This window comes from Ahaetulla prasina, chromosome 2 (genome assembly GCF_028640845.1).
Source record: "Ahaetulla prasina isolate Xishuangbanna chromosome 2, ASM2864084v1, whole genome shotgun sequence".
NCBI lineage: Eukaryota > Metazoa > Chordata > Lepidosauria > Squamata > Colubridae > Ahaetulla > Ahaetulla prasina.
Window position 1 is genome coordinate 97,950,334 of NC_080540.1, and position 224,154 is coordinate 98,174,487.

At 37.2% G+C, this 224,154-nt stretch overlaps 1 protein-coding gene across 4 annotated transcripts; it reads right to left on the reverse strand.

The window, feature by feature from the left end:
- Positions 1–23,599: 23,599 nt before the first annotated feature.
- Positions 23,600–174,226, reverse strand: RAPGEF6 (Rap guanine nucleotide exchange factor 6). Of its 4 annotated transcripts, XM_058168506.1 has the most exons (30): positions 173,434–174,226; positions 132,204–132,274; positions 131,570–131,626; positions 131,172–131,255; positions 125,689–125,758; positions 117,346–117,489; positions 83,629–83,760; positions 76,802–76,982; positions 73,892–74,028; positions 72,929–73,087; positions 72,337–72,489; positions 69,777–69,941; positions 68,537–68,644; positions 67,098–67,301; positions 66,572–66,680; positions 64,885–65,128; positions 63,692–63,849; positions 60,019–60,259; positions 58,910–59,293; positions 57,120–57,331; positions 56,295–56,418; positions 55,591–55,614; positions 51,194–51,414; positions 48,721–48,912; positions 46,695–46,829; positions 45,843–45,953; positions 40,139–40,364; positions 38,160–38,677; positions 31,050–31,346; positions 23,600–28,821 (listed from the first exon to the last, which is right to left on the reverse strand). In XM_058168506.1, the coding sequence occupies exons 1-30, from the start codon at positions 173,500–173,502 to the stop codon at positions 28,796–28,798; spliced, it is 4,956 nt and encodes a 1,651-aa protein (XP_058024489.1). In that variant the 5' UTR covers positions 173,503–174,226; the 3' UTR covers positions 23,600–28,795. The 4 variants fall into 4 exon arrangements, with proteins under 4 accessions (XP_058024489.1, XP_058024490.1, XP_058024491.1 ...); XM_058168507.1 differs by lacking the exon at positions 55,591–55,614; XM_058168508.1 differs by lacking the exon at positions 31,050–31,346.
- Between the last annotated feature and the right edge of the window lie 49,928 nt (positions 174,227–224,154).

Here is a 224,154-nt window from a genome sequence, read left to right on the forward strand (position 1 = left end):
CTTTAACCTTTAGACCGGCTGACCGGAAAATGCCCAGAACTTTTCTCAAACACTCCCCCAATTCTTCTAAATTTTCGGCTGATACCAATACATCATCGAAATAGGGGACTACCCCCGGGAGCCCTTGCAGAAGTCGCTCCATTAAATTTTGAAATAGACCAGGAGCCACACTCACCCCAAACTGTAACCGGGTACACTTGAAAGCACCTCTGTGAGTCACAATTGTCTGGGCTTCGGCTGTGTCGGCGTCTACGGGCAGTTGTTGATAGGCTTGGGCCAAATCTAATTTGGCAAAAACGTGCCCTTGCCCCAGCGAGTGCAGCAAGTGTTGCACCACGGGGACCGGGTAAGCGCTTTTTTGCAAGGCTTTGTTTAACGTTGCCTTGTAATCAGCACAGATTCTAACTGACCCATCTGGTTTCACTGGGGTGACGATTGGCGTCTCCCACTTTGCATGATCGACTGGCACCAGTATCCCCTGACTGATGAGCTTGTCTATCTCCCTGTCAATCTTGGGTTTAAGGGCAAAAGGGACCCTCCTTGCTTTTAACCGTATGGGGCTACCTGGGGTCTAAATTGAAGGAAATAGGGGTCCCTTGTACTTGCCCAGGCAGTCCTTGAACACATCTTCGAATTCGCTCATGAGTGTGTCTTTTAGGTTAAAGTCACTTCTGTAGATGCCAGTCACTCCCATGCCCAATGCACGGAACCAGTCTAGTCCCAACAAACTTGGCAGGGTCCCTTCGACTATCGTGATGGGCAGGGTCTTCTTGTGTGGTCCGTACTCGACGCGGACGGAGGTGGTCCTCGAACAGGGATGCGATTCCCTTGGTAGTCGTGAACTCTTAGCCGCTGTGTTTGCAGTTTGCGTTTGGCGATTTTCGGCAAAGCTTTGCAAAAGTGTCCCAGGACATGATTGTGATCGCTGACCCTGTGTCCACTTCTAGTCGGCACGGCACTCCTTCGATTTTCGGTTTGTGAAGATTTTCTTCTCGACGCGGGTTGCTGCACGGCCTATTATCATGGTCGCTCGATTTGAATTCGCGCCTTTTGTTTTGACCAATCGCGGGTCGCCTTGCCGATCCCGCGCCTGATTGGTTGGTTTGAATTTTCGGCGGAAGGTTGGGGTGCTCTACAGACTTGAGCCAGGTGCCCTTCTTCTCGCACCGCCGACATGTAGCGTCCTTGAACTTGCATCGTTGACGCTGGTGTTGCCCTCCGCAACTTCCGCATTCATCCCGGTCTTCTTTGCCCCTTCTCTCGGTGAGGCAAACTCCTTCCTCATCCTCGCCGTCTGATTCGGTCTGGATTTCTTCGTTGTGGACCGGGGTTGATTTCGCGCTCGCCGTTGGCGTGAGTGGCTTTTGTAGGGTTTCCGCCGCTTGGGTGGACATCTCATGAGCTCTGGCTTCGTCCAGAGCATTTGCCAGCGTTAGATTGCTTTTTGATAGCAGCCGCCTCCGCAAACGAATGTCTCTGACCCCACGGATGAGTTGCTCTAACAGCTCCTCATCCAAGTCTCGGTACCCACAGTCCTTGGAGGCTTTTCTCAGGGCGGCCATGTAATCGCTGATGGATTCGCCCTCTTGCTGTCTGCGCTCTCCAAATTCAAAACGCCGTACATATTTGGACGGTGTTGGCGCGAAATGGTTCTTCAATAGATTTTGCAGAGTTTGCCACGATACCGATTGTACCGGCGTTGGCTCTGCCAGGGCTTCCGCGATGTCGATGACCTCGGGACCGCAGTGGCTCAGGAAATACGCCCTTTTGCGGTTGTCTGGAACTCCTTGCAGTTCGTTTGCCTCGAGGAAACTCTCGAAACGGGTCATGTACGTTCCCCATTTCTCCCTGGATGGGTCAAACGGTGCGGGCGGAGTGTAGCTGGCCATCGCTGCGTTTCTGCCCTGAGTTTGCTGGGTTCGGTTATTTCGCGTGTTCAGCTCGTTCCTGGTGCTCTTGGCCTCGAGATCCCACCTTCGTCGGCAGTGTTATGTTCGGGAAGTAACGAGGCTGGAGACCAGGGTAGTGACAACAGCTCTTTAATATATGGTGAACCCAGCAACCGGGCTGGGGAAAAACCTCTCCTTATATACAGTCTAACCGGCGGCTTCAACCAATCAGCAACGTGCTTGTTTCCCGCCAAAATATTTAAAGATACATTACATAAGGAGTTAAAGGCACATTCTTAGTTAATACCTATAAATTGAAGATTTATATTCCATTTAGCAGCAGGATAAAAAGTATTATGGGTGAATTCCAAAGAAGAAAGAAAGATGAAAAGATGTACATACAACTTCTTTGATTAGACACTCTAGATCAAACATTCACTGAATTATTTTACCGTTAACTCAAATCAGAACATGAAGGATGTAGTATGGATATATCATTTACCCATCTTAAAAAATAAAAACAGAGGACATATGGATATATCATTGGTTCAGGTTTTCTTAGGCCTCACAGCCGGGAGAACTTGACTTGACTTTTTTCAGTGCTACATGACAGACATGATTAATAGTACCCATAGTTCTGATTTCCCTGAATTAGGTTTCTATTCCGCTGAACCTTCCCTGAGTTAGATGCATAGTTTTGCTCTCCCTGATTTGGGCCCCTACCTTTCCCTGAGTTAGTTTTACATTCCTGAGTTGGGTTTCTATTCAGGTAAAATGCATGATTTCCTGAAAAACACGTGGTATTTTGCTAATACGTATACTCTAAACGCTTGCTGATTGGTGATGTTAAGTTTCTATATGCTAATTCCCTCCTTGCTGTAGTTACCCCTCCCTGCTAAAACTGCATAATAAAAGAGACTGTTGCGATCTAAGGGGGAACTCTTTCTACAACCCTTTTCTTCGTGCTCTCTCATCTGGAAGAACTCCTGGTGTGGTGTCTTTTATTTGGCTTCTTTCGTCCTTGCGAGGACCCACTAAATTGTCTCAGCGAGGGCTGAGACCCGTTCCTGCGGGAACCCAGGACAACATCAACAGGGAACCTTGGACTACAAATAAGTGTTGCAGACCAACAGCAACATCTGGGGGCTCGTCCGGACCTGTTGTGTTGTCCAGAGGCGCGATCGTTGTCTAGCGGTGCGTCACCTTCACCCTCATTGCTTACCCGTCCGGGACGCGACACGTGCACACGTAAGTAATGGGCTCCTCGAACTCGAAAGTCTCATCATGGCATAGGAATGAGCTTTACTCTCTGGTGAAGAAGGCTAATTGTTTGCAAAAAGTTAATGGCACCACTGTCTATCCTCTTTCTAAGAAATCTCTTACCTCTTTTCTATCCTATGTTCATGAAAAGTGCCCTGCCTACCCGGAGGAAGGTACTCTTAAGAAGGCTACCTGGACGCGCTTGGGAAAATTCCTCCATGACCACCCTCGAGCTCCGCCTGATATTCTAGTGACTTGGCGGGCCATTACGGCTGCTCTTGGCACCCTCTATCCTAATTCTCCTTCTACTGATTCCGCTGCTCTGCTCTCTTCTACTACGGACGAATCCCTACCAAAGGTCTCTCCACCTCCGTATGAATCTTCTTCTGTCTCTGTAGCTGCCTCTGCTCCCCCTGCGGACACAGCTCTTTCTCCTTCTGCAGCGTCTCCCCCCCCGCCGGAGGATACAGACATAGCTGCAGGCACTCTTTCTGCCTTGGTTGCCCTTTCTTCTCTTTCTCTAAGAACTGAACCCCCGATATCGGCTTACCCTTTAAACCTCAATCCAGCAGGAGGGGGACAGCCGATACATGAGAACATCAATGTACGGGTGCTTAAAAATTTAAAAGAAGCTGTTACTTCCTACGGCATTCACTCTCCGTATGTAATGGGATTGCTTGATTCCTTAATAGATACCAATATTGTTATGTTACTATATGATTGGAAGTCCTTATTTTCCATGTTATTAACACCTGCTCAATTTGTTATCTGGTCTTCTGAGTATAATAAATTGGTAGATGCTGAGATCATGCGAGGCTTGCCTCAAGCAGTTTTGGCTGATCATATAAAAGGAACTGGACCTTTCACAACCTTGGTCCAGCAGCAAAATTGCCCGCGCCGTGCCTTTGCTATCATTCGCCTTTGTGCTATGGGTGCCTTGAAACAGGTAGATGATGCGGATGGCAAGGCTTCTCAAACTTTCCTAAAAATTATTCAAGAACCCTCTGAGCCTTATGCCACGTTTATAAACCGCCTTCAAACGGCTCTTGAGAGGCAAATTCAAAATCACACTGCCCGAGACGAACTTTTGATAAAATTGGCTTTTGAAAATGCTAATGAAGATTGCAAAAAAGTACTTCAGCCCTTGACAGGAAAACCAGGTGTTACTCTTGCTGAGTTTTCCCAGGGTTGCCGTGTGGTGGGAACCACTTCTCATAAAATGTCTGCTCTTGCAGCCGCTATAACTCCTTCTATCCCTTCCTCTAATACTCAAGCTTTTCCTGTTGTTCAGCATGGCAATTGTTTTAATTGTGGGAGGCCTGGTCATTTTAAGAGTCAATGTCGTTTCTCCGGAGGTGGAGGAGCTCCGCGCGGGAGCGCTAGGGGTCCTCCCCCCCAACCTACTAATGACAAGCCAAAAACTGTTTGCCCGCGCTGCCGTAAAGGCTTTCATTGGGCTCGCAATTGTCCTCAGAATCCTTCTCAAGCTGCGCAGGGAAACTAATTCTGGGGCGTTCAGCCAGCCCCACTTCAAAGGCTGACTTGCAAGCTGTTTCTTCTAATTCATCTCTTGCTTTTCCTGTTCGTCTAGCAGTAGATTTTGTATATGATGATCCTGGCTCTGTCTTCACCATGCCCTTGAAAGTTCTTCTTCAGAATCCCATTCCCCCTGATGTACCTCTTCTCTTATTTCCTAATTCCTCTCTTACTCTTGAAGGAGTCATAGCTGCACCTTTTCTGCATAATTCAGACTCCTTAAAAAACATTTCTCTGGCTGCGATCGGTGATCGCTGCTTTTCTCTGAAGGCTGAAACTGTTGTTGCTACTCTCATTCTCTTGCCTCCCCCTGATCATCCTTCTCTCTTTGCTCTCCAGCAGCCTGTGCAAAACGCCAAGCCAATAATTTCCATTCTTCTCAACGGCCGCACCTTCTCAGGTCTTATTGACACTGGAGCGGATGTTTCGGTGATTCGCACAGCTGAATGGCCCTCTTCCTGGCCTCTTTCTGATGCTTCTACTGTTCAAGGTGTGGGAGGCGCTCAGGCTGCTAAGGTTAGCACATCTTGGTTGACTGCATCTACCCCTCACTCCTCTATCACTGCTTTCCTTCGACCTTTCATTCTGCCCCTACATACTAATCTGTGGGGACGGGATCTCTTGTCTCAACTGCATGCTACTTTAAATATCCCTTAATTTCATATGATGTCTTCTCTTCCTTTATCTCTTGTTTTGAAATCTCCTATCCCTGTGTGGGTGAATCAATGGCCTATGTCACAGGAAAAGGTTACAGTCCTGCAGGACTTAGTGGCTCAGCAACTACAGGAAGGACATCTCGAATTCTCAACTAGCCCTTATAATACTCCTGTCTTTGTAATCAAAAAGAAAAGTGGGAAACACCGCCTCCTGCAGGATTTGAGAAAAATTAACGCCATAATTCAGCCTATGGGACCTCTACAATGTGGCCTTCCCAACCCAAACTTGATTCCTCACAATTATGACTTGGTAGTAATAGATTTAAAGGATTGTTTCTTTTCTATTCCTTTGGCTCCTGCTGACAGAATTCTTTTTGCATTCACCATTCCTCAATTTAACAATTCAAGGCCTACTACTAGATATCAATGGAAGACCCTACCACAAGGAATGATCAACAGTCCCACGATTTGCCAAAATTATGTTGATAAGGCCCTACAGCCTTATCGTGATGCACATCCTACCTTTTTGGTTTATCATTACATGGATGATATATTAATTGCAGCAGATGGTCCAAAAGGCACTGTTTCTCAAACTCTTACTTTTCTGTATACTATTTTGGCTCAATCTGGTCTTCATGTTGCTCCTGACAAGATTCAAACGCAGTATCCTATGCAGTATTTGGGTCATAAGCTCATGGCATCTGCTGCCATGCCTGTTCTCCCTACACTACATCTCCCAGAAAAAACCACACTTGTTCAACTCCAACAGTATCTGGGAACTCTTAATTGGGCCAGACCTTATCTTTCAATTTCAACTCATGTTCTATCTCCTCTTTTTTCTGCTCTGATTGGCCTTAAACATCCATCAGACACTGTTGTTCTCACACAAGATCAAAAGACTGCTTTGTCTTTAGTTAATATAGCTCTCACCCGGAGATGGGTCGACAGAGCTTTGCCTAATGAGCCTCTTTTGTTTGCTATCCTACCTACTCCTTCTCTCTTAACTGCTCTCATTTTCCAATTGACTGATGGAAAGAAAATGCACATTTTGGAGTGGATACATTTGGCACACACTCCTAAGGCCTCAATTACCACCAAAGCCTTACAAATGGCTCTTCTCTTGGACAAGGGGAGGAGACGTAAACGGGCTCTCATGGGTATAGAATTCAGTACTCTGTATGTACCCTTTAAATTAAGTCAATGGGAATCTTTGTTTCAAACATCAGATGCATTGCAAAATGCCTTGGAGGATTGGAATGGTATTCTCTCATGCCATCTTCCTCCAGATCCTCGATTACAAATATTAAAAACTGTTCCCATTCTTTTTTCAACTCCTGTAAGTTCCTCTCCCATCAAAGATGCCCTCACTGTGTTCACAGATGGCTCAAAATCCATAGGTGCCTGTGTATGGCAGGAAAGAGGACAGGACAATTGGCAGACTCGTACTACTTCAGCTCAGTCTTCTGCCCAACAAGCAGAATTGTCTGCCTTCAATCTTGCTCTTTCAATGTTTCCCAATCAGCCCCTTAATATTATCACAGATAGTTTGTATGTTTCACATTTGATCTCCTATATATACGATGCTTACATTTCTCCCTCAACCCCTGTCCCTTTAATGAGATTTTTTTTACAGCTCCAGGAATTGTTACATCTCCGTGCTTATCCGCTGTTTGTAGCACATATTAGAAGTCATCAACATCTTCCTGGATTTTTATCAGAAGGAAATCATATGGCAGATGAGGCATGTAACCCAACCCGCCCTCCTGCCTGTATACCTTAACAGCAGGAGAAAGCCATGACTATTTTCATCAGAATAAAAAAGCTCTTGTCAAGCAGTTTGGTATTACCCATCAAGAAGCCACTGCCATAATTCAGCAATGTCCAACATGTAGTCTACAGTCATTTGCAGTCCCACAAGGGGTCAACCCCAGGGGTACTAGTGCTTGTGAGACATGGCAAATGGATGTAACTCAATACCCATCCTTTAACCCTTGGAAATACATTCATGTTTGCATTGATACATATTCAGGTTTCATCATGGCAACCTTGCAAAGGGGTGAAACCACAAAACAAGTAATTAATCATTGTATTCGGACTTTCGTAACGTTGGGATGTCCAAAAACTCTAAAAACTGACAATGGACCAGCCTATACGAGCTCTGCCTTTGCACAATTTTGCCATCACTGGTCAATAATCCACAAATTCTGCATTCCTTTCAATAGCCAGGGCCAGGCCATTATAGAGAGAGCGAATTTGACTCTTAAACAGGCCTTGGACAAACACTTGGGGTCAAAAGGCATCAGCCCCCCGACACTCCCGGCGTTGCAAAATGTATTAAATGTTTGCTTGTATTCATTGAATTTTCTTAATCTAACCGGATCTCCTGCCTCCACTGCTGCCTCGAGACAGTTTTCCACTCCTCCCCTCCCCTCTTCTCGTCCTCTGGTATATTATAGGCATCTTCCGGATCCAGCTTGGAAAGGTCCAGCTCAATTGATTACCTGGGGAAAAGGCTACGCTGCAGTTCAATTGCCTGATCGAGTCCTGTGGGTTCCGGCTCGCTGTGTTCGCCCCTGTCATCTCAATCAACCAAAAAAGAAAGATGAAGATCCTTCTGATCCTATCACTGATCTCTCTTGTCTCTTCTGTCCCTAATGCCTCTTCCTCTCTTCCTAAATGTACTTTCCTTGAACGTTTAAGTGCTTATATAAGAGTCCCTCATTGTAGAGTACAAACCCCTCTTGGGGGTCGTGCGGAACTTGTTTGCAGACAACGCCATCCCTTGCTGCATCCAGCTCAGTGGACATGGCTAAAGAATGGATATCCAATCCTTCCCTCTAACAATACTTACATTATATCCTCTCCCTGTTCCACTTCTCTGTTAATTTTTAACATCTCATCTGAAGACTACAGCACTTATGTATGCTCCCTGTTTTTCCCAAAGCAAGAAAGATCTTTTGACATGAAAATTTCCCTTCTCTCTGCTACCCATTTCTCCTCTGGTGTGTCTCGCTTCTTGCCCTCTTCCCACGTTTCTACCTCTGCAGCTCTCCGTTTGCAGCGCTCCTTATCCGGAGCACAGCAGAACCTGCATCGTCCCGCAAATTATACTTGGACTATTTTGGACTTCCAAGGAGGCGTCCTTCATTCCATCTCTAATCGAACTCTGTGGCCTTGGTTTCCTGCACTCTACTTTGACTTTGCTGAAATGCTGGTCGGCGCCCATGGATTTAAACATAAAACAAAATGTAATCCTTCCCCTCGGGACGTCTGGTCAATTGGTCCAGGCCTGTATATCTGCCCAGGACATCTTACTGATCTCTCCCACCTAGATGAATGTGGGACCATCTCTGATTGGTACTGTAAGTCCTGGCAATGTGTCAACCGGAAAGATTTGGTGGACTGCTCCTATACTACTGACTATATCAAAGCTGTACTAGGCCCTGATAACAATTTGCCTTGGAATTCCTGCTCCAATTGGGCCTGCTGCGTCGCCTCAATCCTATGACTGTTACTTTTACATCTCATGGAAGGAGTCTTCCGATTACTGAATGGCTTAAAGGGAAAAGATGGGGGGGAAGGTCGAGAGATAATTCCGATTACAGACATCCAGGAAATATATTCATAATTCGTCTTACCATGTCCTTAGAAACATCCCCACCTGTGGGCCCAAACAAACAAGTCAACTCGCCCTTTTTACAGCCCTTGATTAAAAGCAACAATCCATTGGTGTCCTTGGTCTCCTCTGCGCATGATGCCCATGTGGCAGCCCGTACTTTCCTAACAATGATAGTAGATGTTGGCTGTGTCTGTCTTCTCAACCCCTTTTATGAGGCCATAGGTTCCGCCTACCTTTACCAATAGCACCTCAGATACCGGTTGCAGGTGGTCTAACTCTTCTATAACGGTATCCTCAATTGAAGGTCAAGGTTGTTGCCTTGGGTATGTACCTCTAACTTTTCTCACTTTTGTATCAATGCCTCCTCGGATGCCTATACTTCCTGCACAATATACTTGTCCAAAGAAAGGCTAGGACTTGACACTGGAGGGTGGACTATAATACACACTACTCTATCAACTGCAGATCTTTCCAAACGTTTAAACGGTCAGTTTTTTATTCCTTCCAATGGCTCTATTTGGGCCTGCTCTACGGGTGCTACTGCATGTGTCAGTGGAGACATTTTACACACAAACACGCTTTTGCATTCAGGTTTATCTTCTCCTAAACTGTCTGTTTTTTCCAATAATGAGTTCTTTTCTCGCATGGAAACACCCCAATACCTTCCACGAACCAAACGGGAGGTGGTTACTACTATGACTTTGGCCCTTCTCCTGGGCCTAGGAGCCACTGGTGCTGCAACTGGAATCGCAGGAATGGTTGTGGCTGACAAAAACATCCGCAGGCTCAGTATTGAAATAGATGCTGATCTCAAACGCATTGAGCAATCCATGGTTGCCCTCCAAAATTCCTGACCTCTCTCTCCGAGTTGTGTTACAAAATAGAAGGGGTTTGGACTTGCTATTCTTAAAACAGGGCGGTCTGTGTGTAGCTTTGAAAGAAGAATGTTGTTTTTACACTGAAAGTTCTGGTGTTGTGCTTGACTCTATGGCAGAATTAAATACCCGATTGAAAGATAGAGAAAAAGAGCGTTCTCAATCCCACACGTGGTATCAGGGAATGTTTAATCTCTCTCCCTGGTTGACCACCCTCCTCTCTGCCCTAGCTGGTCCTCTGATTTTGTTGCTCCTTGCATGTACAATTGGCCCATGTGTCATGGGGAGAGTTCTAGCATTTTTGAAACAACGACTAAACAGTATTGGAGATGATGTCCTCTTGCTAAGAAACACTGTTGAAAATGAATATAAACAACCTCTTTTAGAATTAGCCTCTGAGGCTGATGAAGACTCTGAATCGGGAACCATTCCTTTGGAAAAGTGTACTGACTCCCTGCGGGGTCTCCCGGAGGGGGGATCCACTGGGGATGTCATAGCTTTAGAAGAATATTACCCATCTTAAAAAATAAAAACAGAGGACATATGGATATATCATTTACCCATCTTAAAAAATAAAAACAGAGGACATATGGATATATCATTGGTTCAGGTTTTCTTAGGCCTCACAGCCGGGAGAACTTGACTTGACTTTTTTCAGTGCTACATGACAGACATGATTAATAGTACCCATAGTTCTGATTTCCCTGAATTAGGTTTCTATTCCGCTGAACCTTCCCTGAGTTAGATGCATAGTTTTGCTCTCCCTGATTTGGGCCCCTACCTTTCCCTGAGTTAGTTTTACATTCCTGAGTTGGGTTTCTATTCAGGTAAAATGCATGATTTCCTGAAAAACACGTGGTATTTTGCTAATACGTATACTCTAAACGCTTGCTGATTGGTGATGTTAAGTTTCTATATGCTAATTCCCTCCTTGCTGTAGTTACCCCTCCCTGCTAAAACTGCATAATAAAAGAGACTGTTGCGATCTAAGGGGGACTCTTTCTACAACCCTTTTCTTCGTGCTCTCTCATCTGGAAGAACTCCTGGTGTGGTGTCTTTTATTTGGCTTCTTTCGTCCTTGCGAGGACCCACTAAATTGTCTCAGCGAGGGCTGAGACCCGTTCCTGCGGGAACCCAGGACAACATCAACAGGGAACCTTGGACTACAAATAAGTGTTGCAGACCAACAGCAACAATGTAGCCTGAGTCATTAGTTGACAAAGTATTCCCAATGAACCATTAAATTGTTCCTTTCCGGTGTATTGCTGCACAACATAAGGCAACTGATGGGATGGCAGCTACTTTAGCAATTCTCCATCTACATGGTGTCATTGGAAAAAGCCTGAATCAGCTAATTCAAAATAGCTGCCAAATCTATGAATGATCATTAATCCAATTTAGTCCCTCTTCTTTTTAAACCAATGCTTTCTTTTCCTGGGATTGTGCTGCAGCTGCAGAAGTTGAAGCTAGTTTAAGGTAGGGGTCTCCAACCTTGGTCCCTTTAAGACTTGTGGACTTCAACTCCCAGAGTCCCTCAGCCAGCAAAGCTGGCTGAGGGACTCTGGGAGTTGAAGTCCACAAGTCTTAAAGGGACCAAGGTTGGAGACCCCTGATTTAAGGAGTTTCAGAAGTGCTATATGAGCATCTCACATTCTCTGGAGAACCTTTTTGTCTTTGAACCTGAAGTGTAATCCAAATACTTAGACCTCCATTTTTTTTCCATTTGGTACAACAACAAACCTGTTGGATAGGTTAAAACAAGAGATGGAGATTGGCTCAAGTCATCTACTGAGCTTCCATGGTGGACTTCAGCTTGTGCCTTTCAGGTTTTTGTTCAAAATCTTAATCATTGCACAAATTGGCTTTCATTGACTTACTTGCTCTCCACAACCAAGTTAGTTGTCTTTTTCGGAGCTGATGGGCAATGAACATGCATAATATGTGGACACCATGTCCTTTGTAATTATTCTCCCACTCACTCGTGAATCATGGAAAAAAAACATTTTACCTAAAATTTAGGAAGGAACAATCCTCAAGAGCAGTTTCTTTCTGTGCAAGTGACATAGCAAGGCAATACTAGAAAAATAAACTTTGAACATCCTAACAACAACAAAAAATAAAAAAAGTAATAGGCCTAATAGGATGGTCAAATTAGAAAGGTATAGTTTTGTGGCTTAGAGATGAAAGCAAGATATCCTTTTTCCTTATAATTTTTAGTTTTAGCCCTGAGTAAATTATAAAAGGAGCTTCTGTGGAGAAAAAAGGAGAGACAAATATGCCATGCTGCTCTCTGCTGGTAGATTATTTTTGCTGCTGTTACATTGCTATCTAAATTGTTTAACTGAGCACGTAATACATGTGCTGTTTCGATATTGATACAGTTCACAGAAGTTTCAAGTTAAATCCCAACGTTAGACAGGAACTAGGAGGAAAATGTTTGCTCTTCTGCAGGTCCTCATTCCAATGCTGCTAGTGCTAGTGCTTGAACAAGCAAAATTATGTTTTACCAAGGAAGTAGAAGCAGTTGGTAGCCCTGCGTTAGTCAGGGTGAAGAGATGGATACTCAGAGTAGGAGAAGTTACAGCAATAAAGGGAGGGTTATTCTCTGGAATGGCAGACACAGGATGTAGCAAAAAATTAATTTTAAAAATCTTGAACATGAATTTAAGAAAAACTTTGGGAGATAAGATGTCTCTGTAATGAAGTTGGAGGGGCTCTGCTGCCATGTATATATTCATGTAAATTAAAGGCTTTTTACACTAGAGAAAGGATACTTTTTGGTACAATTGGACAGGAAGGAGTTGGTTAAGATGTTTGCTAAGGAAACTAGTCAATCTCTTTTATGCCAATTTACAATTAACAAGTCCAGAAAAGTATGGCAAATATTCTTGCCAGTTGTGAAAAACATATTAAGTAAAAGAGTACTTTCTTGAAATATTCGTGTAAACATAATGGTTGAGTGACAATTACAATCTTGTCCATTTGCCAAGGAAAATTACTATTATTTATTAAGTTTGCATGCTTCCCAACTCTCAGTAAATTGGAGCAGTTTACAATTTTTAAAAATTATTATTCACAAAAAAAACACCTAAAAGTGCTTTAAAAAATGAAAAGAACAACGGAAATGAAGAAGCAAAGGATATTATGAGTTAACAGAATTGTGTAGATTTTTATCTAATATAATTATTAAAGTGCATATTACATTTAGAATATTTATATAATCGTCATTTGTTTTTAACCTTCTGTATTTTGTATAAATGAGTTCCATATTACATTATATTTATCCATACAAAATCTACAGGCAATCAACTCATAGGCGGCAAATGCAGTCAGGAGTCCACTGAATAATTGGGGACATACATTTATTTATCTTTCTAATGTTGCAATATTAGTCTTTTGGCCATAGTAAGGGCTTGAAGAATCTATCTATATTGTCCAGTTAACATATTAGGTATGTAATTCAAGAGAATATTACCTTCCAAAAAATTAGCTTTTGTCACAAATAGTCCAACATTTTCTCTCAAAATTAAGTAAGTAAAGGACATTGTAAAAATGTGTGTTTTAAAGAAGCACTGTCCATATTAATCTCCAACAGAGTATTTGTATTAGTTTGTCCTTTTCTATATAAACATAATGGAGTCCAATAAATTCTAAATATTACTTTTTGTTGTGTATTGTCATAGTTTCAGATCAATTGACACTCTTGCTATAGAAGTTAAATAATTCTTGCATTGTCTAGGTCAGTGGTCACCAACCGGTGGTCCATGGAGAAAATTTTGGTGGTCCTCAGAGAAATCTTTGCATTTATCTCGAGGAGCCCAGCCGAAGTTTCCCGTGCTCGTGCTTCAGCTCTTTGACTTCCAGGGACAGGATGGGGTCCTTCAGGCAGTTAGCTTGGCCGTCTGTTAGCAGAGAGAAGCAGCCGGAGTCAACCCTGGCTTTGCTGTCCATTGCAGACATTAGATCGCCCCCCTGCAAACTCTCGTCTCTTAAGGAGCGCTTGCTGAAGCAGCACAGGAAACTTTGGCCGGGGTCCTCGAGAGATGAGAGTTTGCAAGGGGCCGATCTAGTGTCTGCAATGGACACCAAAGCCAGGGTTGACTCCGACTGCTTCTCTCTGCTGTAGTGCTTCCTGGATGCAGTTTACCTCTCTGAGCCTCAAACACTCCAAGCCCCAAGCGCCCCCTCATCAGACCCCCAGAGCAACTCCTCTCCAGTCGGCAGGTTGAGCCCAGCACCAGCTCTCATATGCCAAGTCGAGCCCTTTGTCTACTTCAAACTGTCCCCCATCAGAAGGACCCCACAAAGCCCTCACCGCCCCTTCCATCCATCTGCCCCCAGCCAGCCTTTTGGATAAGGTGGAAATACTGGACCTTCAGAGGTTGGGTGGCTACGGCTGGGAAGAAAAGAAAGAGCAGCAGCGGTTCCAGGAGGAGGAGGAGGAAATCTGGTAGTAGGGTATCTTTGCCTGACTTTTCCGCACAAAAGCTTGTCTCCCACCTGGCTCTTTCTCCTTCTTTCCCTGCAGTTCTTTCTGGGGGGCGGGAAAGACCCTTCCTCTTTTTGTACCCAGTTGGCACTTTCCAAAGCTCACTTTTCCAGCTTTAGCTGCTCAAATCCCCTTTGATTGTGATTTTTAAAAATTATTATTTACATTGGCCATCCCTTTCTGACATCTCCCGTTTTCTCTTTGATTTCCCCCCTCTCAACCATTACTTTCCCAAGTCCTCCATTTGCTTCCAACCTGCTTTTCTTTTGCCTGTGTGATTTTAAAACAAAGATTTAGAAACTCCGGGCTTTAAAGACTTCTCTTTGTTCTGGATTGGTGGATAAATCCCAGGTATGAATATGCCTATGCATTTAATATGGGAATGAGTATAAATTCTTAAAAGAAACTTAGCATGAAGTAGGGGAACTGAGATTTATTAGCTTTGCTTTCTTTGTGCATTTCCTTGGTTATGTTGTGCAAAAAATAATAATGGTGCACCGGTTAAAGGCGGCTGAGCCTCCCCCACCCCCCAGCGGTCCGCGGGATTTAAAATTATTTATTTATTTATTTATTTATTAAATTTTTATACCGCCCTTCTCCCAAAGGACTCAGGGCGGTGTACAGCCAAAAATAAAACACAAGATATATACAATTAAAACAACAGTTAAAACATAGCAGATTATAAAAGGCTGATAATTTTAAAATATTAACAAAACCCCAAATTAAAATTCAACACTATTATGCCAGTCCCGCTTGAATAAATAAGTGTGTTTTGAGCTCACGACGGAAGGTCCGAAGATCAGGCACTTGACGTAGGCCAGGGAGAAGTTCGTTCCAGAGCGTCACTGCCCCCACAGAGAAGGCCCTACTCCTGGGGGCCGCCAGCCGACACTGTTTGGCAGACGGCACCCTGAGGAGACCACCTCTGTGAGAGCGTACGGGTCGGTGGGAGGCAAAGGGTAACAGCAGGCGGTCTCGTAAGTACCCAGGTCCTAAGCCATGGAGCGCTTTAAAGGTGGTAACCAAAATCTTGAAGCGCACCCGAAAACCACAGGAAGCCAGTGCAGACTACGGAGCAGTGGTGTTACGTGGGAGCCACGAACGGCTCCCATTACTACTCACGCAGCCTCATTCTGGACTAACTGTAGCCTCCGGGTGCACCTCAAGGGCAGCCCCATGTAGAGAGCATTGCAGTAATCCAACCTAGACGTAACCAGAGCGTGAGTGACCGTGCACAAGGCATCCCGGTCAAGGAAGGGACGCAACTGGCGGACCAAGCGAACTTGGTAAAAGGCCCTCCTGGAGACGGCCGCCAGATGTTCATCAAAGGACAGCCGTCCATCCAGGAGGACGCCCAAGTTGCGAACCACCTCCTTTGGGGCCACTAACTCGCCCCCAACAGTCAGCCGCGGATGCAGCTGACTGTACCGGGGTGCCGGCATCCACAGCCACTCCGTCTTGGAGGGATTGAGCTTGAGTCTGTTTCTCCCCATCCAGACCCGTACAGCTTCCAAACACCGGGACAGCACTTTATTACCGCTTCATTAGGGTGGTCCGGGGTGGAAAAGTACAGCTGCGTATCATCAGCGTACAGATGATAACTCACCCCGAAACCACTGATGACCTTGCCCAGCGACTTCATATAGATGTTGAACAGGAGAGGCGAGAGAATCGACCCCTGAGGCACCCCACAAGTAAGGCACCTCGAGGACGACCTCTGCCCCCCTGTCAACACCGTCTGCGACCGGTCAGAGAGATAGGAGGAGAACCACCGATAAACGGTGCCCCCCACTCCTAATCCCTCCAACCGGCGCAGCAGGATACCATGGTCAATGGTATCAAAAGCCGCTGAGAGATCTAATAGGACCAAGGCAGAGGAACAACCCCTGTCCCTGGCCCTCCAGAGGCCATCCACCAACGCGACCAAAGCCGTCTCCGTGCTATAACCGGGTCGGAAGCCGGACTGGAACGGGTCTAGATAGACAGCTTCCTCCAGGTGCCGGGGGAGCTGCCATGCAACCACACTCTCTACAACCTTCGCCACAAAGCGAAGGTTGGAGACTGGACGATAATTTCCCAAAATAGCTGGGTCCAGGGAAGGCTTCTTGAGGAGAGGTCTCACCACCGCCTCTTTCAAGGTGGCGGGGAAAACCCCTTCCACCAAAGAAGCATTTATAATCCCCTGGAGCCAGCCTCGTGTCACTTCCTGAGCAGCCAGCACTAACCAGGAAGGACACGGGTCCAGTAAACATGTAGTTGCATGTAACCTCCCAGCAACCTGTCCACGTCCTTGAGAGCCACAGAATCAAACTCATCCCAAATAACCTCAACAAGACGCATCTCTGTCATCTCGGTTGGATCATCGCAATCTTGGTCCAAACTATCCCGAAGTTGAACGATTTTATCGTATAGATAACCGTTAAACTCCTCAGCTCGTCCTTGTAAGGGGTCATCCCGTCCCTCTTGATGAAGGAGGGAACGGGTCACCCGAAACAAGGCGGCCGGGCGGTTATCTGCCGATGCAATGAGGGTGGAAACGTAAGAACGTTTCGCCTCCCTCATTGCCACTAGGTAGGTCTTAGTAAAAGACCTCACTAGTGTCCGATCAGCCTCGGAACAGCTAGACCTCCAAGTACTCTCTAGGCGTCTTCTCCGGCGTTTCATCTCTCTCAGCTCCTCGGAAAACCAGGGAGCCAATTGAGATCTACGCTGGGTCAGAGGCCGCAAAGGCACGACATGGTCCAAAGCCCCAGCCGCGGCCCGTTCCCAGGCCGCAACCAGTTCTTCAGTCGTGCCATGGGTAAGATCCTCAGGAAGCGGCCCAAGCTCCGTCAGGAACCTCTCCGGGTCCATCAGGCGCCTGGGATGGAACCAACGCATTGGCTCCGTCTCCCTGCGGTGGTGAGCAGCGGTCCGAAAGTCTAGGCGAAGAAGAGAATGATCTGACCATGACACCGGTATCTTCACTATATCTCCTAAAACCAGATCATTAACCCACTGACCAGAGATAAAAATCAAGTCTAGCGCGCCTCCCCCGATGTATGTAGGGCCATCAGTTACTTGAATCAGGTCCAAGGCCGTCATGGAGGCCTGGAACTCCTGAACCACCATTGATGACAAGCCGGCCGATGGCAAGTTGAAATCCCCCAAGACCAAAAGTCTGGGAATCTCAACCGCCACGCCAGCAAGCACCTCCAGTAGCTCAGGTAGGGCTGTAGTCACGCAACAAGGAGCCAGGTACGTGATCAACAACCCCATCTGATTCCGGTGGCCCCACTTCACAAGGAGGGATTCACAACCAGCTATCTGAGGAACAGTGGACTCCCTCGGCTCCAAACTTTCGTTAATCACAACCGCCGCCCCCCCACCCCTACCTTGGGCCCTCGGCTGATGGAATGCCCGGAAACCCGGAGGGCACAGTTCAACCAGGGGTACACCCCCTTCTGTGCCCAACCAGGTCTCCGTAATGCCCATAAAGTCCGCTGACTCCCTCTGAATGAAATCACAAATCAGGGGAGCCTTATTGACCACGGACCGGGCATTGCAAAGCATCAGCCGAAGACCCAAACTCTGAGGGTCTTGACCATCCGGGGAACGAGTAAGGACTGGGGGGCCTTGAACTTGGTGGTCCCTGAGATCCAAAAAGTTGGGGACCCCTGGTCTAGGCAATATAGAGGCTTCTAATACGTTATTCTCCTCATTTTTAATACCTTTCTAATACCTTTCGCCGCGAGCTCAAAACTTACTTATTTATCTGCGCTGGACTGGGTTAGTTTTTTAAGTTATGGGTTAAGTTATGGGTTTTTAATGGGTTTTATCTCCAAATTTTAATTGTGGCCAATTTAAATAAGTTTTTTACTAGTATTTTAATTGTATTTATAATTTATATTGTGCATTTTTTACTTGGCTGTGAACCGCCCTGAGTCCTTCGGGAGAAGGGCGGTATACAAATTTAAATAATAAATAAATAAATAAATAAATTTTTTGGTGTCTGAATATCAAATTGCCAAAGACCCAGTTTGGCTTAGGCACCAGGCAAAAAAGTGAGAGTTTTTGAGTTCAAATCTTGCCTCAGGTGTGAAAACCAGCTGAATGACTTAGGCCAGTTACTCTCTGAGCCCAAACCTACTTCACAGGGGAACATAGGAGGAGAAAGGTATGTTGGACGTTTGCCACCTTAAGTTATTTGTAAAAATAATAAAGGTAGGATATAAATACATGAATGAAACTGATGTATTGATTAACAAATACTTATAAGTAATGGTGGGTTTTTGGTTTAAAGAATTTGTGATGATCCAGTGCTAGGCACAGAAACAACATAGTGAGAAGACATATCGTATTTTTCGGAGTATAAGATGCACTGGAGTATAAGACGTGCCTTAGTTTTTGGGGAGGAAAATAAGAAAAAAGCTGATTGGCAGATGGATTGGCCTTCTGGAATACCCCCAATCAGCTGTTCCCAGAGGTGGATTTTAGCAACAGATTCCTTGGTTGTGAGCTCTGTGCCATGATATATATTTTTTCTGCCTCTGAAACTTCTGAAACTCTGTTTCAGAAAAAACTTTTTTCTGCCTCTGAAAGCCTCCGAAACAACTTCAGAAAAAAAGCCTCTGAAGCTCTTTTGGCGATTTTTTTTCTGAAGCTTAGTTTCTGATGCTTTTTTCAGCCTCTGAAACCTCCATTTGAGAAACTGGGCAGGGCTACATTCGGAGTATAAGATGCACTGGAGTATAAGACGTGCCTTAGTTTTTGGGGAGGAAAATAAGAAAAAAGCTGATTGGCAGATGGATTGGCCTTCTGGAATACCCCCAATCAGCTGTTCCCAGAGGTGGATTTTAGCAACAGATTCCTTGGTTGTGAGCTCTGTGCCATGATATATATTTTTTCTGCCTCTGAAACTTCTGAAACTCTGTTTCAGAAAAAACTTTTTTCTGCCTCTGAAAGCCTCCGAAACAACTTCAGAAAAAAAGCCTCTGAAGCTCTTTTGCCGATTTTTTTTCTGAAGCTTAGTTTCTGATGCTTTTTTCAGCCTCTGAAACCTCCATTTGAGAAACTGGGCAGGGCTACATTCGGAGTATAAGATGGACCCAGATTTTCACCCTCTTTTTTGGGGGGGAAAGGTGCATCTTATACTCCAAAAAATATGGTAACTCCCCTTTATTGTTCCAACTTTCCCCCAAAAGTCCCACTGTTCACTACAAGTCCAGGAGCAAAGCTCTAAACATACACCTCCATTAGTTCCTGGCTGCTATTAGTCTGGAGGAGCAGCATAGTTCTGAGAGTTTGGTTTCAGAGAGTTCTTGTCACAGGAAGAGTTCCCTGGGACTGCAGCACCACCCAGAGTATAACTGTGTAACTGCAACCTTGCATGTAGCCAGGCCAGCATGGCAAACAAGACAAAACATGGCAAAGTATCTAGACATCAGTAACAGCATGTGAGGCTGGAAAAAGCAGCACTTGTTCCTGACAAACACTCTTCCCAACAGCATGTCTTTAAATCTCATTCCCCAGGTGAGGCTTGTGAAGGTGGGGGGAGCGCCCTCCTCCTGAGTCGTCGGGTTGCCCTGTGCTGATCATACCTCCTCTCCATTCTTCGTGCTCAGGGATCGGGGTGGGGAGGTAATTGCTCATCACCAGAGTTCCATTGCTCCTCTACACCACTGCTTGCCTTGTCTTCCCCCCTCACATGGTCCTCCTGCACCCCCTCTCCCTCTCTGGTGACCCTTCCGAAGCCTGAGGGACCCAGGGCTGCCTTATCCTGCTCCTCCAGTCGTTCCTTTGTTGGCCCTAGCTCTGTCTTGTCTTCTTCCTTAGATTCAGGCTCTGGGGCCATTACAGAATTTACCCAGTTGCCAATATCTATTCATCCTGTATCAGTTGATCAAGTCAATACCCCCACTTCCATCCCATTTTTCCATAACACCATATTTTCCCGTTTTTAAAATTGGGTTTCTTCATAAATTTAGCATCCGAAAAATGGTGAAATCTTTTATTACATATTACATTTCCTAACTTTCTAGTTGACATAATTGTTTCCAGAGATGTTAAGAGTTCTAGTGTATTTTTATCTTACTACTATTCATCCAACCAGTGGTGGCATTAAAGTAATTTAACAACCGGTTCTCTGCCCTAATGATTTCTTCCAACAACCAGTTTGCCAAACTGCTCAGAACGTTAACAACCGGTTCTCCTGAAGTGGTGCGAACTGGCTGAATCCCACTACTGCATCCAACCAAAAGTATGTATATTTCAATAGTTGCTCAAATGGGAAAAATGGCACCAATGTTTGGCTTCTAGTATTTAATACTTAACAATAAGTAAGACTGATGATATAGCTCCAAATTAGGAAAGCAAATTCTCCCTTATTGATTAGCAGATGCAATTTTTGTAAAGATATTTTCAAAATTGAAACCCATAGAAATTTTCTAAACAAAAAAAAAAATTTTCTGAAACTACTTTCCAGATATGTAAATTGGAATTCTTCTCAGAATATAAATCAATCAGGGAATTTTTAGAAAACTAAACTTGTTTAATGCAGCAAATATACTATACAGTATATTTTGTCATAGGCTTTTTCAGTGTTTAATAATAAACTTACAAATTGATGTTTTTATGCAAATCTATTAACTCTACAACTAACCTAATGTTGTCTGCTGCTTGCCTACTTTTTATAAACAATGCTTGATTATTCTTAAATATAAACAATATCGCTTGCTGTAATCTATTTGCTAACACTGCTGTAAAGATCTTTGTAGCAACATTAAATCAATCAGATTGGATGAGAATTAGCACACAGAGTATGATTCTTCGCCTGCTTGTGGTATAACTGTAAAATAAGCCTGATTGAATGCTGCAGATAAAATTCCCTTAGCAAATACCTCATCATACAATTGACCAAGTTTTTGTATTAAAAATAATTCATGTAACACAGTATTTTAAATTATGTGGCAGCTATTTATTTATGATCTGTGCCACCTTTCTCAACCCTCTATCCACTTAAGTAGAAGAACTCCTGAGGTTTCCTTTCAAGTTATTGGCATGGTCAGTCTGCTCTAATTAAGCCTAGGTTGATGGTGCCCTTTAAAAAATTTTTGGTTTGATCACTTTTTTATTACAGAGAAAAATAAATCTGATTCTTTATTGTCTTTCAGTTTCTATTTACAGGTAATCCTAGACTTATGATCACAATTGAGCCCAACATTTCTGTTGTTAAGTGAGATATTTGTTAACTGAGTTTTGCAACCTTTTATAACTGTTCTTGTAATTCAGAGTTAAGTGAATTGCTGCAGTTGATACCGTATTTCCCTGAAACTAAGACCTCTCCGGATAATCCCAATTGGGCTTTTCAGTGCATGCGTTAAAATAAGCTCCCCCCCAAAAATAAGCCCCCCAACTATTTACACGCATGTACAGCCGGTCCTGCCATTTCCGCTCGTTGCTTGCTGCACAAACAACATGAGTTGAGGTGAGGCTGGAGGTGGGGGAAAGGGGGGGAACATGCCCTCCCCTCCGTTCTTTGCGCCAGCCGAGTGGCTGGCTGCCGCTGCCCTAACATGTCCTGCCACCACTCTGTCTTGTGGAGCAGGACTCTGCAAGGCTTGTTGTGCCGTTGCACACACAAACTGCAGAACTGCCGCGAGCTTCATCATACTGGCACAGATGGCATCCTGCCGCTTGTGGCTGCGCCGGTATGTTGACCCTCGCAGCAGTGCTGCTGTTTCTGCAGAGTCCTGTTCCACGAGGCAGCGTCAGTGTCACAATAAGTCTCACAAAGATTCATTTCTGACAAGTGGGGCAGGTGAAAAGCGAGACGCATGGAGCGAGACATGGCTCCCCTTGCCGTCTCTTCTCCCCCCACCCCTCACTAAGCATGGCAGGGTTTCTGCCTCTTGTTTAGCCACCTGCCCCCTTTAGGGATGCAATTTTTTAATTGTATTTTAATTGTATTTATATTGTAATATTATTGTGTATTTTTATCTGGCTGTGAACCGCCCTGAGTCCTTCGGGAGAAGGGCGGTATAAAAATTTAAATAATAAATAAATAAATAAATAAATAAATAAATTTGGGGGTGGCAAGCGGGGCGGGCGAGAAGCAGGACGCAAGTCTTTCCTTTCCAGCTCCATCACGTTCTCGCCATTGTGTCCAGGGAAACGTTGTAAAAAAAAAGCTTTATTGAACTTCATTGAAGTTCACAAGAAGGTTTTTTTTTACATGTTTCCTGGATGCAATGGCAAGGAACGCCACGGTGCTTGAAAGGTAAGATGCGCATCTCGCTTCTCCCTCACCCCACCTGTCAGAAATGAGTCTTTGTGAGACTCATCGTGCTGCTGCCGTCACCTCATGAAGCAGGACTCTGCAAGGCTTGTGCCGTTGCACACACGAATGGCAGCACTGCCGCGAGGTTCAACATACCAGCGCAGCCACAACCGGCAGGATGCCAGCTGTGCTGGTATGATGAAACTCGCAGCGGTGCTGCAGTTTGTGCGTGCAATGGCACAAGATGACTTGCAGTCCTGCTCCACAAGGCAGTGGCGGTGGTGGGACGTCAGGGCAGCAGTGGCAAGCCGCTTGGCCAGTGTGAAGAACAGGGAGGGGAGGCGGCAGTGATGGCAGAACATCCAGTCCCGCACTCGCCACCTCCTCCACCCCCAAAATAATGACACCCCCCCAATAATAAGGTCAAGCCCTTATTTTGAGGTTCAAAAGAAAGTAAGACCCTGACTTATTTTCGGGGAAACACAGTATGTTAGTAACCCAGTTAAGTGCATCTGGCTTCCTCATTGACTTTGCTTGTCAGGTTGCAGAAGGTGATCTTGATCTTGACCACAGCAATGGTCATAAGTATGAACCAGTTGCCAAGCATCTGGATTTTGATCAGGTGATCGTGGGGATGCTGCAGAGGTCGTAACTGAAAAAATGGTCATAAGTCACTTTTTTCAGTGCTGTTGTAACTTTGAATGGCCACTAAAGAAACTGTTGTAAGTCAAGGACCACCTATGCAGTGTTAAAATTATGTTTGTTTTCTCACTGGAATGAGGATACTAACAGTTAATAAACCAATGCAAAATAGAATTCTTAGAATAACATTGCTAACTGCATTAACAAGCTGATCTCCCAATCAGAATCCTATCACAAGCACTTGTAAATAAGCCTTATTTTAATTGAATGAGACTCGCTTCTCGGTCAAGCTCTAGGACTAAAATATGGAAGTGATCCAAATATTTATAGGGAAGGGGCAGAGAGAAATTTTAAATAAAAATTAACCCACCCATAATCCATGATAAGTTTGTTTATTGGTTCCAACATCATTAGTAGATTGGATATTAAACAATACTTTTAAACATTCTCTTAACCAAAAATATAACAAATATTTACAATCACCCAGTAAAAATACAAAAAAGCATACAGAGGCACTGTCTTTCTAAAAGACATAAGTGTAAGAGGTATAAAAAAATAGAAGACAAACATTGCTTGTTACAGAATACTTTACAATCACTGATTTGTGCAGTTTTACAATTGCCATTGGAATACCATTACAACTGTGCAGTTTTTGCCCATATGCTCACATACTCAAAATGTCATGAATTACCAAGCTAAATTGCATTCCATGTATATATAAAGAAATTAAAGACACAACAATGACAACTGGAGGGAAAGGGAAAGGAATGAACTGGAGGTGAAATTCGTTTTCTACTCAGAGTTTAAACTGTTGGCATTAAACATTTCAATCAATGAAGTTTTTTGTTTTTTTACCTGATCAGTTTTTGGAAGGCAAGTGCAATGTTTTTAAAATTGCATTTCAGGTAATATGCATGACATGGACTTGTAGCACTCTTTCCTATACATTATTTGTATTAATGCAAGGCTGAAAAGATCAAGCTTCTTTCATTTACCTCCTGAGATAATTGACATAATAGATTCTTATTGAAAATCCATTACTCATCATTTGGAATCGCCTCAGCTGTGCAGCAGGATCATATCTCAAGAAGTGTTTTCAAAAGCTGAAGTGAGACTCAGCTATTTTAGCATTAGTGCAAAATTCTCTTAACTTTAGAAGACAAAGGCTGGCCGTGTACTTATTCAAGTGAAATCAAAACCTTTTTAATTTACCTTAGATGACACTGAGTGTCAAGGTTACAAATCACCGCTTTGGAAAACGTAGCTCAGTATTATGCCTCCTTTCACGACTTAGTTTATCTTCAATATAAATCCTGTCTCAAAGAGGAATCAAATGGCAAATTATGTACAGGCCTACTTACATATTACGACACAAGGTTTCCTTTTCCTTCTATTTGTATAAATTAAAAACTGATGCTTGTTCCATGTTTGAGATTTTTCAACATTCCTATTGCGCTTCTAGCATAAGGCCAACTTCCTCACAATACAATTTAAAAAGAATAAATGTTATATACAGAGAAGAATTGGCCCTTTCAAGAACTTGAAAAAAAATTGACACGTAATGTGTATGGAGAGGAGGCAGCACATGCTAGTAATATGTTGTTATATAACAAATAAGCATTATGTAAACAGCACAAAATGGGGTTAAGCAGTTTTATAACGAATGGCTTTTAAAAAGAAAAGGAAATCTATCTCCTTGGGTTCGCCCAAGCTCCATTTCAGTTTGGCTACTGTCCCTGATTATTCATCTGGCAAAAACCAAACCAAAACTCCAAAGGATCAGAGCAAGGACAGGCTGAGGCAGTTTGCACTGTGCAAAGAGGAAGCAGTTAAAAGGGCTTGCTGACCCGCTGCATATTTACACTCTACAGGCTCTGCATTTTTTAAAAAATGTATTGAAAGACGCCCAGTGATTTTAAAAATAATGTAATTTAAAAAGCAAACCTCTTTGATGCCATTGATACAAACACATCAGATTTAAGAGGGTGATTTTTGGCTCATGAGATTTTCAACAAGACTTCGAAATGGGTTGGTAATTTAACAAAGATTACTACCAAAGAGAAAAGGCGTAAAAAAGATTTTGTATCTATAAACCGAAATATTTGAAATTAGAGAAATGCTATAATGTTGGCCCTTAGCACTATACCATCTAGAAAGTTTAAAGTTAAGTTTGCACTCATAAATTCTATGAAACGTTGTGCGAACTGGACTTGCGGAGAGCTCAGGACTCAGATTTAAAACTTTACTTTTGACAAGTGCAACTTCTTTCTTTGACAGCCCAGGAATATCTGGCAGAAGGCATGTCCGAAGCACAGATATCCATATTCATCAAACACTTTTAAACAGAATAACATCTATTTGGTTGGACATCAGCTCCAGTAAAAACTTTTAACAGGTGCTATACAAATGCCTTCCTATCTCTGTTATGGGTTTCTAGAAAACGATCCATTAAAAAAAAAAAAGACATTTTTCACAAAACTATGAAACAATGGGAACTCTACTACTATGGAGTACGTGGTGGTTTGTGTGCAGGAAAATTTCAACTCTGTTGTGCCATTATTCATAACATTATTATGAATGCTAAAATCATGGAAGCCAAGCTTCAATATTTTATCATTGTTGGTTTCCTTAAGGTCTTTGGGGGGGGGGGGAAGAGACAGCGAGAAAAGAGCCCTGATGTCTCAGCTATTTATTCCAGACATTTAAGTAGTAACATATATTCTGTAATTATTTGTTGAATTAGGTTACCAGTTCTATGTTCAGATTTGCGATTTCATGTTACAAGGCATTGAAGGAATTCTCTATTAAGTTTATAACTATGCAACAGACAAGCATATTTCACATAGGCTTTCTGGGAAAGCTATCACTGATCTCATATGCAGACAGAAAATGTTGATTCTTGTACATACAAGCAACGTGCACCTTGCACAGAAATGTAAATCTGAAAACTCTTTATAACTTGAAGTGTAAAATATAGAATTGATTTGAGGCACCTTGAAGACAGACAGACATCCTTCCTTCTACCCTAGACTGTAAACATTTATGATATTAAGGTTTACAAGTAAACTTTAAATATACATTGAGACATTCATGTCCACTGATTATGTTTGGCTAGGCAACCATTTATGCAGTAGGGGAAGAATATAAACACAAATAGTAACTCCAGTTTTTGCTATGTACTCTGGTTGGCTAAGTAAAGCTGCCATGTCATCCCAGTCTTTCATTTTTTTTTATTTTGCATAATACACATGCAAATGTGGATTATACATATGAATCAGGGAATCATCTTTCTCTGTAAATAGCACCTTTGTAATCACCCCACCCTTCAGGACAGCATCTCTTCCAGGGACATGTGGTATGGAACTAGAAATGCCTGAAGCTTCACTGGATTTTAAAGTGTGATTTGAAGTCACATTTGTTGGGCATTTCCAAAATCCAGCATACAAGCTTGAGATAAGAGAGTAAATTCCATCTTGCAATTTTACCAGGCACTTGAGAATACTGAAGTTTCACTCTCCACTACCCGCCACTCAAAAAGCTTAGAGAAAAAGCATACCTAAACCTTGTCTCTTTCTCTTTTTAAAAATGTGCTTACCGTGGGTGAGTAAGTGACACCGGTAGATGACTGTGTTGGCAACAGATAATATGCTTCATTTTACAAGTTCTCAGATTTGTACAACTAAGGTTCATGGTAAAATCTGGGGTGATCCAGAACAATTTTCCTCAACATGGCAATTTGTTGGGGTGTCACCTGGGGCTATGGAAGATTATTCGTCTCCAATGTACTTTAAAGTCACTGCATTAGTGGGAATCTATTACTTGGGACTTTGTAGATGACATGTGCAGGGACGTTTAACTCTCAATTGTCCATGTTAGTTCAACATTGTCCATGTTAGTTCAACATTGTTAATTGAAATCATGGATTTAGTATGTTCTCACTGTTGATTGCTCTTGAGGAAAAGAAGAGTTTTGATATCTTAGCTATTCATTCTAAACATTTAAGGTTAATTAGTAAAATATATTCCATTAATAATTCTTGAATTAGATGGGTTGTCCACTCCCTTTTATGTTCAGATTTGTAATCACATTTTAGATATTCATATTTCATAATTTTTAACTTGCTGGTTGGAATGCAAGGAGTTTCTACCCAAATCCATTGAGAGGACATTAGGTAGAGAAAAGTTGATATAGAAGCTGTTATACATTATTTTTGGCAACAAGAACAGTAATCCAAATGCCAGTGGTAAAGTCATCAATGGCTTAAAATGTTGAAAAATGCCTTTTGTTTCAAATCTGCAAAATTCTTTGCCTTTTTGTGTTTGTCATGGAGTGAGAATTACCATTTTTTCAAATGCAAGAACTCTTCTTGGATTTCATAAACAAAAATTTATGAACAATTTTTTAAGTACAGGGGGAAAAGTCTTACAACAAACTGCTCTTATGGAATGGGAAAAGTTTCAAATAAAATTGGAAGTCCAAAATAAAATACAGACTTTACTATCATCACCATCACCAACACTACCATCATCTAATGGTACTTCTATGTCTTTGCTCCTAAATTTGCAAGTTTGAAAATTTTAAGCAAATTTCTAAAATATGGAACCTGTTGGATACTTTTCCAATGCAAGTCTTGTAGAAGGAAAAAAACACATTTGTAATGATACAAATGTGCCATGAAACTGTTTATAGACAAGGGGAAAGAAAATGGAATGTAGGAAAAAAAGAAAAAATGCAACTACTCCCTTATAGTGATCATTTGGCAGCTGAAAGAAACTGTGTGTATTTCACTAGTTTTAAAATATAGAATCAGTAGATGGCAGTATCTCACTACTGTATGCACATCAAATCACACTCAATATATACTTCCGAGGGCTTGATATTTTAGTTTGACATGGCATGTTGCACTGTGTGTAAACCTCTAGCTGCATCCATGAACATCCAGTTCCTCAGAAATCAAGTGTTTTGCTTAGCATAAGACATCACACTAACACCTAAACAATTTGCTTCCTTATTTTCTTTGAAAAAGCATTCACATTAGCCAACCAGAGCATTCCAATACTTTACAACAACAACAAAAAAGAACCTTATATAAATTCCAAATTAATAAATTACTCTTCAGATTGTTGCAGAAGTTTCTTTAGTTTTGATGTAGTTTCCCAATTCAGGTAAGTACATAAAATAATTTTCTTCAATTGAGAGCCATAATAGTTATAGAGAAAATATCTGAACAAAGTCTACTTAAAAGATTCTATAGTTCTTCTACAGAAGATTGCTCCCAAGTTGGCCTCGACACATCATATATTAGGTCCTTCTTGGTACTGTAATACAGGGTCAGTATTTCTTAGAATAAGTATTTTCTCTTTCCAACATAAGACTCCATCGAACTGATTGCAGCGGGCTGAAGCAAATTCAAAATTACAATCCAGATAGTTCATCCTACTAGTTGAAGAGAGCAAACACAATTCTTTGAAGTCAATAGCAGCAAGCTTGTCAGCTATAGCTGACAATACTGTAAAATTTCTTCCTCCAATGTTGGTAAATTTTGAAACAAGTTTCACAGGAAGCACAGAGACTAGACTGCCGATACTTGTTCATCTTCTGTGAAATAAGAAAAACAATGTGAACTCTGTGTCATGAACATGCGATATATTTCAATTAAAACTGTGTCATACCTACTGTGAGAAACCCGGATTTTTTTTTCTGAGTTAAAATACATCTTATTTTTAAAAAATTAAAAACTGTTCTTTACTGGCTATCACTGTTGGTCATGCAAAGAATGATGAACATTTTTTAAAAAAAAATTTTCTAAAACTTATCTAATTCTAAATCATGATGGGAATTTAATATGGTGTAGCTCATAATGTTGGAATTTGGGGTAATGATTCATAATACCATTCAGAGGCTTTAAAGATAGTTGGCTTGGCTTGTGCCTTTCATACCGAAATCCCAACATGACATTTGGACACTTTCAAAAAAAAAAAGTAAATATAGTAAATTAAACTCAGTGTTGACTCTCAGCCACACTCTAAATGAACTGACAAAATTCTCACAGAATGAGACAGTGTGGCAATGTAAAGTTCAACGTCTAGGATTGTGGAGGACCAGTCAGTCACTGAGTAACCCTGTTATTAGTCATAGTCACTCGAACAGAATTGGAAGAGAATCCTTTGATTACACGTAAGGCAATATGCAATTAAAGGATAATTTTGTATTAGTGGCTATATAATCTATCCTAATTGTCTATTTGGCACAGTGGTTAAGGCATCAGGCTAGGAACTCACAGGAGACTGTGAGTTTAGCTGTGTGACCCTGGTCCAGTCACTTTATCCTCTAGGAAGGAGGCAATGGCAAACCTCTTCCCCCAAAACATTTCCAAGAAAACTACAGGGGACTTGTTCAGGCGGTTATCAGGAGTCAGAACTGACTCAAAAACACAAAATATAAAAGTAAAATCCATCTTAATCTATTGTTTTTGAGCTCTATAGCATGTAGGTCAGAAAAGTTGACTTACTCTACCGAAAAAAAATAATGCCTGATGAACCAATGCTTAGAATATTTCATAGAAACCTAACCCTTTAATCAAATGTTTGTCTAGGTTTAGCAATATATATTCATAGGGAAATACACACATTGCACCCACCCATTTTTAAAAAAACATTGTGCTCAATAATGCGACTTACAAGCTGCTTTTGTACGAAAACAACAAAATGATTTCAAAGCAAACAGGACAAGATTATACTAAAATTTCAGTTTCATAAAAGCAAAATCTGTGAAAAGCATTCAGATTCATGGATTCAATTAGAAACAAAGCCAGACAAAGCACAAATAATGGCAGACAACAGAAAATGGAATGCAAATGTCATGGAAGTCAAAATTGCTTATTTCCAATGGGTAAATGAGCAACAAAGAGAAACGTGAAAACCTCAGGTTCAACTTTTTTTTTAAAAAAAATCTTCATTTTATAAATTCTGGGTTTTTTTTGCTGTTGAGGTTTAAATGGCTCAGAACAGAGGTCAAGTATAAGGCATCAATGTGATACAATTAGTGGGTCTCTGTGGATTTGATTTTGTCCAGTGAGCAATTTCAAGTCTTATAAATAATTGAAACTGCAACTTAAAGCCTCAGCTGTTCAGCTCTTTTTGATCTAACAGTGTTACTCTTAGAACATTATTTGTGGAAGCTAATACCCATGTACTGCTTGGCTGCCCCATGCGTACACCTATAACGCTTAACTGCAGGGAGACGCATCACATTGAGATTCTAGCTAGGTTTAATAATGCTCTGTTGAGTAGCATGTTAGGAAATATTTAGCTTCCTGCACAAGAGGAACCTGTATCTGATAGGTTCTGCGCTCGGTTAAAGTTGCTTCATGGAATTCCATGTAGCAGAGGTAGACGCTACTAATCATAATTCTGTTTATCTCCAGTACATAAAAGCATAGCTAATGTAACGACTTTCAAAATAATTTCTGCTACATCAGTCACAGCCTTTTAAATTGCTGAGAACAATTGTTTCCTTCTTTTTATTGTGGGTAGGATAAGGCATTTTGGACCTGTTTCTTCCAAATATGCTAGCTAATAATTAATGCCTAAAACTTTTTTGGGTTGTTTTTTTTCTTTTTCCTTTAGGGTGACTTTATTCTCACATAAGCATATGTAAAGCATATACAAATGAACAAAGAGGGGAGAAGAGGGGAGAAAAAAATCACTGAGGCACATTCATGGAGAGGGGTTGTAAGGTAAAGACAGACTGTGCACTTCCCCAAACTTAAAATAAATCACATACGACTTTACTCAACAGCTATCAAAGGAGATCTTTTAACATACCATCCTCTTCACTATTTGCGCCAGTCATATCTGCTAGCTTAGGATGGGACGGTTGCCGGCCATGCCACTTAGGCATCTTCTTTGGAAAACAGGCCACTGGTTCGCTAGTCAGAGGAGTGGAGGAGAGCCTAGACAGCATCTTTGACCTCTGCACCGCCACACTATAGTCTGGAGGCTTTAGGTGTGGGTGGTGGGATCCTTCTTTTATGTCCGCTAAAGAAATCCCCATATATCCTGGCGGGGTGGGCGGTGGCTCCCTATATCTAGTGTCTTCCTTAGATGAGGTGACACAGTACACTAGCACAAGAAATAAGCAATGGAAATGTTAATGAAGGAAACAAAGACAAAATAAAAACATTTTTTTATAAAAAAACAGTGAAATGTTATAATGACTTAATCAAAAACTGATTAAACAAAAGGTAAATGAAAATCACTCATAAAACTCTATTTTTCTAGAAAACGTTCAGATACTAGATTAACTGCCCCGGGCTTAAAAAAAACTGTATTATTTTGGAAAATTTATCATATTGGCTGATCTATTAATATGTCAATAACACCACAATGACACCAAAATGACGACACATGTGTGGGGATGTCATCACACAAATGCCATCCTTACATACTTGTATCAAAAACTGAATGCAAGTAGATAAATTGAAGCATTTGATGACATAGTCACACATGATATATCTGTCACAAACATTCTTCCAAATAAGGTGCCAAGATACCATCCAGAAAAGTCTTGCACTAAAGATTCTTCGATATAATTTTTGTTTACTGTTCATAAAGGGGAAATTTGGATTATGAGGTGTCTGTTTTTGGAGTTGTATTTTTAAGTGATTGGCATCAAAAAGAAGGCAGATGCATTAAATATTAACCTGAACTATTTGATGAGTGGAAGTTATTTTTCAAAATCCTATTTCTTCAAGCACCAATGGATTACAAACTATTTTCATAAGTTACTTGATTCCCAACAATCTAGAATTTACTGACCAAAGTATTTAAAAAATAAAAATAAACAGCACATAGTGCAATTTAGTTTTTTCCCTTTCCCCATCCAAACATTAACTATACTTCATATATTTAATATGGTCTATCTTTTAATTCCAGCAACATTTGTAGGAGTCCATGCAATTAAAATACCCAAATACAATTAAAATCATTGTTTGCCTTCATAAAATTTTGATGTGATTTGTTGGCAAAGCTTCTTGTCATTTATTTGTCCTCAACTTTAAAGCTATTTCATTCTTACTGTAAGAGACATCTGCATCTGCAATGCACATTAAAAAGGAAAAGGGTTTCAACTGCATGTGCCCACATGCCAGACTGACTTTTTTGATGCCCCTGAGTGTGATCTCTCTTACAAATTTAGATGTGCAATCTTGCATTTTCTGAAAAGGTAACTCAGGGCCCTAAAATGCTATGTATTTCTTCCTTTTGGAGACAGGTAAGAAGGACTGATCTTGGAGAAATATGAATTGAAAATTTCCATGGATACTGGAGTAGGTAAGAGATTACTAGGTTTGTAACACCACATTGAAAGGCCATTTCTAAATTCTGAACACTTCCATATCTATTACAAAATTTTCCAATATTATAGAATTGTCAGTTATCTCTGGCTGTCACCTACATAAACATACTGGTTGTCCTCAACTTACAACAGTTCATTTAGCTGCCATTCAAAGGTTGAAGGCACTGAAAAAAGTAAGCTATGACCGTTTTTCACACGATCGTGTGAAGCAGTATTCCCATGGTCACATGATCAAAATTTGGATGCTTGGCAACTGGTTCGTAATTATGACCTTTGCTGTGTGCCAAGGTCATATGACCACCTTCTGTGACCTTCTGACAAGCAAAGTCAACGTATCAACTGCAGTAATTCACTTAACAACTGTGGCAAGAAAGGTTGTAAAATGGGGCAAAATCCACTTAGCAAATGTCTCATTTAACAACAGAAAGTTTGGGCTCAATTGTGGTGGTACATTGAGGACTACCTGTATAAAAAAGGCAACAAATGCAGTAAGAAATCTTGAAGAATATATTGATGGGGTGGGAGGAGCAAAAAAGGACACTGAAATATTATGGTCTATCTTACGCTTTCTGCTCTACATCCAGTCACATCTACAAAAGACAAATCAGGGTCACTGCTAAAGCTACTGAAGGCTTCTGGTTTATTTACTGTGTTTATTTACTGTGACAAGGCATACAATTTGCAGCCATTTCAATTTTAAAAGAGCTGTTTTCCAGAAATTGTTTAAAAAACCTGACTGCCAAATGAAGCCTTCATTTTACCGAAACCATTCTTTTTATTGGAATGGAGTAAGCCTCTTTGGGGATATTAAAATAAAAAGTAACATTCCATTATAAATAGGTATTTTGATTAAGTAGAAAGCGGATGATTGTGTGTTGTGTTCTAATTCTCAGCTGTATTATGAATCTGAGTAATTCTTTTAAAGTGTGGCTTAATTCTGCATCCTTGGGGGAAGACAGCTGCATTAAATATTAACCTGAACTATTTGATGAGTGGAAGTTATTTTTCAAAATCCTATTTCTTCAAGCACCAATGGATTACAAACTATTTTCATAAGTTACTTGATTCCCAACAATCTAGAATTTACTGACCAAAGTATTTAAAAAATAAAAATAAACAGCACATAGTGCAATTTAGTTTTTTCCCTTTCCCCATCCAAACATTAACTATACTTCATATATTTAATATGGTCTATCTTTTAATTCCAGCAACATTTGTAGGAGTCCATGCAATTAAAATACCCAAATACAATTAAAATCATTGTTTGCCTTCATAAAATTTTGATGTGATTTGTTGGCAAAGCTTCTTGTCATTTATTTGTCCTCAACTTTAAAGCTATTTCATTCTTACTGTAAGAGACATCTGCATCTGCAATGCACATTAAAAAGGAAAAGGGTTTCAACTGCATGTGCCCACATGCCAGACTGACTTTTTTGATGCCCCTGAGTGTGATCTCTCTTACAAATTTAGATGTGCAATCTTGCATTTTCTGAAAAGGTAACTCAGGGCCCTAAAATGCTATGTATTTCTTCCTTTTGGAGACAGGTAAGAAGGACTGATCTTGGAGAAATATGAATTGAAAATTTCCATGGATACTGGAGTAGGTAAGAGATTACTAGGTTTGTAACACCACATTGAAAGGCCATTTCTAAATTCTGAACACTTCCATATCTATTACAAAATTTTCCAATATTATAGAATTGTCAGTTATCTCTGGCTGTCACCTACATAAACATACTGGTTGTCCTCAACTTACAACAGTTCATTTAGCTGCCATTCAAAGGTTGAAGGCACTGAAAAAAGTAAGCTATGACCGTTTTTCACACGATCGTGTGAAGCAGTATTCCCATGGTCACATGATCAAAATTTGGATGCTTGGCAACTGGTTCGTAATTATGACCTTTGCTGTGTGCCAAGGTCATATGACCACCTTCTGTGACCTTCTGACAAGCAAAGTCAACGTATCAACTGCAGTAATTCACTTAACAACTGTGGCAAGAAAGGTTGTAAAATGGGGCAAAATCCACTTAGCAAATGTCTCATTTAACAACAGAAAGTTTGGGCTCAATTGTGGTGGTACATTGAGGACTACCTGTATAAAAAAGGCAACAAATGCAGTAAGAAATCTTGAAGAATATATTGATGGGGTGGGAGGAGCAAAAAAGGACACTGAAATATTATGGTCTATCTTACGCTTTCTGCTCTACATCCAGTCACATCTACAAAAGACAAATCAGGGTCACTGCTAAAGCTACTGAAGGCTTCTGGTTTATTTACTGTGTTTATTTACTGTGACAAGGCATACAATTTGCAGCCATTTCAATTTTAAAAGAGCTGTTTTCCAGAAATTGTTTAAAAAAAAAAACCTGACTGCCAAATGAAGCCTTCATTTTACCGAAACCATTCTTTTATTGGAATGGAGTAAGCCTCTTTGGGGATATTAAAATAAAAAGTAACATTCCATTATAAATAGGTATTTTGATTAAGTAGAAAGCGGATGATTGTGTGTTGTGTTCTAATTCTCAGCTGTATTATGAATCTGAGTAATTCTTTTTAAAGTGTGGTTTAATTCTGCATCCTTGGGGGCGGGGGGGGAAAGACAGCTGCTAAAATTAGTCAGGCAAGAACAGGGTCAAAGCTGTGAAATGAGTAAGTTTGACTGGGCAGACGATATTGGATTTATGGAGTTCAGTTATAATCCTCCACAAACTTTCAGCAATGTTAGTTTTGCCTTTATGAATGAAATGTTAATACATGGCCTCCTGCTTTTGGACATGAAAGTAATGATACAAGCAAATTATTTATGAACTGGGTTTCATTCTACCTATTTGTTATATGGGTTATTGTTATATTGTTATCCCACTTTTTAAAAATAAGTTTGGATGAAGGCAGTGAACATACAATACTCCTGCCTCTTATTTTTCCCACAACAGCCTGTCAGGTGGGTTGGGCTGAGAGAAAATGACTGGCCCAACATCACTAATTCAGGGGTCCCCAACCCCTGATCCATGGACTGGCACTGGTCTGCAGCATGCCAGCAACTAGGCCAGGCAAACAAGCAAAGTCCCATCCAAGGGATGCAGGCAGCACACAAAACAATGCCTCCTCTGGTCCACGGAAAAATCTCTCTCCATGGAACCGGTCCCTGGTGCCCAAAAGGTTGGGGGCTGTTGAACTAACTGGCTTTCATGCCTAAATAGGAACTAGAACTCACAGTTTCCTGGTTTCTCGGCCAGCGCCTTTACCACTAAACCAATGCGCTCTTTTTTTCTTTTTTTTTGCTAAAAGGTTGGTATTCCTGCTTTTATCTTTTCTTAAACAAAATTCATTATTATTGCTAATTATATTTTTTTCCTTTAATTAACATGTCAGCAATTCTCTTCCCATTTGGCACTACGAAATTTGGAACTCTTCATCAGCAGAAAGCACTATAGAAGTTTTTAAAAACTAAACAAACTGCATGGGGAAAAAAGGAGGAAAAAAATCTAGGTGCTAGAACAGTATTTCTCGATTTCTCAATATTTCTGTTTCATTTACTTTAATGGATGCTATTATTCTCTCTCTTCTATTTTCAGAAGATTGTGGATCCATACTGTCAAAACTGATTGACAAGCATCTGACCTGACAGTCAAAGGGTGCAAAAACAGCCTAATATAGAAATTTCCAGAAGAAGAGTAACAAATAACAAATTGCCTAGATAGGTCTGTTCAATGAGATATGCTTTTCAAAAGCAATTGCAAAGAAAGGCATTAGGTTTCAGGGGATGGACCCTAAACTTTCAATAAACAGAACTCTAAAATATATTTTTTTTTAAATACCTAAATTGCTTTCCTCATAGCCATGTCATTGCGAAGCTGGAGAGTAATAAATGGATGGGTAGCTGATTAGGTTAGGCAAACATAGCTTTTCTCACAGAATGTGCAAGGTATACTTTGGCACAATGATTATGATACTATGCAGCATACGATTCATTTAAACATGAATTGAAATCTGAAATAAATATAGATGCGAAGACATCATCTAGGAAAAGAGACCACTGGACACTGAAAAAAACACTTTTTTTCTTAAGCACTGAGCATAATCTACCGTTCCTTTCTATGCATTCTTCCCATTATATCTGGCTTTATAATGCCTTAAAATATTCCTTTTGCATTACCTTCCATAGTATATGGGTGTGGCTTATGTGACTGGAGAAGAAGTGTCACCATCTAGAATGTAGCAGCCCACATATGTAGCAGCCCACAGAATGTAGCAGCCCACATATGCCCTTTAAGAAAGGGGGTTCAAAAGAACCAGGGGGCAATTCTTATGTACATGTAATAGTATTGCGCTTTCTTAATCTACAAAGAGAATGAATACACGGTATGCCCATGCCATAGTTAATCTTTTAATGTCTACACTATAGATAATCTATTCTATGTTACTATCCAAGGACAACATTTTGATTCAGTGCAAGAAGAATAATTTCTTAAGTACCCTTTTGTCTGAAAGCAATGCTACAAATGACACAAGAAGGTATTTTATGTGACATCTTTCATCTTCAATCACAAAAATGGAATTTGGCATGGAGTCTGTTTCTTCTCAAAAATAGTTGTTTCCTACAATAATAGGTGTTTGATTGATGGCCAGTACGACAAGCTTGGGAAATGATACATGAAGATGATTTCCTTCCTGTCTTGAAGGCAAGGCCTTACGGGACTTACGGGACCGCCTGCTGTTACCACATGCCTCCCACCGACCCGTACGCTCCCATAGAGAGGGACTTCTCAGGGTGCCGTCCGCCAAACAATGTCGGCTGGCGGCCCCCAGGGGAAGGGCCTTCTCTGTGGGGGCTCCCACTCTCTGGAACGAGCTTCCCCCTGGTTTACGTCAAATACCTGACCTTCGGACATTCCGTCGCGAACTGAAGACCCATCTTTTTATTCGCGCGGGGCTGGCTTAATTGGATTTTAAAAGGGAATTTTACCAATTTTAAATGGGGTTTTAATTGACGATGATTTTTAACATCAGGCTAATTTTGAATAAGTTTTTTAAGGGTATTTAAATTGTGTATATTTGTATTGTTGGTTTTATTTTGCCTGTACACCGCCCTGAGTCCTTCGGGAGAAGGGCGGTATAAAAATTAAATTAAATAAATAAATAAATAAATAAAGGCAAAAATGTATGAATTGCCAAATTGCTGGAGAGTAAAATATCTCAACTGGATTTATTCATCACAATTTTTCTCCCCAGATTGGTGATAGTTAGTGTGAATGGTCAAAAAAATCAAATTCTTAACAAAAGATCTGCAAGAAATTTCTTATCAGAAAATATACAAAAAGTCCCAAAGTTGAGACAAGCTGTCTCTCTTCCCTGCCAGTCAATAAAACATGCTGCCTATTATTTTAAATCCCACCCTTCCCCCAAGGAGATCTGGAGACACTCCAGCGAAGGATTTGAGTTGATTGAAGACATGTGTACAAGAAGAACCTTTTACATGCAAATTGGCCATTGAGGGCTGTTGAAACCGTTCCTTAACAGCTCAACTACATAATACACAACAGCTGTGGAAACATCCACTGGCTGCTCATCACGCTTACCTATGAGGCCATGTTCTGTACTTGAAGTGACAGTTTTGTAAGCTGTGTCACTGCCTGTTTTAGCGTCCAAAACTTCAGTTTGCTCTGCTGTTAAGCTCTCCAGTCCTCTTCGTTTTATGGTCCCATAGTTTGTTTCCTGCATGTCTGACAGGGAAGTAGACGAAGCCCAGCTGTGCCGGGACTGGTCGAAGTCCATACCAGTTTTGAGTTGCCGACTACCGTCTGAATGGCTGTGTGACTGCAAATGAATCTCCTCAGGACAGCAGCTGGATGGCTCCACTTCAGCAATGGCCCTTTCTAAATGAGCATGGCGGTAAGAGTTTAAGAGGTCCCACCCCTTTTGGTTCTGTATGTTTTGAAAATTATCATGAGAGTTACTCGAACAAGAGGTCCAGCTTCCACGGCCGCTATCTGCTGCTTCTATTGTGAGGTGCTCATGAGAAATTTCCTCAGTGCTCATGGAAGATGGAACAGGCAGCCCTCGGATCACTGGAGGTCTAGGCAGCGGCCAGCTTAAACTAAAGACAGCACAAATTAGAAGGAAAACAAAAATGCTGTTGAAATGACCATGCAAGCAAATCAGTAGGGACAGAATCAGTGTTAAAATTGCAATGTTTTATAGTTCAAAAGAGCAAAGAAATATATTTTGCACTTCCTTCAACATTTTAAAAATATTAACTGAATGTGGCAATAGTCTTAATTATTGTTTGCCCAGGGATATCTAATAACAAGCTTGATCTATGATTTTCTTCTAGATAAAATAATTGCCCATTTCTGCCAAGTTTTTCCAAAGTCAGAAAATATAGTTTATCTTTGTTTCTCTTTTTCCACTGAGAACTGACTAGTAATATTCATATGTTCCTGTTTGTAAATAACAGAAATTACAACATATTTATAAACTCATCTTTGTATTTAAAAGACATCTTAGAAGCAAACTATTATTAAACACTCCATTAGGGTATTAAACATTGGGATCTTTATTTTGTAAAATCCTTTGGTAAGGATTACGTTTGTTTTTTACTTATACACTGCTCAGAGTCACTTAGACAGTGAAATGGGTGATACATAAATTTGATAAAAAATAAAAAATGTTCTTTGTGAAAGACAGGGAATAATCAGTAGAAATTAAAACATAGGTTTGTGCTGTGCTTCAAAAAATATTATGTGAATGTGTCTAGGATTTTGTTGAGAGCCCAGGGCCACCAAAGCTCTTAAAACAACAGCCATTCTTTAGCCTTTTGCTGGCTTTTCAGTCATAACAGAAAAAAACAGAAGGGTGACTACATACAATGGGCTCATGCCTGGAAATGCATCTCCTCCTTGCATGGCAGAACTATGAAACATCTATTACCAACCACTGCATCATGTTGTATCTTAAACAACAACAAAAACAACACCTACCTCTTTTTGTCTTTTTAATACGTTTGAAGCATGCTATACCAGAGGGAATTTGTTTAAATCTCACTTCCATGCATTTTCTCCCACTTATATTATCACACCAATTTAAGCTTTTCCAATCTGGGGAGAATTCTAAATCTGAGGTTCTTTCAGCAGAAGCGACGGCTTGCCCTTCTGTGACATGCTAGACAGCTTTTCAGCAGGCTAATAATCCCCTTGAGTGTGGTGACAACACAAGCAGCAAATGACTTGAATGCAACATCTCGATGTTATGGCACACCAGTCAATTAGTACCACCTGTCCTGTGGGAAGGGTCTCTCAAGAGGATAGGAGGCAGGAAAGAAACAGGCAAAGACCAACCCAGAAGCTGATTCAGATGGACCTTTTCTTTTCCTCCCACAGGGGCCATTAAACCAAGGGCCTTGGGAAAAACCCTAGAGATTTGTTAATTTATCTTAAAACATTTGTTGTGAGATTTTCAATGTATAATTGTTCAAATAGCTTATGAGCTGCTTTTTTTTTTAAGTTTCTAAAAGATAAGACTTATCACTAACCATCCTGGAGGAAGAAATGGTTCTTACCCAGGGCAAGACTGGTTGTATTCAAGTGGTGGCTGAAAGGGCTCCCTCCTTTCCCCTGCCCCAACTGCATCCATCACCATCGTCTGAGGGAGACACCTCTCATCTTGAAGGGCTGCAGACATGGAATCAGCAGAACAGTTGCTGACAATGCTGGATCGTGAGGAGATCTCACTATGGCTGGAATCGGAAAAATTCTCAGATTTGGCAGACGGGATCAGGGCATAGCCTAAACATGACATGAGAAGACAGCATTGAGAGAAAGCGTAATCACACAGCCATTCAAAATAGCTTTCCTTGAGAAATAGTTTTTCACCATTTTCTCTCTTTTCTTACAAGACTTTTCGCCATTTGTTTTATACGAATTCCTTTTGCTCAATGGAAAACAATAAAACGCAAGAGAATGGAATAATTCCTTTATGAATTAATTTGAACGTTAAGGGACAAAAATTGTGTAACTTCTTTCACCGATCTGTTTCATAGAGGCTGTTATGTGCTAAACCAACCAGGACTTTCAAGTGCAGCAAGTACAGCTTCTTCAAAAGCCAGACAAACCAGGAGGAACACTGCTTTCCAGCTGATCAAGTAAAAGGATACTGCAGTCAAAAGCAATGAGCCAGCTACAGACTCCATAGAATCGAATGCATACACTTTTTCTGCAGGTTGAGTGCTTTCTCCTAAAGAAGTCATTCTGTTTGCACAGTTATATGCTATACCTCCTGCATGGCTTCTATTTAATCAACATATTAAAGAAAGACATATTGATTTAGCTCTGCAAGTACAGCCTGAATTCTCTGCAAGTTTTGTTTCACTCTATTTGCATACACGGTAAAAGTGCTAGAGGATTGCCTTTGTTTTCAGAAAGACCAGATATTTAAGAAAATATATAATTATATAGAATTTTAATTTTGTTTCTCATTTAGCATATGATGGGAATAATATTGGTCTAACATCTCATTTGTGATAAATTGTCTGCAACTATCTTTTTTCTGCTATGGAGACAGTTATAGTTAACTGTGGCTTTATCAGAATAGACTTGAGATCTTCTAGTAGGTCTTTGGATGATTTATAATATATGTGTTTCTTATTTTCTAACCATTATATTTTTAAAAACATACTTTTTAACCCAATCTTCAGTTTCTGAAATGAGGAAAATGCGGTGAAGACGCTGGGAAAAAAAACCAAATTTAAAAAATGGCGTGGATCCAGCAAAATCTAGGGGAGACATAAAAATGTGCACTCTTATGGTGCCCTCTGATAAGAGAAGCAATTGTACATGTCCTATATTCAAAACACCCTTCTTCTGGTCTCATGATTTGAGGCAGAACTACTATTTGAGGAGTTGGAAAGAATTCTAGCAGCTTTGCTTTGTCTCTTTCCCTACTACATTGTACGGTATTCTATATACATCACTATAAGATAATGTGTGTATACCTTAACATACTGCAAGTAGAAAAAGAGAATCATTTGACCTGGTTAATGGTTGGAATTATACAAATATTTTATCTATAAGCTGCATTTTAAAATGGAGAAATGTTTTATCATCTTATTCCATTGTTTGTGATGGCCAGAATTAAACCTGCACGGAAAGCATTACAAATTATTTTTGAATTTTTGGTAACAGAAAAAAAGGTCATAAATAGTTTAATCCATGAATTTCATTGTTTAAAATGAATTTAATTTAAAATGTTGCTGGGGAATCTTCAAAGTGATATAAGTATGGGGCAAACAGAAAGAAGAAACGTTTTTGGCTCTTTCTGTTTCTCTAGCATTCCAGCTATCCGTAAGCTGCCTAGATATGGAAAATCTTTATTTAAGGAGGTAATTGTTCTTTACCAGTCTGAACTAAGAATTATAGGGGACAAGAAAGGAATATAATCTATATGTAATAAAAAAAATTAAACACAGTGACTATAGTTTATCTGAATGTCTACTTTTTCAGTAGGTTTAGTTAAAAATAAATGGAGAGTGAAATATGAGCTACCTCTGTCTGTTTCTAGTATTCCTCTGGAAATATCCGTCCTGGCATATACAGTTATTTTTTGTGAATGATACATGCAATACTGAAGATGTCAGTTTATCTGTCAGTACAGGAAAAGAATAATCTCTTCCATTGATTGTGAATCAATTATCATTATATATCAATCTTAGAGCTGACTCACACTATGTTACTGTGCAGGATTCCTACAAATTTAAGCTGCATTAAGTTTCAAGCTTTTTAATCTTTTGGACTATAAATGTTGAAGCTCCTATATTCTGTTCTAGATTTTAGCTTTAAAAAGATCAGAACATACAAGTTTCAACATTAGTATTCCGTTTTTCAATTACTTAAACTGAGTCTCAGGCAAAGTTAATCTCTTATTTGAGATTGCATCTGAAAGCTGATTCAGAATTTAAAAGAAATTTCACAGTACATACAACACATTTATAGTTTTGGCTTTAGCTGATATAACAGACCCTAAAGGTATAGAACAGGGTTGTCAAACTCGATTTCATTGAGGACTGCATCAGGGTTGTGTTTCACCCGGGGTGGGCTTGGCCAGCTTTACATCACTCATGTCGGGGGCGCCTGTGGTGGCCCGATCACTCTGCCCATGAAAACGGGCTCCCGAACTCTGTTTTCGGCTGGGACAGCCTCCTGCAACCCTTTACCAGAAAAATCAGAGTATGCGGCCCTCCTGAGTTCCATTTTCGCTGGCAGAGGCACCATGGACTGGTCCTTCACTGTTTCCAGGGGGAGCCTGTGGGGCAGATCTAAGCATCCCGCGGGCCAGATCCAGCCCCTGGTCTTGCGTTTGATACCCCTTGTGTAGAATATGAGGGTCAAATATGAACGTAATACAGAGTTTTGAATGTCTTTTCTTTTTTACATTAAAAAGGTCAAACACAACAAGAGTCACCTGACAGTGAGATGGGCAACACAAACATTAAACAAAGAAGTTCAAAAGGATTATTTAATACCCTTTTCCCCTTCTGTTGATCAACTAAAACTACTAATCTCTCCAGATCTGCCAGGTACTTTTGGGCCTACCTCCTGATAAGCAACAGGAAATGTTGCCACTCCAAACTATTGTTTACCAGCTGCATTCAAGCAAGGCCTCATCATCCATTCAGAGTCAGAATACCTAATATATTCCTTACAGCTCTCTCTGTCTCTTCTCTCTCACAATATTTTCCTCTTCAGTGATTCTGCTTATTGAGAAACCACCTAGAATATGAAATTAAGATACCCTAATACCTAAGGACACTTTACGTTTCTCATAGTGTCTTTTTTGCTTATGTATGCAAATGCATATAGGTACTTTATATATTCTAGTAAATATTGTTATTCCCAGTTTAGAATTAAAAAGACACTAGCTTATTTAACAAAACTAGCTATGACAAAGGAAAATATACACAACATCTCTCACAGTGTTTCTCCTACTCAATAGTACTATGTTTTAAAAACATCTTGCCGGCTTGATGATTGCAGAAAACATCCCCCACAATATGTACATTATTCCTCCTTAATGCCTTTTAACAACCTTCTCCAACCCAACATCCTCCAGATATGTTGCAAGAACTTACAAAACTCCCATCAACCTGACCAATGGTTGTGATAAAGCAATGGGGCGGGGAAGGCTGCCAAATACTCTTATTCACAAGTTTCTTTTTAAATGTGAGATATAATGAGTTTGTAGATTAAGCGGAAGCAATCACTAAAATACGTTCTTCCCTAATATACTGTATTTCTGAGGTTCATAGATGAGATTTGTTACCCCATTAAAAAGTAAATGAGTTCTCAAGTCAATCTCAACTCCTTATGGTTAAATTCATAGAGTTTTCTTGGCAGTATCATAAGAGTTCATTTGCTTCGATATTCTTTTGGCTGAATTTTCAATTCCTGAGTCCAAATATTAACCACGGCCAATCCTTTTCAACAGCTGAGATCAATCAAATAAATTCAACTATATGCTGCCACTACCAAGGCAATGAACATTTGTATAGTATTTCATTTGCTGTCTCTGAAGTACTTAATAACTCTATACAATGCTCTGGTAATCTCAAAAATTAAATTATTAATTTATTACAGCCAAATATCAAAATCTTCTAATTTTAAGAATGTTTATGAAAGGGAATTAAAACATTGATTGATCATGACTGAGCTATTCAAATGAGAGTAACATTACTTAAAGGAAAATAGATACATTTACAATAGTTATTTGGCTGTTATGCTGATATACCGTTTAATATCTATATAAATAATATTTGTTTGTATCCATTAAAATATTTAGGATGTGAAATTAAATGATCTGATTACATAAATTATGTAAAAATATTATTTAAAAGTAAATAATCTACAACTGTATAAATTATGGTCTATAAATTACACATTACTTCAAAGACATGCATTTCAGATAAATAAATAACTGTATATAGTTATTTTTAGCATACCATGTCAATGTTATAATAGCAATTATAGTTTACGAAGTTTTTAAATATACACAATTGAAATTTCTTCCTCTTAGATAGTAAATTGCAAAGCACAATCTAAATCTGTATATTGTAACTAACTGGGATTCTAAACAAACTATGAAAAGTGACTGATCCATGCTTAAGTTTTTTGAAAATTCCTTGGGAGTCTTTGGACTTCTTTCCAAGTAAATACTGTTTCCAAGCAAACAGTAAGACTTGAATTTTATGTTTATGGCTTTAAATATTTAAATATTTCAAGCAGCATAGCAAGCCTTTCCTGCACTGTTTTATTTATTTTGCTAATATAATTGCAATCTGCATGAATTATCTTCACCAACAGAACTATAAGTATATTTTTAAAACTGCTTCATGGGAAGTAACCAACTATGTGACAAAGCAACCACACCATTATTAGCACAAATGAATGAATTGCATATGGTACCATATGATTGACTAAGGGCTAGAAAGAATGATAGTAAAAGCATAATTAAACCAGAATTTTATGTAGCCTATTATTGATTGATTGATTGACTGATTGACTGTTTTGCCTGATACATAAAGATAACCAAGCTCCATGGAAAGAAAGTCACAACCTTATACTTAAGAAGGGCTAAGCTTGGTTTCCTAAAAGATAGCTGGAACAATCAGTGTTCAGAGATCATCATCAGAATTTCTGGCATGTCTTTTTCTAAATCGCCTAAAGAGAGGCAAATGCCCCCCCCTTCTACTAATAGATTCATATTAATATTCAAAGTGAACAAGATATAGAAAAAATATATTTATCATCTGGCCATTTCCATCTCAAGGGGAGGGGAGGAAATGACAACGATTAACAGAAAATATTTAACATCTATGAAAATCAGGGCACAGCAATGCCATGAGCTGAATGACATGACATGTCATATTGTCTTCCTTCTTTTCGGTCTGAATTGTGGACACAGCCACATCAGTGAGCTACTGTTTCCATGGTCGCTGACTGTATGCCCTTCAACACTGGGCCTGTCCTTTTGCTTCTCGCTTCTATCCCTCTCTCGTGTGCCTGCTGGCTCCATACGAATGGTGAACGCTGATCTTTCCCTGGAGATACTTCTTTCCCTGAATCTTCCAAAGGGGGACCCCATTCTTTTCCTGGCTTTGTACAAAGGCTCCGGCTTGCCTCTATCCTCCTCACTTTCTCGCTTTTCGATACTGACTGATCTTTCTGCTGTCTTGCTAGTCATCTGCTGGATTTTCTTTTGCAAATAAGCCCCACCTATTCCATAGCTGCGATGTCCACTGTTCTTGTTGCTTGTTTCACTTGCAAGAGAGGAAGACGAACCAGACAGATTAAGCTGGCAGTTTTCAGACCTCTGTGAGTTACTAACTATAAAGAAAAGAACATATAAAACAAATCACATAAACTGCTTTTCTTCAATATACATAATGTTACACTTGGATAAAGTACAGAAAGGTACACTATCCTGAAGTTAAATAGATAGTGACAAAACTGTGGATGTTTCATTAGTTAAAGGACAGATCATCTAATTTTAGTTCTGTAATGAGATGCTGATCAGTGCAGGGTCTACTTTTGTCAAACCAAGTCTATTCTTAAAGGAAAAAGTCCTGACAACAACAAATAATAATCAGTCAACAAATGTAAAATAGTAACCTTAGAAGCATAAGAAAGTAAACTAAAACACATGGTTATCGAGACAAATTCCAGCAGAAGTAAAGTTTGACGAGTTTCAGTAAAATGAAACTTGCCAACTAAATATTCAAACAAAAAAATATACACAAAGTTCTGTGGCTTTTATTAAATGTATTCATTTTTAAAGCACACAGAAGAACACAGCAGTTTTGGAAGGATACTGCAATCAATAACCAATCTATCTGTAATTAGGAATTTATCCAAGGCAGCCCATAAAATATCTTGGGTGCTATTTTAAAATACTTTAAACACATTTAGATACTATACACAACAAGCTTTTCATAAATGTATTAAGCTTATCTTGTTCTCCACAGTTAAAATATGGCCCAATATAAATGCCTAAAATACCTTGAGTGTACTGAAGAAGGCAAAGTCAGACCAAGTATGATGCAGTCTCAAGGCTGAGACTGCTCTTACCTTTGCGTGGAGATTCCTGAGGGGAAGCAGGAGGGCTGGAATGCAACGATGATGCCATAGACATGTCATCTTCTGTGTGCTTTTTACTGCTTGGTTCTTCAGATAAACTAAGTGATTTCTGAGGAGAACCTGCACCTATAGATTAAATATTTACATTTATAATTCAGCCTGGAATATTCCTAAAATTATTGTTTTGTTTCATTTTGTTTTCCCAAGATACTCTCAATGATTTTTGAACTCTTTCATCAAGTAAATCTGATCAAGACATAAATTGGGGAGGCAGTAAAATATGATATTTATATATTTACAAAATTGCAAAACACACGATAAATTAATCATATTCATTTTAGTACTAAGAGCCTATTATATGGGCTGTAATTTAAAGAGTTTTACTTGATTTGACTTCTTTTAAAAAAATATTGAAGAAAAAAATATATTTTTGACCAACAAAAATCCTGACCTCAATAGGGTAGAGATGCAGCTCTCTGAACTATCTCTACAAGAAAAAAGTGGAACAAAAGAAGCACACTCCACCCTACACACAAGAGTTAACAGAATTAAATTATTCTAATTTATCCCTTATTCTTAACATCTTTTACCATGTTATGTAAGAAAGCTGGTTGCAGTTTAATCTGCCCTTATGGAAGGAAGCTACTTTTAAAATTCTGTCCAAATTCAACTTCTTCACATCAGTCATCCTTCTTCCTGCTTCATGTCACTTCCCTTCTCTTTAACTAAATAGTTTAAACCAGGCAGTTCTTGATGAGAGCACATTTCAAACACCTGGCCAGCAGTTGCTTGATACTGACTTATAGGTAGCTAGCTAGCTATCATTAAACCCATATATCAGCTATATGTTAATAACAACAATAACAAGATTCAAGTTGAATAATATTAGATAAGTTTGGTTGTCAAAAATATTAAATTAGACTTAGAAAAAGCCCAGTTCTGAATGGCATTTGCCATTTGACAGGCAGCCTATAGAATGAGAGGATACCAGCTGCACTTTTATTAAATTTGCATTGGGGTGTGTGTCTACTATGTGCTATTTTCTCTTCTCTCCCTATATATAATACCTCTATTTTCAATCCCAGGGCTATCCCAGGACTTCAAAAGTACAGTTTTGAAATATATTTCCCATATTCCTCTCAAATAACTCTCACTATAATTTTAATTGTAAATCAAATTTTATATGTAACTGGGAGTGGTTTGCGATCTTCCGCTTGCAGCCAAAACATGAAAAGGGACATTTGTTGTAGGGCAGGAAGAAAAATCCAAGTTAGATTTATCCAATTTTGAAAAAGAAAATGTTTTCAGAGTTGTTTCAGACTACAATCTGTCAAAAATCTATTAAACAAAGGCTTGAAGATGATTTCAATTTATGGGATTATTCATTTGATACAATATTAGCTCATTTGCCTAAATTTATAATAATGAAACAAAGACAAATGTATGCGCTCAGAAACAGTTTTGTATATTTACAAAATAAATATGATCAGATAAATTAATGATTTTTGGTTATTAGGACAAGACGAAATCTCCATCAAGGAGAGCTCAAGGTGATTTTCCAAAGGTGTTTTTTCAAAAGACAACTGGACTTCGTTTTTCTTTGAAGACATTTCCCTTCTCATTCAAGAAGCTTGTTCAATTTCCTTAAAATGTATTCAAGGAAGAACAAAGTCTAATTGCTTTTGAAAAAACACCTATGGGACAACCATGACCTGGATGACTGAGAATCTCCATAGATATTTAAGGTGATTTGATGATTATTCCTGGACATCATCTATAAACCTCTTTTCCTAGAACCAAAATGCATTTCAAGTTCAGGAAGTCAGAAAATGCAATGCAGATTAAAACTACAGAGGTTAAGACTAACAAACTGCATGTTTAGATTCAACTTTGATCAGAGTTTCAGAAAGACCTTTTTTTTAAATGCTATTTTATGTTTTGATATTAGGTTTTTATAAATATATATTTTATGGTTTGTATGAGCCACCAAATAGAACAGTGTAGAAAAAATACTCACTAAAAGCAACGTGGTCTTTTGCTGGTCCTTTTTTCCGAATGGGGTACAGATTAACTGCTGGAACTTGAAGAACTTGACTTATTCTGTTTTGCTGATGTAAGTGGGCTTTTGTGGTTTGGCCAACGGACCTCAGTGGCATCGGAGACATCTCTGATGCTTTTGTACCTCGTCTTTCACTTAAATTTTTTGTCACTGGCATTGGAAAGAAAAGAAATAATACCCAAGCATCACAATTAAAATATTAAATGGGATGCTATTGAAATAGTAAATGACATGTTGAGTGGAGTACCTCTGGAGTCAATTATACAACAAGCTATGTAATCAAAATCAGGAGAATATAACACAACTATGATAAAATGGAGTCCCACCAATGGCTGCTATAGGTCCACTCTTCTAAATCTAAATCCAGTTTCCTGATCTGAATGCAAAATTAAGGAATATATATATATATATATATATATATATATATATATATATATATACGCATTGAAGAACACAAGAACTCATTCAAAAAAGAGGAACCAACTTCTTCCCTGGTCCAACACTTTAAAGTCACAGGACACGATATTGACTTTAAAAAGACCAGAACTATCGCCCAAACTGAACACTTTAACAACAGAATAATCAGAGAAGCCATTGGGATAGGAAAACGCCCACACAGCCTGAACAAACGAGATGACACCTCCGCCTACCAGCCATTTGGAAACCCGCCCTTATTGACAAACGAGTCCCTAACACGAGGAACGACACCAGACCCACACTCACGAGGTCCACACAGGATGTCACCACCGCACATCCACCCAGAAAGCAGACCCAAACCCACACTGATCATGAAGCACGACCAAGGACCAGAAGCCAGACCGCAGCTGCAACATTAGCCATTTCAAACCCCTCCAATCCATACATGCAGCAGACTGACACCCACTATGAAGATGTAGCACCACCACAAAGCCAAACAACAGCTATGCAGCTCACCAGCTCAAATCCCCCTGCAGCACAGACTAGACTGAGCACAATCAAGCCCCCACCAACACAGGACACACCCCCATCCAATCAGAGCACAGAAAAAACCCATCCAATCAGAGCACAGCCAAGCTCCCACCCAATCAGTTCAAACCCCCACTAGCAGTTAAAAGGAAGAAACAGCTGCGATCACACATTGCTCCCAGAAGCACGAAGCTGAAGCCTGAAGATGACGAATGAGACTTCGTCGAAACGTCGCCAAGACACTTCCAATTTTACACGGGAGAAAACCCGAACAACCAAAGACCTATATACAAACACCCGTGAAAACCTCAGAAAACATATATATATACATATATACATATATACATATATACATATATACATATATACATATATATATATATATATGCTTATACCTCTTAAGATTTACTCATATATATGTTTACATACTATATAACCTTTCTGTATGATACTTACATATATTGTTGTGACAAAATAAATAAATAAATAAATAAAAAATAAATACTTATTCCTCAAAAGATGTATCCATATTTCCACTAGGTGGCATACTCAACTCACAAGTTATGTATTTCATTTTTCATTACTGTTTTACACAAGTAGGAACACATATTGAATTCTACATTTGTTGCTATGCTACCAGGAACAATAGATTCCTCATGTCCTTCTTATTCCTAAGAGACTAAGGTTTTAACATTAGAAAAATAAAAATATAGCCCTAAGTACTCACTAAATTGAAGACCTGATGTTACTGCAAATTATGAAGATGTTGCTAATAAATATGGAACATACATGGATAACTACAATAAAATATAGAATATATTCACCTTTTACGGAACTTTAGACAAATAGCACAGCATCAAGGAAGGTCTATTTCTAAGAAAATGGCTAATAACCACGTAATGCTTGACAGTCTGTCATTTGTATAAAACTAAGTAATTTCTAAAATTAAGTATCAATTGTGCATTCAAACATCATTTTTGCATTTCTGCTGTTCTTCATATATAGGAACTGAAAACTACATTTTGGAATTAATTACCAAAATGTGTATAAGCTTTATTATTATTGTAATATACATGAATGCATTCTAAATGTCTGATTGTAATACATATTAAATATATGTTAATGCGAAAACTATTTTTTCCCATTTTGCATTATACTGGTATTAATAATGTTCTTTTGTGATGATATTTCATCCTTTCTTTTTCTTGGCATTCATACTATGTTACTTTTATTATTCCTTAATTCTGCAAAGTGCTAACTTGGCAGTAGTCCAATGTACTAAGAGAATTTTGGCAAACACAAAGATTACTATAAAAAGAACCTTTTCAATTTTATGCAAACTCAATCAAAAGTTAAATAATTACATGATAATACAGATCAGGTCTCTTCAGAAAATTCTGTAAACATTCAGTTTTAAATGACTCGCATATTTATTTAGTGAAAACATTCCCCCCTCCCCACTTTCAAACTTTTTTTAAAAACTTACAAGTGCTGTACGTAGGCTCACACTGAAGTGACATTATTTGGATTTTTTCTTCATCTGTTTCCACATTTAAGTTGGATAGGTACTGTTTGACTTTCCTGGCCATCTGAGCATCTTCATACAACTTCTTTGCATTTAAAAGAGAGCTGCGCCGAGCACGTTTTTTGTGAACCCCTCCTTGAACATCCAACATGTTTGAATTTGTGCTACCCTGACTCAGTGACCTGAAAAATAAGACAGCCATTATGTTTTAACTTTGCTTTGATTATGAGGAATCAAAGCAGAAAACACTGAGGCAAAATGTTCTTCTATTAAAAGCGCATGCTGATGTCAAGTTAAAAAGAGATGGAATGTTAACACATCTGTTACAAAGTAACTTGCAAAACCAGTAACAGAATCAAGAAAAACATATTAAATAAAGAGAGTAATAAACAAAAACTGGGTAAAATACGACATAGGATCCTTCTAGTGAATGAAGCCAGGGTCCTTTCAGACTTGAACTGAAAACCTAAATACGGAGTTAAGTTTGTAATGGAAGATGAATTTTTTCTAAATTCAGTGATATTAAAAGTAATCTGGCCCAGCAGTCTGAAGTAAGTACAAAAAAATTATTAACTATATTTCTTTTCCATTTTGTTTCTGACCTTGAAAAATTGAAAGGACAATATACTATAAACATCATCATTTCAAAAATAAGGAGAAATGTCTTCATATTATATTCAGTTGCTTGTGACAATATTCTGCATAACAGAACATTGGTTCAGTATTTTTAACATCTTTATGAACAAACTGAATGGTATCGCTGTCAAGAAAGATTAATTTGACAGTTTCCTTGAGACTCACTATAGTTTACTACTCTGTTTCTCAAAGGGAGCAAACATATTTCCTGGGATGAACAGATTTATGTATGAAGGATCTATGTGTAGTACTGGACAATTTTCTTTGTTATTTTATGCCAGTTGTCAAGCCTGGAACGGAAGACTTTGTGCTGAAGTTCAATGGAGGAAACTGCTGGAGAGAAAGTAAATACAATGTCCCTCAGCTACATGTATGGATTATGATTTGTGCTTGAATAATCAGAGCATGTCTTGACGTGAACAATTTTACTTATTCTCATTGTATCTGAAATATAATACGGACAATAGTGAATATAAACAAGTTGTATTACTTTTCAAGCCATGTACTTTCACAATTCCCAACCCTACACTTTTTTTCTATTATAAAGTACAACTGAGATTAAACTAATCAAAGTTTAAACTTTGATCAGTTTAATCTCAGTTGTACCTTATAATAAAAAAAAAGTGTAGGATTGGGAATTGTGAAAGTACATGGCTTGAAAAGTAATACAACTTGTTTAAACAATATGATTAATAAGGTAATAATACTTGGCATGAGCTGTGGTAACATTAATTCTCTACCAGCAACCCCTACATCCTTTAAAAATAAACTATACAGCATGAAACTTCTTTAACAAGACCCTGAAATTCAGCAAAGGGCATTGCTAGTACTTGCAGAGAGCAACAGGCCCCATTTGTATGGCAAATATTTAATGTTTAAAATTCTTTTCTATTAGTGCTGAATGTTCTTTATATTTTTCTAGCAAGAGTTTGAAAAAAACACGTTCATCATTAAATAAAGTCATCTATTCCAAGATATTAAATAAACAGTAATTACAAATTACAAACATATTTTAAAGAGGGCATGGATACAAATATTTCACAATCAAAAAAGATGAATCTGAAGTTTTTCTTCCTTTTTTTAAAGGCAAGAGAAAAAAGAATCAATAATGGGTGTTTTGGTAAACTGTCAAAGATCTCTAAATTACAATATAGAGTGAAGAATGATTTAGGACCTCTGTCATACAATGCAATAGAAGGAGAGAAGTAAAACTAAATGATTGATTTCTAGAATGTAAAGCTGGGAAAGCTGAAAAAAGGAGAGGAGCAAATATCAGATCCTAAAATGTGAGTTTTAGATCAAATAAGAAAGATTGCTCGTCCATTTTGATAAAGGCTATTAAAGTTTCAGATGATTTCTCTTTTAATATTTCTGAAAAGAAAAAATAACTAATTTCAAGGCTACAATTATTTCAAGCTGATGCAACATGTGCTTCAACATGTGCTTCAAAAACTTTTTTGGAAGATAGTCATTTATTACTTTCTGATACACTTATACAATTCAAAGTTTAAAACATAATATTAAATAGAGAGTGTACATTCATCAACCAAAATATCTTATCTTCATGAAAGAGATTTTCAAACTTTGAAAGCATTTATCCCAGCACAGCAGTATTTCAATGGCATATTCTTTAAAATACTTGTGCTGAACAATAAACGCTGAAAGATTTTGTAAAGGTAAAAGATATATGAATCTGAATTATGGGAAGGAAAAAAAGGATATTGAATTAAACAAGCCATACAAAGTTAAGTTAATACACATAATGGAGAAATGGGTTTAAATAAATGCAAAATTGTAACATTATGAAATCTGATTGCTAATTTATTAACATTAGAAAAAGCAACAGGTTTAGAATGTTGCACACATTTTTCATAAGGAATTTCACAAGCCACAAGCTGAAAAGGTGAAACAACTAAATAATAGCATTCAAGACTATAAACCAATTTACCTGAATGATATGGATACATGAATCTGCACTACAATTAATCGTCTCATAGTTCCCATCACCAATCTCTTTCCACTTATGACTGTATGATTATAACTTGTTGCTGGCAATCCTTATGATTTATATTGATATATTGACCATCAATTGTGCTGTAAATGTTGTACCTTGATGAACGTATCTTTTCTTTTATGTACACTGAGAGCATATGCACCAAGACAAATTCCTTGTGTGTCCAATCACACTTGGCCAATAAAATTCTATTCTATTCTATTCATTACGGATATATTTTAACAGCTCGCCAACTGAAAAGTGGCATGCTATTTTTCTTAAAACAATCATATTATTAAGCTCATGTTTTTTGATTTTTGCAAAGTAATCATTTATACTGGTTGGAAGGAAATGGGATTTTCTACTCTAAGCAATCAAGAATAAATAACTTTCATTCTCTGCAACACCTTAACCTGTCCCTGTGGGAACACAAAGTTCCAAGTTTAAAATACAAATAATCTAAAGGAAGTTCTCACTATATTATACATTATTTCTTATTATGTATAAATTTGTATCCCACCTTTATTATTTTTATAAATAACTCAAGGCGGCAAACATATCCAACATAGTTTCGTCCTCCTATTTTCCTCATAACATTGCGAGAGGGGTTGGGTTGAAAGAGTGTGACTGGCTTGCATCCAGCTGGCTTGCAAAACTAAGGCAGAAGTAGAACTCACAGTCTCCTGGTTTCTAGCTTGTTACCTTAAGTACTAGACCAAACTGACTATTATCCTTTGATGTACATCCAGATACAGGACTCATTACATACATATTGTGTCAGAATAGCAAAAAGACTGTAGTATCTGTAGTCTGGTCATTGCATCATTAAATATGACTTCAAGATGTGGAATATATTATGTTTTTGCTAGTTATACAAAGATGGAAAGAAAATGAATCATAGTCCCTAAATTCACATATTCACTGGAGCTGATTCACTGGAGCTGATTTCGTTTCCATGAAAGTAACACAGCTGAATTTCATAAATAATGCCAAATTCTATGTACATGAATATGGCATTTCAGATATGCTGAGTGCAAATACTTTAGGAAAGAAATTTATTGTGTCGTATTGGAATTCTTTTGTTTTAGCAGGATCCCTTCCATAATGGCCATGGTTAAGCTGTAGCTAAACTTCCACAGAAGCTTGTAATACTAATGAACCCAGAGCCAAACATGGCTTCTGAAGATACTTGTCCTAATCTGTGGGAATTGAGCATCTCTCAACTTCAATACCGGCCATTCCTGGCACATCTCATGGCAACAACATTCATTCCTTTTTCACTCCTAAACATTAAGCAAGCTTATTTTTCAAAGAAATTATAAACTAAGAAATTTCTCTAAAGTTCTGGCATGTGTGTATGAGCTAGATATCCATTAACAGATATTTGTAAATGTGTGGTCTATGTTTTTTTAAATCTTCAACCAACACTTAGAATAAATCAGCTGTCAATAAAAACATTTTATCTGCGCTTAAATTGGGTAAATTTCAAGGACTTTAAAATAAATAAAATCACTATGATTTGCATATAATTTTGATTTTATTAACGTGTGGGTTCCAATTTGTCATCATAAACCTGTGTTATCTTAAATTTGGAAATAGTTAGAACAAAGTATTGCGGGGTTAATAAAATGCATGCTGTTGTTGAGGTGCATGCATTAATGATGATGCAGAATGTTAAAAGTTGCATAATTTTGCTTTAAGTCTTAGTTGCATTAATCTCTGCACTTACCCCAAACTCCTCCACCTCTTCTTCCTGTAACCAAGAGCCATATACAATGAAGCATGTATTTAAAAAAAGAAAGCAAAGGGGGGAAAATCACAGTTGAGAGTCAGAAAGGAAAAGGATGTAGACAGGAAAAATAAATGAAAATTTTGATCAGGTAAAAACACTTTTCAAACCAGTAAAACAATTTTTTACAATGGAATTCAGAGACAAAACTTGTTAGAATACATGGTGAACACAGAACACACAAAAAAACAATGATGTGAGCTTCAAGGACCATGTTTGGGAAACAGGACAACAGGCAGAGGAGCTTCCATCTAAATGTGGGTATAGTTTTCTAGAAATAGTCCCTTTTTCATCTGTTTTTATATGTAGAAGGTTCAAAGGTAATGAACACTATCTGTTTAACGTAATTTTAGAGCCAACTACTATTTTAAAAATATATTGAGTTACAAATTTATCAATTTAAAAATGATTTAATTTAGACTCTTAATCTAAAATTTTATACACTGCAATATATCGAACATAAAAAAATATTTACTAGCTATATAAGCATTTCAGACCTCAATGCAAGTATTGCAAATTAACAGAACATATATGTTTGCTTTCCATTCACATTTACATAACGATGAAATTAAATGAAAGATAAACATGGAAGTACAAACATGCAATTATTTATATTGCACACTTTTCTATTTCTAATGCCATACCTTTGTCTGAACATCACAGCAGGATCCATATTAGCAGAAGTCATTCTGACCACCTGGCGTATCTCTTTAGCAATCATTCTCAGTTTCTCAAAATTTACCAAACCATCCACCTTTGAATCATTTCCTGTACAATTAAAATATGTGGGGAAAACATTTAAGATTTTTTAACATACTTCTGAGGCTGTCAAATTATTTCTTTAATGCATCACAACACTTTATTTCATGTTAATATCCTTGAACACAAGCAAGAAATTGCAAGAAGATTTAAGACAAGGGAGAAGTTCCAATCATAATCCCAAAATATCCACACCCATTTTTTTTAACATCAGCAGTTGTCAGCAAAAAGAACATATAACAATAGATCTACACCACCTTTGAATTTTCAACAATAAAAGGAACTGATAACAAGGGAGTTATCTTAATTTCCACGGTTACTTGTTAGTTTGGGAAAGGGATGTTTATTTTCCCCAGAATTTTCAACTTTTTCAGTCTGAGAATTGATTCTTAAATATAGATCCAAAACCAAGAGACATTTTTTAATTACACATACTTTATCCCTCATAACATTTGGAAGCCAGGCGGAATACAAGTGGTATAAATAATAGTAAAACATCTGCCTATCCCAGGTCATTGGGAAGGACTCAATAGATGTACAAAAATGACAAATTTAATTTAAACAACTACCATATTATGCAACTAAGTATAATATATTCCATAGGGCTCTACTCATACTGGAAAGGTGAAAATCATTTTTGGTGGGCCACAGAGCTTTAAAATAAAAATAACTGAATGCATTATATTTTTAGTGTGTGTGTCCAGACTTGCCTTCATGTAGAAATGTAATATCTTTCTTGACCACTGGGAATAGTGGAATAATTGGAGGCTGCATGCTCTGACTGCTAAGGATATTGCGATACTTTGCCATATTCCTAGATGGATCAAAAAGATCCTGAAGATCTCTAAGATGTTTTTCATATTTGCTTGGTAACTTTTCCCATGTACCTCTGAGTCGAGCCACTGGTGCCAGATTAAGACCACTGCAAGAAATAATTTAATAGTTAGTATTGTACTAATGTGCTCTATCAAAAACATTTACTTTTAAAATAACAAAATGTTAACAAGAGCATAGGTGCTCTAACTACTTTCTGTTGGAGAGCCAGCAACTCCTATCTGAAAACGTTAGGGAAGAAAAAATTTCCTACAAAACTACTTATAGAAATCTCTCTGAGCTTTGAAAAATCAAATTCTTGCACATCAGCAACTTACTTAGATGTGATTTTGCCATCTTAGATATTGCAATGTGATGGAGCACCACACTGTAACAAAACCATTCTCTTTTTTCCTTACACCTTTGTAATGGAAGACAATTTCCACCTCAAATTGCAGTTAATATTACACTGAAGGTGATAAATAATAGTTATAGTAATACTGGATTAAGCAGATATTCTGGATAGCCTTAAAACTCTTGCCAAAGTATTATTATTTTATGCCTTTTGAGTCAGTTTGGACTCTTGGCAACTGCCTAGACAAGTCCCTGCAGTTTTCTTGGCAAGGTTTCTTTTAGCAGTGGTTTGCCTATGCCTTCTTCTTAGGGCTGAAAGTGACTGGCCAAGGACACATAGCTGGCTTTGTGCCTAAGACAGAGATAGAATTTACAGTCTCCCAATTTCTAGCCAGATGCCTTAACCACTACACCAAACTGGCTCTCCTAACAATGTGTTACTTTATAATTAAAAATAGTGACAGAACTGTGGCTTGTAATCTCTGGAATACTTAATTATATTGGCAGCATTTATCTATAAATAATTTCTACCAAAATGAAAACCTAAGTAGATCTGATTGTTAATATTTTCGAATACAAAGATCCTTCTGAGTCAAGCTCAACTTTTCCGGATTACATGGACATGTCCATTTTCTTGGCAATAATGTAGAAGTTGTTCTAGGATTTCCCTATCCCACCCAACCCAACCCCAGTTTCCAAGTCTAGCCCACAACCCCACTACAGAAAGTGCTTGGATTGTCATGGAAATTGGGACTGGAATTTCTATTGCCAATGGATGCAACTGTAAAGTGCAATGTCCCATGACTGCAACGTTCAGCGATGGAAATCCCAACATTCCCAGTTGTCTTAACACCAGGAGCACACCAGTCATTAAACAAGAAGAAGGGAGTCCTATGCAAGGAGCATTGGGGAGAGAACAGGATGCATAGGTGCCATAGGTGGACGCTAAGGAGTGGGGACAGGGTTTCAGGGGCCAAACCATAGAGCACAATCAGGCCAAACAGAAGCTGTGGGCAGGCATTAACTTTCAAGATCAGCCAACCTCCTGGGGCTATTACTGTTTGAGAAGTAAAAATCAAACAAAAACTGTTATAGGCCTGTAAATGGATTTCTACTCCATACATCTAAGTATCCACAATTAATATTTTTAAAAAGCTAAATCTAAAATTTCACTAATATCACTAATAATAAATAAATATTTAGGTATCATATTCATCTTAAGTCTGCAAATAACTTTTCACTTTGTTGAATAAAGTCTATGATCTTCAAAGCCACGTATATTCCATTTGCAGTTTCCTGCTTCTCTTTTATTTTTTAAAAGAAAATAACCAACCTAATAACAGCAAACATAGAGTTGAAGTTCTTGCATTCTCTGCAATGGAGAGCGATTTTTATGAAATGTTTTACAATCTTCATCCTTTTCAGCTGATTTGTTTCAGATAAAATTTCCGTAGCAACCCAAAACGTTTCTTGATTAATAACATCCTCAAATTGTTTCAGGTTAGTATTTCCTGTTTTAGAATACAGCTTATATAATTCATCAATATACTCGGTAGGCTCAATGTTTCGAAACAATTCAAAGTCTCTCATTGAAAGCTGAGTAGCCACTTCAATAGTACTCAGCTGTAAAAGTGAGATTTGGCTCTCTCTTAGCAATTCTTGAGCATCTTCATCTGAGCACAGAGTCTCTGTTTCCATATTATTTTTCAAATAATACCTAAAAATACAGTGAGAAGCATATATGATTTAATAGAGTTAATAACTTTGCAGAATTATAGTCCAAAGTAATAAGCTAAGTAACACTGAAGAAACAGCCTCTAGCAAAGACAAAATATTCCCTTTTCACCCTGCTGCCCTCAATACCCTTTTAAAATTACTGTGGTTAGATGCAGATTTGTAGAATGAAGGAAAGGATAGGAGAAAAGTTCATTAATACAAAAGGAGAGATTCGGTATTTTTGCCCATTACTCTTCATTACCAATCATAAGGCTTTTATATAAATTACTCGTATAAAGTATGGTTGACCTTCCACAAAAATATCATTAAATGTCTACACTATTTTGCCATGGCTACATTTATTCTCTAGGAGTTACTTCTAAAGCAGATTTTTCATTTTCCCAGAAACCATGTTCCTTTTTTGGAGTGCATTAGTGCACAATCTCAAGGTTAGAGCTAGATTAAGTCAATATTTTTCTCTGACATACTATTTCTCAGCTATTATTTTGTTGTTGTTGTTGTGATTTTTATACTTCGTGTTATGAGCTATCTATATTTTAATTATAAAGCATCTGTTGCTGTAACACTTCATTTTTACTTTGGTTTACTTAACATAATCTGGCAACTATGTATCAAATCAAAGGCAATAAAATCTGTTTAGGGTAAGAAATGCCACCTCTTTTTAGTATTTTCTTCTCTATCCCAATTGCAAAATGAAATATTTACCTCCCATTGAGCTGAATTCGGTCTGCTAATTTTGAGAACTGGTCGGGAAGCCTTCTCTGTTTGATGACTCCTTCAGTGCTCACAGAAACTTCACACAGAGAATAGGTCTCTGGAGTTCCTGTCAAATTGAATTCATGTACTGCGTGGCTTACAACTTCTTTTGCTGTAGTGTCTTTGCTGATGATAATGTAACAACTCTGTTGATCAACTTTGAAGACTCTTATAACCTGATCAGGAATGTCTGAGATTAAAATAGAAGAATTAACACGTTAACTTATTTCCATGGATGATGTATTATTTCTATTTTTAATTATACATATTTCTTTTTTTTAGCCTTTATAGAAAACTGACTTGTAATGAAATACTTTCCATAAACATGTATTTATTATTTTGTTCTTGGATAAAGAAAGCGCACCTGGCTCTGTAGGTCATTTCTCTGAGATCTAAACCCCCTTTTAAAAGGCCTTTTAAAAGCCTGTAACTAATTTGGATGTTTTGCTCTTCCTAATGGCTATCAACTAGGTTATTGTTTATCTGATACTTTGCTTTATAGTGGTACCAAGGAAAGAACTGTAATTGTTAACCTGACGTGGATTATGAGAAGAAATAAGTGTCTCATAAATCAATAAAGCTTACTAAACTTCAAGTATAGTGTATTGATTGCTTTTTCCTTATGGATAATTCATTCTTTGTTAAACAGCTTTGCTACATGATATACCTTCTGGTTTGGAAAAGCAAACATAGAGAGGCCAAGGGCATATAATTTAAATGGACTGACATTTTCTTCTAATGTTTCTACCCTGAATACACATGAATATACAAACTCTCTTCAAAAGACTGAATTTATAAAATAACCTTTACAGAATAATACACAACTGTGCCAAGCACAGTTTCATCTTAAAATCTGATTCAAATATGCAAAGAAAACGAAAGGATGAAAACTTTCTCACTTATTTCTGTTGCAGATTTAAAAAAGAGAACTATATTCATAATCTTATTCATATAAAAACCATTTCCCTACATAAAAAAAAACTGTTGAACCTTGGACCTTTGAGAAAAACACTTAGAAGGTTTGTCTAAATGTTTGTTTTCCTGACATGGTAGCTTTAAAAAAATACATGGAGCAACACTGAAATCTACTATCTGAAATAGTGTAATCAATGAAGCCTTGAGATGAGTTGGGCAACAAACAAATTTAACGAACAAAAAATCAATCAATCAATCAATGCTAGTATTAAAACATTCACTTAAAAAAAAATCCATTGGGATGTTGGGATACTTACAGTAAAAGCCAACTGTTGCAGAATGAAAAAAGAGGGAAAGTCAGAATCTAAATGTTATGCCACGAATAAAAACATTTACATAATTTCCTGTAATAAAAATCTAAATGTTTTATACAAGTCAAACATAAAGTGCTTGTGTCTGCCTCTGAGTCAATGTTGACTCCTGGCAACTATGCTGTTTCCTTGGAAAGATTTCAGAAGTGGTTTGCCATTGCCTCCCTACAAGGGCTGAGAAAGAGTGATTGGCCGAAGGTCACCCAACTGGCTTCATGCTCAAAGCTGGACTAGAGCTCCCAGTCTCTCAGTGTCTAACCTGTTGCCTTAACCAATGTACCAGATTGGTTCTCTTATGCACACAAATGGTGCTGAAATGGTATTTAAAGATAAAAATGTAAATAATATACAGAAACACAAGCAGGTCAAAGGCTTTTTTATGGAGGTCTCTCTCATAAACTTGCCAGGAATTAATATGAAAACAGATATAATGAGATTTTTTAAAAACCTGACCTACATTTGGGAATGAGTTTAGATAGGAGATCACAAGCTTGCAAATTATTGAATAGCCTCTAGAGCAGAAATTATCTAACTCATATGGTTGGTAATAAACAAATAATTATAAATTAAATTGGTTTGTCTGTTTCAAGAAAAGCACACACCCCCTCAATACCGTAATCCATGTTTCTTAACTTTTTTCTCTTAAGACTCTCCTTCCTACTTTTAACCATTATGGAGGACCTTGAAAGAACATCCCCTCCCCGATGGATTATCTTGGATATTTACTGCATTAAAAATTCAAATTACAACTATTTCTCACAATTATTTGATAGGATCTTAGAATTTTATTTTCAACATAGGCTGGCAAATAATTTTGATTTCACAGACCCTGGCAGAGTCTTGGGGAATCCCCTGGGATCCTAGGACCACACTTTAAGACTGCTGTATGGCATGAGCAGAAAACCTATAGCCTTCTGATATTTGTGAAACATAACTTCCAAAATGCATGATAAGGCACAGTAGATCAGCAGTATCTAAAAGGCCATAGGTTCTTCCTTTCCAGTTTAGGCATTTTGTGATAATGCACTTTCTTTTAAGAAAATATTTTACATAATTTTGTCTCTTATGGAATTAGCAGACACCTAATTCTCAGTATTTCATATTCTCCAGATTCTACAAATTATATTATAGGGTGTACCAAAAGTCAGGTCCCACAGCCAATTTATTATGTAAATTACATTAAATGTTCAATTTAGTTGCCATTTTCTTTTAAACATTTTATTTTTCCAATACATAGCCTTTTTAACATTCCTAAGTACAGTTCATTTTTCTCTGAAAAAAGTATTTAATAAACACATTGTATTGTATCTGGCCTATGGGATCTGGCTTTTAGTACAATCTGTAAATTAAAGATATTAGTAATTGTGTAAGTATGATTCATTTTTCCTATAAATGCATACATTTAAACAAATTCTGTTTAAATATAAGTGCATTTTATTCTTGTTCTTACTTAACTACAGAGTATTGGCATTTATCTAAACATGCTAGAAAAAATGATACTGTATAGCTACGGTTTATCCAGATATAAAGGATGGATCAAAAGATTATAGCAAGTATACTGAACATATATATGAAACTGCTGGGAGGGTATCTTGAGGTGAGATATTATCAATATACTAATGCCATCCATTTACACAGTGACATCCTGGCCAAGCCCACTGGATCAGAGTTGACAGCCATCTAATATCTGAGCAACATAGTAATATCAATTGTGGTAGTTATTCTTGATTGAATCACACTACCCCCCAAAAAAAAATTAGTGTGTGAATTCTAGGTTCTTTGGCTTTTGTACCCAGTTTCCGAACTGCTGATATTTACCTGGGAAGCCCTTACTGGAGCAACTCCAGGACATGTCAAAAAATACCATGCCAGAATTACACCCATTCAATCCTATGAAAAGAGAGGAGGGCTTGTTACAGTATCTCTCTGCTTGAACATCAGGCATTCTTAACATGCCCGTTATGTTATCAAATATCCCTCTCTAAATGCACCCAATCCTGATAATATTTTATAAACAAGTTAAAAGCAATTTTGCTCTACTGTGAGTTTGTCCCTTACAACTAGAGCAGCTGGCTTTAAGGATATCTTAAAGAATAAGGATATTTATGATGAAGTTTATTAATAGCTTTTAATATTACTTTATGTTAATACTTTTACTTTTATTCTTCTATTTTACAACTGACTTGATTGTACTGTCCAGAGTCCATTAGTTTTAAGTGGGTTATAATATTACTACTCATAATACTGATTTACAAACAACCATTAACAACTAACACTTTTTTTTCCAATAGAAGATGAACTTTAGACACATATCACAATAAAAAGACTTATTTCACCTGAAGGATTTGAAAAATCCAACATGCTAGTTGTGGGTTGCAGGAGATCAGGACTGCTAGATGAAAGAGTGCCAGGAATAGGCATTATTGCCAAACTGTGTCTGCACTGTCTTGTTCCCACAATGCTGTCATCTTGTGACTGGCTTACACTGCCATCGCTGTAAAAGAGTATTAGAAAGCTGTCAATATAGATGATCCAGAAAAGAAATTGTTTTAATAAAAACATAAGTGATGGAGGAACTCCAAAGGTACTTAGAAGTGCTATAACAGTCTGGAAATTAGAGACACAGATGGAAATATTCCTTGTATAGAAACACTCATATTGTTGATATAAAAGAAGAAATAGATTATTTATGGAACTCTGGATTAAGTAGTAACATTTATTCTACTTGGCCTTCTTAGAATTGATATAAAAGACAAGACTATGATACAGGTGGTCCTTGTTTAACAACTACTCATTCAGCAACCCTTTATGTTTGCAATGGCACTGAACTAGGCACTGAATATTATGAGTCCTTGAAGTTCTAGCCAGAGCAGCACCCCATATAACTGTGATCTGCGCCTTCAGCATTTGGTCCAGATTTTCAACTGCTGCAGTGTCCATGGGCATGTGACCACAGTTTGTGACCTTCTCTATAAGTCAATGGAGAAGGTGGCAGGAAGCTGGATCATTTGAGTTCCTCATTAATGACCCACATGTCTCTTGCTTAACCAGGGACTGCCAGAGCTGCTGTTGCTAAGTGGCACAGTCCTGAGACCTTGTGCTTTATGGCCACGGTGCTCAGCAACAGAAAATATATCCCCGAATACCATCATTACCTGTAACCTGAAATAGTGCAAATTCCTTTTCTACAACACTGAATTGAAACCTTCCCCTGAATGCTAATAAGATCCTAACACAAAGATAACTTTTAATTCAGTTTCTACATCTAGGCATTATGTTCTTGCATATGTATTGATACTATCCTGCTTGGAGTAGTGAAAATGGTTTTTTTTAGTATAAAAATTAATTTTTTATTAGCACTACAGCTGAAGAATTTGATAAACGGATTTCCTTTAAAAATCTCAAAAACTAAATAAAAGGGTTGACTGGATAAAAGATTGTACAAGTTGGATCACCAGTAGTACTCATTTTAACGCACATCAAAACATTTTCAACTCCCTTGAAAAAAAAGTGTAATATTTTATCATACCTGAATAATTTTGGAGGCAAGATACTGAATCTTGTTTTGTCTAAAATTTTCTTGATTCTGTTTCTTCCTCCAGACACAGTGTTCGCTTTCATTTTCTTGTTTGCTTTCTCACGTGGAAACATTTGTTCCACATCTCCAGGAATATCTGGGATGGAATAACGATTATTTTTCTTTTCTGCTATTTTGGGAATATGTGGAACTCCATTCTTCTCCTGTCCTATCCTACTAAGTAGTTCTTTGAATACTGTAAAAATGTAAAATATATTCCTTTATTAGAACACAGTGCTTATTTAAAACTGTATTTAGTATCAAAGGTATTTAAAGTTCACAGTAAGTCAAAAAGAACAGTAGTAAAACTTATCAAATTCTCTCTATAGAAATTTTGCTGTACATTAGTGCCAATTTAATGATGTGCAGCATGGTGACAGTTTTATTCAACTTTTCCAGCTGATGACCACCCGTTTATTTTTAAATAATTAAGCATCCACCTGTCCCAGGAGTTATGGCTAATGATGTTATATTAATTAGATGGATCAAAAAAATTGAGATGTTATTAATAGAGTTACTTCATAACATACACAACCACGAGATAATTCATAATTTTGAAGAGGGAGGCTGAAGGAGTGAAATAGATGTTTTAAACCTCATATCTTAAATTCCTTCCCACAATGCTTTAGTTCTACCCATCCTAAAAGTGCTCTAGGCCAGGGGTCCCCAACCACCAGTCCGCAGCCCTCTGCCGGGCCACAACCAGTTTGGAACAGGGCAGAAATGCTGCATTTGTGAAAGTGGAGTGCACGTGCATGAAACAATCCCTTTTTCCACCCTCCTGCTGCTGTTGCTTCCACCTCTGCCAGTTCACCGAGCCAGAAAGGTTGGAGACCACTGCTCTAGACCAGGGTGTTGAACTCAAGGCCCGGGGGCTGGATTCAGCCCATGGGGTGCTTAGCTCCGGCCCGTGGAGGCACCCTGGTGCCTCTGCCAGTGAAAACGGGCTAGCAAGCTCCATTTTTGGCTGTGATGGCTTTCTGAAACTCTCTGCCAGCGAAAATGGAGGTTGGGAGGGTCCTCCCAAGCTCCGTTTTTACTGGCAGAGTGCTGCAGGAGGCCGTCGCAGCCAAAAATAGCTCCCCAGCCCATTTGCACTGGCAGAGTGCTCAGGCCACCACAGACATCCCCAACATGAGTGACATTGAGCTGGCCAAGCCCACCCTGGCCACGCCCACTCCAACCCCCTGAGGTCAAACACAACCCTGAATGAAATTGAGTTTGACACCCCCTGCTCTAGACAATGATGCAGATGATGGAGATGTGCAATGAATACACATGAAGTGACGTGAAGTATATACACTGCACATCTCTGATAGAGTACATAAAGGAAAAGTATCTCTGAACTCAACTGAAAATATCTGGAAGTAACTTTGAAAGTTAATCATGCTCAAATTACTGTATGCCAGTCCAGCTTTAAAAAAAAAGTGTGGCCCTTATCACAGCAAGCCTGTGAATTAGGCTGTTTACAATTTGCAGTCTTGACTGCTATGATATTTCCTGTTGTATTGGATTATAAAGTTTATTTTATTTTATTTTATCATTTAAAAATCCAATCCCTTTCTTCCAAGGAAGATTTTTTTAAAAAAAAAATTAACTGCACTTAGGATCTTGGTCAACATCTCTGCAAGATACTCACCAAAAATATTTGTTTTTACAGTGATGGAAAGATGAGTATTGTTTCTCAAAATTTCAGTAGCTTTTGAAAATGTAATGTTCTCAAAGTTCTGCCCATTTACTTCCATTACCTATTGAATAATACAAACAAGTTAAGCATGTTAACTTTAAACATATAAGACACCATGCTTCTCAAATACTTTAGTACTTGATAACTTTATTATTGGCTCAGACTGAACTTGAAATATGATTACAAAATCACATTTTATTTATCTTAAATATCATCAGATTCAGTTCTTCCTTTATTTTTTTTTCTCAGTACATAAGAAAGAGATCTAATAATTTTGCTTCACTAAGAAATGAAAGCCACAGTTTAACTAAGTTTTCTAGTTATGGTTGGAAGGATAATAATGTATTTTGGGAGGGGGGGGAGGGTCTGAAACCAATAGAAAATTTCTTGGTCAGTATATTCAGCTGAACGTGTATGCCTATTGGTGTGTCACATAACAAAATAGATAAAAAATATAACTGTTAAAATTTAAGCTCACCTGATCACCACGTTTAAGCCCAGCTTCTGCTGCTTTGCTTCCTGATTCCACCGACTCTACAAAAATACCAAAACCTTTTTCGCTCCCTCCAAGAAGACTGAAGAAAAGTGGTGAATCTCTAGAAGGCTTTTGCAAGGTGACTTGTCTCCACTTTGCTTTTGCGGCACATGCAATGTTTAATAACCTGAGATGTCCTTTCATTTTCTGTAAATGGTCAAACAAGCAAACTTGAATGTTCTGCATCTAAACAACATGAAATCCTAATTATTAAGGAGGAGCTTATATAACCATTAATACTCAACTGTCATTAAATTTCTCTGATGGGAGATTTATGATTTAACAAACAGGAGTTTTAAATTTGCAGTTTCATGCGTCACACACAGGCCACACCCACCCTAGCTCCGCAAATGGGAAAAACTTCATGAAACATCACATGACAGCAATGTGATACCGAGAGTTTGACACCCGTGTTCTAGATTTTTGACAGGAATCCTGTGCAACCATGGATATCAGTCATGATTAGGCACAAGTCTGACTATTCCTGCCAATTTCTAAGAGTGACAAATGGAACCCTTAGAAGGAATTTTGACACCAAGTAGGCGGGGGAGGGAGTGCAAACTTAAACGACTTCAGTTAGTAACCAGTTCTCATTGATCTTTGTCATCCACATTTATGGATAAATATCTACCTTATTACATGAATTAAAAACAGCTGTTCCAAAGTCTGCATCTCTTTGGGATTGGAAGTCCATAAATAGTACTGAATACAAATTGAAGACTGAGCCCAGGTAGCTGCCTTGCATAATTCCAGTCCCACAGTTCTCGTGGACTGATTTCAATAACTGCTGCTTAGTTGGCTCATAATAGTTTAGAAAAATGATGGGTAAAGACTCCTACCCCGCCCTTGGAATATCAAGAACAAAAGCCAGTTTCTTTGGAATTAAGCAGCTCTATACAGATTGAAAGATTGGAGAGATCTTTTAACACCCAAAGTTAACAAATGAGCAAATGACCAATTGAAGAAACATTCAGAAGAGTACAGTCCTGTCCAGCCATTCTGTGGTACTCATGGACCACAAGATTCCCACCAAAAACGTCAGCGCTATAAAAAAAAATAGAATGCAGCTTTGTATAGGCATAAAATACCACATTGTGAATCAGAGACTGCAGTGAAGAATAGTCAAATTGCTCAGTGTAATATTCAGAGTGCACAGTACTATCCTCCTAATGACCTTGATTCTGGGTTATTTGCCAAAACTGTTATGTAAAAGAAAAGTCCAACAGTTTGGGCTTAAATATATATACTTTCCTGAATGACATTCAAAACAGAAATATGAATGACTTGTAGGACAGCCTTCTAAAATGTTTTGAACAGCTTTTTTTAATTTTTAAAGAGGTCTTAGAAGATATAAAAATAAAATGCATAATATATAATAGTACCGCATTTTCCAAATGTTTTTCAAATTCTTCCAAAAATCTTGTCATGGCTGGATCTCCTTCAAAATCATTAAAATGATTATTCACCCATAGCAGTACAACTCGAGTAACCTAAGAACAAATATAAGTTGACACTTCAATACAATTCCACTGCTATTTCTAGATAAAACAATGCTTAAACTGTTTATTATTTCATTTTATGAGTTTATCAAATTTTTAAATTACAAATTTAAAAAAGGAGAAACATCATTAGTACAATACAATACAGTAACCCCTAGAGACCCAAGGATCCATGTAGTCTCAAAAGGATTTGAAAGCAGCCCTCACATAATTTAAAAATTATAACTGATGACACTCAGGGAAAGGATTAAATCACACGAATTAAATATAATAATTTTAAATAAATATTATTTCAAATTGAAAATAACATAGGTTTATGGATATTTTCTTGCAACTTTCAGACATTTTAAATACCCAAAACTTCCAAATGCTGTTATGCTGATAATGAGTTCAAAGGCTAAGAAAATAGGAATACATTCTTCAATTTAGCTATACATTACAGCCCAATTACTTCTGTACTGTAATGTAATGGGAATTACATTTCCCAGTTACTTTATCAATCAATAGCAAGAAATACCCAGTCACATAAAATGTTACTCCAGATTTTGAACTGCAGTAACTTTGTATACAAAAATCAACATTATTTATATCTTTACAATTTCTCAAGTACACCAACCAGTAAACTTTTAAAATACTTTTTACACATATAGAGTGTCCATCTGAAGTAAATGAAGGAGCATGAACCACTTTTTTTCTGTCCAGGAATGGCATAGCCTATTACAAAGATCAGAGGGAAATCCTACCACTCTTTATTATTCATTGCTTGTTTTCCTGAATATTCACTGCATATTTTTGATGAAATATGTCCACTTTGAATGTACATATTTTTTAAAACAACTCCAACCCTCCTTTGGCAAAAGCTAATTAGATTGAAGTATATTTATTTAAATTAAGAACAGCCAGAATAAGCTTAATTTGGGATGCTACTTTCTGATAGCATAGCATGAATAATTGCATAGAATTTGCTCCTGTTAAAATCTCTCAATATACTTCAGAGAAAATCAAACACATCCAATAAGGTGCAGCAAAAATTCAACTGGTTTTCATCAGTAAAAATAACATTTATTTCAAACATATGACAATTAGAAAAACCAAATCAGTCATGTATAATTTAGGAACCAACCTTGTCCCTGAGACTGTCAACCTGAAACCACTCTAAAAGTTTGTCTCCAACTTCCAGAGGGCTTGACAAAAATGTTCTGAATGTTAATAAAAAGTCTTCAATGTAAGTTGGATCCACAATAGAGTGCTCTTCTATTAAATGCATAATGAGGCGTTCAGGTGTAGCCTTAAAAACAAAGAGATTGCAGTGAATCTTCTGACAACTTAATTTTGTAGTATTATCAACCATGATACAATAAGAGATAGTGACACATAAATTTGATTCCTAAATGTCATTCATAAACTTTTATGCTAAAACATTTGCCCACCTATCCTCCAAATTTTTCATATTAAAATCCTTCCTTATAAACATTTGCTATCCCTTATTATTATTTCATGATAAACTCTACCATTATTTTCTCACCCATGCACTTAAATGTGGTAACTACCATTCCAATTTCTGATGCATCACTAATGCGTTTCTAACCTAGCTACAATTATTTTTTAACAGCTGGGCATGAGAAGCAAGATGCGGCAGTTTCTAACCCAGCACTCACTGTAAGAAGAAAGATAGATATGATAATCTAAATTGAGAGTTTGGAGAGATTAGAACAGAAAACCTATATTATCTTCCTTTTTGGGAAAAGAAATATACTTGCTGTTATTTGTCAGGGGCCCAGGTAACAAAAGGGATGTCTTATTTAACATCAGCAAGATACTAGAATCTTAGCCAAAGACCGGGTCAATATAATAAGCTTTAATAACTCGTTTTATTCATAAAGCTTACTAATAAATACCACAAATAAACACTTAATTATACAAATTTTCTAGATATTTATTTAGCATAATAATTCATACCATATCTACACATTCAAATACTAAATTCCTTTTATATATCTATGAATCAAAGAATCCCTCTGTCAGGCTGGTGTAGGCAACTCCAAAATTGCTTGTCCTTGGAGACTCCAATTTACTGCCCTGTCATGTTGAGCTATAGTCATGTCAGGAATTTATGGCCTCTATGGTAATCATGGATTGTCCCAAACAATAGAAGGCTGAATGCATTACTTGGGGTGGGGTGTGGGTGGGTGTGTGTGTGTGCGTGTGTGTGCATATGTGTGTCACACATTGCATTTGCTTTTAGTCTCAGGGCAATTGCAATGTGATCTGGTTTTGAAGATATTACCATTAGTCTACTGATCATGTTTCAACTGCTTTTGACAGAATCAACTATGGTATCCTTTTGGACTGGCTGTGGAGTTTGAGATTGAGGGACGCCATTTGGCAGCCAGTCTCAATCACTATTGATAGAGGAGAAGTGACTGAGGCCAGAGACCCTCACTTATGGAGTGCAATACATCTCAATGCTCATGCCTCTTTTTTACATGAAACTGTCAGGTGATCCAAAGTTAGAAATTAGGTGGCTATATAAATGTTCTAAATAAAGAAATAAATCACTCTTTGGTTTATAGCCATTGACTTACTTTAGATCTTGATTCTGGACCAAGTAGGTGATGCTATTGAAGTCCTGTCCCAATGTCTGCAGGCTGTGTGAGTCTTGAAGCAAATAGTTTAAGACTCGATCCTAACAAGACTATATGGCTGTGGATATTTGCGTCCCCTTACATATGAGAATTTTCTATTTTTGCTCTTGGATGGGATTGCATTTTCCCATTCAAGATTGCTGCATGATCTGGGGATCAACCTGGACTCGCATCTCAAATGACAGCAGTGGCCAAAGGGCTTTTGCACATGAGCACCTAGTTGCACTCTTTCCTGGAATGGAGATCCTTCAAATAGTCACCATAGTCACCTAATGAATGGACCATTGTAATGCACTTTCTATGGGACTGCTCTTAAAAACTTCTAGGAAGTTTAAGAATGCAGGAGTATAGGTAATGGTGAGCATACCTCAGTATGCCTGTGTGACCCCACTGCTCCATAAAGCTGCACTGGTTAACTGTAAGCTTATGCATATAATTCAAGGTACTGGTTATCTCCTATAAAGCCCTTCTTGGCATAGGGCAAGGTAGTTTATCTGATAAACCACCTACCGTATCGCCTGCAAACTGGTGAGTTTGGGGCACAGTGGATCAGGGGTTCCATTGATCAAGCAGTGTCATGAAGGCAAATTCAAGAAATGTGCCTTCTCTATTGTGTACCTGCCTCTAGAATAATATCCTCCAAGAAATTTGGATAGCTCCCACTCTAATGATATTCAGGAAACTATTAAAGACTGACTATTCACACAGATGGATGGATGGAGCCCCTGTAGTGTGATTTTTGTTGTTGTTGTTGTTGTTTAAAAGTCTGTCTTAGTCCACTTACATATCTTTTTCTTTCTCTGTATTATTTTTATTTTTTTTAATTGTAAACTCAGAGATACTAAATGTTTGGCAGCCTTTAAGTAGTTTGCATAAATAAATAAAATAAAATAAAATAAAATAAAAGTAATGTAGTTTTTTGAGTTATTTAATAATCCTTTATGATAAGAAACAAGATTTATCCTGAAAACCAATCTTATGATATTCATAAAAGCTGGAGATTAATGAATCCTTAGTAAGATATCATTTTTTGCTTACCTTAATGACAATGTGTCCTTTTCTGGTTCCACTGCGGTCTAATTCTCTATGTTCCTTCACCATAACAATTTCGCCTTCTTCCTCTACTTTATGTGTATTTTTTTCAACATGGTTCAATATACGCCAGTAGTCCTGCTGGGCTATACATACAAACTGTTCCAAAACAAGAAGGACATTTTAAAAAAACAGCAATATTATGTAAAAATCTATTGCCAAAAATGCTTTTATACTATAAAACTCTCCTGTCTTTCTGTTTTTAACCTTCAATTAGCCAAAATGAACATATACCTGAACAAGTTTCTAAATCAATGTACCTCAAATGGGCTAACTTAAAAATGTTTTCAAATTCTGGACCCATGACTTTCAACTATCTTTACGAAAAATTGTATTTGCAGTGGATCATGGGTTGTCTAATAAGTGCTACATTCATCACAGAAAATTGGGAATGGACAAGAAAGCAGCAAAAATTTGACTGGTATTAGGCTTGTCACAGTTGGATAAACTCTTGGTTATTTTAAGGATAATATATTATGACTGTTTATAACAAGCTTCACAAAAGTAAAATATTTTACTCTTATATCATCTATCTTACCTGGCAATCATCTACTTTGGTCCTAACCACACCGTTCATGTGTTGCTTTTCCAGAGATGGGGTAATTCCAAAACTATTTCCCATACAAAGACTTTCTGTTTTCCCATCAGGATAGCTAATTTCCACAGTGCCATTTAAAATAACATACCAAGAGTCAAGCTAAAGTTAAAAAAAAATGCAATCTCAGTTATCTTGCTATCAATCAAAAATTCTCACTCAACAGATAAAAATGAGATTTGATACAAGTCCAGTTTACACTGCAAGGGTGACATGACAATCCAAGAAACAATAGATTAAATTCAGAGTTATGTTAATGATCATTGCCTTTATTACACAAAAACAATCAGAAATCAATAAATAATTAAGAATTTCTGTCAATTACCACTCTCTACAAAATCTTACCTTATGGTAAGCAGTCTGTTGTTGTATGACACCTAACCCCACTGATAATTGGAAATGGATAATGGACATATTATTGTGGTTAGGTGGAAAATATATAGCAGAAGGATTTGAGAAACTAAACATAAGGTTTGTAAATATGAATATAATATTTCCAGGATAAGTATACATAAAATATAAAGTATATAAAATTAAAAAGTATAACAACATTATCCAAATACATGTTAATTGAGTCAACTTATTCAGTGGTACAAGAGTATTTGCATATTTGAGAGCTGTGAAATCTAAATATTCATCACAAAATAATAGCAAGAGTATAGCTTAGCTATCCTCATTGATATTTTAATATGTTTGTCAGCCAAAAAAGAATATCTCCAACTAATCTGACCCATTAGGGAATACTAACGTTGAGAACTTCTCATTATATATATATTATAATGCCAAATAATTGTATGTTTCAGTAAACATTATTGTGATCATCCTATTTGCTCAATAGAGAAACTCAAAATATATGTATCTCATGTATAATACAGTAACATTTCCATGGCAACATGCCCTACTTACTTCTTGTCCATCTTCAAGGATGATGGCTCCTGCTTGCTCTACCACTTCAAATATCATGACTGAACAAAGTTCTCTTCTTACAGACATAGTCATGTTTGCAAATGCTGGAAGCTGATGCATAAATTCCAGTAATTGTTCTAGTGGAACAAAAGTTTCATGTTAAATGTAAATGATATACTTTATAAGATAAAACTATCATGTACATTGTCAAATGTTATTTAATTTTTATAACAAGACTGAATTTCTATCTGTATCATCCATCAATTCAAGCTAATTAACATAGGTAACTTCACTGACTTGAATTCAGTGCTGGCTTTCTATATTGAAAATGTACTTTAATCATATGGAAGGGTTATTATGTACTACAGGTTACACTGAGGGAAAGAGGGAGGAAGAGATTAAATACATAAGAACAAGACTTAGCATTAAGCACTATGCAAAAAAAGTTGTAACAACCATTTTCCTACATTAACATTTATTTATTTATTTATTTGTATGCATGCATGCATGTATGTATTGATTTAAAAAGTCTTACATAGCCACCCACCTAATATACAATAAAACTGAGCAGCAAACAAGGACACAATAAAACATAAAAACAATTCCCAGCAGTCCAAAACAAATTCCTCCACCATTGAGCATTCACATTTATTAGGCTCTAACCACACACTAACCCAGTCAGTCCTTGGAGAGAAAAACCAATTTTCCAAGGTTTTCCAGAAAGCCAGAAACATTGAAGGAGGATGTTTCATTGGACATAAACAGCTACAGAGAAGGTTCATTTCCTAGTCCCATCAGATGACAACATTTAATAGAAGTGTCCGGGACCATGACCACTCTATCCTATCTGGTGGAACAGACAGATACCCTTAGAGAGAGGTATTTCACACCTCTGGTCCTATGCCTTTCAGGGCTTTAAAGATAATAACCAGCATCTTGAATTTCATCTAGAAAGAAACTGGGTTCTAGTGCAACTTACAAAGCAATGGCATATAACACAGGCATAGTGCCTAGATCTGCAAGTGCCACTGCATTCCAAATCCAATTGTAACTTCACAATTATTTTTAAGGGTAGTCCTGTGTATTGAGTGTTGCAGAAATCCAATCAGGAAGTGATCAAAGTATGAACAACAATGAGCAGAGCTTCCAAGTTGAATTGGTGCTCAAGATGAATTTGTGCAAAGGCCATCCAGTCATGGCTGACGTGATCTAGGGGTGCTTTTCATTGCTTCATCTCCCACAGCACTTCCATAAAGCAGAATGCTATACAGGATCCACACTCACAGGGATTCTGCATAGCATGATCTAATCATGGCCCTTGTCACATGCCTATCTCAAGCAGCAATCTGGATTTCAGCTGGATAGTGTGTCACAGTCTTGGTAAAATTTCCAAGTTCCTTCTACAACCCAATTGTGGTGGGATGATTGAATACGACCCATCTCCCTACAATAGGGGATAATTGCTCAGAACTCCAGATACAAGAGAATGTGAGGCCACCATAGTTGCCAAGGTGGTCATGAACTCCCAAGCATTGCTGACTCCAGGTCCAGAGAAGGCAGGTAAAAATCCTCCATAAACATAAGCCTGGAGAAATCTACCCTGAAATTGGCCAAAAAGTTGAGAAATTTGAGCAGGGAGGAAGATAAGCAAGCAGCAGTCCCAAGTGATCTCTTTAACCCAGTTTCATAAACACAGTCCAGATCTGGCTATGTCTGCGGTAGTACCTCTAAAGCCCACCAGGACCCCAAAATGACAATAGCCACATTTCATCTCCTGCCCAGACTTGCAGATGATGCAAAACCCAAAATCTAGGAAGATACATTTGTGAGCGAAAATGGCACTTCCCATACTCAATCAGGTTTTAATGATACATGCCAGGCCTTTGGTCCATAGTCAAGTCATCAATAAGATGAACTTTATTACAAAAAAAACTAAGGTTAAGTAGCAACAGTCAGAATCCAGAGCTCCTAAATCTTCAGGAATCAGATCTTGGGACTACATACAAGAAATTAGAATGTAGAATTGGTCTCGGACCCTCAGGCCACTTTCCTTTAGGGCATGACCCATCATATCTCCCATCATACCTTCAGGATCCCATTGTGAGTGCATTGTTCTCCCTGCTCTCTTTTTCCTACATAATTTCTTTCTTTCCCCATGCCATTCCGTTCCCAAGTTGAGGGGATCTATCCAACCAACCAACCATCAACAAATGTGATAGCTCCAAACAGACTGCCAGAGCTTCTGTAAAACATATTTTGTTTTCCTTCCTACCACATCATCCAACCACTACACTTCACTCTGTTTTCTCCATAACCCTCCAGCCACTCTGCTGTCACCCAGGCCAGAACCAACTTTCTCTTAATTTTTTTTTGTTTTGTTTTGTTTACATTTATATCCCGCCCTTCTCCGAAGACTCAGGGCGGCTTACAGTGTATAAGGCAATAGTCTCATTCTATTTGTATATTTTTACAAAGTCAACTTATTGCCCCCCCCCCCAACAATCTGGGTCCTCATTTTATCTACCTTATAAAGGATGGAAGGCTGAGTCAACCTTGGGCCGGGCTTGAACCTGCAGTAATTGCAGGCTGCTGTGTTCTAATAACAGATCTCAACTAATCTATTAATTAATCTAATCTATTAATCTCTTAATAGATCTCAACTAATCTATTAACAATAACAAACCATATCTTAGGTCATTGGTTCGTCCAACTTTTTTTCCCCTTCCTACACAGTTGTAGTTTTACAGTCTCTTTATTGGCTGATGCCTATTGCTACAAGCATGATATCCTTTAACTTTTATAAGGATTACTAGTTGGGTAATTCATTACTGCATCACTATATATTAATTGTAATAGCTTATACAACAGTATAACAGATTTATTTATGGAGGCAATATTTTTATTTCTCACCAATATCATCATCTGTTTTGTCAGCAGGTTCTTTTTCAAGACACTCCCGAACAACATCTCGCCCTAGCAGAGGATCAGATGTTCTATCAATGTCTTCATCTTCTTCTTCATCATCTTCAGAATCTACAGGCGCTTCTGGGAGACCAGTTAAATCTACATCTCCCATCTCACTTTCTGTAGCCTAAACATACAAGCAATAAATGATATTTACGTTTCTGAAAGTTAAACATTTATGCATGTGATACTGGCTAATTGTCTATCTTTTATTTCCCAAGGCAATAAATCCTATGATCCATCCGTCAAACCACTCTTAGGGAAATCAAGTAAAACCCATTACTATTAGTTAAACAAATACCAACACAAGCAGTTATGAACCTGTATCTTATATATGGATATCTGAGTAACTTGCTGGATTCTAGATTGTTTTTAAAAATTACTTCAACACTGTTTAACTCTGAAATCAAATAGTTAAAACCTACTCAACAACAGGAAAAAGTGGTTTAAAAAATATTGGTTCATCCCAAAAGGATTTTATTAATAGCATGGATGGCATCAAAAGCAGAAAATCTTAATACAGTGAATTTTAACTAGATCACATAACTTGCCAGAAGAAAAAAAATATTCATATGGCAATAAGAGAAATTATATATTCAAACATCGTACAGGTGAACATTGTTTAACAACCACTCATTCAGCAACTATTCAAACTGAAAGAATTGTACTTATGAGTAGTCCTCATACTTATGACAGCTAGAGAGATCCCACAGTCACGTGATTGCCATTTGCCACCTTCTTTGACAGCTTCCTACAATCAAAGTCAATGAGGAAGCTGGCAGGAGGCCACAAACAATCACCACATGACATCCTCAAGTACAGATCATGATGTATTTAATAATTGCAACCAGAATGGCAGGATTTTTGTCGCTAAATAGCACGATCACATGACGTAGCACTTTACAACTGCAATGGAAGTTCTGATCCCAGTTGCTGTTGTTAACCGAGAATTATCTGTATCAGATTTAAAGTTAAATATGTACCAAAGTCATGATAAAATGTGGATAAATTTAAATCCAATCCCTACTTTATCTATATTTAACAGAGCCAACTAATTCTCAATTTGAAAAGTTCCAGATTGCATTTTATAAAGGAAAACAATATTTTCCTTCATAAAATTCTTCACAATCTATCAAAGCCTCAATTAATTTCATTCCTATTTGGCTAACATATAAAACTGAGTAAGAAGGATCAAATGACAACTTAAAAATTAGGAGCATTTCTACAATTTTTCACCACAAGAGGATTTTTGTTGTTTTGTTTTTAAAAAATACCAATTTGTTTTTTAGAGAAAAAGCAGGATTTTTTTTTTGTTCCTAATACTGCGGTGTATCCAAGAATTTTCTTTGAGGCATTAATAAGAGGTACGAGAGGGATGGGCCAATGTTTCTGATTACATAGCATGAATTAGGAAAAAATGTAAATATGGTATGTTTCAATTGTCTTCTTCTCTTATTTCACTACTCTAATACATTCTAACTGCAAAATAAAACTTGGCTTATCTGAAAAGGCACAGAGGAAACACATTACATGATTTAAATGGGAGGGGAAAGATAAATTCCAACGTTCAGTTTTTTCTGGAGAAAAAAGTTAATATTTCTGGAAGAAGGAAAACTCCTGTTGTTATTTGGAACCCTGACATTTGTATGTGTTACAATAAAGTAGTCTAACATTCTTAATAGGTTCAGAAGAAAATACCATCATAACTAGAAAAAATAAATGAATATTCCAGGATTACTGAAGTTTACGTTTGAAAACATTTAAGACCATGATACTACAGAAGCTAAGAAGCTTTGAATAAAAGAAATATTACTTTCCCAAAGTCCCATTTAAGAAAAAAATATTGATCTGACCAATAATTAGTATTTGCTGGACAGATTACATAGAATAATATAAAAATAAAATCTCAATCTCTCCATAATTAATACCTTCCCAACATGCTAATGAAGGCCTACTTACATTGACAAGAAACCCTGGTCTGATCAGGATTAACAGCTTTTAAAATTTATACAGCAAGCAATAGTTTCCTTGCCAGAAGTTAGATAATTACCCATAAAAAAGTTTTATCTCTCCCCCTCTGTTGAGAGATAGCTGTTCAGTTTTGACACAGATGGTCTCTTTGACCCCTCTTTCAAACCAGCAGTCCTCTCTGTCCAAAATGTGGACTTTGCTGTCTTCAAAAGAGTGGTCTTTGTCTTTTAAATATAGAAGGTCTGCTGAATCTTGTCCTGATGGGGGGTTTGATCTCCTATGTTGTGCCATGAGTTTAAGAAGTAGTTGTTTAGTTTCCCCAGATCTGCACGTCTCACTGAATTGTACTGCATATACCACATTGTGCAGCTCTGTACATTGGGGAAACAAAACAACCACTTCAAATTGATTCAAAATTCAAATTGAACAGCCCTTTCTCAACAGAGGGGGAGGGATAAGACATCATCTATCTCCAGTCTGCAACAGTCTGCTTTCAGCAGTTCCAGAATGCTCCACACCCATTTGCACTACTCAGGTGACCCTGAGGACACAGATAAACCTCCTCTACGACTATCTAAAAGAATGCACATGACCAGCTGTCGAAAAGGAATATAAATCCTTCCATTCCCCACCATCCAATCAGAGCTGAAAAAGCTTCTTGGATGAGAAGAGAAACGTCTTCAAAGAAAAAACAAGAAAGTCCAGGTGCCTCTTGAAAAAGCATCTTTGGGACAACCATGATCTGGATAACTTGAGAATCTCCATATATATGATGATGGATGAAATTATCCAGTGCTTCATGCAGATATTTTAAACTGGAGCCAAGAGAGCACCAAATCCTACATGAAGTAGCGGTCAAGGATAGGACCTCTCACTATGATCAATTGGAACTGGTTCAGAGGAAGAGGAAAGCCAGCACAATACAGTGCCATTCACCTCCAATCACTTCAGCTGATCTAGAAGGTCACTATAGTCAGCATTGCAGGCTGCCAAGGGATCAAGAAAACCAGGTGCACTACTCTATCCAGCTTACTCCAAGGGTTGCACAAAAGGGTGACAAGTGCTGTCTCTGCCCCACATTTACAGTAGGTCAGTATCACATCATAAATTCCTAATATATTTGGTAAATACACACATGGATAACAGCTTATATGTTGTATTTATTGGCTTAAAACGAGCCTTTAATTCTACTCCAAGGGACAGATTCTGGTGGAAGGTGTCCCTCATATTTATTGATCAGAGAAAATTTTATTTATATCACAACTTGTTCCAATAAATATGAGTAAGCTTACACTATGAAGTGCAGTCATGTCATGATTTATCATTTTTAGAATATACATCATCCAAGGATCAGGTTGCAATACAAACAAAAAACGTGTCTTCAGAGTCAGTACAGAAGTACAAATATTACATCTTTGCTGTGGTACATTACCAAATTCTCTTAATGCAATGGCTTAAAGATAATTAAAAATAATCCTTTCAAAATTAGGAAGTTGTGTACCTCACTTGTTGGTAATGGTGGTGGGATAGCAAAGTACTGCTAGCAACATTTGATGCATAATTTGTTTGATTTATTCCTCAGATATGAATATAATTTCCAATTTCATAGAGATTTGGGAGGAAGGTAATCCATGCAAAAATTAAAAGGAACATAAATGGAATTTAACAACTGCCTCATACAATGACTGTTTGCAGTTACATATTGCAGTTATATATTAAAATATTCCAAACCTCTACTTTTTATAGGATTATATTACTGTTTTCTGATATTTAATATTTGGAGGCTGCTTTGTGAACCAACAAACTATTACAGCAGCAAGTTTAATAACTGTGACACAATGGATTCATGAGTTCACACTTCTAATTAATATTTATCTACTGGATATTGATTATGTCAAAAATCTATTGTTTTTCTATTCGTTTCTGACTTCTGAACGTAATAAAAACCCTCAATTTCATGATTTCATGTGTTTCCTTCAGATGAGAATTCCCAGATGTTCTGCAGTCTTCCAAATCTGATATCCCCAGAATTACAACCTTTAAAATTCCCAACAAGAATAGGAAATTTCAGTCATGGCACTTTCAAAATTCACCTAGTTACAGAAGGCAGATGTAATGAGGCAATAATGAAAATAATATCCAAATTATTTAAGCAAAGACTAAAAACAAAGCAAAATTATTATATTGCTTTTTTAGAAGCAGCGAATGAGAAGTACACAAGTCTTCCCAAACTTAATATTTTTTTCACAGCAAGTAGATTTTCCTCCCAGTCTGTAAAAATTAAAATCTGTGTGCCTGGTAAAACATACCAGAAAAACAAGATAGAATATAAGGGAAAGATTAAGCATCCCTCTGCCTCCCTCTTTGTGTAAAACAGATATCCAAATTCAAAATTCACATACCAACAATAAGATTCTTCATAATAAAAATACTAGAAGAATCATCTTGTGACACAGACATTTAAAAAGGATTAGTGAGATTTTCACATCCACAGCTGGAAGTAATTTACTAATAAATTTAATTAAGGTGCAAATCTCATATAGTTGAATACAATAAAATCATTATAAACTAGCAGCCCAAGTTAAGAATTAAAAATTTATGTCCCATCCATTTCAATTGAAAACTTAAGCACATAACTGTATATAAATCTGTCCACTGGAAATCCATGAAACTAAAGACACTTAAACACCTACTAAATTATGCCCAAAATAATTATAGAAACATAAACATAACATAGGAAAGACTAATGATCTCTGTTGAACACAGATTTATATTGCAATCTATGTAGGCAGATTGAGTACTACATATATATGCATATGTAAGCAATGCATGCATTGGGCTTCTGCCTTAGATATTACTGCCCCAGCCTTAATAAAGTCTTTAAATTAAAAAAAAAATAAGGCTGAGTACATATAAACTAACTCCAAATAACACATACTGCCCCATTGTTAATTTGACTAACCATGGGTGAACAGATTTATTTATGGTATTTTAATGCCACCCAACTTCAAAGAGCTCCAAGTTGATTTGGCATTTTTCATTTACCTATGAATTTTTATAGGTTATATAATAGTCCAAGCATGTCATAATGTGAAGCACACAGCCTATGAAGAATTTATTCACATGCATAAACCTGATAAAATATACAAGTTTTTCTACAATCTGACCATTACCACCACTACCATTACTAGCACTGCTGATTCAGTCTGATAAAGCAACTAGTAACTTACTGTACAGATAGTAACTAAAAGAAGCTATTGTTTCACGTATCTAGTGCCATCACATTTCAAAAGAATTTTTTTCAACTCACACAAAAGAAAAAAAACAATCAAAAGTGACAAGGAATACTTGAAATTGACTTTTATCAACCAAAGCATTAGAATGGAATGGGAATGGGAATTGGGGTGGGGGTGGAGTGGAGTGGAATGGACTGGAATGGTAGAATAGAATAGAATAGAATAGAATAGAATAGAATAGAATAGAATAGAATAGAATAGAATAGAATAGAATTTTTTATTGGCCAAGTGTGATTGGACACACAAGGAATTTGTCTTCAGTGCATAAGCTCTCAGTGTACATAAAAGATATAAGTGATAAATCATTATCATAGTCATCATAAATACATTCATCATGAATCATAAGATAAACACTTAGTGATTGTCATAGGATACTACACATTAGTCTGTGTAGCTCAGTATTAAATCTACTGTCTGGCACTGCTGTACAATCTGTGGTTCTTGAGATGTGTTAAAAGTTCACTCTGTGTCATCAATTGTGCATTAAAATACAATTGTATCTATTCCCACTCTGTGATTTCCTTCCAGGTCTTTTTAAGAGAGACAAGAAATAACATTTAATATTGTTCTACATGACATGAACAATATTCTATCAATGAGTTACAAATGTTCCTAAATACAATTTTGTTTTGTTTTGCTTATAGTTTATGTTCTAGTCTTATCACCTCTTCCCCAGCAGCATGTGCAGAAGGAGTTTGCTTAATTGGGGATAGGAAACCAAATATAAAGCCAAATGAATCTTGGTTGGATTAACCAAATTTCTAAACCTGAGTTAAAAACATAGTTGTGTCCACACATTTCCATAATATAGTGAAATACTAACTACTCCGCTCTAGAAAATTCTTGCCCAATAAAGAATTCTATTCTATTCTCTTTCAGCTTAGCCTAGCTAGTTCCTAATGGTCAACTGCCTAAAGGATTCCAGCTACTTCATCTTTACAGATTCAAATCTTTAGCAATTATAGTATTACACATTTTTAAACACCTTTTTTCTTTAAATATCCTTATCTTTCCTTGCTATAATGCAAATAGCATATGCATTACTAAATTGTCAGCACTAATGGATCAATAAAATCTCCATTTAAACTATTTCCTCATTAATTCCATGGTAAAAACTTGTGAGATTTATTTACTTGCAAAAACAAAAAGTGTTCCTTGAGCCTGGTTGTTTGCTTGTAGATGTTTCATTTTCCAATTAGGTAACATCATCAACCAGTGCTATTGTGTGGACAGTTTGTTTACATATAATAACTTGCCCTGCCACTTTTGGTGGAAATGTATTTTACTCCTTGGTAATATTCCTTGTTTAGGCTATCGTTTTCTGATTGATTGATTGATAACTCACTGCCTGGTGTTAATCCCTGCTTGTCATTGTGTTGGCTGTTGGAGAGGAGAGATCACATTTAACAAAACAAAAACAAAAACAATGCTACACTTTCTCTATTCTGTGGAATATTTCAATAAATTGCACCTATGGTTATGAAACTAAAAGAGCTTTAAATTTACCTGATAGATGTCTGATAAACTGCTACTCCCAGAATCACTGGCAATGCTACAGCCAGACTGACTTGAAGGGACATGTGTCACCTGCGGATGTTGATTATCTGTGAGATGCATCTTGGTAAGGTCTGCTGGAAGCTGGAAAGAGGAAACAAAAAGAGGGGGGGGATCAGTATTAAATAGAGTTGCAAATTCAACTAATTAATATTCTTTCTGGAAATAATTTGACAGTAATTTAAAAAACATAGGTAACTTATTCTTCTTCAGAGTAGAAAATATCTTTTCAGTTTTCAGAATTTATTTACTGGCAATATATAATTTTTTTCCGAATGACAAACTTCTGTAGATAAGAATACTGGGTTGCACTTTTTCAAGGATTTTAAAAGATTAGCAATTGAGGAAAACAACAGAGACATATTTTCACAATAAAATGTTGTTGTAAATGAATTTGAAGAATTAGTGCCATTTGACTGAAATCATCAGGTATAAGTAGAATTACAACTGAATCTAAGTATGCAAAACACCTTACCAAATGGAGAAGTTCACTTTCTCATTCACTCAGATCTATTCTTTTGTCTTCTTTTGGTTTTTTTTTTTAAGTTTGCTAAGACTTGTGGATCTTTCCCAAATTGATACTGGACACAAATTAATTTGTAAACTACTTTTAGAAAACAAGGAGGTAATGAAACAGCAGCAAAAGGAACCAACAAGTAAGAGATACTGTCCATGTTGGTATTTTAAAAAGGAATGGCTGGAATGAGTACTTAGGTGTATTTCTGTATCTTTATAGGTTGGTCCCTATTGCTACTTTGGTGCTGGTAGTTAAGTGGCTTAGTTTGCAGTTCAGTAAGTCTTTATAAAGGATATTTGTGTAGTTGGAGATTTGTGGATGTTCCTTTAAGAGATAAATGGATTTTTTTTTATTTTTTTTGCTGTCTACTAGACATTTCAGGATATTTAGCATTGTAGGGAAAAATCTAATGAATGTAATTGGAAGTAAATTTTAAATACAAGGATTACTTTGTTCTTAGGAATGAATACCTGCCTACCGAAAACAAGCTCTATTTCTTTCAATGGTTACCACAAAAATATTTAATTATTATTATTATTATGTATTTTATTTATATGTACACAATATATACATATGTACAGTTTATATGTATTAATATTTAAAAACTTGAATATTTTAATATTGATAAATTTTACATGTACAGATTACATTTTATTTTAGTTTTATTTTCAATATTTGCTTTTAATTTGAGCTTTATCCAGATAAATAATGTGAACTGACTATGCCCCATTGTCTACTGCAAAGTAGATTGTTTAGAGTCATTAAACAAATAGTTTCAATCAGCCCCCTCACTGATGGCCCAAATACCAATGTTTAATAGATTTAGGTCTATACAGCGGATATGTTACAAATGGATATCTAGAACTTGATATGAAAGCAGCCTCAGTTTTAAATAGCTTAGTAGCAAATTGTCATATATATCAGTAAAATGTCAACTATGATGTAGAAGATAGCAAAGTGGTAGACAGTTTCTGCTTCTCAGGATTAACGTTCAAGAGTAAAGGAACAGTTAAGAAATATGCCATAGACTAGCATTTGGTAGAGCCTTGGAAAAAAATATTCCAGACACCATGAAGTGGAGTCAAAAACCTACAAAAATCAGAATAGTGAAAACAACGTTCCCTCTGACACAAGTGAAAGTTGGTTTTTAAAAAAAGCAGTATAGGAAGAGTATTAACACCGTTCAAGTGTTGTAGAAGACTCTTTGAGAATACCGTGGATGCCAACAAACATATGGATCGTTAAACTATATTTCTAACCAGAATTCTAACTCAAACTGTCTTATTTTGAGCACGTTATATGAAAGCCTAGCTATCTGGAGGAGATTCTAATGCTGGCAAAGTGGAAGGAAGAAAACATTACATCACTAGTAGACTTGAAAGGTCAAGTTAGGGACAGACTATCATGAAGAAAATTTATCTTTATGGTCTCTAAGAATTGACAATGACTTGATGGCACATAAAATTATTAAAACCATTATTATATCCTTAAGACAATATATATACGAGATCATCTCAATTTTGAAATACTGTATTTCCCGTATTTTAATATAAAATTAAAGTATCTGGTTCAGGGACAGCGTGTTCTGCATGACTGCTATTAAATTTTGCATTTTAAGATACACATTAGTGCCTCTACCTGAAATGAGGTAGTAAAAAACTTCTTTTCCAATGAAAAGATTTCAAATGTGTTCGGCGTTCTTCAGTTTAGCTCATCTCAAAATCAGATGAAAAGTGTGAACTTTTTTAAAAAAAGAAAATTGAGCTCAGACCAAAAATCTTAAAACAGTATTTTCCAGAATACTTCTACTAAGGAACAACAGATGCTAATTAGTGAAATTGTTCCAAGGACATTAGGAAGTTTCCAAATTTGGATAGTAAAAGTAAAATCAGCTTCCAACAGATTGGGCAGAATGTCAGCCTGCTTAAAATAACAAGCAAGCAAGCTGGGGGTTGGAAGGTGATCCTTTCCCTGACTGAGAATTGGATTTCAGACCTCTCATCAGATGATTATCCGATATGCATTGATATGACCGCTTTAGGGAACCACAAAGTCAAGTCTGAACCATAACACCTTGTATATAGTACAACAGCCTAACTATTCTCTTTGAATGTGCCTAAATACCAAATACTGGCTCATAGAATTATCGTGGGAAATCATGCAGGGATGCATGAACAAATGAGTTAATAATTCTAGCATAGAGAAACATATGTTAGCATTAAGTAAATATATGATGGTCCATCAAAACTACTTTTACAATTGTTCACAGAGTAAAAACAAAAGTAATCTAATAGCAGTATCTAAAACTATACACCCAACTGTAGATGTGTTTGTTTTGAAAGTTAGACTTCTGGTTATTTGAATGAGATAAATGCCTCTTACATCTGAGAGGGAATAACATTTTAATTAGATATTTAGGAGTAACAATGTCTGGCTATTATTCTAGAGGAGTTTTTAGGTTAGAATTCCAGAATTCTGCCCACAAAATTGTTATTACTTTTAAACTGTCCATTTACTTTACAAATACTTCGTATTTCCAGTTGTTTTAGTATTTCATCCCAATGTAAATTTCAGTCTCTATTTTCTATGTTTATTCATTGCTCATACGTTGAACTACCTGGGTAAGTGAACTATACTGTTATGATAGAGAGACATGATGCCAACTGTTTGTTTGTGTTTATTTGTTTGTTTGTTTGTTTGTTTAGTATCCATTTAAACACTTGTTAAAATGAGCTGTAGACTAGGCTTACAGTACTCAGTATAATGCAGCCGATTTATTTAACAGTGGACATCTGAAAAGAAAACCTATGTGAATCAAAACATGCTTTGCAGGAAAAGATGTGCCCCCTCCAGGCCAGATCATTACCTGACTTTAAAATGCTTTCTTTTAAGCATTCTTCTGACATAGTATTATTCATTCAACTACCTGAAAAAGTTTCTTTAATATGTATATTCCATTCTTTCCCTACCAATGGTATGGATTATTAATATATTGCACTTCATTATAACTATTTCAGCAACTTTCTCACTTTTTTGAAGAATAGTAATTATTATTATTATTATTATTATTATTATTATTATTATTATTATTATTATTATTATTATTATTATTATTATTATTTATTTGATTTTTATACCGCCCTTCTCCCGAAGGACTCAGGCAAAAATAAAACAGATAATATAATATACAATTTAAAAAGCAGATTAAAAAACTTATTTTAAAATTAGCCTGATAGGTTAAAATATACAAGACTAAAAAACCCCATTTAAAATTAATTAATAAAAATTTAAAATTTAAAATTAATAAAATTCAATTCAAGCCAGCCCCGCGCGAATGAAAAGATGTGTCTTCAGTTCGCGACGGAAAGTCCGAAGGTCAGGTATTTGGCGTAAACCCGGGGGAAGCTCGTTCCAGAGTGTGGGAGCCCCCACAGAGAAGGCCCTTCCCCTGGGGGCCGCCAGCCGACATTGTTTGGCGGACGGCACCCTGAGAAGTCCCTCTCTGTGAGAGCGTACGGGTCGGTGGGAGGCATGTGGTAACAGCAGGCGGTCCCGTAAGTACCCAGGCCCTAAGCCATGGAGCGCTTTAAAGGTCATAACCAACACTTTAAAGTGCACTTGAAAGGCCACAGGTAGCCAGTGCAGTCTGCGCAGGAGCGGTGTTACGTGGGAGCTACGTGTAGCTCCCTCTATCACCCGCGCAGCTGCATTCTGGACTAGCTGAAGCCTCCGAGTGCACTTCAAGGGGAGCCCCATGTAGAGAGCATTACAATAATCCAAGCGAGAGGTAACGAGCGCATGAGTGACTGTGCAGAACATAACTATCGTATTTTTTGATGTATAAGACGCACCTTTTTCTCCCCTAAAAGAGGGTGGAAATGTTGGTGTGTCTTATACACCAAATTCAGCCATTTTTGGCCTCCTGAAGCCCCGCCTGTTCTATTTTTGCAAAAAATGGGGGCATTTTTGCCCTCTTCCAGCCCCCAGGAGCACTTTGCAAGCCTCCCAAACCCTCTGTGCACCCCATTTTTTGAAAAAATGGGCAAAAAATGGGGCACACAGAGGATTTGGGAAGCCTGCAGAGTGCTCCTGAGGGCTAGGGAGGGCAACTTTTTTTTTTCTTACTAACTTCTTCAAAATCTTGGTGCATTTTATTTAATTTGTCATAACATTAATATACAGGAACATATATTGAAAGGAAACAATAGGACAGGAACGGTAGGCGTGTGTGTGTGTGTGTGTGTGTGTGTGTGTGTGTGTGTCCGTCCCTAACCCTAACCCTTATATATCGGTGTGTCTTATAGTCCGAAAAAAACAGTAGCAGTCAATTACAAGTTATAGTGCTGTATCTCTCTTATCTTGGAAAGACCCTTCTGAATTTGTCCTTACTGGCAGAGATGTCTGCCTTACTAGAAACATGCATGGGATCTTTTTCTGTGTTGTTCTTGAGATATGAAACATCCTCTTAAGTATGGTACTGTGTCCCATTGTTGTTGTTGTTTTTACAAAATCAATACAGCGAATGTTTCATCATAATTGTTAATTATTTTAGAAGCTTTCATTTTTGATTTCATTTTTGATACTGTTCATTTTTAAAATTTTGTTAATCACCCTGACTACTCAGTAAGATTTAAAGGCCAGAGTATAAATCAAACAGGTAAGTATTTGTTTTTCTTAGATTGTGGGACATATGTAAATGGATATCCCACTTCAGTTAGATTGTATCGCTTTATCTCCTCATCTCAATTTTCAATATGCGCTTCGTTGTCCCAAAACTATTTTTTCCTTCACTTTTCTGCATTCCTCAATACAAGAAATAAATTTTGAGATGACTACCAGCTGCTTGATTGTCTCAAGATCATCCAGCGTTCTTTGTACTACAGCTAACTTATGTTTTATAGACATCAGGCATCTTTAATCTTTTTATATCTTTTAAAGTAGGTTTATTCACCTCTTTTTATGACATGTAGGTAATATGAAAATAATTAATTGCCCCAAGGCTTTATCTTTATCTTCCATTCATACACTTTCTCATTGGAAATATCACAGTGGATCAGTCAACAGTGACTTTAAATTCAAGGGTCTCAAATGAACTCACCAAGTGAATTTGGGTTTTGCTTCAGTTCTATATGGGGGATATCACTGATCTATCTCAAAGGATTATTACGAAATTCTTAAAAAGAGATGCATAAGCAAGTATTTTCACTTTTCAGAAATATATTAACTATACAATTTTTCTTTTTTTAACCAAATGGTGATTATACAGTTTTGTTTTTTATTAAATAAAATATTAATCTGTATTCTATTTCATCCAATATATAAAATTATCTAGAAATTAGTAGGAACATACCCTTGTATTATATAATATAGGTTGCTTAGCAACCACACATTCAGTGTCAATTTGAAATTGTCATGGCGCTGAACAAGTGGCACTTACAACCAGTCCTTGAAGTTCTAGCCTTCCCATCACCCCTGCAGTCATGTCATTGCGATCTGGGCACTTGGCAATCTGTTTGTACATACAAGAGATGCAGCACTCCACAGTCATGTGGTCACAATTTGTGACTTGTCCTGCCACAAGAAAAGTCAATAGGGCAGCCAGCTGGGAAAGTTCCTAGTCACTCCAGTAAGTCTCTCCTGCCCAGCAGCAGACACCCCTGATCCTGCCACACCTCATTGGTTACCTATGCATGCTCCTTCACCCAGGCCTGAAATTGCATGCACCATTCCACCTATCCATGTGCTGCCCCAAACAGCAGCAGTCATCCCTGGGCTCATTGCTCACACATGCCATTGCACCCACCTGCACACCCTGCTCCATCATTCCTGGGTCCAAAAGTGGTGATGTGTGCCACTACAACCAACCTTGCCCTATCAGGCAGCAGCCATTTACCTGCCTGGTAGCCTGCTTGCAAGCTGCCTGGGACTTCCAACTTCCTGCCAGTTTCCCCACTGACTTCACTTGTTGGAAGCCAACAGAAAGTTGTGAGGAGGCTCTAGCTCAGTGGTAGTCAACCTGGTCCCTACCGCCCACTAGTGGGCATTCCAGCTTTCATGGTGGGCGGTAGAGGTTTTGCCCGATACTGAAGCACTTTCCTTTTTTTTAATTTAATTGACTTTTAAAAAAAATTTCATAGCATTATTTAAAAACATTTTCATTAGGTTTTCATAAAATTCCCCGTGACAATTTAAATTTCTGAAAATATACTATTTGTATTCCCGCGCATAAGTTTAGTTTACGTTACGTAAGTAAAACTAAATGGCGCTGTAGTGCGACTGCAAACAAAAGAGCCTCGTCCCAGAATAGCTCGCGCATCTCCCCGCTCCTTGCTGTAACAGAAACGCAGAGCTAATAGTTGGCGTCCTCCCCAAAACCTACTTTATAAATCACCATTACTGTGGAACCGGTGGGCAGTTAGAAAATTTTACTATTAACAGAGATACAAAAGTGGGCGGTAGGTATAAAAAGGTTGACTACCCCTGATCTAGCTTAATATCTATGATTCTCACAATGATAGAAAGAACTACTGTAGGGATTGCCATCACTAAGCAATAAGGTTATGTGATATAACAGTTTATGCCTGCATTGCTTAGCGACTGAGTAATCATGTTAAAAGTCAAAATCCATGTCCACTCTATGTAGCTTAATAGGCTACAAAAAGGAGAATGATTCACTATATGCATTGTGAAAGAACCTTTTAAAAATCACAGGTAAATAATGGCTTCTCCTACATAGCTAAACTAGTTATGTTGGCAAAATATGGAATCTGCTACCAAGATCTACATCTGCCATCACTACTATAAAAACTATGAACTGCATACTAGTACTGTAGGTCAAATAGAAATATGTATATAAACTACGATACTTGGAATGTAAATTTCTCAACTGTGTCCTCCAAATACCTAAAGATCACACCAAAAAACTAGAGGTCAGTGGTAAAAAAAATTATCTCTACAGTAAATAACATGCTAAAAAACTACAAGACATCATATACTCTCAAATTCTTATCCTATAGTAGACACAAACAAGAAGCCATATTATTATTATTTTATCCCACGTTTTTCATTTCAGCCCCAAACAATTAGAACTTCTAATTCAAATATCAGATACTTACAATTAACTGCAAATATAGCATCCTTTATCTGCATAAGTGAACTACTGGAAACTACTTTTAATTCCTGTACAAGAGTTCAGAATGAGTGCATTTTCCATGAGCAGTATACCTGGTTATAATTCCACATATTACTAACCTGACAGTTAATCACTTGGTATCTTGAATTAGTTTAGGGAAAAGAAATGACACATCAAATAGAGAAACCCACCATATTATTATAGTGCAACCATTTGCCATTACTGCATCTAACAGAGTGTGTCTCCCATACAGAGCATCAGGCTAATCTTACTTGGAATCATAAACTAGATTGGAAAACTGAAGAAAACATTTGAAAGTCAGGGTCAGGTTACTCTGTATTGCTGCCAAGAAAATGACACAGATGCTTTTGTGAAGTCACCTGTTTGTGAAGGAGATTTTATTTTTTACATCTGTAAATTTTTAAAATCTATAAAATCAGGTGTGATGATTTAAAATCAGAAATATTCTGTTTAGTGTTATTATTCTTTTAAATAATCTAGAAAAAATGGAATTACATATTCTGCCTTCTCAATAAATTATTTTTTTATACAAGAAATAAGACGATTTGCAATTCCCACATTTAGGTTTACACCTGAATGCTGCCTACATGGAAAGATTATGTTTTCCCAATTGAAAAGATTATGCTTTCCCAAACTGGTAGAAGTGGTCTTGAGAATTCAAAGGGTTTTTTTTATATTGGAGTATCTCAACATACATAGCTGAGTCTACTGTATCTTGTGCAGCTTCAGATTTCATAGTAACCATGACAACCATGGAGCTATTTAAATTATACTGTGCACAATCTATGTGGCAATATAGAGAGTGAAGCTGGTTTTCAATACTGAATGAAAGAGTAAGAGATCTCTGATTAAAGGATGCAGAAACGTACCGTATATACTCGAGTATAAGCCGAGTTTTTCAGCACATTTTTTGTGCTGAAAAACGTCCCCTCGGCTTATACTCGGGTCTATACGGCTTATACTCAAGTTTTTTTTTTTTAAGCCCCTCGGCTTATACTCGAGTATATACGGCTTATACTCGAGTTTTTTTTTTTCTTTTTTTCACATTTTACCGGACTGAAGCCCTGCCGGGGCAGTGGGAGGGCGGGGCGGGGGGGCCGCCAGCCTTCTCAGCTGAGGGAGGGAGGGTTTCCCCAACCGGTAGGTGCCTCATTTCCCACCCTCGGCTTATACTCGAGTCCCCAGTTTACCCCAGTTTTTGGGGTAAAATTGGGGACCTCGGCTTATACTCGGATCGGCTTATATTCGAGTATATACGGTAAGTGAATTTACACAACTTTTGCTGGTAGCAGCAATATTACTTTCTAATATTTTAGCCAAAATATGGAACAATACACATAATTTATTAAGAAACACATTTCAAGTATCAGCATAGGGTTGGGGAATACATATTCTAATGACAGAAAATTGACTGCTATATTTCAGAACAAATTATATGTGCAGGTGGGTAGGTGAGAGAGGAAGAGGGGATTATCAACTAATCTGCAGATTATAAAACTCAACTGTATAAATGGATTTTTTTTTATTATAGGCTGTTCTTGAATTACGACTACCTGTTCAGCAACAGTTTGAAGCTACAATACTGGTACTTACAATCAGACCTTGGAGTTTTGGCTGTCCCCACCCCCCACAGTCCCATGATTAGGAGCCCCATGACACTTATAAACAGCACATAAGCACTGCTTGACCAAGAACTGCAGTATTATCAGGGACCTTATACATCCCCTCCATGACCGGTTTTCATTATTGCCTTTTCGGAGGAGGCTTCATGGTATCCAAAGCCAAACAACTAGGTTCTATAATAGCTTTGTACCTTATCCTATCAACCTTGTTAATTCTCAAGACTCTTTTTTCGCTATGTATTCAAAACGGATATTTTGCGTGTGTGTGGATAGGAGAGAGAGAGAGAGAGAGAGAGAGAGAGAGAGAGAGAGAGAGAGAGAGAGAGAGGAGGGAAGGAGAGGGAGAGAGGGAAAAGGGAGGGAGAGAGAGTGGGGGAGAGAGGGAGAGAAAGGAGGGGGAGAGGGAGAGATAAAGAGAGAGAGAGTCATTTTTGTATAACTTGGCATTTTTGGCTGCTGCTGCTGTTATATTATCATCTTTAGAATTGTGACCTTGGTCGGTGGGTGGTGTCTTTCTTTCGAGAGTCGTGCATCAGAATTTCATTTTAATGTGTGCTAGTGTATATACAGGAAAATGACAATAAAGGTTATTTTAATGTATGATTACATGATCATCATTTGAAACTTTTCCTGCCAGTTACCGCAGAAAGTCAATGGGGAAACTGGCAGGGAAGTACACAAGTTGCTGGAATTAGTTTCTCCCACTCATGTATCTTCCACCAGCCTCTCTGCATTTATAGCACACCTGACACTCACACACTCTCCGAACCGTTGCCATGCCTTCCTCACACCATTGCATACTTTCCTCAACGCACGATGCACTTCTCGCACTCTTTTAAACTCTCTTCAATCCATACTTCTCTGACTCTTCCAAACATGTGCCATACCTCCCATACACATTCTGATCCTCCCCTGCGCCCCTCCCTCCAAAATCCCTCCCCCATCAGCAGAAGCCATTTGGCTGCCTGCTAGGTTGAGACTTGTAATTTTCCACTGACTTTGGTTGTGGGAAGCCAGTAGGAAGTTGCCTCACCTAATGACTGTAAAACCCAGTTAACGATGGCAACCAGGACTGTAAGTGAAGTGAAGTGATCTCACTTTACGACTAGATTGCTAAGCAATGGAAATTCTGGTCCCAATTGCTGTCATAAGCCAAGGTCTACTGTATAGCATAATGGAAAGAAACAGGATACCCAACTTTAAAAGGTTTAAGAAGGTTATTTTAAAAAATCACTTTGAAATTTCTTAAAAGCTTTTATAAATTCCCAGTATTTGAAGGATGGCAGCACAGATGTTTCAGATGAAACTCAGAAAAACGCATCTATATGGATCAACATTTAAACCATCTTTTTAAAATGTACATGCTTTTCTTCATTTTACATTTCAGACAGCCCTATCAGCCACTTCCGATTTTAATTCATTGCTTACATTTTACCACATTGCTTACACTTTACCACATAAAACATGGTAAAAAATTTGCCCACATTTGCTGTTGCTCTAAATTATTTCTTATAAAATTGTCTATCCAGAAAAAAATAATTTAAAAATCTTCTTTTCAAACATCTCCCACCTCTGAAATCATATCATAGAACTCATTGTTTCTTAAATCCTATCTGGCATTTCCTTTCGGTTTTCAGTGATACGTTAAAAATGTGCTATTTTTCAATGCCCTTAGCTTCTTAATCAGGATAAGGATGAGAAGTCTTTCCTTTTAACTGGTATGTATGTATGTATAATTTCAATTACATGAATATAGTTAAATATAATGTGAATGTACATATTACATAATTTAAATCTGGTATTAATAATTCTTGTTAGTCCCTGAAATGTTTCAGCAGAAAAGTGGGATAATAATTATTTCAACAAAAATAAAAATCAATAACAATCTAGCTGCAAGTCTGAAGTTTGACTCCAATGTCCATCATTTGTCATATTAAAAATTTCAAAAAAAATTAAACCGAACCTCAAACTACTACAGTATATAATTAAAGCATTTTGCATGGTTACCTGTCTCCATAAAAATGTCTTCCAACTTCTTACCAATTATGATTAATAAAGAGACTACAATATGTAGAGTGAACAAAGACTAAATTTTTACACTTTTTAACTATTTAGATTTTAGAGTTCTGAGAATCCATAAGAAGTCTTTCTATATTCCTTGTACAAATAGTTTTATCTTTATCTTAGTCTTTGTAGAAACCAGGTTTTGCTTCCACTGTAGGACTAGTGCTGAAAATCACTTTGATATACAGGATTTTGCTGTATCAGTATTCCTACTGATATATTTGGGAATCAGACAACACATACTCTACATAGGAATGCAATGTTTAATATATTTTATATCATGTATGTATAAATATACTTTGTAATTTGAAGATCGTGCCTAGGGATATTTTTTTCTTCCATACATTGTTTTAATAAATAAAGATGTCTGGGCTATAATTAAATAATTCCTCACACTCCATGCAATTATGTCCAAATTTATATGAATGTCTGCAAAATATAAGTGTGATCAACTGGTACAATTAGCCTAATCTGCATAATATGCCTGTAATATATCCACAGCTGTGCCATAGGCTCTATTACATACTTTGTGACATTTCAATGCTTCTATGGTAGCTCTGAATTCAAAAATATGTAATAATGTTTACTTTTCAAAATGACATCTTACAAAATTAGAAGAAAAACCAATATCATAGAATACAATCAAGATGCAAAAGGATTTTGATAGGCTGAAATACTGTGCCAAAACCAACAAAACAGAATATGAGCTAACAGTTGGATATACTGTGGCAACTAAAAAAAAAAAAGAATGTCTTAAATTTCATTGATAGAAACAATTTTTTACTTTAATTCAATCACCATGTCACTTTAGAATAGTACTTTTAGTCTGGACATCTTGTGTTAGTTAAAATGTTACAAATTAGAGCATGCCCAAATAAGGTGGGCTACAGTTTAGTGACAGAACACATGTTTTGTTTACCAACTTAATCACTTGATAAAAAGTTAAAATTCTTATTTAAAACCTAGACAGATTATGCCAGGGGTCTCCAACCTTGGTCCCTTTAAGACTTGTGGACGTCAACTCCCAGAGTTCCTCAGCCAGCTAACCCCTGGATTGTGCTAGTCAGAATTAACAGCTTTTGATTAAATGAGCCAAACATCTAATTCAGTATATGGCTGTTTCCTTTATGTCTAACAAGATGAGTGATGAGTCTACCAAATCCAATGAGTAATTGTTGAAAGTATTTTTCGAAGAAGCTTAAGAGGAAATTTGAGTGTAGATGATGGAATTGAGTTCTCTTTTATTCCACCAGACAACTAAATTCAATGGGTGAAATATTTCTGAAGTTTCCTAATTACAAGAACTATTTTATAGTGGAATAGACTATTTTAGGAGATACTTTACAGCGTGTGAATTAACGACTGAAGAGTTTACAACATGAGAAAGATTTATGTCATTCAATAAACAGTTTCAGACAAGAATTTCCAGATAAAAGATACTATTTAGACTGCTTAGGCAGGAACTGAGTAGACTTGGTATCAAAAGAAACTGTAATACTTAACAGTACTGAAATTTCAACAAAGAGCTTTTGATTTGGGTATGTATATTTTTACTTTCCTATCAGATGGAATATGTGCAGATAACGCTGGCACATAATTATATTCAGTCCAATGCTTCACGATTGTGTGATTCCTCTATCAACATTTTTTAAATTATACAACAAAGAGGAAGACTTACTGTCTTATTTTAATTCAATTCTAAATCTAGCATTAGCAATTCATTTATTCTTTTATATTTTCACATAATTTTTAGAAAAGGAAGAATATACTTATTTAGCATTCAGAATAAAGATATAAATTTATACAAATTTATACAAATTATAAGCTTATATTTGTAGGAAAGACAACTCTAATTACAGTCATTGCAAAGCTATTTGTAGAAAAAATATATAGGATTTCATGAAGAATTTTGTGAACCCAAAAAAGTAATTTTTCATTCAAAATGTGTAAAGAAACAGTCATATACTGTTCACTGTATCCTATAATGAATTAAAATATTAGATACATGTACCGATATAAGGTAATTTTATTTGTATTGTTCTTTTTCAAAGTGTGTACTTTTATATCTTAAATGCAACATTAATTATTTTGGATGAATTATTTGGGGTGCTTATCCATATTGTTCTGCATTTCCTCTATTAGTTTTAACATTATTTCACACTCCATATAGTAGATTTTTCATCTTGACATTGGTATTTTTAAGCAATTATATTACAATTGCTAAACTTTAACAATATTTCTGTTTCAGAATTGTAGTTCATTCAACTGTTCTACTATAATTAGCAGTAATGCAAAAATATTATATATCCTATATGGACTCTGGGTTGTGAAGTATTAAGGAAAGGGATGAAAAAGTGTAATTGTCATCCATCAGATAATATTTATAACTGAATAATAATGTCCATAACACAACAAAATTTTTAAAGGATCAAATATCTTGAAATAAAGAAGTGGGGGACATATTTATAGATAAACTACTTAGCTCTTTGAAACTTCAGGACTGATTCCTACATAAACATTCCTAAGATGCAAGTCAATCATCAATTATCTAAATGGTTGGCTGAGATGTTAGTGACAGTTGGTTCATCTATATATGGACATCTAAAATTTACTGTTCAGTTGGCAAGTAAATCAAATTACTGTCTTAATTATAACCCTTCAATAAAATGCAAATTAAAATTTGTATGGCCTCTTTTTATTTCTATAAAAAATGTTTTATAGAAATATAGAAGCATAATCTATAGAAAATAAAGTTTTACTGAAACTTATACAGAAGCTATACTGATTTATATCAGCAATGTTCACAACCCACCAGGAACAACCACTTCCAGGAGTTATAATAATTATGGAGAAAAAGTTATCTTTCATACTTAAATGAGCCACGGTGGCACAGTGGTTAGTGTGCAGTACTGCAGGCTACTTCTGCTGACTGCCAGCTGCTTCCAATTTGGCAGTCCAAATCTCACCAGGCTCAAGGTTGAGTAAGCCTTCCAGCCTTCTGAGGTGGGTAAAATGAGGAGCCAGATTGTTGGGGGCAATAGGCTGACAATGTAAAGAACTTGGAGAGGGCTGTAAAGCACTGTAAAGAGGTACATGAGTCTAAGGGCTATTGCTAGTGCTATTGTTAAATATAGAGGATATTTCTCATGCTCTGCTGCTGTAACTATAATAACTTTCTCATATTGAACATCCCTTTCAATTCTACCATCCCAAGAGGAGCATAAAGATATACATAATATTCACAAGAGTAAAAAAAACTGCTATAATAGTTTTTCCCTAAAATATATGGAACATTGAAATAATTAAGCTAACCAAATTTTAAGAACATTTTCAAGAAAAAAAATAAAAAGATAAAATCATTCCAGTTATGGTAAAAAGAGTAAAATATATGACAACATAATGCTTCTCCACAGATCTTCCATCTGCTTTTATTTACTGCAATCTTATAGAACAATAGTTAAGCACTGAATCAAACACAAAACAATGCACAGAAAATAAAACCCAAATATTTTCAATTAGTAGGCACAATGTTTTAGGATAAAGGTATGAATTTTATAAATGATCAGAAGTGAAGTCCCAATTTATGACCTCCGGACACAAATTCAACTTTTACTATACAAATTAATAGGTGGTTATTGGTCTGAATTCCACACTTCAACAATTTCAAAAACTTACAACTAATATTATATAAACTCTTACAAAAATCATGAACTACAATCTTCAAATCACAACAGAAAATTTACTCCACCCTCAGTTTTTTCTACATACAGACACATTAATACTGACAACAGTTCAGCAATATTTTAATTGGGAGTAACTAAAATAAGCTAACCAAAAGAGCTATTTTTAAAATTATTTCTTAGTGTTAGAAGCTTTGCTGGGGATTTCTGCTGTTATTAATATCTTCTTACTAATATTCAGTGTTTATCATATGGTTATGAATGTCCTTAAATGCGCATGTACACCGGAACACATACAAAGTTAACGTGTATTAAATTATTCTGCAACAGTAACAGCACAATTCTTTTCAGGCTACATATTGAATGGTGTTTGTGGGCCAGCATCACTAGTCAGGTCTGATTAGTTTCAAGCGAGAGATTTGAAAGCTTGAAGGATAAAAATGAACACTAAAGCACAGGAGACAGTGTTTGAGGAAATCATCCCCCCTTACCTGTTAACAGTCCAGTATTTTTAAAGAAATAGCTTGTATCTATTGAATTTTTTTTTCATGAATATGCCAGTTGTCCCAAATAATAAATATAATAATGTATTCACCTTGGTTTGCAACAAGAAAGGACTCAATACGGCTTATGTTGCTTGCCAGGGTGTCTTTTCTTTCAATTTACTTTTAAAAAGATTTTATCGGCAAGGAGCAGCTGATTGGGAATCTACATAGTAAGAGACACACGTATGATTTTTGATCTTTGTAGGTGAGGCTATTCCCAAGTAAGCCATATGATTTTCCCAAAGAAAATGGAACACAACACCAATGAAACTGAATTATGTGTAAATAGCTGGGATGTTATCTAAATTAGATAACAACCACTTCCAACAATCTTCCATGCCACTTTTATCTTTTGAATGAGCTCTACTAGTCTGAACTGCCCCCCCTCTTTTGATTGTCTCCACAACCAAGAAGTCCAATGGAAAAGCTGTTGTGATTCTCATATGTACCATGGAGCATAAAGAAGCAACAGAGAATCTAGAGCCACTGCAGGTACCCCTTCAAATGCCAGCTGGAGACTTATTGTTTTGTGAAAAATAAATCACTTCTTTATTGTATCTCTAGCAGTCGCTAAAACTGAGTGCTTGCCAAGGTTTTATGATCAGTTGAGATCTCTTAGCATCACTGTATCCTTGGACCTTGATCTACAGCATGGGACACTGATGTACAGCTTTATTGGACCTGTCTTCTCCAATTCCCTAGCTGTTAATAACTGAAGCAAACTAATCATATTACATGCCCAACAATACTTCTCCTTTTTTTCCTACCTTATTTAATCCCAAAGTGGACTCTCAAAAATAGCTTTGGGGGTTTCAGGGACCTTCCAGAGAAAATGTTATAGGACTGTAAAAGAACAGATTCACACTTTCCAATTCTCTCAGCAGGAATATGTTGAGTTTTATCTTAAGTTTTCCTCTGTATTTAAGTAAAGTGGTTCAGACATACTCTTAACAGGTAGATGATGCTATGACAAAAAACTTTTACTGTGCCAGGTGAAAATTACAAGAGTAATATTAGACTTTCATTAGTAGAACAGGTATATTGTTTTTGATTGTGTAAATGACTTTTATAGAACATTAATATTAATTTCCTATCTTCATCAGGTCTATGATATTAAAAAGATTAATTTTCCAAATAAAGAACATGATTGAATTCTATGTGATATTCACCTGTCTCATGTGATCAATGCTCTCAGAATCAACACAGATTACTTAAGGAAGGCTCCTTCATTTACTATTCAAATGTTATTATAGTACAATGTTAAAGGAAAAAAATTCCAGCTAAATGGGTTAAAATATCTTTCATTTCTTATGACCTGCATCTCATGCATCAAAAGAAAAGTGTTTCATGTACATAATTGAGTTTTTAATAGCTCTTATAAGCACAGACAGCTCAAGGAATTCTGAATGTCAAATGCAAGCAACCTGTATCCCCAAAGGTACCTATATGATTAAACAGAAAATCAGAACAAAAAATGTGCCATACTCTTAGGTAACAATTTTTAATTAAATGCAGTTTTTAACTTCAGAGCAAGTTTGCAAGATGCAATAATCTAGGATAAAATAACTAGGACTACTAAACTAAAACTGGGAGTAAAACCTAAATGTTGACTGTATCTGGACAATATGTGATTACTACAACTTATGATTAAATTCAAGCACAGCAGCCTGGGGCCATTGGGTTTTTCTCATAGACACACCCTGCCTTCAATCACTCCAGGCATCTTTCAATATGAGTATCATCTCTCTTTTTTACTTTAGATTTCTCTAGCTGGGAGAGAGAAAATGGGTTTAGAAGACAGACCAAAGGCATCTGAGTTAACTGAAATTATATACAATAATAATACAAATATAGTGAGATTATGATGTAAAAACTGTCCTTACATATTTGATCCTAATATCTGATGCAAGTACCTATGTCATAGGTTTTGTATCGCCATGAATCTGTCAACACTTGTCTGTCCCTGACTCCAAGCATTCCTATGAGTCAGATGTTATGTTAAACCAGCCTTTCCCAACCAGAGTGCAATTCACATGTGTGGGCTTTCAAAACACAAATTTCTCAGCAGTAACCATATTGGCTTGAAAAAATAGGAGACAGGTGGCTGTCCAGTCTTTTCTTAAAAATCTACAGTGATGAAGCACTTACAACTGAATGTAAGCTATTTATACTCACCCTTATATTTACACATCCAAGTAGGCCCAATACAAAACAAGTCTGCCATTTTAGGAGTCAATAAATATTCACGCAGAATTATTTCAAGACTCGCTGTTCTCAAACTGCTTTGACTTCTTTATATTATCAAGCAGCTATATGGCATTATCTTCCCAGGCACAGACTAAAAAATCTTGGATGATTTTTAAAACTTTTAAAGCCATTTACAACAATAACAAATGAGGTAACAATGAAGAAAGCAAAATATGAAGCGAAACCAGAAAACATTTTAGGCCCCAAACAAGTCCTTATGTGAATTACTGTTTACCATTACCAACAAAAAAAGTGTGCTTTAGAAAGTAGCTCTAGAGTAATAGAAAAGTATAAATTGCCATTACTAGTCTAATGCCAATACATTGACAGAATTCTAAATAAATCATAATTATCTTGGTTGGCACAACATATTAAGAGTGTTTTACAAATCCACAATAACTAATCCAGAACTAACCAAAGGCTTAGCCAATCTTAGGTCTCAGTTTAGAACTATAGTTCTGTGTCTCAGTGACTGCAGTCAGTTCTTTCCGTCTTACAAGGCTAGTGGCCTGTTCTTTCTAGAAAGAGCAAAGTCAGAACTGATTGATTAAATCAGAAAGGAATAGCAGTTCCCATCACTTTAATTCACCTGGCTAGAGAAATGTAACAGTACAAGGATAATGTTGGTTATATATTGTTTTCTGTCTTTGCTCTCATTTCTAGGGACAAAGCCAGAATGAATGTGTAGGATGATCTTGACAGTTGTCATAGCACAGGAAACACAATGTTGTGACAGTCACTGGAGGAAGGGGATAGAGCAGCAGGAGACAAGGGATGGGTACAGCAGAGTGTCCACACCGAAATGATGTTTTAATCTTTAGGGATTTTTTCTGAAGGGTTGGCAAGGCTGCTAAGAAATAAGCTCTTAGCAAGAAAATGACCAGCTGGATTGAATAGAAAATATGCCAATTAAATGAAATAGCCCCCAACAGTCTTAAAATCTACCAAGGAGCAAAGTTAGTAAAGAATTATAGCTTTTTGCTTATCAATGGATGCTTGAAAGCATTATAGGAGAACCAGGCTAATAGAACTCAAAAAAATTAATATATTTCTAATTTCCCATGTCAATCAATTCTATCATAAAAATATATGAGCACACCTCAAATGTTATTATTATTCATAACATTAAGGGGGGAAATATCAGATATACTTTTAAGGTATAAAAGCTATATGAAGGTTTCCTACCACTAGGCAACAGCTTAAGCTTAGCATCAACACAGAGAAAAGTTCTAGAACTAATTAATTACACTACAGATGCAAATGAAGAAACTTTTATGAAGGCATAATTTTCCACAAATAAGATTATACAAATTATATAAAAGTTTTTTTCTATAATATTGCAAACAGATGCTCTTAAACACTTACAGTCCCAAGTATATGCAAAACATGAACCACAAGGCTACACGATTTCAGAAAAGATTGATAACTAGGTCAAAGAGCAATATTAAACATTAATGCACCCTGCTAGATTTAAAGATATTTCTCTCACAGTACTGACTCAGATAAGATCAGTTCTATAGTACAAAGAATTTCAACATCATAAGAAAATCAACAGAAATTACATATGAGAATATTTTTAAGATTTATTTTCTTACTTTATTCAGTCAGAGGAAAAACCTGTTTATAAATCCTTACTTACTTTAGAGGCCCATGGCTGCAGACAATTGGCATAACAACGAACAAGAAAAGCCATTTCCTGTGTTTAAAAAGGAAAGCTTCCACTTGCAAACAAAAGTCACAAACAATAAATTAAGTAAGATCCTTGGAAGATTCTTTTTATAAACTATTAATCAAAGATATGGATCTTCAGGCACATGATTAGTCAGATTTTATATTCACAGTGGTTTTTTTAAAATTATCATTCAGCAGCTTTCATCTGGCAATGATTACTGCAAAAAAAAATCAGTCCAATTTCAACAAGCAGATAATTTCACACATTCAAAAAATTCAGCAGTACTTCTCATTTAAAATATTAACATCAATGAGAATATGCCTCAAACAGCAGACATAAAGTAAATTCAGGATCAGGCTGAAAGTTCATACAATAATTACGAAAAGATGAATATTAAATTCCTCTTAAGATTTTTTTTCTGTTTCAAGGCACAGTTAAAGCTGGTTAGTCTTCAGTTTCCCTTTTCCCATCTTCACATTTTATAAAGCAGGAACAGTTTTGCTAAGGGTCTTCTTCATTAAATCTTGAGTGACCAAAGAATCCTTCATATCAAAGTTTCTTTTTCTTTATACTCATGCCCACCAAAGCCGCAATACTGAATCCACACAGCCAGTATCTTCGGAGGCAAAACGTGAGTGTGTGTATGAGGTCTAACAGGTTTGCGTTGTAGAATTTCTCAAAGCTTCTGCAATCAAAGCCATTTCCCTCACACCCCCAATGCAGAGTTTAAAATGCTGCAGTATAGCTAAGAATTCTAATGCAACAGCCAGATACCATGGTTAATCCAAATCTAGCATTTTCCAATTTAAAAAATTCTAATACATTTGCAAAAAGCAACATCCACAGCAAGACTGAATGGTCGAGTCCTAATTCCTACTATCTTTGCTCGTTTCTCAGCAGCTCCCTCAGGAAAAGCTCTCATCGATTGGATGCTCCGCAGCAAGATGAAATATCTAATAAGGAGGGGAGAGTGTGGGAGGGGAATGGAGCTAAAAGGATGACATCACCTGTATAGAAAGCCTTTAGAAACTGCATTAGATCAATTGGCTACTGTATCTGCAGATGTAGCCAGAGCATCTTTATTGACCTAGTATAAACACATCTCTGTACAACAACAATTCAGCAAAATGCAGTATGTTACATTTCATATCACTATGCTGATCTGACATTGCACACAATTCCTTTGGGTGTTTTATTTTTAACCGTGTAATCTTGAAATTTGTGCATCTATACACATGTGTTTTTTTCCTAAGGTGTGTTATAAGCAAATAATATTTCTAGTTACTGTGATTTAAAATGATTAAGGTATTTCCTTCATTATATACATACCCATGGATCTCTAAAAAAAAAAAATTAAAATTGGAGAGCACAAACTTTTCCTAATATTGTAACCTTGAATAAAATCCATTTTAAATTGGAGAACTAAAATATATCGTGCCTTAAACTATACCAAAGCTTTGATATTTGAAGTCTTAATATTAAAAATGGGAAACAATGTTGTTAGCCATTATGGCAAAGAACCAGACACTTTAAAGGATTTAATGGTGTGGATTCAAAATTAAAATATATATCTTCTGTGTAATCAGTTAAGAGGGAAATACATGAACACTGTAGCTACAAGTTTAAAAAAAATTGTTGCCTACAAAAGCACAAAATCCAGGTTTTACATTAAATAAACACTTATTTCTGGAAGGAAATTATTTTTTTCATTTCTTATTCGAAACTCAAGTATTGACCAAGTTTCATATTTCATCTGAATCCTAAAGACAGATTGATACTGCTTTAATGATCAGAGCAGGACATTTCATGGTTGGTAATGAATGCCATTCATTCACAAATTCACATCAATTCGAGATTAATTTCATTTGTATCTTCTAAAAACTTAAAAATACTCTCAGTTGTCCAATGATGCACATATTATTGATAACCTGATTGAAAAATGTTTTAGGTTTAATTATCTGGCACAAAAAAACAGGAAATATTACAGAATGATCAGGGTTTAAACTAATGTTTTTGGTCATAAGAAAAAGCAAAAATATCATCACTATAGTAGCAACTCTGTTTAAATAAAGAGTTGTGTGAAACTGTTCCAAAGTTTGCACATAGAACACCTAAGCAGTATCATGTCTCCAATGACTTAAGGTAATTATTTAGCAATATATAGTTCCTTCTAAATATAACTTGGTTTAATAAAACATAACTTCTTCTATTACCTAAATATTAGCAATTAGAACGTACAGCCTAAAAATTGCCTTTTAAAAATGTTTTATTGTGCCATGCAATTCAGTCCACTAAAGAGTATAGCATGAATGCAATATTTCACAGCTACTATAACTGTGAGCCCAATAACGGGTGAAAATTCTATTTCCCCTTTAAGTGAAGATGACATCATCCTTTTCCCTTTCTTACAAATCAGACTGCAGCTACTGCAACTCCCTGGGGAAGATTTTACATGCAACACTGCCAGCCTAACAGCTATGTGAAGGGGGTAAGACTAACCTAATTCTGTGCTAGACTAGAAGATTTAGAAATTATTCTTTTAACACTACTAAGCCAAAATTTTATGAACCCATTGTATATTGTGAGCAAATGTAAAATGATCAAAATGCATTTGCAAAGGAAGTAATATTTTTACAAATATTTTGTACGATTTATTTCAAGCAATTAAGTCTAACTTTAAAGATACAATGTGCTATACTAAGCTGGTCAACAAATAAATAAATCATTTAATAAAGTTACAAATGCAAACAGTATACTTTATTAATTTAAAAATATAATGAACTTAGAAAAGAAGAAGCTCAAGAGTTTACATTAGATATGGATAGATACATAGACAGAAAGACAGATGTCAAGCAGTTAATTTTTATTCTAGATTGTATTTTAATAAACTCCAGGTACTTCAGATATTTGCTCACATTTTTAATATTTCCATCAGAATTTCCCCAAATGCCCCATATAAAAAAACAATTCTAAAAGAAAAATGAGGACACACTATATATGAAATTTCTGAATCTATACAGTAAATAGCGATATAGTTTCAGTAAGCCATTATGCTCAAAATGGAATTCAAGAAGCTAAAGACTCACAGCACCTGATAATTGGCAAGCTGAATGACAGGTTACAAAGCAATGTAAAATTCTTTATAGTTTGGCAAACTGAAGTGCTTAACGTTTTAATTACAAAAAAGGTTATCAAAAGTTTATTGTAACATATACAAGTGTCAGTTTGAAATGTGTTCTGGAAGAGAAAAGGCCAATGGTGAAAATTATTACTGGCAGATGGGACAACATCTGGCAGCATCTCCACTACACACTGTGTCTTCTGTGATTTAGAATATCTAAAACACCTACATCATTTAAGCTTCTCTATCTCAAATTATTTTGTTTTCAAGAAAGGTTAGAATTATAATTATTGCATTTAAAAAAAACTATGCAAGGCTTCGTATCACAATTATTAAAAATATCCCAAAGAGCTATCAACAGTTTCTTTTTTATTATACTATTATGTTCCAATATTAAACAAGGAATGTGTTCAATTTCACTGCAGTTACAGCATTCTATGGTCTAAAAATTCTACCAAACTAATGGTATAATCCAATAATAGTAGAAACATATAACCTATCCTGAGTTGGGTGGGAGGGAGAAAGGGGAGGGAGAGGAGAAATGTAAGCAAGAGGCTGTCACTAGAACAAAAATGATGTAAGCTTCTAAAAATAGAACTGGAGATACAGAGGGAACAATAAAAAAGGACCATAGATTCAATTTCCCTCTAGGCATTATAAACTCCTTTTCTTCTCACAGGTAATATACTATATATTTAAAAAGTCTTTTCTTATTTAGAGTATTTGACATTTATAGCTGCATAAATTCCATCTGATTTACTTCATTCACTGTAGATTCATGTATTAACCATATCCAGATGCCATATGAACAAACAAGTCATTTCTTACATTACATACACCTTTTTGTAAGTAACATTGGATTTCTCTTTAGAATGTTACTGAAAATTAAAATTATTTAATCAATTTTAAATTAATAACTTGCAGATTCAAAGGCTTGCTTCAGCAGAAGACAGCCAAAGGAATTAAAATAGCAAAAGTATAAAAATATGTACAGAATAAAAGCATAAGGGCAGCAATGTTCCCTCTAAATTGCATGCATACTGTTTGTGGCCATCATGTGCCCAGTCATGAGACACAGTTCCCTGCTCAATGTCAAAGATGATGAATTAACACATCTGGGAGGGAGGGAGGGAGGGAGGGAGGGAGGGAGGGAGGGAGGGAGGAAGGAAGGAAGGAAGGAAGGAAGGAAGGAAGGAAGGAAGGAAGGAAGGAAGGAAGGAAGCTTTTCATCCAGGAAATAGGTTGAAACCCAAATATAATCTCCTGGGCTCCAAACTAAAAGATATTAAGACTGAGCAGCAGCAACAAAGAAAGGGGGAAGCCCCTAACACAAATAGACTTCACAGAAGATAATGTTGAAAAAGCTCTTAGCAAACTGAAACCTTCTCTATCTATTGGGCCTGATGGACTATGTGCATACTTCTTAAAAAAACTTTCCACTAAGAAAGTTAGAACCCCTAAGCATAATCTTTGAAAAAGCTTTCATGACCAGCTCCCTTCCCAAACTTTGGTCACTAGCCATAGTCATCCCTGTCTTCAAAAAAGGAGAGCCCAGCCTAGTTGAAAATTACAGACTAATCTCTTTATGCTGTGTCACCTGCAAAGTAATGGAATCTATCATCAACCAATCCATTACTCTCCACCTAGAAGCAAACAACCTACTCTCTAATAAACAATTTGGTTTCAGAAAAAAGTTATCATGTAACTTACAACTTCTTCACTGCAAAAACATATGGACCACAAATCTTGATCAAGGCAAAGCAATAGATGCAATCTATATAGACTTCTGTAAGGCTTTTGACTCAGTAGTACATGATAAACTTCTAAAACTAAAATCCTACAGCATTTCAGGACCCCTCCACAATTGGATAACTGCTTTCCTATCAAACAGACAACAAGTGGTCAAAATAGGCAATGCTCTATCAAATCCTGTTCCTGTCAAGAGTGGCGTTCCCCAAGGCAGCGTTCTTGGACCAACACTCTTCATATTATACATTAATTATCTCGGTGACCATATCACAAGTAATTGTGTTCTCTTTGCTGACGATATCAAACTATTTAACACCACCAACAATACAACTACCCTTCAAAAAGATCTTGACTTTGTATCTGAATGGTCTAAAACTTGGCAACTCCAAATCTCAACCAGCAAATGCTCAGTCTTACATATTCGAAAAAAGAACCCAAACACTAAGTACAAGCTTGATGGACATTACCTTACAGATGACCTCACCCTGTTAAAGACCTTGGAGTTTTAATATCAAATGATCTAAGTGCCACTGCAACTACATCGCAAAAAAGGCTCTAAGAGTTGTAAACCTAATCTTGCATAGCTTCTTTTCCAAAAACACTATACTACTAACCAGAGCATATAAAACATTTGCTAGACCAATCCTTGAATACAGCTCGCCTGTCTGGAACCCATACCTCATTTCGGACATTAATACAATTGAGCGTGTCCAGAAATATTTTACAAGAGTTCTCCATTCTTCTGATCACAACAAAATACCTTATGCCACCAGATTTGAAATCCTAGGTTTAGAAAACTTAGAACTCCGCCGTCTCCGACAGGACCTGTGCTTAACTCATAGAATCATCTATTGCAATGTCCTTCCTGTTGAAAACTACTTCAGCTTCAATCGCAACAATACAAAAGCAAACAATAGATTTAAACTTAAATCTATTTTAAATCTATTTTAACCGCTTCAAACTTGATTTCAGAAAATATGATTTCTGTAACAGAGTCACTAACACTTGGAACACACTACCTGACTTGTGGTCTCTTCTCAAAATTCCAAAATCTTTAACCAAAAACTATCTACTATTGACCTTACCCCATTCCTAAGAGGACTATAAGGGGCATGCATAAGAGCACAAAAGTGCCTACCGTTCCTGTCCTATTGTTTCTTTTCATTATATCCAATTAATATAGTTATTACATACTTATGCTCATATATATGCTTATATATTATATAGCTATTTCATTTCATGTTAATGCCTATATATACTGATATGACAAAATAAAATTAAAAAAGCAAAAAAGAAAGCAAAGGAAAAAGGAAGAGAAAGAGAAAGGAAGGGGAGGGGGAGGGGAGGGGAGGGGAGGGGAAGCTTCTCATCCAGATCTAAGCCAAAGCCCAGAAATCTTCTGCCAGGCTACACACCAAAGGAATCCCCACTAAATGACAGGGAGGAAGAAAAGACAGAACAAAGGAAACAAAGCAATGGGAAAGAGAAGACAAACCAAAGGAGAGAACAAGATACAACTTCTCAATTTTTAAAAAATAATTTGAAAGTTTATAAAGTATGTTGCATGCTATTTTTCAAAAATATAGTCCTCTTGGGCTGAATTTGTCCAAACCAATTCAACTGCTGCTTACTTGAGCGTCTGCTTCCCTGGCTTAGAGATTAACTGATTAACTTTTGCTTTTATTCAGACAAATTCATTAGAAGGAAAAATCCTTCCATTCCCACCATCCAGTCAGAGCTAAAGAAGCTTCTTGGATGAGAAGCAAAACATCTTTAAAGAAAAAACAAGAAAGTCCAGTTGCCCTGTGAAAAAGCACCTTTGGGACACCCACGACCAGGATGACGAAGAATCTCCATGCACTTTTTAGTCATGCACATTGGGATGAACACCCTTCAAATGGTGTGAGAATATACATGGATTTCCAAGAAAAAATGCAGACTACAGGAACCATTTGCACTACTCAGGTGACCTTGAGGACACAGATAAATCTCCAGGTGACCTTAATGACTTGCTAAAAGAATGCAAATGACCAGCTGTCTGCAAGGAATATAAATCCTTCCATTCCCCATCATCCAATCAGAGCTGAAGAAGCTTCTTGGATGAGAAGTGAAACAGCTTCAAAGAAAAAAACAAGAAAGTCCAGTTGCCTCTTGAAAAAGCACCTTTGGGACAACCATGACCTGGATGACTGAGAATCTTCACAAACTAGAAGAAAAATTATTAAAGGTAAAGGTTTCCCTCGCACGTATGTGCTAGTCGTTCCCGACTCTAGGGGGTGGTACTCATCTCCGTTTCAAAGCCAAAGAGTCAGCGCTGTCTGAAGATATCTCCATGGTCATGTGGCCGGCATGACTAAATGCCAAAGGTGCACGGGACGCTGTTACCTTCCCATCAAAGGTGGTCTCTATTTTTCTAGTTGCATTTTTTATGTGCTTTCGAACTGCTAGATTGGAAGAAGCTGGGACAAGTAACGGGAGCTCACCCCATTACGTGGCACTAGGGATTCGAACCGCTCAACTGCCGACCTTTCGATCAACAAGCTAGCATCTTAGCCACTAAGCCACTGTGTCCCTTTGAAAAATTATTAGCATATACCAATTTCATATTTGTTTCCCCTAAATTTGAATGAAGAAAAGTCTACATTTCCTTTTGAAATACTGCCTATCTCTCAAACCTCTAAGATTTAGCTAGTGAAAGAAACTAAATCTCCTTCTGAGTATAAATATTACTTGTATCATATATTTTTTTAAAAATTAAAAAATTATTATATGACCATCCTTCAAATATCATATAGATATGGAGTATTTAAACTGCAATGGAAGTATCATTTAACATATCATTTATAACAGGTTCTTTTTTAAAATATCACCAAGAATTTTACACAAAACACAACACAAAATTTGGCTGCTTGGAAGATGGCATAAAAGCTCATGTCTGTGGAAGGAGAAAATTATAACAAGCTTCCCAGTGCCTAAAAAGGTAAAATAATACAATAAATCATGTTGCATATAAAGTTCCACACAAAAGAAGCAATGTCCAATAGTTTTCACTGATCCTGTTCACCAAGGGCAACCATTTTCATTATATGGTACTTTACTTAATTCTCTACCAATGTAGACAGAATGACAATAGTTGGGCCTTGAAAAAAAGCACTCCAATACTTGGACAGAGCTGGAGCCTTCTGTAAACGGCTGGTTGGGTGCACAGAAATTACATTTCCCTGCTTTGATAGTCTAAATTACCATTTGCTAGATCAATTTGCAGTTCTACATCTGTGATACGTTATAAGAAGCCCTTTTACAGGGCACAATTCCAAGAAACTCTGATGATAGTCCATATGATAGGGTGTTTTATTTTTCTATGAACTATCTTTTGCCTAACTGATTGGAAATTATTAGATAAAATTAGTGGATACGGTTTTAAGCCAGTACTTGTGAACAGAGTTTTTATCATATGCAAAAAAAATGTGATTTTTTTTTAGACATTCATCATGCTATCTTAGTATAGGACAATTCATCACACAGTGTTTTGTGCATGACATATAAAGAGTTCAATTGAGCTGCTATCCATTTGTGTCATGAAAATGTTCCATGTGGTGTGGAAGCAATTATTTTATTAGGGCAATGCAGCACTTTGCAATCAAAGAGGAAAAGATGTGTCAAATTTTGTAAAGCTAGTCATAAAGCATGCCGGCCATTCCTGAAAGAAGCAGTGTCTTTATTCCAGAATGCCATGATTCCAGAAACAATTTGATTGTATTTGATTTAAAGTGCTCCTTACAATTGCTACTGGACATCCCCTTACATATATAAATATGAGCTATGCAAATGTTGCATAGCTCTATTATATTATGTAAACTTTTAATGGAAACAAACATGCACAGAAGCTGATTTAAAGAAGGTCTCCATGAGAAAGACAAATTCAAGCCAGGCCATGTTTTCAAGTACATTTCATTCCTTAGGCAACTGTATCAATTTAACATGACATCAGTTCCATGTCGCATAAAGACACTATACAATTAGAATTGGTGCTCAAGTGCATAATAGAAATAACATGGAAACAAAGGCAGGATGAAACTGTAGCTGAATGACATGTTCACAAACAAGGCTACACAAATGACAGAACATTTGATTTTCAGCCCTATTTCTTAGACCTAGAAATATTTTATTTCCAGTAGTTACTAGACTAGAGTAAACTAGATATATAATTCCAAACATGATTGCATTCAAATTAAAATCAAGATGCTTTGAGAAATGTATGCCAGATTATGCACATTACTTTTTCATTTCTATATATCAAATTTCCCCTATTTCTTTCAGTTCTGATATTATAAGATTGCAAAGTCCGAATCGGAGAAATGAACACCCTTCCTCAACTTTGAAAATATAGTACATTCTAAGATAGGATCTGTTTCTGATAACTGGAACACAGCCCATTGTGAAACTATTAAAACATTTAAGATAAAATTACTACTGTCTTTTCTGAGAAAAAATTAACTTTAAACTGAATAATTCATGTTATATTCCAATGTTGATATCTATTTTACCATGAATCAAAAAAATTCTTATTTCAGTGACATACATAATATTCTGAAAACTTGATATGTTAGGTCTTCAGCACTGAATGATTTGCCATTACTGATTACTTTCTGGCAAAACCATCACAAATTAGCCCTACTCTCTCCATATAACTTTAATTATGATAATTAGCACGTAAAAACTACACAATCAAAATGATTTTTAAAAACAAAAGGAAATAAGAAATTATTTAATTTCTTTAAGAAAGAGTTATTTTTTATTCCAAAATATAGGGGGTTTTTTATCTAAAACTTAATGCAAACTGTTTTCAACAAAAACATGAAGCATATTTCATTTTAATACTTATGTCTCTGATATCAGGCATTTGAGTCAAATCGATATAAACGATTCCTAACAGGAAAACATAGCAGGATGATTTGACTGAGTAGAATGCTGATTGGAAAAATCAGAAACATTTTAGAATATTTAATTAATTAATATGTTTTCAAGAGTATATTATTGAACAGTCTCAAACTCCATATTGAGCATGGGAATACTTTTCACATGTTATGCACTGAACACAACAAACAGTCTTTTGTTTAAACAGAAGAAAATGCACCTCAGAGTTCCACTGTAGAGTGCTTGGTGTTCTGTATGTATGTGTTTGGTTGTTTGCTTGCAGACACTTCATTACAAAACCAGGTAATACGATGTCACTTCATTTGGGCAATGAAACTTCTGCAACCAAACAACCAAGCTCAGGCAGTCCAAGGCTTCCATATGTAATAGTTCGACTAACAATCTGGACAATATAGCAATAACGATGTTCCATTTTTTTTTCCAATATATTTGAATCAATGTGATTGAATTTGCTCTCTCAAGGAATGTGAATGTGCATTAAGAATGTAAAAAGTTTCTTAATGAGGCAATGAACTAAAATATATTTGAGTAACATTAGTCACATGTTAAAATAGATGAAATCACGATACCTCCAATAGTAAAAAGGGTGCATGCCATTGCTCTTTAATGACTAATTTAAGTGCGATCCAGACTTGTCTCTTCTGTTCTAGTAACAAATACCCAATTTCTTTAAAATGATTTCATGATACATTATTTCAGAAATAAACTACTAAAAGGAAAGAGAACTGCTTATTAACTTGTCAATAAGATGCCTATTCTTAAACTGTTTTTTTAAATATCTGATATTTTGCTTTTGAATCAGTAATTTGGCATTCAGCTAGAAAAGCAGCTTTCTGTAAACAGATGACAACATCAGTTAACACTACAACGACAGACAGGACTATCAGCTCTCCACATATGATGTTAAACCAGTAAGAATGGGTTTTTTTTCAAAAAAATTAAAGAGCTTTGCCCACTCTGCTAATCAATAGAAAATACTCAACCATATAATTTTGCACCATTCCCATGCAGTGTTTTGTTACATATGTTAAAACAAACACTTTTTTTTCCTTGTAAGCACTTAGGTAACAATAATTGAAATTTTTAGAGATGGCATACTTAAGTAAGTAACTATTTTTATGCTGCTTGGGAAATTACTTCATAACAGTTATATTTTTCTTTTGTAAACAAATTTGAAAGTCATTTTAATGCAACATTATCACAAACCACAAACAAAAGCCCGAATTGATATACAACTGGTATACAACTGAAGTTCTTTTAATTACATGTTGAGCTCAGGTGAGATGAGCAAGGACATGAGATGACACCCCAAAAAAATTGGAAGCAAAAAAAAAAAGAACATTATTTTTCCTCTCTCAGGTTTTTCTCAAAAATAAATGGTGGTTAAAAACTGCTATTTTTTTAACAATAAAGCTGAGAATAGGTCAACTGAAATGAAGAAAATTGAAATAAATTACCCATGAAACAGCAATTACTAAGTTATCATAAGAGCATACATTCAACAGCATTATTCCATATTATAAAAAATCAGCTTTCTTAAAAATGATCATATAACATGTCTTAAAACTGCCAGTAACACAAAGATTATACACTACACCATTTCTCCACACCATTCATAATTTTATACATCTTTAGCACACTTTAACTTTGCTACGCGCTTGCTTGCTTGCTTGCTTTCTCTCTTTCCTATCTTCTCATCATTCCCATTACCCATCTCCTTCCATTTATAACTGTAACTTTGTTGCTTGTATCCTTACGATTTATACTGATATTGTTTCCTGATTGCTTATTTGTACTCTATGACTATCATTAACTGTTATAAGTGTTGTACCTTGAAGAAGGTATCTTTTCTTTATGTACACTGGGAGCATATGCAAGAAGACAAATTCCTTGTGTGTCCAATCACACTTGGCCAATACAAAAATCTATTCTATTCTATTCTATTTCTCTTCCCTCCTCCTCCTCTCTTTTTGTAAACAAAATACTGTAACCACTTGTAACTTTTCTTCTAGAAATAATTTCTATTTACTTTCACAATCCTTCTGTTACAAGCCTGCAATGCTATTAAAATTAAATGTATTTGGGTAAATTAACCAATAAAGGAAATCTAACATAAATCTAATTTATAAGTACTAAAACAAACAGGAGGGAAAAAACCAACCAGCAGCAAAAAGCTATGTCGGCATATACAGGGCTATTGAGATAACACAATTAAAATATCAAATGGATTCAAGGAAAAAAACCTTAGTACGTTTATATCTTAACATATTAAAACATTTTTAAAACTTCTCATTTTTTACTGTGTTTAAAATAAATGTTTTGCCAGAATATGATGATGAAGAAACTAACAGTTGTAGTTTGGATGGATGGATGGATGGATGGATGGATGGATGGATGGATGGATGAATAGATATGATCCTAATGTAATAATTTATTGGAAATCATCTTAGTTTGCTATACATATCTGATTTAGTATGTTAATTGTACATAAAGATATTATTTTGTGTGTGTGTGTATGTATATATATGTGTACATACACACACACACACAAAACCTTACCAATGCATGAGTTCAGTCAAAAAAATACCACATAGCAATCATAACTTCCTTTATTATAATCTAAATTATACAAATATCTGAATAATAGATGATGAAATATTTCATCTAATGTGATCTTAAAAGAAGCTTTACCTAACCAAGCAGTTTAATAAAGTTTAGCACTGCAATCACTGGGAATTTGGTTAATATCAGTTCCAACATATCTGGAAGAAATGAGTTTTTATTTATTTGCTTAATAGTATTTATATTCCACCCCAATGTGCAAAAACTCTGGGAAGCCTGAGAAAAACGTATTTATATCCTTTCAGTTCCTTTGATCTTTGAACAAAGTTGAAATTTAAGGAGTGGAAACCAGAAAGCAGTTTTAAATAGAACAAGATAATTTTCAAAATTGTTTTTTCCTCTATGGTATTTGTGCCCCTTATAAGAATATGTATGGTATCTAATAAAGGAAGGACGTTTCTGGGATGAACGCTAAAATCCTAAAATTCTCTTGCAGTGATTGAACAATCTATCTGTTTCTTAATGTATGTGTACTTTGAAATCTTTTCCGTTTTAGAAGCTGGAATACTGCAAAGCAAAGAACCAAAAACCAGCAACACCCTACTTCCAAAAATCCCTTTAGGTTTTAAAGTAGTCCTATGGCTTCTCTTTAGAAAAGGATTGACAGCTTAAACTCAGAGCTTTGTTTGAAAATATCTTTTTTTGTAAACAAGCAAGCTGTATCAGCAGAGCACTCAGAACATATTCTTCAAATGCAACAAGTTCCCAACAACCCAAAATGATGGAGGGCCTATATTAGAAGAAATGAGGAATATAAACATAATCATATACAAGTAAAAAAGGAATTATCAGCTACTGCTGAAAGACTGAAATATAATATACAAATAACAGAATAAATTTGTATCACCTTCAATATATCTTTTAATGATCAATTATTATTAAAACAAGATACATTCATGAAGAAATATTCTATGCATTATAGGATAAAAATGTACATTAAAAAGAACCGCCCCCTTAGGAAATGTTCTTCTTGAAACATGAACAATCAGCAAACTTCTAATATCTGCAACAAAGACTAAAAGCAAGTGCTTTCTTATTCTATAAATCAATCCCTAGAACAACTTGAGAATTCATTTCAGTTCAAGACATGGGGGGAGGGATGGCTTGGAAGAGAAGGCAGTTTTAATCTCTCATCTGTCGTAGTATACGGGGAATTCCTGATTTTTTAAATCAGTTTTAATGTTTTGTTAATTGTGTTTAGAAAAATTTGTCTAATTTCATTCCTGACCAATCTAAGCAATTTTAAAACTAGCTTTTGGGTCTGCAAGTCAGGCTAATGGAAGGTAAACAATCTTGGAAGTTCACTGCAATTTGATTTGCCAGAAGTTATTGTTTTTCTATGATGCTCAAAGACATTACAACTAAGACGAAAAGAAATACACTATTAAATTGAAATTATAGCTCATTTGATACAAATAAATGACTTACCGTGCTCAGCATGAATTTTCTTCATGGCAGCTAAACTTCCACAAAATATTTCTAAACACATTTCAATGTAAAAGCTCTCATTGTCCAAAAGTACTAAATTGCCGCAATGTTGATCTTTAGAGTTTATAGAGCATTAGAATGAATCTGAAAGATCTACAGCTGCTTTGAAGTGTTAACTTTCTATGATTCCAATTTTATAAAATCCATTTTGTAATTATATGTATCTCTTCATTTGCTCCAACAGAAAATCAAACACAGTTAGCGATGAATACAGATAGGTAAATAATTAACAGTAGAGGAAATACACTCACGGAAAGGTAGCTACTAACATCCACATTATCTGTAATGGTCTGACGTTCTCCCCTCTGATTAATCTTCCGAAACCTTCGGCGAGATTGTCGAAGAGGCACTTCCCTCTGCAAGATATTGTCTTCATTCTCTTTTGAATTATCTACCTGGAACACATGTTCAGGATCCTGATTAAACATCCAGTTCTTCCATATCACTGAAAGTCTATGTAAGTTTAAAAAATTCATGAAGACAGGCTCAGCATGAGTTAATACTGTGACTGTGTCATAAGAAATCTACACAAGTTCCTGCAACTAAAGCAACACTTCTTCAATTACTCACTACAATGAGCTGAGAGGCCACAATTTCCTTCCGGGAAGCAGTGTTGTTTAAAAAGAAAAGAAAAACCTAAGTAACGCTACATATCTATAAAAACCGTTCACTGCATTTGAACAGTTTTATATACTTAAAATGGCTATCTAGACAAAAATAAACTGTACTATTATGGCAGTTATTGTTTGCTACAAAGTTATATTTGTAAACCACATATGTTGAAATAAAAAATTATCAGATTAACTTCATATAAAGCTAGAGTACTGCCTCTAGTTTGTTTCATGACATACATATCATAAAAGTTTTGAACTAAATTTGAACAATGTTGATAACTTGTTCTTTTTCATGTTCATTTATGCTATAAAAAGAAAGTCTACATTCACATTTCCTTTGGAACTCTCAGCCGGAAAGAGAAGAGACAAACACATATATACAAAGAACTAACAAAAGGAGACATGAGATAATTCAAATATGTGTAAGAGATATGCAGCAAAATATATATACATATATATTTCAAAACAAGGTTTCCTTCAATTTTCTGTAATATGAAGATTTAAAAGGCCAAAAGTAAATATATTTGTATGATAATTTCCAAAATAGGGGAAAATCCTTTCATTGCCTAGTCTTTTACCCAGGAATTTAATGAGAGTTCCGTGTTTTGTTGCAATTACTATATGACTTAATTTTTGAAAACATTATTAGATAGCCACAAAGTTAGCATATGCAGAAACAACTGGTTTCAAACAGTGAATTAAACAGGCACCTAAATGACTTCCGCTGTTAATGAATCTTAAAAATGCAAATCTTTGAAAAATGCTGAATAAAACATAATAGTTATTTCAGGAATGATCCATTTACCACAACAGCAATGTATTTATCCATTTATCAGAGAATACACATTGACATTACAATATCCAAGTGCTTTCTCCAGAAGTTTATAAATATTATTAATTATGTAAATTATTCAAGCAAATCATGTTCTTTCTTACTTCTTTTATTAAAAAATAAAGCATACTTTCAATCTATCAAATTACTCATTGTTTTTAGTTCTAAATACCATTACAGATGTGCCTGTAGTTATCTTTAGGCTAGTTCTCATGCTACACAACATGCTGTCATAACGCAAGAGGCTATCCTGGTTGCTACAACAGAGCCCAGAATTCAAAAGTAAATATAACATATAAATAAGCTTGCAAAATACAGCTTGCTGTACTCGACACATCATATGCTTTTACAAAACCTTTGAGAAGGGGTAGCTAGGCAATTATCAGAAAGACTATCAGAACTATAATTCTATTTCAGAAATTTCCAAAGAAGCTTGAACTACCTGACTCAGGAAATCGCTTCTAACTCTGATTCTATGCTTAGTGAACACTGAAAATGTAGTAATTTCCAATTAATAATATCTTGCCTGGCAGGGAAACCCCCAATGTCAAAACAAAACAAAAACCCATGAAATAACTCATAAAATCTTCCAACAAAATCTCAAGTTGCACATATATGTGTATTTGTTCTTTTATGGTATATAGCATTTACCATATAATCACTTTGTAATTTTCATACTATCAAAACAACCTTGTAACATTATGAAAAAACGCAAAGAAACACTTGAAAATTGATCTGCAATGTTTTCATTCCATGTTTCTTTCATTCGTGTCTTCAATAGTATATTTGTATTTCATACACTCTTCTATCTTCTACCTCAGCTCATCAAGTATTTACCTACTTATTAGATAAGTAAATATTAGATATTCCATCTTTCATTCAGGAGCAAAGAGTAACATAGAGGGAGAACTGCCTTTCTCTGAGAATAGCTACCCATCCTACCAGATAGGATAGAATAGGACACTCCATGAAATCTTGCCATCTAGTGGGACCTTGGAAATAGAAGCCTTATGGAACACTCTCATCCCAGTGGGTTTTTTTTCAGCCTGGTGCTAGTACAGAATAGGGATATCTAAAGCTGGTTGTTAGGAATCTCAAAGGGATGGTTGAGATGCTGGGTTTGTTGTTTTTGATTTTATAGTTATTTATTTTATTGCTGTGAAACATCCAGAGTTGTGCTTAAGTTGGACAGCCATGCAAATGTTTAATTAATTAATTAAAAACTTAGCACCATTTCCACATATATAATGGTGCTTAAAAGTTTCTGAACCCTTTTGAAAGTTCAATATTTCTGCATAAATATGACCTAAAACTATTTAAAGACAATCTACTTAAACGAATAAATAAAAACATTATACTTGTTCATTTATTTATTGAGGAAAATGATCCAAAGCTACATGTCACAGAAGTACATGAACAGAAGTACATAAACCTTTTCAGTTTATTTGAATGGGAAATTAAGGTGTTTCAATAAGGGGATGATAACCAGATGGGAGTATGGGAGATCCTGACTTAATTAAGAATAGAATTTTGGGTATTCACCATCAAAGTCTGACCTTCACAATGCAAGTCTATTGTAATGAGTCATGACTCAAATAAAGGAGTTATTCGAGAAAATCTCTGAAAAACTATGACTGATACTCTGCAGGCTGGGAAAGATTACAAAACTATTGTGTTTTTAAAATAAATGTATTAAAGATTTTTAAAATAATAAAGAATAATACAAAATAAAACAGAAAAAAAGAGAAAGTGCAGAAAAATAGAAAAGAAACATGTACACAAAAATATATTAAATATATATTTAAGTGACTCCCTATCTTCTTTTCAGCAAGAGACTTAACATCACTTCCCAGATTCAATGTTTTTGATTGGTAGATCCAAAAATCACTAGCTGTGTTCTATCCATTTTCAGCAAAAACTCCATAAAGTGTTTTCAGTATTTTGTAAATGTGCTTATTGCCTTATCCCTGATCAAACAAGTCAATTTTGTATTCCTTTCTCTTCTGTAGTATTCTGGGACTATTAATTGCTAATTTAACGTTAAAATGCTGTTGTAGAACCTGATCACTAACCATATTTTCTTTCTCCCATCTTAAAAAAAATTTTTAAGGCTTCAACACCTATCTCCTTACAATTTTCTCCAAGTTGTTCTGTAAGTCAAGCAACTCTTTCTCAATTATCTGAATCTTTTTCATTGATTTAATATTTGTACTTCCTGTGTTTATTTCTATTTTCCAAATTTCCACCTTGACTCTGTTTCACCTCTCCACTCAGTTGTTCTGCAGATCCTTGTTATTTTTCATCTCCTCTTTGATCTCTTATTTTAGATCTCTTTGAAATGATGCATTCACAAAGGCAGTTATTGATCCTGTTATTGCAGCTATAACAATCTTACCCAATTCCTCAAAGACCAAAGATCATTTGAAAGACCAGACCTAATTGATCCAGCAGTTAAAAGTGGCAGCGGATCGAGATTTGTACCTTCAGACTTGCAAGATTCTGTTAATGTAGCTTTGTAATAAAATAGAACTAGTCAGTTCTGGTTTACCTGGGAGGGATGATAGATCTTCTTTAATATTTCAAATGTTATAGTGTTTTGTGTGATTTTAAAAATCTCTAATCAAAATCAAAGGCAGGCTTTTTTCTTCCTTTTTGCCTACACTTTAGTCCCTCTCTAGTGTCCAACTTAAATCATAAGATCTCTAAACTTTGTCATGACTTACAGTATACAAAATAATTCTGGTTCCCATGAAAAGCTATTTATTTTATCTGTATAGCTAATTCCAAAATCTTACACTTTTAAGTTTCACAGAGAAATGTCAGGGTTCATGTGACCACCATCAAGATAGTAGTAAACAAAATGGTGTACCTGGCAGCGTTCCAAGGAGAAAACCACTTTGTTTTAGTTTCCAAAAACAAACTTTGATGCCATGTAAGAATGACTACATGGATAAGCAGAAAACTACTGGAACAACGTTTTGTGGACAGATGAGATAAAAACAGTACTTTAGGGCCTAAATGAAAAGTATTATGTTTGGTGAAAGACAAATGCTACATTCCAGCATAAGAGGCTTATGCCTTCTATAAAACCTGGTAGTCGCAATATCATGGTTTGGGCCTGCATTGTTGTTTCTGGACCAGGACAGCTTACTATCATTAATGTAACTATGAATTCTGAATTGTACCAGCAAATTCTACAGGGAAATGTCAGGATATCTGTCTGTATGAATTGAAGACCTTGTGAACTGAAACTCAAGGAAAAATGGTTCACGCAGCAAGACCATAACCCAAAGCCTACAAGCCATAAACCAGTGAATGGTTGAAGCAGGAGAAAATTAATGTTTTGAAATGGCCAAGTCAAAGTCCTGCCCTTAATCCTACAGAAATGTTGTGAAAGGACATGAAATGGGCAATTCATGAGAGGAAGTCCACCAATATCCCGGAGTTGAAGCTGTTCTGTAAGATGAAATGGACTAAAATTCTTCCAAGCTGATGTGCAGGACCCATCAACAGTAATGGGAAAAGTTTAATTGCAATTATAGCTGCTGAATGAGGGCACAGCAGTTAGTAAAAATAAAGGTTCACATAATTTTGCCATATACAAATATATAACTTTGGATCATTTTACTCAATAAATAAATGAATGCCTCTTTTTTACTTATTAAGTAGGGTTCTTATATATTTTTTTATATATTTTTAGGATCTCATGTTAGATAATATTATAGAGAAATGTTGACAATTTTTAAAGGGTTCACAAGCTTTCAAGTACCACTGTAACTATATCCCTGTGGAGATAGATTGGACGAAGAGAGAGGACCAAATTCACCAAATGAACATTTGTCACTGAGAGCAGAATCAAACCTAGGTCCTTGATGTCAGTTCAGAACCTTAACCATATACAGTATAATTCAGAATTCTGATACATTCAGTCACTGTCTGTTTTATAAGTACTAATTTCTTAAGATAGAGAGATCCTTCCATCTTATATATGCTCATACCAGTTTGTCATTCAGAGGCATCATCATCATTTGCTATAATAGTATATAAAATCCTTTTCCCAAGATCACTCTATTGCTTAATATTATTCAAGTTCACGTCTAATAGTCAGTCTGATGAGAACAATTTGTCTAAAATCCACAAAATATTAAAAATATCTTCAGGATAAATATATGAGTGTGAAAAATTAGGGCTCTAAAAATTTTCATGAATCATACACTATTATTTTGTGTGCTTGTAGAAACCTTCATTGTTTTCAGGTTCTTATGTGACTACATCATAGCAAAATTCCAAATAGAGGCTATGTAATCTGAAAGCAAAATAATATTAAGCATGGTTGTTACCAGAAAAGCAAACACAATGAATTGTTATCAAGAACTATAGAAGTACGTCCACCTGCTTCCTTCAGATATTGTCAGAACTATGAAACTACAAACATAATAAAAAGTTTAGAGAAGTCTTGTAACAGTATCTTTGCCTTAAATTCTATAAAATAATATTTTCTAGGTACTGCACATAGAAGCATATGCTATACAAAATAACTACCGTGTTTCTCCAAAAAGACGACCTACCTTGAAAAAAAGTCCTTTCATGTTTTTGAGCGCATACGATCAAATTAAGCCTCACCTACAAAATTAGCCCTAATTATGACCAAGGCACACAGGTAAAAAATAAGCTAGGGTGGGGATGGGGGTGGTGGAGCTGCCCTACTTACCAGGCCTTGCACACCCCGACACTTGCCTTGCCTTCTTCTGCGGCTGCTTGCTGCCACACGCACGCCTCCATTTCGCCTTCACATGCCTGCCGGCATCTGTTTTCTACAGCCGATAACAGAGCTCCAGATCAATCCAGAGCTCTGTTATAGGCTGCACTTGCCTTCCAGCAGGCATCTGAAGGTGAAACAGAGGCCGGGGCAAAGCGTGCAAGTGGTGGCAAGCAGCCACAGAAGAAGTGGGCCAGCAACGGGCTCCTACTGTGCGGGGCTGTCGGTGCCACTGCCATGAGGTGAGCCAATGATTAGAACCCTCCAAAAAGAAGGCCTAGCCATTTTTTCAGAGGACGAAAGAAAATAAGACCCGGCCTTCTTTTTGGAGAAAAACAGTAACAAGTTATTTCAAATGACATTTTTTTAAATCAATGTAATATTAAAGCTAGTTTTTTTAAGATGTAAAATTTTAGATTAATAGCAATAGCAATAGTATTTAGACTTATATACCACTTTACAGTGTTTCACAGCCTTCTTTAAGTGGTTTACAATGTCAGTATATTGCCTCCAACAATTTGGGTTCTCATTTGACCGACCTCGGAAGGATGGAAGGCTGAGTCAACCTTGAGCCGGTGAGACTCGAACTGCCAGACTGCTGGTAGCCGGGAGTCAACAGAAGTAGCCTGCAGTACTGCATCCTAACCACTGAGCTACCAAGGCTCAAAATTTCAGATTAAATGATAGAATTATAGAATCCTACCCTTCCACTACAATTCCAGTGCATGCAGACATTACTTTTCTTACACATATTTCTTAAAAGACATAAAAATGTATACTCCTGGTTTTCCAGTACCATTGTAACCAAGGAATATCCAAAATTCAAGACATGATGAAATAGTTGAATCAAGAATATCTTACATGGATCAAAATATTTGACCTAAAAAAAAGAAGTCAAATCTTTGACAAGTTAAATACATGGAAGAATCAATAGTCAGTCAGTCAGTCAGTCAGTCTGTCTGTCAGTCTTTGAACCAACTCAGAAGGGTGTGTGTGTGTGTGTGTGTGTGTGTGTGTGTGTGTGTGTGTGTACACATACATACACACACACACATCTACATTGATAGATAGATAGATAGATAGATAGATAGATAGATAGATAGATAGATAGATAGATAGATAGATAGATAGATAGATAGATAGATCTTTCAACCAACTCAGGGTTTGAAGATCATATAAAATAAAAGAACATATAAAATCATATTAAAACTATAAAATTAAACATAGGTATATTTTCAAATGAAGGAGGGAAGGAGGGAGAGAGAGAGGGAGAGAGGAAGGAAGGAAGGTTTTATTAATTCATTAAATTTGTTTGCCACCCATCTTGCTGCAATATAACTCTGGGTGCCTTACAACATTAAAATGAAACTATATATATGGATGTAAGTATTTATAAAAGTATGTATATACATACATATGTATGTCTTTGGTTATTCGGGTTTTCTCCCGTGTAAAATTGGAGTGTCTTGGTGACGTTTCAACGAAGTCTCATTCTCCATCTTCAGGCTTCAACTTCGTGCTTCTGGGAGCAATGTGTGATCGCAGTTGTTTCGCAGCTGTTTCAAACAGCTGCGATCACACATTGCTCCCAGAAGCACGAAGCTGAAGCCTGAAGATGACGAATGAGACTTCATTGAAATGTCGCCAAGACACTTCCAATTTTACGCAGGAGAAAACCTGAATAACCAAAGACCTACATACAAACACCCACGAAAACCTCAGAATACATATATATACATATATATGTATGTGCATAAGTAGTAGGTAGGTATAAAATCACACTAAAATTCCAATAAAATATAAGTTATAACTAAAGAAGATAGATAACGAAGGAGGGAGGTACAGGCCAGATAGAAAGCAAGCATAATAAATACTTTAGAACACTGATATTATACCATTTCCCGTAAAATAAGACATCCCGATAATAAGCCCATTCGGTTTTTTGAGCGCATGCGCTAAAATAACCCACCCATCCCCGAAAATAAGCCCTCCCCGAAAATATTTAAACATATCTGCAGCTGGTCCCCGCCATTTCCTCTGATTAGGGTTAGGGAGACAGAGCTGGAAATCAGGTAAGACGGCAAGAGGAGCCCCATCTTGCTCCACGCGCCTTAAAATAATAAGACATCTCCGAAAATAAGGCCAAGCACTTATTTCGGGGTTCAAAAAAATATAAGACAGGGTCTTATTTTCGGGGAAACACAGAATGTATGGCATATGTATTCGTTTAAAAACATCCAGTGCTCATATAAGAAATTACTAATACAAAATACAACAAATCAGTGAAAAGCACAGATTCATGAGATAATTTTCTGTAGCCATAGCCAGAAGAAGGTAAAATGAATAATTCCTTCTTCTTTAATCAATTATTTCAAAGAATGGTCCTTACCACGATCATTTCTGAAGGTTCCAACACAATGCATTCACAACCTCGTTTTCCTCCAGATTGCTTGCCAAAGCTGTGAAGAAAAATGGGAAAGTGTAAACTCCACATTACATAGTAAGTAGGCAGGACAGAAACAAAATTTAGTAATAATAAAGTATTATGCAAAACAAAAAGGTTTCTTGCATTATATTCCATATCACTATTTTAAAGAGCAACATAACTTTTTTATATATCACCTGTTTTATATAATTCATTAAAACATCAATTTAGAAAAGCATCCAAAAACACTATGCAAAATGGGTCTATATACTATAAGTTACAAAAAATGAAAGCAAAATAAAGAGAGATAATCGTATTAATGACAGGCAGTTTGAGTTAAGGCACTGGGCTAGAAACTGGGAGACCGTGAGTTCTAGTCCCATCTTACATACGAAGCCAGCTGGTGACCTTGCGAAAGTCTTAGCCCTGGGAAGGAGACAGTGGCAAACCATTTCCAAAATCTGAAGGGACTTTCCAAAAGACATTTCGGGAGTATGATAAAAGAATTAGCCTGTAGAGTCTGCTTTCAATAAATCAACACTAGTGCATTTATTTTAGTTCCAGATCACTCAAAAGAGTTCTTGCGTATAAGGAAATTTAAAATATAGCACAAACAGTAGTGACGTCCATACATTTCAGAGTTAATTGCACTAAATTAGAAAGAGTATTATTCCACTAATAAGAAAGATCATAGGAAAATGATAGAAAATAGGTTTGTACAAAATATTCAAAAAGGTACCTTTGCTTAAAAAAAAAAAAGCTCACAGAAATGAGCAAAATATTTCCCCTCAAACCAGCTACATCCTCTAAAAGGCTTGGTGTGCTGTTTTGAAGGCTTTCCTCAGCTGTATGCACATGTGCATGCATGCCCAGCTGCTGTGCTTCACTGCAGTTGCAGCAGAAATACGATTTATGTATCCATATTTGCATGTGCACATAAACCTGTGAAGTAAAAAAAAAAACCTACAAAAGATGTTGCACTATGTCTTCCAGAAGACTGTTGCCTTAACACTTTGAGGACACGTCCTTGCTTGTGCCAGCATGCTTTGCAAAGGACTAGTGTGCGTTCTATTGCTTTGCAAAACCTTAACACTCTGCATGCAAGAGCCGAGGTGGTGCAGTGGTTAGAGTGCAGTACTGCAGGCTACTTCAATTGACTGCTAGCTGTAGTTTGTCAGTTCAAAATTCAACTGGTTCAAGGTTGACTCAGCCTACCATCCTTCCGAGGTCGGTAAAATGAGGACCCAGATGCTGATTCTGTAAACCGCTTACAGAGGTCTGTAAAAGCACTATGAAGCGGTATATAAGTCTAAGTGCTATTGCTATTAGCTCCTATATTTAATTCTCATCACTTTCCAAGTATTATAAGAAAACACCACTATTGAAAATCTGGAGAGTAGCAATAAATAGCTGCATGAATCAAGAACTACTTCAGTATCAAAATACTTCTAGAAAATGGTATTAGCAATATTATTTTACTTAAATGTTAAAAGAAAAAAAATTGAGCTCAGTCTTCTGATTAAATAAAATTATAATTAGAAACACTATTGACTCTTTGGAAATGTTATCTGAAGGTTTCATTTTCTTTTTTTCAAGTCATACACTCACACCAGTGACCTACTCAACCAGCATTTCAACCTCACTTATACTTTAAGGAAAATGTTCATAGATATTCATGTAGAACAATTATTTTCTGCATGCTTACACATCCTGCATGCTAAGTAGGATGCATTTGTCAAACTTGGAAAATTCTCTCCAGTTGCTCTGCCCCCTACATCCTTGAGACATAACTCCCAGAATTAAGGGATTAAACAAACATACATACAAAGTTTTCTTGTTTTCAAATATCCTACCCTACTGGCCAGCTTTGATGCAACATTAAGTTGATTGCTACAATGGTAGTTAGTTTTAATGCAAAATTTAGGAAGCCCTGGTCAAACTACATTTTACAATGAATCTCTAAGTAAACAGACATTGATAGAATCTCAACCTGGTACAAAGTCAAACACATATTTCTGAAAATTTAAATGCATAATTATATTTGTTTACAGATTGAATATGGCGGGTGCAAAATTTGGACACTCTTGTAGGTAGTTATTTCTTTGCAGTATCCTTCCCCTGCCATGCCCACCAAGCCACGCCCACAGAATCGGTAAAAAAAAATTCACCACTGCTAGAATGTAATATGTGTACTGGGTAAAACTGGGCTTTGATTGCGCTTATGACCTATCGGCAAAATATACCAAAAATTTAGTATTGCGTCTTGGTTCAGATTGTAATGGAGTCTTACTTATTTTTTATCTTACAAAAAACAACATAAATATGGAGCTTTGCATAATATTGCTTGGCCCCAAAATAATGTGATTGATATGTATATATGTAGTTCAGTTTTAAAAAGGAAGAATAATATTTGATTTAAATTGATATTTTTTCTGTAGGGTTTCAAAAAATTATAGATACAGATAATATTTTTGAGCTGTCAGAACTAAAATGATTAAGCTTATTAAAATCCTTTTAAAATAGTGACTTAAATACCATTTACACTAATTATTGAATTATTCTCATTAAGATAAAGTAAGCTCTTATCTCACTTTTTAAAAAGCTGCTACTGCCTGCTAGTGTAATCAGATAATTGGGAGTTCTGATTTTTTGATTCTTTCCTGGTTTACATATTGTGTTAAACCATGGTTTGCTTAGTCACGCTTTTTGTATTAAAGTACAGTTGATTGAGTTTATTCATATGCTAAGTCAAAATCAAGTAAATCACATTATGTGTTAGTACAAGTGGTTAACCAATTCTTGGTTTCTAATTTACATATTCTTCATAAGATTAATTGTCAAGAGGGTTTGCTCCTCTGTGTATGCAAGTTTATTTTTAAGCTGACATATCTTAGTTTCTCTTTATCACATGGCCCAGAAACTTACTTTATAGCATTATCAAAAGGAATGTATTCAAAGGAATTCAGTACAATCCTAAAATAGAACGCCTGCCAAATAGTTGCAAGTAATCAAAAAAAGATTATTTTTTAAAAAAACTTATATTTGTAAAAGTCAGATACCAAAAATGAGAGCATTGTTATAACAACTATGACCATAATTATTTATAAAAAACATAAGCATGCCTTAAAGTATGTAGCATATGCTCTCTTCTATTGAAAAGGAAAATAAAAAAACCCAGAAATGTCCCCCACAAATGAAAGACTCAGAATTGTTTTATCTTCTGTGATGTCCATGTTTGCAAAATTGACTGTGGCATGAGGTAGTAGTGACTTGTACTGTAAATGAATAATGTATACCATAAATTCAACGTTCTTAAACTGAAAGAAATTCAGAAATTTGCCCCTCCCCAAATTATCTTCATCTAACCTCTTGGGGATAGCATTGTTCAGTAATATAATCCATCTAAAATAAGAATGTCCTTATTTATTTCTGCCAAAGTTTATGTTTCAGATAAGCAAAATTTAGAAGGTTATTTTTCTGCTAGCTTGACCTTGGATCTGGTCCAGTGCTTCTTGGCAGGCCATCCTCTCTTTGTATCTCACTTGTCTTAGGTATCAGCAGTCATGTTCTTATTTGCCTTATTCTTAGCTTTGCCTTTTAACTTCTTAAGCCTTCCATGTTTTTATCAATTTTATCAGCATATTCTAAAACAGAGTAATTTATTACTTGGATTATCAGCAGAATCTCAAAATTAGTTACATCCTAGTGGATACAGAGAAACTTTGGAAGTTTAAAAAACTCTCTTTTAAACTCTCTTTAAAATATAGTTTAAAGAACTATGTCCCATTTGAATTGGAGTTTCAACCAAAACATCATTTAACGGGTGTGGGGGGGAATTGTTTCTCAAACCGTCATTTCAGAACTCTCAAACTGCTTCACTAGAAGTCGGATCTTGGGGTATTGTCTGACAGAACTTTGCTCAGGTGGAAGAGAAAGAAAGAAGTTGTTTCTTAGTTTTATAAGGCATTTATCTCCCAAAAATAGCCATAGAAATAGCCATAGAAATAGCAGTAGATCGTCCCTACTTAGTGTCCAGTAATGCCAAGCAGGAATCCTGCCTCTTCAATCAACTCTCAATTTCCTGGTGCAATAAATGCACTCTTTCAGCATATTCTGAACTAAAATATATGTTGAATTGTTCTGCTTTTTTATTATCTGTTATCTTTTTGCCAAATTCACAAAACTTCTTTTTCATTGTTAGCATCACATACCTCTTTTCAGTGTCAATTCTGTCACTGCAGCTTCAAGGATATTTTGATATTTAGTTAAATTCATTCTCACCCACATAATTCTTATAATTCTTCCTGCCAGTCAAAATCCCTAAGTATAAAGGAACTCCTCTGCTTAATGTTTGGCAAGGTGTTATCTTCTTCAGTCCTTCTTCCTACGCTTTGTGGTTCTGACCAAATTGTTCAATGTTAATTCTATCAGTCCAAAATAATTCTGTTTCAGAATACTTCAGACTAATCTAGATTTTCTGTTACACAATGACATTTATGATGAGATGCTAAGAGTTTTCCTCTGGAGCTCTGTTCCACGCAGATCTTAGCTATACAAGCAAATGAGGTAGATAACTACTTCAGTGTCAGCTCTTTTTTCTTTGTTTGCAGATCATCTGCAGAGATATTTGAGTTGATTGATCAGTTCTAACATATTGTTCTTGGTCTTGAAACTCATCTTGCCTAGTTAGTGAACAAATTAAAGCTGAAAAGAAATTGGATATTAGCAAGAGAGTGACTGGAAGTGTACTTTCAAATCAACCACAAAGTAATTCCAGAAAAGAGAGAAAAGAATTTGGAATATCCTTTATAATCATAAACCTGAATAGGGATATTTCAAACATATAATACATGCAAGATTTAATAACATTTCTGAATCAGAAGAATTCTGCAAGGAATAGTGGGGAAAATGTTCCAAAATCAAAAATAGTTGGCTGTAAGAAAAGTTTGAAAACTCTTGTTTCTATAAAAATCTCCATTCCCACCCCACTCCAGGGGAAGGATACTGTAAACTCTCCATTCCCACTCCACTCTGGGGCCAGCCAGAGGTGGTATTTGCCAGTTCTCCAAACTACTCAAAATTTCCACTAGAAAATCCCAGAACCTGATGGATTTCACCCCTGCATTCTAGGTGTTTTACTCTAATCTAGAGACTACTTTGCAAGCAATATACTTTCACCCAAATACCAACAATTCAGCATTACATGCACTGTACAAATACATGCATCCCTTATTCTATGTTATAGTTCTATGCTGGTCTATCCCTGTAACAAAGATTTGATTTTATAATCCATTCTTTTCAACTAAATATTGTCTATGATATTCCTTAAAATTTAAAAAGAAATAGATTAAGTGTACAAACTTATTTTTCTCATCATATATTATATATATTTAACTGGGTTATCAAGGTTACTTATTTTTCCTGGTCAACATTGATTTCTTACATACCTGCAGGGTGGCAAAAACATAGAATCCTTCATAAGCACAGATCCAGAAAGAAGAATATACCAGCATCTTGCAATAGTATCAGAGCTAAAGAAGAAAAAAATGAATATACATAAAGTGCTTCTTCTATCAAGAACTATTCTCTGTTATCTGTCCAAATATACGCGTGCAGAAAAAAGGTTTTTGAATCCTGAATGAGTGATAAAACACATGAATTCTGTTCCAGATCTTGAGTGTCAATTATAAATTTAAGTTTGTGGATAGTCTAATTTCTTTGGATAAATCTTTTATTTGGATAATAAATTGTACGTGCATTACAAAGATGTAGATAGGACTCTTCTGATTCCAGTTATATGTTTTGTCTTACATTTTCATTTTAGGTAATGATTAAATGTACTTACCAAAATAAAACTTGATTTCCATCGTATCTTTTATACCGTGCACTGGAAGTCATAATTCTGTGAACAAAAATTTAAGTATCATCATATAATATTCACGTCTTGCTATAATCATTTCTATGTCAGATTTTGTAATATTTCAATTTCTTAAAGAATCGTGCAAAATCTCTCATCTAGAATACAGAAGACTTATTTTATACTTAAAGAATTATAACAATCCACCAAAAAGGCAAATACAAAACTTCTACCTGTGCAGTGAGACCTGAAATACATTATAATTGGCCAGAAATAAGCCCCACTGATTCCAGAATCAGCCCCAGCTAATTTGTTACCGAACTGGGAGGATGGATTTTTATTTTGTTTGTGTAACTGTAACTTCTCTGTTGTTGTTAACTGCTTGTTGTATTCCATGATTTGGAAAATTTTCCAAAATTGAAACAAGTATATATAATGCATATTTGTATTATGTAATACTTGGGGTTTTCTCCTCTTGCCTTGAGATAGTATTTTAAAAGTAACCATTAAAATAAGTTACTTTGCATGTCAAAGTACCCTTGCTATGAAAAGCTAACTGTATAAAATGGATATTGTAGTAGCATATCTAAACATCCCATTTTCATTGATTACCCTCCCTTACCTTAACTGATGCTCCCTGAGATGAGATAATATATCCATTCCATGAAGATAATAATAGATAGTATTTAATTCCTGAAAACAACAACAGCAGCAGGTTAATTCATACAATTTTGAACAAGACATTGAAAAACTAGGAACACAAAAAGGTTAACACAGTTTTTCTTGGGGCTGTCACAGTGGGCATATACCAGACTGAAAAAAGTTAACAGAGTACGTTCTTCTGAACTTGATTTCCCATTCCCATTTTACCATTTCAGAATGTAAGCAAAAAAAAAATAAACTGGATTTCCAAAAATAAACTGGATTATGGCAGTTTCTCAGTTCCACAGAATAATTGTGTTGGTAATTTAATAAGGGAATCACCCAAGTATTTGATATCCTTTGCTTTTGGGAACAATGATGTGATATAAGATATTAAGAACCACACTAACACAGAAACGTAAGACAGAACAAGTAAATGATTTCAAAGTGGAACAGCAGTTGCCATTGTGTCCTTCCTAGGGTTGAGAGAAAGTGACTGGTTCAAGGTCATCCAGCTGGCTTTGATCCCAAGGCACTCATGGTCTCCCCCTTTCTAGCCTGATGTCTTAACCACTATACCAGATTGCTACATCAATCTTACAACTCAGAGCTACTTTGGGTGTATTCCCTTGGCTCTGTTTTTCTCCAACCCAGTATTTGCTGCCATCAGGACAATCACCACCCAACCAATCTCAATAAAGTGTAATGGGGATGGCCTTGGATGAATGCAAGTCATGAGTGCCTGAGTGATTAGGAGTGGTTTTTGAAGTGGAGAGAGGTGGCATAGCATTCTTCTGCCACTTGGACAGAAGGGGACAATTGCAGAACTCCCCTCAATTTCAGGAGCTTCTGCTGCAGTAAATGGCAGTGTTGTCAGTTACAGTTAGGGTTTTTTTTTCTTTGACAATGACTCAGTTATGATTGCCTTAGAAAAGATAATCACCCCCGCAGCCACACGGTCACATTTCGGGTGCTTGGCAACTAGCTCGCATATACAATGGTCGGAACATCTTGCAGCATCACATGATCGCAATTTGCCACCTTCTGAAATGGCCTCTGACAAGTTAATTGGGGAAGCCTGATTCACTTAATGACTGCATGATTCTCTTTAACAGTGGTGGTTTGCTTAATACCCATGGTAAAAATAATCATAAAATGGGAGTCCAGTCACATGATGAACAAATTGTACTGCTTAACAAATTGCACTGCTTAATGACTGAAATCCCAGTCCTAACTATGGCTGTAAGTCAAGGGCTATCTAGATTGGCGGTGGACAGCAGCATGTTGAAAAAAATATCACTATCTCACTTTTCAAAGTAATGAAAACATTCAAAGACAAGAGCCATACAAAAAGCAGTCCCAGCAGAGACAGCAGAAAAATTCTCTTGCCGTCCCTTGGGACAAAACCAGAAGAGCAACTCTCACGGTTTAAATCAATTTGCAGCCCTGTACTTTTACAGATAGGTCTACTGAACTTTTGAAAGTGAAGATGTGATTAATAACAAGCTTAGTGATTTTCCAGACACCTGGTATGCTTTGCAAAGAATGAGTCAGATATTATACAGGGAGGTGACCAGGGACTGGGTCAGGACAGCAATGAATTCTCAACACTCTCCTTGTTCCTATTTAACATCTACATGCAGCTGCTGGGCAAATCAATACAATCCACAGTTTGCCGGTGTTACCCAGTTTTACATTTTAACCTCAGGCAAAAAGATGATTCCCACTGAGGTGCTCTTCCAATATCTGGAGACTTAGGGCCTGAAGAGGAAAGGCTTGATCCCAGCAAGATGGGAGCAGGTTTAGCTTCAAAAGCCATCCAGTTCCACAGAAAGAAGCATCATTAGTTTTGACAGGATCATACTCCCCTGTACGGAACCAACCCTCCACAATTTCATCACCAAGATCATGAATGAGGTATTACAAACTATTTGTCTGCCAGAAGACAACAAAAGACATTGTTTTAGAACTACAACAAGCTGAGGAAAAATTTAAGCTTCCACATGAGGCCACATTCTAAAAATAGTTAGGGGGCTGGTGTTGTTGGGTTTTTGGGGGGGGAGGGTTTGCTGCTATTTGAAAAATGTGTACATGAGCTTTAGTTCAGGTGTGTGAGGAAAAAATGTGAAACTGCTCCACAATCTTTTAAAATCCATTAAACTCTTACTCTAGAATTCTGATGTTCAAATTAGACTGCCTGAGTTGTAACACTGCTTCCTCTTAAACAGAAACAATGCAGTACAAAGGAATTTTACAAGACTCAATGCAAGCAAGCAAGCTGTGTTGAATCAGAGACAGAATCAACTCCTACTGACCTTATAATTTTACAACTTATAACATTACGTCAAAAAAAAAGTATCAAGTTAGTAATATAATCCTACGCTATCAAGATTATTTATACACTATGTATTATTTTTATTTTATTTAATTATTCTTTCCTATTTCTTTTTCTTTATTTTTATTAATTGATTAGTCTTACTACCATACAAAAATTAAAATACTGTACAGGATCTAACTCCAGAGTAAAATATATACAAATAATACAGTAATAAAATAGATACGTGGTAAATACAAATTCAGATAAATATAACATCTTTATACAATGCCCTGATCTGTTCTATATAATGGGTTCTTAGCTGAACTGTCTTAAGTATAAACTTAGCAGTTCTGCTCACAATGTCCCTGGAGGAAATAGGGCAATCTGCAGTTCAGATCCCAGTAGGCTGCTGTTCTTTCAAGTAGGGGTTTTATTTATTTTATTTTATTTATCAAAATTAGAAACCACCCATCTACCTCACTTTGTTTTTTGTCTATTTGCTGTTTTCTGTCCTTTGAAGTATTTTAAATACCTAAGCTTAAAAGAGGCATGCAGCTGACAGTCAAACAAAACATGCACAATATCTTTGATAGCTGGGGTACCACATATACACATCCGTTCATGATGGCAGATGGTAGAAGTGCTCATATTTGGTGATGGAATTGAATAACTCAAATCTTGCTCTAGCATAGGTCCTTCTTAAGAAACTCATTAACAGGTATTTTTCAAATTGTAAATGATTTTGTTCTTAGCCAACCAATATAAAGATTTTTTTTAACTAATAAAACCATGTCAGTTTGGAATTGATGTCCAAGACTCGTTGCTTAAAATTTCCCTTGCCTGGGAGATAACGGAGAGTAAATACTGGATCGAAAACCCAATGCTATGGGTTTGTCAACTTTTGTCAATTCAGCTACTTATTTCTTAGACTGATAACCCATCCACATTTATAAACCCTGGATGGCTACCAAAATGTGGAAAAAGAAATATCTTTTAGAATAGAATAGAATAGAATTTTTATTGGCCAAGTGTGATTGGACACACAAGGAATTTGTCTTGGTGCATATGCTCTCAGTGTACATAAAAGAAAAGATACGTTCATCAAGGTACAACATTTACAACACAATTGATGATCAATATATCAATATAAATCATAAGGATTGCCAGCAACAAGTTATAGTCATACAGTCATAAGTGGAAAGAGATTGATGATGGGAGCTATGAAACGATTAATAGTAGTGCAGATTCAGTAAATAGTCTGACAGTGTTGAGGGAATTATTTGTTTAGCAGAGTGATGGCCTTCGGGAAAAAACTGTTCTTGTGTCTAGTTGTTCTGGTGTGCATTTACAAATGTTTAAATCCCAGAAATTAAAACTGATAAAACAACTGGAATAAAAATGAAAATCTGAAACTAATAACAATAAAAATTTATAATAGCAAGTTAAATGTAGGTCAGAACGTGCTTCGTTTGCTTCATGGAATATGACTCCAAAAGATCAGGAGAGTAGGGCTATCTGGAGTGCATGATGTTGTGTGTTTCAAAGAGACAGGTGTGCCACAAAGAAAGCCTGCTTTTGAGGTCTGTTCCCTAAAACTGCATTATATTTGAATAATACTTAGTAGAGGAAGGTTCCAATTCCATGGGATCAACACTTACTAAGTGTTGGTAAATAGGAAATATGGATTAAACAAAATGAAAAAATATAGATGGCTATAAGAAACATTATTATGCATTACAATAAACTAAACCAGAACAATATCTAACTAAAGATTCACTGCTCAAAATGCTATTTATCTATTCCGGATATTAGCTGTCAAAGAGCTTATTAGCCAAAACATGATTTACTGTTCCAAGGAAAACTAGTTAAGCATCACGTATTAAACCTCCCAGGATCTACTGTCAAAACATTCTTATCAAGAATTACAGTTTATCGACTTAGATGGTTATAGTTATTGAAATAGCAAACATTTTCTTTAATGAATGCTTCAAGAGAAACCATAATGTTGATACCATGCAACTTGAATGTAACCTAAAAGATCTGCATCTACAATATCCCAGCAAAACTACAAATGTCTCAGTTGCGAAAGAGCTGCATATGCTCCATTATAAAACAAACTAGCAACCCTACACTGTTAAGGACTGAGATTGTTAATTGATGGTAACCAGCTAACCATCCTTTAAGGATATCTCATTGCCATTTGAATCTGTATTTGTATCTCGGTTGGTAAAGAGAAAAGCAAGTTATTGTGGCTAAGTGGAATACCCCATCCTGGGATATGTACCCGACTTCAGCATTAATTCTTAATTATTGACTGCAAAGAATGTAATTTTCACAATTAATTAATATGCAATTTAGCCTTTGTTAGCTTCTGGAAGGCTATAAGCAAAAAGTCCTGTCTTGGTTCTAGATAGCAAGCAGTCTATTCCAAAGAACAGATGCCATAGTTTAAAAACAATGTTTTCAAATCTCAGTTCTCACATTACTAGAATGGGCTACCACAAGCAACATATTCTGCAAGTATCTCCTTGGTTAGGTAGACACTAGATGGCAATAAGACAGTCCTGCAATACCCTGGTGCCAAATTGTACAAGGCTATATTATTCAGCTACAACCACTGAACTGCACTTGGAAACCCATTAGTAACCAATGCAAAAGTCTTAAGATGGATCTACTATCACAGTAACTAGCACCAATCAACAAACTGTATCAGTACTTTCTGAGAGGTATTTAATTTCTACACTACCCATCCCCTCTAAGCAACTCTGGAAAGTTTATTAACAATAACTTTAAATGAACCTCACCTAGTGTGCATGTTCATTGCACGGTGTAGACTTTTCTTACAAATAAAACTGGCTCTAAGCTGGCATTCCCCCCTCCCAAAGTAATGTATCCTCCAGGCAACAAATTTTTAAAAACTTAAGAAATATTTGCTTGTCTGATGCCTAATTAGGTAAATGACAGTTGCTGAGCAAAGTGTAAAATTCATTTCCAAAATCCACTAGTTTTGATTGCTCCATAGAAAAATAAATGTGAATAAGAATAGAACAAACAAGACTATATGTCTAGACTCAAAGCAAGCTTTTTTGGCTTGCCTGCCCACTTCCTTCCTGATCAAAATACAGCAACTAAATCTATACTAGGCCAGCATGTTAATATATAAAAGTCCTATTTTTGTTTTCATTTTTTAACCAAGAGTTCCACAAACCCTATTTTTAAACTATTTAATATGTCTACCTTATATTTTTTAAAATTTCCGTTTCATTATCTCCATATCATTCCTACTATATTCTTCCACGGAATATGCAACCATTATTAGTCTAAAACACAATAGGGTTTTTCTTCAGAACTCTTTTTCATAATCTTATTTTCTTGTGTCTTTTGCTCTTTCCCTGAAAAAGCATTCTAATCCACCTTTCCTTCAAATTCTATTCTATTTTGCCCACTGTCTAACACCTTTTAAGTATTTTACCCCGAGATTACTAAACATCTAGCTTTTCTACCTCTTCAAAACCCTTATTCATAACCTATGTGACTTTTCAGTCCGAGTATAAATGCTATTCCTTTTTACTGCAATAGACGATCAATTTTAAGCCAATTAATATTCCATGTTACCACAATGTGGAGTGCAATATGAACTAGTTGATAGCTAACACAGGACCACTGCACCCATCGGTTCTGTTTAAAAAGCTACACTGATCACTGTAGAGCTTTGTCTAGTTGGCATACATTTTTCACTCTTCCAAAATGTTCCCTGTATTTATTATTTTATAAACAATTCAATAATTATTAAATTTACCCTTATGCTTATTGTGAATGGGTCCTGCTAACAAGTATACAGGTAGTCCTTGACTTACAACAGTTCATTTAGTGACTCTTCAAAGTTACAATGGCATCGAAAAAAGTAAATTAATTCACTTAGAACCACTGCAGCATCTCCATGGTCATGTGATCAAAATTCAGATGCTTGGCAACTGATTCATAGTTATGATGGTTGCAGTGACCCCAAGGTCATTTGTTCACCTTTTGCAACCTTCTGACAAGCAAAGTCAATAGGGAAGACAGATTGACTTAACAGCCATGTTACTAACAACTGTAGTGATTCACTTAACAACTGTGGCAAGAAAAGTTGTAAAATGGGGCAAAACTCACCTAACAGCTGTCCCACTTAGCAACAGAAATTTTGGGTTCAGTTGTGGTCGTAAGTCAAAGACTATCTTTACTACTGGACATAAATTAGTGCTTACTCATGGCTCAATTCTATTAAATGACATCACAGGCAATAAATGTTACTTTTATAATGAAGACTTATTTATACACAGATAACTGTTCAAAGTATTGATACTTCAGTCAGATACTGTTTCTTTTAAGTTTCTCCCCTCCCTCTAAAAACCAGCATCATAAGATTTCCTACAGAAAGAAAGCAATGTTACTCTGCTTCTTTGTCAAATATTGCTTTCCCCTAAATTCACAGATCTTACTTGAGCCTCTCATTTGGCAAACATAGAAGAAAAATCAGTCATTTCTGCCAGTACCAAAATTCATGGATGCCTGGTCATGTTTGCTCATGTTCCATAAATGCTTTTCATAGAACTGTTAAGTTTTTTTACTTTTCAACATTCAAATGAATTTATCATTGCTGGCATAGCTATTATATAACTATTTTGAAAACATCTATTACAAAATTGCTCCACAATTGTGTAAGAATAATACTTGCATTGTGTAACAGCACAAGAAATATAATCAACAATGTCTTTTAAAAAAAAAACTTGATACAAAAAAAAGACACTTCCTGTTAGAAGGAACTGCAGATTATGTGGGCCATCTAGTGGGAAAGCATTGCAACTCCATTCAAAGCTGACATTCTAAAGCAGGGGACTCCAACCTTGGTCCCTTTAAGACTTGTGGACTTCAACTCCCAGAGTCCCTCAGCCAGCAAAGCTGGATAAAGAAAAGAAACAGCTAAGCTGTTCTAAAGAATGAAATACTCAAATGTACAGCGTGTGTGTGAGAGACAGTGGGAGAGAGAGGGAGAGAGGGAGGGAGAGCTAAGTTGTAATTTATATAAGGTTATCTTTATCATAGTTAAGAAAAAGTATGATGGAGCCTATTAAGAAACAAAAAACATAAAGTATGTATATAGCATTTTTAAACTTTATTTTGGTCTTTTAACCCTCTTTTACATTATTAAATAAGCATACATAGTGGATCATTAAAGCTAACCTACTCACCTATCTCCATTTTTAATAAGTCACTGGTTTAATTGATATTATAATCTTATGTGCTAAGCACCCTATGTTTACATGAAAATAAATCTAAGTGGCATTTAATGAAGTGTAACACTGCATTGCTAATCTTAAAAGTGTAAATATCTAGTGGAGAAGATGTAATCTTCCATAAACACACTATACAATTAATGCTAGATGCACAAGAATTTACATTTCAGCTGATTAAGCCAAAATCTGTAACAACAGGGTCTATTTTCCAAGCAAGTCAAGCAACACCTTTCTACTAGCCTACATTTTATTTATTTATATATTTAAGAGAATGTATATGGCCACCCAATTCAGTGACTCCAGGTAGCTTAAAAATATTTACATAAATTTCAAATAGGCATTTACATTTGGTTTATGTATAAACCAAATAGGCATTTGCATTTGGTTTATGTATAAACTTTTTCCTGATGTAAAATATTAACAACTTCCAGGTTCAGTTTCATCTCTCCTAAGCATCATAAAATAAAATAAGAGAACATCTTGTATATCATTCTAAGTTCATAGAAAAGACAACCGGATACAATTGTACCAAATGCAAACAAAATAATAAAGCATACCGTATATACTCGAGTATAAGCCGAGTTTTTCAGCACGTTTTTTGTGCTGAAAAACGTCCCCTCGGCTTATACTCGAGTATATACGGTATTTATATTCTGTGGCAACAATTCTAAAACATTTGCATGTTGCATGTTCTGTCAATTAATATCTTTTTTTCTTCTTTTTTTCACATTATACCGGATGGCGGGCTTTTGCATTAGCGCGGGGAAGCCCTGCCGGTGCAGTGAGAGGGCGGGGCGGGGGAGCCGCCAGCCTTCTCGGCTGAGGGAGGGAGGCTTTCCCTGACCGGTAGCTGCCTCATTTCCCACCCTCGGCTTATACTCGAGTCCCCAGTTTACCCCAGTTTTTTGGGGTAAAATTGGGGACCTCGGCTTATACTCGGATCGGCTTATATTCGAGTATATACGGTATTTATATTCTGTGGCAACAATTCTAAAACATTTGCATGTTGCATGTTCTGTCAATTAATATCAAGGCTGATTCAGTTACAGAAGAAAAGAAAACTTGCAGCATGGATGAACTCACAAATGGATATCTGCTTTTCTGTCTAACAGACAACAAGTGGTCAAAATTGGCAATGCTCTATCAAACCCTGTTCCTGTCAAGAGTGGTGTTCCTCAAGGCAGCGTTCTTGGACCAACACTCTTCATACTATACATAAATGATCTTTGTGACCATATCTCAAGTAGTTGTGTTCTCTTTGCTGACGATGTCAAACTATTTAACACCACAGATAATACATCGCTAGAAAATAGCTATCGAGGTGTTGTCCCGGTGTCTGGAGGCCGTACGGGTCTGGATGGGGAGAAACAGGCTCAAGCTCAATCCCTCCAAGACGGAGTGGCTGTGGATGCCAGCATCCCGGTACAGTCAGCTGCAGCCGCGGCTGACTGTTGGGGGCGAGTCATTGGCCCCAATGGAGAGGGTGCGCAATTTGGGCGTTCTCCTGGATGGACGGCTGTCTTTTGAAGATCATTTGACGGCCGTCTCCAGGAGAGCCTTTCACCAGGTTCGCCTGGTTCGCCAATTGCACCCCTTTCTAGACCGGGATGCCCTGTGCACGGTCACTCATGCTCTCATGACATCTCGGCTGGACTACTGCAATGCTCTCTACATGGGGCTCCCCTTGAGGAGCACCTGGAGACTCCAGGTAGTTCAGAATGCAGCTGCGCGGGTGATAGAGGGAGCCCCTCGTGGCTCCCACGTAACACCTCTCCTGCGCAGACTGCACTGGCTGCCTGTGGTTTTCCGGGTGCGCTTCAAGGTTCTGGTAATGATCTTCAAAGCGCTCCATGGCATAGGGCCGGGTTACTTACGGGACCGTCTGCTGCCACCGAATGCCTCCCACCGACCCGTGCGCTCTCACAGGGAGGGACTCCTCAGGGTGCCGTCGGCCAGGCAGTGCCGACTGGCGACGCCCAGGGGAAGGGCCTTTTCTGTGGGGGCTCCCACCCTCTGGGACGAGCTTCCCCCAGGACTTCGTCAACTTCCTGACCTTCGGACCTTCCGCCGCGAGCTTAAGACACATCTATTCATTTGCGCAGGACTGGACTAGGGTTTTAAATTTTAAATGACTAAATTTTAGATTTTGGTTTTAAATTGGGTTTTATTATTTATATGTTTATTTTAAATATTTGGCCTTTATAATAAGTTTTTTAGATGAATGTTTTACTTTGTATATTTATGTGTTTTTACATGGCTGTACACCGCCCTGAGTCCTTAGGGAGATAGGGCGGTATAAAAATACGAATAAATAAATAAATAAATAAATAAATAAATAAATCTACCATTCAAAAAGACCTTGATCATTTAACCGCTTGGTCTAAAACTTGGCAACTCCAAATCTCAACCAGCAAATGCTCAGTCTTACATATTGGAAAAAAGAACCCAAACACTAAGTACATGCTTGATGGACATTACCTTACAGATGACCCCCCACCCTGTTAAAGACCTTGGAGTTTTCATATCAAATGATTTAAGTGCCAAAGCCCACTGCAACTACATAGCAAAAAAGGCTCTAAGAGTTGTAAACCTAATCTTACATAGTTTCTTTTCCAAAAACAGTATACTACTAACCAGAGCATATAAAACATTTGCTAGACCAATTCTAGAATACAGCTCACCTGTCTGGAACCCTCACCACATTTCTGACATCAATACAATTGAACATGTCCAGAAATATTTTACAAGAAGAGTTCTTCACTCCTCTGAAAACAACAAAATACCTTATCCCACCAGACTTGAAATCCTAGGCTTAGAAAACTTAGAACTCCGTCGCCTTCGACAAGAACTAAATTTAACTCATAGAATCATCTATTGTAATGTCCTTCCTGTTAAAGACTACTTCAGCTTTAATTGCAATAATACAAGAGCAACCAATAGATTTAAACTTAATGTTAACCGCTTTAATCTAGATTGCAGAAAATATGACTTCTGTAACAGAATCATCAGTGCTTGGAACACTTTACCTGACTCTGTGGTCTCTTCCCATAATCCCAAAAGCTTTAACCAAAAACTTTCTACTATTGACCTCACCCCATTCCTAAGAGGACCATAAGGGGCATGCATAAGAGCTGAAACGTGCCTACCGTTCCTGTCTTATTGTTTTTTCTTTTATATATATATATATGTTTATACCTCCTAATATTCCCTCATATATATGTTTATATACTATATAATCTTTTTGTGTGATGCTTATATATATTGTTGTGACAAATAAAATAAAATAAATAAATAAATAAATAAATATGAAGCAAGCTTTGCCCCTGTAATATTCTACTGCATTAAAATATATTTTAAATGTATTTTAAATTCTTCTTCAATCAGTTGCTCTAAATTATTTCATATCTTGCCCAAGTGTTCTTCTTTCCCTGGCTAGACCAGCGTTGCTTCAAAAGTATAATAATTTATTGTGATACTTAATTAAAAGATAGGATTTCTTAATTAGCTATTTACATCCCTCCGAATATATTCAAATAGGAAAAGAAAAATTAAAAGCAGGACAATAGTTTGGGTACTCAAGGGAATACCGTAATCAAGTCCAGCAATCTTGCTGTGGAATATCTTCTTTTCTTTTCTTTTTTCTTTTCTTTCACCCTTACCAGCTTTATAGACTTCTCTGAGATAGGTTCAACGTTTGTGTCAGATCATTTGTGCTTTGAGTAAGAACCTGACTTGATTTATTATAAAATCCATTTAATTGTTTTCTTGACCACCCATTGTATTCTCAGGTGTCTTTTCTAACACCAAAGTTCAAAACCATTAATATCTTTTTTTTCTTCTTTCATTTTTATAGTGTGTCACAGGGAAAACCACTCTCTGAAAGCTTCTGATAATTGTAGGTATAAGCATATCATGACATCTTAATTTCTTTTCCAAGGTCTTCACTGATACTCTATCAAATGCTGGTCTGTTGCATATTTTTATCATTTCTATATGAGACAGACAGTGGTTTATAAATGGGAATGAATGAATGAATGAACGAACGAACAAACAAATGAATGAATGTTATAAAGATTTTAACGGTTGTGTTAGCAAATGGATTATAGCAAATGATATTGTTCATTATTAAGAAGATCAAGCATGGTTTATAAAAACTAGGAAAGCAGCAGACATTAGTTAATCATAGATCTAATAGTCTTGATTAAATGTCAAAGTAATTATATTTAATTTAATTGATAAATAATTATATTATTAAAGATGAAAAAGTTTTGACAAAATACATAAGCAGTATACTAAATACATTTGGAATTCTTTTAGAATTCATAAAATGGATTAAGATACTATATAAATCACCCACATCTAAAGTGAAAGTTAATTGCATGTTTTCTACTACTTTCCCACTATTTAGAGAAACTAGACAAGGATGCTGCTGACTATGTCACCCTTGATTTTTTTAATACCTGCGTGGAACTCTTGGCTTGCACTATTAGTCAAGACAGGGAGATCTACAGAGTAGTACATAACTTGGTTGAACATAATTTGTTTTATTTGCAGATGACATTCTTTTGTTTATTTCCAAACCACATACTAGCTTCCCAGTGTTGATGCAAAAAATAGATGCCCTTATTAAAATAGCACTATGCTCTATTAATTGGTCCAGATCAGAACGGATGCCTATAAGTGAATTTTGCTATCCATCCATTTAAGGAGTATCAACTCCGTATTTTTACCAAATCCATTAAATATTTAGCTAGGTCTATACCAAAGGATATAACTCAGTAACATATAATAAAAATAAAATGTATAGACAGATTTCTTCAGATACTGATAGATAGGGAGTCATTAAAGCTTACATAAGACGAACACCCAGGTGATCATCCCTTGCAATTTTCTCTGCTGACTCCTGACATGCCCTGTAGTATCTGTCAACGCTGCGCTATAGTTGCAACTGAAACAGTCACCTATGGTCCTTGATGTATCTGCACTGTGGCAGCACCTACTCAAACAGCCTGTGTCCAAGCTCCCTGTTGTAGTTGCACTGCACCACTGCACATGCAGTGCCCCACTACACGCACAGTATATGGCCTTGACCACCCACATGCCCCACTGAACTTGTGCCAGGCCACTACTACCCAGTTCATCTGCACTCTGTAGCACTCACCTGCTCACCAGCCCATTTGCAAGCCACCTAAAGAAAGGCTTGCCATGATGGGGATGTGAAGTTTCCTGCCAGCTTCTCCATTAAATCTGCTTGTTGAAAGCCAGCAAGAAGTCTCAAGTTTTGAATCATGTAAGATCCATATAACTGACCCACATTCCTTGGCAATGGAGACTGCCACGGTTGCTATTGCTAAAGGATGCACTCACATGACTTAACACTTTACAGCCATATTATTTAGTGATGGAAATTCCAGTCCCAACTACAATGGTTAAGCAAGGACTACCTGAATCATACCACCGGTGTTACTGTACAGCATTATTCCAAAAGGTAGCCAATTTAATGTTAAATGCAATCCTATCCTGAAAAAGGCTCAATATCTTTATCTGGAGGACTATTCCAGAAATTTGCAAGATCAAACCAGCTGCAAACACAGTTAAAATACCTCAAACTGGCAATGAATGAAAAGTTAAGATAACGTGCACAGCACGCAAAAAGAAAATAAAATCTCAAGAATTACTACAGTCACTACAGAAAAAATATTTAAGATCAATATAGAAATGTATAAATGTTGAGATACAAATTATAGGATAGACAGCTGAAAGAACTTTAACTGTTATTCCATCCCCGCCAAAGTAGCAGACGAAGTGAAGCAAAAGCTTGCCAGGACCATCTGAAGGTGTTCAGCGTATAAGGACACACATGTTTCCAATGCTTACTAACATACTGAAAGAACCAACAATTTTCAAACTGTCAAAGACTCCAGCATTGCAGCATTAGGTCATGAGCCTAAATATGAATGAGTGTCTGGCAGTTCCCTAAAAATTAAGTAACCGCCTTAATTTGGCACAAAAATTGCCAACACCAATGAAATGTGGCCAATTTCTCACTGAATTTCAGTGGAACAATGTTTTATGGGGGAAGTAGGGGGTCATTTGAAAGTTTTAAAGAATGAAAAAAGACAGTTTTTAAGCCTTCTGTGCTTAATCTAAATCCAACCCAAAAGGGAAAAAATGGGAATAGTAGTGGTTTTTACTGAGAAGTCGAAAGATCATTATATCACATCAAAAAGCCTGTGTCAAGTGCAGAGTTAAGTATTTTTTATGTTTTAAATAGCTTTTTGTTCCTGATCAATCATATTATTTAGGGCTCTATGCCACGGTGAGCACAGATATGCAGGACTCTGAAGATAGCAACAGCAATAGCATTTAAGACTTATATACCACTTTACAGTGCTTTACAGCCCTCTCTAAGCAGATTACAGAGTCAGCATATTGCCCCCAACAATTTGGGTCCTCATTTTACCCACCTTGGAAGGATGGAAGGCTGAGTCAACCTTGAGCCTGGTGAGATTCGATCTGCCAAATTGCAGGCAGCCGGCAGGCAGCGGAAGTAATCTGCAGTACAGCATTCTAACCACTGTGCCACCGTGGCTCATTTCCTTGGTCTGATGTTAGTTGAGATTATGTTAGACCCTAATTTTAAAAAGATGGTTTATCCAAGTGAGGTAGTCCTCTATCAATAATTAAAGACTTTGAAGAGGCATTACATTGTTTATAATGCATGTCTGATTCATCTGACTGTTGGGGCTTTCAAACTGTCAAAGATTCCAGCATTGCAGCGTCTTAAGTCGGAGGTCTAGATACGAATGAAAGTCTGGCAGTTCCATAAAACACTTTTAATAGTCCCACACTGCTGCCCTTATTTTATTGTAAGGTTACAGTAAAATAATCTTATACATCTGAAAGCATTTCCATCACTACTCCTTATAGTTATTGCTTTTTAATTATAAAATATATATTGCATATTTTATATAAAATATATTTTATATATTGTGCATTTTATTGTTTGACTTATAAAGCTGCCCACCATCAGTAATTTTTCATAAATAAATAATAAACAATCCGGAGAACTGAGTAGGGTCAGTTCTGGGATGTTTACTGAAATTACTTTCCTGGTATGGATCCAGATTTGATCAGACAACTGTCCAACACTTCAGTATTTCCCCGTGTTATTCAAGGTTATTCTCACAATCCACTATACATATGTCAGGTAAGCAAAATAATGTGGAAAAATTCATCCAGAGTTCAGTTTTTTACTTGCTTAGATATGACAGACAGAATCTTGCCAGACCTAAGAGCAAGATTACTACTCCCAGCCTAACAGATATCCCTCGGAGATTCTAGGGAGTGGTTGTTCTTACCGTCTCCCTTTGTCTCCTATCCAGCTCTGGGGTGTGCTGCTTCTTGTCTCCCTTCCCTTAGTGGAACGTGCTCCCTCCTTCCTGGGACACTGACACTGTAGTCCATCACCCCAGCTTTCCCTCTGTGGGAACTATCTTTCACATATACATGTAAGTCTGCATCACCAAAAAAAGGGGGGAGAGGGACTAAATGACAAACGCTCAATAAAGAAAAAGAAATTAAATACTGCCACCTTTGTAAGTTTATTTGAAATATGGATAATTAATAAATGAAATAGGCAAATAATACTTGAAATGAACTATTTTGTTATCCCATATTTACTTCCACAAATAATCAACATCAATAATCAGACATCTCTGCCAATGATGAACAAATTTCTCAAAGTTGTCACACAAGAATTCCACACTGTCTTTTCAATCAAGAATATAAAAGAGATTCGGATTCCCTCTCTTTTTGTAGTTGTTACCTGCATGTATCTTGTATGTGTCTGGAACAGCTAATCATTTAAGCTTGATCAAGATTAAATGCTATTTTACTCCAAAAAAAAAGTAATGTTACAGCAACATTTCTTCTATTTAATTCTATTTAAACTTTGTTCCAAAGTGTTAAGTATTGCAAATGTAGTTGCAATGCTGCCAGATTCAAGAAAATCCATGTAAATAACACGTGTCCCCAAACACTGTAACCAAGAATCTTCCTACTGGAGCCAATATTCTTTTTTAATGGTATCCCATGGACTTCCTTTCTGAGCCATAATGATGAGTCCATGTTTTGTCATCTGTCCTTACCTTCATCCTCATATGGCAACAAAAAAAAAACCTGAAAATTTTCCTAAATTTTTATCTGCCATCAACAAGTAAGTAACCCATGTTGTGCAAAGCTTCTAATATTGAAAAACAGCAATAATTGATCCAAATATTCTCCTCTATCAATAATTGACTCATAAGTTACTGTGAAACACTAAGCTTGGCAGCAAGTTCCCTTTGAATGATCTGCCAATTGTCCTTAATTAATTCATTAACCTTTCTCATGTGAAACTTATAAACATTCAAAATAGGTTTCATTTCTTTTGGTTTGTTCGTTGCATCACTTATTTTGGCAGTCCTATTCATTATTGAATTGATATCTTCCCTTGAGGATGGCAGTGAATTGCAATATGAAGATAAGTTGCTTCTTTTTATATTTGGTGCAGTTTAGAGGTCTTTAGATGTTCTAAGAGTGCCAGTGTTGGACATCTAAACTGCATCAAATATAAAAAGAAGCAACTTATCTTCATACTGCAATTCACTGCCATCCTCAAGGGAAGATATCAACTCAATAATGAATAGGACTGCCAAAATAAGTGTAGTAAATATCAAGTGTTGCATACTACATTCCAATTAACAATACTAATGAAGAACCATAAAGTTTTGAGTTTTGAGAAAAACTGTGCAAACTATAAAACAAATGTGATTTTGGTGAAAAAAAAACATATTCTGCTATGTGTCAAAAATGGCTGGGGGAAAAAGATGAGAGTATAGAAAATGTAACTGGAGATCCAAGAATGAATTATTTGCCTATACGTTGAGAGAATAGATAAAATAAATTTACCGACAACTGTTTCAAATACTTTGTGTAAATATGAGATTAATAATCAGTGAAGACTAAAAGTTTTTATTATATATGGTTTGATTGTTAGTCCTTGAGTTATGACTATACATTCAGCAAATGTCTATGGAGATTCTCAGTCACCCAGGTTTTGGCTGTCCCAAAAGCGCTTTTCCCAGAGGCAATCTTTGTATTTCAATTACTGAGTATTGAGTATTGATATTTTACAAAGTTTTCCAGTTCCTTTTGAGCTTTTCTGGTGTTATTTCATATTAACATGTCTATATTTTTAATTCATTTTCTTCAGCTACAGTGATGTTCAGTATATTGTGTGTACATGGCTGCCTATCTGAATTTTGAAAGCCTATAAGCATTTTATGTGATCATTCTGGAACACTTTTCCAACGCTCTATAATCAGACCAATAAATCCATACTTTTTGCAATGCATCATTTTTACTACATAATCATGTCGTCTTATTTTATAATCTGCCCAGGCAATTTCATTAAAGTTCCTGATTATATGGTCAACAATCCCATATTTCTTTCTATCTACTTTACATCTGTTGTTTTTCCAGTTTTTTAAATTTTTATTTTTATGACATTAGCTGTTAATGCTCATTTGTGGTCTGCAAATATAAAATCTTCCATTTCCTTTCTGATGAATCTAATCTGAAACCATTTTCAAGTTTTGTTATTATTCACTGTGCCTTCAATTTATTTTAGATATACAGAGATTTGCCTTTTCAATTTTGCATTTGCCACTGTAACTGTTCAGCTTAATATGTCAACTTTGATTCTGTGACATACAAAAGGTTATCTTTGCAAATATTTATTAACCTTGTCTCTTTTCTTGCTTTTACGTAATCATTTGCACCTCTGATTTTATCCCCATTGTCAACTCCACTTGTAACAAACCAATTTTCTTTGGTAAATACAAGTGATCTGTCACTTTTTGGGTATACAGTGCTGACAGCATGAACAATTTTTTTCATTTAAATATCTGGGCCGCAATCTATAACAGTGACCTAGTACGGCAGGTAATTGTTTTTCAATTTCACAGGGAGTAAATGCACTCTAAGACACCCAGATTTTGGTACTCAGGGAACTAAAACTTGAGTCTTTCCACCACACTATTATCTTTCCTATATATGTGTGGGTGCATCTATGTTGGGCAAATGTGCATGGGAAAAAGTTCATGTATATATTAATATATAGCACCATTAGATAACTGGATTATAACTATTATATTTCAAAACAGAATAGATTAGAGGTAGGTCCCGTCATTATAGTGATTTGTAATTGTGAAAATGCATTTTGAATCTTTTTCTAATGTCACATTGATGTTGTAGGATAATCTAGACACTAAAATTGATTTTAAAATCCTGCCAAAAAGATTTAGATGAAAACTGGGTTTCTTACTTTAGATCAATTACAGGATGATATGAATACTACTTGTACACTGCCACCCGATAATATTTTACAAGTACATCAACTGAAATTTCAATGTGGACTGGCAGCATTTTCAGCTTCAGAGCCATCTAATTTATTAGAAGCAATTACTAAATCCTATGAGACAAAAAGCCCATGCTTAAACTTTTTATAAAAGTGTTAAGCAATATGATAGGCAAATGTCAATGGAATAAGGAATTAGACTGAATGGAATAAGGAATTAAAAGACTCATAACAACAATGTGAAACTATCTGAATCTCAAAATGGGATGTTGGTCTTACCTAAGAGGTTCTTTCTCTGTGGATAGTGGGAGGGTCCAAGAATGGGTTCAATGATGGCCTTTCTGCCCAGAGACTAAGTAATAAATTGAAGCCACGCCCAGATGCCTCTCTCTCTGGCTCCAGTTTTCAATGAAGGTATAGCTGTGAATAAAGTCTGTCCGTGCCATTAGTCACCCTTGACTCTGGACCATACGGTCGTATAGGGTGTGTTTGGACCCTTCCACTATCCACAGAGAAGGAACATCTCAGGTAAGACCAACGTCCCTTCTCCAGTGTGATACTGGTAGAGTCCAAGAATGGGATTTACCAAAACCGCCTATCCTAAGGGCAGGAAGATGTCTGGGCCAGAGTCCCCCATGTGGAATGCAACTTCTGTAAGACCCTTCTCCCGAAGGCTACGTCGGCCAACGCAAAGGAGTCTAACTTATAAAACGCAAAGGAGTCTAACTTATAGTGCCTAATAAATGGTGAGGGGGAAGCCCACGTCACCACTCTGCAAATTTCTTCGATGGAGGCTTGGATAGCCCAAGCTGCCATTGTGGCTGCACTCCTAGTTGAGTGCACAGTTACCTGTCCAGATAGTGGCAGGGCCTTAGATTGGTAGGCCGTAGCTATGCAAGCTCTTAACCATCTGCCAATCATCAAAGGGGTCCCTCTAGAGCCTATGGAGGATGGTTGGAAAGATACAAAGAGGGACTCTGTTTTCCTATCCTTGGCCGTCCTCCTGATGTAGATCCGGAGAGCCCCCCACACTACATCTAAGGTATGCCATTGTCTTTCCAAGGCATGGGAAGGCCCTGAACAAAAGTTAGGTAAGACAATCTCCTGGGCTCGATGAAACCAGGTGTTAATTTTTGGAATGAAAAAGGGGTCTAATCTGAGGACCATTCTTTTTGAATGGAATATGCAGAAGTCGTCTCTAACTGACAGGGCCGCTAACGCCGAAATACGTCTGGCTGATGTGATGGCCACCAAATATACGACCTTCAGGGTCATAAAATGGAGAGTAGTAGTCCTTAGCGGCTCGAAAGGCGTCAATGTGAGCACCTGCAGTACCGTAGGTAGAACCCAACTGGGATATCTATGGACCACAGGCCGACGTACGTTAGCCACCCCTCTGATGAATTGTTGAATCACCGGATGATGAGATGGGGTCCCGTTCCCAGCCAGTCAATACTGTGGAGAGGGCTGCCACTTGCCTGCGGATGGTGTTGTATGAGAGACCTCTATCCAGCCTGTCCTGGAGGAAGTCTAGGACTTGTGACACTGAAGCCACAACAGGGTCAATGGTCTTCTTCAAGCACCAAGTGGTGAACGTCTTCTAGGTGGCATTGTAAATCCAGGTAGTTGATGGCCTCCTGTAGGCCTAAATAGTTTGTATGATCCTGGAGGAATATTTGTCCTCCCTCAAGAGATTCCCCTCAAGTGCCAGACGGTCAACTGGAGCCATTTAGCCACTTGCCTAGGCCAGTGAGGAGCCACCAGCAGCACCTCCACCCTTTCCACTAGTACCTTCCTGATGACTGCAGGAATAAGGCGAAGGGGTGGAAAGGCATACAGAAGGCCGCTTGGCCAAGGGCTGTGCAGAGCATTGGTTCCTTCTGATCCCGAGGTCGGGAATCTGGTGAAGAAGCATGGTACTTGGACATTTGCCAGGGAGGCGAACAGGTCCATGACCGGGTGACCGAACCTCTGACACATTTCCTGGAAGATGTCTGGGTGAAGTTCCATCTGGAATGGCCGATTGTGTTCCTGTTCAAGGAGTCCGCCTGCATGTTCATGGACCCGGCAATGTGCTCTGCCTTTAGGGAGAGGAGATGTGCCTCTGCTCAAGTACCTGTTGTGACTCTAGCCCCCGAACCTGGCCCCATGCCCGAAAATGACTCAGAGAGTGAGGGGGAAGGGCCGATAAGGCTTACCTCAGGAGCACCGATTCCTTTGGCTCGGCTCCAGGAGCCAGAACCAGACCAGTCGGAGGACATAATGAAGCCGTCATCCCGATTCCTCCCTTCCCCAGGCTACGCCTTCAGACCCAGCTGATAATAATAATCAAGCTTAGCTTGACCCACGCTTCAGAAGATTAGAGAGGCGTCGTCATCAAAAGAAAGGGTGGGGCTCAGCTGGGTATATAAGGAGCTTTGGGACTGCTCTCACTCCACGGGAAGCAAAGTTTAGCTGAACCGTTTCAAAAAGAGCTGAAAGTCTTGCTACGTGAGTCATTTGTTTGAACTTTGGCAGGCAGCTGCGATTTCTCTGCCAGGACTGATAAGAGCTGTGAATCCACTGGCTGAAGGCCAGCTCATGGGTCTGAAGTAGGGAAGGAGACAGAACAGTACCCAGGTGACTCATCTCAGTCATGAATGCCCTTGTGGGTGCCCCCTTGCCGATTTATGTGGGCTTTTGCAGTCATACTGTCGGTCAAAATCAGGACATGGTGTCCCTGGACTAGTCCCTGAAAGTGGCAGCTGGCCAGATGTACTTCCCTGAGCTCCAGCCAATTTATGTTGTTGGCAAGCTCCGCCAGTGATCAATGACCCTGTACCATATGGGTCAGCAGGTGGGTGCCTCAGCCAAAAAGGCTGGCATCTGATGTAATCACCAACTTGTCGGGCTTTTGGAAGAGACTGCCCTTGGCCAGAGCCGGCAACGTCCACCTTTGAAGTGAGTGGAGAACTGACGATGACACCGAAATCCTGATCCATGAACTGCTGCTCCCTGACCACTGGAATGGAAGCAGGAACCACTGCAGGGAATGGGCATGGAGCCATGACCAGGGAACAATGGAAACACATGAAGCCATTTTCCACATAAGCTGAAACAGTAGAGCCACGGATACCATGCGCCTCTCCCACACTCGGTTTACCAGAGCTGTCAAGCTGTCCCTGCGCTCTTGGAACAGATACACCTCGCTCAAGGTGGTGTCGATTACAGCCCCGAGTTGCAGAATCCGTGTCGTTGGTACTATATGGCTTTTTTTGAAATTTACAGAGAAGCTATTGGCTTGTAAGACTCGAATTGTCATACTTACGTCCTCTGTCGCTCGTGATGGAGATGAGGCCTAAATTAAGATGTCATCGAGATAGCATTGGAGCCTGACCAGGATGGATTTCAGGTGAGCTGCCAGTGCCACCAGGACCTTGGTAAAGCATCTGGGGACCGAAGCCAGCCCAAAGGATAATGCCCTGTACTGATAGTGACTCGTACCGTAATGAAATCTCAGCAACCAACAATGGGCTGCAGAATCAGCACATGGAAGTAGGCCTCCATGAGATCGATGGAAGCCAGGAAGTCGTCCACCCGTATGCCCTCCAAGCAAGGAGCTCATCTTGAATTTCCTGTAGACCAAATGGGTATCAAGATGTTTTAGATCCAGAATCGCTCTCCACCCCCACCCCCCAAAGCCTTTGGAACAATGAACAGAATGGAATGAAACCCCTGTCTCCTTTGGTCAGTGGGACTAGCTCTATGGCCTAAATATCCAACAAGTGCTGGATGGCCATTTCCATGAGACCACGTTTTTTGCTGTTGCTAGAGACAGGGCACTGAACAAAGTGATTCGGGAGCATGGAAAAGAAGTCCAGAGAGAGGCCTAACCTCACCGTATTGAGTACCCAATTGTCTGTGGTGGTTTCCTCCCACTGTAGGGCAAAAAGAGCCAATCTGCCACCAATGGGAGTGTTGGTCTGACAGTCTTTTAAGCTCTACAGAATGGATGGCTTCCTCGAAAGGGCCAGTGGGACTGAAAGGCTTGCCTGGGTTGGTCGCGAAAGCCAGACCTCTCTGGCTATTGGTCCTGTTGAGTGGAGTTGTCTCCCTCAGGAGGCTGGAACACCAGTCTGCAGTAATGGGGGAAGGTCTGCGGTATGCCCTCCAAAACATGCCCAGCATAACCTTCCTCCTGTCTTTGTTCTCAATCAGTATTGGATCAAGAGCCTCCCCAAATAACCTAGCCCCTCTGAAAGGGGCAAAGAGCCAGCCTCCACTTTGACCTGGCATCTGCCTGCTAATTGCAGAGCCATAGCAGTCTTCTCAAGTAAAAGAGGAGGAGAGGGTGCAGGAGGCAAATTTTGCAGCATTTAAGGTAGCGCCCGCTGAAAATTGGGTGGCAGCCACTAATTTGTTGATATCTTGGTGTAGGCGCGCTTCCTGTGCTGGCAACTTCACTTGCAACTGGGTGAACCAGAGCAAGGAATTGCAGTTAAAAAAGGAAGTGGCCATGGCCGCCTTCACCGCCCATGCTGCAGAGCTTGGTAGATCTTATGGAGGACAAGTTCTGCTTTCTTGTCCTCGGCCCTTAGGTTGTCAGCCAAATCCCCAGCCATAATAGAGGAAGATGAGGCGAGGTTCGCCACTGGTTCATCCACCGTAGGCGGCTGCAAAAGATCAGTCAGGTCTGGACCAGCATTTTAAAAATGTCATTGCCTCTCAGTTGATCCCATTGTTTTTGAATAACCTCCAGAAATAGTTTTGGAGTAGGGATCTCCTCCTGCGCTGACTTAGGCTCATGAAAGAGGCCTTCAGCAGGATTTGAGGAGCCACCGGTGACATTGTCTGCATTCCCAATTTGATGGTGGATTTAGCCTTATGAAGTAAAGGCTTAAAAAGGGCTGGAGGGAAGAGTCCAGTAAAGGCCGGAGGATCCGGCATCATGTCCTCATCCTCTGCGAGCTCCAGCTCTCTGTGCCCGTCATCACCCCAAAGGGAGTTTTGACTTCCCACTGAGGGGCTGTGGGAACGATGTTCCTGATAGTTAGGTCTGCTGGCCGAAGGCAAAGAATGAGGAAAACGACATGCCTTCCTGTGATAAAGAGTCAGGGCGGTAGGTTTGCTGCAAGCCTGCAGCAATACTTTGGGAAATGGACTGAGAAATTATAAGTTTCATGTCCTGAGACATGTCAGGCCCCTGACTTTCCACTGGGCGGAGCCCTGCTGCAGTGGGTGTAAAGGTAGTGACAGTAACTGTCCTGTCAGAAAATTCCTGCCTGCCAGTTGCTATGCAAGGAAAAGGATCCAGATTTCTTTTCTTTGCTGTCAAGCTGCAAGGAGATAACTTTCCTGCTCCCTCTAGTGGTTCCTCCAGCAGAACTGCATCTTGTGGCTGAACCACGGGCTCTGACTGAAAAGTGTGTGAACTGCTTGGAGCTGTCAAGGGAGAACCTGGCAGCTTGCCATGTTTCTTTGCAGCCCTTGAAAATTGCTTTTCAAGGGCTTTCAGGTGCCTCTTAGCATCCTTTTCCTCTGCACTGGTATTTCTGAAGGACCTGAGAGCCTTAGTCTTGTCAGCTGCTCTCTTAGAAGCTGACCTGGATTTAGCAGATTCTTTGCTGGCATGCTCCAGTGAAGCTGGGGAGCGATCGTTAGCTCTGTTCCTGTCATCAAAGGAGCTGTCTGCCATTTTGACAGTTCATCTGAAAGGGGAGACTGGAAACAGGCAAGGGCTCCGCAGGAGGTCAGCTGGCTGATGATGGTAGGAAAGGTGGTGGCGGCTTTGTCGCTGCCCGAACTAGCCAGTGCTCACACCAAGATGGCCAGAAATGTCCAAAAGCCCCAGCTCAAGTGGCGCTGTCAAAGGCTGGACCCAAAACCAGCGCGGAAATGCCAAGCGGCTTGGAATTTTAAAAGGCTGGCTCAAGCGGCTCCAAAAGCCACAGCAGCAACAATAGTGTGATCCAAGTGCTTTCGTGAGTTGACGGCTGTGCCAGGTGGACTGGGCTACCCAGCACATTCCCCCTGGTCCCAGTTGAAGCTTTTTCAGAATGGTGGCATTGCCAGAACACCTGGACTGGCCAGCATGACTGAGTAGCACAGATCTGAGCCCTGGAAGTGGAAACACAGGGTGAGAGCTGCTGCTATTTCCGCAAGTCTCCAATAGTTAGAATCAGCCTAAACCACAAGTAAGGAAACCTGTTCCCAGGAAGAAGACCAAGAATGGTAATCTCTGATGTCCAAAGCGACTCTCTTGGGCAAGACTGAGTTGAAAACTGGGGCCAGAAAGAGAGGAATCCGGGAATGGCTTCAATTTATCACTCAGTCTCTAGGCAGAAAGGACATCACTGAACTCATTCTTGGACCCTCCCACTATCACACTGGAGAATTAACATTTCATCTTAGATTATAGCTGACTTCCCTTCCCCCCAAAAAATTCAACCTCGTTGTCTTTATATAATTACAAATGAATAAATTATGATGATGTTAGGTGTGTAAAGACAATAATGTGTTACATGTTTTACAATATCTTAAAAGTTCTTATGTCATATATCCATTTATTTTTAGATCAATTTTATATAAACCAGAAAGAGCCAGATAATGTATTTTCATTTTTAATGTGTTAAAAATACTGTTAATTGGTAAGACATTTGAAATTTGTCTCATGTGTAACCTGCTCCTATGTAGCCAACTTGTCTTTTTCTTCCTTCTCTCCCCCTCTCCCATCTCATTCCAGATTAAATCCTACATCAATTTAACCATTCCATTACATCTGACAAAGTGAGGTGTGGCTTTTGAAAGCTTATGTCTTTTAATAAAATCTGCTTGTTTAAAACATTGCTACTAATCTCCCCCCCCCACCGCACCCCAGATTAAAGTGAATCTTTACATGCAATATCGAGTGAGGAAAGTAAATGTCATTATAGTCCCTTCTCTATAGGTATTTTCAAAAAATAAATTAATGAACGTTCCAAGCCAAGATCATTCTATTATATTTTTCCACATGAGAAGCAAAAAACTCTCAAACATTTAAATACCCAAGAAGCTTTTCTAACTTGAATATTAATTACTTTAAGAGCAGACATTAAGTGTTTGTGTACTATGACAATAAAAGACTGAAACTTGGTCATGTTTCTACCTACTGAATGTAATTACTTTTGAAATTCATACTGTATTACTCAGTTTACATCTCAACTGAGAAACGGATGAAATTTGCTTGAGGTGCCGATTAGATAGGTTGCTGTTATAGAAATGGCTAGTATATATTATTATATAAAAGTAAAAAGTTGAGGTTGTATGCTATTACCTTAATCTATTGGGCCAAAAAGAGTCGGCAGTCCAAGTTTTCCTTTTTCTTCTTCCTTTTACCCTACACTTTTTTCCTCTTCCCTGTTCCTCCCTTTTTTTCGCATTATTTTCATTTTTCTTTGTATCTCTGTATTATTTACATTTCCTGAACATGAGCATCATTTGTTGTATTGTATTTATTTCTCTTTAGCAATTTATGGTGAAAGAAAAAAAGGCTTTTAAATAAACTGCAGCTAGATGTTAAGAACAATAAAATTCTTTGGCACTTTTGTTGAAATTAATTGATTCTAGTCAATAGTTGAGAGACCATGAGCAGGAAAAGTTCAAAATGCATTAAAATGAGAGATAAATATAATTAAGATTTAATACTTAAGACTGAGACATAAACTCAGTAGCCCAGACAGAAGCATGGTTATTAGGAAATGTGTCATGATTACAAGCAGATTGCTGAGAAGGGAAGTTGCATTACTTTCCCTGGAGAGTTTTTATTTTCAATTGAAGTAACAGTTAGGGACGACTTACTGGTAAAAACAATGCTTTAACAGAGCTTAACAACTTGATCAAATTTGATTTCATTGAGGGACAAATCAGGATTGTGTTTGATCTCACTGGGGTGGGCAGAGCCAGGGTGGGCATGGCTAGCTCGACATCACTTGTATCAGGGGGCACCTGTGGCGGCCAAATGCAAAGGCAGGACTTCCCTCAGACCAGTGGTGAAATCCAATTTTTTTACAACCAGTTCTGTGGGCGTGGCTTGGTGGGTGTGGTGTAGTGGGCATGACTGGCTGGGTTGCCGTGGCAGGGGAAGGATACTGCAAAATCTCCATTCCCACCCCACTCCAAGGGAAGGATACTGCAAAATCCCCATTCCCTACCCACTCCTGGGGGAAGGATATTGCAAAATTTCCATTTCCACCCCACTCTGGGGCCAGCCAGAGGTGGTATTTGCCTGTTCTCTGAATTACCCAAAATTTCTGCTACCGGTTCTCTGAACTGCTCAAAATTTTTGCTACCGGTTCTCTAGAACCTGTCAAAACCTGCTGGATTTCAGCCCTGTGGGCCAGATTTAACCACCCTGAAGGCCGGATGCAGCCCTTCGGTCTTGAGTTTGACACCTCTCTAACAAAAAAAATTGAAACAAACAATAACTGAGCATCTACAATAGCATAAAAAGAAAACAATAAGGTTGCCTGCATCAAAGCTTGTTCCAAAGAAACAGCTAGCACAAATATTAAAATATGTCACTTCTGTAATATCAAATGCAAGCACCAGTTCACTGCAAGAAATATACCAACTAATGTCCAGATGGGTGCAATTAGAATATAATAGAATACTTTATTGGACAAGTGTGATTACACACACACATTTGTAAGTGGGATGCAAAATCAACAAAGAAGGAAAAAACCCAAACAGTGCACTACCAAAATGGAAGCACCTGGAGGAAACTGTCTATCTAGACCCGTTCCAGTCCGGTTTCCGGCCCGGATACAGCACGGAGACGGCTTTGGTCGCGTTGGTGGATGAACTCTGGAGGGCCAGGGATAGGGGTTGCTCCTCTGCCCTGGTCCTATTAGACCTCTCAGCGGCTTTTGATACCATCGACCATGGTATCCTGCTGCACCGGTTGGAGGGATTGGGAGTGGGAGGCACCGTTTATCGGTGGTTCTCCTCCTATCTCTCCGATCGGTCGCAGACGGTGTTGACAGGGGGCAGAGGTCGGCCCCGAGGTGCCTCACTTGTGGGGTGCCGCAGGGGTCGATTCTCTCGCCCCTTCTGTTCAACATCTATATGAAGCCGTTGGGTGAGATCATCAGTGGCTTCGGTGTGAGGTACCAGCTGTACGCTGATGACACTCAGCTGTACTTTTCCACACCGGGCCACCCCAACGAAGCTATCGAAGTGCTGTCCCGGTGTCTGGAAGCCGTACGGGTCTGGATGGGGAGAAACAGGCTCAAGCTCAATCCCTCCAAGACAGAGTGGCTGTGGATGCCGGCATCCCGGTACAGTCAGCTGAGTCCGCGGCTGACTGTTGGGGGCGAGTCATTGGCCCCAATGGAGAAGGTGTGCAACTTGGGCGTCCTCCTGGATGAACGGCTGTCTTTTGAAGATCATTTGACGGCCGTCTCCAGGAGAGCTTTTTACCAGGTTCGCCTGGTTCGCCAGTTGCGCCCCTTTCTAGACCGGGATGCCCTATGCACGGTCACTCACGCCCTCGTGACGTCTCGTCTGGATTACTGCAATGCTCTCTACATGGGGCTCCCCTTGAAGGGCATCCGGAGGCTTCAGTTAGTTCAGAATGCGGCTGCGCGGGTGATAGAGGGAGCCCCTCGTGGCTCCCATGTGACACCTCTCCTGCGCAGACTGCACTGGCTACCTGTGGCCTTCCGGGTGCGCTTCAAGGTTTTGGTAACTATCTTTAAAGCGCTCCATGGCATAGGGCCAGGCTATTTACGGGACCGCCTGCTGCTACCGAATACCTCTCACCGACCCGTGCGCTCTCACAGAGAGGGACTCCTCAGGGTGCCGTCTGCTAGACAGTGTCGTTTGGCGACACCCAGGGGAAGGGCCTTCTCTGTGGGGGCTCCCACCCTCTGGAACGAACTCCCCCCAGGACTTCGTCAACTTCCGGATCTCCGAACCTTCCGCCGCGAGCTTAAAACATATTTATTCATCTGCGCAGGACTGGACTAGATTTTAAATTTATATTGGTTTTAATGGGTTTTATTATTTATATTGTTCTTTTTAATTATTTGGCTGTGTAAAATAAGTTTTTAAATTGATATTTTATTCTGTATTTATATGTACTTTTTTATTTGCCTGTGAACCGCCCTGAGTCCCTTGGGAGATAGGGCGGTATACAAATACGATATATAAATAAATAAAAATAAATAAATAAAGATCAGGCTGGAAAATAAGATCAACATGCTAAGATCAGATGCAAGCAAGCTAGTACAGATGCAAGAAAAGAAGCTGAAGAACAAAACGAGTACCCAGTCAAGAAAAATTACCTAGAAACAAGAAAGCACTGGAAAAAACAGCAAATAAAAATTAAAGCCAGGCAGATCAGCAGTTATGAAGTTCTGCACATTATAGGCAGAATTTCCAATTTTAATCGCATCAATAATGTTTCTATCGATCCATCGAGAGACTGCAATCCAGAACTAACAAAATAAAAACAGCGCAATTCCAGCTATGGCCGAGAACTTCAATCTCTGGTCTGCAGCCTACTACCAGGCTGTGGTCTATTTGGAACTGGGGTATGCGCGCATGGGCAGCTTGATCTGCAGAAGTCGAAGTCGCATATGTGTGCGCACCTGCCCACCACTTACACAAATTGAGCTGCACATGCATGCCTGCCAGCCCACTGCTCACGTGGTCCAATTCACCTCCCCACAAGCTGGGCTGCCGAGCCACAAAGGTTGGGGATCACTAAGCTATGGGGGAACCCAAAGAAATATAACATGAATGCAGCTTGGATAAAGGAACTGCACAAGGATAAAAAAAGAAGCTGAAATAACATCCTATAATAGCAGCAGAAATGGTGGACAAAAGGGACAGGAAGACTGGTCCCTTTTGGGCAGCACCAGCTGAAGACGACAGGTAGGTGAAATGGACGGTGTGGAAATAATATAAATGAATAGTTTTTGATTGAAACATCTGACTGATTCATTGCCAAGCAGTTTAACAACATACTTCAAGAAGATGAAATTGAAGATTGGTTAACATCTGCCAAAACCTGATAATGAAAGATCCAACAAAAAGGGCAGCACCAGGTAATTACAGGTCAATTGCACTGGACTGCCTGCCACATGATTGGATAATCAGATACCTAGGAATAACAAGAGTCAATAGGAACATCAGAGGCTTTGTGCAAAGATCAATGGCACGATGCAAAACAAACTTGTTGGTCAATAATAGATTGGAAAAAAGAGGAATCTTTCAAGGGTTCTCACTATCACCACTACTGTTTGTCATTTCACTGATACCTCTGTGAACAATACTGAACAAGTCAGTCCACAGATATCAAACATCAAAAACATCTACCAGGCTATCTCACCTCATTTACATGGATGATCTGAAGCTGTATGGAAAAGCAGCTTCAGATCATCCATGAAGTAAAATCCCTGCTTAATATTGTCCTTACATTCAGCCAAGATATTGCAATGGACTAGACAAGTGTACCGCTCTCACCACCAAAGGGAAAAAATAGCAAAATCTAAAGGAATCAAAATACATCAAATCAAACAATAACACTGAGAGTTTGGTTGAAGACAATCTCTACCTAGGCATCCTTCAAGTAACACCATTAAGTACAGTGATGACAAGAAGAAAGTCAGAAGTGAATACATCATGAGGGTGAAAAACATCATAAAGCACAAATGCAGTGGAGGAAATACCACCAAGGCAATTAACATCTGGGCAATTTCAGTCATTAGATATACAGCTGGAGCAGTAGACAGGACTTAATTAGAAATAAAAGCCCTGGATAGGAAGGCCAGAATAATAAGGGCAATGAATCATGCCCTTCATCCACGCAGCAATATTGACAGACTCTACTTACCAAGGCATGGAAAGTTGCAAGTACATCAGACAGCTGAAGAAGAAAAAAGGGCATTGAATTATAAAAAGACAGTGAAGAAGATGTGGTGAAGCTACTGTCAGAAACGCTTACTGAGTATTGGAGACACCAAACTGGACAACAAAATAGACCATGTGAAGAGGGAGGGAGGGAGGGAGGGAGGGAGGGAGGGAGGGAGGGAGGGAGGAAGGAAGGAAGGAAGGAAGGAAGGAAGGAAGGAAGGAAGGAAGGAAGGAAGGAAGGAAGGAAGGAAGGAATCCGGGAATGGCTAAGAGCTGGAAAGTTGAAGAGACAGGGAGGCTAATACCAGCTGCATAAGACCAAGCCTTAAGAATAAATTCATACAAAGCCAGAATTGAGAAGACGGAACAGACAGCAAATGCCACCTCTGCAAGAAAGCTGAAGAAAGAATGGACCACCTAGTTAGCTGCTACAAGACGATCACCCAGACTGACTACAAACAATGGCATGACAAAGTAGCAAACAATGATGCATTGGAATAACTGCAAGAAACACGATTTGCCTGCAAGCAAGAACTAGTGTGTCCACAAAATAGACAAAGTAATAGAAAACAAAGATGCTAAAGTGCTCTGGAAATTTTAAATTCAAACAGACAAGCATCTGCCACATAATATCCCAGATGTAAGAATCGTTGATAAGAACGACCAATAGTCTGGATAGTGGATGTTGCAATAGCTAGAGATAGCAGAAGAGAAAAGAATTGAAGAAAATTACAAAATACCAAGACCTGCAAACAGAAATATAAAAACTGTGGCAAAAGAAAGCAAAAATAGTTCCAATAGCAATAGGCACCTCTTGGGTGCAATCCCAAGATAACCCGATCGCCATCAGCATTAACAAATCACCACCAGTCAATAGAAAAAGGCAGCTTTTCTTGGAACAGTTTATATCCTACAATACTATCAAACAACATCTGCCTATCCCAGGTCCTTTATAAAGCTGTTTGTACATCTACACATAGACAATTAAATAATTAGAATTAATACTGAATTGTATATTAAAAGATGGGCCAATTGTATTTAAAAAAGAAAAGTAGTAGTTTTGGGGGAAAAATTCTCAAAAATATTAAAGCCAGCCTAGAAAATGTATAGGAATACAATGAACAAAGAACCCATGTAAGAGCATACTGACACAAAGTACAGTAAATCTTAAAATTAATTCAGACTGAAAGTTTTAATTTTTTAAAAAAAAAATTTTTACCCCTTCAGGAGGCCTACAGCAAAAATATTTACCATCAAAACATATTTAAACAATTTAAATTAAAACAAAAAATGCTAAGCCATTTCCAAATTCTTTTTTAGGTTCTTTTTAAACCCTAACAAGGACATCAACTCTCTTAAAGCAAAGGGAACCCATTCAAAAATGTGGAGCAACTTCAATCAAATTGGACCGTAAATAATTGCTAGGCAAATCTGCAGCTTCTGTAAGGGAAGTTCTACAAATGACCTCAACAAGTGAACTATTTTCATTTATGCATTCTGTATTCCTGATTTAAAGAGCCTCCATTACTCTGGATATATACAAAGCTCCAGAACCAGTTGCTCAGAACATCTAAAACATTGGATTGTCACATAACAAATCAATGTTTCTTATTAGGATAATTATTCTCAGAAGGTTACAGCAATGCTCATAACAAAGCTATGCCATAATGAAGCTGTGCCATAACTCACCAACCTCTCAGTCTTCATTAGTCATGGAAAATAATTACCTAAATAGGAAAATCTGATAACAAAGAGGTTTTTTTTCCCAATGGGCAAAGTTGAACAAAAAGCAATCATCCTGAATTTTCAAGCATATTTTCATATCAGGCATCTTCCTTCTTGACCACATCACAAATGACACCATTGGGACATTTTGGTGTGGCAACAATTATAGAGAAGATAGAGAAGGCCAACCCTGCTGGTATGGACATGTCCTAAGAGCAGCACCTTCCACCATTGCCAAGACTGCCTACCAATTAGAAGTCAACGGCTGGTGACCTTGCGGGCACCCAAAACAGAGGTGGCAAGACACTAGCAACAAAGATATGCAAGCCACGGGCCTGCACTTTGGAGACACAGCTGACCATGCAAAGTGGCGTTCAATGATCAAAAAAGCGGACCCTGTAATCGCGGGAATAGGCTAGGAAGAAGATGATGATCCTGAATTTTCAAGCCATATTTTCCTTCACATTTTGTGAAAAAAAGAAAGGAAACATCTACTTCAAATACCAGTTATTTCTGGAAACAAGAAGCAGATGTTTTCTTCTGTTTGGCTGAACTATGCAACAGAACAACAGGCCCTTTGTTACGCTGTCAGCAAGAATGTTATTGCTGCCTTTTTAAAAAATGTCTATCATTAAAGAATCTGGTTGCGTGGTACGCTGTATAGTAAATGAGAATTAACAATAATAGTTTAGACAAAGAACAGTTGCAATGTGAACTATTTCATTAATATTCTTCCATGATTTTAAAGGACAAAAGAATCGTACACGTGTAACAAGCCAGCAAATATATTTTAACAGGATATACCAAAAATAAAGGTTTTAATAGCCAGGATATCCCAGATTATATTATGCAGTTTGAGTTTGATTCCCACTAGACTGCTCCAAAAACTAAATGGTTGAAAACTGCATTCCCTTTTATTTTGAAATTTATAGAAAAGAGGTTTATTTACTGTGGCTCAGTTTGGTTTGTTCATGCACTACTTTAAAAACCCAATGCAAAATAATTTTTAAAATTTTCATCAGAACAATTTACCCAAATACCCCCACGCAAAAAGGAATATGCACAGCCTTCTCAAGAAATACATTTTCATATTAGGATTTATACCCCTACTCATCAAGAAACGATCATGATTCAACAAAGTTACAAAAGGTCACTGTGCATTTCTTTGCATGGGGAGGTAGAGTAGTTCCAAACAACGAGCTATTTTTTTAAAAAATTCCCTTAGTTAAAATTGATACCACACCCTTGTAAACAAGGGAAGAAACATAATGAAAACAATGTGGAATAAAGACTGTATTTATATATGGTAAATAATGGGAACTTAAACCTCAGCTTCAGATTCCAACTCCTCACAGCCTCAATAGGTATAAACCACAACAAAAGGTATAGTTCAGCAAGAGTTCCTGAAGCATATATTAATGAGAGTAATAGTAATCTCATCTGTTTCCTAGTGCAGTTCAAGGTGTTAGTTAAAGTTAAAGTTAAAGTTAGTTAGTTAAAGCCTTTAGTGGCATAGGTATAGGATACCTGATGGACCCCTCGTCCCATTAGGAGAAGCCCATCCTACTTGTGCTGGTAGAGAGGGCCTATTTTTGATCCTGTCAATCAAAGAATCCCAACTGTAGGGATCCAGAAGAGCCTTCTCTGCTGCAGCACCTGCTCTTTGGAACATCTTACACTCTAAGGCAAGATTCCAGACTCCTCTTGCTAGCTGCTTTTCTCCCATCCGTCTTTTTGGTTATCATATTGATGTGTTTATTCTTCTTGTGTTCTTCTGTCATTATTTTATTGTTATATTTTTTTTACTTCTCTTCTGTTTATACACCTTTCATTTTTCTTTCTTTTTATTATTACAAGCTGCCTTGAGTAGTGGTATGGCCAGATAAGTGGCTAACAACAACAACAACAACAACAATAAAATAACCTCTGACAATGAAAATAGCTCTATTTTGCATTTTGTCTTTGTTGTATCCTATATATAATTCTAAAGATTGATAGTGATAGTGATAGCAATTTTTATTAAGTTCCATGTAGTTTACTCTCATTTGTTTACTGCAGTCAAGAATTTTTCAGCAATTCACAGTAGTAAAGTGTAAGAAAAATAAAAAGTCCATGGAAAAATTTAAAATATATATAATAATCATAATATAATATATAATATAATATATACAAATCCAACTAAGGCATCATCCATAACCAACAGACCCTCTAGAATTGCTTCAAGAAGGAGACTGTAATATAAGCACTGCCACAAAAAAGCAGCAGCTACAAAATTCTGAATAATATCTGGAAACAGGTGTGCAATCAGATTTTTTTACAGAAGACATGATTTATCTTGGTGGCTAGAGAACGTGGCCCTGGAGATACCTTGCTACCAAACATAATGAGCTTTATAGATAATTATCAGCACCTTGAATTTCACTTGAAAACTGATGCCATGTCCGGAAAATAGTTTTACAATTAAGTTTATTAATTGTAACCCAGGCCAATGATCTATGCAGTTATGTTAAAGCCCTTTCCTCAACTGGTCAGACTTGACAACAGTCTGCTATGACTTAGATATACCACATCTGGAGTTCATCTGATCCCGAATCATGTTTTAGGAAGTGTCTGGAAGCTGGAATTCATAAAAAATAAAGCAGCTAGATCAGTGATGGTTAACCTTTTTGGTGCCAAGTGCCCAAAGCGCACGTGCCCCAATCCCCAAAATGCAATGCAAGTGCTCCCCCGCGCATGCGCCCTGACCCTCACATGTGCACGCGTTCCCCGCACATGTGCCCCTTGGCACATGCACCCCAGCCCTCATTTTGGCTTCCAAGTTGGTTCTTCTGCATTTCTGCCTGCCCTGCCTTCCCTGATCTCCTCAGTTTCTCCCCCCAGAGTGTCCTAGCTTTCTCCTGCATTTCTACTGCGGAGGGTGGAACCTGCAGAGATCTGAGAAGGCATGGGTGGCAAAACTGTAAGAGAAAGCTAGCACATGCTGGGGGGAGAAACTGCAGAGATCGGGGACCCAAAGACCAGCTGGCCAGCGGGAGGTACACACACATGCACAGTGGAGCTGGACTAGGCGATGGCTGGTGTGCCTTGAGAGAGGGCTCTGCGTGCCACCTGTGGCATGCGTACCATAGGTTCACCATCACGGAGCTAGATCACAACATATTGTAGTCTGGGTTTAGAAGCTAATCAGGCTGAGCCTCATTTGCAATGTGTATAGAAAATCAATTCTGGAAAAAGATTTCAGAAGAAATTTCTATATTGTTCCCTAGCATCATGTAGCAATAAAGTCAATCAGAAGATGAACCTGACATAAAAGAATCTTTAATTTTAGACTGCTTAATTAGTAGAAGGTACAGGGATTATATGATCCCTATATTGAAAGGCTTTCAGTTTGCCAATGGCTTACTGCATACTGTTTAAGGCACTGCATTAACCTTTAAATCCCTAAATATCAGGCCTTACTATTTAAACCAGTGGTTCCCAACCTTTTTTTGGCCATGCCTCACCTAAGCCTCTCTAAATTTCTGATGCCCACCCCACCCCACCCCGACATATAATTCTTACTATTCAAAAAGTGAACTCTACTCACACGGAGGAAGCCTAAAAGGCCATGAACTTGGTTTAAACAAGGTTCCAAATTTCCCCCATTAAAAATCAAATTGTCCCCCTGTGGGGCATAGGCCCCACGTTGGGAACCACTGAATTAAACAATCTCCTCTTTTGCTATGAAATTGACCAGTTATTATAACCTATTTTGAATATGCCCTTGCTGCTGCAGACCCATCATTTTGGCACACATAACAGAGACTTTTCTTATAATGGTTCCAAGCTATATAGTGTACTCTATCTGGTGCTGTGTTGACAGTCTTGCTTTTTAAAAAATCTGTAAAGTCAAACTTGCTTTTCCTGGTTTTTCAGTGTTAATTTTAGCATTAGTCATGATGTTGATTTTAATCCAGGTTTAATTTTTAAGTTGACTTTGTTTTAAAATTGTAACCTCCCCTTAATAATAATTTTATAGGGTGGTAATTCCAAGCTAGACCTGCCAAAGCCTTTCCTGAGAGCTTTCTCCTGCCTGAATTGGGGGGGGGGGGCTTAGGTAAAAGAACTCCATCTGGAGCAGCTGGTGAAGCTGCCGCTATCAGTTCCTGTTATTGGAGGATGCTTCCTTTAACTCAGTGGTCCCCAATCTTTCTGGCTCTATGGACTGGCAGCGGCATCGATGAGGGGACAGGGGATGGTTTCACAGGCATGTCCACCACTTAGAGAAATAGAACTTCGCACACTAACATGCTCGCCCACCACTTGCATGGCCCAGTTCCCAACAGACCTTGCACTGGTACTGGGCTGCCAGACCAGGAGTTGGGGACCCCTGCCTTAACTGAACGCTTTTAAATTAATGGCTTAATCTTTCTGTTTTTATCCCTTCACATTTTTCCCCCTTTTACCAAAATTACCAGGCTCACACAGTCCTGGAGCCCATAGAGGTACTACAAATGCAACACTTGATTATTTTAATATCTGCACAAAAAGATTATAAAAGTTATAGAATGATTAGATCAACATACAAAGAGCCAGTTCAGTGTGGGGCTTAAGGCACCAGCTAGAAAAAGGGAACTATGAGTTTTAATCTGCTTTTAGGCACAAAACTAGCTAGGTAACCTTAGGTCAATCACTCTCTCCCAGCCCTAGGAAGCAGACAATGGCAAAATCTTCTCAAGAAAACTGCAAGGACAAATCCAAGGAGTCACCAGGAGGGTTCAAGACTGACATGGATGCACCAAAAACTAAGTCAACATATAAAAATTGGAATTATTAATCTGCAATCAACAAAACAAAAACAATTAAGCGACATAAAATGGGATAAAAGGTAAAAATCACAAAACTGAGGAAAGCAGCACCGAACAAAAAATCAAACACCCCTAATGTTTCTCCATATGTTTCCCTGCCATCTTCTTATTAGCTTTCCCAAGGCTTCTGGGCAGGAGGATTGAGTGCCAGCCCAAGATAGAAAATCTGATGCTTTTATCCTAGTTGCTTTGAAGATCTGCACCTATTCACACAGAAGAAAGCAAAACATTTTGCTCCCTTTGCCTGCCTGAACCATACCCCACTACACCTAAGCCTAAGGCTTTAAAACTATAGCTATCATGTAGTACTCCAAATGAACTATAAGCCATTATTGAGAATGGCAGAACCTAAATTTTAACACAAATAAGAATCCCAAATAACAAGTCTAATGACTTAATGATGTAATAACTGGACAGCTGTTAACATTGAACAATTTTATGCATTTCTGCATAGTTAAGAATTGGCACAGCATCAAAAAGGTTTCTGCAAAATGTTTATTAGAGTTCTGCAGCACCAAGATGTCACAGATTATATATTAAAAAATAACCTTGAATAGTTTAAGAGCACATTCACTACTGTATTTTTATTTGTTAATCCCTCCATAAACAGTTGTAAACTGATTTGAAATTGATTTGAGTCAAACATTATTTTCCCAGCTGATCATGATGGGAGCACAAAAAATGTTCAATAAATATTCCCCTCTCCTCCCTCAACTACAGATCACAGAGAAACAACCATCCTACCCATGTTGCTATGATAAGCTCAATAGTAAACAATGGCTTGGGAGAAGGCAAAAACACCAGTATCCTGCCACCATTACTATATTACAAGAGACTAACTGAAGAGACAATCACACTACATTGGCAATACTGTGATCAAACGTCTTGTCTCCAGTATCTCTAACAATAGTGCACATTAGTGGAGCAACTGAGAGGCAAGAGAACAAAAAACTAAGTCTTAATAAATTCAAACAGTTTCTAAATTCTAATTTGAGTAGACTTTTGTGTGATTTCACTCAAATAATTAAAATTTAAGCAACCTATACTTCTAACAAACATGCAGAACAATGCAAAGGTCTATATTGGAATTTGATTTGCTAATAATTTTTCCATAAATTACTAAGATTATGTATAATTGCATAACAGCAAAAGGGGATTATCTATTGTGTCACAGGTATTCCAATGGCTACATTTAAGCTCTTATTATCGTATTCTGTTAAAACAATGGTCACTGACTGACTGTTTTACATTGCTATCAGTTTTCTTACATTGTGCAAGTTCCTGGTTGCAGGTTTTCCCTTTCTTTCCAACAATCCTATTAAGGCCACAGAACACAACTATCTTGTATCCATATCAAATTTATTGAAGTATATGCACATTTAGAGATGCATAGCTCTCTAAATCCTCAACGTACGACCACAATAGACCCCAAAATTTATGTTGCTTAGTGAGACATTTGTTAAGTGAGTTTTGCCCCATTTTATGATTTTTTATTGCCATAGTTATTAAGTGAATCAATGCAGCTATTAAATTAGTAACCTGATTGTTGTTAAGTAAATCTGACTTCCCTATTGACTTTACTTATCAGAAGGTTGCAAAAGTGATCACATGACACTGGGACACAGAAACCATCATACATATGGACCAACTGCCAAGCATCCAAATTTTGCATGACCATGGGGGGTGCTGAAATGGCCGTAAGTGTGAAACATGGCCATAAAGTCACTCTTTTCAAAGCCATTGTAACTGAACAATCATTAAATTGTAAGTCCAGGACTATTTAGTTTAGTTGTTAGTGCACCTGGGTTAGTCATAAAGTGCAATTACAAACTAATAACTTAATAATGTACAAATTCTTTGAAATAAATCTTATGGGAGCATCTATAAATGAAATTAAGTGTCTGTACATCCACATGCATACAATGAAATCCAAGATTTGCTCCTGAAGCAGCAGTGTGAACTTGGAAAGGATGCAATTGCTTTAACAATCCTAAAAGGGGTAAGGTACACTTCTGCATGTTGCAAAGCACTCTGTAGAGTTTGAGAAACGTTTCTAATGATTAGCAAATTAAGCAATGATTAGTTTCTTCTGAAAAGTGAGATGAGAATAGAGAAATGGAAAAGTACAGGCATTTAAGTAACAGCATTTTTATTTTTGTGGTTCTTTTCCATTCTGTAGGAGAAATTCATTTTAGAAACAAAGGGACTAATACAGATATCTAGTATTGGCAAAATGGTTCTGTTCCTTATCAGTTCACACATCAATACTTTCATATCCAAACCCAAACTCTGAAATGATGCCTGTATAGCACTCTAAAATTGGCTAAGATACCAATTGGAAAGAAAGTGCTGTGGGGTGTGCACTTTATTACAAGCAATAGGCTCTGCAAATCATTAAAAAGAGGTGCTTTACAACACACAGGAACAGGCACATGTGAGACAACTGACTACTACTTTCAACACAGCTGCCCCCAAGTCTTGCAAAAGATATATGGTAGTTATTTTAACAGGAGGTGCCTTATTCATGCTTCTGCATATTGAAAAGTACCTATTTTAAATGTTTAAATAGCTCATTGACTGGATAGGGGAAATCTTTACCTTTCTACCTGCCTTTTTATTTGAAACAATAAATTAATATGCTAGGATTGCATACTGCTCAAAGAAAAACTTTTTTACGAAAGTGTTTTTCATAGAAAATATTATAGGCAAAAAGAGTTTGAAAAGTCTGCCTCAACATACTCGCAAACTAGATCAGCATTTTCTATTTCTTAAAATATATTGGGACATCAATTCTGGATTGATTCTCAGAAGTATTACTGGGTTCAGTAACGATGAATCACAATCCATATGGCTGCTACTTACTAACATCGGTGAAATCATACTTTTATTTACACTAGGGAAGATATATTTTATAATCCTTTCCTTAAAAAAATATGAAATGGTGAACATGTGTCAGGAATAGAGTATTGTCATGTGCTTCTCTCTTCACTTAGTGCCCTTTAATATGAAATACCTAGTTTGTGTTAAATCAGAATTTCCTAGAACATTCTTACTTATGTCAAACCAGAAACAAATCTATAAAGACAATTCAACAACTTTTAAAGGCCCAAAGATTGTTTGATGCTTATGCAATCAAGTCAGATAACTTTCACAAAAGAGTATATTTCTTCAATAAGACAAAGCTTAATATTTTAATTCTGGCTTTTAGAATTATAACTGACTTGGTTTGATTTGTTTTGTTTAAATATCTATGTCTGGACTTCTAGATTATTTCATGCAATAATATTTTATTTAAATTCTGTAACATTCATCGTCAAAATCCAGAATGATAAAATCAAAACAAGCAAGATTATATATCTTCAATATTTCTCCCAAGTACCATTTCCAAAAAGACTATTTTGGAAGCAGTAAGAAGCATTAAAAAGAAGGAATCTAATGCTAAGTTTTAAAATCAGAATATTAAAGTATTAAAGGAAGGAAAACATGGAAACATCAGTATTTAATGTGTCCTATTTGATCAGATTTTCAAAAAAGGATCTTATTTAGGAATCTTTGCTTACTGAGAACAGAAGCTTCCCCTGAGGTCAACTATAAGATGGAGCTAGCTGAATCTTCTCATTCTGAGCTTTTCCTTTACTCTACTGCACATAATCTAAAAACCTAGTACAATTCAAAAGTTCAAAAGTGTTAAGAAAATATTCTAATAAGAAAATATGAAATCTTATTAGTAATTTGCCTAACATAGTTTACATAAAATGCAAATTTCTGCTGTTTGGCCGTTAGTATTTTTAACCAAATCATACTTACTAAGTTATATTTATCTACCTAGCAAACAATTTATATTGGCATCATAAGATTCACCCAATGGATGAAGCTTGCAACAGAAGAGAAAGGATTTTCTGAGTTCTTCAAGTGATAACAATGACAGACTCTGAATTGGTAGCATAAATCCAACAGCAAATGCCCTCTCTGACCATCATCACTTCAAATTTTGCTCTTTTTAAGATTAGGAAACACAACTCCAAAAATCCTAAAAGGGAGAGTTGACAGTATAACAAACGTAGAATCAGACCTTTTTAATAAAACTGCACTCTCCAACAAACACACACACCTAGTAAGGACAGATTACTTCAAGAGCTGGGCTGAATAAATTTACCACCCACTGCTGATTAAGAGCTTTTTGTTTTTTAAACAAAGTGGATGGAAAACCTCCTGCCCTCTTCCACACTGCAAATCAGAAGCAGCAACAAGACATTTAGATTGTTCTTACTGACTGCAAACCTGTACTGCCTAATTCAGACGCATATATGAGTGCCTTCCTATTCAAATATGCAATTTTCCTAGAATTGTTACATGTCATTCAACAACACATCTATAGTATTAAAGGACTTTCACTTACCATAAATGTAATGGTGTTTACATGCCCCGTTTTTATAAAACACAACAAAGTTCGAGAGTTAAAACATTTTTTTTAAAAAGGCATCAGGCACACTATTTTTTTTAAAAAAGATCATAATAGTTGCAAAATGATATAAGTTCTGATCTCTATCGATATAATTTTCTAAATTTAATGTTTGTCATATTGCTGAACATTTATGCATGTTTTATCATATATTAAAGTCAGGAACTCAGCAGCAACAACTAACACAGTCGTGTGTTTTGTGATAATGTAGGCATAAACTCCACTGCAGATTAATATCTAGAAATGTTTCTTTTACACCAAGCAGCAAGAGTCATAAAAGCAGAAACACGAAAAGAAAGTAAGTTACCTCTTGAGTTCTTTCAGATGGTTTCTTCCTCAAAGCAAGTTTAATCCTGGGATCTACAAGGGATGTCATCCTATTACTCTTGTTATCCAATTACAGAGTTCTTCGGAGTTAGTTTATGAAAGCGAGCGAGGGAAAACAATACACGAGATCGGGAGCGCGATTTTTCTTTTCCCCCTTCTTTTCAAGTCCAGCCAAACCCCCGAGTTAAAATGACGTTGATTTAAAGATTTTCTTTTTTTTTTCTTCCTCCTCCTCCTCCTTTCTTCTTCTTCTTTCGTAACTAATCCCAAACAACTGGCAAACTCAAAGATTTCATGAAAAGAGGGCCGTAGCCAGCCGAGGGAACCTCGGAGATCGATCCACCGCCAGCCGCGCGTCCCACCCGCGGTCCCTCTTCGGCAACCGGGCGGCTGGCGGCTCCCTTTGGTTTTGTTTTTTTTTCCTCACTCTCGAGGAACCCCAAAAGTCTCGCCTGCGGAGTTTCCCCCCCTCGGCTTTTCTCCGTCCCAAACTCGCTCACTTCGCCGCTGCTGGGCTCGAGAAGCAGCCTCCCTAACCGCAACGTCCCAGCCGGCCACACTTGCAGGAAGTGCCTGCAAGTCCGGCCGGCTGGGACGGTGCGGCTGGAGAGCGAGAGGGAAAGAAGAAAATTTAAAAACAAAACAAAACAAAACGCCGCCGGGCCACCTCCTCAGGAGCCGAGAAACTCACCTCGCGGCAAGCCTCCCCGCACCTGAAAGGCAATCAAAGGCGCCCACCCACCACCCAGCTCGCGGGAAGGAGCCCAGCCTCAACTGGGGAGGGGGGGGGCGGCCGGGCAAAAGGGCGGGCGGCGGACTGGAGACAGAGGGGGGGGCGGTGGCTGCGAGGTCACGTGGTAAGGCAGAAGCCGCCCGCTGGCTGGCTAGGCCCAGGCTGTCATTCAGCTCGAGAGGCAGGGCCGAGGGGAGCCCCACCCCTTTCGCCAAGACGGTTGAAGTGGGGGGGGGAATACAAGGGGTATAAAAGGCTCAGTTGGCGCGAATAGCCAGAAGGGGTGTCGCCTGAGGGGGGCGGTTGATTAATGTGGGGAGGGGGGATTATAACGTGTGAGCTTTTCGGGGTCCGCCTGCCGCTGCTGAGTGGCTCCTCCCGGAGGAAGACATTGCCCTGGGCCTCTGTAAAAGGGGCTCGGCTGTACTTTCTGGGCACGCCCCGCGTAGCGGATTTGCTTTGAGGGTGGGAGAGCGGGTTTCTCCGCGGGGAGCAAGCTGCTGTTGCAAAAGCAGGGGAGGGGAGGGGGAGAAGAAGAAGAAGGCGGACCTGGAATGGGGAGCCCTGCCTGCATGGGGTTGCTAGCAGGAGCGGTGATGCAATCCGCTGGAGCAACTTTCTCCGGAGTTGCCAGCCTGCGATGTTGGGAAGTTGACTCAGGACGCTAAAGCTCGAAGATGATAACCGCAGATCCCTCCGAGTCTCGCGGGCTAACCGCCGCATCCGCTTCTTTTTCAGATTGCTCGCACGGTTGTAATAGCTGGGCCCGGCGGACCAGACGCATCTGGAAGGCACCTGGTTAGGGAAACGTAACATTTTTGCCATGGGTCAGCTCACTAAATCAATAGATCTTGTTTTGCCGATTAGCCTACTGATTTGCATTTTGAGCTTACTGTGGTGGGTGCATGGCTGTTACTATATTACAATGCTGTAGAGCACTGCACACCAGAACAACTAGACACAAGAAGTTTTTTCCCGAAGGCCATCACTCTGCTAAACAAATAATTCCCTCAACACTGTCAAACTATTTACTAAATATGCACTACTATTAATCTTCTCATTGTTCCCATCACCAATCTCTTTCCACTTATGACTGTATGATTGTAACTTTGTTGCTTGTATCATTACTATTGATATTGTTTCCTGATTGCTTATTTGTACCCTATGACTATCATTAAGTGTTGTACCTTAGAATCCTTGATGAAGGTATCTTTTCTTTTATGTACCCTGAGTCCATATGCACCAAGACAAATTCCTTGTGTGTCCCATCACACTTGGCTAAAAAAAAGTCTATTCTATTCTATTGTGCAGATCTTTGGAAGAGTTTCAGTTTATTAAAGGATCCAGGAAAGTTCTTAGAAAACAGAAGTCTTTTTTTTTAAAAAAAAAGCATTGTGTTTTTGTGCATTGTGCATGGGGTTTCTATAGAGAAACCAGTAGCGTCAATGAATCCCATTTGAGCCTGATTGGGCATTACCAAATTTTGAGGTAAGGGTACTTTTCCATACTAAAGCAGGTCTCTTAACACCTCCAGAGGCGAACTGCTCATTAGATGTTGCAGAGATCTAATGACTGTTGAGAAGCTCTTGCATTTCAAAATTTATGACTGGACCTATTTGGGATACTTGACTTTCTTTGGCAGACTGATCCCTTTGTCAAAATATCAAAAAGCACAATTACAGCATTTCTTTAATAATGGCAAAAGAACAATGGGTTATTATGAAGGGTTTTCCAAATGAAACCAAGAGGAGACAAAATCTCTTCATGTTTTCAACTAAAATTACATTAAACATGCATGCTGCAGTTTAAAAGCATGTCCCCCCCCCTCCCTGTCCCTCCTCCCTGCAGTTCAGGATGTGCTTTTTCACACTTGCATTCTTTTTCTTATTTATTTATTTATTTAATTTTGTCATAACAATATACACAAGCATCACACAAAAAGATTATATAATATGTAAACATATATATGATGAGAAACAAGGAAGTATAAGCATATATATATATATATAGGGAAAGAAACAATAGGACAGGAATGGTAGGCATGTTTGTGCTTTTAGGCACGCCCCTTAAAGTCCTCTTAGAAATGGGGTGAGGTCAACAGTGGATAGATTTTGGTTAAAGCTTTTGGGGTTATGAGAAGAGACCACGTAGTCGGGTAATGCATTCCAAGCACAGACAATTCTGTTACAGAAATCATATTTTCTGCAATCCAAATTGGAGCGGTTGACATTAAGTTTAAATCTATTGGTAGCTCTTGTATTATTGCAGTTGAAACTGAAGTAGTTATTATGGCTGATAGCTGTTAATGATGCAGACTTGGTATGGTACATGAAGCCAGGAGTCTGTTTATTGCTATTGATTTGATGGCAAGAAGCAATATTCAAAATGGTATATTCTGTATACTTTGTAGGGATTCTTTTGTCCATTTTTTTAAAAAACTGATCCATCAGCTCTTATATATTTTTGATTCATCATTAGATTCTCTCTGTAACTAGGAAAAATATGATTAATTTTTTTTTCCAGACCCATAAAAAAAAATATTCAGACCCATAGGTACTATGTACCAAGATTACATTGTTCTCTGACTCATTATTTCTATCTTGGGCAGAACTAGAAGGAATAAAAATATGTATGACTTCAGATGTTTTATATGAAAAGAAAAGAATAGCCATAGCCGCCATTCTAGGAGAAATTTTTGGAAAGAAATCCAAGAAAATACTTTCAAACACCAAAAGACTCGAAGAAAACATTTTGGAAGAACTGTTTAGCATCTATGGCTCCAGGATGAATAATATGTTTTGAAATTGTTTTTTTTTTCCACAAATGCCAGAGGTTTCAGCTATATTGCTGAGAGAGAATATGGATTTCTGGGACAAACATGGGCCAGGGGACATAGAACAGTGTGTTGGTTTATAGCCTGTGGGTTCCTGCAGTTTGCAGTGTATGCAGATGTGGGAGAAAGATGGTAACATAGATGTCAGGAGAAGGATAGAAGTGTTTGTGGCTGTGTCTCCATTTATATGAACAGCAGTCTGTTGCTTTGATGTGGATAATGAAGTGTAAATAAAAAGGGTGTGTGCTAATAGTCTGGTTCTCTGATGTGCATGTGAACTGAGAAGAAAAACTTTATTACAGGGCAGAAAAATTCATATGTATTTAGGACTCATCCACAGCCCCAAAACATATTGTGTACCTCTCTCCAGAATTTAATTTAAACTGAATGTTCAGTGTTATAGAAAGACATTTAAACATACACAGGAACAACCATAGTTATTTAATTAAATTCAGCTTATCTCTTTGGGTCTGTCTACAGTTAAAAGTATGGCCCAGTGTATTTTCAAAGACAAGTGTAAGCTTCAAAAATAATGTGCACCCTTTCTGGACGGCCATTTGAATCCATTTCAGTGATGTCAAATCAAGCCCCAAACAAACCACATTATGGTTTAGTATGATGTGTGACCCAGAGCAAAGACAAACAAGGGTAAACTTACTTGTGAGCATTTATGAGCACAAAACGCAGCAATTGAAATAAGCCAGATGGGCATATGCAATTTAAAGGACACCTGATCAAGTCAGTGGATTAGTCCTTTCCAGATGAGTTTGTTTAGTCAGTCTCTCGTGCTTGAATACAATTTGTACTTGTGTAAGCCATGCAGCGGCAGCTTCACTCTTAATTAAAACAAATCATTTACAAGTAAGGAAATCAGCTGAACACTAGAAAACACTGATTAAACTTCTCAATTTTTGCATGGGGTAAACGATTGTTTTAAGCTTTGGTTGGACATTCAACCTTAGCACACTAACTCACACTAACTGTTTCCCAAGGATAACTTACAGATAGTCCTCAAGACCCTAATTAGCAGAGTTTCCATTGCTAAGCAATGCAGTCATTAAGTAAATCACACCCAATTTTCCAAAAAAAAAATTGCCATGTTTATTAAATGAATCGTCCAGTTATTAAGCAAATCTAACTTTCCCCATTGACTTTGCTTGTTGGAATTCCTCTGGGAATGTCACAAATGGTGATCACGTGATCGTGAGATGTTGCAACCATTCAAAATACATGCCAGTTTCCAAGAGCCCAAATTTTGATCACATGACCATGGAACTGCATTGGATATAAATCACTTTTCAGCGCACTTGTAACTTTGAAAGTTGCTAAACAAAGGTCTGTAAATCAAAAAATTACCTGTATTTGGCTTGCTCCCTAGTTTTTGAAGTTTAGCAAGGCTTAGTGTGTTCTTTGTTCAGATTGGAAACTCTTATTTTGAAGAAGAGTAAACAAAGGGGACTTTTTTAAAAAGGCCAAATTTCTTTGAGTTTTGTGCATAAAATAATTTTACAGATGTGTTTTTCTTTTTAAATTTCACATATGGCACTTATATTAATCTGCCAATTTAAACCATATAATTTGTTACTAGTAATACTTTATTCAACTTATTAGTAGTTTTGGGTGATTAGTATTTCATGTATTTTTTAATTAAATACATTATGTAATGCTGTCTACATCCCTTCCCAAACCAAGTCTGCATTATTTATTTATTTATTTATTTATTTATTTATTTGCATTTATATCCCGCCCTTCTCCGAAGACTCAGGGCGGCTTACACTATGTCAAGCAATAGTCTTCATCCATTTGTATATTATATACAAAGTCAACTTATTGCCCCCAACAATCTGGGTCCTCATTTTACCTACCTTATAAAGGATGGAAGGCTGAGTCAACCTTGGGCCTGGTGGGACTTGAACCTGCAATAATTGCAAGCAGCTGCTGTTAATAACAGACTGCATTAGCCTGTTGAGCCACCAGAGGTCCATTATACAGATAAAAACACTGAAAAGTGGTAGAAATATGAAAAAGAGATGTTGTGAGATTGCATAGTCCATGCTTGTCATGTTACAAACAAAGCCTTAATCTGCCATTGCCACTGGTCTAACATTAAAAAAAATTGTCAAAGTATTTTTTTTTCTTCTAACACAAAAAGGCAAGTTTTTAGACATACTTTTCTGCATGCTAAAACACTGGTTTGAAACTGCTCTTTTTTGTATCTTGTTGATGAGGAAAGAAGTGCATTTTATCATTCTAATGAATAGTTATAAAATAACTGTTAAAAATGTGTTAAGGCCATGTGAAACCCCTGTACAGGTAGTCCTCAACTTACAACTATTCATTTAGAGACCATTCGAAGTTACAACAAAACTGAAAAAAGTGATCTATGACCCTTTTTTCACACTTATGACCATTGCAGCATCCCCATGGTCACATGATTTACATCCAGATACTTGACAACTGGTTCATTTATTTATGGCAGTTGAAGTGTCCAGGAGTCATGTGACCTGACAAGAAAAGTCAATGGGAAAGCCAGATTCACTTTACAACTGTAGTGCTTCGCTTAACAAATGTGACAAGAAAAGATGTAAAATTTTAAATGTTTTAAAATTTGTAAATTGTAAATGTTAAGTGGGCAAAACTCACTTAACAAATTTTTCACTTAGCAACATAAATTCTGGGCTCAATTGTGGTCATATGTTGAGGACTACCTGTATTCTTCTTTTAAATCTAGAAATAGACAAGACCTACATGTTTTTCAGTGATTATTATTATTAACTGAAATAGTGCTGATATGAGGTACTGTCACAGTAGTGAAATCTCAACTGGTTTACTACTGGCTGCGCATGCGTGCTGTGCATGCATGCGCAGCGCACACCACACCGCACCAAATGTGAGGTGCGCACGCAGTGCATGCCAAAAGGAGGCATTGGGTAAGTAGCACAGCACGCGGGGTGTGTGATCAGCTATGGCGCACAATCTTTTTTTTTTTACTTTTAAAAGCATTTTTTTTATAACCTCTTCAGCAAAAGAGGTTGTAAAAAATGCTTTTAAAAGTAAAAAAAGCCTCTGATGATCAGGCAACTCAGCTGGGATCGTCAAAGCCTTTTTTTTACCTTTTAAAAGCATTTTTTTACAACCTCTGGTTGTTTTTTGCCATTCATATTATTTCTCTAAAATTATTTCCAAAGATTCTATTATGTATCATGCAACTATTTTCAGAAGCTGAGGCGCAGGTTTATGATAGTTTCATCATCAACTGGAGGACTTATCACAAAAATAAAATCCGCCTTGTCATTGAGAAGGAAATCTCACAATGCAATGGTACACCTGGATGTGGGGGGGCTGTTTCTCTTTGAGGAACTCCTGTGTCAGCATAACCTTTCGTATCAAAGTTAACATGAACATTAACATGTTAATGTTTAACATCATTGTAAGGCAATACTTCTGGAATAAGTTATTTATTGTCAATGGCTCTTTGAACAAAATTTGTGTTCCTGAGGAAGTGGAAAGGTTCCTCTGTAATGTAATGACTGCCAACCATAGAATGGATAAATGTCTATCCTAAGGTGATCCACTTGTCCTGATTTGGTGAGGTCAGCCCTTTAAGATAGTCTAGCCAAGAAACCAAAGGACTAACTCTAGTGAGGACTAAATCTGGCTTTATTGTAAGGTTACAGTAACAAAATCTTGGAAGTCTAAAAACACTTCTTCCCCTTCCTTACCTTTATTTTCCAGAGGACAAAGGAAGGTCTTTTCCATGACACTTCCTGCACCCCATTTTTTCTGTGGGCTGAGATATCTCTTTCTCTTCTTTACCATCTTTGTAAAAGTCATAGAAAAGTTCATCCATTGACTAAGAGTTAGTTATGAGCAATATGCTTATAACACTAAGTTACTAGGCTGGAGATGCTATGGAGACCCTGAACCAGTTTCTGGAGGAGGCTGTCAGGAACCAGATAGGATGAAATAAGATCAGGTGAAACAGAAGATAAAGTTGCTATTCATCTATAGATACCTTGGTAGGAGCATTGGTAGCAAGCCAAGATTTCAGCAAAATAACATATGAATCATAAGGTTGTAATGCAAACTCTACATCTTGCTTATCTGTGTGTAAGTTAACACAAATACCAAAGGGTAGAAATTATATTGTGATGCTGAAGTGTACATCATGCCATATGTTTCTCCCTATGCATCTTAGCCTCCTGAAATACTGGTTCCAGTTGTTTTAGACCAGTTTATGCTCCCACTAAAGGAGTAGCTTTGTGGCTTGGCAAGCCTTGCACCTCCTGTTGGACCAGCAGATGGAGCCTATAGCCAAGGGGCTTTTAACCAGCTTCAACTGGTATGCTGGTTATGGCCCTACCTAAACCAGGAGGCATTCATAACAATGACTCATGCTACAGTGCATACAGCTGAATTTCTACTGCAGTGCATTCTGTATGAGAACCCTCCTGAAGCTACAACTGGTATAAAATATGTTAGTCAGTCAGTTGGCAGGTATATTCTATTACAGAAATAATATATATTTTCATTATTTATGGTACACTGGCTGCCGGTAGAGTGGTAGCTATTACCTATAAAACCTTTACATGTTAGTGCTCAAATGAGTCTGTCCATCATCTTAGCTATCAAAGATGAGATAGTTCAGGATGGTCACGTCCATATAAAGTCCAGGTTGGATCAGTAGACAAGTCTTCTTGATGGCAACTAGAGCTGCATCAAACATGTCCTGAAGATTTATTTGACCTCCTGACCCTTAAGCCTAACCCTTTTAGGAAGCTTCTGAAAAATTGCTTTTCCAAGCAAGTTTTTGTTGCTTACTGGGAAAGGAGGGTGGGCATTTTTTATCTGGATATTTCTGGTGATATGACTTTGTTAAGACTGCAACAGTACTGAAATTTTGAAATTAATGTCCACTGAGACTGAGGCAGTATATAAACGTTACTTAAATAAATGGAATACTTAGTATTTTATTTCTATATGCATCACTATATCTTCTCTTCATATTTTTAAGTGAGGTCCTTCCCTCATATTAAAATAGGAATAGTTTGTTTTACTATTTCAGTTTGTATGGTTCCTCTTCTATGCCGACCTTCATGCTCTCTGAGTTTGTTCTTTGCTTGCAGATGTTTCATTACCTGAAGAGGTATCATCCTCAGTCTAGAGAGTGTGGGATATGCTTATTTAAATCTAATTGGTAATGAAAATTGTTTACAAGCAACCAAGTTCAGTGAGCACCAGGGACTCCACAGTTCAGCCCTGAGCTATATATATTCTCTTCTATTGGATTCTTCTTTTGCCTAATCTATATGGAAAAGACTAATCTATTATTTTACAAATAAGCTCTTTCTTATGTCTTACATCTCCATTATCAGTAGAATGCTCAAAAGCATTGGATAATTTTTAATGCAGTGTTGTAATTAGGAAGACGCATGATACATTTTTTTTCAAACTAATTTTAAATGTAGATGAAATTATACAAATTGCTTCTAAACAAACAAGTAGGTTTTTTTTCTAAATTCTGATACCAACCGTCTGCTATAAGCCATCCTTATATGAATGAATGACAGCAGTCATAGGAACACAAACAAGAATGGGAAGATAACAATGGAGGACGGTACCAATATAGAAGGCGGGTAAAAGAATTATTTGTAAAATGAACTTCCTTCTGCTCTTTTAAAGTTTCAGCCCTAACAATTCTGAATTATTAATGAAAATGTGTTGAAAGAGGATCATGGGGTGATTCCTGTGCTATTAAACATTCTATTTGGTCTGTATCTGTTTAGAAACAGCAGCTGAATCAACTAGATTCCCATTGTTTGCCATTATTGGTAATTAGATGTGGTTTTCTTTGACAACATTTTTTAATGTTCACAGCTGTAAGGCAAAAATGGATTGAACATCAGAACATTATGTGCTACATTCATGTGCTTATATAGGCTTCCAAATTCCAGCATGGCTTTTTCAAGAAGCAAATAATACTTTTTTGTATTTGTGTGTTCCAGTAAAATAATAAAACTATTCCAGGAAGTAAACATCCCATTATAAATGCAGAGTTTATAATTAAAAAGGATCTTGGTTCTAAAACATAATACTCGTATTTAAGCCAATTTCTCTGATTGCGATTTAAATTAATTTTTTTTAAAATTCATTTTCAGTGCAGTTTAGTACATGTCTTTTCAAAACTCATAAGTTCAATGAAAATTACCCTTAAGAAAATGTGAATAGCAGATTTCTCCAGCTTTGTACACCCAAGATAGATACAGACAACACCTAGAATTGCCAGCCAGTATAGATAATTTATAGTTGTACTGTTTCATAATTCATGGTCTGGGTTGCATTAGATTAGGGAAGTGGCTATATGATTGCATCTCATATTTTTCATTCCATAGCAATTATATTTTTTATCTAAGGAACTTCAAGTGACCTCATTTTAGCTTCACAACAAGTGAAGACAGATTGATTGCCCAATGTCACTCAGTGAGCTTCATGGCTGAGTTGAAATGTCCCTTTACTTCTAAGCCAGAAATGGAAGATCTGCTACCTTTTCCATATATTTTGGAATTCAATCTCAGTCAACATAGCTCCTCTTGAAAAAGATACTGACACAAATTATAGCTAGCTGAGGATGTCCTCAAAATTAAAAATTATATGGGCCATAGATGGAATATGGACTTTTAGTTTCAGAATGTTGGAGATTTTAATTACCTAGATCGAACACTGACTAATGTGTTCCTACTAGTAGTGAATACTATATTATGAGTATAAAAGTTTATGGAGATTCTCAAAAAAAAGAGAAAAAAAAGTCCAGTTGTCCTTTGAAAAAGTACCTTTAAGACTGTTATGCGTATAAAAGTTTCCATTTACAGAAAACAAGTGGGAACTGTATCTTCTCACTTAAAAAGAAAATTTAACTTTTCTCTAGTAAGCAGCAATTCTTATATTTATATGTACTAGCTTTTTCTATTAGCTCTGCCAATGCAGAGTAGTTCATATAGCTCTGATAGCAAACTGATTTGGGAACAAGTCACAACCTTGAGCATAACTGCCATAGTCCAGTAAAGATAGCAATAGCGCGCGTGCACACACACACACACACACACACACACATATTTGTATATATCTGAGGTTTTCGCAGGTGTTTGTATGTAGGTCTTTGGTTATTCGGGTTTTCTCCCACGTAAAATTGGAAGTGTCTTGGCGACGTTTCGACGAAGTCTCATTCGTCATCTTCAGGCTTCAGCTTCGTGCTTCTGGGAGCAAGTGCTTCTTATATATTGCTCCATAGTGCTTTACACTATGTGCTTTACACTATGTGCTTTACACTATGCTCCATAGTGCTTTACACTACTTTACACTACACATACTTATATATTGCTCCATAGTGCTTTACAGCACTCTCTGAATGGTTTACAAATGTTAGCCTATTGCTCCCAACAATCTGGCTCGTCATTTTACTGACCTCGGGAGGCTCAACGGCTGAGTCAATCTTGAACTGGTCAGGATCCTGACAGTGGGCAGAGTTAGCCTGTAATACTACATTCTAATCATTGCTCTGCGCATGCGCAAGATGGCGCGGTTCTGAGGACTCGGCTCCGGCGACGAGAGGCCCCTCCGATGTTGGCGAAGCCTCGGCCGCGCGTTTAGCCGCTTACTGCCCCCGGCCCGGTAGATCCTACCTCGGGCAGCCATATGAGAGGTCTCTGGACTCTCTCGCACATGTGGCTGCCGAGAACGAGGCCAGGTAGGCAAGCGGTGGATCCTGGCGGCCATGTTTTAGGCTCGGAGGTGGGGCGATGAGTCGGCGTTTTTTTCCGGCCGTTTTTCGGCCGATTCGTTTGGCCGGCTGGCCTCTAGCCTCTGGCTCGTCTCCCGGCCCTCTTCTGACTGCGGACTCCGGACTTTTCGGGTGTAGCCTTTGGGCTCCAGCCTCTGCAACGTGGACGACCTGGACGATTGCGGAGGTATTTCATCCACCCCTATTGCCATCTGCCTCGCTGCCATGGTTCCTTGGCTTTCTCCCTGCTGCCGGACTGTGGACTTGGCAACCTTCATACCCCCCAGCCTCTCGGAGAGGTTTAGCCTTTTATATGGGCTTCGCCTCTTGGAGGGAGAGGTCTGGGGAGACCCGGCTTCTGGAGTGGCTAGGATTCTTCCCCTGGCCATGTCTGGAGGTGGTTGTTGGAGGATTGCGGGGAGATGCACCCCGGAGTTGCCCCCTGCAACCAGTCTGTGACTGTGACTATTTTAACATCACCCATGCCCCCCCTCGGCCTTTTTGAGATTTCTATGGCCGTTTTTGGTCCTATTAGGACCCCTTGGGGGGGGACAAGGGATTTATTTGGGGACAGAGGAGGACGGAGGAAGACGTGGCCAGCGACTGGAATGCCATTTCCCTCACCCCCGGTTCCAGGATGTTTGGACTATGCACCGGACAGAATACCACCTAGACTGTCATTCGGTGCTAATTGCTGTTCCATTCTTTGTTTGCCTTCATTCTGGACTAGTACCATCTGTCATCATCTTGCCATGCGGAGATGGAGCCTCTACTTTGCCGATTCTTAGTCTCAGCTGCTACGCGTTATACTGCTTGTGAACTCTTGCGCCTGCGAGGTGCCCCCGCCTCGCAGGAATGGCCCTCCTCATTATCGAGGGCCGGCCTCCATGACGGGTCTTGGGACCCACAGAGGTGGCATGCGAAAAAGAAGAGCTTGTGGGGTTTTTTAGAGAGGGAATTTTTAAGGGGTGGGAGGGTAAGGGCGGGAAATGGGGGTAACCCGTCGGGTAAGGGGCCAGTTCCTGCACGTGCTCGCGGCGGTTTTTTACTATCAGGTTCGGAGGTTATGGGGGAGGAGTTTGTTCCTATCTGTGAGGGTGGTCCTATCGACACGGTAAGTGGGAGGGGCAGGTATGGCAGAAGCGAGGGGTCATATCAAGTTCCGGGGGCGCGTGCTCGATGTCTCAAAGCGATCACGTGCTCCGACCCCTTGGACTTTTCCCGTTCCCCGGATGGTCAGGATCCTCAGAGCCTGGGCCTTCGGTTGATGTTGTGCAATGCTCGGTCCGTGGTGAACAAAGCCCCCCTTGTTTGTGATCTTATACAGGGGGGTTCCGCGGACCTTATGGGCATCACGGAGACCTGGTTGGACACGGAAGGGGGCGTGCCCCTTGTTGAGATGTGCCCGCCGGGTTTCCGTGCATTCCATCAGCCGAGGGCCCAGGGTAGGGGTGGGGGGGTGGCGGTTGTGATTAGAGAGAGTCTAGAGCCGAGGGAGACCACTGTACCTCAGATTGCTGGGTGTGAATCCCTTTTGTGAGATGGGGTCGTAGGTGTCAGATGGGCTTGCTGATCACGTACCTGGCTCCTTGCTGCGTGACAGCTGCCCTGCCCGAGCTCCTGGAGATGCTGGCTGGGGTGGCAGTTGAGACCCCCAGACTCTTAGTCATGGGGGACTTTAACTTGCCATCTTCCGGCTCATCATCGACGGCAGCTCGGGAGTTCACGGCTTCCATGACGGCCTTGGATCTGACCCAAGTAGTTGATGGCCCTACTCACATTGGGGGTGGCACTCTGGACCTGATTTTTCTCTCTGGTCAGTGGTTGAGAGATCTGGACTTAAAGGAAATAGTCATCGAACCTTTGTCATGGTCAGATCACTCTCTTCTTCGCCTGGACTTTCTGACCGCCATTCACCACCGCAGGGAGGCGGAGCCGATACGTTGGTTCCGCCCCAGGCGCCTGATGGACCCTGACGGGTTCCGGACGGAGCTTGGGCCGTTTCCTGAGGGTCTGGCTCACGGCTCGGCTGAGGAACTTGTGGCGGCCTGGGAACGGGCCGCGGCGGGGGCCTTAGACCGTGTCGTGCCTTTGCGGCCTCTGACCCGGCGCAGGTCCCAACCGGCTCCTTGGTTCTCCGAGGAGCTGAGAGGGATGAAGCGCCGGAGAAGACGCCTAGAGAGTTCCTGGAGGTCTAGCCGTTCGGAAGCTGATCGGACACTAGTGAAGTCCTATACTAGGACTTACCTAGTGGCATTGGGGGAAGCGAGGCGTAGCTACGCCACCTCCCCCATTGCATCGGCAGATAACCGCCCAGCCGCCCTGTTTGGTGACCGCTCCCTCCTACATCAGGGGAGCGGGATGACCCGTTGCAGGGACGTGCTGAGGAGTTTAACGGTTATCTATACGATAAAATCGTTCAGCTTCGGGATGATTTGGACCAAGATTGCGGTGATGCGGGTGAGATGCTCGAGGGTGGTCTTGGCGATATTGTTTGGGATGAGTTTGACCCTGTGGCTCCTGAGGACATGGACAGGTTGCTGGGTAGGCTGAATGCCACCACATGTTTACTGGACCCGTGCCCCTCCTGGCTGGTGCTGGCCACTCGGGAGGTCACACGAGGCTGGCTCCAGGCGATTACGACCGCTTCTTTGGTGGAGGTGTCTTCCGGCCGCCTTGAAAGAGGCGGTGGTGAGGCCCTCCTTAAGAAGCCTTCCTGACCCGCTGTTTTAGGTAATTATCGTCCGGTCTCCAACCTTCGCTTCGCGGCGAAGGTTGTAGAGAGTATGGTGGCATATCAGTTTCCCTTGCACCTGGATGAAACTGTCTATCTAGACCCGTTCCAGTCCGGTTTCCGGCCCGGTTACAGCACGGAGACGGCTTTGGTCGCGTTGGTGGATGATCTCTGGAGGGCCAGGGATAGGGGTTGCTCCTCTGCCCTGGTCCTATTAGACCTCTCAGCGGCTTTCGATACCATCGACCATGGTATCCTGCTGCGCCGGTTGGAGGGATTGGGAGTGGGAGGCACCGTTTATCGGTGGTTCTCCTCCTATCTCTCCGACCGGTCGCAGTCGGTGTTGACAGGGGGGCAGAGGTCGGCCCTGAGGCGCCTCACTTGTGGGTGCCGCAGGGTCGATCCTCTCGCCTTCTGTTTAACATCTACATGAAGCCGCTGGGTGAGATCATCAGTGGTTTCGTGTGAAGTACCAGCTGTATGCGGATGACACCCAGCTGTACTTTTCACACCGGACCACCCCAACGGTTATCAAGTGCTGTCCCGGTGTCTGGAGGCCGACGGGTCTGGATGGGGAGAAACAGGCTCAAGCTCAATCCCGCCAAGACAGAGTGGCTGTGGATGCCGCATCCCGGTACAGTCAGCTTAATCCGCGGCTGACCATCGGTGGCGAGTCATTGGCCCTGATGGAGAGGGTCCGCAACTTAGGCGCCCTCCTGGATGAACGGCTGTCTCTAGAAGACCATTTGACGGCCGTCTCCAGGAGAGCGTTCTACCAGGTTCGCCTGGTACGCCAGTTGCGCCTTTCTGGACCGGGATGCCCTATGCACGGTCACTCACGCACTCGTGACGTCTCGCCTGGATTACTGCAATGCTCTCTACATGGGGCTCCCCTTGAAGGGCATCCGGAGGCTGCAGTTAGTCCAGAATGCAGCTGCGCGGGTGATAGATGGAGCCCCTCGTGGCTCCCGTATAACACCCATCCTGCGCAGACTGCACTGGCTACCTGTGGCCTTCCGGGTGCGCTTCAAGGTCTTGGTGACCACCTTTAAAGCGCTCCATGGCATTGGGCCGGGTTATTTACGGGACCGCCTACTGCTACCGAATACCTCTCACCGACCCGTGCGCTCTCACAGAGAGGGTCTCCTCAGGGTGCCGTCAGCGAGGCAATGTCGTCTGGCGGCGCCCAGGGGAAGGGCCTTCTCTGTGGGGGCTCCCACCCTTTGGAACGAACTACCCCCCGGACTCCGTCAGCTTCCGGACCTTCGGACCTTCCGCCGCGGGCTTAAAACATACTTATTTAATTGTGCAGGACTGAGCTAGATTTTAAATTTATGGGTTTTAATTGGGTTTTATTTGTATATTTTAATTAACGGGCTTTAAAATAAGTTTTTTAATTGTTTTTATTCTGTATTTATGTGTTTTTAAGCGCCTGTGAACCGCCCTGAGTCCTTCGGGAGATAGGGCGGTATATAAATATGATTAAATAAATAAATAAATAAATAAATTGCGTCACATATTTTTAAATGGAAGAAACATTGAAACCATGAAAATAATTGCTGTGCATGAGTTTCCTCATGCCTTTCCCAGAGGATGGCATTGCTGGGTACAACAACCCACAGAAATACCTTGCATTTTCACTGAGAAACCGTCCTCCTTTTTTACTAAATGTGTTGCTGTTTTCTGAGATCCAGTGTTAAAAACAGTTTCTAAATTGAAGTAGACGTATTTGTCTGCCCTGGATGCTTGCCAATACTCCCCTACAAAGAATCTCAAAGGCAATACCATCCCAAGGTAGTTTGGGATTTCCTGTAACCTTTTAGCATTTCATACCAGTGATGGGTTTCAAAATTTTTTACTACCAGTTCTGTGGGTGTGGCTTGGTGGGCGTGGCATGGCTTGGTGGGTGTGGCTTGGTGGGCATGGCAGGGGAAGGATACTGTAAAATCTCCATTTCCTCCTGCTCAGCTGAGACTTGGGTGGCAGAGAATAGATGGGGGTAAGGCCACTCAGAATTTTTACTACCGTTTCTCCGAACTACTCAAAATTTTCACATACCGGTTCTCCAGAACTGGTCAGAACCTGCTGAAACCCACCTCTGTTTCATACCCCTTCATTTCCTTCACAGTTTCCCTTTTCTGATCCCCAGAAACTAAACAGATTTTAAAGGGGGGAGTTTTTTAAAAAATCACAGAATGCCAGTATCTTTCATAAGATTACACTATGAGAAAAGCGCAAAATGCAAGGAAAGCATTCTCAATTGGCTAGCTTTGTTATCAGGTTTTTAATCTTGTTACATTGGGGTGGGGGTGGTGGAGAGGGGGAAAGACAATTGCTCTGCAGCCCAATATAATTCAAAGGCAAAAACAAAGATTGTTTCACTAGATGAACTTGCTTCCTGCCCCTACTGAAACACGCAGGCATATGCAGCCCTTGTCAAATGAGAAGACAAAGAATTTTGGAATTCAGTGAAAGGGACATAATTGGGCAACAGAGCTGTACTTGGTAATAGGGGCAAAGGTTCATTTATCAAAATAGAGAAAATGAACTCCTTTGGCATTCTCTTTGAAACGCCTTCTCCTATCAAGTCCTACTAAACACCTCTGAGACAGAGATGGGTTTCAGTAGGTTCTGACCCGTTCTAGAGAACCGGTAGCGGAAATTTTGAGTAGTTCAGAGAACCAGTAAATACCACCTCTGATTGGCCTCACCCCATCTATTCTCTGCCTCCCGAGTCCCAGCTGATCGGGAGGAAATGGGGATTTTGCAGTAACCTTCCCCTGGAGTGGGGAGAGAATGAAGATGTTACAATATTCTTTCCCTGGAGGAGGGTGGTAATGGAGATTTTACAGTATCCTTCCCCTGCCATGGCCACCAAGCCATGGCCACCAAGCCATGCCACGCCCACCAAGCCACACCCACAGAACCGGTAGTTAAAGTTTTTGAAACCCACCACTGCTCTGAGAGGCATATTAAACCAGTTCATCTGGTCAAAAGTGAAATTAAACTTAGCTTACCTGTTATCCATTCTCCCAGAATTGAATGGAAAAATCTGTACTTAATATGCAGATTTCACTTTTCAGTGAGGATTTTAGACATTAAGTCACTTCGCAGAAGGTATTAGCTTAACTCAAACTATCAGCAGTCAGTCATAAATTAGCATCTTTTTAGAAAGCAATCTGCTTCATTTCAATGCTAAATATGGCAGCAAACAGAATGGTTTTGTTCAGGGATAAAGAGAGAACCAACTATCAAGATTACACATAATGGGAATGACACAGCTTGAAAGAAGCATAGGTCACAAAGTCAAGGGGTTCAACTTGTTGGAAGGTAATTCTGGATCTACCTGATTGTGCAACACTAATTTGTGTGGAGAGTTGAATCAGCTTTTTTGAAGGAGGGCAAACTACAATGACTTGGTCCTTTCTCTCACTGCAAAAAGCAAGGTTGGTATATTTGTCCTACTTGGATTATTGATATTCAGATCAAATGTATTGATTTGCTCTTCTTTGCCCCACTCAACCTCTACAGACCTTCAATTTATTTTTTATTTATTTGTCACATTATATATAAGCATAAGCATGAAATAACTATACGATATATATACATAAATATAATCATAAGTACGTAATAACTATATGAAATTGGATACAATCAAAGGGAACATTAGGACAGGAACGGTAGGCACGTTGGTGCTCTTATGCATGCTCCTTACAGACCTCTTAGGAATGGGATGAGGTCAATAGCAGACAGTTTTTGGTTGAAGCTTTGGGGATTTTGGGAAGAGACCACAGAGTCAGGTAGTGCATTCCAGGCATTAACAACTCTGTTACTGAAGTCATATTTTCTACAATCAAGATTGGAGCAGTTCACATTAAGCTTAAATCTATTGTGTGCTTGTGTATTGTTGCAATTGAAGCTGAAGTAGTCTTCAACAGGAAGGACATTGTAACAGATGATTCTATGAGTTAAGCTCAGGTCGTGTCGAAGGCGGTTGAGTTCTAAATTTTCTAAACCCAGGATTTCAAGTCTGGTGGCATAAGGTATTTTGTTGTAATCAGAGGAGTGGAGAACTCTTCTTGTAAAATATTACTGGACACGCTCAATTGTATTAATGTCCAAAATGAGGTATGAGGCGAGCTGTATTCAAGAATTGGTCTAGCAAATGTTTTATATGCTCTGGTTAGTAGTGTAGTGTTTCTAGAGAAGAAGCTACGAAAGATTAAGGGGCCGGGATAGCTCAGGCAATAGAGAAGCCTGTTATTAGAACACAAAGCCTGCAATTACTGCAGGTTCGAGCCCGGCCCAAGGTTGACTCAGCCTTCCACCCTTTATAAGGTAGGTAAAATGAGGACCCAGATTGTTGGGGGGGCAATAAGTTGACTTTGTAAAAAATATACAAATAGAATGAGACTATTGCCTTATACATTGTAAGCCGCCCTGAGTCTTCGGAGAAGGGCGGGGTATAAATGTAAACAAAACAAAAAAAGTTTACAACTCTTAAAACCTTTTTTGCGATGTAGTTGCAGTGAGCTTTGGCATTTAGATCATTTGATATGAAAACTCCAAGGTCTTTAACGGGGTGTCCATCGAGCTTGTATTTAGTGTTCAGATTCTTTTTTCCAATGTGTAAGACAGAGCATTTGTTGGTTGAAATTTGGAGTTGCCAAGTTTTTGACCATTCTGACACAAAGTCAAAGTCTTTTTGAAGGGTAGCTGTATTGTTGGTAGTGTTAAATAATTTAATATCGTCGGCGAAGAAAACACAATTATTTATAATATGGTCACAGAGATCATTAATGTATAACATGAAGAGTGTTGGTCCAAGAACGCTGCCTTGGGGAACACTGCTATTGACAAAAACAGGATTTGATAGGGCACTGCCTATTTTGACCACTTGTTGTCTGTTTGACAGGAACGCCTCTGTGGCTCAGGCTGCTAATGCACTCTGTTATTAACAGCAGCTGCCTGCAATTACTGCAGGTTCAAGTCCCACCAGGCCCAAGGTTGACTCAGCCTTCCATCCTTTATAAGGTAGGTAAAATGAGGACCCAGATTGTTGGGGGCAATAAGTTGACTTTGTATATAAATATACAAATAGAATGAAGACATAAAGGAAGCCGCCCTGAGTCTTCAGAGAAGGGCGGGATATAAATGCAAATAAAATAAATAAATAAATAAATAAAAATAAACGCTGTTATCTAATTGTGGAGGGGTCCGGAGATGCCGTAGGATTTTAGTTTAAGGAAAAGTTTGTCATGTACCATAGAGTCAAAAGCTTTACAGAAGTCTATGTAAATTGCATCTATTGCTTTGCCTTAATCAAGATTTGTAGTCCATATGTTTCTGCAGTGAAGAAGTTGTAAATTACAGGATAATTTTTTTCGGAAACCAAATTGTTTATTAGAGAGTAGGTTGTTTCTAGGTGGAGGGTAATGGATTGGTTGATGATAGATTCCATTACTTTGCAGGTGATGCAGCATAGAGAGATTGGTCTGTAATTTTCAACTAGGCTGGGGTCTCCTTTTTTGAAGACAGGGATGACCGTGGCTAATGACCAAAGTTTGGGAAGGGAGCTGGTCGTGAAAGCTTTTTCAAAGATTATGCTTAGGGGTTCTGCTAAATTAGTAGAAAGCTTCTTTAAGAAGCATGCACATACTTCTTAAATTAAATTATAATTTAATTTAATTTAATTGGTTGGGATAAATAATTATCCCAACCAATTGGCACACATGAATATTGGGCAATTATATCTATGTGACAGTGTAGGCTATGATTCAGGGGCCATAAAAATAAATGGATGAGGGAATACATTTCTTCAAACTTCCATTTTGTGGGAGGCATGAAACAATATGGAGATATTTTTGTAGATGGACTATAAAGAAACTTCGCCTAAAGCATTTTGTCAGTATTTATTCTCACACAGTCAGTGAGGAACCAGATAAGAGCAAGGCAAAGGGCAGCCTGCTCAAAATAAGAGGGCCAAGTTCTCCATTATATAGGGAATGAACTAGTTATAAAACGTTTATATATGCAGCTAATTCTGGATTAACTATAGCTGCCGAAATTCTTTGGCTACTGCTTTCAACTTTCTTCAGTAAATATTACTCTCAGTTGTACGATCTTCTTGTGGGATTAAGTAAGTGATTCCAGCTCAGCTTTCAAATGAAGCCTGACACATCTTTTCCACAGACTTGGGATTTCTTCAGGCTATCTTTGATATTGTGCTGTGGTGACAAGTCTTCTTTGCTGCTTCTTTCCCTTATTAAGAAGTTTCTCTGAGGAGCTTCTTTGTTTAAAACCTCTAACAATTCACTGTTATGCCTCCTGAGATGTGCAGTGGGCATCCCTTACTTGAGCCTCTCTGCTTGCTGTCCTTTAAGCATAATTCTTGGAAAGTCATCATTGTATTAGTTCCAGAACTTAGTGCCCTTTCTCTCAGGACAGTTTTTTATATTACTATTCCACATTCAGAGGGACTTTGATCTCTTGTGTTAATACTAAAGAAGTTCATGCCTTTTCACAGGAATCAATATAAGAGTTCTATATATATATATATATATATAAACTTTCCTTTGCCTTATAGCAACATATCCTTTGAAGAAGGAATGACACAAGTTAGATGTCAGGTCATTAAGATTTTCTGTTTCTAGAATTCAGGAGTTCATATTCTCCAATTTCCTATTTGCTTTCTTTCAGCAGTGGAGAATAACTACAGCAGTTTTATTTAGATGCATCAGAATGTATGTGAATCATGCCCCACCTATAGATATAGACTTGTACACTGTTGTTGTTTTTTTACATAAGGGTCATACAGCATATCAGGTTGGAACATTTCCTAATGAAAAACATTCTGACAGATAGAGTCAGTTCGGTGTAGTGGTTAAGGCAGCTGGCTAGAAACAAGGAGACTTTGAGTTCTAGTCCACCTTAGGCATGAATGCCAGCTGCGTGACTCTCTCAGCCCAACTCACCTCACAGTGTTGATGTTGTGAGGAAAATATGAAGAGAAAATAGTATCAGGTAGGTTAGCAGACCTGAGTTATTTATCAAATAATGAAGGCTCAATATAAATATAATATAATATAATAAATATAAAATAAAATAAAATAAAATATAAAGTAAATATATATATTTAGGATCTGTCGCTTTTCATTCAGGGCTCTAAAAATAACCCAGAATATTTCACTAATGTAATCCAATGTTTGGATCAGGAACATTAAATTTGTATTCACTATGCAAAACAGGCATATGTCAGAAAACATACAAACATACAAATTTCTTTTTGTTAGTTATCTAAGACAACTAAGAATGAGCTAATCTTTCAGCTATTGGAAACTGACTAGCTCTTTCTTTCCTATTAGCTTCCTATTAGAATCTGCAGATATTCCATAACTTCGGTCCTTCGGGAGAAGGGCGGTATAAAAATCGAATAAAATAAAAAATAAAATAAACTACATATGGAATACTTCTTATTCACTGTTCACAATTCTGGGGGCTAGGAATATTTTTTTTTTCTTAAGAGACATTATGTTTGGGGAAATACCAAATGCTTCATCCAATATCAAATTCTGCCTTCGTATTAATGCATTTTCTCTGTACTCTTCTTTCTAGGACTGATCAGCAGTTTGGATAAACTGCATTTCCACACAATTTCCTGCTTATCCAGGAAGCAGTTACCCTTTTGTAGAACCTTAGCAGGTTATTGCCTTCATTTCGCATTGTTCGCTATCCTGCAGTAAGGGAAGATACACTGTGTTTTTAGGCCTGATTCATATGCATTTCTTCTTATGAAGGACATCCTGCGTCTGTTTTCAAGCGCCACTTTGTGCTTCCTCACTAGCTTTGTAAAGCTCCAGCTGCTTACTCTTGACATTTTGAAAGCAGGCATATGGTCGAATGTCTATCATCCATCACTGGGTGTGATGGGGGAAATTGTATTTCCAGGACAAGGTAATTTTTAAGGCAGCTCCTAAATTGCCAATTAAGCAACACTTTTTAATGCTTCCTGCCATCCCAGAACAATCTTCTATCTGAGTTTCTAAATAGTTTGGGTTCTGGATTATTTAAAAGAGTCCCCTGTTAAATGCATGTGTGTGTATTTATTTATTTATTTATTTAAATTTATATAGCCGCCCATCTCACAAAGCAAGTGACTCTGGGCAGTTTACAAGAAAGTTGGAAACAATAGTCCACAAATAATCATTTTTATTATTATGGCTGTTTGAATAGAATAGAATAGAATAGAATAGAATAGAATAGAATAGAATAGAATAGAATAGAATTTTTTTTATTGACCAAGTGTGATTGGACACACAAGGAATTTCTCTTGGTGCATATGCACCCAGTGTACATAAAAGAAAAGATACCTTCATCAAGAATCAATCAGCCAGCCAGATATTTAGTGTTTGAGTGATGGTGTTCAAATGGTATTCCAAGTGTTTTGGGATTGCACCTACTTCTATTTGCAGGTCTTTTATTTTGTGATTTTTTTTCCAGTTCTTTCTCTTCTCTTCTGCTCTCTCTGGGTGCGACAACATCCACTATTCAGAATTTGGGGGAGGGGTCTTTCATATCAACAGTTCTTAAGTCTGGAGTATTATGTGGCTTGCCTGTTTGAATTCTAAATTTAGTAGTTCATCACACAGTCAGCCAGATGTTTAGAGTGTTTTTTTACCCACCTATTTAGTTCTTTCTCAAGGAGCAAGTTTAGGCAGATGTTGATGTTTGATGGTGTTAGAGATATCATTGCAGGATGTAAGCTGTTCCGACCAAAACTGTCTTTTGCAATTGACTGATGGTGAATTTGTCAGTGCCATTGGTTATTACTAACATTCAAAGCATTAAAACACAACAAAACAAATAATGGTGAAAGGAATATTAATAATAAAAGAGCCGTCTTATTCATTCGCCAATCCTCTGGATCCCCAGGCTTGATAGCACAGCCAAGTCTTGAGAGACTTTCAGGAAGTCAAGAAGGATAGTGCCAGCCCGGGGCCTGCAAATGTAGCTCGCTAGAATACCAATGTCTTTGGGTTTTTTTCTTAAGTCTCTAATAGATCATATAACAATGTCAGTGCCTTTATTAAAAACATGTTTCTGATGGCTGCAAAGAAATTTAGAAGGTAAGATTTCTAATTTCATGAAATGAAATTGATGATAAAATGATGAAGTTCTGCAGAGCCATTTAAAGAAGGATAGACTCGGCTAACTGTTCCAGTTTGCTACTGTAAAACAGTTATAAACATTTGTCATGTAAAATGTGAATGAATAGATTTTTCCTAAGACGTTAATGCATTTGCCTCAACCAATGTGATACATTTTGCCTTAATCATGTATTTCCTAACAAACAACTAAAGCAGAATTTTCATTGCTCTCAGACTTATTTATTGCTGCTGTAATTATTGCTGTCATTTGCTACAGCAGCTGCTGTTGTAGCAAACTCAGGCCAAATTAACGCAAGTCACCAAGACAATACTCTTTACTATGGTTTCTACTTGTGTATTTATCTGCTGGATTTGTTTTCTTGGAAATTCCCCTCAGTCCATTCACATCTCACATACACCAAAGCTAATATTACTTCAGGACATTAATGAAAAGATAGCCTAGCTTCATAGCAACTGTATGTATTATTGTACAGCTGTATGCCCAATATATTCTGCATACATTTCCGCATGTCTGCAGGCCTATGACAATGCATTATTTGATTTTACAGTCATCTTTGGTTGTATCACATGGCTGAGTAATGTGATTGGAGCCAGATTGAATAGATTTAATATTTGATATTCTTAAAAGTATATTCTCTCATTTTGGAACCAAAGCCTTTCAATAGCTATTTCTGAAATCTAGAATCCTAAAACTTGGGTCTTCCATTTGCACACTGCATTTTTCTGCAATTTTAAAAGCCAGCCTTCTGTAGTTCCAGATGGACACAACTGAACCCTTAACTAATACCCTTTGCCTTTGTTTTCATCTAACCTCATTATTCTCTGCAGTAATTCCTGTCTCTCTGTCTTTCATTGCTTAAAACTGTTGCCAAAATAATGTAATTAACTGGAGAGTTACTTCATCAGGCACTGGCATCTGTATGTGAATAAGCAAAGGAAGAGTAAGACTATTAAAATCTCAACCCTGGGTAGTTTTCAAATAGTCCTACATTTTTGAGACTTCATCTCAGTTCTGAAGTGCTGAAACATCCTGGATAATCACATGGTGGCTGAAGTATGACAAAATAAATTACTTTCTGGCATGTACTTACAATCTTATTATTTTAGTTCTAAAAATACACATGCAGCTGACAGCTCTGCTGGTTTGTGCTAGAGTCTCCCAGATGTTTCTAGCCTTATAATGCTATCAAATTGGGCTACCTTTTGTTGTGACTGAGGCCCAAATAGTGATTACCAAACACAATTCAGTCCTGAACAAACTTATTTTATTAAAACAGCTGAGAATTAATTCAATCTTAGCTTCGTCCAAAACAAATTCTTCATAAACAGTCCTGCGGCCTTATCACCAAACTTTGTTGTCTTTGGCAACCTGTCAAAGGCTTTTCTTGGCAAAACCCCCACAAAATTCTAGAGACTCTGACAAGAAGCAATGGAATCAACGTTGCTTTTCCACAAAGAACCCAATGGCTCGTTGCTGCTCTTTTAAATCTTATGGGAGTAGCCAATCATCTTCTTGCCTTATTCCCAAGTCGTCCTTTTTGCTTCAGCTGCTCTTGCCTTTTGGCAGCTCTTCTCATGCGTGTACTAGGAACAGGCTCCTCCTGTTCCTCTGCCTCTCTGCTGTCTGCCTCTGGAGGCTCCGAAGTTCATGCATCGCTCCCAGATGGCCCTGGCCCCATCTCTGCCTCTTACGCAGAGCCCTCATCTGGGCCTTCCCCTGACTCCAGGACTAACCCATTGTCCTCCCCAGCCTCCGCACTGTCCGACTCTGCTGCCAGGTCTGCAGGCTGCTGGTGGACCACAACACCTTTCAGACTGAGAAACCATAAATCAGATTCTTGAAGTTGTCTGTGTATATTTACAGGATAAATGTTTTGCAAATTCTCACTTGCAGGTAAATGGTTAAGGTGCTATATTAGGAACTGGAAGACTTGGGTTTCTAGTTCTCTCTTTGGCATGGAGGTTGGCTGAACTTGCGCCACTTACCCTCTTTTAGCTCAGATCAGTTTCAGATTCTGCTGGCTGAAAAAAACAAAAACCTACATTACAATTTGCATTGGACAAACTTTCCTGTAGTAACTAGGTGAGCACCCTACAAAATAAGCGGACTCTGCAACTAAGTGGAGCGACTGCTAAGAAAAACCAGAACAAGGCAGAATTTGTTTAAACTAATCTCTATCCCCACACAAATTTTGGACATATTTTGGATATTTCCTATAAGCTTCTTAACTCTCTGAGCCTTTCATGAAATGAAAAGTTAAAGTAGGTATACTAATATTTAATTTATACGACATGTACAGTATAGCTGCTCAAAACAATAGCATTGGTGACAGTAGTGTGATTTTGGTGTGAACAATGAATTTTATCTTCAAGATGCCCAAGATCTCTCCTAAGGCTCTTTTAGGAGCAACTAATGGTGTCTTGATATTAACTCTTCCTCTGAATTAAAAAGAAAGTGCTGTCTGTTCATTATCATTTTTCTTTCACAATACAGTACTTTCCCCCCTCTTTTTGATACAGCTTAACAGCTTGATGGCACTTTGAAGAAAGAGTTTTTTTAAGAGGAGCTTTGTACAGATGTAGAATTCAAATGCAGCAGGTTTGGACCTGTTCACTCTGAACCCACTAAATGGAAATCCTTCTGATTTCCTGTACTTTGCCTTGGGATTTGGTCCTCAGCCAAAAATGATATATACACCTGGTATATAGCAGGAAGCATGCACTTTAGTTGGCAATGTAGAGAAAAAAAAGCAGGAAGTAGGATGAAATCACACTTTTACTGCTTTCTTTCAGCTAGAGTGACCAATAATTTTCGAAGTTTAGTTTTCTAAAGTGCAATGTTGAAAGTCCATGAATCAAACCAATGGTAACCATAAAGCGAAAAACAGAAAATGATCTGTGGAAATGCACTCTTGGTCTCAGTACGGTCAGTAAATATTCCACTGACAATGCATGCATCGTTTTCTCTGACCATATGAAGGCCCCAGTGCTTTTAATTGGGAAAGATTGGCAAATGCAGTAAGATCCCACAGATGCTACTTGTTGATCCTGTGAATGGGACACAATCTGATGCATATCCATCCTATCTTATTTAGCAGGATGGGCAGTTACATCCTACAAGCAATCCCACAAGTTATCTGGCTCTGTGCCCTGTAGATTGTTAAAGATGATAACCAGCACCTTGAATTGCATCTTGTTTGGGTTGAATCATAACCAATTGCACAACCGCTCCTTTTCCAGGCTTTTATAATCTTCAGGCGCTCAGACAGCACCTTATACCATCACATACCCAACACGGGGTGAAGATGTATAAATGGGTATCACCTGCCTTTTGATTATTCTGAACCCCATGCCAATGGAGGACCTCTCCCAGTGGTTTCATATAGTTGTTAAATAGGAGGGGAAAGAGACTCAAGCATGAACACACCACTCATAATAAGGGCAGTTGGACCTCTTCTTCCCCACCAGTATTGACTGGTACTGAGCATGGAGAAAAGAGGGGAATCACTGAAAAACAGTGCCTCGCTGCCAACTGGTCCAGCAAGATAACATGGTTGATGTCATCAAAAGCTGTTGAGAGATCCAGAAGGATCTTGATGGACCCACCACTCCATCCTGAGTTTGTGGACATCCACAAGTGTAACTAATGCTCTCTCAGTACTATAACCTGACCTGAATCATGACTGAAAGGAGTCCAGATAATCCAGATAATCCAGAATCCAAAATACAGTAACAGAGTTGGAAGAGACCTTGGAGGTCTTCTAGTCCAACACCTGCTTCACACAGGAGATCCTATACCATTTCGGACAAATGGCTATCCAATCTCTTCTTAAAAACCTCCAGTGATGGAACACCCACAACTTCTGGAGGCAAGCCATTCCACTGATTAATTGTTCTCACTGTCAGGAAATCTCTCCTTACTTCAATTTCTCTTTGATAAGTTTCCATCCATTGCTTCTTGTTTTGTTCTCAGGTTTTGGATAATAGGTTGTTACCATCTTCTTTGTGATGGCCTCTCAAATATGGGAGAATTTCTATCATTTCACCCCTAGTCCTGTCTGTTAAGACTACACATACCCAGTTTTTTCATTCATCATGTGTTTTGGCCTCCCATCCCCTAATCAACTTTGTTGCTCTTCTCTGCACTCTTTATTAAGCCTCAATATCTTTTATATCATGATGAATGTATAAAGCCCTACTGAGAAATGAAAATCATTGGGGTGCTTTTTTTTTTTTTTTTGGAAAGAGTGAGGCCATGTATTAAACTATGTCCTGTATATTTTCAGCATTTCCTGGCCAATATAGAAGTTTTTGTTTGAAAGCAACTGGAACCGCCAAGATGGGAAAACTGGATTAAGCCAAAAACAAATTGGAGCATCATGTACAGTATAGGAAGGTAATCTGGTTTAAACAATTGCACTGAAGCTTTAGAGGAAGGAAGCTAGGGATGATGTAACAATAGTGGTGACTGAAGCGTAACAGGAAAACAAAGGGATAGGCATGAAATCATCAATCTGATTGTGAGTCATTTGTGTGTATGTGTTTTAAAGCATACTTAGTCTCTCCAACATGGAACATTTTCTTTACAAGAGCAATTTTAATAATTTTCTCAAGGTTATTTCCATATATTTATAAAAATGCTTTCTACTCAATGGATATGCACAGCAGTCCAGAGAGTAGGCAAAATGAAATGATCTTCATTCATTATTTTATAGTACAATCTGGTATGTGTCTAAAAGTTATTTCCACTAAGCATAAATCAAGTGATTTTTCCTCTGTCTTCTGCATTGTTCAGACAAAACTTAGAATAGAAGGGAAAGCATATGAAGAAGTTTTGGAAGTGTTAAACATGTGTAGCCTGGAGAAGACTCTGAGGAGATATGATAACTGTCTTCGAGTATCCAAAAGGCAGCCATGTGGAAGATGAAGCAGAATTGTTCAGCATTGTTCCAGAAGAGAGGACAAGAAATAATGGATGTGAATTACAAGGAAGTACAGTTTAGCTGGACTTAAGGAAAATTTCTCTAACAGTGAGAGATGTTCAAGGATGCAATAGACTGTCTCAGGAGATGACGGAATATCATTCACAGAAGGTTTTTAAATGGAGACTGGGTGGCCATCTGTCACAGATGCTGTAACAGTGCCTTGGTTCAAAATTGGAGTAGATATTCTCCAAGGTACAGTACCTTCCAGCCCTATAGAACAGGGAAAATGTTTGGCTCTTAAATGTTGAGAATTACAATTCCCATCATCGTTATTAATAGTGGAAGATTATTGAAGGCAAACATTCAATGAATCCTGATTTCTGGGATGCAGCTTGTCTTATCTTCTGAGTTAGGTATTCTTAACAATGTGCTTAAAAAGTAAATGCTTTCAGGTCTCACACAGCTTATTTCTGTATAGGAAGGGTTAAGGCTGGAGCTTTCATATGGAGGTAAACCAATTCTGCCTGTGGCATAATTTCTAAATGAGATGTAGCTCTTACTTTACATAAATGTACAAAATAGAAATATATATGAAGTTGTCATTTGTATGGAAGAACAGAGCAGGGCATGCAGCGAAAAAAATGGGAAGGGAGATCATAAGACTAAATGACTCATATTCCGATGCTAACTCGCAAATTCAGTGTTCAATGCTCCACCCATATAAACCAGATCCATATGAAGCCTGCATAGATGTATGTATTCGCTGGCAAACTCAGTCTAATTTTTTTTTAAAGATATTCCAGACAAAACTAATTACTCCTGCTTCTATTTCTGCTTGTTCTGTTTTCCTTCTACCTTCTTTTACTTCCTTTATATATTTTACTTGACAGATACCTCAACTTTTGTGAAACAAAAATAAAATATTAAGGATATTTCTGGAAACAGTTCCAGTAGACCGATCTCATCCATCTCTATGGGAGCATAATTTCTTACACGAATCTATCTTTTCATGTTTGGAAAGTCCATCTATTATGTTGGCGTGTGAAAGTATGAGTTCCTTGTTTCTCTCTATTTCCTTATTCTCCAAGTCTATTCTCCATAGACTTATTTCTTAGTTATATTTCCATGGGTGAGTGGGTTAAGGATAGCCATACCTTTTTTTAAACTGTAGTAATGGTAACTGGGCAAGGATTTTCAGAGGAAAATTAGCTAGTAGGGACAAATTTGCAACAGCTCTTCTTCCTTTCTGATTGTTACACATATTCCCCCTCTCCCTACCCCACCCCACCCTACCCCCATTGTAGGAGAGTGTTAAAATGTCAATGCCTGGAGAAAGATACCTGGAATTCCAGTAAGTACAGTTGATCTCTCAGTTATAACGTGATGCACTTGGCCTTGGCTTAGCATTTTATAATAACTTGGAAAACAGCAAATGTAATAACAGCAATTCTTTGCATGTAACTGCTTATACTAAATAGTCTTCTGACATGCCTGTTTCAGACATGACATGCTGCAAAATTGTAGCTGATACTTAATGAATTTTTCAATAGAATGAATTCCTCTAGGAAAAAAACAACAACATTTGGAATGCTTCCCCTAAAGAGCTACTGTTTGTGTAATGAGACATGCTTCCAGAACAACATGTTTTCAAGGAGAGCTTCTTCAAATAACAAAATCTGGCTAAGGATAAGATACTTTTGGTGACTTTATGTATAACTTTTGTAATATGTGGATCACAGCTCTGAGAATTATAATCAAAGAGTTGATTTGGAAGGAGGATTGATCATCACTTTTCTCCCAGACCTTCATTGCATCGAATTTAGTTTTCTTCAAGATAATATGATTACACACAGTTTGAAAATATTGGAACTTAAAGACTTGGCTTTATACCCAAGTCTGGGGCTACAAGTGTGTGTAGGGGCCTACTTCTTGGTTATATTAGTGATTACGTCGTGTGATTTATTTTTGACTACAAACCATTTTAATTTTTCTATTTTTGTAATCGTTATTATATTTTTAATTTTGTTTGCCATCCAGAGTCACTTATTGAGTTAGGTGGCCATACAAATTGAATGTATGAATGAATTGAATAAATTGAATGAATGAATGAATGAATGAATGAATGAATGAATGAATGGAGTGAATGGGTGAATGAATAAATCAACTGAATGAATGAATGAAGTAAATGAATGGATGGATGAATAGACTGAATGAATGAATGGACTGAATGAATGGAGAGAATGAATGGAGTGAATGAGTGAATAAATGAATTAATGAATGAATGAATGAATGAATGAATGAATGAATGAATGAATGAATGAATGAATGAATGAATGAATGAATGAATGAATGAATGAATGAATGAATGAATGAATGAATGAATGAATGAATGAATGAATGAATGAATGAATGAATGAATGAATGAATGAATGAATGAATGAATGAATGAATGAATGAATGAATGAATGAATGAATGAATGAATGAATGAATGAATGAATGAATGAATGAATGAATGAATGAATGAATGAATGAATGAATGAATGAATGAATGAATGAATGAATGAATGAATGAATGAATGAATGAATGAATGAATGAATGAATGAATGAATGAATGAATGAATGAATGAATGAATGAATGAATGAATGAATGAATGAATGAATGAATGAATGAATGAATGAATGAATGAATGAATGAATGAATGAATGAATGAATGAATGAATGAATGAATGAATGAATGAATGAATGAATGAATGAATGAATGAATGAATGAATGAATGAATGAATGAATGAATGAATGAATGAATGAATGAATGAATGAATGAATGAATGAATGAATGAATGAATGAATGAATGAATGAATGAATGAATGAATGAATGAATGAATGAATGAATGAATGAATGAATGAATGAATGAATGAATGAATGAATGAATGAATGAATGAATGAATGAATGAATGAATGAATGAATGAATGAATGAATGAATGAATGAATGAATGAATGAATGAATGAATGAATGAATGAATGAATGAATGAATGAATGAATGAATGAATGAATGAATGAATGAATGAATGAATGAATGAATGAATGAATGAATGAATGAATGAATGAATGAATGAATGAATGAATGAATGAATGAATGAATGAATGAATGAATGAATGAATGAACGAATGAATGAATGAATGAATGAATGAATGAATGAATGAATGAATGAATGAATGAATGAATGAATGAATGAATGAATGAATGAATGAATGAATGAATGAATGAATGAATGAATGAATGAATGAATGAATGAATGAATGAATGAATGAATGAATGAATGAATGAATGAATGAATGAATGAATGAATGAATGAATGAATGAATGAATGAATGAATGAATGAATGAATGAATGAATGAATGAATGAATGAATGAATGAATGAATGAATGAATGAATGAATGAATGAATGAATGAATGAATGAATGAATGAATGAATGAATGAATGAATGAATGAATGAATGAATGAATGAATGAATGAATGAATGAATGAATGAATGAATGAATGAATGAATGAATGAATGAATGAATGAATGAATGAATGAATGAATGAATGAATGAATGAATGAATGAATGAATGAATGAATGAATGAATGAATGAATGAATGAATGAATGAATGAATGAATGAATGAATGAATGAATGAATGAATGAATGAATGAATGAATGAATGAATGAATGAATGAATGAATGAATGAATGAATGAATGAATGAATGAATGAATGAATGAATGAATGAATGAATGAATGAATGAATGAATGAATGAATGAATGAATGAATGAATGAATGAATGAATGAATGAATGAATGAATGAATGAATGAATGAATGAATGAATGAATGAATGAATGAATGAATGAATGAATGAATGAATGAATGAATGAATGAATGAATGAATGAATGAATGAATGAATGAATGAATGAATGAATGAATGAATGAATGAATGAATGAATGAATGAATGAATGAATGCATGAATATATGAATGAATGAATGAATGAATGAATGAATGAATGAATGAATGAATGAATGAATGAATGAATGAATGAATGAATGAATGAATGAATGAATGAATGAATGAATGAATGAATGAATGAATGAATGAATGAATGAATGAATGAATGAATGAATGAATGAATGAATGAATGAATGAATGAATGAATGAATGAATGAATGAATGAATGAATGAATGAATGAATGAATGAATGAATGAATGAATGAATGAATGAATGAATGAATGAATGAATGAATGAATGAATGAATGAATGAATGAATGAATGAATGAATGAATGAATGAATGAATGAATGAATGAATGAATGAATGAATGAATGAATGAATGAATGAATGAATGAATGAATGAATGAATGAATGAATGAATGAATGAATGAATGAATGAATGAATGAATGAATGAATGAATGAATGAATGAATGAATGAATGAATGAATGAATGAATGAATGAATGAATGAATGAATGAATGAATGAATGAATGAATGAATGAATGAATGAATGAATGAATGAATGAATGAATGAATGAATGAATGAATGAATGAGGAGAAAGGGAAGATTTAAAAAATTTTATCAGAAGCTCTGGCTGAATTTATTGAACTTGATCCACAAGAGGTTGCTTATCAAATTGACAAAATTTTATAGAGTTAATTCCTGGATTGCTAGGCAGAAGAAACTTCCTAGAGACATTGTGGTTTATTTTTGAAAAGAACAGTGAGAAATCAAATTTTGCAAGTTGCATTTCAGAAAAACTTGAAAATAGGAGAACAGGAGCTGAAGGTTTTGAAGAGATTCCTCCCAAGATGTTAAGGGATAGAAAGGACTTTACATTTTTTACACAAGAACTTAAGAAATACCAGATTCAATTTAGATGGGAGGTTCCAGTTGGTTTGACAGTGTATTATCAAGGAAGGAGATATCGTATTGATACAGTGCTTAAGGCCAAAGATTTTCTTTCCACCGTGCTGAAACTTGAAGTAGAAATAATAGAAAAAAGAATTCAAGAGACTCAAATGGGTGTGGAAGCTGAGGTGATTCCAGTGATGTTACCATCTGAGGAACAACCACAAGAACAAAGACTGACGAGGGGAGCCCTTAAGCGTAAAGAAAAGGAGCAACAAACTCAAAGTAAAGTTCAGGATTCTGCTACAGAAGCGGTGGGAGGAGCACGGCCGAAGATACGGGAGGACGATCTTCAGCTGATCGCTCAAAAGCTTCAGCAGGCCAGTAATGGCAAATAAAATCTTGACCTGGAATGTCAATGGTTTGAATTCAGCTCAGAAGAGAAGAAAAATATTTCATTATTTGAAACAATTTAGAAATGATGTAATTTGTTTACAAGAAACACATATTAAACTATCAGATCAAAAGTACTTAATAAACTCAAAGTTAGGTAAACATTTTGTTGCTTCTGCTTTGGACAAAAAACATGGCATAGTGGTTTATTTGAGAAAAGATATACCAGCCAAGTTAATAGAGGCAGATATTCACGGAAGATATATTGCTATTGAACTTACAATAGAAACAAAAAAGACCCTTTTGTTTGGTATATATGCACCCAATCAGCAACAAGAAAAATTTTATAGAATGTTGTATGATAAGTTGATTCTATGGGATTATAAATCGTGTATTATATTGGGAGATTGGAATGGAGTAATAGATACACGAAAGGACAAGAGAACTTTTTCTAAGAAGATACCTGCACATGCAAAGCTGCCTAAATCCTTTTTTGACATGATAGAAGATTTTGAGTTGAGAGATGTATGGAGACTGCGGAATTTGGAGGAAAGAGACTATACTTTTTTCTCTGATAGGCATCAATCCTTCTCACGTATTGATTTTATTTTAATTTCTAATGATTTGCTTTTTAAGGTGAAGAAAACTAAGATATTTCCAAGATGTTTGTCTGATCATAGTCCTGTTTGGATGGAATTGCAATATGGAAAAGAAGGTAGAAGAACTTGGAGATTAAATGAAAATTTGTTTAGATATCAGGATAATGTAAATCAATGTAAAAAGCAGATGAAAGAATTTTTTGATTATAATTTGAATAACGAAACATCGATAGAAATGGTTTGGGACGCCAGTAAAGCTTTTATGAGAGGTGTATTAATATATATTAATAATAGACAGAGAAATAAGCAACAAAGACAGCGTAGGTATTTAGAAGAGGAAATTTATAAGAAACAACAATTATTAATACATAACCCGCATGATCAAAAACTTAAAGATGCAATAAAGTTATTACAGAATCAATTTAATATGATAATGGCTGATCAGGTGGCAACAAATATACAATATGCCAAACATAATACTTTTTGTAATGCAAATAGACCTGGTAGGTGGTTAGCATATACCTTAAGGAAAAGACAAAAACAACGTACTATAGAAAAAATAGAATATAAAGGTAAAGAGAGATACCAACAGGATAAAATTAAAAAAGCTTTTTTAGAATATTATACAAATTTATATCTTAAAGATAATATATTGAACAGGGATATTGATAATTATTTGAAGGAATATAAGGTTAAAAATTTAACTTTAGAACAAACGGATGAACTGAATCAGCCTATAACTTCTGAAGAAATTATCTTGGTAATTAAACAATTAAAAATGGGGAAAACTCCTGGTACGGATGGGCTTACAGTTAGTTATTATAGGAATTTACAGGATGAGATGTTAGGTCCACTTAAGGAATTATTTAATCAGATACAAATAGGAGGGGGAATTCCCCCCTCATGGAGAACCTCTTTTATTTCATTGATACCAAAAGAGGAACAGGATTGTTCTAAACCTGGGAACTATAGGCCAATCTCGCTTTTAAATAATGATTATAAGATTTTTGTTAAAATAATAGCTAATAGATTAATGTTGATTTTGCAGCGAAGAATTCATAATGATCAATCTGGATTTATAAAAGGGAGACAGATGAGGAATAATGTTAGGCAGATTGTTAATTTACTGGAGTATTTAGAAAAAATTTTTTTTATTCCAGCAGCATTTATTTTTCTTGATGCAGAGAAAGCTTTTGATCGATTGCATTGGGATTTTTTATTTAAATTAATAGAAAAGATGCAATTTGGAGATGGTTTTACAAGAATAATTAGGGCAATTTATGGAGAGCAAACAGCACAGATTATAATTAATGGTAGCTTAACAGAACCTTTTAAGATTGCGAAAGGAACAAGACAGGGATGTCCTTTATCACCATTATTGTTTATTCTAACTCTAGAACCATTATTGGATAAAATACGAGAAGTAAAGGAGATAGAGGGAATTAAAGTTAGACAACATGAATATAAGCTGAGAGCTTTTGCAGATGACCTGGTGATTACTTTAACAAACCCTATAAACTCTAGTAAATCTTTGTTGGAAATAATTGATCAATATGGGAAGGTTTCAGGGTTTAAGGTAAATCAGAAAAAGACAAAAGTGATAATAAAAAATATGGCCAGACAACAGAAAGAAAAATTAGAGGAAATAACAGGATTTGAAATTGTAAAGAAGGTTAAATACTTAGGGGTCTATATTACATCGTCAAATGTGAAATTGTATAAGAATAACTATGAGGTTTTATGGCAAAAAGTTCAGAAGGAGTTGATTGTTTGGAAAAAATTGCAATTATCCTTGCTGGGGAGAATAGCTGCTATTAAAATGAATGTTTTACCTAGATTTTTATTCCTCTTTCAGATGATACCAATAATTAAGAAAGATAAGAATCTTGAGGAATGGCAGAAGGGAATTAATAAATTTATATGGGAAGGTAAAAAAGCTAGGGTTAAAATGAAAATAATTCAAGATTCTCGGGAAAGGGGAGGTTTAAAAATGCCCAATTTTAAATTATACTATGAAGCAGCTGCTCTCTCTGCAATAAGTGATTGGTTTAATTTAACGGAGGAAAGAATTTTGAATATAGAAGGTTATGACTTGCTATATGGATGGCATGCATATTTAATTTATGACAAAAAAGTGGATAAGGCCTTTAAAAATCATGTGTTAAGATCTGCTCTTCTGCGTGTTTGGAAAAATACTCTTACAAACTAAATTATAAGGTTCCTATATGGGCAAGTCCTAGACATACAATAGAGAATATAAATATAGAACAGAATCAGGAAATGATTACATATAAAGATCTTTTGTATACTGAAAGAGGTAATTTGCAATTAAAATCTCTGCACGTACTAAAAGAAGAAGGGAAAAATTATACTTGGTTTCAATATGAGCAACTACGTGCTAGATGGAAGGAAGATCAGAAAATTGGTATAGAGCAGAACGAGGGAAATTTGGTAAAGCAAATTAGAAATCAGTCTCAGGAGCATATAAAGAGATTGTATAATGTGTTACTTGAAATAGATTCTGAAAGGGACTTGGTAAAGGACTGTATGATAAAGTGGGCACAAAATTTTCAGGAGCCAATATTATTGGAAACTTGGGAAAAAATTTGGGTTAGAAATGTTAAATTCACGCAGGCACAGAATCTGAGGGAAAATTTTTATAAAATGTTTTATAGATGGCACTTAGATCCTAAGAAATTATCGTGTATGTACCCAGATATGCAAGCAAAATGTTGGAGATGCAATTGTGATGATGCTACATATTTTCATATTTGGTGGACTTGTAAGGATATAAAGGCCTTTTGGATAAAAATTTGGTGGATTTTACAAAATGTTTTGAAAAAGAAGATAAAGTTCCTGCCGCAATTTTTTTTGTTGGGAATTATTACGGACTGTACAGTAATTGAGACTAAATTGATTTTAAATCTAATAACAGCAGCAAGATTACTAATAGGACAATACTGGAAGAAAAAAGAAGTACCTACAATAGAAGAATGGATATTGAAAGTTGCCAATTTGGCTGAGATGGCGAAGATATCAGCCTTTTTGAAAGACAATACGCAAGAAAGATACTTAAAGGAATGGAAAAAATGGATTGACTATATTCAAAGTAGATATCAGACTAAGAGTTATCAGACTGTCTTTGAATGATTATGATGTATTATTTTGATTGTTTTGGGGAAGTTAGGAATTGATGATTGTAGGGGTATAATTAAGTTGGGACGAAATTTTTAGCATATGTTTGTTTTATTTTAACTATACCTTGTGCTCGTTCTGGGAAGTCGGGGAGGGGTTGTGAAGGGAGGGGAGGGGAGGTGGGGGAAAGGGGAAAATTTCTGTAAAACTTTTGAATAAAAAAAAAAAAAAAAAAAAAAAAAAAAAAAAAAAAAAAAAAAAAAAAAAAAAAAAAAAAAAAAAAAAAAAAAAAAAAAAAAAAAAAAAAAAAAAAAAAAAAAAAAAAAAAAAAAAAAAAAAAAAAAAAAAAAAAAAAAAAAAAAAAAAAAAAAAAAAAAAAAAAAAAAAAAAAAAAAAAAAAAAAAAAAAAAAAAAAAAAAAAAAAAAAAAAAAAAAAAAAAAAAAAAAAAAAAAAAAAAAAAAAAAAAAAAAAAAAAAAAAAAAAAAAAAAAAAAAAAAAAAAAAAAAAAAAAAAAAAAAAAAAAAAAAAAAAAAAAAAAAAAAAAAAAAAAAAAAAAAAAAAAAAAAAAAAAAAAAAAAAAAAAAAAAAAAAAAAAAAAAAAAAAAAAAAAAAAAAAAAAAAAAAAAAAAAAAAAAAAAAAAAAAAAAAAAAAAAAAAAAAAAAAAAAAAAAAAAAAAAAAAAAAAAAAAAAAAAAAAAAAAAAAAAAAAAAAAAAAAAAAAAAAAAAAAAAAAAAAAAAAAAAAAAAAAAAAAAAAAAAAAAAAAAAAAAAAAAAAAAAAAAAAAAAAAAAAAAAAAAAAAAAAAAAAAAAAAAAAAAAAAAAAAAAAAAAAAAAAAAAAAAAAAAAAAAAAAAAAAAAAAAAAAAAAAAAAAAAAAAAAAAAAAAAAAAAAAAAAAAAAAAAAAAAAAAAAAAAAAAAAAAAAAAAAAAAAAAAAAAAAAAAAAAAAAAAAAAAAAAAAAAAAAAAAAAAAAAAAAAAAAAAAAAAAAAAAAAAAAAAAAAAAAAAAAAAAAAAAAAAAAAAAAAAAAAAAAAAAAAAAAAAAAAAAAAAAAAAAAAAAAAAAAAAAAAAAAAAAAAAAAAAAAAAAAAAAAAAAAAAAAAAAAAAAAAAAAAAAAAAAAAAAAAAAAAAAAAAAAAAAAAAAAAAAAAAAAAAAAAAAAAAAAAAAAAAAAAAAAAAAAAAAAAAAAAAAAAAAAAAAAAAAAAAAAAAAAAAAAAAAAAAAAAAAAAAAAAAAAAAAAAAAAAAAAAAAAAAAAAAAAAAAAAAAAAAAAAAAAAAAAAAAAAAAAAAAAAAAAAAAAAAAAAAAAAAAAAAAAAAAAAAAAAAAAAAAAAAAAAAAAAAAAAAAAAAAAAAAAAAAAAAAAAAAAAAAAAAAAAAAAAAAAAAAAAAAAAAAAAAAAAAAAAAAAAAAAAAAAAAAAAAAAAAAAAAAAAAAAAAAAAAAAAAAAAAAAAAAAAAAAAAAAAAAAAAAAAAAAAAAAAAAAAAAAAAAAAAAAAAAAAAAAAAAAGTCAACCGCACCAGTTTAGATTGCAGAAAACACGATTTCTGTTACAGAATTATCTATGCTTGGAATGCATTACCTGACTTTGTGGTCTCTTCTCATAACCCCAAAAGTTTTATTAAAAATCTATCCACTGTTGACCTCACCACATTCCTAAGAGGACTCTAAGGGACGTGCATAAGAGCACAAATGTGCCTACCGTTCCTGTCCTATTGTTTCTTCCCCTATATATATATATATATATATATATATATAAATATATATATATATATATATATATATATATATATATATATATATATATATATATATATATATATATATATATATATATATATATATATATATATATATATATATATATATATATATATATATATATATATATATATATATATATATATATATATATATATATATATATATATATATATATATATATATATATATATATATATATATATATATATATATATATATATATATATATATATATATATATATATATATATATATATATATATATATATATATATATATATATATATATATATATATATATATATATATATATATATATATATATATATATATATATATATATATATATATATATATATATATATATATATATATATATATATATATATATATATATATATATATATATATATATATATATATATATATATATATATATATATATATATATATATATATATATATATATATATATATATATATATATATATATATATATATATATATATATATATATATATATATATATATATATATATATATATATATATATATATATATATATATATATATATATATATATATATATATATATATATATATATATATATATATATATATATATATATATATATATATATATATATATATATATATATATATATATATATATATATATATATATATATATATATATATATATATATATATATATATATATATATATATATATATATATATATATATATATATATATATATATATATATATATATATATATATATATATATATATATATATATATATATATATATATATATATATATATATATATATATATATATATATATATATATATATATATATATATATATATATATATATATATATATATATATATATATATATATATATATATATATATATATATATATATATATATATATATATATATATATATATATATATATATATATATATATATATATATATATATATATATATATATATATATATATATATATATATATATATATATATATATATATATATATATATATATATATATATATATATATATATATATATATATATATATATATATATATATATATATATATATATATATATATATATATATATATATATATATATATATATATATATATATATATATATATATATATATATATATATATATATATATATATATATATATATATATATATATATATATATATATATATATATATATATATATATATATATATATATATATATATATATATATATATATATATATATATATATATATATATATATATATATATATATATATATATATATATATATATATATATATATATATATATATATATATATATATATATATATATATATATATATATATATATATATATATATATATATATATATATATATATATATATATATATATATATATATATATATATATATATATATATATATATATATATATATATATATATATATATATATATATATATATATATATATATATATATATATATATATATATATATATATATATATATATATATATATATATATATATATATATATATATATATATATATATATATATATATATATATATATATATATATATATATATATATATATATATATATATATATATATATATATATATATATATATATATATATATATATATATATATATATATATATATATATATATATATATATATATATATATATATATATATATATATATATATATATATATATATATATATATATATATATATATATATATATATATATATATATATATATATATATATATATATATATATATATATATATATATATATATATATATATGCTCAGAAAAAGCATAAAACCAGGGAGCACACAGGATCTCAGCCTTTTCTGTTCAGGAACTCAAGCCATGTGATCCTGATCACCATTAAACCATCTTTCCAAGCAGCCTCCATGTTTCCAGTGTCTTTGTCCCCACTTGGAACTGAACCCAGATGGATATTTCTTCCAACAGTCTAGAGCAGGGATGTCCAACCTTGGCAACTTTAAGACCTATGGACTTCAACTTCCATTATTCATCAGCTAGCATGTCTGGCTGGAGAATTCTAGGAATTCAAGTCCATATGTCTTAAAATTGCCAAGGTTGGACATTCCTGCTGTAGAGAATTTCAAAACATCTAGCTACTCTTGGATCAATTCCCATAAAATAAAAACAATTATAGCAACAGATGAGACATATCACACATGCATGTGTGCACACACACAAACACATATTCAAATTCTAAACAGATCTGTATGTTTTATTTTATTTATTATGATTATGTATCTGGGAGTTATCCGAGTGAGATATATATTTAGCATGACAAAACCTTTCCCCTTTCAGCTACTCTTGAGGTGGCTCTGACTGTGAATTTTGAAAATTGAAGTCAACACATCTGGAAGATATCAACTGTTGGGAAACTGAATTATACTATATTATATAGTATGCAAATATAGTCCTAATTATACTTTAGCCAGCTACATTGCCCAATTAATCAAGCTAGTGTTTTATTTCACATGGAACAGAGATGGTGAGAAAACACAATCATTGCAAGAAGTTGGGTGCTACAAAAAAAGATTCCTTACCCGTAAGGATTTAAGACTTTATAAAATAATGCCAAATATATTCAGAGCTTTGTTTTTCCCCTTCATTAACCTCTAATTCTAGGAGCGATTAACACATTTATTTTCCATTTATATTCCTGGAGTTCACTGCAGATGGATGAGTTTCAGCAGAATGTTTACTTTTCCGGAAATGCAGTTTAAAATGACAAAGCGCAAGGCCTTCATTTAAATTATTTGCGCTATTTGAGAAAAGTGGATTGTTGAAACAAAGTGAATACAGTCATTAATAACTGGAGCCCACGCCACACAGCTGTAATTATCGCATTCTCTCTGGATGTTTCCCTGAAAAATTCATCTGCATTTACATATTAATCTACACAATAAAAGAGCATTTACTTATCTTTTGTTCTCATCTGTAAACAGCTAGCGTTGTACATGTTTTTGCAGCTTCCCTGCTGTTAGCAAACCTACTGCTTTAAAACCTGCTAGTCTATTTCACAGGCTCTACTGCATTTTGTATGCTGAGGAAAATTCAATTTCATGAATGGGATTGGAAGGAGTAATGGAAGAGGCATTGCTTAGTATACTACATATATTGTTATGGAAAAGCTTATAGCCCACTCAAAGAAAGTAGTATTTAGCCAACTAATGTGATAAAAAGGGAATGAGGTTCTTAACCATCAAAGTAGCACATCCTAGCATAAAACACAGGAATCTAGCTCACCGTTTGACCATTAAAATCAAATCTCAGTGTACATAGTGTTGAAAGAAATGTCCATCTGGTTCAGTTCCAAGCCAGGAGGAAGACATTGGAAACATGGAGGCTGATTGGAAAGATGGTTTAATGATGAAGCAGAACCACTAAGCACATGGTTCTCTAGTACAGCTGAACACATGGAGTTGAGAGTGAGGGGGTTTTATACCTTCTCTTGGGCTTTGAACTTGAGCTTCCTGTTCCTGTACAAGAACATGTATTCTATTGGCTGTTGTCAGACTCCCATGGTGCCATGTACAAATCCTAGGAGTTTGTCTGAGCCAAGCTTGGTTGAAGTTTGGCTGATGCAATGTCCTTAGGAGATTGTGCAATGTAGTGAGCTCTGCTGTTAGTGGGTTAATCCTATTATGTCCTGAGGGTCATGTCTTAATCCCATCACCCTGAAGCTGAAGGTCTTTTGTTATGTAGATAGGCTGGTCCAGTCCTGCTGGGGCTATTAAGAAAGACTTGGGGGCTGCTTTTTCTGCCTTTAAAAACATGGTTCTCCTTTAGGGAAATATAATATTCTGCCTTTTTAAATATGTCTCAAAATATTTCATTCTTCTAGGAGGGGTGGCTTCCCTGAATAGTAATCTGATTATCACCAATAACCAATCAGTCTAGAAATCAAAGATTATAGATTTTCAATTGATTAATACTGTTTTTCTCCATTTTTAAATAATACATGATGGACAAAATCAGCAATGGTTTATCTGGACTATGTACACGGAAGTCATCTTAAGCATTCAGCCAGTTCCATATGAGGCCCTTCAACATCTAAAATACATTTTCTCCATTCATGTCAACAGAAATAGAAATCAAGGTCAGCATGGATGTGGATAGGGTGGGATTTTAACAAAGAATGAGACCGGTTTTGAGACATTAATCTGGGAGGGTTTTTTTCTTTTAACTAAAATGTGATTATTTCAGGGCTTATGCTACTGTTTTTCTTCATTTACATCTCAACATGGAAGGAATCTCTCCTTTATATTTCATCAGTCAGAGGGAGCCCAAAGTTTACCAAAAAAAGGGGAATTCAGGAGCCACAAGCATTTCAGGAACCACGAATTGCCCATCACGTATGTTCTGAAAAGCATGGGGTGATGGGAGATTTTTTTTTTTCATTGCTAGAAGAAGCGATATGACACAGAGAGATTCAGTAAAATATAGCACTTTCTATTAAGGAAAACAAGCTACCACTTTTCAGTGGACAGTTAGTATTGCCTAAAAATAATCCTTAAAGCTCCACCTTCTGTAGTAGAACATCAAAGGAACAGCGGAATTATTTGTTTGTTTGTTTTTTATCTGTCCATTTATATCCCACCTTTATTGTGTTTACAAATAACTCCAGGTGAAGAAAACATCCAGCATACCTTCCTCCTCCTATTTTCCCCACAACAACAACCCACAAGTAGGTTGGGCTGAGAGTGAGTGGCTCAAGGTTACACAGTTGACTTTCATGGTTAAGGTGGTCTCCTGCATTCTAGCCTGGTACCTTAACCGCTACCTTAAACTGGCTGTCTGAAGTGAAGAATACACTACAATAGTACCAAATCATTTCAACAAATTACTTTTTAGGCTTTATTAATTGCTATATGCCATACGTATATACTTTTCATCTACCTTCTCTCATCACTATTCAATATAGGAAAACACAACATGGAGGAAGGAAATAAAGAAATAAAGCAATAAGGTTTCCATTTCATTGGTGATATTTCATCAAAGAACATCAGCTATGGTTAACTTATGATCCTTGCAGGTTCAGATGCACGGTGAGCAAGATAACAGCAATAAACTTTCAGTTTTGGCTAAGCTAAGGCAATCCACCCCAAAATAAGCATACCACCCACAGCTGAAATGTTAGGAATGTCAAAATGCCCTTGCAGAAATAGCATGCATGTTCTGATTTCATTAAACATGCATTGCAAAGTCTTGAAAAACAGATGGGCTGGGATCTGGAAAACAGCATGATAAACAACTAAGATACTTCAAGTCACACGAAATTACATTAGGGAGAAAAAACAGGAATGGACTCCTACAGCAGCAGTTATATAAAATTCCCTTTTTGGTCACTTTTCTAAAAGTCAGAAAAAGATCACAAGGATTGCCAATCATTCTTTCTACGTGCAGTCAAAACTGATTTTGAACTGGGAGAATTGGAGCATATTGCATAAGCCAAACTGAACCAGGAAAGAAACCACAATTTACAAATCTTAGCTGTAACTTCTGACCTCTAGTGGTTCCATGTAGTTTCCGCTTAGTATTCCTGTAACCAAAGCAGTAAAAAGGGAAGTGACTATTCTGGAACAGAGATTAAAAAGCACATCAAAAGGAAATAGTAAGAAACTGGTAATGAATCAGATGTGGAGAAAGTCAGTGTGATGCTCCACCTCACCGACAACTCTTGTGGTTTATAAGATAGGAAATGAAACTACAAATCATATTGACAGAAAAGAAAAGTGCAGGAGACAGGATCATCATGGGTGCACATGATTGGGTGGGAAGCCTTAAGCCATTTATTTCCTATTTTATGCAGCAGATGTGCTGATGTAGTTTTACTAAGATGCCAGAGATTCATTGCATTAAAGAAGAACACTTGATGAAGCAGCCAACTCAGACGAGATCAGAGGCTTTCCACCTACCACCAATAATAACAACAAGATTAGATAATAATAGCAACCGTGTGTTAGTGAGTGATCTCTACAGCATGCTGCTCAAAACCACCATTAAAAGAACTTTCTTCTGTGTATTACTTTCCAAGACACATTGTGCTCAAAATGGTTGCTCATAAGTCGGGTTGGGTTTCTTTGTTTTTAAATGTCAATTTCAGATATTAATGTTACAAGCATTATGATTTTCTTCAAAATTTTGAACAACATTGTCTTTTTTTCAAAATTGAATATAACTTTGGAAATGAAATGAAAAAGAAAGGACAAGCTTACACCAAGGTATTTGATTTATAATAGAAGTTTTGGTCATAAACTAACTTACTTGTTATTAAAACCTCCGTCGTGTCGTTGGAAGTATCACCTTGTCCCCAAATTAAGAAGATGCAGCAATAGATGCTCCAGATTGTCTAGATTTAATAATATATTTAAGGATAAGCTAGTTCCATACTTTTGGGATATATGTGTTAATTTCAACAACTGTCACTCATTTAAGAACCATAGTGGCACAGTGGTTTGAATGCAGTATTGCAGACTTTCTCTGCCCACGGCTTGAATTTCGACCTGAAGGAGCCTCGAGGTTGACCTTTCATCATTCTGTGTGTGTGTGTGTGTGTGTGTGTGTGTATACATATACATACACATACACATCACACACACACACACACACACACACATGTATGTTTTCTGAGGTTTCTCAGAAGAGGTTCCTATATATTCTGATATATATATATATATATATATAAACCCCCATTAGCAATTAAAAAGAAAGAAACAGCTGCAATCACACATTGCTCCCAGAAGCACGAAGCTGAAGCTTGAAGATGACGAATGAGACTTCGTCGAAACGTCGCCAAGACACTTCCAATTTTACGCGGGAGAAAACCCGAATAACTAAAGACCTACACACACACACACACACACACACACACATATATGCATGCAGATCCATAAAGTCTTCCTGGCAACATTTTTCCACAAGTGGTGACCCTTCCTATGGCTTAGGGTGGAGATAGAGGCTGGCTATGTGTCTCAAATGTGATCTCTCCTGGTTTCTAGCTCAGAGCCTTTAACAACCATTTCTGTAATGTGAAGATGGCATTTCATCCTTTCATCCCAACCCACTAAAAAGTTGCCAGATGCCTAAAGATTCAGAAGCTGCTAGGACAAAGGGATAGGAACAGCTTACAGTTATTTAGCACAAGCAGCTGCAGGACTTTTATTCAAAAAACACATATTTTTTCATCATACAAAGCTATACTTTTTTCACACTTGTTGACAGAGTTTTCAATTTGTTTGGTCCAAGAAAGAGAAACACATTTTTAAAAGGATAAAAAAAGTGGCAAAAAATTAAATAGGATTATTCTTCCTTCTTTCAAAAAGATGTGCTATATGTGGAACCGTTTTATAGGAAATTTGCTGGTCAGTAACAAAATTTTGATTCCAGGAAATGAAATAAAATAATGAAATGAAACTGGGAAGTTTACTAATCTCTGCTACTGTTTATTCCATTGCAGATTTTTTTTTTACCTAGCTGCAATTATTATTAACCAGGGGTGAAATCTAATTTTTTTTGCTACTGGTTCTGTGGGCGTGGCTTGATGGGGCGTGGCTTGGTGGGGGTTCATGTGACTGGGTGGGCGTGGCTATGTGACTGGGGGATCAAACAACAGAAACTCACTAGCAATGTCCTGCTAGAGCAGGGTTGGACTAGATGACCTCCAGGTCCCTTCCAGCCATGGATTATCCTCTGAAGCTGCGTCTAGTGCCAGGTTTGTACTCCTTCCTTCCTTCCTTCCTTCCTTCCTTCCTTCCTTCCTTCCTTCCTTCCTTCCTTCCTTCCTTCCTTCCTTCCTTCCTTCCTTCCTTCCTTCCTTCCTTCCTTCCTTCCTTCCTTCCTTTCTTCCTTTCTTCCTTTCTTCCTTCCTTCCTTCCTTCCTTCCTTCCTTCCTTCCTTCCTTCCTTCCTTCCTTCCTTCCTTCCTTCCTTCCTTCCTTCCTTCCTTCCTTCCTTCCTTCCTTCCTTCCTTCCTTCCTTCCTTCCTTCCTTCCTTCCTTCCTTCCTTCCTTCCTTCCTTCCTTCCTTCCTTCCTTCCTTCCTTCCTTCCTTCCTTCCTTCCTTCCTTCCTTCCTTCCTTCCTTCCTTCCTTCCTTCCTTCCTTCCTTCCTTCCTTCCTTCCTTCCTTCCTTCCTTCCTTCCTTCCTTCCTTCCTTCCTTCCTTCCTTCCTTCCTTCCTTCCTTCCTTCCTTCCTTCCTTCCTTCCTTCCTTCCTTCCTTCCTTCCTTCCTTCCTTCCTTCCTTCCTTCCTTCCTTCCTTCCTTCCTTCCTTCCTTCCTTCCTTCCTTCCTTCCTTCCTTCCTTCCTTCCTTCCTTCCTTCCTTCCTTCCTTCCTTCCTTCCTTCCTTCCTTCCTTCCTTCCTTCCTTCCTTCCTTCCTTCCTTCCTTCCTTCCTTCCTTCCTTCCTTCCTTCCTTCCTTCCTTCCTTCCTTCCTTCCTTCCTTCCTTCCTTCCTTCCTTCCTTCCTTCCTTCCTTCCTTCCTTCCTTCCTTCCTTCCTTCCTTCCTTCCTTCCTTCCTTCCTTCCTTCCTTCCTTCCTTCCTTCCTTCCTTCCTTCCTTCCTTCCTTCCTTCCTTCCTTCCTTCCTTCCTTCCTTCCTTCCTTCCTTCCTTCCTTCCTTCCTTCCTTCCTTCCTTCCTTCCTTCCTTCCTTCCTTCCTTCCTTCCTTCCTTCCTTCCTTCCTTCCTTCCTTCCTTCCTTCCTTCCTTCCTTCCTTCCTTCCTTCCTTCCTTCCTTCCTTCCTTCCTTCCTTCCTTCCTTCCTTCCTTCCTTCCTTCCTTCCTTCCTTCCTTCCTTCCTTCCTTCCTTCCTTCCTTCCTTCCTTCCTTCCTTCCTTCCTTCCTTCCTTCCTTCCTTCCTTCCTTCCTTCCTTCCTTCCTTCCTTCCTTCCTTCCTTCCTTCCTTCCTTCCTTCCTTCCTTCCTTCCTTCCTTCCTTCCTTCCTTCCTTCCTTCCTTCCTTCCTTCCTTCCTTCCTTCCTTCCTTCCTTCCTTCCTTCCTTCCTTCCTTCCTTCCTTCCTTCCTTCCTCCTCCAGGAGGCTTGCTGGACAAGGCAAAAAACGGGGTGCGGGCGAGTCCATTTTTCCTCCCAGCAGGCTTTAGGGAAACTTCAGGGAAGCCTACTGGGAGGAAAAACGCCCCCCCCCCAGTTTTTTGGCTAGCACACAGCTGAGCTGCACGATCATCAAAGGCTTTTTTTTTTGTTTGTTTACTTTTAAAGCATTTTTTCTTCGGCCGAAAAAATGCTTAAAAAACAAACAAACTTTGATGATCGCGCGGCTGAGCTGGGCATGGGCGGGTGGGGGGGCAGGGATTATTGCTACCGGTTCTCTGAACCACCCGCCGCCATCACTACCGGATTGCGCGATCCGGTCCAATCCGGGAGCATTTCACCCCTGTTATTAACCTTGTTTTAAAAAGGACTAACATATTTAAACGATATGGTGGTTATGTCTCTAAGTATTATTGCTGGGAAAGCATTATAATCCTTACGTTGTGATCTAAAGACAGGCCTTTTTGTAGATCATTTATGATCAAGGATGCTGGACCAGATGGTCTGTCTTGTCTGGGAATTTTAGGAATAATAGCCTCAAAACATATGGAATATATTAGATAGGGAAAGGCATTTGATCTGATACAGGTGGGATGTTATATTCCTGATGTTTCTGGGGATTTGAGAGGCTGCCAAAATGTGTCAACTCTGAATCATGCTGTAAGAATTTACATCCTTATAGCTATTGTTCATGGGACATTTTTTGTGATTTTGCAACTCAGTTCTCTTGTGTCAACTTTGCTGAAGTGTCTCATGTATGCTTTCATCATACTGAAAAATTCCAAGTATGAATAAGAGTCTCTTTACTCCAAAGTTCTGTGTCCTTAGAAGTAATTTGGTCCAAGTAAAAAGCTTGACAAATATTACCTCCCTGATATCATACAATTCAGTATTTGTGAGGATTCCTTGCCAGCACCCTGTTTCTGAGCAGTATAGATTTATATTTAATATAATAAGGAATTCCTTATTATTCTCTTACTCAGAATCATAATAAAAATACCCAGTCATTAATATAGCTGTTGTTCAGAATAATCTAAAGGAATCAATTATCAGTTTTTACATTTAATTATTTAATACAAGGAAGCAAATGATTCTGAAATAATTTTAGTGCTTCCAAGAAAGAGATCTGAAGTATTTTAAATACTTATTGTAAACAATCCTGTTGACTTCCTTGGAAGACACATACTGGGTAAATGAACTTTCTCTGTCAGATTTAAGATAAAACATATTTAAGCATATTTAAATATGTTTACATACTGTATTTACTTAAAATAAAATGATTTTCCTTGCTTAGAACTTCTAAAGAACATTCCGAAAATATTTTGGATCACTGGCTTCTGACAGGAAACAATGATAAAAATTCACATTGGAGGTTCTCTTATAGCAATTGAATTTATCTGACTCAGAGTCCTAATAGAAATCTTTTCCCACCTTATATAGAAATGCTAGGATCAACTGGTAACGGCCAGAACACATAAACACTGGGTTATAAACCTTTCACACCAAGATAATATTTCACTACAGTCTCTATGTATATAAGTGAAGAGGGGAACAAAACTACGTGTAGATAAACTTGAGAACAAAAGGAAAGAGATAACTCCTATGCAGAAGTTAAAAATGCTAATCTTCACCAGGAAGAACTGTGTTCCGTCCTCCTCTGCCTCCGTCCAAATGATGGCTTAATTAGCCGGCACTATCAGCTCTGGCGGCAAAAGAGCCAGCGTCTGCCAAGAGCCCTCGTTATCTTCCACGATGCTGGTGAGTCACAAACTTCACTCTAGTCAATCAGTGGATTTGCACAGCAGCTCTGGCTGCCTTTTATATCCTGTGGGGTGTGGCTCCGTGACTCAGCACTTCCTAGGCCTGCCCCACCCTTGCCTCTGTTGTTCTCTCCTCTCCCGACTACGAAACCTAGGATTCAACCACGCCTGATTGCTGTCAGCTGGGTCTGCAGGCGTGGCCTGGGGAGGGGAAATAGTCAGGGGATGGAGGCCTCATTATTTCTTCCACCTGGCCTGCTTCTGGCTCCTGGAGCTGAGCCAGGGAAGCCGGTGCTTCCGATTTAAGTCCTGACAGCCCTTCCTCCTCACTGTCCAAGTCACTTTCTGGCAGCAGGCCCGGCTCCAAGTCACTTTCTGGCAGGAGGGCCAGCTTGGGGAGTGCAGACACAACAAACTGTTTCAGAAAGATCTTTGCTTTTCAAGAGGAATGTCTAATGCACGGGTGTCAAACTCGTGGCGTCATGTTGCCGTCACATGACGTTACGTGACATTTTTCCCATTTGCAGAGCTGGGGTGGGCATGGCCTGCTCGTGACGCATCCGGCCTGCGGTCTGCCAGTTTATCACCCCTTGTCTAATGTACTGCACATTCTGCCCATTTAAACATATTCTACTGTTCTCATCAGAGGACCTTTCCTCCATTCATAAGATAATTATTTGGGAGAAGCCTCTTGCTATCCTATCAATAAGGGCTGCACTGCAGTTGGATGTTCACCTTAAAAGATGAGGCCTCATCCTAAAGCATCACACAAATGGGCTAAGAAAATATCAGCTTTCTCAAGGAAACCTT

Coding starts and splice junctions, on each gene's coding strand:
- RAPGEF6 (XM_058168506.1), bottom strand. CDS start 173,502: ATGACATCCCTTGTAGATCCCAGGATTAAACTTGCTTTGAGGAAGAAA. Junction 132,275..173,433: donor CATCTGAAAGAACTCAAGAG/GTAACTTACTTT, acceptor TGTTGTTTTCAG/GAATTAAATACTATCTATTA. Junction 72,490..72,928: donor CCAAAGTAGATGATTGCCAG/GTAAGATAGATG, acceptor GTTTTGGAACAG/TTTGTATGTATAGCCCAGCA.